Source organism: Nelumbo lutea, chromosome 8, assembly GCF_056320005.1.
Source record: "Nelumbo lutea isolate HS-2025 chromosome 8, American lotus-T2T, whole genome shotgun sequence".
In the NCBI taxonomy this organism is placed as follows: Eukaryota; Viridiplantae; Streptophyta; class Magnoliopsida; order Proteales; family Nelumbonaceae; genus Nelumbo; species Nelumbo lutea.
This window is the reverse complement of record NC_142691.1, coordinates 5,025,516-5,273,562: the sequence shown is the minus strand read 5'-3', so window position 1 is coordinate 5,273,562 and position 248,047 is coordinate 5,025,516. Positions and strand designations below refer to the sequence as shown.

The window sequence follows — 248,047 nt, the reverse complement described above, 5'->3', positions numbered from 1 at the left end:
TCATTGCACCGGGAATGGAAATGAAATTATAAGTCAATTCAATTGAACAGTTGAAATTGAAATAACCCATTTTGATTTCAGTTCAAGATCCCTATTCCTATAATCCAAAAGGGCCTTAATTAGGGGGTTTCTGAATAATGATGTCCACCACCAACTTGGACAGCACATCTGCCTTAATTAGGGGGTTTCTTCTCCACCTTCATCTTATTATAATTTAGGCTATATTTGGTTTGAATGAAAAAGTGAAGAAAAGATAGGAAAACTTTTACAAACCTTGTATAGGATTCCTTACCTTTCGCTTCATTTTCCTACTTTTTCATTCAAACTAATCACAGTCTTAGGTTCTCACTCCTGATTCCTGAAATGCTTAAGGAATAAGGGTTAGAAAAATTGCATATTAACGTTGTAATTAATTTAATAATTTATTAATCCCCGTGCATGGGATGCTAGAATGCATGAAATATATATATATAAAATAAAGAATTGCACAAACAGTTTAATTTTCAAATGAGATGCTTGGCTTAACCCGGAAGAATTTTTATTCTTTAAGCCCCTCCCGCAGGTTTCAACGAAGATTTAATATCAAGTAACAATTATTATATCGGTTCAATAATAGAAAATCTTTGACCCTTGCGGTATCGTAGTTAGGGCCCAAAACAAAGCATGTGCATCATGCTTCATGATATTCCATGGATTTATATGCACCAAATCATATAATATTCCATATGTATCATTTGAGCAACCGGGTTTAATTAGGCCAAATTCTTCCCTCACATTAGATCCTCGATGTGGCCTGCAGATTCCATGGTGGGCCTCTGACAGCCATTAGATTGGAATGAGTGGCTAACTCACGAAATATTTTATTTAACAAATTAACTTTCACTCAATATATTAATCTAAATGTTATGGCCGTTTGGTTTGCAAGAATATGAATTCGATTTTTTTTTCTTTGGTTGGGCATTTCATTTTTAGTGGAATGACATTTTCTTATTGGAGGGAATGACCATCCTCTCTTGCTTTATTGATAATAAAATTTCATTCCAATTAATTCCAGTTCTCCTTTTTGAAGCAGCAGACTATGAAAATAAATCACTTCAATACCGATTTCATCGACAAACCAAACGGATCTTTAAAAGTTAAAAGCCTAGGATAAAAGCATATCTTCTTTTTATAAAGTAGACAACGGCATACCTAGTCACGTGTATAAACAGCGATAGTTAGGCACTGAGAGCCTGTTTATATGGAGTCAGGTTTCATGCGCTTTACGCCTTTATGTGTATATTATGTGTACGAGAGAGAGAGAGAGACTGTGGTTGTGGGTCAGTGGCTGTGTCATTATCTTTGTTAAGTTTCATAAGGTGTTAGGTCCCCAAACGCGCCGTGCAATCACATATTGGGTGTGTGTGGGGGGGACTAATCGAAGATACAGGAGATCTTAGTGGGAATTCGAGCCATTACTCCACCAGATCACGTGGCTGAAGCAACAACACATGTCAAGTTATCAACTAGTTGGTGGGTCTCATCTCACAATCACAGCCGTCCACTCACTCACTATATGCGGCTCTGATGAAAAGAAAGTATGAAACTAAAGCAGTTTTTCATATTAATAAGTCTGGAGTGAGAAAGTAGTATTGATATTGGAAGACCAACCAAGCCATTAGCATAAATGGAATTTAGTCGAGACCAATTGCAACTGTTATTTGTTAGTGAATCGTAAGAGAACCGTTTAGCACGTGCGCTTATCCTGTCGGTACAATAGGAGGGTTCTCCATGTACAATGGATGATGGGATGGATGATTCTTCATTCTCACAAGATCAATCAATCACTGTGTTGAACGGTAGGTAGGTACTGTGTCAGTGTCTCAGGTCCCACCCCACGAAGAGGATTGCTTTCTGAACAACGCTATAGCTAGCTGAGCCCGTCGGAACTCGGAAGGTCGGAAGCTCTCCACTGTCCACTCTCCACTCTGGTACTGGTAGTGCTTGCTGAATGCTGCTGTGACAGCTAGGCTTAGGAGGCGCTCCACACGCGGCGAGTTAGGCCAAAGCCAATAAGATCTTAAGTTTGTATTTAAAATGTCATTATTAGTTTGGATTTATCGGCATTTGGATGTAGTATATAACATTATTGGTGTAAAATGTTATTATCCGTTCGGTTTTATCAGCATTTAGATGGAAATAAAATTTATATTGTAAATCGATGTAAAACATCACTTATAATCAGTCACAAAATTGATTATAGTGAGGTTTAAAATCGATAATTAGTGTCAAAACTGCATTAATAAAATCGATATAGTATTACATCGATAATCATCTTTTTCGATGCTTACTTTAAAAATTTTCAAGCAGTTCAACGTAAAACCCTATTATCAATCACATTTACACTGCAAACAAATATAACCTAAATGTAAATGAACCAGCAATACACCACCAACCTAGGTTGGCCTTTTCTGTTGTTCTATTTCCATGCGTATCAATTATCAAAACTTGTAAGATTTTCTTCCTTGTTAATAACAGAAAGTACTTAGTTGCTCTGGACCCTGTCCTTATTGATTAGGTCATGCCATGCCATCCAAAGATTTATAGTTCTTATCTATCCTCAACCATATATACCCTCATTTCTTGCTGTCAACTATCAACAGTCAATACCATTTTCTTTCATGATCAAGGGCTATCCGAATTCATGATATAATACTGCATTAGTTAATTACATCGTTGACAGATTATTGCAAGGACAATGGAAATGTCCTGACTCCGCCACATAATGGAAATGTTAGTACAGCCAATCAATCAATTTTTGAAGCCCTATTGTAGGTGTATCAAAATATTGTCCTCTTTACCATCTGGGAAAAATGGTTTCTTTCTCATCTCTAATAATGATTGGAATTAAAAAAAAAAAAATAGAAACCTTCTTGCAAACTAGGGTTATAGGTTAAATGTGATCTGCCAATAAAATGGTTTGGCTTTAATTTGATTCTGAGCTTTCTTTTTCAAAATAAAAATCTTGGCATAGTATCTGGATATTCTCGATTATCATGATCATTTCATTTATTAATATGCAAGATTCAAAGCTAGCTCCACATATATAAAACACCATTTCTGTTTCAGGAAGTCTGGTTTTGTTGTTTTCAGAAAGAAAGAATGGATTTTAACATTTGAAAACAAATGCTCAATCCAAACCCGCCCAAATTTGGTGGTATACCTAGTGGCTTTCTCCTCAACCTTGGGGCGCAATGAGAATTGAGAAATCAATCTTTCAACGGACATCTGTGCTTACTAATTTAGTGTACAAACTTTGAAGGGAAATTAGGTTGGTAGCCTTTTGGCCTAGGCGGTGTTTGGAACCTGTGCCATTGCTCTAGTAACAGTGACATATCAGTGTTAAGTTAGAAAAATTGGTGTTTTAGAAAATGTTAATATGTTATCATTTTTCATAAAAGCGTGTTTTAAGTCATGTCTTAGAAATCAAAAAGGCATGACATGGAGTAATGCCAAATTCAATATTTCTTATAACTCGTTACTACTAATAATATGACAGTGAAGTGGACTAAAAACACATATCAAGCACCGGTATCAAAGAGGTATTGCTATTGCTTTAGGAAATGTCTTACCTAATAATAATGTTTTTAAACAAAAAATATATATATTTTTCTCAACCCACACATCTGGAGCATCTATGCCTAACATACCTAATCAACCACCAAAATTGACAGTATAGAACAGAACAGGTGGATTCAAACCAGTCGCCGACATGTTAAAATGATTTACGTACGCACGTTCCAGTTCAGCTTCATGTGAGTCATCACCCGTCTTTTCAACTGGTTCTTTTGTGCGCGCATGCATGCCGTCTTTATATTGAAGACTTTGGATGCCAATGCCCCAAATTAGGAGACAAAAAAGTGCAATTAATAACCCCTCCTCATGCGCTTCAATCGTTCATTTGAACCACAATTGTCAATTGATTGATGCATAATCACCTGGAATTTGGAGGCTGCAGTTATAAATTCTAATCGAATAATTTGGGTTTGAATTCGGCTTTATTCGAATTTGATTTTAATTGAATTCAAACTTTGGGGTGATTTCGATTAATTATCTAAATTAAGTTTGATTAATAAAATTTTTATCTTCACATCTTGACTTAATTAATACAGCATATTATAGAATGTAAAAATATATTTTATAATATAAAAATATCTTATATATATATATATATATATATTCATTTTTGAACATTCGAGTTAAGCTCGAGATCATCAAATATTTAATGAAACTGAACTCAAAGTAGAAATTATAGTTTGAATTGAATTCGAATTTAGCAATATTTTAATCACGCTGAACTAAGACATGTCAAAGTTCGGTTTGGCTCGACTGATTGCACCCCTACATTCAACTAGCCTGACATGGATATCAATGAATGCAACTCAATTATATACATAGAGCTCTTATGTATGTTAGTTAGGTCATTTGGCTAAGTGTAGACAATCCAGAAAACTTCCATGTTTCAAGTTAGTTTGAATCTCAAGAGGAGTCCGTGTATTGTATCTCCATCCTATGTTTATGGAATTAAATGAAAGCTCATGCTCATTTTAGAATGACATTGTGTATTTGATTTAGGAATTGAAAATTAAGTTAGGTTTAAATTGGTATCGAAATTATTATTTTTTTGTAACAATTGGAATCTTCATAATTGCACAATTGCAAATCAGAATGTATTTGGTTCACAATTGGAATGGTCTATTCTCATTGTCTGCTTGGTTCAAATAGGAATGTGAATGAGAATTAGAATCAACAAGAATGGGATTTCATTCTCAAGGGAGATGCAGGGAATGGTCATTCTCTCAAATGGGAGAATGCCATTTCGTCTAACGAAACAGTTGGAATTAGAATAACCCATTCCGATTCCGATTCCAAACCCCGGTTCCTATTAAACAAATGGGAACTCAATTTTTATCGGGGCCTATTATTTATGTGGTATGGTATGTCTTAAAAGCCATTGAGCTTGGATTTTTATTATATTTACGAAACCAAATTAGATATTGATGAAGGATGATTTGACCCAGCCTATGAAACGGTGACACGTAGACGCCGACTTAGCACGAGCGATAACCTAGCGATTGAAGCCCGGAGCGACCAGGTGACGGGCCCATGAAGCAGTCCACTACGTTACAACTCACGAGGGGAGGAGTCCGCCGAAAGGCGAACTTCGGGTTCCCCATACTATCTTTGAAGAGATACTTTGAGGCAACTATAACTTGCGAGCTAAAGTTATTAGTTCGCCCGAGCTCCCTAGCAGACAAGTCATTCCAATGACCAATTCCACTAAGCGTAATCCTGAAGTGTTTCGAGCTCGTCACAAAATAGCTCACGGACGAGCCGCATTAGCGCTCTCCAGGAAGTTTCCGACTGACAGACCATACCTGTCAGACTGCGCCATATCCTCTACTGACGGCACAGACCCAGTCCTTTCGACAGTTTGCTTCCACGTCTCTCAGCAGGCAAAGGCGTATCTGCCACTTTGGAAACGTGTCACTCATCCGGGCAAGGCGTACGCCACAATGGCCACCTGCGCAGCCCTGGCAGGTAACGGCTGTAGTAGGAGCCCAGTGGCGGTTATCCCCGACCTATTGTGAGTGTCCCTATAAAAGCCCTCAGGGCAGAAGAAAAATTTCCTATTGAATCTCTGACCCCGTGAATATAGTGTTAACACGCTATCCTCACTCTTAGCCTTTCGTCTTTCTCTCGCTTCTACCGAGTATTAACTTAAACATCAGAGTATCCCCGCCGGATAGCCCCCCAAGGGACTCTTCTTATTCTTCCTTGTCTCAGGTACCTTCGAGGAGCCACACGAGTACCAGCTAGGATTGACCGGATTGCACCGCATCAGATATAGTTTGTTATTAAAAAGTATCAACCATCTTTCTAATTTGATGAATTAAGAAAAAAAGTGTTTAGATCTAAATGGAACCCAAAGCAGAAAGTCTAGCCAATAAACCATGTATTTGAAGGAGTCTTCCTGCTTGTGTATGAGAGAGATCAAATTATTTTAATTATTATTGAAATGTTGAAAAATGATATAGAAAACAAATGATAAAAGTGATGTTATGTTATTAATTTTCAAATAGGATATCTTTCTTAGGAAAGGACCATGTGACGGTAGGTCCAATCCCACTACAAGTTAGATAACAAGGAGCTCTAGTACTTTGAAGAATGTAACACTTGGTCTCCCTTTTCTGTCACTTACTCCATGTACTTTCACATAGTGTTGCTCCTTGATGATGTTAATGTAATTGGGCAACTACCACAAATTCTTTTTTATTTATTTTTTTTCTGTTTAAGGACAAATCAAGAGAAGAGGTGGAAATCAACATATACTGGTCGTGAATTGTGATGGAGAGCATGCTGATACGAATGGTAAAGAAAGCTGGGCACTTGAGCTAAAGGGAAGATCAAGCATATGGTATATTGGCAGTGGAGATGGAAGAGTTGATCATGGTTGCAACTTTGGGGCTGAAGTTTTATTAGGCTTAGTTTGGTAAGAGTACTATGTACTGTAAAAATGTGTAAAAAGTTTACACATTTTTTAGTCCGAAGGGTATGACTTTGTAGCAATACAGGCCAAACTCGGTTATGGAGCTGGTTTTTTCCTCATCGGATGGGTCCATCCTAACTTGGTTGTAGCCCGAGTAGGCGTCCAGGAAGCTTAGCAACTCGTTTCCCGAGGTCGCGTCCACTAGGCGGTCAATTCTGGGGAGGGGGAAGCAATCTTTCGGGCAAGCTCGGTTCAGGTCGGTATAGTCGACGCACATGCGCCACTTGCCGCTTGCCTTTTTTACCAACACTGGGTTGGCCACCCAGCTCGGGTAGTGGACTTCCCTTATGAAGTTTGCTGCGAGGAGCTTCTCGACCTCCTCGTCGACCGCTCTCCAGCGTTCTGGGGCTAAGTTGCGTTTCTTCTGTCTAACGGGTCTGACTACAGGGTCAGTATTAAGTTTGTGAGTTATCAGTCCGGGGCTAATGCCGGGCATGTCGACCGCGGACCAGGCAAAAATATCTAAATTTTGAAGTAAAAAACTCACAAGTTCGGCTCGTAGGGGGTCTTCGATGGAAGCTCCGATGCTTAGTGTGCGAGCTGGGTCCGTAGCTGAAGTCGGGATTGCGACTGTTTCCTCCGTGAGCGAAGCTCGCTCCTCACCTTGCTCCGCCGGCCGCTCCAGTTTGAGGTCGTCGGCCGCCTTGGTTTTTCCCTTCTGGGCGGCAACGTAGCACTTGTGGGACTCGAGCTGGTCGCCCCGCGCTACCCCTATACCGAAGTCCGTAGGGAACTTTATGGCCAAATAGTAGGTGGAGACTGCCGCCCATAGGATATGCGTGATCGGCCGCCCTATTATGGCATTGTATGGGGAGGGGGTTGCGACTACCAGGAAATCATGGTTGAGTCTGACCGCACAAGGCCATGTGCCGACTTCCACAGGGACAGTTACTTTTCCGAGGGGCCTGACTTCCTCTTCGCTGAAACCTACCAAGGGAGTGTTCGCGGGCTTCAGCTCGCTCCTCTTTAACTGCAGCTGGTCAAATGCTGATTTGAAGAGGATGTCCGCTGAGCTGCCCGAATCTACGAGTACGCGCCTGACCTCGAAGTCGCTGATCCTTAGCTTAATGACAAGCGCGTCATCATGGGGGTAGTGGACTCCTCGCGCGTCGTCCTCCGTGAAAAAGATTGGTTCTTCAGTCTTTGGTCTCTTTGGGGGGTTCCGTTCTTCGAGGGCCGCTTTGCGAACTAAAGTCCGGGCTGCTACCGAGGTACACCCCGCTACCACCGAACCTCCCACTATTACATGGATGGTTCCCCGAACTGGCCTCTCTTCTGGAGGTTGCTTCTGCAACGGTTCGGCAGGTCTGTTGCTAGACTCAGGGGCATCCTTTTCGTGCTCCCTTTGCCAACATGCTTTATTGTTATTGTTGTGCTGTACAAAGTTTCTCAAGTATCCGCGATGGATGAGTCCCTCTATCTCGTCCCGGATGTTATTACACTGTTCGGTGCTATGACCATGGTCTCTATGGAAACTACAATACAAATTCTTGTTTCTCTCGTTCGGATTTCCTTTTAGGCGAGATGGCCACTTAACGTACGGAGCGTCTTTGATCGTCATTAAGATCTCTGTCCACCTCGTGTTTAACGGCGTGTAGTCCATCCAAACTGCTAGGGGGGCCCGAAAGGACTGATTCAGCTTCGGCTCCCGGGTCGGATTTTTTCTATTCAAACAGGTATGGACATAAAGCGTCTGCAGGGTGCAAATACATATACCGAGAGCGTACATGGAACATTCTCTGCCACAGCTGCTGGCGAAGTGTTACTCCTAGCTGAAAAAATAATCCAAACTGAGAACCAAATCGTGGCCAATTTGTTCGCCTGAGGATCAGGATTGATCTTCGAAAATCTCTTTTCACGGGGTTGTTTCTCAATGATAACGGCAAGCGTGTCTGGCTTCATTTCTGCTATATGAGAATCTCACCCTCTTCTGTGCATATTGCGGATTACTGGGCCATGCATGGCACAAATGCAAACGCATAAGTAAAAGCCATCATGGAAAACAGGGGCAAAGACGGTTTCACTTGCTTTTTTTTACCAGAAGTACTGGGAATTTGGGAGTACGGGTGGCAAATGGGTGGATTGGGTGTGGGTAATATTGACTCACTAACCCATCTACCATTCATGTTAGTGGATCAAAGTGGGTCACCCACCCTAACCCATTCATTTGATCCATTAATTCAAAGTAGAACCTTATCTTTTTAATATTTTTCTGCTTTAATTGCATAAAAATATACAACTACATATTTCAATTAAAAAATAAAAAAAGCTCCAATTTTTTCAAATAAATAAAAAATTTATAAAAATACAAAAAAAATGTATATATTCAATGTAAAAAATCGGGACGTGGTTGGCCCAGAAATCCTACAAATAGTCCGAGATATGTTTTTCCAAAAAATCTCTCTGACCCCACTTAATGAGACCACCCTAGTTTTCATTCTAAAGACCCGTAATTAAGGGTGTCAATGGATCGGTTTTGGGTTGGATTCCGTCTAAATCAAAATTCATTTGGATGGACCAATAAGACATATTGAATTTGGACGGACTGGATGGACCAATATGACATATTGGATTGAACCTGGTTTGTCCATAATGCATTTATATTAGATTGAGCCAATATATGGTCCATTGAGAGAAGATAAGAATATAGGTGTTAATGGACCAGGTTTGAATTGAAACCAATCTAAATTAATAGGAATTTGAACAGATTGGATAGTCTTTAAACCGGTCCAAAATATTCATTGGACTGAATTGGACCAAATTCATTTGTAATGGATTCACATTGAACTGGATTAGATTCGACCAAATCCAGTCCAATTGACACCCCTACCCGTAATCCTATCACAACCGCTCACTTTCAGCCAATTAGCCTTTGTAATGTTTCCTGCAAGATACCATCCAAAGTATTGGCAAATAAGATGCAATTGCTGATGCCCAAGCTCATACCTCCCAATCAAGCCAGTTTTGTGAGGGAAAGGAAGGCAAATAGCTGACAATGTTATCCTAGCTCCAGGAATCCTAAATCACATAAGAAGAACAAAGAAAGGGTGCGATAAAAGTGTACAAGCTTTTGACCATATGGGCTGAAACTTTTTGAAAGTGGTCATGAAAAACATGAATTATTCATCCTAAATGGGGGCTATTTTGGTAGTTTCACGACGACAAAGCAGGGACTTAGGCAGGGTGACCCACTATCGCCCTTCTCTCCCAATTCTTAGAAGCAGAACAGTCACAAGGTTCCCTCCAAAGAGTCAGAATTGCTCAAAGAGCCCCATCAGTATCTCACCTTCTATTTGTTGATGATTTTTTTTTTTTTTTTTTTTTTTTTTATCTTCTAGAAGTGAAGCCAATCAAATCAAAAAATTGTAAAAGGTCCTAAAAGCATTGTCCACCTGGCCAGGTCAAAAAGTCAACTTCAAAAAATCTAGCATCACCTTTAGCCAGAATACGCTGAGGAGGCATCAAAGATACCTAAGACACCTACTAGGTATCCCTCAAATGAATGCAAATGACAAATACCTGGGAGATAGACTTTGGGTAGGCAAGAACAAGCTCATTGCCACGAAAGAGGTTGTCGACAAAATGACGGCCAAGCTAGAACAACGGCAAGTTCAGTTTCTTTCGCAGGCAGGCCGAGTTACAATGGTCCAAGCAATACTCCAAGCCTTACCCACTAACCAGATGAGTATCCTTCTCCTACCCCAAAAACAAGTCACATAGATGGAAAAGATATTAAGATTCATTTGGAGTCACAATCACAGTAAGCGAGGTGATGACATTAGTATTGTATGGTCAATCACTTAAATTGACTAGTTGTACAACTAAGGCTGTCATTTTTCTCTAATCCATCCATTTATAATTCATGTAGGGATGACTAGGGTTTTATAAATTCTAAATTCTATTTATTTCCCTAAATCTTATAATCTGTACCCTCCACAAAATTCATAGTTGATTGGATTTTTATATTCTAAATCTTTTCTATACATGAAAGATGCAAAATCCTCCCCACATTTAAGGATGGAGTCAATTGGATTTAAAATTTATATCTAGTTTTTTATTATACTAAACCATAAATAAATAAAATAATATAAATAAACATCAAAACTTTCAATTAATTGATTAAATATATAAAAAACATCACCAATTATCTTTCATATAAAATTTGAAATATTATTAAACACATTTTTTTAGTAAACCTTCAATTCATAAATGCGTCAAATAATAAAATCCCAAAATCCGTTTTTCAAGGAAAAAAAAAAGGTCGGATAAAGAGTTAGACGAGTACCTGCCGGGTAAGGTATAAACTGTCATCACTCACTCATCCGAATCCAAAGTTATTGTCGAATTGTTTAACAGGCGGGTCGAATGTGGGTAAAAAATCCATTTGGGTGGGTTTTCACCAAAATTCACGCCTCACGATCACGGGGTTGTGATTGGTCAAAGCCTCTCCGGTATGATGTCTTCCCGGCGTCATAGATTTTCCCTTTTTTTGGGTAAGAACTCTGCGCTAAGGTTAGGGTTCGAAGATCGAACATTACCTTCTCTTCAGCTCTCTCCACCGCCATCTCCACCGTTTGCGGAGAAGACAAAAGGTTGTTAAGTGACGGAGAGTAGCGTTTTTGCTGTAGGTATCTAAAACACTAGCCAGATCTGCGACGCTGAAGCAGAAAATCTCCTCATGCGGACCTTACAGTAAGTCCCTAATTAAAATGTTCAGCTAGTTTGTTTGCCGAAACTGAAATGAATATAAAACTGAAAAAGGAAACTTTTAATTTGGTCTGAGTGAATCCTATAGATGTAAAGCGAACCAGCCATCTTACTACCCCAATATTTCAGGCTTTAGTTACAACTGGTAGCAATTGTTTCAACTTTGAATTCGGTTTTGATTTGTAAGATGCACCCTTCTAATTTAGTTGAGAAATTATAAATGGAATACTGGTTTAGCAAGATTTCACATCAAGGTCAAGTTGAGAAACACAGAGCACAACGCAAAAGTAGTAAGCTTTTGGGGAGGGCTGCGGCCGGAGTGTTTCTTAGTAAAACTTTTCAGATTGAAAATAGCTATAAGAATTTTGTTTTTCACCCTCTATAATTTGTTTTCATGAAAATGGCGAAGAAACAAAAATGCAGTCTGAAAATTTTCTGCCCAATTTACTGTTGAAACTAACGCAGTCTAAATATTCGTCTAATTGTCTCGGTCTTTGATTCAGTGACAGGTTACATTTTTTTTTTTTTTTTTTTGTTTAGCTCTTGCAAAGGTGCTCCTCGTGAGAGGAGAACTTCGATAAACTGTAAGCTCACGACTTACCTTTGGTTTGGCGGTCTCTTCCATAAGGTCTGAATTTCTGATACCAGATCTGGGTGGAGTTACAGATGAACGTTCTTGTAATTAACTAACCAAATGTATAATAAGAAAAGTTAGAATACAGAGAGACATGCAACAGTAAAATATCATTATCAAAGAAGATATGCAGCAGTTTTGTTATGCTGGAATCCTCAACTTGCATAATATCACTCCTTATTGGTGCAGTTGCTGGCCTACTTTCGTTGTTCTGTCATTTTATTTGGTTACTTCTACTGTACTATGAATTCTATCTTTACAGCTTTGTTACACATCCATCTCAACATTCTCATTTTTTATTCCTATTGCACTTATTCCATGGGTCTTTTACCATAGCCTCTTTTTGATGTGGTTAAATTATAAATTTCTTCAGTCACCCATTAAGAAACCATAGAATGGTGCTTTTCAAGTACATATTAATTAGAATCTTCCATTAACATAAACAATGGGAGGTCAGTAATTTAGTTTAATGATTCAGAAGTGAGATGCACGGTTTGCACAAACCTATTTCTCTGAGAGGATCACCAATGGCAATTCAGCATCTGCTAACTCTACTTGCTTAAACATTGGTTGATGACATCGGTCTATATGGTCTTAACTAAGTAATACCTTTTAAGATGAGATTTAGTTTGAATTTGAAAGTAGACCAATGTGACAGTCATTGTGGACCTCATTTATAGATTTTCGTCCTGTCTCCTATTTTCTTACTGAAGCTTGGATATCTACAAAAAAGATTAAGATTCTATAGTTGCTAGATATCTTGGGAGCTGCCTGGGCATGATAAGTCAGGTGAGTTAGATGGATCAGGAAGCCAACTTTTCTGGCTATTTTTGTTTTAGCTTAGTTATTATGAAGTTGGGAGTGATGGTTTATTTTGGAGAATTCATTAGTGTTGGTTGAGGTCTGGACTCTGGAGTGGAGTTTACAAGGTCATTATCTGCTGTTTTTTTTTTTTTTTTTTTTTTCTGGTTGTGGTTTTAAATTTATAATAAGTTGGTTTGTTTGGTTGAAGTTTTAGGAGTAGTTATGTGAATAATTGTAGGTGTTTGATGGTGTTGGGTATTTTTTCCTTGTTTGGGTGTCAAATTGTGGTTCTGTTTAGTGTGTACTGTGTAGAGTTGTTCATTTGGTGGTGGGGCTGCGATGCTCATATTACTACCTTTATATTCCTTTCACCTTTTACTGAAATATTGTTTTATTACCGAAAAAAAAATATTGGGGACTATATCTTTGTCCTATCCTAGCATTTGAAAAATTAAGATATACTAGCGGGGATTTACTATATCTTTGTCCTATCCTAGCATTTGAAAAATTAAGATATAATAGAAAGAGTCATTTACTAAAATACCCTATAGTTTCATGGATTTACTAAATTCTACCCAATAGTTAGCATTTTACTAAAACATGCATATAAACTTATTTTATACATTATATAATATAAAATATTACATATAATATAAATTATACATGTCATGTTATAATATTTATATATAAAATAATATATAATATAATGTAAAATAACATGTATACATATGTATATATTATACACAAAATGTGTAAGTTTAAATATATGTGGGCCGGGCCGGGCTTGAACTATTAAGCCCAAGCCTGGCCCTAAAATTTGCAAGCCTGAACACAAAACCCAGGCCCAAGCCCTGAATTTCCAGGCCGGATTGAAATGATCACCCCTACGCAAGGCGCACAATTTAAAACAAAAGCTAAAAATTCAAAAAAATAAAAAAAAATCAAAAAATAATAAAACATAATATTAATAAAAATATAAACTTAAGTTTTAAAATAAATGTTTTAAAAAACCTATTATCTAAAATTAAAATACATAAACATAATATGTAAAGCATATTCAAATGAGAATTTAAAAATGAATTCAAACATATAAAACATTTTCAAGCATATAAAACCCAAAATCTCTTTTTTTCTCAATTGCATCAAGTAGCTAACGTGACATATTACATTCCTAATACTACGAGCTGCCTTTGTGCCATGCCCCTCGAGGCAAGCCCAAACAAGTCCATGTTAGGGTCTTAAATTCTTAGTTTTCACACAAAAACTAATGATTTTATAGTTTTAATTGCTTTTAAGAAGATATTTTATTAGGATGGATGAATGGACAACATTACCAAATAAGGGGTTCTTGAAGCTTTGGTGACTCAAAAAAAGGAAAAAGCGGCGAATTTTCAAAAGGCACATGCCTAGACTAAGGCGCAAGGCGCACACCTAGTAAATAAGTTGTAAAATATATGAGATGTTTAGTAAAATGAAAATTATATGGTAGGTTTAAATAAATATGTAAAACTATAAGTTGTGTTCTAGTAAATGGCCCTAATAGAAACACATAAGAGTATACAATTGTTTTATATTTTCAACTTTTTAAATAAATATTTAAATAATCTATAAAATATTTAAAATTTTTTGTTATTTGAATTTTATTTATTTAAAGCTATTACATATCATTAAATATTTGAAAAACATTTAAATTGATAATCCGGAAAAACATAATTTAAATTGTTGGTACATAATTTCGTGATATATTTTGTAAAAATATAAAATTATTGTTTGTTTTTTTTACTAAATATTTTAAAGTTATTATATAATTTTGTTAGAATATTTAAATAATTCTTAAAATTTTTAATCCAAATTTTCTTTAGATAGATATAGATAAAAAGTAGGGGAGAGGATAAATAGGAATTAGAGATAATTTAGGAGAGAAACTCTCTACTAAATTAGAGATAATTTTTGGAGAAAGTGGGGGAGGTAGTTTAGGAGAAATTTTAGGAGAAGAGATTATTTAGGTTCTAGGAAAGTGCATATCATAATGACATGGAATAAAAAAATAAAAAAGGAGAAAAAAGGAGAAAATTTTTTCACTGCCTTGTTTATATATATATATATATATACTTGATATTGTATAGATAAGAGAGCTTCATCTGTTATTCATTTTATTCAGTGTTAGGGGCAGCTCAGTCTTTTTGAGGTTTAACTTTTAACTTAAAGTATATTATACTCCAATACTTTCTTTGGGCAACCTGCAATAATCTCTCTCTCTTCTTTCTGATTTCTTGTTTCAATATTCTTTGTTGTGCTCTTTGCTACAAAAATTCATTCGTTCCAATGGTGCATAATAATGTTTCTTTTCCTTGTGCAGTTATTAAAAATAAAAAATAAAAGGCTTTATAAAGCAATGTTTATATCTATAAATCCATTAGACTTGTTTAACTTGGTATGGTATATTGGAACCCTCATTTTAACTTGTCTTGTTAAAGTGTACTGGGCAGCAATCAACAACATTCCTCTTTTTATGGCTAAAAAGAAAAAAAAAAGAATATTGAGCCACAGAATTTTACAACCTTTCATTTGTAATCTTTCACTTTTTACAAAATTACAGAAAAACAGGGGGAAGATGGAAGGAGTGTAATGGAACTTCCTTGTTCTCCATTATAGAAAGAAGCAATTGTTTCCAGTTTTTATTAGCTCTTCTTTTATGCTGTTCATTTGGTCAACTTTTAGATGATTTAAGTCACAATGAAACAATGATATATTAGTGAAAATTAAAAATATGACCTTTATTTTCATTTTCTGTTTCCATTTTCACTCTTGCAGCACCCAAAATTTCAACATGAGATTTGACGTGCTGATCCATGCCACTACAGTCCTCTTTTATTTACATCTTTGCACCCACTGTGTAGGTTAGCAGAAACGACTATTGATCCATTTCTAAAATAGTTCGAAGGCTCCTGAAAAAGAAAATAATGGACCCCTACTCAGGAGGGAGCTGGATGATGATTCCAAGTGCAGCAAATCACAATACTTCATCAATAACATCAAATCAAGAGCATTCTCACCTTCATCAACATTATCATCATCAGCTGCAGCCGCAGCAGCAACAGCCACAGCGCCATCAACAACATCATCAGCACCAGTCACTGGCTTCTCATTTTCATCTCTTGCATGTATGTATGTGTGCTTGTGTTAAATTTTCTCTCAAGCCAGATTCATTTTGTTTCTTCTTGGGAGTGCTATCATCAGAATAATCATTGATAATCCTCAGCAGATGCTAACTGCCAATATGGTATATCTTGATTTTTGTTCTTATAAAGTGCTCAATGATATTTAATATGGCTCGGTTGGCATGAGACTGGGTAAGCCCCAGACGCAATGCGGTTTTGAGCCCTGCAACTAATGGCTCTAAATCCACCTTTGAGAAGAGTGTAATGTTGCTAGCTAAAGTTTGCGGTACTATGCCATGAAAGGCGAGTAATCAATACTAAAAACAAATATATCTTTGTTTCCAGTGTACTTTCTCATCTATTTTATATTGTCTATAACATAATTGTCAAGTTAGCACGTAAGTGACCAGGCACCCATGGAGGGTTGCGTCGCTTAATCATCTAGAAATTTTATGTGTATTAATAAAATATGCATAAATTATTTATTTGATTTTTTATATTATTTATTTTTTGATGTCATATTAATAAAATACATATTATTAAACTAAACTACTCATTTGTGGGTTTATGTACTAGTTTTGTTTTTATAATTTTCTTATTTGTCAGAGTAAAATCAATGTACATGTTAGTGTATGCTGTCTTGAACCCTTAGAGACTTCAAAACCTGAACCAACAAGGCAACAACAAGCAAGGAAGAACTGATTATCACACACACAATGGTAAGGGAGAACTTAAAATTTTGTTTAATCAACACATTCTTAGTATATATTGATAAAAAAAAAATACTTTCTTAGTATAAAAACAGGGGCTCAGCCCCTATATTTTCTGCATTTGCTTTTCTTTTCTTTTTTCTATTTTTCTTTTTGTTCTGATGAATATATTGTATATTGATTTTTCTCTATTTTAATATGAATTTTATACTTTCTTTTATAAAGATTATAGATAATTACTGGGGAAAGCTGGCTGCTGGTTGCTATGGAACCAAGGGAATTACCCAAGGATTCATGTTTTTACTTGAAAAAACCCATCACCTAGGTGCCCACCTAGACAACTAGGCAACAAGGTGCCCCCCTGTCACCTAGCCTCGCCTTGGTGCCTTGAAAACTATCGTCTATAACATAACAAGACTGGTTCTTTATTTTCTTGAGCCAGTTTGGTGAGAAATAAACTTTGGTTTTTCTTAATGTTTTCTTGGTAATTTCAGTTGGTAGAGAATTTAGCTGAAGCGATTGAAAGTGGCACATGTGATCAGCATTCAGATGCTCTGGTAAGCATTTTTATTCCAACATTGTAAAATATTTCTTTATAAGATTTAGGACTCTTAATTCACTTATTCTTCAATTTTTTTTTTCATAATAGGTAAATGAATTAACTAGCCACTTCGAGAAATGTCAACAATTATTGAACTCAATATCAGTATCGATCAACACAAAGGCCATGGTATGTAATGACCCATCTAACTATTATTTTCTAGTTTTAGTATTGTATTATTATGTGATAAAAAATAACAGTTAAATTAACTAACAATAATGGATTGTATTTGATTTTCTTCAATCGTATCAATCTTTAAGCACCTAGGGTAGATGTGCAAAATGAAACTAGCACCTTAATGTGTTTTTGAGTCTTGATCTCTTTGTAACCTGTGCCACAATTGAAAAACCCCTTGGTGAGGGGGTGATCATGGGCAATATATTTGGTCTTGGTCATAGACAGTTGATGGACAGAAGTGTAAGCTGGAGGAAAGCGAGCAACTCCTAAACCAGAGAAGGTTGGCGCTACCTTTATTGGAATCTTTTATTTGCAACAGATGATCTAAATGTTGGATAAGAAGTCATTGCTAATATTAAATAGTTTAATTCTTTGACAGGGATCTGAATTCCAAGTACAGAAGCTCTATTGAAGATCTGGTTAAGTCAGACAGATAATGTATGTTAACAATACTGCAAGTAGTTTTTACCACACGTGTTTTAGTAAATATGCTTAGTCCATTCTAGAAAGGCACATCTTAGCTCATTTCAATGTTGTCATTTTTTTTTATGATATATATACTGGAAAAAGAGCATCCTGTAGGCTTTTTTTCCCTATGTTGGGAACATATGGAGATACCCCTATTTCTTTACTTATCTATTGTGCATAAAGATACATTTTTATATAGTCTGTACTGTGTCTTGATGGCAGAGGTGGGTGCAATGTCAAATGAAATGAATACAGTTGACCAGTTGACAGGTTTAAGGGGATTTCAAATGGTCGCAAATTGAGAAGCTGGAGATATATTTTTGTAGGTTCCACTGTCATGTTTAAGCACCTGGGATAGACGTGCAAAATGAACTTAGAATCCGCCCCCCCCCCCCTCCCCCCTTTTTGTATTTATTTGTGAGGTTTGTTCTCATTGTAACCTCTGCTTCAATTCACTCACCCCTCCCCCTGGAGATAGGTGGATGCAATGTCAATAAATGAATGAATACAGCATACAGGTTTGAGAGAGGGGGGGGGGGGGATCTCAATGATGACCTAAGGTCACAAATCGAGAAACTGGAAATCTGTTTTTGTAGGTTCCACTTTATTGGCAAATATGATACATGTATTTTAGTCATCCATAGCCACTATAATTGTCTAACTATTGGCATCTGGTGAAGGTTCCTTTCATCTATTTGATAATCGAGTTTGCTCAAATCCAAGTAGTGAACTGGCATCCTTTGAGTAGTTGATTGTTTCATTCCGAAGCACCGTCTGTATTTGTCTATATCCTTATTCAACCCATGCGAACATGTATATGATAATAAAAGTGGTGCAGTGTATTGGACCATCCTTTCATATCAGAAAAGGGAAAAGGGTCCATATATACACATTTTAAAGGGTGAAGAGGCTGACTTACCTGATACGGGCATAGGCAGCATTTTCCCTCATTTTCTGGTCATAAATGTGGAAGTTTTCTTTTGTAAAAAAGTAGAATTCAATTTTATTGCCTACTCATGTTTGCATAAAAATTTGTAGGGTCTCTTGGGTAAGATATCTTATATATCTTGCCACCCTAATCAAGGTTCAAAATATCCATACGCCCAATATGCCGGTATGGGTGTATAGGGTGAATTGATACCTTTTTTTTGTGTTATATTTGTTTTTTTTTTTTTTTTTTTGAAACAGGTTTAGGGGGCTGGTTTAGGTCTCCTCTACACTCTGAACCAATCAGACCCCTGATACACTTATTATAGGGGCAAATCGGTGAGGTCCCGGAACGATATGGTATCGGCCGATACGGGCTAATACATGTCGATACTTTGAACCTTGACCCTAATGTAACATGAAGATTTAAGATTTTTTATGTGGTGGCCCCCCAGGTACGCATTAAGTGGAGCATGTCAATTCTTTAGTTGAAAAGGAAGCTCGCTTTTTGTTGGTATGACTATCTTTGTGTTTTCCAATTAACATATTGCTCGTTTGAAGGCGACCTTTTCGATAAAAAAAAAAGAAAAAAACAAACTCGAGAGAATGGGTATATAGCCTTATAATTGGTTACTTTCAATTAAAAAAAAAAAAGAACTCGTTGCATCAAATACATGTTTTTTTATTCGACTTGCTAAACAGTCTCTTAGTAAATGAGATTCTGTTTATTTTAAGTGTTTTATATATTAAAATCCTATTTTATTTTAAAAGTGCAAGGTTCAAAGTATCGATACGTATTGGCCCGTATTGTGCTGATGACTTATAGATATGCCCTTCTAGAGGCTGTATCGGGTCAGACACTGGACCAAAGGGTAATCGGGTCATAAATCGACCCCTGTGAACCGGTTTCAAAAAAATAAATAAAAGTTAAAAGTTAAAAAAAAAAGTATGATACAGGCGGATACGCCCTGTGTCAATACTTTGAACCTTGAGTGCAAGGCACAAAAAAATCACAAGGGGCATTTTGTGTCCAAGGCACCAGACGTGCCTTTTTGAAGCAAGGCACAAAATGCTAAAAAATTCAAAAAATATTGATATTAAAAATAAAAAATGCCAAAGATACAAAATTTAAAATGCTAAACACAATAAAAAAATTTGTATATACCCTGGGTTTTCATTAATTGACTTAAACGTATCCTAAGATTTTCAAAAGGACTTAAATATACCAAAGATTTTAAAACTTCTATTTTGTCCAGAGAAGAAGAAAAAAGGGTGTGGGAGGAGAGATGGCCAATGAACTGGTTTACCTAACAAAACAAGAGGACAAAGAAGAGAGAGAGAGAGAGAGAGAGAGCTATTCAATCATGGTTTTTAAAACCGATCCGGAAACAGAACCGGTTAGGGGTCCGGTTACCGGGCCGAACGGTCTGAACAGTTGGCCTGTTCTAACAAAAAAATAAAAAAATAAAAAACGGTTCAAACAGTTAACCAGCCGGTTCAGCGATTTGCTGACCAAAATCAACAGTTCTGGAGAAAAATAGAACCAGTCAGGTGACCGGTTCCCGGTTTTTTCCAGTCTGACCGTCCGGTCCCGGTCTGATTTTGAAAACCAAGGTTTCAATGATTCGCTTAAAGCATTTTTGGGTTTCATGTGAATTGGAATTATTGCAATTTAGTAGTTTATATGGCATTAAAGTCATTAACTAAGGTGATGCCATTTTTTGATAAATTGGAATTCACTCGTTAAAACTTAATTTAAGTTCGGCAAAATATGTTTTAAGTTGCAGAATTTTTTTTTTTTTTGAAAATGCACATTCAATCCTATTTTGCATTGTTTATGTGACTGTCATTGGTTGGATCTAAAACAAAACTTCTATACTACCAAATCTGCCTCTGCCCATGTTGTAAGATTTGAAGGGATAAAAGAGATTGAAAAATCCAGGGTATATTTTGAAAACTTAACTGGAAGTAAAGGATAAAAGAGTCATAAGGTATATTTTAAGTCTTTGTTTAAATTAATTTATGAAAATTTATTTTTAAATCTTTTACCCCTAATTAAAAATATAAACTTAAATTTTAAAATAAATATTTTAAAAATCTATTATCTTAAATTAAAATACACAAAAGCTATATAAAAATGCATTTGGACAGGGAATGAATTACAACAGGCCTGGGATATTTGGCGGGCCACAAATAATAGCTTAAAAGGACGGGGAGCAGTCAGGAGAAATGTCCATTCCTTGCCTTCACCAAAGCAAAGCTATACGGTAACCCACAGCCTGCGTTTGGACTTCGGGGAATAATTGATCAAGTTCTTTGTTATTTGGTAACTGATTAGGTTAAATTGACACAAATTAATATTTCACAGAATAATCAAATAATTCTAGCAACGAATACAAGCACTACGTCCATCGAGTTCCAAGCATACTTTTCTTAACTGAAAATCATATCAAATTAATACCTATCAATATATAAAGAAAATATATGACATTTATATCAGATTTCATCTCTAAGAATCCAACAGTGGTCGTTTTTTTACTTAAAACAGAGAAATTTGGGTGCAAAACACCGGCCTGGAGTGAAGACAGGATGCCCCATTTCCTTGGCACAACAAAAGTTTAATTATGTTAATTCAGTCATAAGTCAGCACTGAGCACTTTCTTGCCTTGACACCAACTCAAGCAGCAGCGACCTTCCTACCATCTTCAATGAAGAAAATAGCAGTTTCTGGCACCTGAAAAAAGGTAAAAAAAAGAGACATCTGTTTAACTTACACCACAAGGTCCATGGTTTGGCAATCATTTCAAGAGTTAGAACCTCTTTAGGCATACCTTTCAATTTGTCTCTAATAAAAGTACTTGGTAATTTGTAAAGTTGAAAGACCATCCATTTTGAATAGACTAAAAAGGTAAATAATTAAAAAATACTTGGCTCCTAGAGGGCATGCATCCTACCATAGCCATTTTAAACACTAATTTTAGGTTTTTGTGTTAGGGTTTAGGGGTTTATAGTTTAGGATTTATGGGTTGAGTTTAGATTTTAGGGTTTAAGATTTAAAGTTAGGGTTTAGGATTAAGAGTTTAGATTTTAGGTTTTAGGGTTTAGGATTTAAGCTAGGGCTTAGCATTTAAGGGTTTAGAGTTTAGATTTCAGGGTTTAAGGTTTTGAAATTTAGGGTATAGATCTAAAAATAGGAGGTGGTAGGACGCATGTCATCCAACGTGATAGGAGCCAAGTATTGCCCCAAATAATTATTATGATGTCTGGACCTACTAACAACCTGCAGTTTCTAGGATGCAACTAATAACAAACAAGCATGTTGTCTCCTCCCTCACAGAGCCAAATCTAAGGTGTTGTTGGTGCCTCACCATATTATTTTTTCCAGTTCTTCCCTCAATTGGACTACTCAAGGACTAGATGTCAGCACTAAACACCGTAACCTTGACTTACCATGCCACTTTTCAACCTGACTCAAAATAGCCAAAATCACAGTCAACTTTTTATGCTTTACACCTCCAAGGATGGATTTGACCCCTTTATTCAATAATATAGCGTAGATATTAGGTAATGCAAAAAACCATTTCATACTCTAATGAATCTAACAAAAGCCAACACGTAAAGGACTATATTTTCTGCCCAATTAATGACAAATAGCAAGACTAACAATTTATGCTGGGGTTTCTTATGAGAAATGACAATGGCTCTGAGCCTCTGACCAAACCATGGTTCTACTTAATGTAGCTCCAATTCTCACATCCAGACATGAGTAACCCTACCGGTTTGGTGATATTGCCCCTTTAGTACATATTACATGGACCCTTCACGGCCCTGAACAAATGGCATCTTAGCACGTGAACACCCATCCTGACAAGACACTTGAAAGGACATTTTCTTCTTGCTGATTCCCTAAATCAACAATAAAAATCTCAGGGTCTTAGACAAAAGACTGGGAATTAATTGTAAATTGGTCATGGTAAACAATCATAACCATATCCATGTAATACATTCATTAATGGGAAATCTATATAAACATTCTGCAACTAAACATTAAATCCTTGGATATTAATCACAAATCTGGCATTGTAATTAACCAAAGCATTCTCCAAGTAAAACATGCATACCATGGATTAATTGTACACCTTAAAAAAGGTCATTACCCAATTTTGGTTCCAGCCATCTGGGGTCTTGGGATGGGTGGATTGGATACGGTCCTAACCTGTGGCATCTTTCCACGCAACTTGGCCACTCTCGGACTCAAACCTGTGTTTCTCATGCTTGATAGCTTGATGCTTTACCATTACACCAAGTAATGGCCCCTACCCCTTAAAGCCATCGATAGAAAGTATAAAAGAAAAAAAAAAGTATTATAGCATTACTGATCAAAAGAAGTATGATAGTGCAGTAAGGCCTTCGAAAAGATATAAGAATGCTAAAGCTCGGAAGTAAAGGATTGAAATGAGTTCTAGCTAACAGTTTTTCTGATGCAAAAATGATAATCACCTTTCACTATGTCATGCTTTAATGTAGTAGTGGTCCTAAAAAAATATCTACCACACCAAGTAATCAGCATAGAAAGGAAAACAAATAAATAAAATGATTTCGCATTAGCATGTCATTAAATCACCTGAAAATGCTTTCACAATGTAAATCTAACCAAAATAGTTTGATGGTTAAAGATAAGCCCTCATCTATAACTGCCAAGATCTTTCTATACTTCCAATCCAAAATAAATAAATAAAAAATAAAAAATGAAAGCAAATGCAGAAAAGACACACAAATGGCCTTCTTTCATCATTAAAAACCCCTTTATTACACCCCCTTTCACACACACCGACAAATGGCAGAAGGAACTTTGTTCCACAAGATAAAACCTCCACTACATTGTGATAATAAAGGTCATGAAAGAAGAAAGAATCTAACATAAGATGGGCAAACCCATCCAACACTAAAAAGAGTGCAAAGGATTCCCATGATGCAGAGAAGCAAGCAGAAGAGGAATAAACTATTAACAGATTTTTCTACAGCATCATGTAAAATGCACATGTTTGGAATTGGAATGCCCCTATGGGTCATATGTCCATTGTTAACACTTCATCGAAGGAAGCAAACTACATGAAAGTTTCCACTGGATTGCTAACCCCAAATTCCAGCTAACTCAACATGGTCAGCCACTCCTCTAGCCAAGGAACCATAAAGAAGACCTCATTGTGAAATTGACCTTAGGGCCCTTTCAAGCAATAACATCCCTTTGATCTAGCCAAATGTGAGTAACTTCTAGCTTTTGAAGTAGAAATATGATTCATCAACCTCACCATGTGTCCAGGTAATAGATACCCAAATGTCGAGAAAAAAAAACTAAAAAGGCAAGCTACTTCATCTTGTAGATAGAACATGGTAATTGTAATTCAACCAAGGCTTCGTTAGAAACTAGTATAATGTATTTACAATCAAGAGATCTTGTGCAACCAAAGTCAGAATTCATTGCAATATGAATGAAAGTATCAAACATAGCTAGATCAAAGCTCGTTGGTAAAACAAGATGTCATGGTTTGCAAGGAAATGTGGAATAGCCAGGCTCATCTAGTAAATTGGTAAAAAAGATGAGCTGGTGGAAAGGAAAACAATCAAAATAATGTGAATGAAATTATCGAGAGAACACATTGCAAGCGGTGGGGTGTGAGACTAAGAATCAATCCTAGCTTTATACTTGGGCTCCACTGTCAGAGTCAAGTCGAAAAGACAGAGATAGAAGAGAGGAAAAAACAAACAATTTGGTGGGTGTGTCACCTTGTGTTTGTCGCCACCCTAAAAGAGATATTTATATTAAAGAAAGTAAAAGGACAAATCTGCCCTTAGTGTACAAAAGAAAGAGTACAGAAAATAGATGTACAACAAAAAAGAAGTAAAACTACAAAAACAGCCCTGCGGCTAGATTTTCTCACTGTCTCTACATCCATAAGCCATAGAAATTCTAAAAGGGCAGAAATAGTGGCCATACTTCAAAGAATGATGCTATCAAAGTCTGTTTTCCTTGGGAATGTGATTGTAGAGAGATTCGAAAGTGATGATGGGTCAACTAATGAATGGCAGCATTGTCATCTGGCAGTTTTGATCCATCTTGAGGGAGACAAGAAACTTGGGTAAGTATATTACTCTAAGTATGGGTGCAACTTAGGCAGGCTTGGGTTGGGGAATTGCTAAAATTTCAATGAGCTCAATCCGAAAGCCGGGATCCGCTGCAGTGTAAACTCTTCATATCAGGTACCTGACATCACCTCTAACTCTAGGCTTTCAGTGGTTCAAATAACTGCAAATTCAATGGCAGACAACACTGCAAAGCAAGGAGTGATTAGACGACAGCTTTTTTGGGGACAAATGAGGGATTAATGTAAATCTAAAAATAATAAGGAAGAAAATAGAGTTTTTGGGATTGGCAGTTGTTGACTAATTTATTGGGGTGCTCGGCATTTATTGAATTGAAAATATTGATTCTTTTACCATGGTCAATATATTTCTTCTGCTATCTATAAAAGAAGGCATCACACTCCCATCTTCAAAACATATCCATTGCCTCAGATTCGGCACCATTAGAAAACTTGTACAAGCCCATGATCATGCGATTTAGACATGCCAATTTATATATACAGGTCCATGATGGAAATCTTTATTTAAGGGGTATTTTCTTTCATAGATTTTTTAGTTAACACTGATATCAATTTTTTGGTTTTTAAGTTAAAGGGTTCACGTTTTGTTTTCTTACAAATAGGTTTTAACAAAACACCGCAAGCAGTTTCTTCTACTATTGAATGCTAAAAGTTTAGCCTTTTGACTTTGCTAGTCCCTAGGAGAACTTCTGAGACCACTTGGTACCACCCTGTGGGAAGTTTTCCTTAACTTTCTTAAAAAACCAAGGCTTAGGGCATCATCAAAGTATTTTTGCATTGTTTTTCAAGTTTCAGCTTAATAGAGAATTTTCTATTGCATCACAATATCATACGTACCATAATGTGTACAATGAGGTGCCATCCACATAGACAGATACTAACACATAAGTAGGTACAACATAGAGAACATAAATGCTTTTGAAATCCAAATCTGTAGATTGATCATAATGGTTTTATACTGAGGTTATTATCTTTGGCTAAATGACATTAACAATCAAGTAACTCTATATCACCATATGGTCCATATCCTAATAATTTAAGAAAAAAGCATTGAATGAAGGGATAATATGATTTAAAAACTTTGATAAGGGTAATACTAACCAAAATAATATTCTGAAAATAGTACATGAAACATATTAGAAGAGATAATGGTCAGAAAAAATTACATCAGGCCAGGTCTCTGTAATGAACTCCACAAAATCATAAGCTATGTCTCCTTGTACATCAATTTGCTCCTTTTCAGTTGGCCCCTAAAAATGATTTATTCAGATTTCAATCAGATAAATAAGAAATTGAACAAATTTATGGCCAAGAGTATCTTTTAATGTAACTTAATTCTTTTGCACCTTAACAACAGATGCTCCTGTCGCAAATTTCTTCCCAAGCTTCTTTGAAGCATCACTTAGTTTAACACCTGAAAAATAATTCATTAGAAGTTGAATTCAATAGGAATCAAATCTTCTAATAATCATTACATTTTCCCAATATGCAATTTGATCATAAAGTTAAAGGAATGGCAACAACAATATGTTGCTCACCAAAGAGGTCCAGTCCTTTCACAACAGTGACACATTTCCGCTTGTTGCGCACAATCTTTTCAATAACAACTTCTTGCTTCTCCTGCAAAAGAATCACACCCACAGTGTCACTTTCCTATTACTAGAACTAAGATAAAGCATAAATTAATGGCAACATCCGCTCAAGGTTAATTACATCAATGCAAATAGGCAAAATTCAAGAAACAACTCTGAATGCAACTACATAAACTTTTTTGGGGATGTAAGGTCATTATCTCAAATCATAAGCCCTACAAAATCTTCCACCAGAAGTAGTAACGACCAAGTGACTCTAAGTGCTTGTATCAAGTACTCATCCATCAAATGTTAACATTTAGCACTAGAACAGAAAACATTAGCAATAAAATAATTAATTAAAGACAATTATTTCAACATTAACAATCACAATGCAGGCTTGTAGCAAATAATTAAAAATTAACATAAACAATTAATAATAAAATTACAGCTTAACAGCAAATACCAGAATAATATTAAAAAACAATTAAGACGATAATAGCAATACAAATATTAAACAACTAAAAGTAAAGTATAATATAATAAAATGCAAAAAAACAATGAAATAAGAATATGATAAAATAAATCAGGCCCCACAGATCATCAACACCCACCCAAAAATTCTTTTTTTTTCCCTGTAGAGAAGGTGAGGTAAGTGCAGTCCACAAATAACGGTCATATTTATAAGCAAAAACATGATTTTGTACATATATGCTGAAAAAGGACTGTACCCTTAAAGTAAATAACATATATGTTACAATATAGTACACTCTCTCTAGCAAAATCCCACCTCAGCAGGCCAAGAAAGCAAGCTTGCATATTATTGCTATCACATAATTATCACAATCATCATGATGATGGTAACAATTATGCTTATAATTAATGATTACTTGTATCAGAGGATCAGTTATTTTGATAGTAAAATGAAATTTATTGGAAAGGAAAGAAAGTGAATTAAGAAACATCATATGGGCCCAAAAAAAAAGAAACAAAAGGGCAGGGGGCAACAACAAAAAGGACCATTCCTGTATCTCAGTACCAGTCACTGTACACTAAAACCCCATAATAAAGAAAAAAAACAATACATCAAAGAAATCAATCCAATGCAGACATAGCCAAGGAATTACCAATCCAACCCATCTAACAGAATTGGATATCAATCAACTCTCCAATAAATCACCCCTTATGGCCCAAGGCACGAGGAGAGGCAGATCCAGATGAAGCAAGAAGAAAGTCATTGAAAAGAAAATAATAGTACATAAATAAATATGGAAAACCATAGTTCTAAAATAAATTAAATGTTCTAAGAATCATATTGGCTCAAACCAAAACACTTGAGCATAATATGGAAAACCATAGTTCTAAAATAAATTAAATGTTCTAAGAATCATATTGGCTCAAACCAAAACACATGAGCATAACATATAGGACAAATTCAAAGTAAAAATGAAAGCAAACAAATATGGATCATGCCATGGTGCTTCAGGCATTCAACAATTCAAACAAGTGAAACTCTCATCATGTTTGAGTGGCTAGTGTGATGTTAAATGTCTCACATTCCGAACCTTGAGAAGTTGGGCCTTTATGGAGGTGGAGGGCCAATGTTACCAAAAAAATCTTGCCTGTTTTCAGGACTAGTTATTAGGTTGAAATATAAATCCTTCTACCATGAAGACAGAATTAACAGAAATAGTGCATTTAACCAAATTGACCTTGACAATAAAATTGTAAGTTTTGCTGCCACTAAAATATATATGCTTTAAAATTAACAAATCACCTTCATTTGTAAACACCAAATACTGTCATACCATATAAATTTTATTTTATTTTATTTTTTCTTAAACCTGTTTTCAACTTCTCATTCGCACCTTACTGTTATGGATCAACAAGTATCTTTTTATTGATAACTTTTAATTTTATTAATGCAAATTGTGTGGTGTGTACAAAGGTAAAATTACAAAGACCAATCTTTAGGAAGCCTTGGCTGCTGAGGCCCCTTTACACTCATCTTTATGATTATTTTATAAAATAAAATATCTGATGATCCCCATTAATCATCCCCCGAAACAACTGGTCTATACACCCAATACGCATGAACTTTCATATTGGGTGTTAGCTTATAACTCTTTTTAGTTTTCTTTTTGTCTTTCAAAAATGATTGAGGGGGTCTGTTTTAGGCCTGTCTACCCCCTGAAACAGTTAAAAATCCTCAGAGGCCCTTATTTTGTGTATTGGAGGCCTGCCAATACGATATGATATGCCTGATATGGGGCGTATTGTATCGAAATTTTGAACCTTGGTAACAAAAGGGTGAATTAGACTCTTGAAAGTTTTAAATATCACTTCAGTCATTAAAATTGATGAAAAGGTGTTAATGGTGGAATAAGTAGCTTAACACCAAATTACAAGGGGCGAGTAAGTTAATATTGTAGACCAAGGAGAGGTCTTAGTACAAGTAATTTACCCTAAAAGAAAAAAAGGAATTGGTGGTTATTTTTGTAAGTTTGTTTAAGTTCAGTGGATTGGTTCTAGTAACAAGCTTACAAAAATGAGTTAATGACAAACACTTTTAATCAGTGTATCAGATGATATCAGAAGCACTTCATTTACAAGGCTATACTTTCTGAACATATCAAACCCGGTGCAAGAAAGAACCATAAACCATCAAGAAGACAAGTAATTTGACAGGGAACATCTGCATCAGGATATGATTGCAGAACCATCAAAAAATCATTGTCATACCAAGTAAATGACAAGGTCCAGTAATTAAGATAGTCTGGCTCTATTGGAAAGCAGTGTATTGTTTTTAATTTAATCTTATGAATAATAGACGTTACAGTTACTGATAAAAAATACTGAAGATTGGTTACCACATAGACTATATTACAATCTCAACAAATCATTAAAAATGATGATTGTTTTCAACAAACAGACATCAGGGATACATTTGAGTTCTTTAAAGTTTAGATATCAACTACCACTCCAAATGGCACTCTGCAACTGGCATGGCAATTGAGAACAAGAAGGTATTGGCTCCGGCTGTACCAAGCAACTGTAACCATTATGTAGAATGGAACTCCTGCTCCTGGTATAGTTTATAGACTAAACCCTTTTCATTTTCCACCAAAAATAAAAAGAAAAGATGGAATAACCAGATGCAATTTTCAGAATCACAGAAGCCTCAAGCATAAGAAATGGCATGCAAAACAAATAACAGCATAGGATGTACAAATAGAGTGTAAATCAACTTTGAAATCGGCTGAGTCAAATTAATGCTCCTAAAGGCTATGAGATACATATTAAGCTAAAAATGGATCTGTTGATTAATTATTTGACCATTAACTAATTGCCATGAATTGCAAGACTCTTACTTTCTTCTTTATCTTCCCACCAGGAAGTCGTTTTACTTCTTGCTTAGATGTTGAGGTACCCCCTGCAACAATAAAAACAGAAACTCAGGTGTTAGCTTGACTTCATACTTACAGAAATTTATGGTAAAGAAACCTAAATGGCTAAACCTTCTTCAAATTTTGATTTCTCCAACTGCCCTATCTTACATGCACTCCCTGAATGGCCAAATTACTGCCAGTCCATATGTTTGGACTAAGGAGGCATTGCTTGGTGTAATTGTAAACTCTTAGATTGACAAGTATGAGAACACAAGTTCAACTCTGAGAGCAGATACTTAGTGCAGGAAAAAAATGTCAACGGTTAGAAACATATCCAGCCCTCCCCTTCCAAAACCCCAGATACCTGGGATCATAATTGGGTAATGGCCTTTTATATTTTTGGACAGGATAACCTGACATGGAAGCAGGACTGGATCAAGGGGATTATTCTCTTTTCCAGGTCTATAATACGCAATTATTAAATCTGGGGTTGTTAGGACCGAATATGGAAATGGATTGTAAACTTGTAATAAAACAACCAGTTATAAACAGTCCTAATGGTATTGTGTTGTTTGCATTGATTTATTTTTCTACATTTAATTTGTTCTCTTTTTCATCAATTATTTGAATTATTTATATAAACTAAAAACAAAATACAAATTAAAAAAATAAGTAAATCCACCAAGTTCCTCAAACCAAATTTATTGGGTGTATCAGCTAGAGTCCAATATTTCATGCCTGTGTCAGGTTGCAACAACTCCTACATCCATGCATAACAGTTCATACAGGATCATTGAATTATGAAACAAATCAGGGTAGTGACACACAAAGACACATTGAAATACAAATACAAATCCATAAAATCCATCTATATTTATTGTAACAAGAATCTCGTAAAAGAAGCAGAAAATACACACAACTCACATTTCAATACCAAGGGCATTAGCACAACAAAAAATCATACACTACAGGACTTGGGGAAGAATTTGAATAAGCTTGTCCAAAATCAGCTCATAGTTTTTTTCCTAGCAACAATAGATGTCAGTAATGACCAGTAATTATCCTTTAAAACATAATCGACCCAATGGTTGATGGCTAAGATGTGTTTAAACATATAACTAACGAATACTAAATTGATGGTGTAAGTGCATGCCTAAGGCTTTCGCTAGTGGAGATTGGGGAAAAGAGAAAATGAAGATGAATCGTGCCAGGGATTGAATTAGAGTAAGAAGAAGATGAAGGAGAAAAAGGGCATCACGTCAGAGAGTGAGAGAAAGACAAAGGCATTTGGGCTTTTCTCCTGGTTGTCCCATGCTTGCAAGTAATTGCTTATCCTCAACGCTCGAATGCAAGTTTATACACTCACGCACACGCAGGTGCGTCCAAGTTTCTACATCCAATCAAACGCATGGAAAACACCCGCATAACATCAGCTGAAACCTTGATGTTCAAAGAAAACTAGCACTTTTAAAATGATTTAATCTTATTACACAAATTGTTTAGTTTGATTTACAAACATTTAGTCTTCAAGTATTCAGTACATCTCTTAGTTTTTCCATGTCTAGGCTATTAATTTAGTTGTAAAATTAAGAAAAAAAAAAATGAAAGGGGGGATCAGGTATCGGTACACACGAGATCATTAGACGAGATTTCCAAAAGGCAAGAGGGCAAAGATAAACAAACAAGAAATTTTATTAGAAAAGAAGAACAATAGAAGTACCCGAAGGAGCTGCCGTAGTAGTTCCATCACCGCCACCGGAAGAAATTCCAACCGATTTGAGCTGCTCAGAAACTTTATCAGCTTCCTTGTCATTGCTGTCTGGACATTAACGATAATAGGATAGCGGTGATTGAGGTTTCACCTTTCCAGGAAAAGAAACCAAATAGAAAAAGTTAAGAATAATAACCTTTGAGAAGATCGGGGTATAGTTCAGGAGCATTCTCAATCAACCACGGCTTGCATTTCTCAAAATCAGGTCCAAATTCGCAATACTCTGCAGGGAGACTGCAAACCGGACAGTATAAGACGCGAACTGATTGGGGTTTCTCCGCCATTGAAACTCACTCTTCTGCTTAATTGAACACTCGTTGCGATGGTGATTGTAACACACTCACTCTTCGCTGTAAGAATATGCTTTGTCTCTCGTACGCCACTATTTATTATGCCGCGATCCTGTTTTCCTCCTACGAAACGCAGCGAATGCGAATCTACTATTCTACTTCACTTTTGCTACGACGCGTCAGTTCATCTGCCCTTAGATGCTTTCATTTCGTTGTTTTAGCACGACGCTGTGACACTGTTTAGCGCGGCACAGACTGTTCGACGCTAGAGATGAATTTCTAGACCGATTCCCTGCAGCGTAAAATTTAGACCAGACAAAAATTTGACCCGACCCGATAATCCGATCCAACCCAACTAGATAAACAGGGTTAGTTGGCTGAATATGAGAATGACCCGACCCGGAAATTGGGTTGGGTTGTATCATGAGTCAACTCACTGACCCAATTGTTAGGTCTAATTGGGATGATCTAGAAATTTCCACTTTGAAAATTTCCAATAGGTACCCTGTACTTTAAACTGAGTGATAGTTTAATACTCGAACTTCAAATTGTGACAATCTAGTGCCCAAACTTTCAGGTGCCACAATTTAATACCTATTGTTAATCATCAAGTATCATAGGGAAAGACACAAATTCCCTTCAAGTGTCTTCTGATTTTCTTTATCAATCATCAGCAACAACTGTGTAAAAAATGTCCTTCCCAAATTTTCCTTAGAAGACTGATGAGTGCTGAGATGCGTTTAACTCAAAGACTAATGACTCAATGTTTCTGGTTGCCCTAAACTACTGTTCACCGCCACTGTTCATCCTCTTCAAGCTCTCGAACAGCGGCCGTGCATAATGCTCCCTACGGCCTTTATTCTTCCTTCCTTTTTTTTTCTCCTCTCTCTATGGGAATAGTTGCCGTTTTACAATTTTATATCCTCGTGGTTCTGGCACGTAAAGCTAAGCTGGTAAGCTTTCTGTGATTGTTTAGGTAGCTTAGGTTAACCACATTAAATTAAAAGTCAAATGATATGTATCTTTTTGGCCCCTTTAAATGCAGACTAAGAGGTCCATTGAGAGCATTATGCCATATGTTGTCCTTGGACTTCTTTATGCATACCTTCTATACCTCTCCTGGACACCTGATACCATACGGTTGATGTTTGCAAGTAAATATTGGCTGCCAGAGGTACATACTTAACTAGCATATCCCTATGATTTTCAAGAAGTGTATGTTATCAGAAAGGAAAAAAATAAAAAATAAAAGGAAAACTAATCTTGGTTGTCATCTCCAGTTTCTTTCTTGGTGATAAATCTTTGCTCATTGCAGCTGTCTGGTATAGCAAAGATGTTCTCAAGTGAGATGACTTTAGCTTCTGCATGGATACACTTGTTGGCTGTAGACCTCTTCGCTGCAAGCTCTCTCTCTCTCTCTCTGACATGGTGACAGAATGACATGATAATGAAAATGTATTTTGATTATACCCATAAAAAATTATTTCTATTGAAATTCTAACTTCCCTCATTCCTGCAACTATCCAGGCAAGTGTATCTAGATGGACTGGAGAATGGGATTAAGACCCGGCATTTAGTTTCTCTGTGTCTACTGTTTTGTCCAATTGGAATTGTTACTCGTGATCACAAAGACATTGACAAAAGGAGCTCAGGATAGTGAGCAAACAATGTAAAAACAACACTATTAGGCAAAATGCTTGGAACTTATCATCTGAGAATTCAAATTTGAATTTTTATTCATTGTCAGCAATAACCTTTCTTCTCTCTCTGTTTTTTCAACAAATCTCTAATTTATCCTTGAATATTTACAGAATGGACCAACATATTGTATTTCTTCTTGGAGTTGTATTCCAAATTCCTTTTTAACTTTTGCCTTAACCAAGCCAATGAGTTCAAGCATCTCTCGGGAATTTGAGCTGCCGGTATTGATGAAGAAGTTAGCATGAACTTTGGAAACCTCTGCACTGCCAACTCCGAAGCCTTTCAGTCCAGCCTTCTCAATAAGCTCCCCTGCTGAAACTCCCATGCCAGGAGGATTTCTGAACACCGATCCAGTAGTTCGTTCCCACACAAGATGAGACCATAACCTCCTGTAAATAAAATCATATCCCATTGGCATCTCTGAGGAGAACAATGAAGAATTCAGGAAACAAAATTTGAAATCCTTGTTACTTTCTGAGGTATGCTTGTTGACACTCCTTTGCTGATGCTGAAGGCAACAGACGAAATGTTACAGCCACAATTGCTGCCAAATCTTGCATCGCTTGAAAGGGTGACATGCGGTACCCAAAGGCGAGATCACTTCTGTACAAAATTTGATGCCTCCCATCCACTGTAACGATCTCAGCTGTATCAATGGCATTGGCAGTCTCCTATATAATAAACATATAAAAGATCATAAACCCGCACTGGTGTGATCTCTTGAAAAACAATTCCAAGCAGGTCAGAGCAGGATTACCTGTCCATTGGCTCCAACGTTCATGTAAGCAGCTCCACCTACGTCCCAGGAATCCCAGAAGCAAATTCCAGACCAGAAAACCCTTCATTAGTGCACTACACGCCTAACCGATTGAACTGGTAGCCACTTCCTACTCTGTAGACGCCGGGTTAACTGTATCAATGGCATTGGCAGTCTCCTATATAATAAACATATAAAAGATCATAGACCCGCACTGTGTAATCTCTTGACAAACAATTCCAAGCAGGTTGGAGCAGGATTACCTGTCCATTGGCTCTAGCATATTCATGTAAGCAGCTCCACCTACGGTCCCATGAATCCCAGAAGCAAATTCAAGACCAGAAAATCCTTCATTAGTGCACTGCACGCCTAACCGATTGAACTGGTAACCACTTCCCACTCTGTAGATGCCGGGTTCAATCCTCTCTAGGAAGTCAATCCGGTTCAGAATAACACAACCTTCAAACCTAGAATCATCGAAAAGATAATTGGAGCCATTACCGACGATAATAAAAGGGATGCAGCGGTCACAACATTATCTGTCGTTTAGCGTATGGTCTGGACTGTTGAGAGCTTGGGCTCTGTTTCAAGAAGATGATGAACAATGTGTTTTATTTTTAAGGATACTTTTGACATTTTCAAAAGTCTTAAATTGCACATGAGGTCACATGATATATATAACTGATGGTCCCATAACGGTAGGCACTAAATTGTCGCATTTTGAAAGTTCAGGTACTAGATTGTTGCATTTTAAAGTTTGAATATTAAATTGGCACTCAGCCTAAAGTACAGGGTACCTATCGGGAATTTTCCCTTAATTTTTTCTATTTAGTCTTTACTCTTTATTGTTTACTCTTTAAATTGTTACTTGTTCAAGTTTTTCTATTTTATATTTGGAATTGTAAAATTAATTCTTTTAATTTTGGCATTTTTCATGGAGTTTTTCTTTATTTTTTTTTAAATTTCAGTTATTTTTTTAGATAACCCGAATTGATCCATGGGTCAACCCTAACCTGAACATTTAGGGTTAGGGTCTAGCATTTGATAACCCAACCTGAAATCAACCCAAAGTGTCTTGACCCAACCTGAACCCAACCCACCCAACCCAATTGCTAAGTCTAGTAAAAATCCATACAAAGCAGGAGTATAAACAAAAGGGAGAATTTCTTAAACTACCCCTAAGGTATACCCCTACCTTTTCAATATTTTTTAAATTTACTGTTTTTGACAATTGACTAGCTCTACCCTTACCGTTGCCATCCATTAATATTGTGTTAAATTCCGAATACATGTCACACTATGTGATGTATAATGTTTATTAAAATCCAATTTTACCCTTCACTCTCTTTCTCTCTCTCTCCTCCTTCCCCTTCGTTCTCTCCTATTTCATCACTGCAGCTAGGGGTGGCAATTTTTCATCCAACCCACTGAACCCACCCAACCCGCCCATTTACTTGGCAGGCTGGAAATGGGTCTGATCACCTATTGGGTTAATTTAAATGGATTGGGTTGGGTTGTGGATAACCATTGGATTAACCACTAAAGATATAAGTAAACTTGCTCATCAGCACCTACACCAGTAGTAGCAACATCAACTGGAGCAACAACTCCTGGCTTTTTGGTCAAACCAATACAAAGAAATTGAGCATATATACCACTGACTTAACGAACCACAGCCTTCCATTGGCAAGGATCAAGAAAATCATGAAGGCTGATGAGGATGGAAGACTGATATCAACAGAGGCTCCTGTTGTATTTTCCAGGGATTGTGAGATGTAGGTTCATCTTGGATTTGGCACTACATTCATGGAACCGCACAGAGGAGAACAAGCATAGAGCATTCCAGAAGAATGACTTTGCTGCAACAATCACAAGAATTGATATCTTCGACTTCCTGGTGGACATTGTCCCCAACGAGGATTTGAAAGATGAGGTACTTGCCTCAATGCCCAAGGAGGAATGCTGCCTTTTGGAGGTGTCCTGCTGGCCCTCTTCATATTTATTACATGCCTCAACGTTCACCGCAGGTTGGAATTCCTAGAATGATCACATGTAAACCTGTGGTGGATCAAGCTTTGTATGGACAAGCATTCCCATACATGGCTTAGCAAATATGGCCAGAACCGCCACAGCAGCAGCAGCAACACCACTCTCATATTCTTAAGTTGGAGAACAAAGTGAAAAACTCGTCATGTTAGCTACAAATTCGGTAAAGTTTGAAAGTGCTACTATCAACATGTTCATTTTATGTTTTGAGAAAACTAGTCCGAATCATGTTCCAAGTAGTAGAGCATATTAAGATACATTATTGGCTGTTCGACTGTATTTGGATTCTCTGCAACATATTCTGCATGAAGCAAATATGAAAAAGGTTTATTGACATCAATGGTAGAAAGAAAACAGCAATTAATGGTTCTTGCAGCTATAGTAGTTAACACAGTGAGGGAATTCATGCAAGTCTTTTGCATTACTAATTATCCTGAAATCCGGAAAACATCATTCCTTCAGGAGCTATGGGGCAAGCATCTTCCTCTTCACTCGAGTTCTCGAGTTTGAAGGTTCAACATCAGATTCCTTCGGTGAAGAAAGCACAGACTTGGTTTCAACTTCCACCTGTAGAAATCGAATCCATCAGTATCATGCTTAAGACAGACCTTTGTACTGACAATTTAGTAGCCAATTATATCTTCCTTGGTTTGGTGAGCTCTTATTCTACTAACATTTGAAGAGACATCAGAATCTTGAATGAAGAAACTTATCTGCTTTTGCACACGATGGTACCTGGTTACGAATATCCTTGTCTGGCTGCAGACCTGCCCTTGTGAAGTCCAACACCACTGAAATTAATTCAACTTGATGTGAGGTATATCCATGATCAGCCCCTTCTATTATGTGGATCTTGTGGTTGTGTATGATCTTGGAAAATTCCAATGCATCTTCAGCTGGCACAATTTCATCTTGAGAACCATGAACTGTCACGACCCTGTAAATAGTTTCAGAGATGATTCAATACACATGGGTAATGAAATATAGATGATCGACATAACCTCTTTTGTTGGTAGCTAGAAGTTCGCAGTCAAAGGTTAAGCCAGATGAAGTTTTTAATAAGAAAGCCTCTGCCCATGTTGAGTAAATAAGGTTCCCTTTGCTATTATAAAATAGTTGGAGAAGTTTTGAATCTGTAGAAATTATTTTATTGCTCTGGCTCTTTCATGGTCAGAACTTTGTTTTCTGCCCTGCTACATACAGGCAAAGGCATCCTAAGGAAAGAAGCCTAGTAGTATATATGCTTTTACTCTGATACTGGATACCTGTTCAAAGGTGCTTTAGTTTGTTTCGTGGAGAGTATCTTGTGAACATATTATTCAGGAAGTACAACGGGAGAGTACTCTGGAGTTCCTTGGACAAAGTGGATAAATTAGGCAGAAAAGAAAGCATTTATCGTTCAAAGCTCTTCTGATAATGTTTATATCATCTTCAAACTAAGAAATTAGGATCAAATCATGATTCCTCATAATTTTCTGAACTTAATATTGTCAAAGCCTAAGAAAATATGATAAATATTACAATGGCAAAACACATGTTCCAAAAGACACAAAAGCAATTAGAAGCACTAAAGGAATCAAAGGAATGCATATGCTTCTTTTCTTATGGTTGTATTTGGTTGCAATGCAAATAAATTTGCACTGATGCAAAACCATGGCAGTGCAAATGATTTGAGGGTAAATTCTGACCTACTTTTGTTTCAAAATTTAGCTTACTTTGTTTGATGGCAGTACAAATGAAGTAAATTAAGCCATGAAACAGAATAGAGTAAAATCCAATACAAAATTAAACAAGAATTTGCATATTTTAAATTTGCACTCCCATGCATTAAAACTAGTGCAAATAAATTTGCACTGCAACCAAACATGACCAGGAAATTCTTAGATTGAAAATATTAAATAATTGCTTACCTGTTTTATCCTAAACATCAATAAATCCATCTTTCTTGATTCTTTGCAAAAAATCTTTACCCAAGAGACCTTCAATGCCTCTCTCCAGATTAAAGCGGCCAGAAACATTGATAACAGTATGTACATCAGGGTACCTAGAAGCATACAAGAGCACCAAGTTTCCGCCTGCAAGATCCTTGTTCAGTAACAGCAAAACAAGCTTGATGGAAGACAACACTGAGCTGTTCAGATGGATTTCTGAACTACATACTCTTTCCTTCATCTTCTTTTTTTTTTTTTTTTTTTTTTGGGGGGGGGGGGCTGCATCATTTTGAAATACAAGGAAATAAATGCCCGCTCTTCCTCTGAAGATCAATTGCATTATATTTAATACTTGTCATACTTATTTTCTGATACAGGCACTCATATCATTTCCAAGACCTAACACACTTGTGTTAATGACTTGGGGTTGGCCACATGAAATCTGTTCTTCTACAGTTCTACTCCACTCCATCAAGGGGCCACTCTGTTTACATCATAGGTTCACAAGCTTTAACTATTTTTTAATTATCTTTTGATAGGTCAAGCTTTGTCAGCCAGAAATTGTCAACCTTCGTGTGAAAAATGGTATCATGCTAAAAAATACATTCTATTTAGATAATATGGTATTATGATTTAGCTCATTCAGTCTTAAATCTTATGTTACCATGAAAACACTCATGGTTTGGGGGCATATATTTTTCTCCCTACTGCATCTTTAGTCTTCTCTGCACAGCATATGAAGAGGTGTAGGATTGATATGATCCAAGGATGCACTGGTAACAAATTTGATGAAAACTGGAAATGAATTGATATTTTCCAGAGATAAAATCCACTTTTTGGGTTTGTTAGGCAATGGTGGCTCAAGGGAAGGTGGATGGCGATTTATCTAGAATTATAAGACTATGATTTGATTAGGAAGCTAATGTAGGGCTGAAATTCCTAAAATGTTTGTGCCAAAAAAGAAATTGCTACAATATGTAGAAAATTATAGGGAGAGAAAAAAAAAAGTCCAATATCTGAAGATTGGAAAGGAATTTATTCAAACCATATTAAAGGAATGTTTAAGGTGGATAATTAATGAAGGGGAATAAATTTGGAGAGGTTCTTAGGTGATTAGGCACAGAAGGACGAGAGATCTCAAATTTATAGACCATGATTATGTACATGCATGGTGAAATGTATCTCATTTTCCATTATCAGAAGTTCGTATTGAACCATTCCAATACCACAAAAGAATATGAACAGTTTAATGACTTGCAAGTTCAAACCTAGAAAAAGAAGATGCTGACTAGCTCAGTTGGTAAGTTCTTTTGCTGGTTGTGGCAGAGACTTGGGATGTAATCCTGCCTTCACCAGGATATATGAGTTTGGGGGATGGCTACCCCCCATTGTGTAGCCCCATGGAACCCCAAAAAAACCAAACTGAGAAAAAAAAAAACCATTTTTCATCTGCATTTTCAACATTTTAGTGGAGGTAAAAAAAGTCATTTTCAACATTTTGCAAAGTGCTGGCTTCCAGAATGGCTAAAGTGATTTCACCTCTAATAGCTGAAACCCAAGGTGCTTTCATTGGGGGAAGATTGATTGTGGATAGAGTTCTCATTGCCAACAAAATAATTGACTCAAGGAAAAGAAGTGGGCATGCTGGGCTGTTATGTAAGGTGGACATGGAGAAAGCCTACGACGATGTAAATTGGAATTTTTTAGATTGCATGTTAGGAAGGATGAACTTTGGAGTGAAATGGAGAAATTGGATCAAAGTGTGCCTATCCTCTTCATCTTTTTCAGTACTGGTAAATGGGATCTCATTTGGGTGGTTTAGGAGCTCGAGGGATTTAAGACAAGGGGATCCTCTCTCCCCACTATTATTCATTTGTGTGACAGAAGCCCTATTCAGATGGGTAGAGAGAGCTTGATTTGGAGGACTGGTGGAAGGTTTCAAGGTGGGAAACAGGGAGTTAGAGATAGCCCTACTTCAATTTGCAAACGGCACTCTTTTTTTTTATCTGTGATGCCTCTTGGGAGCAAATCTGGAACGTGGTTTGAGGTGGTAACTGATTTACACATCAATATCTCAAAGAGTGAAATAATGGCTGTTGGGGAGGTGTCAAACCTAGAGTTATGGGCAGAGGATTGGGGCTGCAAAGTTGGAAAACTCCCTTCCAAATATCTGGGTATGCCGTTGGGTGAAAACTGTAAGTCCAAGGCTATTTGGGAACCCATTATAGAGAAAGTGGACAACAAATTGGCATCGTGGAAAACCAAATATTTGTCCAAAGGGGGCAAAGTTACTCTAATCAGAAGTGTGTTGTCGTCCCTTCCTGTTTTTTTACTTCTCTCTATTCCCGATTCCAGCAAGGTGGGCAGCTGTGTTAAAAAAGAAGATGAGGGACTTTCTTTGAAGGGGTTGGAAGGAAAAGTCAAAATGCCACCTACTCAACTGGGGAAGGATCTGCAACTCCAAGAAAAATGGGGGTCTAGGGATCAGGCCAATGAAAAATATCAGCACAGCCATGCAAGGAAAGTGGTTATGGAGATCCAGTGAACAACCGAATAGTCTGTGGAGAAGATTAATAGTGGCCAAATATGGGTCAAGTAGAAGAGAGTGGGATACTGAAGAAGTTAGAACATCTTATGGCTGCTCCCTTTGGAAGGCAATTCAAAAAGTTCAACATCAGTTTCTGAAAGGAATAAAATATGAAGTTGAGAATGGCCTCAGGGAGTCAGGGTGATATTTTGGAAGGATTTCTGGTGTGGAGATTGCCCTTTAATGACTCTGTTTCCTGATCTATTAGAGATCTCAGTAAACAAGGATGCATCTGTGGCTGATTGCTTGGAAAGACAGAATGTCAATGTATCTGGAACCCCCAATTCAAGAGATATTTAAATGATTGGAAGGCGGCTTCTTTGGTCAGGTTATTTCAAGTATTGGATGAAGCAAAGATAAACGGGAGTTGGAGAGGACAAAAGGAAATGGCTCTTCGAAAAATCAGGCACCTTCTCTGTGAAGTCCTCCCATATCTTGTCTAGGGAGGAGCCCTCTGCTTGGAAATCTGTGGATAACTGTTTTCCTGCTGTACAGCTTCTCATTGTATAGAGGCTTCCTTGTAATTTGGCTTTTGATTTTAATATTTACTTTACCTTGCACTCAAAAAATACCAGTGCAATCGAACTTTTGTCAAGAAGAAGGCTTTACTAATTAGATTGTAAATTCTCCAAAAGCCCCCATAACGGTTCCCTCAGATGTAAATAAAACCATGATTCTTTTATATGCTGCATGGACATTAACAAGTGTCAGAATGTGACACAGATCATAGGTATCAGACTTGGAAAACCAAAAATAAGTATTTGGGGGACTGACAAGTATACTTTGAAAAATTTTTAACATGTTTTATTTTATATAAAAGATAGATGATTGTTAGTAAAGAGGACAAATTAAATAGTAGTAAATTATCAAATAATACAAGATCTTTTTTTTTTTTTTGGTAAACAGTGCAATTCGTGTCCAGGTTTGGCCTAAAAATTGGTATTTTTAGTTGCATATTACAAATTCAACAAAGAGAATAGAATCCCATGAAGTGTTGTTTCACATTCACTGTTGGTCCACACATGTGGACATATGAATCATCCTTGGTTAAAGATATCCATGTAAAATAGATGCTTTTCTCTTTACAGCTAAAGCTTGCAATATTAACATATAATATATACATTAGCGCACCTTTACTATGACTAAGAATTGCGGTTATTACACGTTTAGCCCTAGAAAAGTGCTTGATTACAGAACGAAAATCATCAGCCTCCCTCCAATAATTGCCATACTGAAAAGAACCTTCACTTTCCCTGGAAAGAACATCATTAACTCAGATATTTTACTAGGGAACTATGGTATTTTCTGTTTTGTTAGTGTTGGGAAGAAATTAAGTTTAACGTGAAAAACTTATAGATAAATTCCAAATAAGATATCAACAAAAATAATCATAAGCCAAGTAAAGAGAGACACACACGATATTTAACGTGGAAAACTCCTTCAATGTGAAGGGTAAAAACCATGGGGCCAAGGAAACCCAACAAAAAATCTCCACTAATAACTTGAGGTAACAATTACAGCAACTCAAACACCACAATATACTCACAAACTTAGAGCAAATACAGATTCTCAAACATACAAACGAGAATACCAAAAGCGGTGAAAATAACAGTCAGAAAAACTTACAAACGCAGCTACTGTTCAGGCCACAACATGGAGACCTTCACTACTCCAAATCAGATCTCCACCGTTCCGATCGTAGGTCTGTGAGTTTCGAACAATCCCACCAAATTTCAGCCAAATCGAACCACAAATGACCCTTGATCAGAATAATTGATGAAGACTGCCGCGAAATGTTTTCTTTTCCCGAACAACTACGAGTTGCTTCTGTTCGACCTCAAATAACTGGCAATTCAGAGCTCCGATCAAAGATCCGACTGTTCAGAATGAAGAAAAATGAGTTATCCACTTACTATCCAAATTTCTGCTCGATCGGACGGTGGATCGGAAAGTTCCGGCCGTTTGATGAACTCTGCGCACTGAGAAATCTGCACAGTATTTCGATTTCTCTTTTCCTCTCTCTCTTCAACACGCCGCGCGCAAAAGAAAATCTAACCCTAGTTTTTGTTTTTCTTTTTTTTTTTTTGAAAAAAAACAGTTGGCTGAAGGAGAGTGGGCTATAATATGGGTCAATATCCCATAATGGGCTAGGCCCAACAATTCTCCCCCTCCAGCCCATGAGAGAAGGGAGACACATCAAAAAAGACAACTATGCAAATTTAAGGCCGACTGCTCCGGCACACAATTCAAGCTTCTCTCGAGGCACCACTTTTGTCATCATGTCAGCAGCATTTTTGTCAGTGTGAATCTTTTCAAGTTCAATCAACTTGGAATTCAAAACATCTCGAATCCAATGATATCTTACATCAATATGCTTCGATCTATTATGAAATATTGGATTCTTACCAAGATGAATAGCACTCTGACTATCACAATATAAGACATACCTCTTTTGAGTGAAACCAAGTTCATGCACAAACTTTTTCATCCACAGCAACTCCTTACATGCTTCAGTAATAGCGATGAACTCAGCCTCAGTCGTAGATAATGCAACACACTTCTGCAACCTAGACTGCCAGGCCACAACTCCCCCTACAAAGGTAATCAAATAAACAGAAGTAGACTTTCTAGAATCAACATCCCCAGCCATGTCTGAATCTGTAAAACTACAAAGAATAGGTTTCCCAATTCCAAAACAAAGTTTTAAACTAGAAGTACCCCGGAGATATCTCAATATCCACTTCACAGCAGTCCAATGTTCTCTACCTGGATTGGATAGAAAATGACTAACAACACTAACTGCATGAGCTATATCAGGCCTTGTGCAAACCATTGCATACATTAAACTTCCTACTGCAGATGCATAAGGAATACGTTGCATTTCTCCTTTTTCTTTATCACTAGAAGGAGTTTGTCTAGTACTAAGTTTAAAGTGTAAAACAAGAGGTGTACTTACCACTTTAGCCTTATCCATATGAAACCGTTGAAGTATTTTCTCAATATACTTCCCTTGAGATAACCACAACTTCTTGGCCTCTCTGTCACGAGTAATCTGCATGCCAAGTATATGTCTTGCTGGTCCCAAGTCTTTCATTGCAAAAGACGTACTAAGCTCATTTTTCAACATGTCAATTCTAGAATAGTTATGACCAACAATCAACATGTCATCGACATAGAGCAATAAAATGATGAAGTCATTATCAAAAAACTTCTGCACAAAAACACAATGGTCTGAGGTTGTCTTCTTTGAATCCCTGCTGGATCATAACAAACTCAAACTTCTTGTACCATTGTCTCGGGGCTTGTTTCAACCCATATAGGCTTTTCTTCAATCTACAGACATAGTCTTCTTTACCCTTCACCATGAAACCTTCTGGTTGCTCCATGTAAATTTCCTCCTCCAAATCACCGTGAAGGAAAGCAGTTTTTACATCCATCTGCTCAACCTCTAAATCAAGACTGGCTGCCAAACCAAGAACACTCAGATAGAAGACATTTTGACAATAGGCAAGAAAATCTCCTCAAAGCCAATTCCCTTTTTCTGACGACAGCCTTTGACAACTAATCTAGCTTTGTATCGTGGATTAGAAGTATTCTCCTCAGTCTTTAACCTGTAAACCCACCGATTTTGCAAAGCTTTCCTGTCCTTAGGCAACTTGACCAGCTCAAAAGTATGGTTGTCAACCAAAGATTTCATCTCATCATTCATAGCGGCAACCCGTTCTTTCTTGTGCTTAGACTCCATTGCCTCTTTGTAGTAATCAGGTTCTCCCCCATCAGTGAGAAGCACATATTCATTAGACGAATAGCGAGTAGAGGGAATATGCTGTCTAGAAGACCTTCTAAGTGGGGCAACAGTTTCACCAATAGCACCACTGGTAGAAGCATCAATATCATCAGCAACATCATCATCATTATCTTCAACCAAATCATCATGAATATGATTTTGGCCATCATCATGATTACCAAACTTAGCTACACTAGGCGTATGTGTCTCAGGAACTGGATTAAGATCAACCAATCCATCAGTACTTAAAGACTCTGATTTCTCCGCCTTATCAATATCCTCAATGGTCTGATCCTCCATAAAAATAACATCACGATTTCTTACAAGCTTCTTTTCAACTGAATCGTACAATCTATAGCCAAATTCATCGTGACCATAGCCAATGAAGATACATTGTCTTGTCTTGACATCTAACTTGGACCTTTCATCTTTTGGCACATGCACAAATGCTTTACAGCCAAAGACACGTAAGTGGTCATAGGATACATATTTTCTGTACCACACCCTGCCAGGAACATCAGTTTGCAAAGCAACAATAGGAGATAAATTAATAGCATGTGCAGCAGTATATAAAGCCTCACTCCAAAAAGATCCAGGCAACTTTGCTTCTGAAAGCAAACATCTAACTCTCTCCATCAACATCCTGTTCATCCTCTCTGCCAGGCCATTAAGCTGAGGAGTCTTAGGGGGCGTCTTCTGGTGTCTAATGCCCTGCTGCCTGCAGTACTCATCAAATGGTCCACAATATTCACCACCATTATCAGTGCGAATACATTTCAGTTTCTTCCCTGTTTCCCTCTCAACAGAAGCCTGAAACTGCTTAAAGACACCAAGTACCTGGTCTTTACTCTTCAAGACATAAATCCAAAGTTTCCTTGAATGATCATCAATAAAAGTAACAAAATAAAATGCACCACCAAATGTTTTTGTCTTCATCGGACCACAGAGATCTGAATGCACCAACTCAAGCAACTCTGATTTCCTAGAGGGAGGATGACTCTTGAAAGAGACTCTATTTTGTTTCCAAGCCAAGCAATGAGCACACTTTTCTAACCTTGCACCCTTCAAACCTGAAAGTAGATTCTTCCTCGCCAAACAATCAAGTCCCTTCTCACTGATGTGGCTTAGTCTTTTGTGCCATAACACTGATGAGTTATCACACTCAACTGCATTCACACCATCAATGAAAACTGAAGTCTTGGTCCAGTACAGACCAGAACACTTCTTTCCACATGCCACAACCAAAGAACCTTTCGAGAGTTTCCATTGTCCATTACCAAAGGTACTAACATAACCATCATCATCAAGAACATTGGTAGAAATCAGATGCAAATGAATGTCTAGTGCATGTCTGATATTTTTCAAAATCAATTCAGTCCCATTACTTGTTTTTAGACAAATAGTGCCAATGCCAATCACCTTTGACAAACCATTATTACCCATCTTTAAAACCCCATAATCACCTGGAGTATAAGATGTGAAAAAAATTCTTTCTCGATGTAACATGAAAACAGACACCACTGTCAACAACCCAACTTGTCTCATCACAAGCAATATTAATCAAATTCTCATCACAAACAATCACAAGATCACCTATAGTGGTGGTGGCAACACGATCATCATTGTCATTATCTTTATTTTGTTGCTTACCTTTGTTACCTTTATTGTCTTTCTTCAGTTGAAAACAAAATCTTTTGATATGTCCCTTTTTACCACAATAGTTGCATTCAAGGTTTTTGTACTTAGACCTTGATTTGCTTCTAGCCTTACTTTTACCTCTGTTACCTTGTCCTCGGTCTCTATCGTTGCTTCTCCCCCTGTTTTCAATAATCAAAACCTCTGATTGAGAAGAGGATGCTTGCTGAGTTCGTCGTCTGACTTCTTCATTCAAAACATCAACTTTTACATATTCCAAGGTCATTACACCACCAGGAGCAGAACTGGACAAAGTCACGCGCAAATTTTCCCAAGAGTCAGGTAGAGTATTAAGCAACCAAAGTCCCAAAATTTCACCTTCAAATTTTATACCCATGTCGGACAATTGATCAAAGCACCCCTGAAATTCACTTTTGTGATCATAAATAGGAGTACCTTCCTTGTACCTCAAATTCATAGCCTGTTTCAACAGAAATAATTTATTGTTCCCAGATTTAGAGGCATACAAAGTCTCAAGCTTATCCCACAAGGTTCTGGCATGCGAATCATTAGCAATATGATTCAAAACATTATCATCTACCCATTGTCGAATAAAGCCACAAACCATCTCATGCTCAAAAGCCCATTCTTCATCAGATTTATTTTCAGGTTTTTGAGTAGAAAAAACTGGTAAATGTAACTTTTTTACAAATAGTAGATCCTTCATTTTTCCTCTCCACTTATGGTAATTGGTGCTATTCAAACTAATCATTCTACCATAATTAGGCTCCATCATGCAATCAAACAAATCCACAAACAAATAACTTGGCTCTCATACCACTTTGTTGGGAAGAAACTAAGTTTATCCACAAACTATTTCTCTTCCAAAAATAAAAACTTGTAGATATTCAGCTATCACAATTCCAAACAAGATATCAACAAAAACAATCATAAGCCAAGCAAAGAGAGACACACACGATATTTAACGTGGAAAACCCCTCCAATGTGAAGGGTAAAAACCACGGGCCCAAGGAGACCCAACCAAAAATCTCTACTAATAACTTGAGGTAACAATTACAGCAACTCAAACACCACAATATACTCACAAACTTAGAGCAAATACAGATTCTCAAACATACAAACGAGAATACCAAAAGCGGTGAAAATAACAGTCAGAAAAACTCACAAACGCGGCTACTGTTCAGGCCACAACATGGAGACCTTCACTACTCCAAATCAGATCACCATTCCGATCGTAGGTTTGTGAGTTTCGAACAATCCCACCAAATTTCAGCCAAATCAAACCACAAATGACCCTTGATCAGAATAATTGATGAAGACTGCCGCGAAATGTTTTCTTTTCCCGAACAACTACGAGTTGCTTCTATTCGACCTCAAATAACCGGGATTTCAGAGCTCCGATCAAAGATCCGACCGTTCAGAATGAAGAAAAATTAGTTATCCACTTACTTTCCAAATTTCTGCTCGATCGGACGGTGGATCGGAAAGTTCCGGCCGTTTGATGAACTCTGCGCACTGAGAAATCTGCATAATATTTCGATCTCTTTTCCTCTCTCTCTTCAACACGCCGCGCGCAAAAGAAAATCTAACCCTAGTTTTTGTTTTTCTTTCTTTTTTTTTTGAAAAAAAAACAGTTGGCTGAAGGAGAGTGGGCTATAATATGGGTCAATATCCCATAATGGGCTGGGCCCAACAGTTAGTAGGGGTACTCTTTTAATTGTCCTTTTACTCGTAGCTATTTATCTTTTATGGTCACCATCTTACCCATTCCCTGCAAAGTCAAAGCGAAAAGCACTGATTCTTTCTTTCTCTAAAGCTGCAACAATGTTCAGCATAGTGTTGTTTTCCTGGACATAGAAGCTCATCAAAATCACAACAAAATGACATTATCATCGTTGTCATTTCTATTTCGCCGCCCCCGCCGCCTCTGCCTCTACCCACCTCCGACAATGTTGCGGAGGCGAAAGTGGATGGAGGTGTTGCCAGAGGCGGCGGCAAGTGACGACGGACGACGACATTGGTGAACAAATTGCAAGAAGAAAAAGATGAACAGTGATTTTGCCCTTAATAAATGTTATTTTTAAAAAGTTAACTTATTTTTGAAATTTCTTTAATAATATTACGTTTTTTTTTTATATTAAAGCCCAAAAGTTACCTTTATATGCTATTATCCCTTATAAATAACAAGGGATGCCTTCCAATTATGTCCTACTCTTTATTACTAACTCCTTATTGGGTTGTGATTATCACATCATGAAAACTTTGGCTACTGTTCAACCTTAGCTAGACCTTGAAAGAATATAAAACTAAGCCCTGAACAAGGGTTGTAAACTGCATAAAGATTATACAGTCAATATCCATAGTTAGGAGGCATTTGGCAAGTTTTTTAGGAATATCTTCCAAAAGCTTAAGATCTTGAAAGATTGATGAACTTTCACAGGTAGATCTCTAAAGATTAAAGACCGTTTGGTTGCAATTTTTTAATAAATCTTCTCAAAAAGCTGAAAAGACTGGAAGACTATATGGTAAGCATATATAGCACAACAAACAAGTGTTGAACATCTAAATAAAAATGCACCTATGAAATGTCATGTGTCGGACCCATTGACACATCCAGATGTACATTTAGCCCTTGTGGGCCCCACATACACTTCTATATGTGCAAAACAACACTTTGTGGGTCCCACTTACGCATTCACCTCTGCAAAATAATTGGTTTCTACCTCAAGTCTATCTTTTAATTTCCAAGAATAAAAAAGCGCTTTATTGATAATCATGGAAAATATTAAGACCCTTTTCCATGTATGCTTCATTGTCATCATTGTTCTTATAGAATCTTTGTTACATGTGAGGGTCTTTGATAGCATTGTTGCCACCATTGCTACCGCTACTTTTCCTCCAAGGCTTTGCCTCCCCATCAATGTTATGGCATCTCTTTTAGAACGTATATCCTTCGGGAACATAGCAGTACAAAGGAGTGCAATTTGGAGAATTACCCATGCTTGCAGTAACTAACCTGGTGTGAGCGTCAAGAAAACAGGCTCACTTGCCACATGGGCTGGAAATGGAGTTGCTACCCATCATTTATGAAATTGGAGGTGATGGGACCTCCAAAAGTGACTTTAAAAATACTTTATTTTAATAGCGAATCCAAAACCTAAGGCATCAATCCAACCAATCCGGATAAGACTCGGATGAGAGAGGGAATGAATTAGACACCCCTAAATCCAATAGGTAAAACCCACATGGAGCTAACTATGAACATATTACGAGGGGGGCTAGCAAAGCAAGCTAAAAGCAAATCAGCATAATATAATCCGTCCTACCTATATTTTATTTGTCATATTTAATACTATTTCCTTACCATCCATTTTAAACCTTTATATATATATATATATATATATAGGATGGTGCCTCAGCATTGCTGACATTGCTGACACCGGGAGTCTGACATCAATACTCTTCTCCGACCCCGGCATTGCTGACACCGCATAATAAAATAAGGATGGTGCCTCTTTAGAAATGGAACCACATAACACTCAATTCCACCAAATATATTTATGCAACTAATATAATGATGAAATACTCCTAAACAAGTTGCTCACGACACAGAGCAACATCATCAACACATTGATTCTTAAACACGGTAAACACAGCAAATACAGAGGTAGAGGCAGCAGAAGGAAAAATGATGAATAGAAAGAGAGGGATCGAAATCGAGAGAGGGAGAGACGGCGGCCTACCGTTGTCGGGCACTTACGCGTACCTGACCACGAGCTATAGTGCAGATGCACCGCTCGCAGAGGATCAAGGTCTGACGGAGAAGAACGAGAAAGAAGAAAGAAGACTAGAGAAATAACAAGCTATTCATATTCAATTCGCATGGGGCTGATACATTTGTAGAAATATGATCAAGCCGTGTAACGGCCATATGTCAAAAGCTGACAAAAAAAGCCCAAAAATAAAGGGTTCCTAGCCGATAAGGGTAACTTTTCACCCTTAATATCATATAACGGAATGCTGCTATAGAATGTCAGCTTTAACGCGACTCTTTTAAAGAAATATCACTTAGGGGCACTAACATACGAGGTGTATCCAGTATCCACCCTATGACACACACTTCGTATTTGTATCATATAGGACAAAATTGCCCTCTCGACTATTCTCATAAGAAATTAGAAAATTTGTTCTATTCCGTTCAATAATAAAAAAAGGTGTTTCTCTCTCTCGATCATGGCTGAGAATTGGATCGTCATGACCCAGAACTGTCAATGGGTCAACGGCTCCAACCTGTCCGGAAGAACATAATAGGTTCATGTTAACTTCTGTAGAAGATTTACTGATTCTTAGCATCTCCATATTTGGAACTGTAGTGGCAACATATTGTAGGAAACTCTAATCCAAATGAAGATACTGAGAGAAAATTCAAAGAAGTTGTAGCTCTAATTAAATGACGAAGCCAGAAAAATATATGTTATTGATGACAAATTCAATGTAGCCCCCAAGGGAGACGAGTTCGCGGATATAATGGTGAAGCAAGGCTGCTTCATATTGCAAGTGGCCTTGTGCTCCTTCGGTGGTTTAGCATCGTTTGTTTACCCTTAGGATATAAATTTGGGCGAAGATTGGGACAAGAAAAGGATCAATAACTGGGTCTGTCCATGTTTTCCATCAGTATCAATTTCCCCTCTTGATCCTCTACAAGTTGATGGAGCAAAGCTTCTTCCAAGCGGTGTTGAGTAGGGGAAAATGGAAGGGACCCCATGACTTGGCGAGGATGGTGTTGTATGACAGTCTGGTGAAGCCCACGCTTGATCTCCATGGAAGAAGAGCAACTACATTTCTTGGCTTCTTCCATTGCAAGAAGAGTGGTTTGGCAGAAGAAGTGCCAACTGCCAACCCTTCTCCATGCTCTTTGGCTTACTCCGACTGGGCCTGACTTGAGTGGTAGTGTTGTCAAAGAAGACGACAGTAGTACACCTTCCGCAGCACGACGGAGTTGGGAGAAGATGGAATTAGCTTCGGAAACAAGAGGATGGGGATTAGAGGGATACAAATTCAAGACAAAATGGTTGAAATTTGATGCTTATCTCTGCCTCCGTTCATCTCCATTGGACCCAATTCAAAGACGCTGCTTGAGAGCTTGATTGATTTCAAAGGGGAGTTGTATCAAGATAGAAGCGGTGGTGAGGTTTGTGCATATCTGAAGTTCATGAGTGAGCTGGTTCGTAGTCATGAAGATGCCAAGGTACTTGCTATACATGGGATCATTGATGTCGATACTGCATGTGTGGAAAGTTTGCACAATACCTCGGTGCATTTACTCTTGCCGGAGGTAGTAAACGAACGACCAGAGTCTCAGTGTTGCAAGTGATGAGATTCGTAGTTATGTGAAGCCCAGCAAATGGGACAAGATTGTGAATCTCATTGTTATCACTCTACTTCTCACATTGGTGCAAACCATCTATACCTATCATCACCCAAAGAAATAATCGAAATTGGTTGCAGAGCATTCAGCCTTTACTTGCTTCAATTCTTTTTTTTTTTTTTTTTTTTCCCTTGTTGTTTGACATCTTGGTGTGGTTTGTAGGGATTCTAGTATAAAGAGCTAACTTCTGATCTCTATTAGCAACAAAAAGATGAACAGGGTTCGAGATGAAGAACAAGGCTACAATAGGGTTTACTCCGATTTTGGAGAGAGAGTGTTACAATTTTAGTTGAGTTCTTTAGGAAGAAGATGAATGGATTTTCAAAAGTTTCAGTCGATTACCAAGAAGAGACTGACAAAGAGATTTCTTTGGGTTTTCCGTACATTTTGCAGAAAAGAGGAAATGATTATAATAAATAAGGGCAATTTTGTCATAAAAATGCAGTTCGTTTTTTACTGCCCTTTTGTGATATTAGCTTGCAAAAGATGTCTTGTCTCTGATATTTTACAAAACAGCTACTTTTTGTTGCTAATAGAGGTCAAAAGTTACCCCTTTTTGCTAGAAACCCAAAAATAAATAACGACCTCAACGTTTTAAGTAATAATCAGCATGATAGTGGGGAATACAGGGGAAATCTTTCCCTGTCACCGAAGGCTTGCAGCTGCTATCGGTTTATGCATGGTGACGTAGTAAGCAAATATTTCTTAAGTTGCCACGTGGACCTCCTGTAGTCGTTTGCCTTGTCCTCAAGGCAAGCTCCTGCATAATTCTTCAGCAAGTCTTCCCATCTCTCCCAAGTGACATCTGTCTCTGGAGTTCCTGTCCACTAAACAAGAAGTTCTATATCTGCTTTATTACCTCTTTTCTCCGCCGTTTGAGAACCGCTTTTGGGAATGGTTGAAGAGTTCCTTCAGGGCTTAAAGGTTGTAGAGTCTGGGCGACCTGGTGATGTTCCCCAAGTGTTTTTTGTCAACCAAGATATGTGGAACTTACACCCAATAGGCAATTTCAAACGATATGCAACTGATCCTACTCTTTCCAAAACTTTGCATGGACCAAAAAATCTTGTTGCTAACTTTTGTGATCTCCCGGCTGCAATGGTAGTTTGTCTGTAGGGTTGTAATCGAAGGTAAACCCAATCTCCTACCTCAAACTCCCTCTCTGTTCTGTGACGATCTGCAGTTTTTTTCATCCCGTCTTTGGCCAACTTCAGATGATGTTTGAGGTCAGCTAGTATGGTTTCTCTTTCTCTAAGTTCATCCTCCACAACTTGTACCTTAGTCGTTCCAGGGACAGAGATTAACAGGGAGGGTGGTGTAACACCATACACAGCTTCGAAAGGGGTCATTTTTGTGGAGGACTGATAGGCGGTGTTATACCACCATTCGGCCAGAGGAATCCATTCGGCCCGTGTCTGAGGTTGGGAGCTGGCAAAGCATCTTAGGTAATCAGTCTTGTTGAGTGTTTCTGTTTGTCCATCTGACTGTGGATGGTAGGAAGAACTTAGGTTGAGTTTGGTTCCTTGCAGTCTGAAAAATTCCTTCCAAAATGAACTCGTGAAAACAGGATCACGATCGCTTATAATGGAGGTTGGCATGCCATGGTATTTGAATACTCCATCAAAGAAGATTTTGGCAACATCAGCAGTTGAATAAGGATGGGTCATGGGTAAGAAATGCCCGTATTTGGATAGTCGATCCACGACCACCAAAATTATAGGCTTGCGTTGAGAGAGAGGTAAGCCTTTGATGAAATCCATCGAAATATCTGACCAAATTCTTTCTGGGGTTGATAACGGTTGCAATAACCCAGGTGTGGGCACATTTTCATTTTGTTCTGCTGGCATACTTGATCCACTTGCAAATCTCTTTTCTGTATCCAAGCCAGTAACACACTCCCTTAATCCTTGCTGTTTGTGAACAACATGTCAGACTCAATTTCAAGGCGTTCTTTGATGGCATTCAGCTGCTCACACAGGTCGTCGAGCTTCTGCTGCATGCTGGATAGTACTTGATCCTAAATGGCCAAAACAAAGGAGAGCATATGAGCTTTTTCATTTCTGGAACATAAGGAAAACTGTGATACAACTTTTGCAAAAGGGAAAGAATATACAGAGACGATATCTATAGTTAGTATATACTCTATTTTTCTAATAGTAAGGTAGGAAAAACATACGGTAGAAATAAATGGAGAAAATATAGATGGAAAGACAAAAAAAAGCAATGAACTTGTACCTCCAAACATTGGGGATGTTTGGGTCAAAGAAATCTTTAATAGATTAATAAAAAAATTTGGCTAAGCTTGGTTGCAAAATTCTAAATGAAAAGGATAATCTTTGGGTCCAAGTGAATCATTAATATTTAAGAAATAAAAATTTTTCGGAATTGAAGGGTATCCTCTAATTAAAAGAGGAATATGAGTTGTTTTTGGAAATGATAACTCAACTAGGTTCTGGTTGGATAATTGGGTTGATGGAGAACCCTTGATCAATGTCGTAGATAAAGACACAATTTCTAATGTAGACCTCAAAGTCATTGAGGTGATTGATATGGAGAGACTCACTTGGGGTGTAACAAGAATTAGTAGTCTTGTTATTGAGGACAAAATAAAATATGGAGACCCAATATGAGAGATCAATTTTCCATTAAAAATGCCTAAAATGAGGCTTCCCTAATGCATGGAAATACTTTGAGGCCTTTGAATGGTACCAACAAAATATGGGGTATGAATACCACTCCAAAACATGAATATTTTCTATATCTGCTTCTCAACAAAAAACTCTCCCTCTAACAAAATACTGATTTCGAGAGGTCTGGATATTGATGGGTCTTGTTTTATGTGGGGAACAAGAAGACACAAATCACATATTTATAAATGGTTCAATAGCTAAGAAGGTTTGATTAATTACGAGAGAATCTGTTTAGATTCTTAATAACTTTATTGGCACTATAAAAGTGTGTTTAATAACAACAATATGCTTCCCTCCGTTATTATTGAAAGAGCTCGAAATCCATTTTGAGAAATTCAACTTATCATGGATTTTGACTGGAATGAGCAGAGAAAAAGAGAAGTTATTCCTATTAGATGGTCTAGTACTAAGTATGAGGCAATTAAAATCAATTTTGATGCTTCTTGTATCAATTACAACTATACAAATTGCTTGTGTTGCATGGGATCGTGTGGGCCTTCTCTTGGACTTCAAAGCATACAATTTAGGCAAATCTACCATCAATGTTGCCAAGGCCTGAGCCGCTTGAGAGGCCCACAATGTTACCCTTAATTTTCTTAATAGGTCCATCATCATTTAGGGAGATTCCAAGCTCATGATTGATTGTTTGAAGAGAGCTATCAACCCCCATGGAGAGTGCTACTAATTATTGAAGACTCCAAAGATTTGTTCAAGAGACTTGAAGGAAAGGTGGAATATTGTCATATCTTTAGGAAAGAAAATATAATTGTAGATTGGTTAGCTAATCATACTCACACTAAAGAAGTTTCTAGTAGTTCCATTCTTAAGCCTCATAAGGCAATGTGCCAAGCTGGCACTTTCCTGCTTCTTGGGTTCTTTCTAAAGGCATTTATATTTTTTTCTGCTTTTTCTCAAAAATACTTTATCTTTTCTTTTTTTTTTTTTTTCTATTCTCTAATTGTAGAATTAAATAGATTAATTGTAACCATTCACGTTTAAAGCTTTTAACACTTAACATTAACTCAATATTAACCCTCTCTCTTTTTTATGTCATATTCTAAATTGAGTCAATAAAATGATGGAGACGTTTGGTTTTCCAAAATGTCTCTTACTAAAGGTGGTGGAGCTAGCCAATTAAATGTAGGAGGAAAAATTAGTTTTCCAATGAGAGAAAGAGAGAGAGTCATGCCTACACCTACATACCCAAAGGCAATGATCTCACCATAGAACTAGGCAACAAATACAACAACTCCTAGAGCCTTGGTTATTTTTATAAAACAATGGTTATTTTATAATTAACAATAATCTTACATATATATGGTTCCATCAATCGGTTTGAATGGCCACTGATTTTGGGTCGACGGTTTGTCCATCCAATTTAAACGGACGACCCGTTCTGACAACAAAAATTACAGGCAAAAAATTGAGTGTGTGAGGTCCATTAAGCAGTATCATACGTGCTATGCCATTCGAGCGTGTGACTCATACGACCTAAAAACAGAACCGTTCTGGCCACCGATTTTCAGGTCAATGGTTCGATTGTTCGGTTCGAACAGATGACCTGTTCTAACAACAAAAATTAAAAAAAATAAAAAATGGCCAAAAACCATTAAGTGGGTCAATAGTTCAACCACTCGGGTCAATAGGTTGTTGACCGATTCAACAGTTTTTTGCTAGGGACCAGGATTGGGGTAAATCGGAACTGGTTGCCTAGACGAGTCGGTTCCCAATTAAAAAAATGGCGGTTTGACCGTTTAGTTCAAACGAACGACCCATTCTGATAACAAAAATTACAAGCAAAAAATTGAATGTGTGAGGTCCACTAAGCAATATCATACGTGTTATGTCATTTGAACTTACGACTCATACGACCCAAAAGCGGAACCGTTCTGGCCACCGCTTTTTGGTTCGACCATCCGGTTCAAACGGACAGCCCATTCTGACAACAAAAATTAAAAAATGGCTAAAAACCATTGAACAGGTCAACGAGTTGACGGCTCGACTGCCTAGGTCAATGGGTCGCTGACCGATTCAATGGTTTTTCACTAGGGACCGGGATTGGGATACTACAAAACCAATTTCTTGGATGGTTCCCAATTAAAAAAAATAAAAAAATGGCAAAAAAGCATTGAATGGGTCAATGGGCCGACGGTTCGACCGTTCGAGTCAATGGGTCATTAACCGATTCAACGGTTTTTTACTAGGGACCGAGATTGGGGTAAAACGAAACTGGTTGCCTAGACGGTTCCTCGGCCGAAATGTCCATTCGTCTGGGTCAACGGCGGTTTGAAAACTATGGTCTTTTATGCTTTTGGATTTTCACCATTCAAATGTTTCTTCTACTATGGGTATTATTCAAGTGTGTGCAGTATGTTCATTTTTTTCATTTTCTACTTTTGTTTTGTTTTTTTTTGTTATCTTTAAGATCCTCCAAAACAGTCTAGGGTTAAACATCATTTTATTTCTTCCCTTTTGTTTTTTCTTTGAGTTTTCTTGTGCAATGTTTTTTTTTTTAATTTTCTTACAAGACGATCTGCTTTATCTCTTTCTTTGATTGCATGCATGTTTAGCTCCGTCTCAAAGCAGAACTTTGGACTCGATATTCTGATTTTTTTTCCTTGGCTTTTTTAGTTTGGTGGATTTACCACCATTTTTTTCCGTGTTTAAAGTCACTTTGGATTTATTTTTCAAGGTTTTGGAATCACTTGCAATGTCCACCCTTCCCATGACTATGACTATAAAGTTATTTCGTATAGTTATTGACATCTAGAAAAAAACAACCCGAAAACAAAACCGTTTTGGCCACTGATTTCCATGTCGATGGTTCGACCGCTTGGGTCGAACAGATGGCCCGCTCTAACAACAAAAATTAAAAAATAAAAATTGGCAAAAAATCGTTGAATGGGTCAATGAGTCAACGGTTCAACCATTCAAGTCAATGGATCATTGACTGATTCAACGATTTTTGGCCGGGGACCAGGTTTGGAGTAAAACAAAACCAGTTGCTTGGACGGTTCCTGGGCCAAATGGTCTTACCGTTCGGGTCAACTAGGAGTTCTCGATGTGAAACGAAGGACAACTATGAAGTAGAATTCAGAACTATCACTGTATGATTGTGTTCTTTTATATGAGATGCTTTGTCGAAACAATATTTATAAAATGAGCACATGGTGATCTCTTTTAAGTCTCTATATGAGTTTTAAGACTTGAATACTTATAATTGCAAGTTTCTTATTAAGAAACCATTGTCTTTTTTAATGTAGAAAATAGCAATATTACAATTTCAATCCAGCCCTTGCAGAGTAAGGCCCCTCTGCTAGTATTTTATAAATACAAATATGAAGGCGTGTTAGAGTCAATTGTCACTAAGGCTTAGTTTGGAAGTACAAATGCAAATATGAAGAGTGCAAAACCTTATTTTTGTGTTGTTTTGTATGTATTTGCATTTGTACTCTTTCAAAACTGAGCCTATTTGAAATGCCTATTAATTATCTCTTAATTTAGTTTAGTATAAATTCAATGATTTATTTACTATATTAGATATTTTATTTAATATGAAAAAACTAACTACAAAAATTAAAATAGCATTATATTTCTAATAATATTAAAAAATTAATTAATTAATAGGTTGGCTCATTCCTAACCAAAATTTCTATATTATTAATCCCTTCTAAATTTAATTTTATATTAAACCAATATCCTATGCATTTGATTAGAAAATTAGTTTAACAAAATAAATATAATGAAGAAAAAGAATAAAAAATATTCCTGGATATGTTTTTTAAAAGTATAAATTATTGAAGTAATCCATATTTTTAGAAATCTAATATTAAATACACTAAAAAATATATGGACTACTATTACATATTTTAAGTGGTTGTGGGAAAGTTTAAGTGGCTTTATATTTCATAGAGCCACTTAAACTTTCCCACAATCATTTCAGTGTCGTTTTGTATTAGAAAACTGAATCAAATAATGAGGCATTTTGATACCGACCCGTGCATTTGCAAGGGTCACTTCTGTGTAATTTCATACAACAAAAAGTACTAAACAGTAGCATTCAATGAAAAAGAGCGATTCTAATAAAGTACAAACACGAGGAATTAGGAATTAGCCACTTGGGACAAAGAGGAAGTAAAACAATTGATACTGGACTGAGTCCCCCAGCTTCTCCCCTTACCAATGGGTAACACGCTGACTAGTGGAATGGATATAATTAGTGTCATAGCTGATGTAAGCTTCAGCTGCATGTAAAATCTGGCTTATCAACAGAATTAACCACAAGGTCAGGATTTGGAGCCTCTATTTCCAGTATGACCTGTGCAATGACAACCAGATTAGGTCACAATATTCAACTGGAAAATATTGCTTTGAATGTGTGTGTATGTGTAAGAATGTTTTCTAATTGGGTCAATTAATGAAGCTTCCTAGATGGCTAGATGATCCCACTTGTTTCTGCCACATAGGAGGAAAGATAGGGGAGAACCTCTTGGATGGCCATCTTTAATTTCTGCTGTAAGAGTACACCTACCATGTATTGGAGTTCTATCTGAATATTAAACTCTTCAAAACAACCCAAAATGGAGCCTGCTGTTTATAATTAAAAATTCTGGTCAACATTTTTTATGTGGAGATAGCATATTTAACCATTGATTGATAAGATTGGCTTCACAAAGGCTTTAAACACAAATTTTGATGGAATTGGACAAATGAATTTGTGATGCATTAAATGTAACTCAATAAAACATGTCTGACAGATTAGTTTGTTCGTCATTCCAATAACTATGTATTTTCTTAAGCCTCGACGAAAGTGGTATGAATCTTAGACCTTGTTTGAAATTATTCCAGGTAGCTGTATTCTGCTTGTGCTTTTGAGGCTCAACAATATAAAGTGGGATAATCTAAACTGAATTTACAGTTACATATTTTAGTTATTCATTCTAATTTTCAGGTTAAATGATGTCCAACAGTTTGACCAGGATTGATACTGTCTAACTAGATTGAATCCACTAACCATTCATTTATGGTTTCAGAACATAGGTTTATATTTGTAAACCATGATCAAGGGCATGGTGATAACTGGAAAGTGCATTAGAGTATGTCAGTAAATGTCTTATCGATGTCAGACTACTAGGACGTATAATGATCCAAAAGAGAGATCCATCATATAAGAGGAAAATAGTTTGTCATACCAGAACATTTTCTCCTTGTTGAAGAACTGGAGCAGGGACGTAAAGGTTGCACTGTGGTCCAGCCAACTGCAAAATAATCCATACAAAAAAAAAGCAGAGATAACTTGGTGTCTATGCACAATCAAATAACTAAATACATATACTAAATATAAATATATTGCAAATCTTTACCGGCCAGAATCTTCCTATATTAATATTGTTAACGAATGCAAACCCTTTACCCCAGCCTCTGAATGATATGAAAGTGTCTTTAACATCACTTGAAGTGTCAATAAAGAACTCTCCTACATAGAATCCTGGTCCCTTAGAGATGGCCTCTGCAATAGTAAAGTAAAAGACGGTATCAGTATTGTGTATCGCCATCAAGATTAGCATTTGTTCTGTCAATTTCGAATATGCTTACAACATGAAATAAATCAGAGTAACCAAATGACTAAAGATGCAGTTACAGTAAAAACTGTAACTGAGAATATGTAAACTTGTCTAATAGTAATGCCAACACAAAGACTGATAACCACAGCCATGATTTGTATAGTGTCCGATGATCAATTCAGAGTTCATGTTTTATTGAACAGAGGAGCTTATTTAGGTGCTATGATTTTCTTATAATTTTCATGATGGCAATACTCTTCTTATTCAAATGTGAGGATTTACTTGCGAAGAAGGAATTCATTGATCATTATTGAAAATAATGACTTACTTGAGACCCATGATTGTTGTTGAGTAGCTTTGAACTCTTGAATTATTATTTATTGTATTTCCTGTCTTTAACTTTCCTTTGTTCACTTGTTCTACAACGAAAAACAACTATATTTTATTTGGGTACATTAGATATCAAAAGACTTATTGGTTGCATGTTTGGATGTAAAAAATACTAATCATGTGAAAACATGGATGTGCACAAGCAAGGGATTGGGCATAACATTGATATAGGCACACCTTGAACATAAGCATTTTCATGGGGCCACCACAAATCCCTTTCCCTTAACTTGTCTGGAGAAGCCGACATGCAGGTACTGTGGTCATATAGGTTACTTGGAGAGGTAAACTGGTCACCCAGGTGGATTGGAAGTAGGGAACTCTAGATTAGCCATGTATTCACTTTCCCAGTCTGTCACTCCCAATGCCACAATTTTCTGGAGATTTTTACAGTGATATTACCCATTAAAAATTCAAATTTTTATTTTGATTTTTTAGAGTACAATAATAGAAATTGCTGAAAGTTGATTTTGATGTGATCCTTGTGAAGAAAAGAAATAGGAGCTGAAAGGTTTCAGCAAGAGAGAAAGAAAGAGAAGAAGAAGTAGAAGAGAATGGGAGGTTGCCAAAAAGAATTAGTTCTGGCCGCCCCCTTCCTTTTGATTTATATATTTCATAAAAAGAATGAACAAGCACAATAATACCCTCAGTAAGTCGGCTATTAGTAAGTAGCTGAAAAGACAACTTAAACTAGCATAAGCTGATGAGCTTAAGGCCCAATAACTTCCTAACTATAAATAAAATAAAACAAAGCTGGGCCAACTAACTTGACATTGGCCCCAAACTCAACAACAATAAAGGACTAGAGCAAAAACCCAAAATGAAAAAAGAAAAGAAAAGAAACAGAAACAGCCCCCTCTAGGAATAGGAGGGGGCAACACAAAGCAATACAAGACCAGTCCTATGCCTAGAGAGATATCATTATCAACATCATCTAAGCCTTGTCCAACTATATGGGGTCATCTACATGGATCTTGTCTTGCCAACCCATCGTGCCATATTGATTGTTAAATTATGGGCACTTAAATTATTTCTTACTAGTTACTACTTCAACCCATGTCCTTTTAGATATGCCCCTAGCCCTTCTAGTCCCTTCAACTTGCAACAGATAGCCTCTTGCATATGTTTAGGCAATTCATCTATGCATGGAGAAGAGTGCCCCAATATAAAAATAGTCTCTAACGCCTTCCCTGACTAATCTGTCCACCATGGAATTGGCTAATTTTAACACCAATGGAATAAGGAGTTCAGGAAAGAAGACAAAAATCTAGCCTCTCTAATGAAATGTCTCAAGGAACCAGGATCCAGATGATCAAGATCTGAGTCACCCTTAGCATTAACACCTTGGACTTGCATGTAATGAATAACCATGATACTCTCAAGAAGGAATAGGATCTTTGTTCTGGCCAGGTCTCCCTCACCAATGGGCCCAGGATGAACAAGAATGACCTCCTTTACAGAGCAAGAACAAGTAATAATCTGCCATTCTCTGACCCAAGGTTTAAAATGTCAGTTTTGGTGGAAATGTAGGACATCCTAATATAGGAAACATACTGGAAATGCCAGAATAACGTGTGGAAATATTGTAAAAATTATATACATGGTGAAAACATTGTGAAATATGCAAAAATATAGAATGATATTTATGAAATGATAAAAGAAACAGACCCTTTTTAAATTTTTATATTTGTTCAAATCATTGAACAAAGCTAAGAAACTAAGGTTGTAGACAAAATAATACATTGTGAAGTTGTCTTGTAAACCTCAAGCGTCAAAACTCCATGATAGAATGAGTTCAATCAAAATTTGAACTGATAGAAAATGCAAATGATTTGTTAAGGAGCCTTTGGGGAGACAAATAATACGTTCATTTGCCACTAGGAGCCTTTGTAGAACCTTATTGGGGGCCCTACACCCTTTGGATTTGAGAATGTGGCTGGAAGTTCCCAATTTTTTGCAAAAATTAAAAGATTGGTGGTTGGAAGGTGGAATTAGGACTAGAAACAAATAGGTGAGATTCACAAAGAAGTTGAAGAGACTAAAGGAAAGAATCAAGGAATGGATCAGAGAAGAGTTTGGGAAATTGGAGGAAATGAAGGAGGAAATTGCCAGAAAGATTGATGAGCTGGATCAAAAGGAAGCCTGAAGAGAATGTGGCCTAGAGGAAAGATCAGAAAGGTGGATCTTAAAAGTGAAACTAGAGGAGATTTTGAGAAAGGAAGAAATCTTTTGGAGACAAAAATCAAGGTGTAAATGGATTTTGGATGGGGACGGAAATACGAAGCTCTTTCATCGCTTGCAGTAGGAGGAGAAGAAAAAGCTTAGTCTCTAGCATTGAGATCGAGGGAAGAATAATAACTTCAAAGGAGGAAATTGAAAATGCTTTGTGGACCATTTCAAGTCAATATTTGCCTCCTCAGATGAAAGGACACTGGACTTGGGAGAATTAAATTGGGATAGGGTGTTGGATCCCACAACTGACCTCTTAGAAAGAAATTTTGGTTTAGAAGAGGTTCATGATGCAATTTTCTCGATGGACAGATCTAAGGCTTTGGGACATGATGGTTTCTCAATGGCCTTCTACCGAGACTGCTAGGAAATATTAAAAGATGAATTGATGAATGTCTTTGTTGAATTCCATCAAAAAGGGGACATCTCACCAGAAGCAAATGCAACCTTCCTTGGTCTTGTGCATAAGAAGAAAGAGGCCAAAACCCCAAAGAATTACAAACCAATAAGTCTAGTGGGTTGTTTGTATAAGATCATTGTATAAGTCGGTTGAAGGCATTTTTTTAATCCAAATAATATTTAAATAAATTATAACTCAGATAAGTGGGTTGGCTAGTCTGCTAGCCAACTCATCAAAACTATAGAAAAGTATCCCATATGGGAGTTCCCTCTCTTTAAGTGGGAGGGACAGGTGTCCTTCACCTAGGAGGAGGAGGCAGTTACATAACTACCCCACTCCCTATTTAAGCTCCTTAAGGGGAAGCTAGGAACATCTTCAAGGAAAATTATCTCGAGATTTTTAAGAAAAGCAAAGATAAAGAGAGAAGAAAAGAGAAGTGCTCGAGGGAAGGCAGGGAAGGAAAACAAGTTTCACTACTACAAGTAGGAAAAGGAAAGTTCTCTTCGTGAATACTTCCTATATATGTCTTTTGCTATGTATCCTTCTTTCTCTCTCTTTTATTTTCACTTTTGAGAAAGGAAATAGAGGGAAATAAACCATCTATAACCAGGTGCCTCTACTTGATTGATTATGGTCCATCTTTCAAGACAAAGTCAGGGATTAAACCATATACAGTCTAATTCTCAAGGGATGATTATGGTTCCCTTCAAATGAAAATGAAGAACAGAGGGATAAAAACCATCTACAATCAAATATTCAGTTTGATTGACTACGGTTCCCTTTTTGTATGCAAAAATCCAAGGATTAAGGCTGTCTATAGTCAGAATTTTATATGATTGACTACAGGTTATTGTGAAGAAAGGAGTGAGAAGGAAATTTTCTTTGTATAAAAAAGAAAAGAGAGGAATGTATTGCCGTATACTTTCTCAACTGTATTTTCTTTTTCTTTCTTCTCATTCTTGTACACTTGATGTAAAAGAAACAAAAATGAAAAGTTCTTTTTAAGTACTTATTGTTCTTTTCTTTTGTTCTATGCATTCATTTCTCCAAGTCAGAATCAAAAGTTGTTCTCTACTTTCTTGTGGAGATGTAATTGAGGGGAATAATCCGTATGATTCCCTAAATGGGTCTTACCCAAAATAATCAAAACTCAATCACTTGATTGAGTGAATTATGTTGCATGAGAATTTATTAAAATTTTCAAACCAACGAAGTCATAGCTAGTTAGCTAAAGACTATTTTGCCCTTGGTTATTTCTCAAAAACAAGGAGCCTTTGTAGAAGAGAGACAAATAGTGGATCAAATCCTAGTGGCAAATGAACATATGGTAGTAAAAAAAACAGGGAGGAAAAGGTCTGATTTGTAAACTGATCTAGAAAAAGCTTATGACATGGTGGATTGGTCCTTCCTTTTGAGTCTCATGGAAAAGTCTGGGTTAGGTGAAAGATGGAGAATGTAGAACAAAGGTTTTATTAGCTTGGCACACTTCTCAATCCTTTCAAATGGAGTAGAAAAGGATTTTGTTTCCTAACAAAATGGGGACTAAGACAAGGTAATCCCCCAACCCCTTTCTTGTTCATCTTTGTTGTTGAGGTATTGAATAGGCAAATCATCAAGGCCGATCAGGAAAATCAGTTTAGGGCATAGAGGATGGGTAGATCGGAGGTGGTTGTGACTCAATTGTAGTTTGCATACAACGTTATCATTTTCTATGAAAATTGTGATGAACTTAGTTTGAGGAATCTAAAAGCTTTAGTGGTTTCCAGCTGATTTCAAAGCTAAAAGTCAACTGGGGAAAAAGCTGTGTAGCTGGAATAAACTAGGTCGAGGGTGACATTCAGCCCTTGGTAGGATTACTAGGCTGTGAGGTAAAAACTTGGCCTCTAGAGTATCTAGGTTATGCCCTTGGAGGGAAACCCAAAATCAGAAAGCTTTTGGAAACCAGTTATAGAGAGATTTACTAAAAAGCTAGCAATGTGGAAGAGAAACGATATCTCTTGGGGGGCAAGAATAACCATGATAAGGTCCACCCTAGCTAACTTGCTCACTTACTTCCTCTCCACTTTTGAAGAAAAATACGACTCTTCTAGGAAAATGGCTGTGGAGATTCCCTCACAAAGAAGATAGGTTGTGGTACAAGGTCATTAAAAGCATTCTGGTGAAGCAGACAATGATTGGGATGCAAAACTAGCCTCCCTTGCAGCTCCTAGATCCCCCTAGAAAGCAATCATTGAGAGGTATTGCCAACCTTCCTAACTTTATCCGTCTTGATGCTGGGTGTGGAAACTGAGAAAAATACATTTGGAGGCCTTACGATCAAATTTGGAACTATGAGATCCAAGAATCTGAACAAAGCAAGTACAACCAAAGGTTTTAAGGGGAACAGTAAACAAGTCTTTATCATGGTATAGGAGGGTAAATGGAGTCTTTTGTTTCTCAGTCTGTTAGTCAGGTTATGCTTTGGCATAATCGGTTGGGTCATTTATCCTTTTGGTCTTTGAAGAGTTTGTTTCCAAATTTATTTGAGTTTGTTCAGATGTCCAATTTGAGATGTGAGAGTTGTGAGCTTGCAAATTGATGCAGCACGATCTAGGCACTCCTAGCTGGCTGAGACTTGGCTCCTAGCTGTGACGGATGGCACCTGAGAGGAAGAGGAAGGTGAAGGGTTCCCGGGAAGCTCTCCCAGCAAGAACACTCCGATGGCTAAGTTAGAACTCTGAGGAAACTCAAGGAAAACACAGAGAGTTAAGAGTGCTGAAAGTGCTAGCTTCAATACCTTTTCTTCGTGAGGGTCGGGGCCTTCTTATACCAGAGCTCAGTCACATCAGGCGTAACCGCCACTGCCCTAGCCGTTACTGCCAGGATTGAGATGGCAAGTGCAGGCTGCTGCTGTAGGGTATAGACTCGTCAGGCATGCCATGCTTTTCAGAGACGGCAGGCACGACACTGCCTAGCAAGAGATGTGGGCACTGCCACTAGATCCGACAGGTACGGATATCAGGCGGATCTTCCCTGCAGGCTGCCGAACTACTTTGCACTGAACCACCTGAGGCTGGGTTGCCTTGCACCGAGGTACTGAGGTGTGCCGAGGTGCTCGCACTGGAAGCGAGCCTTGAGCAAGTACGAACAGGAGTTTCGATGGTGCTGCCCCAAGGTGTTTCTCCCTCGGGACACTTAGCCAAAAGCTGGGGTGCCCCCTTCTTAGGAAGGGAGAGCTCGGAGCCCCTTAGGAGGAGCTCAGGTCTCAAGGGGAGCTTGGGTCCTTCAGAGGGAGCTCAGGTCCCTTTGCACAGGGGGAGCTCAGGGTGCTCCATCCTCAGGTTTGGGGCGGGCTGGGCCTCGCTACTCGGCAAGCTGCTACACCCGCTGAGCCGTCTGGTCGGGCCTCGGCGAGCTTGTTGCGCCGAGTTGTGGCCAGGTTATCGCGCTGAGTTGTCACTTATGCTAGGTCATGTCCACGTGTCACCGTGCTACGAGGTGGGGCCAAATCACCCTACATCACAAATCATTGTAGAACATCTTATTCATTGAGTAATAAAAGTAGTAATTCTTTCGATATTGTGCAAACCGATGTTTGGGGCCCATATCACATCACTGCTATGGGGGAATACAGATATTTCTTGTTGTTTGTTGATGACTATACCCGTTTTTCTTGGGTTTACCTTATGCGTTCTCGAGATGAGGTTCCTGCTTTGACCCAGATCTTTCATCAGGTGATTTTAACCCAATTTGCGGTCAAAATCAAAATCTTCAAATCCAATAATGCGAAAGAATACTTTGCCAACCAATTAGCCTCCTATTTGCTTGACCATGGGATTATCCACCAAAATACTTGTCCTCATACACCACAGTAGAATGGGGTTGCTAAGAGGAAGAATAGGCACATATCGGAGGTGGCCAGAAGCATCATGTTTAACTCCAATGTGCCTATTCGTTTCTGGGGAGATGCTATTCTTACAGCAGTGTATCTCATTAACCGATTATGCCAAAGCATAACTTGACTAATAGACTGAGAAACAAAAGACTTCCTATCTTCACTATCTTCCCAATGAGAACTCTCTCCAAGCAGGTACATCCCATTCGTCTCATAGCCAGTCCCAATCACCTTCCTTGTCTCCAAGTCCTGAAAAACACATCGGTCGGGGAAAAAAGTTACTGAACAATTCTGATGTTTTGTAATGCTACTGACTGAAAGCAAGTTAGTATTAAGCTTAGGAACATGCAGAACTGAAGATAAGGAAATGGTATTAGACAACTTGATGTCTCCTTGCCAGAAATGGGAACAAGGGAACCATCAACAATGGACACTTTATCTTTGCTAGAAGATAAGTGATAGGTAGTGAACAGTGATGGCAAGTCAGCCATATGGTCAGATGCACCTAAGTCTATTACCCAACAATGTTCAGTGTTACCTGGAGACTTAAGCATGATAAGCTGAGGCCCAAGTACCTGAATGAGAAAAGGCTGATGTAGGAGGAGTTAATGGTGGTTGAGATGATTGAGCTGAATTCCCAACTTCCTTTTTCAACTGACTCAGGGCAGCCCGGACAGCAGCTAGGGTGTCTAGAGGTGTGCCTTTTGTGTCCGATGAGGATGCACAATTAGTATTAACAGCCATATTAGCATTACCCCTTTTGTTCCTGAGTTTTGCTAGAACTAGATGAGGGTGTAGCTTCCAACATGTGTCTTTAGTATGCTTAGGCTTTTGCAATGTCCACACACTAGACCCTGCTTATTTTCCTTTATATCCCTCTCCGTATCACCCCCAGACTTAGATTTAACTACTGCCAAGGCTGGTGGGAAGGGCTGATGCTACATCATAACCTTTCTCCCAGTCTCTTCACTATGCACTAAGGAGTAGACTTGAGATAAGGTCACACTGTCCCTTGTTAGTAGTTGCCGTCTCACAATATCATAGTCAGGATTCAGACCAACTAGGAATTCAAAAACCCTATTAGTTTCAACTTTCTTTCTATAAGTCTGTGCATCCTTCTGACTTTCCTACTCAGGTGTTTCTAGGTGGTCAATTTCATGCCACAAAGATTTCAATATAGAAAAGTAAACTGAGACTGGTTTCTCTCATTGCTTAAGGTTGTTAACCTCACACTTCAATTCAGAAGCCCTAGCAACATTAAGGGGTTGGGAGTAAGTCTCTTTCATGACATCCAAGATTTTCTTGGATGTTTTTGCCCACAAATTGTTCCGACTGATATGTGGTTGCATAGAATTGCACAGCCATGTCATAACCAAATAGTTCTCCTGAACCCATTTGGTATAAGTTTGGTCCTCCTTAGTTGGTTCTTTCACATCTCCCAACAAGTAGTTGAGTTTTCCTCTACCCCCAATGGCCATCATGGCCGATTGAGTCCATTCTAAGTAGTTTGATCCACCAAACTTCACAATTGTAATCTAAAAGGCATTCTCAGACATGTTACCAGAATTGCTAGTCCCAAAAACACCTTCCCCCTGATTCTTGAACTCCATTCTTGGTCAAGAATTAATAAAAAAAGAACTTTTTAAACTACTGTAATAGAAAAATAGCACCCAAACAACTAATAACAGCCATCATAGGTCTTCCAAAGAACAAAGAAAACAGAATTATGTATGAAACCAGTTCAAAATCTGATTTTATGAAAGAAAATCTCTGGCCGCCACCTTCTGTCTGATGCAAAACCCTAATCTTGAGGATCCGAAGCCTTTTCTGATTCTTCCTAACTACTGGAACTCTCCCAGCCTTCTACAATCATCTTAGTAGCAGCCACACACTACCAGTAACCTCCAAGAATCAACCGATCTTCCTTCTTTGTTGAAAAACTTCTAAACCTAGGAGATTCTCATGTAGTCAATCTAATTAGACTAACATAAGAGCTCCTAGGTCAGCTTTGGTACCAAGTAGTCGATCAAGACTACAATCAGTCTTGAATTCAAAAGAAAAAGAATGAAGAAATTTCAGAAGAGAAGAAGAGAAGAGAATAAGCACACGAAGAGATTTTGGAAAAGAGAGAGAGGGTTGGTCTTGACATCAGCCAACCCACTCTTAATATTTATATATGTTGACTAATTGTAAAAGGGCTGAATTGCCCTTATTGATTACATGGAAAATAAACTAATAATAAAGCTGAAATAACTACCAGCTAACACTGACATAACTAACAGAAATATGCTGCCATACGAACACAATGGGGACCACATCAGTTTTCTCTACAAAGTTTATATCAAAACAGCTATTAGAACTTTTCTACTTGGTATTAGAGACAGTTTAAAGAATTCTTGAGCTGCTCCATCATGCAGCCCTAGATCGGCCGACTACATGGTGAGGTGAAGGGCTGATCGAAGACCTCGGATAAGCCCAGTTTTTGGATCTTTTGGTGGAATTGCAATCCCTTGTAGCTGGTCTAGGGTTTTACACCAGAATCAGGAAGAACTAGAGAAAGAGGAGAGAGTCCTGTTTTAGGACACTTCAATTTTGACCTAGGAAGTGGTGCCCTTTTTTTCTAGGGTTCTTTGAAGTTTTCTATAGGGGGTGGTTCAAGTCCCACCTTTTTTGGAGGCCTCTGGAGGGAGCGGCAGCCTCTTCTCTCTCTTCTCCTGCTCCCACAAAAAAAGGAATCTTTGGAGGAATGAGCTTCTTGGGTACTAGAAGGGTGTTTGAGGTGTCTGAAGGAGATGGGACAAGGGGAGGTGGTGCTGGAGACCTCTTTGGGGCAAGGACCATCACTACATTTAAGTTAGAGTGGTCACAACCTACAAAGATGGCCATTAGTGCTCGTGGGAAATTGGGGTATGCCACCGGTGAGGAAAAGAAACCCGAAACTAACTACTCCCGATGGGTACAAGAGAACTATATGGTAATGGCTTGGCTATGCAATTCCATGTTGCCCCATATAAACAAAAATTTTTTATAGGCTAACATAGCTAAGGAGATTTGGGATGGAGTTGTAGAAACCTATTCACAGAATGAGAATGTTTCTAGAGCCTACCAATTGAGAAACCAGGTAACTGCTACCAGACAGGGAGATAAATCTGTTGCTATTTATTTTTCAGCCCTTGAAACCTTATGGTAGGAGATAAATCATTTGGAGACTGTGGTTTGGGAAAGTAGCAAGGATGCAACAACTTATTAGAAACTGGTAGAGAAGAATAGGGTTTTTGAGTTTCTAGCTGGACTTAACCCCGAGTTTCTAGCAAGAATGCAGCAACTTGAGGGGGAGTGTTGAGTTATTGGGCCAACTTCATTTATTTTTTATTTACATAACTTAGTTAGGAAGTTATTGGGCCTTAGGCCCATTAGTTTATGTTAAGTTAAATGTGTTCTTTAGCTTCTTACAAGTAGCCGAGTTACTAAGGGCATACTTGTACTTGTACACTCTTTTTTATGAGTATATAAATTAAAAGGAAAGGGGTGGCCATAACTGATTCTTTTGGCTTCCTCTCATTCTCTTCTATTTCTTCTTCTTTTCTTTTCTAGTAGAAACTTTTCTCTTTTTCTTCTTCTTTCTTTTCATAAAGTTTATATCAAAACAGCTATCAGAACTTTTCTACTCTAATCTCTTGTTCTTTTGTTTCTTGTATTTGGAAATACATCTGCTCTCTTTGGTTGCAAGTTGACACCCTCATAGGATGTAGTAAGTCTTTTCAACTCCAATTTCCTGAGGCAACGAAAAAAAGGGGAAAATGTCTATGGAAGGCAGTAAGAGCGGATGTGGTGTGGACCATTTGGGAGGAAAGAAATCAAAGAATCCTCAATGAAAAAAGAAAATCAAAGTAGGAAGCTATGAAAGTCAGATCTGCACATTGGGTTAAAACCAAGGTTCAAAATATCGATACAGTCCAATACACTGACTGGGGCATATTGGACTGTATCAAAGCTCAGTTTTAATTTTTGTTTTTTAGTTTTTTTCTTTGAAATTAGTTCAGTGTGGTTGGTGTAAGGCCTGTCTACCTCCTGAAATACGTGGGACCCCGAAACACCATGTATAGGGGCATATCGGAGGGCCCCTAATATATGATACATATTGGCCAATACGCCCCTATATGTTGCAAAATTTAAATCCTTGTTTAAAACTTTGGAACTCTTCAGGAATGTCTCTATAAATGACATTCTAAGGAAATGGACTGAAGTGATACAAACTGATGTACATAAGTATGAGAATGGATTGGAAACCACCTGCACCAAATAAACTAAAACTGAACTTTGATGGTAGTTCTTTTGGTAACCCGGAAAGAGCAGGTATAGGGGGAGTCTTTAGAGATCATCAAGGAACAGTTGTGGCACTTTTCTCAGATCTGGTATAAGGGGAGTGTTTACAGATCTGGAGATTGAAGGAGATTCACTCCTGGTCATATCTTGGGAAAAGTAAATCAGTCCAATGCCTTGGAAGCTCAGATTTGTCTTCAGAGAAATAGACCAACTTGTAAGGAGGTTTAATCCTAGGTTTGGTTGGGCAAAGAGGGAAGCAAATGGACTTGCGGATGTCCTAGCCAAACAAGGAGCAGACAGACCTACTTTATTCTGGGCAAGGTTCAAAGTATCGATACGATACGAGTTTCGATCGTATCGTATCGGTACTTAGAAACGGCTGATACATACTTTTTTTTTAGTTTTTTTTTTCAAAGTTTAGTTTTTTGGGAAGCTTATAAGATATTTTTTATTATTAAAAAAAATTGGGAGTCCGAAACACCTGGAAACAGGCATTTCGGACCATATCTTTTTCAAAAGATACGATACCTCGTATCGGGCGTATCGTATCAATACTTTGAACGACAATTCTGGGCTAGACTGTAGTCTGGTGTAATCTGGGTCACTACATTGCTGTAACTTCAAAACTGGTGTACTCTCATTAGTTATTAATGATTTAATAAAAGTTTATTTTCTGATCAATAAAAAAAACTTACAGTAAAGGAACAGGTGATCTACCATCTTCTTAGATTCAAGGAAGAGGATACAGGCCTGAGGAAAAATCAATTTAGAGCCAAACTATTTTCTTCAAAGAATGTACTGGTATTCAATTTTCTGAGAGCTATCTCAACACAAACCATTAATCTTCAAAAGGGAAGGAGATTTCTGCACATACATGCTGAGAAGATAGAACATTAAAGGGATTATCAAAATCAGAAAAAAAAGGAATTTGAAGAGGCTAGGGAGAAGAGACTGTTAGAATCATGACACCAAACCTCCCAAGTCAAAACTAACAAAAGAGATAATACCCACCCACCCCCCCAAAAAAAATAAAACAAGAAAGAAAGAATGGCCTCATACTTTTATCATTTGTAAGATCCCAAAGAAATCCAAATCAGATAAGACCATCCCTGCCTGGCCTATTAAGGAAATTAATTGTCAAACCTCTGAACATAAAAATGGAGTAGATTATAGGAAATCTGTATCACAGGGTGGTATCCTCCACCATAGATCCTCCCAAAATCTAACCCTACCTCCAACCACCAGATAAGACCCAATACAATGGAGAAAAGTAGGTTTCATAAAGCTGATGGCATTCTATGAGCAGTGTCTTATCCATTGAGATCCATAAAAGATTAGTAATGGTAGACTTTATGAATGCCAATCTGCTACCATTCTCAAGTAAGTCCCTAGTGAAAGACCTAGGTACTCCAAGGGTCATTGAATTTCACAGACCAACGATGTTGGCAATTACTTCTAATCCCCTCCAAATATGAAGATCTACCATACAATGCATGATGATATCTTTAGGGTTACAACTTACAAAACCTCACTAAAGATGGTATCATTCTATCCACCATAAAATCTCTAATGAGGCCCAACTTGAACAGACTTGACTGGAAGTCTACCAAAAGATGTCACTGATAACTGTAATAAGGAATGATGAGAGCCTTGCCTAAGGCGTCTTCTATAGGGAAAGAAATCAACAGATGACTGATTAATCAAAATGAATAAATAGAAGATGGAACACAACAATCATATCCATTTTCTCCATTGCCAATTGAACATACTTGAAAGGAAAGATGCCCCAAATGTAATGTAATCAAGCTACCTTGTTGTAGATGTTGTTTGGTTCATATATTTACCTTCTAAATTGACATATATTTTAAGGAAAAGAGTGCATACTAGTTTGATCTTTTACATTCATGTGGACAGATGCCTTGGCAATCCTAGAATCTCCAACTTGCATAATTGGATTTACTTCTAGAATCTTATTCAGGTTATCAAAAGGAAGTGGAAACATTTTCCATCCATGGAGAACATTGCCATCTAGATAAACAGCAGATAAAATTCCCTGTAAAAGAAAACCAAATGGAACTGAGATGAAAGCTTGAAGCAGTAACCAAGTATATGTCATAATGTTAGTTAGGATATCTACAATTATATAAAATCATTATTCTAATAATTTTTATTAGAAATCCCATGTCTCAGCATCTAGGCTGGAGATGCATCAAACTGCACATCAAGGTGTCTAGCTCCCCTCCCTCCCCCCCCCCCCCCACTGGCTGCTCATTTGTGGTCAGAAACTCTGGAGTCTTGGTGCTTCATAGAAGGGATAACCCTTTTTTCTTTTCCCCTTCTCCTTAAATTTATTTTTTTTTTATGGATCAAAAAGAAAAAACTACAGCCTGAAAGTAATTATGGACTTGCACTCCATATTAGCATTAAGATAGATAGTTATGTTCCTATACTCTAGATGCCCTTGTCTAGAGCAGAACTAAACAACATTCTTTCCTCAAAGAATTTGAACAGTGGCAAAGGAGATGGTGAGCCCAATCTTTGTAAAATGCACACTCAGCTTATGTATGCATGGTCTAACATATAAACATGGTTCTTCAGGACATGTCAAGTTACTTAATGTAACTTATTTCATCAATGGTGAGATGTTTCAAAGGAAACAGAAAAACTGGTATCTATCCACTCATGTGTGCATGCACGTTTGTGCAGGTTGGACACCCCCTCCCAATGTTTTGGAGCTTCTTTCTTCTCAGCCATTCCCCATTAATACACACATGCATGCACAAAAAAAAGAAGGGAAAAAAAGTAAAAGCTATATTTCATTATTTCTGGGGTGAAAGAAGTATGGGAAGTTGGGAATATTTGAAAACAAAGAAAATGCAGTCACATACATTACTCACTAGGTGATGGCTGGCGATTAATTCAAAGAGGTATCTGCAAATGATATTGTTAAGGGGATGGAAGATTGTAGGCAGTCGTTCTCTAAGAAGACAACAAACCTATGCCAATATCAAGGCCACCTAACCAAGGTAGGCTCAAATTAAGCTTTGATGGTTTCTATTTCGACAACCCTAGAAAATCAAGTATAAGAGTAGTTGGAGATAAGAGAAGGAACAGTACCCTAAGCTTTTTCTGACCATCTGGTTTTGGGAATTAACTCAAAGCTGAACTGCTAGAAGCTCTACAAGGGTTAAAGCTTGCCTTCATCTGGATAGACAGATCTGAAAGTTGAGGGGGACTGTCAAGATATCACTAACTGGCTAAAATCAGGGATGGAGGTGCCTTGAAATATGAGATCCTTGACTAGAGAAGCTGTTGGACAGAGCTAGAACACTGGTAACAGACCAAAATTCCTCGTTCAGATGGATTCACAGAGAAGCAACAGCTTCACTTAATCTCTTGCAAGGTTGGGAGTCTAAAAGGTTTAGTGTGGGGTGAAGCAGGGCTAGGTGCTAATTTATAAAGGGATGAAAGTAAAAGAGAAGATTTGACAGCAGCAGGCTGTATTTCATTTCTTTAATTACTATTGTAAAGTTTTTGTTGATATTAATAAAATTTGATAATGCTGTTTCTTATCAAAAAAATGTAACTTATTATCCTTAAAGAATACTATACAATCACGGAATGACAAAAATAAAAATCAACCTTTATTTGGTTCTCAAATGAAATACCATAATCCTAAAGCTGTTAGTCAATATCATTCTTTGAACTCACTATAGTAGAGGTTGGACTTTTTTTTATGGATGAGAGGTTGGAACTTTTCTTTATGGTAAATTCATTTGAAATGCTAAAAGCATTATTGCTCACAAAATTATTGCATTGTACTGTTTTAAGTAAACTCGACTCAATTCATTTCATGTTAAAGAGCATTAAAAAAATTAAATTGTCTATATGAACATTCATAAAGCATTGTTAAGGGAGGTATTACCTTCCTATCATACATGTATGGCCCATAATTCACACGACCCATGTTTTCAACCTACAATTAGGAGATTGAATACATTAATACCTGCTGATACATTTTAAGCTAAAAGTCCCAATTGTTCATTCTTTCTTTCCCTTGAAACAATTTTGCAGAATATGTCTTCCAATCTTCCAAACTAAATAAATAATACCTGAAATATTATAGTTATTGGCTCACATCAGCATCAGTTAACAAGAATTTTTTTAGTTTGTGGCTTTCTTCTTGATGGTAAAAATGCCAAGATCTTCAAATCCAGACAGATGCAATATAACCTAAAATATTTTGAGAGTATTTCAAAGCCAAATGTTTATCCAATCGGTTAGTAATTTAAAAGAAAAAAAAATAAGAAAATAAGAAACTAAAGCTGAACAAACGTTTTCTAAATTTTTCTCCAGTCAACAAAAAATTAGGGAAAGAAAATAGCATGGCCTCCAAGACATGGGGATAAACGCCAGGAGACAAAAAACCAAAAAGATAAGAAAGAGAAAATATAAGGATTATACAGTAAAATATTATCTTGATCAAACAAAATAATTGAAATACATATTACATAAAGTGCAGCAACTTTTTTCCTCAACAAATTCATCAGGTATTTATAGAAGGTAGAAGGTAAATAAATCAGTTTTGTGCAAGTCACCATAAGATGAACCGTTAAACCCTACACTTTAACTACTTAATGTCTGCATAAAATGTCTCTCCATAGTCACAGAATCAAGAAACACCGTTAGAAAACCTATTCAATGATAAGTTCTTTAAAAACGAACTAAAGACCATGTGCACATAGTATTCAAATGAATAGAGCAAACAATTATGTTATGGCCGACTCTAAATTGGTTGATCATGCAAAATTTTCGAGTTCTTTTCTGATCCTCACTGTCCTTTTTGGGCATATATCCTTGCATACTTTATAGAGTATTCATTCTGATAAGGAATGGAACAAAACCCTATGCCAAGTTAGATAAATGGGAAAGCAGAAAGCACTTTACCAATATGAATAAGCTGATATTAGAGACACATTCAACATAAGGAATATCAAGTGCCCTATTTGACCATCTTTCAATTGTACCGACATATGTTGGAATCCCATCGTCTGTAGATTGACATGAAACGAACACTTGTGCTCTGTCATGTACCTGCAGGTAGTAATTTCTAAGAAGTTATACAAAGATACATTCAAGTTAATACGTTGTGCTTTTAATTGAACAAGCCGTGGAGTCATGAAAAAAAACACGTAGATTGATGAAATCACCTAGACAGTAAATGGATGAAGAGGAAGGAAGAAAAATGATGGCAACAGGGAAATGGAGGCTGTTTATTGAGGGTTTCAAATGGCTATAATAATACAATTGAAAAACATTCTCTCACTTGTGTAGACTATAAAGTATATGTATGTCTTACAAGCTCTGACAAAGATTTAAGGTATCAGACACAGTGCACTGAAAGCCCACCACAACTACATGCCACTGTATTGAATTAACTTGAATCAAGAAAAACGTATTACAACTTGCTGAATATGGGGACTTTCAGCCAAAATATAATTCTTGGTTTTCCATCCACAACGGTTTAGGGATGTACCACCAATCATGTTTCATCATGTACTTTATTCACACAAGATAGTTTCTGATCTATTCTATTTTTTATCGGCTTAAACCTTGCATAAATCCTTATATACTTTCTATATATCTGTATATACTGATTTTGCAAAGATAAATCAAATCTTACCTTACTATTTCAAAATAAAAAATAATGAAAAACATTGTCTGAGAAAAAAAAGTAAAGGAAAATGTGATTGCTTGTTGCAATCAATTGAATGAGGCTGATCATGATGATGGTAAGGTATAAACATATTAAAACATATAAACATATGATAATAATTTCGAAGTTCACATTCTCAGCCTATCACTAAAATATTAATTCATAAAAACTAGCATAGGCTTTTAAGATTAGAGAATGAATAATCTTGTTGGTAAAAAATAGCATTTTCCTTACTGCAAGTTTGCAATATCAGATTTTTTTTTCTTAATCCATGAAATTAGAAAATAAAAAATGTTCCTTTTGTGTGAGCCTGGTAGGGTCATTACCTAATTTTGGCTCTGGCATTTCCTCAGCTACATGTTCTCATAAAACTTTCTTTTAACAAAAAATCTGCTCATTTCATCTTGAGTTACGCCAAGGCTGAAATAAGGACCATTATTTATGGCTGATCCATAGCATGTTTTCCCAAGCCATAAAATACAGGTTCTTAGGCACATATAAATGGCTAAAATGGTATTGATTAGTCAAGGATGATGGTCCTCAGGCATTACTCTTCCATTTTCCTTCTCTTTTTTTATCTGTTATCTATGAAAGTTGTGCAAGTCTTCCTCATATGAATGCAAGGAATGGTAGTACTATGTTTTTTATCCCAACAGATATAACACCTGCATCAAGCACCATAATTGAGGAACATTGTACCATTAAAATAAAATTAACAACAACCTGGACCAGACCAGTGATTTAAAAGGTCAGCCTGAGGTGCATAGGTGAGGTACATTTTAGTGTATGCGCCTCGCCTAGGTCCCAGGCACAACACTTTCAAAAGGCATGTGCCTAGTGCACCTAAGCATGCGCCTGGTGAGCCTTGTGCTTCAGCCCAGGCGTCTGCCTTTTGAAAATCTGTGCACTTTTTTCTGTTTTTTCATGCTTAGCAGTTGGGCCAGGGCTTTTCCCCCGGCCCACCGATCAAGCCCCTCAAGACAACCATATTTGCTAATGTTGCTCATTCATTGATCCTAATAAAAGATATTTGTAAAAGACACTTAAAGTTATAAAACCTCTTTTTATAGGGACTAAGAATTTAAGACCCTGATATGGACTAGTTCCGGCTTGCCTCTAGGGGCTTCGTGCAAAGGCGGCTCATAGAATTAGGAGCATAAAGTTTAACATCACATTAGCTACTTGAAGCAATGAAATTGGGAAAAAAAGTAAAGAGATTAAGTATTTACATGCTTCAGTATGCTTTATATGTTATGCTTGATTTGATTTTTAAATTTTCATTTTAAATATTTTTACATGTTACATTTATGTATTTTAAATTAAGATAATAGGCTTTTTAAAACATTTATTTTAAAATTTAAGTTTATGTTTGTAATTAATAATGTTTTTTAAATTTATAATATTTTACATTTTTTTACTTTTTGGCATTTTTTAGCATTTTTGCATTTTCTATTCCTTGCTTCAAAAAGGCGCACACCTCGCCATATGCCTTATGCCTTAGGCTTAGGCGCAAAATGGTCCTTGCGCTTTTAAAACACTAGACTAGACACAATATTCATCATGCATGGTTCTCCATGCATTTGAAGTAACTAAAGGAACGAAAAAGTAATTTAGCATTCATATGCATGTAAGCATGGGTTATACAAAGGACACTTGCAAAGATAACCAGAGAAGTTCAACACAAAAATTAAGGGGGGAGGGGGAGAATTGACTACTCAAAAACAATTTTGAATTTCTTTGAACTTTCATATCTCTGGCATAAAATGATATATATTTTTAATTTGAATATATTTAAAACCAAAATTAACATATTTAAAAGGTTTGATCAATTTAAGAACAAAAAATAAGTAAAGAAGTCAGGCCATTATAGATGTGTGCAACTTAGCTTAAAACTCAACTTAGCTTTGAAGCCAACTATTTGGGGTCAACTAGATGGGATATATTACTGAAAATATATAATTTATAAAACTACAAAAAACTATAAGTTAGCTAAGAAAGTTACATCCACATTGACAACCATAGGTCATGTTTCAAATGGTAAGGTTCCTGCCTATCATCCACTGATAGGAAATTAGGAATTCAGCTCAACATTAAAGAGGATGAGTATCAAATCTAATTGATGATTGTATGCCCTAATCTCATAGCATCGTAATCATACTAAAGTTTTATTCTTTTATTAAGAAATTGTAACCGGGTATATTTATGTTAATGTATCAAAAGAGGAGTCCAGCAAGATGATGTACATAGCATACAAATGCAAAGGCAGCCCCCTCCAAAACAGAAGGGCAAAAAAAAAAGTTGGCTAACTAGTTGCTACTATACAGAAAAACCCTATTGACTCCAGCTCTAGCTAATATACCTACTATGTGGAGCAAAACTATGAAAACCTACACAGGATAGAGATGGCAGATATGGAAAGATCGGCAAATGGGTTGACAGATTTTCTAGCCAAACAAGTGGTGAATAGGAGCTTTTTTGGGCTCATTTGTAAGTGTTTGTGCGGTTCAGCCAAACTGAGAAAAGAGGAAGAAAGAAGAGAAGAAGAAGAGAAGAGGGAGAAGAAGGTGAACAGTGTCAAACTGAGAAGACAAATCGTCTAACCCAGTCGACCAAGCTTAAACATTACAAAAAATAAAATTACAAGGACTGAAATGCCCCTACATATGAGGAGACATACAGCTAACACTTTACTTGGGGGAAAGATCAAAATACCCCTCTTTAGTCGACTCTTAACACTCCCCCTCAAGCTGGAAGGTATATATCATATAATCCCATCTTGTTACATATATAGCTCACTCTTCCCGAACTCAACCCTTTTGTGAACAGATCTACCAATTGGTCACCTGTTCTCACATGCTTAGTACTTATCTCACCATTGATGACCTTTTCCCTTACAAAGTGGCAATCTACCTCTATGTGTTTAGTTCTCTCATGAAAAACTGGGTTGGATGAGATGTGAATTGCAGCCTGGTTATCACAGTATAGCTTCATGGGTTTGCATATTGAAAACCCGATTTCCTGCAATAGATTCTTCAACCATACTAACTCACATGTAGTATGTGCCATGGCCCTGTATTCTGCTTCTGCACTGCTCCTTGCTACAACAACATGCTTCTTGCTCTTCCAAGTCACTAGATTTCCTCCCAAAAAGGTGCAATAACCTGTAGTGGATCTCCTGCCTGATACAGAGCCAGCCCAGTCTGTGTCGGTGTATCCAACTACTTCAAGGTCACCTCCTAGCTTGTATAGTAACCCATGACCTGCCCCCCCCCCCTTCAAATACCGCACAATTCTAAGAACTGCATCCCAGTAAGGCACCCAAGGATTCTGCATGAACTGGATTACCACACTGACGGCAAAAGAGATGTCAGGCCTAGTGATAGTTAGATAGTTCAGTTTTCCCACTAGCCTTCTATACCTTCCATGATTATCAAACAATTCACCTGTGTCACTCCCCAACTTCACATTCAGTTCCATGACGGTTTCAGCTAGTTTAGCACCTAGCAACCTTGTATCTTCCAACAGGTCAGGAATATATTTCCGCTGACAGAGGTTGATGCCTTCCTTTGATCTAGCAACTTCTATACCTAGAAAATACTTCAACTTCCCAACATCTTTTGTCTGAAAGTGATTTTGTAGGAATGTCTTCAATCTATCAATCTCAACTCTATCACTGCCAATTATGACTATGTCATCCACATATACTACCAACAAGATCTTCCCGGCCACAGAGTCATAGCTAAATACTAAATGGTCAACTTGACATTGTCTCATTCCAAACTCCTTCACCACTTCACTGAATTTGCCAAACCAAGCACGGGGAGACTGTTTGAGCTCATAGATCGCCTTCTTGAACTTACACACCTTACCATCCTCCCCTTGAGCAACAAACCCTGGTGGTTGCTCCATGTACACTTCCTCTAGAAGATCACCATGGAGAAAAGCATTTTTAATATCAAGCTGAAAGAGAGGCCAATCATGTAGTGCAGCTAAGGAAATCAACATGCGTACTGAGCCAATCTTTGCAACTGGAGAAAAGGTTTCGACATAGTCTACACCATAAAGTTGAGAGTAACTTTTTGCAACTAAACGGGCTTTCAGCCGTTCCACTCTCCCATCTGGTAAATACTTAACAGTATACACCCACTTACAACCAACAACATGTTTACCTGGAGGAAGATTGGTGAGTTCCCATGTATGATTGTGATAAAGAGCAGAAAGTTCTTCTTCCATAGCATTTCGCTAGCCTGGTGAGGTAAGGGCCTCCTTAACATCCTTAGGTATGGATACAGAGGATAACAAGGTAATAAACTCACAATGGGAAGTAGAAATGTGAGATACAGAAACATAATTGGATATAGGATGTAGTGTGCAACTACGTTTACCTTTCCACACAGCAATAGGAAAGTCAAGGTCGGAAGGCAACTCAGTTGTGGAAAGAGCTGGATCAGCCGTTGGAGTAGAAGGTGGTGGAGGTGCTGGCCTCTGCCGATGAATATACACTTGACGAATTGGTGGTCTTTCAGTACGCTCCCGCATTGGGGAAGGTGTAGACTCAGGCATAATGGGAACCACCGGGATGGAATTATCAACTGGAAGAGGAAGAGGAACCTCTATGAGGAGAAGGGATATCAGAAGGAGAGAAGTAGTAACAAGGTTGTAGCATTTATACCCTTTTTGGGTCCTAGAGTAGCCAAGGAAGATACATTTAATGGAACAAACATCCAACTTGTCTAGTCCAGGACCAAGATTCTGAACAAAGTACACACACCTGAAGATCCTGGGAGTCAGAGGATATTGACACAGAGTGGGAAATAAGATAGAGAACAGAGAACGGCCATTCAGAATAAATGAGAGCATGCGATTAATGGGAAAACAAACAGTCATGACTGCATAACTCTAGAAACGATTAGGAGCATTCATATGATGGAGAGACCGAGCTGTTTCAAGTAGATGCCGATTCTTCCTCTCAGCCACCCCATTTTGTTGAGGGGTGTGAGCACAAGATGTCTGATGAATAATACCATGTTGTTCCAAGTATTACTAGAATGAAGAAAGAAAATACTCTCTGCCAATGTCAGAACGAAGAATTTTAAGTGAAACACCAAATTATGTATGCACTTCAGCGTGAAACTTTTAGGAAATGGAAAATAATTCACTTCTTTCTTTCATTAAATAAAGCCATGTCATTCTTGAACAGTCATCAACAAAGATATCAAAATATTTGTAACCATTATAAGACTCAATTCTAATTGGACCCCACACATCTAAATGAACTAAATCAAAAGGACTCAACATATGACTATCAACTCTAGGACCAAAGGAAACCCGATGGTGTTTCCCATACTAACATGACTCACACTGTAAAGACAACAGACGACTCAATGATGGAACAAGAAGCTTGAGAGCTTTAAGAGATGGCCGAGTCTATAATGCCACTGAAAAGGAGTCAAAGAGGTTTGAAGTGCAACCATAGATCCACCACTGTCAAGATATCCTCCAACTTCATGCCCTCCACCAATCTTCTTCCCCATCGTTAGATCTTGAAAAACACAAGAGGAAGGGTAAAATGTGATAGAACAATTAAGGGATTTGGTTAGTTTACTAACAGACATAAGATTGAAAGGAAACTTGGGAACGTATAAAACAAAAGTCAAAGAAAGAGATCCATTGGCAAGGATCACATTATTCGATGTAGAAGTTGGAGAAAGGGAGGAAAACACACCTGGAGTCCCGGTCATGTGATCAGAGGCTCTAGAGTCAATTATCTAGGGTGAAGGTTTGGATGCTAGGCAAGCTATACCTGAATGAGCAAGAATGTCAGTATTCTGATGTGAGGTGGCCTAAAGAAATCTCTCATACTCCTCTCTTGCAAATTGTTGAGCAGGAGAAGAAGGAAAGAAGAAAGAAGAAGAAGAAGAAAGAAGAGGCTACCAAGTTAAGGCCTCAAAAGAACTACTTCAATCGAGTGAAGCATTTGTATTTATACTATACTGGCCATACAACACAAGAGGTCTACAAAATTACAAAAATACCCCTATGGGCACTAAACCTGCGTACAGTACATATAATATACCTGTCAACACTCCCCCTCAAGTCGGGGCATAGATATCAATCATGCCCAACTTGTCACAGAGACCTTGGTGTCTGGAATGGTTTAGCCCTTTTGTAAAGATGTCTGCTAGTTGGTCTTCAGAGCTGATGTATGGAGTGCATACTTTGCCTGTGATGATTTTCTCTCTGATAAAGTGCTTGTCAACTTCAATGTGCTTTGTTCTATCATGTAGTACCGGGTTGGCAGCGATACTTATAGCTGCCTTGTTGTCACAGAGCAGAATCATGGGTTTATCAACTGGAAAACCCAACTCTCCCAATAGATTCTTTATCCACATACCTTCGGCAACTCCGTGTGCCATTGCACGGTACTCAGCTTCAGCACTGGATCTAGCTACCGCAGTTTGCTTCTTACTCCTCCAAGTAACAAGGTTCCCTCCTACAAAGGTGCAGTAGCCACTAGTAGACCTATCACTTTGAGATCCAGCCCAATCCGCATCTGTGTAAATTTCAACTCTCAAATGTCCATGTTTTTGGAATAATAAGCCAGCACCCGGGAACTTCTTAAGATACCGCAGTATTCTCTCTGCTACTTCAAGATGAGTGGACCTAGGTGCATGCATGAACTGGCTGAGGACACCAACAACATATGCTATGAATGGACGAGTCATAGAGAGGTACAACAATCTCCCTACAAGCCTCTAAAATTGCTTCACATCCTTAAGAGGTTCACCTTGGCTGTCACTTAACTTATGGTTGGGGTCAATGGGAGAGTTAGCTGGTTTAACCCCAATCTTTCCAGTGTCATTGAGCAAATCTAGGACATATTTCCTTTGAGAGATGAAGATACCCTTTTTTGATCAGGCAACCTCAATTCCAAGGAAGTATTTGGCGGGTCCTAGATCTTTCACTTCGAACTGAGTGGCAAGGAAGCCCTTCAAACTTTGAATTTCATCCTTCCAGTCACTAGTAACAATTATGTCATCTACATATACTATTAGGGCAGCCATTTTACCTTATACTCTTTTTACAAACAGTGTGTGATCTGACTAGCATTGCTTGTATCCCCTCTACTGAACTGCAGTATGAAATCTACTGAACCAAGCTCTTGGTGATTGCTTCATCCCGTATAAAGACTTCTTTAACTTGCACACTTTTTGTTCACTTCCTTGAGCCAAAAAACCGAGGGGTTGAACCATATAAACTTCCTCTTCAAGGTCACCATTCAAGAAGGCATTCTTGATGTCGAGCTAATATAGATCCCAATTCAGATTGGCAGCAAGAGAGAAAAGGACTCTAATAGAGTTCATTTTGGCAACAGGGGCAAAGGTTTCTGCATAATCAACTCCATATACTTGAGTAAAATCATTTTCCACTAAACGAGCTTCATACCTCTCTACGGTTCCATCAGCCCCATGCTTAACAGTGAACACCCATTTACATCCAACTGGATCCTTTCCCTAAGGGAGATCAACAAGTTCCCACGTGCCATTCTTATGAAGGGGCACGAGCTTTATACCTCTCCACGGTCACCTAGACATTTAAAAATCAGAGGAAACCATGACACTTGATTTCTGGTCACCACTCGCATCTCCCATCGAAGCCATTTCAGTCTACAAAGTCGGTTCTGCCCGTCATACACAAAAAAACAGTTCCAACCACTGCACTACAGTTCGTTAGCTACCACACAAGCACACTTGCAATCACCAAGTACTGGCCTTAGAATACATTCGACCACTTCAACCACCACTGTACTGCTAACATGCAGATTTAAAACCACAAAGAATCCCTCTTGAAATTGCTCATTAGAGGGTTCAGACCACCATGACTGCACCTACTCGACCACCACGGCTGTCACACCCATGGTGACGGCAGTCTACACGAAAAAAACCCTTTTTTTTCTGGTCACTCGACTGTTGTTCTCTTTCCCCGTCACCAGAAGTCAAACCTCTGAAGCCCTAGAGGTTGCTGCAGGAATCTGGGTTGTGCCAGTCTTCTACCCCAGATTTCTCACACCAGAAAAAAAAAAAAAAAAAAAAAAACGAAAAAAAGAACAATAACTGAGAAATATTAGTTGAGGAAGCTGTAATCGACTGCTGTCAATGGCGCTCTGATACCATGTTTGTGCAGTTCAGCCAAACTGAGAAAAGAGGAAGAAAGAAGAGAAGAAGAAGAAGAAGAAGAAGAAGAAGAAGAAGAGGGAGAAGGTGAACAGTGTCGAACTGGGAAGACAAATTGTCTAACCCAGTCGACCAAACTTAAACATTACAAAAAATAAAATTACAAGGACTGAAATGCCCCTGCATATGAGGAGACATACAGCTAACACTTAGGGGAAAAGACCAAAATACCCCTCTTTAGTCGACTCTAACAGTAAGCTTTGTGATATAGTTTAGAGGCTGCACCTCGTACCTCATTGCGGGGAGTTTGTTATATGTATCATTTGATTTTAATTAATAAAATTGCTATTACTTATAAAAAACTATGGAAACCCACTCATGATAGAGATTAAGATTTTGAGCCTTGAAACTTCATCTGCCTGATGCAAAAAGGATAAATCCCGAGCTAGTACTGATGCTTGTGATCATTTTTATTCCAACACATCTCTAACATAAATCTATATTCTTTTCCCAATCTTTCTCTAGTTTCTCTAGATTTTTAAACATTCATTTGTAATGGAAACACATCTCTGGGCACTATTTCCTCCAAATCGATAATTCTAAATTTATAATGGTAACTAAACTTCAGAAATTGGTGGAAAGCACATTTTCAAATAGATATTTTCAATCTCTGGCCCATAGTCATGAAGAAATTCAATTTTAGGAAAAAACCAGGTCAGGACTTAGTTTGTGAGGTTTGACCGGTTGTTATGGTATAGGCACATAAGGGATGCCCAATCTATTACTCGTGTAGAGACTGACCACCTCGAGACACTTACAAAGTATAATAGCCCATCTGTATATTTTCAAAATCCAATAAGATCATCTAAACAAACTAACCACTTAGAGAATGAAAAGTAAGAATTGTACCTTATGTATTCTAAGAATGTTTCCATTTTCTTTTGCTGCATATTCAGACAGATATAACAAAAATCCAAACATCTGAATAAAAATAAGATATTAGTTATCAGTAAAAGATCATTTGAAATTCTTGAATTCTAATTACCGAAGGTTCCTATAAAGAAAACGTAATTATACCTGTCCCATTAACTCCATTGGAATTGGGGTTTCAGATTCAACCATGTCAACATTGGCAATTTTATCGAATAAAGATGCATGTTTTTCAACTTTTATTGTCCCATATCCACTCTTTTCATTATTAGAAGGGATTGGGGGAAGTGCTACTGTAGTATATTGTCTTATGACACTCCTCAGTGCTGAAAAAGAATATCATTCATTAATAGATGTTTTACTTTTTTTTTTGAAACATAAATAGTTGCTTTACTGAAACTCCACAAACAAACTTGAAGATAGCTCCAAAACAACACTTAGTAATGATAAATAAATGAAAGTATGAAACATCCCAGTAAGTGCCATTATAATGATGTGCATTTCCAATCCAACCTCGCTTCCGCTAATTCCAATTATAAGTCAGGTCAGCTGACCAGGACACTAGCAAAGCTTCTATAGCCTCTATGTAAATGAATAAATTGTTTGAAAAGCATTAAAGTATTTTATTTTTGAATTTTTTCCTTTTTTGGTCTTTAGACATCTACAGAACAAAGTAGTAATATGTGCTTAGTCACAGAAATAATTGTAACTGACAAATAGTGGATTCTCACTGCAAAATCAAGTTAAGAAGAACATGCCTTTGAACTTCAAATTATCCACATCACCAGTTTCCTTGATAGGAGCATCCTGAAAAAAAGGAATTAATTTAATATTATAATGAATATTTCAGAATAAAAGTTAAGAATCATGTCGATATTTTTTGTTGTTTTTCTTACATAATCATACGAAGTAAGGTCAGGCATGTAATTGGAACTACTCCCACCAGTGTTTGCACCACTGAAAAATCCAAAGTTTGTTCCTCCATGTGCCATCTGACATTTAGGAAAGCTTATATATATAATTGTTATACCAATCAAGCAATCAATTCCAAGTAGAAAGCTGAGAGTGGTAGCATACATAAAGCACAGCAGAACCATTTTTTGACAAAATGGCTTCCAATGCATTCGCTGTAAAATTAGCATCAGTTTCAGCAAGTTTCTCTCCCCAGTGAGTAAGCCAACCTGTATAAAATTCCCTGAAACACCAAGCACATGAGCAGCAAATTCCTCCAGTTTATGCACATTGCAGTAGGAAAAGATAATACTAACGAAGAAAGAGGGGGTGATCTTCCAGGGGCATTGAATTCCTTCTGCAACTGGAATATAGACCATGGATCACTACCAGTGGAGAAGTCAACAGCTGCAAACAAGTAATCAAGAAAATCTTAGAGCCTTTATGAAATACCTCACATGTTATCTCTATTAGAATAAAAATTTGTATATGATCTACGCCATTTTCCTCCTTTGCTAGGATTAAGAAAAAGTTAGGTACTTGAATTTATTATACAAATTAAATGCTAATATGTATTGTCGTTTTATTGGTAATAATAATGGTGTAGAAGCAAAAGGAACTATTGATAGAGAAGAACAACAGTACAAGATTGATATTTGAAGTCTTTGAGGGTTCAAGAGAGCATTTAGCAATGTGTGTGTTGATTATGTTAGACAATGTATGCCCTTAACTCTAATCAGACTAATGTACATAAACATTTATCTGTAAATGAATAAAGTACATTGTTATTTCATGTTTATATTGGTATCCTTTTCTGTGTATTACTCCTTAAACTGAACGCTAATGAGACTCGTGTTAGTTTAGAAAGTTCTCAGCCATTGGATAGACTTGGGGAGTTTATTCTGACAAGGCTGATACTGGTGTGCTGCCAAATAGTTGGAGCAACTTGTCTCAACTGCTAGGGTTAGACCCAAAGCACAAGCAGTGGGTGTTTGGAAAAAACACTGAACCCAGACCAATTTCCATTTATGCCTTGGACCTTGGAGATAGATGGGCAAAACTAGAAGGTTACACTTTATCCTGGACTTGATTATGATACTACACTAGGTGTTGGACTGGGTTGTCTTTGATAATGCCAACTAGTGAGATCCATCAAGGGTCAAATACCTAGGCATGTTGGGGTAGTTTGGGAAATCACCTGAGTGGGTGACCATAGTGATAGGATTGGCCCCTTTGTTGAACAAAGAGAATATCAGGGTTCACACTCTCTTTGATGGAAACCTAAACTGTTGATAGTGGAAATTAACTGTATTTGAAATCTGATTTTGCAAAATGTATTTATATGTTATACTACTATTTTATGAAAATGTTTGCAAAAGGATTTTAATCACGGGATTCATCTGAGCAAAAAGTGTGGCACTAAACCTTGCAGCTAGGAGAGAGGTCCTTCCTTGCCGAGCAGTGTTGTGATCATTATGGGCTGAGAGGTTAAGTGTAAAAGACCATTACAGGGCTGATTACCTTATGGGCTTTATCTCACATAAGTCCATTATCCTTGGGTCTTCATAGAGTGGCTGAATCCAATGATCATTTAGGTGTAAATGTTGGGCCTAGATTGAGCCCAGGCTGATTGGCTTAGTGAACACCTTGAGCAATGAATTCGCCCTAACCTCTTTCAGAGGTGGGGCCAAACCCTCATGGACTTGTGTGAAACTTTTGTGGGGTCCCACGCCATACAATATCTGGCCCAAAGTGGCCATGCAACACCTAGGGATGTGATCCTTTGAAGAAAATGGACCAAAAGCCCATTGCTAATATGATTTGGGTTGAAACCGGGCATGGAGCACCTATCCTCTTAAGAGGATAATACTTATCCCTTAAAAGAGTCCAGATCCAAATTAGATTTGGATATCTCCTAATTAGATTAGGAGAGTGTTCCATATACTTATCTTCATTTCTTGCTCTCTCCTCTTTTCTCTTCTCTCCCAGAAACCCTATCACGACATAGCCATTGCAAGAACTGATTTTTATCAGTTTTTCCTCTAATATTTTGCAAAAAAAAAAAAAATCATTAGGGAAATCAGGCTCACACATCCCTATTCGATCCAAGCAAGTTGGATAGCAGTTTTGCTGAAAACAATGTTGCTGAACCAGCTTCTCCCGTACACTGCGCCATCTTCAGTTGGAGGCTGGTTTTGGGACAGATATTGGGAATGAACATTCACTCTGGGAGTTGTGATTTGTGGTCTCTGTATTAGGTACAATCTGCTTTAATTTTGGTTTCAAATCTGGTCAGGTTCAGTGCAATATCGATTCGAAAAATTCAGTTTTCAAAATCACAGGGAAATCGGTTCCGGAACAAGTTAGGAAAAATTTTTTAAATTCACCTAGCCATCTAGCATGGTTCGGCCATCCATATGATGGATTCTAATCCTTCCAACAGATTAAACCCTAACAAATAAGAAAATAATAAAAAAAGAAACCAGTATATAAACACAAAATGAATATTTTAGTTTAATAATGTCTATTTTATAATTATAATTTAAAAAAATTAACAATATTAAAGTATTTCATAACAGCATGTACAAATCTACTTGGCAAGTAGGCAAGGTGACCCTCCAAGGGCACCTTGTCACTTTGACAACTATGATGATAATGATGAAAATAATCAATAGGTATGACATTTATTTTGGAAACTCTGTTCAGTTCTGGGAGGATGTCTGGATTGGGGATAGCCCCTTAAAGGGCCTCTTCCCTTCCTTATTCTCTATGTCCTAATACAAAAAATATGTGATCTCAAAATTCCTCTCCCCTTGTATAAATCGTTTAGCTCCAAATTGGGATTTTGGGTTCCATAGAGGGTTAAGGAATGAAAAAATTGATTGCTTATCTAAAATCACAATAAGATTTGTTTGGATCCCTCTGAATCAAATAAACAAGTCTGGTCTCCTCGGCCCAAAGGGGCCTTCTCGTGTGCCTCTTTTTTTCAAGTCCCTTTGTCTTAGCAGGTTTTCCCTATTAAGGAAGTTTGGTGCAGATCTGTTGCCCCAAAAGTTATGGCTTTCTGTTGGGAAGTGTATTATGGGAAAATAAACTCCTTGGAAACCTACAGAAGAGAAAGACCTTTCCTTTGTATTTCATCTAATTGGTGTTTCTTTGCAGGTCTCATGGTGATGATTGCTACCACTTGCTAATCTCTTGCTCTGTTATTGCAGGGTTGTGGGATTGGCTTTTTTAGTTGTTTGGGTGCAGGTGGAACATGCCAACAAAAGTAAGCACGCTCTTTAATCCTTCTACCTTTGTCTGGCATAACAAAAGAGGAAGGGTTATGTGGAGATGTGCTAGAACAGCTCTGATTTGGACGATTTGGGAAGAAAGGAATATGAGAATCTTCCAATAGAATGACAGCAGTTGCCAAGAATTAAAGGAGTGTGTGTTGAATAGGGTAATACACTAGTTAAAGACCTTGGATTTATTTCACCAATTATCCTTTAATGATATTTGGAGGAATTGATCAGAAGTATCAAGGTGTTCTCCCATAAAGATTAGGGTGGCAGCAAGTTGAGCACCCCCCCCCTAAAGGTTTTTTGAAGCTGAATTACAACAGTAGTCAAGGCAACCCAAGTCCCTCTAGTTTGGGAGGAGTTGTGAGGAATGAGCTTGGAGAGATTGTGGTTTTCTACTTGGGTCCTTTGGGATTTGGAGACTCTACTAGCTGCCATTCAAAGAGTGCGGTCCACAACTTATCTAGGCATGGAATGGCTTTTGATTGAAGGGGGGATTCCAAGGTGATAGTGGGCTGGTTAAAGGACCCAAAGATTGCTGTGTGGACCTACAAAAATGAAGTCAAGAAGTTTAAGTGGCTAGCACGTAACATATCTGTAAGAATACAATAGTTGATTGTCTAGCCAAGCAAGGGGAAAATAGGGAACTGTTGTTCTGGGCTCGGATGTAATATGTTTATTTTTTACATTTTACTTTGCACTTTGTCAGGAGAGGTCACAGCTCACGCCTCTTCAAGGGATGCTTGTATGAGCTTGATTCTATGAATTAATAAATCTATCTTTATTCATCAAAAGTAATTAACTTAACCTGAAAATACATCAGCTCCACGAATAGTTCCTTTTTCAAGGGTTTCCCTTGAACCACCATCTGTAGTATACCTGCAAAAGCAATAAGTTGAACATCTAAAAATAATTTTGATTAAAATAAAAAATATATGAATCACAACACAACTCAGCCTGAATCCCAACTATTTGGTTTTGGCTACATGGATCCTGTCTTGCAGTTGTGCTCTAGCAAGACCCACGCCCTTGCTCTTATAGAGCCTTTTATTTGCACCAATTCACTTTTCCTCCTCTTGCCACTAATTGGAGCCACTCCTAAGTCCTCTCTAATGTACTTATTTATGATTTTATCATTTCTAGTCTTGCCACTCATCCATCTCAGCATCCTGTCAGATACACTCATTTTTTAACATGTTTCTTGACTTCCCAATTGTCTATACCATATAGCAATGCTAGTCATATAACTGTCTTATATAATTTTCCATTAGTCTTGTTGATATATGCTGATCACGCGGCATATTTGATGCACCTCTTCACTTCAACCACCCTGCTCTAATTCTATGGGCAACATCCTCATTAGTTCTTTCTCATTATGGATAATTGATCCCAGGTACCAAAAGTGGTTAGCTTGGGGTCTCTCATGATAATCAACTTAATTTGTACCAAGATTCATACTAATATTTTTACTAAAATTGCAATACATGAATGACTTATTGCTTTGTCTTTAGTGGATAAAATAATTAAATAATAAAATATTCAAGGGTATAATAATCAATCCAACTTCAGATTCATCCATTAAGCCATTAAGGAGCTTACATCCTTCTTAATAACTTACTAAAAGACAAAGCAGTAAGTCATTCAGTTCAGCCATTTCAGTTGTCATTAAACAGCCCCTTTCTTGAGGTGCATAAAATCTTTGTAGGTGGAAGAATGCACCCACATCTGCTCCACTTAACAAACAAACAAGATGTAGGTTGGTGATGGTTTACATTATTTCGTTAAAAGCAAAGAAAATCCTAATACAAAAATACAAAAATTGAGGTACCGTACAGGCATACGACAAGTAAAATAAGGTAGCTCCCCTTAAACTCCCCTCGACTTTTAACCAAGAAAAAAAATTAAAGTAATGGAACCTTAAGGTAGGTAGGAGACAGTTAATGCATTTTCAGTGAATTTGCATTTACTTGAAATATAGAAAATACAAAATTAAAAAATGAAAAATAAACACCATTATATGAAATAAATCATGCATGTACTTGGCCAATTAAGATAATACTTAGAATATTCCTCCACAGAATATGAACAGGAAAGTGTAATGATCTGGAAGTATTACAAAATTGTATTGTTTCCAAGGTGCCTTCTAGCCAAAGTAACAAGGTGACGAAGGTATCTTTGATCATCTCCATACGAGCCATACTCATTTTCTATCTGCCACAAGTAATTTCTGGTTAGTGAAAATACCAAACTATAAAAAAATAGACAGGGCTTAAACAACACAAAGGGGTTCAATTGAGTTAGAGTTCAATTTCCAAGTTAGAAGGTCCATGTTCAACAATAGTTGAATGCTAAGCAAGACCCTCAAAAATGATAAGATGTTGTCCTTTGTTTTTCTTAATCACCATGAGAACATGTTCCAAAAAAAGAAGTTTGTTTTTGGTGTGCACGAGTGTGCACGCGGGGGGTGGGGGGACCTAATGTTAAGAATAATAAGGGAATTGAGTTAATGCATAAAATCATCTGGATCAAGACTTTTTTTCCTCTCTGATTTCAAGGATCTGGTCTCTTTTGAAAATTTCATTAGATTTTATAAAAAAATGGAGAATAAAGAATAAAAGAAGCAAAGAAATAGATGCCTCCACAAAACAGGAAGAATGAGCTATCCGTCTTGCTATTCTTCCCCTGTTGAGTGTCAATTTACATACTCCTGATCCAAACAAAGATCAAGAATTAACACAGGGAAATGGATTCCATATATGTTTCCCCTCCTGTGTACTCCTTCCCACCTAATGCATCCACTAGATAATTAGCAGTCTAGATATTCATTAAAATGGAGTTTGCAGGATTTCAGCAAAGGATTTTGTTTCTCTTAGGTGATGGTGAAGCCTCCAAAGCCTCAAGACTCATTCCTCGTACAAACTATTATGACCTGGGAGTGTCCTTCCACTTTAAGACTTGAATATCCAATGAGCAGTTCAGTCTAAGTCCTTGTGGCAAGGATAGTAGCTTGGGCTCTTATCAGATTAAAAGAAAAAAAAAAAAGAAAACCCTAGCATTCCTCTCTTCCCTCACAAACCGAAGGACGGATGCTCATGTTTCTCCTCTGTCAACAAGTGAAGAAAGACGACTGAAACAGGCTATTAATGTCCTCTGGATAAAATTCTCAGAACTTATTGTGACCAATGGAAGCCTCTTCTTTATCATCTAACCACATAAAATGCCCGTTTCCCTTGTAACAAGAGTTATCAGTGCAGGAGAAAATTATCAATCTCCTTATTTCTTTATTTTCAGAAAGAGTTTCTGAATTATATTGGGTAAAGGAAAGAGGTATACATAAGAAGATGTAAAAAATTGAACAAAATATGGGCATATGGCAACCCCATCCAGTTCAAAACCATTCAAGCATGGTGCTTTCGCTATACAAAAAGACCTCATGAACCCCTGATTTAGCAAGCATATCAGCCATCGCACTAAGCTCTTTTAGGATCCATCTAGCCTGGACAATAAGCATAGCAATGAATCCTCTTATTTCATTAAGGCAATGCAGCAGTTTCATTGACTGGTGCCCAGATTTTGGCATCACTTCTTGTAATCTTCCTTAATTACTAAGAAGAGATTTTGGAGTCACCTAGCTATATGACTCCCATAAGAATTTGGAGGATCTAAGATCCATCAATTGGTGCATATTGCTAAATTGCTTTATCATCTAAAAAGTGGTCTTTGTGGAGCTCGTTCGAGTGGGGAAGTTTAAGAATGTATATAAGAGAAGGGGGCAGCGAGGATAATTTATGTTCTTCTAGTTTAGATTCTGGGAAGTTGTTTAGAGTTCAAGGAGAGTATGTGAAGAATTTGAATGTTTTAGAAGCAATAGGATATGGAAGTTTGGCAACAGAGATAAGTTTATGACTCTACTGTAGAAGGAATTGTCAATGATGAATTCATAGATAAAAAATTAGAACCATATTTTGCTGAAGAGTGTAGTGCTGGGAGGTAGGGGATGATGGTGACTGTGCTTGAGGCAAGAATTATTCAGATTTCATATGGATTGAGAGAATTGTTTCATCTTTAGAGGAGATTATGCAGTTTAATGTGGACAATCCTATTCAGAACAAGAGTTACAGAACTAGAGCAGTCACCATCATCTTGCCTCAAGCACAGTCACCAAGGCCATGACTAGGGAGAGATGGACCAAGTAGTGCTTGATGAAGTCTATGTGTTAGACCAAGGTACTCAAGTTGACAAGAAAATAGAAATCAATATGGTGGATGAAAGAGAAATTTAAGTTGGAAAGAAATTGGGTATGCTCTTGTCTGCGCAATGAAGATTGTGCTAGAAGAGAGTTTTGGAAAGTGGGATGGCTGGTTAGGGTGAGTTAGGAGCAGCTATCTCTGTTGGAGCTTGTCAAGTGTAGGTATTTATTGTTTTGCCATGGCCATTGCTGCAGATGGATGTTGATGTGGTTGTTGGATCAAAATTGTGTTGTCTTTTCTTATGGACTGTTGTAAGGTTGGGGAAGTTTTTCCTTTTTTGTTGAAGGGTGGGGTGCTTCCCCTTTACGTGGCTTACATAGTTATCTCTACAAGGTTGGTTTTGTAAAGAGTTGATGTTCTTTTGTCTGGTGTGGTGGGTGTTGCAGGTCCAGTTTTCTTTGGTGGTTTCTTGTCACCCTTTCTTGAATCTTTTTCTTCTTTCCTTTAAAGCAAAAAGGTAATGTAAGGTTCCATATCATTTCAGATACTTCAACTGTTTAGTACAAATTTCAAATCAGATACCATATCTTGCTCTGTCCTTTCCGTATCTGGGTAACATAGCTCCACAAATCCCAGCTGGACCAGGGTTCCCTCTGGAGCTACCATCAGAAACTCTTTATTTGTCATAATTTTGTTATAGAGAAATGGAATTTTTCCTTTCCCATTGCAGATTAAAATGGCATTCCTAATAAGCATCTGTTTTTCTTTTCTTTTCCTCCCAAAGGATGGTTTACTTAGACCTTGTATAATGTAACTCTATGGAATGGAAGCCAAATGTTCTTTGCATCATTCTAGCTTATGATATTATAGGCTACAGAAGGTAATTACTGTTATCTAGGCTGCACATTTTTGCAATGCAAATCTGAACCGGAATCAAATTTTGCACCTGGTTCTGTTTTGCATCCATTTGTTTGTGATTATGATTTGCACTGTTACCTGATGCAAAGTTTGCACTTTTGTCTCATTTGCATCCATTAGCAGTGCAAATTTTACATCTGAAAAACTGATGTAGAATTTGCACACACTTCCCCCACCTTAATTCTCTCATATAAAGTGGGGACCACATCCCCCCAAAAAATAAATTTCCTCCTGCCTCATTTCTCTTTCATACAAATTGGGGACCAGGATTTACAAAATAAGGTCAAATCTGAAGCAAAAGTAAACCAGGATTTACACTCAGTCCATTTGTACTCCCATGCATTTATACCAATGCAAATGAAATTTGCACCAAACGGAGCCTATGGGAATTGTTTTCATGTGAGCAGAACTTAGAACAAGAGAGAGCAGATTCAGGGGTGTCAAGAATGGTCGACCCCCACTCCAAAGAGCCTCTTTTATATTAAAAAATATGTACAGTTACAAGAATGCCCTTATAGGGCTGAAAGATAAAAAGAACAAATAAAATAATGAGTACTATACAACAAGGGCTATACTAATAATGTACATCAAGATATATCTTCACACTCCCCCTCAAACTGATGCGTAGACATCAACATCAGTTTGCCCATAAGAATGAGGTGTCAACTCTTAGACATGGCCTTGGCGAAGATGTCGGCAATCTGCATGTGAGAGGCTACATGAGGAAGAGATATAGAGCCAACAATGAAAAGGTCTCTAATAAAGTGACGGTGCACCTCGATATGTTTAGTCTTCTCATGGAAGATAGGATTAGATGCAATCTTGATAGCACTTGTGTTGTCGTCATATAGAAGGATAAGAGTAGGAAGTTAAGTACCAAGATCCATGAAGAGAGGCTTCAACCAAACAATATCACTACAGGCAAAAGACATGGCTCTATACTCAGCTTCAGTAGAAAACTTAGTGATGGTGTTGTTTCTTACAGTTCCAGGAGATGAGGGAGTCACCCATGAAGACACACCACCTAGTAGTGGATCGGCAAGTGTTAGGACAACCAGCCCAATCTACATCAGCATAAACTCTCAATTGTATGGGTGATGAGAAAAACAGTCCCAGAAAAGTTGTGTCTCTAACATAACGGATGATGCAGCGAACAACAGTCATATGAGCTTGACAAGGGGCAGAAACAAACTGACTAACGACCTAAACAACATGTGAAATATCAGGCCGAGTCATAGCTGACGGTACAAAGTAGCATTAGGAAGAACTAGACCTTCAAATTTAGACAACTTGACACTCAGCTCCAAAGGGGTATCAACGTGTTTCTCATCAGTAATTCTAGCTAGTTTGACGAGATCAAAGGCATATTTTTGCTGACAAATGAAATACCCTCGACTGCTACGATGGACTTCCAAACCCAAGAAATAAGTAAGAGGGCCCAAGTCCTTCATGTGAAAGGAGTTGTGATGTAAGGACTTCAACTCACAAATGCCATCATAATCATCCACAGTTAAAAGCATGTCATCAACATATAACAGTAGAATAGTAATACCCTGGGTCCTTCTCCTAACAAAGAGAGAGTAACCATACCCAGCTACAACATCTCAACAGCGCTCAAACCAAGCCTTGGGTGCTTGCTTCAAACCATATAGGGATTTCTTTAGGCGACAGACACGTGAAGAACCACTGCAATATCCAGGTGGAGGCTTCATGTAGACTGTCTCCTTTAGTTAACCATGAAGAAAAGCATTCTTCACATCTAATTGGTAGATAGACCAGGAATGAATAGCAGATAAGGCTAGAAGAACCTAGACTATGGTGATCTTAGCAACTGGGGCAAAAGCTTCTTCATAATCAATCCCATATCCCTGATTGTATCCTTGGGCAACTAACCGAGCCTTATATCGATCAAGGAAACCATATGATTTTAGTTTGATTGTGTAGACCCAACAACTTCCAGCAATAAAAGCATCTGAAGAAGCAAGCACAAGATCCCAAGTATCATTCTCATGGAGGACATGAATTTCGGCATCCATGGCTTCTTTCCAATGAGAACTTCTAATGGTTTGCTGATAAAAACTAGGAATATCTGTGGAATAAAGTACAACAGAAAATTAGCTATGGCTTGAAGGAAAACCATAGCGATCAAGAGGTCGAGAGATACGAGTAGAACAACGAAGTGGAATAGGAGAACTACCATCTAAATAGGAGGATCTTGGGGTGAAATGTCACTTACAAGAGGTGCAAAAGGAGGATGCTCTGGACCAGGTGGAAGAAGGGTTGTAGGCACAGGATTTGGGACACGTGGCCACTTACGATTGAAGACAAAAAAGATCTTTCCTAGTAGAAAAAGTAGGAGTGTTATCTGAATCAAAGTCTAGAAAAACAGAGATAGAAGAAGCAAGCAATCTAGCAATTCCAACAAAGAGGATATATGTTCAAGAAACAAAACATTCCGTGAAATCCAAATACGACGAATAGTAGGGTCATAACACAAGAGTCCTTTGTGGTCAGGACTATATCCCACAAATGGCACACATAGCAGACTGAGCAGTTAATTTAGAACGTTCACGAACAAAAAGATGTATAAAACAAAGACACCCAAAAACATGAAGACTGAAGAAGTTTGGGGGATGACCAAAAAGTTTTTGGAAGGGAGAAGTGTTGTCAAGAACAGAAGAAGGAAGATAGTTGATCAAATACAGAACTGTACTAGCTGCTTCTACCCAAAATGAAGTTGGAGCGTGGGATTCTTATAGTAATGTCCAAACAACACTGAGGATATGTCCATTCTTCCGTTCGGCTACACCATTCTGTTGAGGAGTGAGCTGCGTGGAGATTGAATTCCACAACTCCTCAAGTAGGCCTGAAAGTCTCTGTCTCTATATTCTCCCCCTGAATCTGAATGGAGGATACTCACATTACATTTGAAGCGAGTTTGCACCATAGCATGAAATAATTTAAATGTCGTAAAGACCTCTGATTTGTGCCGTAAAAAATAAATCTAAGTGTATCTGGCACAATCATCTATAAACAATACAAAGTATTTGTATCCCAATCATGAAGTAATAGAAGCAAACCAAACATCATTGCGTATTATCTCAAAAGGTTTAGTGGCATGCTTAGAACTGTGAAATAGGTAAAGCATGACTTTTACTCAAACAACAAGTAGTGCAAGAAACATCAAAAGTATGAACATGAGAAATTTTGAAGAAAACTGAAGAGAGTAGAGCTTGAGAGTTCGGTAGTGAGGGTTTGAGAGTGAGAGTTTCGAACCTTACACTCTCTCAGCACCCTAACACTGTTTTATTAAGATAGATGAATAATTACAAGGAGGCCCTTAGTTGGGCAAGAAATTACAAAGAACATAATATAGACAGGATGGGCCCAGAATAAGGCCCATTACAGAAAAACATATATAATAAGAAAAGAATAAATAGCCTATGGGCCATTCGGCCCATCTTCTCTACACTCCCCCTGAAACTTAGCATAGATGTCAATCATGCCAAACTTGCTAGTATCATGCTGAAGTTTTGCCTTGGGAATGCCTTTGGTGAGAAAATCTACCAACTGTCCTTCAGATGTGATGAAAGGAAGACATACTTCACCCGAAGAAACCCTTTCCCTAATGAAATGTCGATCAACTCCAATATGCTTAGTTCTTTCATGTTGCACTGGGTTGTGAGCAATGTTAATGGCAGCCTGATTATCACAGTACAACATCATTGGCTTGTCATGTTCAACCCCAAATTCCTCCACCAAGGATTTTAGCCATAATAATTCAGAAACTCCATGTGCCATGGCCCTGTATTCTGCTTCAGCGGAAGACCGAGCAACAACCGATTGTTTCTTGCTTCTCCAAGAAACAACATTACCAGCCACCAAGCTGCAATACCCAGAAATAGATCTTTTGTCATCAATGTTTCTGGCCCAGTCAGCATCGATGTAGGCTTCAAGTTTCATATGACCATGCTTGGCAAACGGAATTCCCTTTCTTGGGGAGCCCTTCAAATAACATAGGATTCTCTCTGCTGCTGCCAAATGAGTGTCTCGGGGAGCATGCATGAATTGACTAATGCAATTGACTGCATATGCAATATCTGGCCGAGTCATGCATAGATACAAAAGTTTCCCAAGAAGTCTCTGAAAAATTCCTTTGTCTTCTAACAATGTCCCATATGAGGCAGAGAATTTATGACTCATATCAATATAAGTAGTAACTAGTCTAGCATCCATCTTTCCAGTTTCAGAGAGCAACTCAAGAACATATTTCCTTTGGGAGATATGAATCCCATCCTTGGATCTAGCCACTTCTATGCCAAAGAAGTATCTCAATTCCCCCAAATCATTAATCTCAAACTCTGTATGGAGAAAAGATTTTAGATCATGAATTCCTGAAACATCATTACTAGTCACTACAATATCATCTACATACACAATGAGCTACACTGCCAGAGGTCCACTCCTCTTCACAAAAAGAGTATGAACGGACTGTGTCTGCATATAACCAAAGTTAACAAGTGTTGTTCTAAATCTCTCAAACCATGCCCTACGGGACTATTTTAGTCCATAAAGGGATTTCTTCAGCCTGCATACCCTTCCTTTCATATCAGTTCCATACATCCCTGGAGGAAGAGACATATAAACCTCCTCATGTAATTCACCATTCAGAAATGCATTCTTCACATCCAATTAATAAAGAGGCCAGCCAAAGTGAGCAGCTAAAGATAGAAGAACCCCCACAGATGTCATCTTGGCAACAGGTGCAAAGGTCTCCAGATAATCAATCCCATATGTCTGTGTATAGCCTTTTGCAACCAGCCTGGCCTTGTACCATTCAATGGTGCCATCAGCTCGGTATTTGATAGTAAAGACCCACTTGCAACCGACTAGATCCTTCCCTTCAGGCAAATCCACCACTTCCCATGTGTCATTCTTGTGTAGGGCATCGACTTCAGATCTCATAGCATCCCTCCATTCTGGAATCTTAAGAGCTTCTGACACAGACCTGGGAATAGGGTTAGAAGCAACAGAAGAGAGATATGCAAAGTATGAAGGTGAAAGCAATCTGTAAGAAAGGTGCTTGGAAATGCAGTGTGCAATGCACTTCCATTTTCCTTTCCTAACAGCAATGGGAATATCAAGGTCAGGGAATGATGATTCCAAAGGTGCTGAAACTGTACCTGTTGTCTCATCTGTGATTGGAAGAGTACGAGGCTCATGTATTGTGGGAGAAACAACCTGCACATTTCTGGATCTTTGCCTTTGATACACCTCGGAATTGAGGATAGAACGAGGAGGTAGAGGTTGAAGAGTACTGGGACAGGGAGAATGAAACGACTGATCCACCCTTGATACATTTGAAGGAGAAGCAGGCACATCAAAAGACTCAACTAGGACAGGAAGAGGAAGAGCAAACACCTGTGACAAATCCTCCCCCTGTGGACAATGTCCTTCTGGAGAGGAACCATAAAAGGGGTAAAGCTCATCAAAGGTGACATCCATTGAGACATACCGAGTGCCAGTCTTTGGATCAAAACAACAGTAACCCTTCTGTGTGGGGGAATAACCAAGGAAGATACACTTTTGAGCTTTGGGTTCAAATTTATGCCTTTGGACACTTGGGACATGTACATAACAGGTGCAGCCAAAGACACGAAGAGGAACAGGAAAAAGGTCCTTGTCCGGATGAAAGAGATTGAAAGGAGACTTAAACCCTGTGAATAAACCCTAGTTGTTTCTAGGTTAAAGTAGAGAAGAAGAAAGAAGAAGAAAGAAAAGAAAAAGAAGAAGGAGAGGAGTGTTCGGCTAGATTTGAACCCACTTGACTAGAAGAGAGGATGTTCAAAAGTCACTCTCCTAGCCGACCCACTTGACTTTTATTCATAAAACTTAAGTTACAAGAAAGACAACTTTGTCCCTCATAGAAGATGGGACACATAACTTAAACTCAGATACAATAGACATTTCACTTTCAATAAGATACACTAGAATGACCAAAATACCCCTGACCGAGCATTCTAACACTCCCTCTCAAGCTGGAAAGTATATATCATATAGTCCCAACTTGTTACAAGTGTAATCTATTCTTCCCCGAGACAATCCTTTTGTGAAGAGATCTGCCCACTGATTTCCTGAGCTCACATGAGATGTAGTTATTACTCCACTTATCACTTTCTCTCTCACAAAGTGACAATCCACCTCAATATGTTTAGTTCTTTCATGGAAGACAGGATTGGATGAGATGTGAACAGCAGCTTGGTTATCACAGTATAGTTTCATGGGTTTGTCAATTGAGAAACTCATCTCCTGTAGTAGGTTCTTCAACCATACAAGTTCACATGTAATATGAGCCATAGCCCTATACTCTGCTTCCGCACTACTTCCTGCCACCACTGTTTGCTTCTTGCTCTTCCAAGTTACAAGATTGCCACCCAGGAAGGTACAATACCCTGTGGTTGACCTCCTATCTAATACAGAGCCAGCCCAATCAGCATCCATGTACCCTACTATCTCAAGAGTTCCTCCCTTTTGGTATAACAAACCACGACCTGGAGCACCCTTTAGGTACCTAACAATTCTCAGAACAACTTCCCAGTGAGGAACCCTGGGATGTTGCATAAACTGACTCACCACACTCACAGCAAATGATATATTTGGTCGAGTAATGGTCAGGTAGTTCAACTTTCCCACCAACCTTCTGTATCTTCCAGGATCATCAAACTCTTCACCTACATCCACACTTAACTTGGCATTGAGTTCCATAGGAGTCTCTGCTGGTTTAGCACCTAACAACCCTGTTTCTTCAAGTAGATCCCCTGTTTTGACCTCGCAACTTCTATTCCTAAGAAATACTTTAGCTTCCCCAGATCTTTCGTATTGAAGTGGTCCTGTAAGAACTTTTTCAGCCTATCAATTTCATTGTTGTCACTTTCAGTTATGACAATATCATCCACATACACGACTAGCAAGATTTTTCCATCTTTTGAGTTATAGCTAAACACAGAATGATCAACCTGGCACTGTTTCATCCCAAAGGCCTTCACCACTTCACTAAACCTGCCGAACCATGCACGAGGAGATTGCCTTTTTGAGCCTGCACGCCTTACCAACCTCCCCCTGAGCAACAAACCCTGGTGGTTGCTCCATATACACCTCCTCAACAAGATCCCCATGTAGGAAGGCATTTTTTATGTCAAGTTGTAGGAGAGGCCAATCATACATAGTAGCCAATGAGATCAACACCCGAACTGAACCAATTTTAGCCACAGGAGAGAATGTCTCCATATAGTCCACACCATATAGCTGAGAACAGCCCTTGGCCACTAACCGTGCCTTCAATCGTTCCACACTGCCATCAGGACGATGCTTCACTGTATAGACCCATTTACACCCAACAATGTGCTTACCAGGAGGAAGGGTGGTGAGTTCCCACGTGTGATTATGTTGTAGGGCAGAGAGTTCTTCTTCCATGGCGTGCCGCCACCCTGGAGAGGTAAGGGCTTCCTATACTGTCTTGGGAATGGGAACCGATGAGAGTAATGATATAAACTTGCAATAAGAAGCAGAAAGGTGAGCAATGGAAACATGGTTTAAAATGGGATGAGAAGTACAAGTACGTTTACCTTTTCGCAAAGCAATAGGGAGATGAAGATCTGAGGGAGGAGCAGTAGCAGGATCTGTCGACGGGTGCTGAAGTGGAGGAGGAGCCGAAGCACTTCTGCGGGTATACACTTGAGTAATTGGTGGCCTCTCTATAGTAATAGGCATATGATGTGCATCTGCAGTAAGAGTGGGAGCTACGGGAAGGGGGTCCACAACTAGAACAGGAAGAGGAACCACAGAGGGAGAAGAGACCCCGGCATCGAAGAAAAAAGGAACTGATTCAAAGAAGGTGACATCAAGGCACACAAACGATTTATGAAACTTAGGGCTATAACACCTGTACCCTTTCTAAGTCCTTGAGTAGCCAAGAAAAATACACTTCGTAGCTCGAGCATCTAGCATGTCTACTCTAGGCCCCAAGTGTTGAATAAAACAAACACAGCCAACGACTCTGGGGGTGAGAGGAAAGGGAGACAAGGTGGGGAACAACACGGAGAAAGGGGATTGAGTTCCAAGGATTGACATGGGCATCCGATTTATCAAAAAACAGGATGTAAGAACAACATCACTCCAAAAATGCTTTGGGACATGCATATTGATCATCAAGGACCGAGCAATTTCAAGAAGATGTCAATTTTTCCGTTCAACTACATTGTTTTGTTGTGGGGTGTAGGCACAAGAAGTTTGATGAATTATTCAATGATGGTCTAGGTATTGCTGAAATGATGAGGAGATGTATTCTTTGGCATTATCGGAGCGAAGTATTTTCATATGAACATCAAATTGAGTGCGTATTTCAGCATGAAATTTCTGAAAAATAGAGAACAATTCACTACGGTCTTTCATGAGATAGATCCATGTCATCCTTGAAAAGTCATCAACAAAGATTACAAAATACTTAAACCCATTGTATGACACCACTTTAACTGGACCCCATACATCAAAATGAACTAAAGCAAAAGGACTTGAGACACGACTATCAATTCTTGGACTAAATGAGAATCGATGATGTTTTCCCAACTAACATGACTCACAATCTAATGATGAAAGATGACTCAAGGAAGGAACTAGCAGCTTCAAAGCCTTGAGAGAGGGATGACCCAGTCTGCAGTGCCATTGGAGAGGAGTAAGAGATGACTGAAAAGCCACTAGAGGGCCACCACCATCAAGGTAATACAAACCACCGGCTTCATGCCCTCCACCAATCTTCGTCCCCGTCTTGAGATCCTAAAACACACAAGAAGAATGATAGAAGGTTACAGAATAATTAAGGGACTTGGTTAATCTGCTAACAGACATAAGGTTAAAAGGGAACTTAGGAACATATAAAACAGATGCTAAAGACAATGAGGAGGGATCAACATCACCAACACCACAAATACGAAATGTAAAACCATTAGCAAGTGTAACTGTCTGAGATGTGGAGGTGCGAGAAAGGGAAGAAAATACATCAGATGTCCCAGACATATGGTCTGAGGCTCCAGAATCAATGATCCAGGGTGAGGCTTTGGAAGCTAAACAAGTCATACCTGAATGGGCAAGTGTAGCTGTGTTCTACTGAGATGTTTGAAGGAACTGCTCATATATTGCCCATGGTACACTCACCATTTCCTACCCAGAAGCACAAGTGGGTGTAGAGGGGGTTGGGGCAGTTTGCTGGCTTTCAATAATTGTGCTACTACTCTTAGATGTAACATGGTTAGCCCAAGTGTTGGGTGGACCACGCAAATCATAGTAGAAATTAACTGTGTGCCCCTCTAAGCCACAATGTGTACATTTTCTCTGAGCATTACCCCTTCCTTTTCCACGGCCTCCCCCTAACTCACGGCCTCCAGTCCGGCCACTGGCCCGGTTAAACATGTGTCCACCACGGTTTCTTGGAGGACCACTGCTGCCACCACCACTTCTACTTCCACGACCACTCCCTTTAGTCACTACCAAACCAAATCTATCAGAGAAGGAAGAATGTTCCACCGGCTCAATGGATGTCCTCTTAAGACAGGCAAAAACTTCTTCAAGTGAGGGGAGAGTTGATCCCCCCAATATCTGTGCTCTGACAGGCTCATGCTCAGCCTTCAAGCCCACAAGAAACCTAGTCACATCAAGTTGTTCACGTTGCTGTTGTTGGATCTGGACATCTGATGTTAGAGGGTGATACACATTTAGCTCATTGCGGATGTTCCTCAAACTTGCATAATACTCTTCTAAGCTTTGACTTCCTTGCTTCAAATTGAAGTACTCTTGGTATAACTGATATACCCTAGTTGTGTTGTCTTGTCCAGAGTACAACTTTTTTGCATGATCCCAGATCTCTTTGGTTGTATCTAGGAACAAGAAGTTCACACTAATCTTTGGTTCCATGTTGTTCCAAAGGCATGTCATTATCTGTGCATCATCTTGTTCCCAATCACTGAACCTAGGAGAATCAGAGGAAGGTTTCTCCTCCCTCACATGTTTTACTTTCCTCTTGGCCTTCAAGAACACCTCCACAGATTTTGCCCATGGTACATAGTTCTCACCATTCAACTTGATAGATGTCATTTGAACACTTAGATAATCTGAAGAAAGCATGAAGCCTGTTTTGTTGTCATTCCCAACTACAGTTGAAGCCATCTCAATTATTTCTCCTTTGAATATACACCACAATCTCACACTTGTCACAAGACTTATCTCACTTATGATACCACCAACCCACTTTCTTCAACTGCACATTACACACTACACTTTAAAGCTAAAATCATTTAGTCAACACATCAAACACTTGGACTGCACACTACAGGACCATTTACCACCAACACACCACTACTGAAATTACTCAGTCATTTCATCGAACACTTGTTATTCATACTGCAAAACTGATTACACACAAGGTCTAGGGGTTCACTTTTAAGCATTTAGAATCATAGATATGTCAGCCACCACAACACAATCAACGCCACACCACTGTTGTCGTGGACATCAGCAGTCTACTACTCTTCTTTCAGCACACATGCAAGCAATAAAACACAAAAAAAAAACATGACTGATATGTGTACCAATTTCACCCAGCACCACAACAACTAACTTTTGAAGCACACAAAATAAAATCAGCATTCACAATCCATTTCTGAACACACGACAGCAGTGTCCATACCTGCATACGTCCAGCCCTCTTCGTATACTGAATAAAGGGTCTAGTATACCACTTCAACGACCACCACAGCACCGGCCAGAGGCATTCTCACCTCCAGGCCCTCAAAACGACAACTCCTTTTCAGCCCTTTATCGAGTCTTCAATCAGATTGTAGAGAAGATGGGCCAAATGGCCCATAGGTTGTTTATTCTTTCTTGTTATTTATCTTTCTTTTCTGTAATGGGCCTTATTCTGGGCCCATCCTATCCATACTAAATTCTTTGTAAATTCTTGCCCACCTAAGGGCCTCCTTGTAATTATTCAAATATATCTTAATAAAAGAATGTTAGGGTGTTGAGAGAGAGTTGGTTCGAAACTCTCATTCTCAGACCCTCATTGCTGAACTCTCAAGCTCTCCTCTCTTCAGTTTTCTTCATGGTATCAGAGCATATCTGAACCTGAATATCATAGGGCTGGAAGTTTAGTCACATACTGCCTGATTCTTGGAGGTCAGTGGACAAGCCCAAGACTAGAATCTTTTGGGGAAGGGGTTCGGTGACCAGGAAGAATCAGAGATAAAAAATGGAGAAGGGGAACAACTCGGTTCTGTTTTTGAAGCTCGACTGTGTTTTGGACTGTTGAAGCTCGAACTGTAAGTTGTGCTCAGTTTTCTACTTAGAAGTTCGACTGTGTTTGGACTATTGAAGCTCGACTATGTTTGGACAGCTCAGTTCTGTTTTTGAAGCTCGACTGTGTTTGGACTGTTGAAGCTCGAACAGTAAGTTGTGCTTAGTTTTTCTGGTTGTTCTGTATTATCTTCGACTGTGTTTGGACTGTTGAAGTGTCCGAAAAACCCTAGCTGTTCTGTACTACCTTCGACTGCATTAAATCTGGTTTAACCCAGAAATTTCTGGGCTGTTTCTTCTCTTCTTCTTGGATTGTTAAAACCTGCCGAAACATCCTTGTAACAAGGTTGTGTATTGTTACTCATTTTTTGCCGTTTTAAGGGGTTGTACGAACTGTTTTGGGGGGTCTTTTCTCTTCCTTGACAGTGGGGCTGTCTCTATTGCCCACACTATGTTTGTGAAAAAGCCTATTCAACAATACCGATTGGTATTTACTCTTCTTGGCTAAGTGCACAGCTTTGAAAAGGTACTTCGGCTGAGTGCACAGTGCCTAGAAGTTTCTGATTACATGATGTAGTCGGCTGAACTCTGTTTAGAGTGTTTACATGATGTACTCCTCAGAGTTTGAAAACAAAAGTGGTGCTGAATATAGACTGGTTCAGGGGACTCCAAATGATTCCTTATTGACTGTGACCACAATTAAACTAGATGGAACTAATTATTTGGCATGGTCACAATCAATAAAGATTCATGTTTGTAGTAGAGGAAAGTGGGAATTCATTTCCGAGAGTAAAAAGGCTCCCCCAAAAGATGATCCATCTTACGATAAGTGGATGCAAGAAAATTACACTGTCATTGAGCGGCTTGTGAACTCAATGCAGCCACAAATCAGCCAACACTACCTATGGATGAGATCAGCAAAAGAAATTTGGGACAGTGTTGCGGAAACCTATTCACAAAAACTCAATGTGGCCCGGGCAAATAAATTGAGAAGTGATGTAAAGAATTTAAAACAAGGGGAGAAACCGCTTGTTGTATATTTTTCAACCCTGAAGTCCCTATGGCAAGAGATTGTTCTAATAGAAGTTGTACCTTGGGACACCACCAATGATGCAGAGACCTATAGAAAATTGGTTGCAAGGAATAGGATATTTGAGTTCTTAACTGGACTAAACCCAGAATATGATATCACAAAGCAGAATATTCTTTCCAAAGAGTGTGTCTCTTTGTCACAAGCTTATGCATTGGTGAGTAGTGAAGAGAGCAGAAGGGCTGTTTAGGTTCAAGGGGGTGATATGAATGATCATTTTGCCAATATGGGGATTAAACCCAAAGGGAATGTTGGAACTTCTGGTGGCATAAGAAAGAAAGAAGTTATATGTGAGTACTGCAAAAAGTCAAAGCACACCAAAGATAAGTGTTGGAAACTACATCCTAATCTTGTTCCCAGTCGGTTTCAGAAAAAGTATGATAGTAAAAGATCAGGAAGTGTAAATGTAGCTGTCGGGCCAGATAGTAAAGAAATGTCTACTTGTGCACAGTTGGCAACCATGAGAGCAGAATATGAAAAGTTTGGGAAGATGATCAGTCAGCTGAGTGATGTGACCTCTTCTTCCAACCCTTCAGGCAATTCTTCTGTTGCTTCAGCATTTGCTCATTCAGGTATAAGGGCTTCTACCAATTATGCTACCACTTCAGGTAATCTCAAGATCCCTTGGATTATTGACTCAGGTGCTTCTGACCATATGACCAATCTTTCTACCCTATTTGTTTCATATGACTTGCTTCCTGAACGTGATAAAATCACTTTAGTTGATGGTTCACTTGCCCCTATCTCTGGTAAGGGAACCATCAAGGCTACGGATTCCTTGTTCCTACCTTCTGCCCTTCATGTACCTAAACTAAATACAAATTTGTTGTCTGTAAGCAGTTTAACCAACTCACTAAACTGTTGTGTAACCTTCTTTCCTTCCTACTGTGTTTTTCAGGATCTGAAGTCTCAGAAGGTGATTGGGAGTGGCCATGAGGCGAATGGAATATACCTGCTTGATACCCCGGAACAATGCAGTGATCATCTTGGGAATGCAGCACTTGGATCTGTTTCTTCAGAGTCTGTTAGTCGGATCATGTTGTGTCATCGGCATTTTGGTCATCTGTCTTTTTCTGCCTTGAGTGATCTTTTCCTTGAACTGTTTAAGGGAATTAGTTTGTCTAGTCTTCATTGTGAGTCTTGTGAATTGTCAAAGCATTGTAGAAACAATTATCCTTTGAGCAATAAAAGATCTTCTTTTCCTTTTAATATTGTGCACTCTGATGTGTGGGGGCCTTACCACTTACCTTCCATGTGTGGCTATAAATATTTTATCCTGTTTATTGATGATTTTTCTCAGTTCACTTGGATATTCCTGATGAAATCCCGTGATGAAGTTCCAAGACTTGTAAGACAATTCCATGAATTTGTTTTAACCCAATTTGATAACAGGATTAAAATCTTCAGATCTGACAATGCAAAAGAATACTTTGAGAAGAACCTATCCTGCTATCTCTCTGACATGGGGGTTATTCATCAAAGCTCATGTGCTAGGACCCCAAAACAGAATAGGGTTGCTGAGAGGAATAATAGGCATATTGTTGAAGTTGCAAGAAGTATCTTATTTGCCTCACATGTTCCTACTAGGTTTTGGGGTGACGTTCTTCTTACTGCTACATATCTTATAAACGGTATGTCATCTAGGGTTTTGGGGTTTAAGTCTCCCTTCAATCTTCCTCATCCAGACAATGACCTTTTTCCTGTTCCTATTCGTGTCTTTGGCTGCACCTGTTATGTACATGTTCCAAATGTCCAAAGGCATAAATTTGAACCCAAAGCTCAAAAGTGTATCTTCCTTGGTTCTTCCCCCACACAGAAGGGTTATTGTTGTTTTGATCCAAAGTCTGGCAATCGGTATGTCTCAATGGATGTCACCTTTGATGAGCTTTCCCCCTTTTATGGTTCCTCTCCAGAAGGACATTGTCCACAGGGGGAGGATTTGTCACAGGTGTTTGCTCTTCCTTTTCCTATCCCTGTTGAGTCTCTTGATGTGTCTGCTTCTCCTTCAAATGCATGAAGGGTGGATCAGTCTTTCCTTTCTCCTTGTCCCAATACTCTACCTCCTCGTCCTATCCTCAATCCCAAGGTGTATCAAAGGCAAAGATCCAAAAATGTGCAGGTTGTTTCTCCTACAACACATGAGCCTCGTACACTTCCAGTCACAGATGAGACAACAGGTACTGTTTCAGCATCTTTAGATTCATCATTCCCTGACCTTGATATTCGCATTGCTGTTAGGAAAGGAAAATGGAAGTGCACTGCACACTGCATTTCCAAGCACCTTTCTTATAGATTGTTTTCACCTTCATACTTTGCATATCTCTCTTCTGTTGCTTCTAACCCTATTCCCAGGTCTGTGTCAGAAGCTCTTAAGATTCCAAAATGGAGGGATGCTATGAGATCTGAAATCGATGCCCTACACAAGAATGACACATGGGAAGTGGTGGATTTGCCTGAAGGGAAGGATCTAGTCCGTTGCAAGTGGGTCTTTACTATCAAATACCAGGCTGATGGCACCATTGAACGGTACAAGGCCAGGCTGGTTGCAAAAGGCTATACACAGACATATGGGATTGATTATCTGGAGACCTTTGCACCTGTTGCCAAGATGACATCTGTGAGGGTTCTTCTATCTTTAGCTGCTCACTTTGACTGGCCTCTTTATCAATTGAATGTGAAGAATGCATTTCTAAATGGTGAATTACATGAGGAGGTTTATATGTCTCTTCCTCCAGGGATGTATGGAACTGATATGAAAGGAAAGGTATGTAGGCTGAAGAAATCCCTTTATGAACTAAAACAGTCCCTTAGAGCATGGTTTGAGAGATTTAGAACAGCACTTGTTAACTTTGGTTATGTGCAGACACAGTCCGATCATACTCTTTTTGTGAAGAGGAGTGGACCTCTGGCAATATACCTCATTGTGTGTGTAGATGATATTGTAGTGACTGGTAATGATGTTTCAAGAATTCATGATCTAAAATCTTTTCTCCATACAGAGTTTGAGATTAAAGATTTGGGGGACTTGAGATACTTTCTTGGTATAGAAGTGGCTCGATCCAAGGAAGGGATTCATATCTCCCAAAGGAACTATGTTCTTGACTTGCTCTCCAAGACTGGAAAGATGGGTGCTAGACCAGTTGCTACTCCTATTGATATGAATCATAAACTCTCAGCCTCAGAAGGGACATTGTTAGAAGACAAAGGAACCTTTCAGAGACTTCTTGGGAAACTTTTGTATCTATGCATGACTCGGCCAAATATTGCATATGCTGTCAATTGCATTAGCCAATTCATGCATGCTCTCTGAGAAACTCATGGCAGCAGCAGAGAGAATCCTATGTTATTTGAAGGGCTCCCCAAGAAAAGGTATTCTGTTTGCCAAGCATGGTCATATGAAACTTGAAGCCTACACCGATGCTGACTGGGCCGGAAACATTGATGACAAAAGATCTACTTCTGGGTATTGCAGCTTGGTGGCTGGTAATGTTTCTTGGAGAAGCAAGAAACAATCGATTGTTGCTCGATCCTCTGCTGAAGCAAAATATAGGGCCATGGCACATGGAATTTCTGAATTATTATAGCTAAAATCATTGATGGAAGAACTTCGAGTTGAATATGACAAGCCAATGATGTTGTATTGTGATAATCAAGCTGCCATCAACATTGCTCACAACCCAGTGCAACATGATAGAACCAAGCATATTGAAGTTGATCGACACTTCATTAGGGAAAGGATCTCTTCGGGTGAAGTGTGTCTTCCTTTCATCACATCTGAAGGACAGTTGGTAGATTTTCTCACTTTCCAAGGCAAAACTTCAGCATGATATCAGCAAGCTTGGCATGATTGACATCTATGCTAAGCTTGAGGGGGAGTGTAGAGAAGATGGGCCGAATGGCCCATAGGTTGTTTATTCTTTCTTGTTATTTATGTTTCTTTTCTATAATGGGCCTTATTCTGGGCCCATCCTGTCTATATTAAGTTCTTTGTAAATTCTTGCCCTCCTAAGGGCCTCTTTGTAATTATTCAAATATATCTTAATAAAAGAATGTTAGGGTGTTGAGAGAGAGTTGGTTCGAAACTCTCATTCTCAGACCCTCATTGTTGAACTCTCAAGCTCTCCTCTCTTCAGTTTTCTACACAGATCAGCTGTAGGATGATGAAACCTACTGTGAAGCTGGCGGCGAACCTAGGAAGAAGACAACAGCAAGAAAAAGAACACGAGACCTTAATGCTCTGATACCATGTGAATAAACCCTAGTTGTTTATAGGTTAAAGTAGAGAAGAAGAAAGAAAAGAGAAAGAAGAAGGAAAGGAGAAGAGTGTTCGGCCAGACTAGAAGAGAGGATGTTCAAAAGTTACTCTCCTAGCCGACCCACTTGACTTTTATTCATAAAACTCAAGTTACAAGAAAGATAATTTTGTCCCTCATAGAAGATGGGACACATAACTTAAACTCAGATACAATAGACATTTCCCTTTCAATAAGATACACCAGAATGACCACAATAACCCTGACCGAGCATTCTAACAAACCCCAAAACCCTGGATGGCATACGGTTTATAAGATAGGTAGCAGTAAGAACAACATCACCCCAAAACCTTGTAGGAACATGTGAGGCAAATATGATACTTCTTGCAACTTCAACAATATGCCTATTTTTCCTTTCAGCAACTCCATTCTGTTATGGGGTCCTAACACAGGAGCTTTGATGAATAACCCCCATGTCAGAGAGATAGCAGGATAGGTTCTTCTCAAAATATTCTTTTGCATTGTCAGATCTGAAAATTTTAATCCTGGTATTAAATTGAGTTAGAACAAACTCATGGAATTGTCTTACAAGCCTTGGAACTTCATCACGGGATTTCATCAGGAATATCCAAGTGAACCGAGAAAAATCATCAATAAACAGGATAAAATATTTGTAGCCACCCATGGAGGGTAAGTGGTAAGGCCCCCACACATCAGAGTGCACAATATTAAAAGGAAAAGAGGATCTTTTATTACTCAAAGGATAATTGTTTCTACAATGCTTTGATAACTCACAAGACTCACAATGAAGACTGGACAAAATAATTCCCTCAAATAGTTCAGGGAATAGATGACTCAAGGAAAAAAAAGACAGATGACCAAAACGATGATGACACAACATAATCCAACTAATAAACTCTGAAGAAACAGATCCGAGAGCAACATTCCCATGATGATCAGTACATAGTCCCGGAGTATCAAACAGGTATATTCCGTTCGCCTCATGGCCACTCCCAATCACCTTCTGAGACTCCAGATCCTAAAAAACACAGTAGGAAGGAAAAAATGTTACACAACAGTTTAGAGACTTGGTTAAACTACTTACAGACAACAAATTCGTATGTAGTTTAGGTACATGAAGGGCAGAAGGTAGGAACAAGGAATCCGTAGCCTTGATGGTTCCCTTACTAGAGATAGGGGCAAGTGAACCATCAGCTAAAGTGATTTTATCACGTCCAGGAAGCAAGTCATATGAAACAAACAAGGTAGAAAGGTTGGTCATATGGTCAGAAGCACCTGAGTCAATAATCCAAAGGATGTTGAGATTACCTGAAATGGTTGCATGATTGGCAGAAGCCCTTATACCTGAGTGAGCAAATGCAAAAGAAGTTGAATTCCCTGAAGGGTTGGAAGTAGAAGTCACATCACCCAGCTGACTGATCATCTTCCCAAACTTTTCATATTTTGCTCTCATGGCTGCCAACTGTGCACAAGCAGACATTTCTTCAGTATCTGGCCCGATAGCTACATTTGCACTTCCTAATCTTTTACTATCATGTTTTTATTGAAACCGAATGGGAACAAGATTAGGATGTAATTTCCAGCACTTGTCTTTTGTGTGCTTCGACTTTTGCAGTACTCACATATAACTTCTTTCTTTCCTGTGCCACCAGAAGTTCCAGCACTCCCTTTAGGTTTAACCCTCATATTTGCAAAGTGATCACTAATATCAGCCCCTTGAACCTGAACAGCCCTTCTGCTCTCTTCACTACTCACCAATGCATAAGCTTGTGACAATGAGACACACTCTTTGGAAATAATATTCTGTTTTGTGATATCATATTCTGGGTTTAGTCCGATTAAGAACTCAAACACCATGTTCCTTTCAACCAATTTTATGTAGGTCTCTGCATCATTGGCGGTGTCCTAAGTTACAACTTCTATTAGGTCAATCTCTTGCCATAGAGACTTCAGGGTTGAGAAATATACAACTAGAGGTTTCTCCCCTTGCCTTAAATTCTTTACATCACTTCTCAATTTATATGATCTGGCCACATTGAGTTTTTGGGAATAGGTTTCTGCAACACTGTCCCATATTTCCTTTGCTGAATTCATCTATAGGTAGTGTTGACTAATTTGTGACTGCATTGAGTTCACAAGCCACCCAATGACAGTGTAATTTTCTTGCATCCACTTCTCGTAGAATGGATAATCTTCTGGGGGAGCCTTCTTGCTCTCGGAAATGAACCCCCACTTTCCTCTACTACATACATATATCTTTATTGATTGTGACCATGCCAGATAATTAGTTCCATCTAGTTTGACTGTGGTCACAGTCAATAAAGAATCACTTGGAGTCCCCTGAACCAGTCCATATTCAGCACCATTCTTGTTTTCAAACTCTGAGGAGTACCTCGTGTAAACACTTCAAATATGATTTCAGATAACTTCTACAAGTATACTGAATGAGGACAAGTAAGGGCTGAGTTCAACCGTCCTCAAGAAGGCAATACACAAGGCCAAATTACACCCAAAAGTTGTGAGAACCAAGACTGGAGCAGAAACTTCTACACGAGTCACCCAAAAAACAGTTTGGTTCGGCCTTCAAGAAGTAATCAGAAACTTCTAGGCACTGTGCACTCAACTGAAGTTCTTTTCAAATCAGGGACTTCAAGGTAATCACCAAAGAAATAGCCAAGAAGAGTGAATACCAATCAGTATTGCTAAAAAGACCTTTTTACAAACACAGTGAGGGCAATAGAGACGACCCCACTGTCAGAAAGAAAAAAAGGCCTCAAGAACAGTTCATACAGTCCCCAAAAACAGCCAAATAGAAGCAACAATCCACAGCTCTTGATACAAGGATATTTCGGTAGTTTTGACAGTCCAAGAAGGAGTTAAAACAACCCAGAAATTTCTGGGATAAACCAGATTAAAGGGCAACTGAAAGTTGTACAGAAACAACCCAGAAGTTTCGGACACTACAACAGTCCAAACACACCCAAAAAATAACCAAAAAACTGAGCACAACTTACAATTTTGAGCTTAAAATCAGAAACGAGTTGTTCCCCTTCCCCTTTTTCTTTTCTCTGATTTTTCCTGGCCACTGAACCACTTCTCCAAGAGACTCGAGTCTTGGGCACTTCCAATGACCTCCAAGAATCAGGCAACACGAGTTAAGCTTCCAGCCCTAGGATATTGAAGTTCAGGTATGCTCTGATACCGTGAAGAAAACTGAAGTTCAGGTATGCTCTGATAGCAAAAAAAGCAAAGGATACCACTTTCCAAATCTTTTCTTCATCCATAGATCTAGTGGAATCACTTTTCACTAAAGAATCACCCTTAGTGGACATAGTGTCAGTTGCATGTCCATCTATTACCTGATAGGCCCGAGGTTCAGTCTTTTTTTTAGAACCCTTAGCTGGTCAGATTGGACAATCTGGAATGATGTGACCATGTTGCTTGCAATAGGTGCACAAACTCTTCTTCTTACAGAGAAGCAATATGTCCAAAACCCTTACACTCGTAACATTGGGTTGTTTTGGAGAAGTCTTTGGAGGTTGACTTCTTACCTCCATGAACAACAAAAGTTATTTCAGCCCCAATTTCAGTCATCTTTCCATCAAATCCAGCTATAGTGAGAAGCCTAGTCTCTTATTAGTAACTCCCTAAAACAGAACCCAGATCTGGAAGTGTTTCCCTACTTAGAATATTGGACCTGATTATCTCATATTCAGGTCTAAGCCTTATAAAAAAACTGAGTTACCTTCCTCTTCTCAAAATGTTTCTAGAGATATTTCACACATTCTGCTGAGTCTGAGGGATCAATATGGATGAGTTTGTATTCGACTCACAAATCAAGAAAACCCGAATAGTATTCTTGTATCCTTCTATCTCCTTGACTGTAGGCAAATATCTCTGATTCTATTTGATACTGTCTAGATATATTGGACTGTTGATAAACTTTCTCCATATATGAATACATTTCATAGGTTGTTTTCATTTTTCTCATTGGTACAGAAATATGATAATCAATAGAACTAAGAATCCAATGGGTTAGCAGATCAGCAAATGTAATGGCCGATTCTTTGGCCAAGCAAGGGGTGATCTGTTTTGGGCTACTTTGTAATTTGTCTCTAAGGTTTGGGCATGTTTAGTGTTTATGATTCAGTCCTTGGGGGAGGTAACATCTTGTGCCTCTTATTAGGCTGCTTGTATTTCTGATATTTATTTCAATAAAATTCTCTCATTTATCAAAAAAAATAGAACTAAGAATCCACGAAACAATCTTGCCATTATCTAGTTTCCATTGTTGTAAGGCTTTGAGCTCGGTCTCAATTGGTTTAGTGACAGTCCCATTAAGGTGTCCTTCCAAACCTTTCCCTTCAACATAAAAATCAAAGTGGAATTTCCACATCCCATAATTTTGTCCATTCAGCTTCACAGAAATAATATCCCCTCTGTTTGAAGCCATTACAAAAAGAAGGGTTCGGCAATATCTGCCCAAGAGGAGGAAAGGGCGAACCAGTACTACAGTAATCCAGAAAATTCTAGAGAAGGGTTCGAACAACTTCAGCAAACAAAAAAATGTTGACAGTCCAAAAAAGGTAAGTTTCAGGACTATCGAACCAAAGGAAGGACCAAAAACCCTTCAAAAAGGAGATGGAAAAGAGATCCAAGTGACTGGAGGGCAAGAGGGGCCTAGGGCGACACCATATCTAGAGTTATAGGCTGATTGGATCAGCCGAAAGAGAGAAAAGTGTGAATAACCAACCTGTCAGGCATCTATTTCAGAAAAAATAGGGTTTTTGTGCTGATCGAAACAGCCCTCAAGTAGATCCAGATCAGAATCCGAACAGTACTAGTGGAAGCCTTGAAGAACACTCTTAATCTTGTGTAAAAACCAAAACTCTCAGGCTAATACAGATGACCTGCTCTGATACCATGTGAGCAGAACTGAGAACAAGAGAGAGCAGATTCAGGGGTGTCAAGAATGGTCAACCCCCACCCTAAAGAGCCCCTTTTATATTAAAAGATATATACAGTTACAAGAATGCCCTTATAGGGCTGAAAGATAAAAAGAACAAATAAAATAATAAGAGTAATGTACAACAAGGGCTATACTAATAATGTACATCAAGGTATATCTTCACATTTCGATTATTAAGCTGTTGGCGAAGGTTTCTAATCATGGACAATGTCAAAAACTAAAAAATATTTCAATGAGAAGCTTTGAGGATTTACTAGGGTTTGGTGAGGCATCACAATCATGAAATATATTCAATTGTTGACCACTATACCATTTTCTGAGCATTGAACCTAGAGAAGTTTCAGCTGATTGGATCATTGGAAGACTTAAAGAAATTTCAAAGGAAACAATGATTAGAAGTGATAGGTTGAAGTTTAAAGGAACATTTATTCTGCCATCAACAATGGACCATAGTTAGTTTGTGGTATGTTTCAATCATGAACCATAGAGATGGCAAAAAAAAAGTTTCAAGGTCTTATGCTGTTATAATTGGTTAATTCATATTGGAGGAATATTATAAGCATTTTCAAAGGTCTCAGCTCTCAATATTCTACAATCTCATTTTAAACTCCTGGTATTTGAAGCTCAATGTTCTAATAATATGATTTAGTAGGCATGGGGAAGGTTAAAGATCCAGTACTTTCACATAAACGTAGAAAGTATATTAAACTATTGTGATATTTTAAGTTGGAATATTCCCATGTTTTCATAGTTGGTTTGTTGAAACTGAAAATAAAACAGAATTATATGCTACCTGGAAGGACTCATGATTTTCACTTATTTCTTTCGTGGTCATGGGAGTTCAAGATGAGTTCTCTAACTTAACGTCATTACTATATCTGAGTGGTACGTTTCTTACCAATGGGATTTGCGTAACAATAAATGAGAGAAAATTCTAAGCAATAATTAATAAATTGACCTACCTGGACCATAATAATAGGGCCCCCATTGCAATAAAGAAGAGGAGATATCTTAGGAAGTAGAATATCCCACCATGCTTCAACCTGTGACAAATACAAAAGTCCAGCCTATCACAAGCTTTCTAACATGGAAAAGAAAAGAACCTATATCAGCATCACAGGAGTAGGTATCAGGCATGATACACTTCAGAAACCAAGAGTATTTATATTATTCAAACATAAATGTATTGTTTATAATTGTAATTGTTTTAAAAGGCCTCAAGGCGTGATGCTTACGTCTTGAGGCAAGGCTCTCAGATTTTTGCCTCAAGGCTTAAGCCTCATAACTTTTGCTTGAAGCTTAAGCCTTTGTCAGAAAGAGGCGCAAGCCTCAAGCCTCAAGGTGTGAGGCATAAACCTCAAAAACCTACAATAATTGAGTGATTCAATACAAAAAAAATATGTTTTTTTTTGTAAGTTTAAAACATATTGGAAGGTCACTCTGGTAATTATGGACAAATAAAAAGATTAGAATGAAAAGTTAATAGAGAACATAGAGTTCCTAGTGTCCCTTAGGGTTTTAGAAGAGTTCAATGCAATAAGGGCCAAAAGGAACCTTTGTCACTCTTGGTCAAATCAAATGGGATTTTTTTTCTTATAATTCTACACTTTGGTGACTAGAAATCTAAAATCCTAAGTTTGTCATTTTTTCTATTTTCTCTATAAGAAAAATATTATCTACCCAATTTTTGCATCTCAATTCTCTTCCTAATGGATTTGTTTTCTTTTTATTGTTTTCTCCATAGACTAAACCAACTAAATTATTTACTTTCTTCTAAAATGTTAGGTAGCCAGAATTCTAGATCTATTGGGTATTGGAGAAATTTTCAGGAAAGGAAGTGAAGTTGTTCATGTGTACTTAATCCCAATTGGGTAGGGAGAGTCCATCAGAGCTTAACTATTTGCTTTATTGCAAAGAATTAGATTAGCAAAGTTTCATGGATTTGAGAGGTTGGGAATTGAAGGAAACTTGCAAGTTGCAGTGGAATGGATAACTGGACAAAATTAAGGCTCTTGAAGATATTGGAAAAAACTAAAGGGAGGCCAGAACATTAGAAACCATGGAAGACTCATTCTAATGGTTTGGAAGATTAGATAATGTCCTCGTGCATCTGTCAGCTATAAATGGAGTCAAAAGGGATATGATGTATCTGGATTCTACTTTCTCAAATACATCCTTTGGTAAACTTCTCACTTCCTCAGTCCAAGGTTTTTTCTGTTTTATTTCCCGCTATACATCCTCAGTATAATTTTACATTACTACAAGAATAAAAGTTATTATGTTATTAATCAAAAATAAAATAAAATAAAACAGAACTCTGAACCAAGTGAATCCCAATACTCTCAATCATTTATTTTCTGACATACCATCTGATTTATGTCTTCCTATTGTTGTTTGTAAGGAAAACCATAGTTATACTAAGCATCCTATTTCATCATTTATAATTCTTTGTCTTCATCATTTTGTACATCTGCTTCTCTATCTGGTGTCTCTATTATTTCTAGTGTTGCAAAAGCTGAGAGTCATCCAAAATGGAAAGAAGCAATGATCTAAGATATGAGAACCCATGTAAATAATGGTAATCAAAAAGTGATTGATCACCTTGTAGGAAAGGAACCAACACAATGCATGTAGGCCTTTACAATTATGCAGGAGGATAATGGCATAGTTAACAAGTACAAAGCCAAGTCAGTGGCAAAATAATTTACTCAAACCTATAGGATTGAACTATGAAGAAACTTTTGCCCCTGCTGCTAAGATGAACACCATTGAAGTTGTGTTGTCTCTCATTATTAATGACTCTTGGTCTCTCCATCAACTAGATGTAAGATAACATTTTATTACATGATGACTTGAAGGAAAAGGTATAAACGGTGGCACCTCCAGGTTTTGGGTTCCTAGGTTAGGAGGGGAAGTTTACAAACTTAGAAATGTAATCTAAGGGCTCAAACAATCACCTAGGGCCCAGTCCAAATGATTTGTTCAGTCAACTCAGATGTTAGGGTTCAAGGGTTCATTTATCCTTATTTCATATTTCGATAATGGTAGTTGCTAACTTGCTATAGATAAACGTTTAAACTTTAGATAAGATACAAGATCTAAAAAATTTCTAGACATAAATGTTGAGAAAAAGGACCTAAACTCCCTAAAATACTTCTTTAGCATAAAATTGCCAAGCATAAGAAAGAAATTTCCATATCCTAATGGAAGTATACTCCAGATCTTCTCAAGGAGACAAGAAAATTTGGTCCTAAACCAATTTAGACAACTATATAATCAAACATGAAGCTGGATTGTTAGCGTAGTGAATTAGATCAGGATGTCACCTTGTTCTAATGACTTTCTGGTAAGATGATCTACTTGTCACTTGCCTAACTAAATATTTTTCATGCAATAGGTATTGTGAATCAGTATGTATTCTCCTCAATCTACTACTCTAATCATGGAAATCTAATCCTATTTTACCTTATGGGTACTTCAAGAAAAGGTTTATTCCATAAGAATGGCCATATGAGAGTAGAAGCTTATACAGATATTGACTAGGAGGTTCAGTTGCAAATTAGTGATCCTCATCTGGATATTGTACATCTATTGATGGCAATATTGTCATTTGGAAAAGTTAAAAATGCAGTAGTTTCTAGATCAAGGAGCTCGGTTGCTCAGTAGAGGGTCCAGTGAATCTAAAAAGACCATCACCTAATGTTGGTCCCAGCTACCTAGGCTCTTGGGAGGGGCGGACCGGATACAAACCTAACCTTTGGCTTATTTATTTATTTATTTATTCATTCATTTATTTACTTTGTACAATGTGGCTGCTCTCATAAGAGGGTCCAATGAGTATATTGAGATAACAAAGTTTCTATCAACATTACTCACGACCTAGTACAACATGATTGAACCAATACTGAAGTACATAGATGTTCTATTAGAGGATAAGTTGCTTCCAATGATATTTGCCTTGTTTTTGTGTATAAGAGGATCTGTTGCAGAAGTGTTAACCAAATCTGTTGGGAAGTCTCAGTTATCTAATGTTCTTGGCAAGCTAGCCATGTTTGATATCTTTGAAGAAGATCTTGATCAAGCTGTGTAAAAGTGTAAAACAATCAAGGACAAGACATACCAATTAAGGTATTGTCTTCAAGATAGTAAATTCCCCCACAATTAGAAAGATCCTTTTCTTTTATCAGTAAAGCTCTTCTAAAAATTGCAGGTATCTCAAGAAATTTCTACCCCTAGGATACAATGCCCACACACTAGTTTCATGCAACCAAAGGATGCAATTCTTCCAATCACAGTGAAACAAATATCCAGAAAAAACAAGAAAAAATAACGAGGAAACAAGAGAATAAGAGAACTCAAGAGGAGAGAACTTTGAGATCGCAATTGTGTCATTCAGGATTATCCCATTTGATCCATTCATTGGCCTTTTAGTGACTCCCATAGCTTCACAATTGACCATTTGAAACTGTGTGCCTTTTTATGTCGAAAAGACACCAGCTCTCTCATTGATCACAACAGCTGTGTCTCTACAATTTATTTCAATTTTGAGACTTTCCTAAATTGTAACTAGTCTGAATGGCTATCTCATGCATCCCTTCATTCCAATGAGTAACATAGAATCTTAACCTTTAGATCTACTTAACTGTGATGACCAAGATCATGACCATTTTGGAATTAAATAGGTGTTGGAGTACAGACAAAATGGAGCATTGGCAGCTTCCAAATTATAGTGATTCTCTCTCGTCCATGTCTGCACCCACATATGCACTTGAGAGAATTTAAAAAAAAAATTCCAAATATTGGCCTTCACAAGACTTGAACCCTTATAACTATAGTTTGAAAACAAAGCCCATAATTCCCATAATATTTTCACCTAAGAGGAACCTATTGAAAATTTTGTAAATAAATATATATAACTTTTGAAAATACCCCAAAATAATATCTGAAACCAGCTTGAGGGTGTGTGTTGTTTGGTAATTGGTACACTAGGACCACATCATATGGTGTGCATGAGTTTAAACATATATAGGAGTAATAAGCCATTTGATATTCTATTTAATGGTAAATAAAATAGGAATAGGGAAACAACTCAGCCTTTTCTATTCAATCTCTTCTTCTTTCTCCCTGCTTTTGTTCATTATATTTGACTATTAATGTCACACCATTTGACACATAATGCAATTGTTGACAACTTGACATGGCTATATCTCTATCGATGAGGTAATTGGCAGCTAAAATCACAAGAGGATAACCATAGAAACGTCATTGCCCTATGATATGCCAAAAAACTCCGTAAACAAGAATTTTAATGGCCTCGTTAACATTACTTAAAACGAATCTATAGAAGTGGTGAGCTCATTTGAACCATGTGACAAGTCTAGTTGTCACGTGAGATGAATAAATAACCTTGGGCCGGGGCAAGGATAAGGCTCATTTGACGCCCAGTGGTTGTTTGCATAATAAAATGGTGAGCTTGCTGGGAAATCCCTACAAGGTGGAACTTATTGGACCATGTGACAGGTCTAGTTGTCACATGAGATCAACTAATGGGCCAACGATGGGAGACCAGAAGATTGGTCCATCTTCTTCCCAAATTGAAGGCCATTGAAGCTCCACTTATGCTAACCCAAACTCGATGACGAAGGCAAAGCTGCAATTGGTCTCAAGGTCGGAGGCAGAGAATAGGCACTCAAATGGAAATATTTCAGATCACCCCAACCCTAGATACACAAGATCAAGATCGGAGGACATTGAAGATGATGATAAGAGGTGGGAAATATGTATACACTCAAATGAAGAAGATTCAGTTGCAGAGGACGAATCAGCTGATGAATACGAAGGGGAGGATTACAAACTGCATGAGAAAAATGAGAACGACCTAAATACATACATTTTATTTGGAGAAGACGACTTGGAATCAAAAGAAGCTTCCTCTTTGAGTCTAGTAATACTCGGTAGAGGTGTCAACACAACAGAGAACAAGGAGGCTTCCGGAGTAGCTATTCAAAGCTCAGACACTGAGAAACCAAAACCAAGTATTGCTTCTAGGCAGGGGGATCGTAATGAAATAGTGGAGGTTCACTCGAAGCTGAGCAAAGAGAGCCCAGTTATTGTGGAACAACAAGCCAGAGTAAGCAGTCAGCAGGCTGATACTTTAACAGAAGCTTCCCAAGTTAAAACCCCAAGCAGGTCAAACAATGCTAATCATACCCCTAAGCAAGAAAAACTACCTAAACCTTCTCCCCACTTGGAACCAGGTAAAATTGTGAATTCAATTTTGTCTACTAACTGTTGTTCAGTGTCCATAGCTCATATTTCAGCTTCTAAGGAAATCAAGTTGCCGCAAATTGATGATAGGGTACAGGCAGTTACAGAAGCTGCGGGTGAGAGCCAAAAAAAAAAAGAAGAGGGTTTAAAAATTTGGGATATGATTGAAAGTATGCTTGAATACCTCAAAATAAATGAACCAGAGGAGAAAGGTAATGAGCAGGTGAGGGAAAAAAGGACCAACCCTAATATCGGTATTGCAAATTACAGGGAAAACTTGGGGGGAGTAGGGGTGAGAGAAAAAGTACATGAGACTAGTGACTCAGTGGCTGAATTTGTGAAAAAACTGGGGTGCAAGCTGCAAAATCCAAATGATCTCAAAATTTACCCAAGGAAGAATAAGGAGGAAGGAACGATCAAGAAGAGGAAGTTGAGTGCAGTGAAAAGGCTGAGAAAGGATGTAAAGGAAGATAAGGAATTCAGTGAGAGAAGGGGGAGGGTTAGAGGGAACAAATAGAAGGAATAGAAAGAAGGGAAAAGTGTGACCGGAAAAATGAAGATAATTAACTGGAATGCTAGTAAAGATGGCAACTTGACCCATCCCCATGGGCCCCGCCCTGCCCTGCCCCGGTCAAGGCAGGTTTTTTTACCATTGGTTGGGGAAAATCCGAAACTTTGGGGGTTGAGGATGGGGCGGGGATGGTATTTGTGCACCCCACCCGACTATATTATATAACATAATACATATAAAATTGTTAATACATGCTAATGTATATTATATTATACTATTTTATATTACATAATATAAAATAATTCTAGGTAGGTTTCAAAAAAATAAAAATAAATAAATTTATAAGTATACAAGTAAGAATGGTCGGGGCGGGACGAGGCAAAGTCGAGGATCCCCATGCCACATGGGGACGGGGATGGGGTTAAGATTTTTAGCCCCACTAGGGTTCGGGGTGGGGATAGGGTAGGGAATTTCAATTCGGGGTCGGGTACGGGGCAGGCAAAACCCGGCTCCGCCCCGCCCCATTGCCATTCCTAAATGTTGGAGGTTTGGGAAGGGTAAGGAAAAAACCATGATCAAGGAAGTGTCTAGAAGATAGAAAAGCCAGATATTGTGTTAATCCAAGAATCTAAGGCTGTTGAAGTTGATAAAAGATGGATCAGAAGCATTTGGAGAGCGAGGGGATTAAACTGGGTAGTTTTACCTTCGTGGGGGGCCTCTGGTGGTGTAGTGACAATTTGGAATAGTGAGACCCTAATTGGAGTGGAGGAATTAGTGGGTAATTTACTATCTCAATCAAATTCAGGCAGGCGACAGATGGTTTCAAATGGGTGATGGCTAATGTTTACAGTCCTAATGGATATAGAGAAAGAAATGATCTTTGGGAGGAACTAGAATATAAGGGGTTTATGGGATGGACCTTGGTGTCTAGGAGGTGATTCCAATGTCATTAGATTCACGAATGAGACAAACAACCCTAGGCAAAGGTTTAATCAAAGTATGAGGAAGTTCAATCAGTTTATTAATACTTTTGAGCTTAAGGAACTAACCCTTTCTCATAGTAATTTCACTTGGTCCAATATGCTAGCCAACCCAATTTGTTCCAAATTGGAGATTTTGATTCATAATGGATTGGGAGGAACATTGGGGAAGCTTAATGTCTAGAGCTCTTCCAAGAGTAACATTGGACCGCTAGCCATTTTCTATATGTAAAGCTAATGTGGGGGTATAGGTCCAACTCCTTTCAGGTTTGAGAATGTGGTTAACTTCTACTGGATTTATTTTGAAGGTCAATGAATGGTGGGAGGGAAGTAATCCAAGGGTAAATTGGGAAGGCAAGAAATTCCACTAGAAGTTGAAGATACTAAAAACCAAGATTAAAGAGTGGAATATCCAACACTTTGGAAGAGTGGAAAAAAAAGCAAGAATTAATCAACAAAATTGAGGACTTGGACGAAAAAGAAGGTAGGGGCTCTTTTGGGAAAGGAGACAAGGTTGAGACGTGGGCATTGAGGAAGAACTAGAGGATATATTGTTCAAGGGAGAGATTGGTTGGAGGCAGAAATTTAGGAACAAATGGCCACAAAAGGGGGATATGAACACTAAATTCTTTCATGCATTGACAAATGGAAGAAGGAAAAACTTTATATCAAAATTGAAGGTCAATGAATGGTGGGAGGGAAGTAATCCAAGGGTAAATTGGGAAGGCAAGAAATTCCACTAGAAGTTGAAGATACTAAAAACCAAGATTAAAGAGTGGAATATCCAACACTTTGGAAGAGTGGAAAAAAAAAGCAAGAATTAATCAACAAAATTGAGGACTTGGACGAAAAAGAAGGTAGGGGCTCTTTTGGGAAAGGAGACAAGGTTGAGACGTGGGCATTGAGGAAGAACTAGAGGATATGTTGTTCAAGGGAGAGATTGGTTGGAGGCAGAAATTTAGGAACAAATGGCCACAAAAGGGGGATATGAACACTAAATTCTTTCATGCATTGACAAATGGAAGAAGGAAAAACTTTATATCAAAATTGGAGGTGAATGGTAACATAACCACTCAACAATCTGATATTGACAAAGCTTTTGTGGACCATTTCAAATCAAAATTTAGAAAGCCATTAGAAGGGAGGATCTGGCTTGATGGTCTATAGTGGTCTACCCTCTTTGAGGAGCATAAAAACTGGCTGGAAAGAAGTTTTGATCTGGAGGAAAATAAAGGAAACAATATTCTCTAAGGATGGATCTAAAGCTCCTAATCCTGATGGTTTAAGATAGCTTTTTACCAGGATTGTTGGGAGATTTTTAAAGTTGATATTCAGAAGGTGTTCCTTGAATTTTTTGAGAGGAGAGTGATCAATCCGGGGCTTAATTCTACATTCATTGTGTTGATACCAAAAAAGAATGATGTTGTGCACCCGAAAGAGTTTAGACCAATCAACTTGATTAATAGTTTGTACAAGATCATTGCTAAGGTGTTTTCTTTGAGAGTGAGGGAGGTCCTTGCAACTATTTAAAGGAACAGTTTCCTTCCCTTTTTGCCCTTTCTTCCTGGAGGGGGGGGGAGCCCATTTCATTTCTTTTGGTTCCCTCTAACTCTACTGTTGGATTTGGTTGGGATTTGGGTTTTACAAGAGGCCTCCGGGAGAATGAAATTTGCAGTGTCTCAATCTTGCTTCAAATTCTTGAAAAAAAGTAGTGTTGGATCATTCAAAAAGTGACTGCAGAACTTGGGCCCCTTCTCCCAATGGTTCCTTCACCTATGCTTCCTTCTTGAATTTGATACAACCGAGGGATAGTTTGGGAGAGCCCTTTCTTGTTAAAGAGTTATGGATCACAGCCATTCCACCAAGGGTTGGTGGTTTTTACTGGGAAGTGTATCTGGAAAGAATTAACACAAGTGACTTGCTACAAAGAAAAAGATCTAGCTGGTGTCTTTCACCCTCCTAGTGCCCTCTCTATGTAAGGCTAACGGTGAGTCCTACTACCATTTATTAATCTCCTGCCCTTTTTCTTCTTCAATTTGGGAATGGTTTCTCTCTTTGTTTGGGTCCAGATGGAACTCCCCTCCTACTATTCAAAATCTATTCTCCTCTACCTTTGTTAGATGGCCGAAGAGAGAGGTAGAATTTTATGGCGATGCACAAGAGCAACAGTTTGTTGGACACTTTGGGAAGAAAGGAATCGAAGAATATTCATGGAAAAAGAAAGGAGTAGGGAGGTGATGACAGAAGTCATATCCATCAGAGTGGTTCATTGGGTGAAGACCTTGAAGCTGTTTGAGGACATTCCAGCAGGTGAGTTGATGAGAAAGTGGATGGAAATTGTCGATTCTGCTCCTCTTAAGGTGACTTATAGACTTCAATGGTCCCCATCTTTAAGAGGTTTCATTAAGTTGAATTTTGATAGTAGCAGTAAAGGCAACCAAGGACCATCTGGTATTGGAGGTGTGTTCAAAACTGACGGAAAATTTGTTGCACTTTTCTCCGATCCAATAGGGGTGGGTGATGCTCTAAGAGATGAAATACTTGCTGTCATGGAAGGAATACAGAAAGCAAAGGACTTGTATATTCACAAACTTTCAATTGAGGGTGATTCAAAGTTCGTGATTAGATGGCTGCAAAAGGAAGAGGATGAGGGATGGTGGGAATATATTCATGAGAGGAAAAGGATTAGAAGGCTGCTCCAAGGGATGGAGATCACTTTACATTGGGTGAAAAGAGATGCTAATTCTTCTGCTGATTCTTTGGAAAAACAAGGGGTGGGAAGAAATCAATTATTTTGGGCTTGTTTGTAACTTGTTCATCATTTGGGAGAGATAAGAGAGTTTTCCTCTCCCTTCTCTGCTATGTACCATTCCATCTTATTTAATGCCTTTATTGAATACAATTTCTGTTATTGATAAAAAAAAAATCTATAGAAGAAACAAATCAAAAAAACTCCCTACAGAGACAAGCTTCTAAACCTACCTGTCCACTCTACATAGAAGGATAATGAAACTTTCTAGGATTCTGAATAGATGGAGACATTTGTTTACTCCGTGTAAAAGAAGCCTTCAAAAAACTCAAGAAACAGGACACCTTATCTAGATGAGAGTTCAAAATGCATATCAAAAACAAGAAAGGCATTCTTGAAGTTCTAGAAAGAGAAAGCTGATAATAAAACACGGGGAAAGTAACTATTATGAAGCAAGGGAGAGAAAGCGGGATAGAGATTTTCTATAAACAGGGAAAAATGATTATCCTAAATAAAACCCCAAAACAGGGGCGTATTCGAACCGAGCCAAGCCAAACTTTGGCATGTCTTGGCTTGGCTCAACTTTGTTCAATTTTAAGTTCAAGTTTGATTCAAACTCTATTTTCCAGTTCTAGCTCAACTAAACTAAATATTGAATGAATTCAATTCAAAAGCTCAAAGAATTAATATATTTTTATATGTTATAAATATATAATATACTTTTATTATATATAATATAAAAATATATTCTATAATTATAATATATTATAAAATTTATTTTTATATTCTGTATATATATATATATATATATATATATATATATATATATATATATTTGATAGGTAAAAATAAAATATTATATTATATATAATCTAGCTAGGCTCACGAGCCTTTGAGCCAAACTTTTTATTGGTTGAACTCAATTTGAACTTGTTTATTATCGAACTTGAATCAAGCCTAATCAAACTCAAGCCCAACTGTTCAATTAAAACTCAATTCCATTGCACCCTAACCCAAATGAGCAAGACAATTCTCAATCTGCCTTTTTCTCATTGTCTAAACAAAATAAATTACAAAGAGGAAGATGAAGCTTCTTTTAGGTTCTTATCTTCAGGAGAATTGCTCTTCTGCTTCTTTCCCACTCTAACATATAAATCACCAATGCAGTTAATATAAGATATACCAATTTTTCTGGTAGGTGATCTTTCAAAAGACTAGGTTCCCATGCTTTCTTTAATTAGCCAAGCAAAACGGACCCTTTTTCTTTGTTTATGTTTAGGGTAGTGGCACTTAGGTTTAGTGGTTAAAAGGGTGAGAACAGACATCCAACTGCCTTGAAAATCCAAAAAGAGCATCCTCAAGGTACATCTTTATTTTCTACATTACATTTAATCCAGAATATTAACAACTTCTTTTGGGTAAGAATATTGACAACTTCTTAAGAATCAGAAATAAAAACAACATGGGAAACAAACCAAAACAAAAACATACCAATTTAAGGAAGGTTGGATCTGATGATCTTAGTTTGACAGCTGGTTCAATAGAAAGTAACCAAGCAGGAAAACCTCCCAAGTCCCACTCTGCAATCAAGAGTCCAAAAGATGTACAATGAATTTAGTGGAAATCAGCATAAAAAAGGATATGTGCATGTAGCAGAAATCATATACTTGATCATGTGACAGAGCCTTTGTTATTAAATTTCCATTTAGTTTCTATGAATGCAACAGAATGGGGAAAACAATCATCCAACTGTAGACTATAGCTAAGAAAAAATTGTATTTGATTTGATCAATGTCACAACTCGTAGACAAAATTCTTATAATGTGCCTGCAGACGCTGTAACAAAACCAGGGTTTCAAAAGGTGTATGTTGGTTAACCCTTAAAGCTCCATCTTGAAGCAAAAAGTTTAAAGGAAAAGCTCTGAGGCTCCATCTCAAGCCTTGTTCATGGAAACATAAGACACATGTCTTAGAGCTTGAGTTGTATGTGTATTCATTAGCTGTATGCAATAGACTATGTAAAAAAAAACTATGAGGAGCTAAAGAGGCCCAAAAAAGTATGCAAGGTGTTAGCTGTTATACTGTATACATAATGTACTAAAGCTAAAAAATTTAGAGTAAGTTCACGGAATTCTTTGCAAATTTCAGCCACAATTGATTTGTCCCAGTCCCAACCCCCAATAACTTTCCTAAGAGTTGTTTGAGGGGAAACAATTCATCAAATATGCACAATGTACTGAGATTTTGAAACCCTTCTGAGGCTTTAGGTTACATTAAGAGATTTCCAACAGGCATTCAATGGTTAATTAAAAATGAAATATATATTGCACCTACATGCATCTGAAGGTCCTGCACTTTGCCACATGCCACTGCCGTTTATAGTGTTGATAAGAAGAACATTCTTTTGGCATACCAATGAATATAAGATCAAACCTTAAAAGGACCATTAAATCCCCTCTGTATGATAATATATAAAAACATAAATTGTGGTCAAGCTTTTCATATTGCACTCGGCCGATCTTATATCAGAAGAATGCACTTTCGATAGACAAAAGATGATAAGAATGAAGAAGTCACTAAATCCCATAAATGATGCCCGTATTCCACCACAAAGTGACATCCTACAGTTTTCTTTAAAAATGATTAGATAGAATTAGAAAGAAACAACTATCCTAATTATGCAGAAGATGAAGCACTAAAAGTTAAATTTCCTAAACACAATATGTGTGAATAACAATTGGCTTGCAGATGACAACACATCCATATACTATTACTTATTGGATAATAATAGTTAAGGGTGAAAAATTGATCATGCAAATTTGGTTGATCTCTTAATAAAGCATTTAAGCAAAGAAATAGTTTCTTCTATGAGGTGGTTGGTGCGCACCTGCACAAATGTAAGGCCCAGAGCGAAGCATAACAAGGAAACCTAACTCCTGACACAGCTTCAGAAATGATTCTATATCTGCAATGCCCTCAAATACATATTCTCCAGGACTTGGTTCATGTAAATTCCATGGTACATAAGTTTGAATGGTATTCAAGCCCAATGCCTTGGCTCTCAAAAGCCTGTCCTTCCAGTACTGCACACATTAAAGAATCAAAATGCAAATAAACTTACCGAGGAGAAAAGAAGGCAATTTGGTAAAATAAGTTGCTATAACATCAACAAATTGAATGGTTCAAAATGCAAAGAATTAGGGAGTGGGATATCTCCTATCTTCAGTTTGTGAATGAAACAATTGTTTATTTACAAAAGCTTGGATTTGAAGCATCTTTTGATATGATGTTCAGTTAAAAGATAGGGCCAATGGGTTGAAGGTCTATGCTAGACTGATGGGTTGTCCTGCATCAACCACCCTATACAATTCATGCCCTAAAACAATAGCAAACTATGGGCACATCCTGGCAGTCAACTCAATCCACATCAAAGGGCAGCAAGCAGAAGTTCATCCAATAATGACTAATATTCATAAAAAAAAAAACTAATATTTAAGGCTCAAATAATGACTCAAAAACAACTCCAGAAAAATGTCCTGTCCAAGAGAAAGAACCTTCTTTTATCTTCTCTAGCTTGGAACATTTGGTAAGTCACAGTTTTTGTGGATAGTCACATCAATAAATAGATACTTACCTATTAAAAGAAAAGAAGCAAGGACAAAGGAGCACAATACTTTATTTATTCGATGTGCAGTATTGGTCCGTAACTGGTTATTCATCTTTTTATCCACAAAGAAGTTGGTAGTGGGGTTTTGAGTCACTTAAGAAATTTAATTGGGCCAAACCAGTGAATTTAATCACTGAATAATTTTTTTGGTGCATCAGAAAATCATGGTGAAAATCCTCTATCACATTTTTTTCCTTTCTGGCCAGCTCAGGGTGTGGATTATGAAAGAAAGGAACAAAAGGCTATTTCATGACAAAGTTACTGGTATTCTTAGCATCACTATAAGGATTATTGTGGAAAATGTTCTCTAGATTTCTGAGGTCCTTACTATTTTTGCATCATTAGAAAGTCGTAGTGGAGGTGATTTCTTTTATCTATTTTGTGTGTGGGACATCTAACAGAGAAACAAGAGAACAAACTTTCTATAATTATTCATCACTTAAGGATCAAATTGGTGGTTTCCGGGCTGGACTTTCAACTTCATTACCAAAAAAAGAGGCTGGACTTCAACTTTCCAATATGACATTTGAAGGACCGAAATCATCATCCTAGTGCAGTAATGCCCATGCCCTTTCCCTCTCCACCAGATAAGAATGTCCATTAGTTCCCTTTAAGGAAAATATAACCAGGCTTCACTTTTTTTAATAGGTAATTGATCAGTATTGTGGGTTGGTCAGATCTGGAGGCATCTTTCAGGCAGAGAGGAAATTTAATCATGACCTAAACAATTTAACTAACCAGAATTATGGTTAAGAGAAAAGGGACAGGCCTTCTCACTTCATCGAAAAATTAGGAAGCCATCTTCAAACATGAACTTTCTTCCTTGTTCTGGGCTTAGAATTCCTGGCCAAGTATTATGGAACTTCCAGCATGAAATCTGTTAAAAACAAGACTTGAACAAAGGTGTGTTCACTCTATTGGGTTACATAGCATTGTACACACCTTGTTTATAGAGGGTCCAGAGCCACTTCCTGCATGACCTTAAGTGCATGTTTTCTACTTATATTCCTATTTAAGTTTAATAAAAATTATAACTGATCAGGAAATACCTCAGGAAGAACTCGGAAATAATGCAAGTCACCCCCAATAATCTGAAATGGTTGACCATCTTTCCAGAACATGTCATCACAGATGTCAAACTTTCGAGCTTTAACCTGTTGACATTCATACAAATTGATTGATCTAATGAATTCTTATAAACAGAAAAGCGTCATTTCAAATGTCAATATATAATGAAAGCTGTCTAACCTCTATAGAATAAGATAAAAACATATCCGGATAGATATTATGTGGCATAAGCATCGTGCCTGCTGATCTCCTAAACAATTTTCAGTCATGGGCTAGAAATCAGATTCATCGGTTGTTACATAACCGTTGGGTTTGAGCAGTGTTGTCATCGATAATTATGGCAATCATGAGCAAGCTTGTTCCAGTAGGAAAGGGGCATTAATAAGTAATAACATATTAATATTGTTATCCCTATAATCATCGAAACAACAATTCATTGAAAAAGCCACAGCCGTTATGACAGCCTTTAGGGTCAACAATCCACATTGTTATGGAGAGAAAATAACATTTCTGCGTTGACTAGAATAAGGCCTCTAATCTAAAAATTTTGAGCACAAGCCAGTGAAGGAAAGATTCAACCTAATTACATTGTATGTTCTAAGTTCAGCTTACACAATCATAGACTTGTACCAGTAGTAGTAGTAGTACCAGCACCAGAAGCAGCAATATAGCAAGATCAGAATTAAAGTGGTAATGAAAAAATAAAAGCAAAAAATAAGTGGGAAATGTCAATTTTATTTGAATGGAATTGGATATTAAACAAGCAGTGTCAATAAGTCCTATAGATCATTAAATGAATAAATGAGAGAGAGAGAGAGAGAGAGAGAGAGAGAGGTGAGAATACCGAGTGAGAGTCCTGGAGGAGAGACGGTGAAGATGAAAATGAGGAAGATAGAGCGGGGAGAGGAGCAAAGGCAGGGAAAAGAGCCCCAAAAACTAGGAGGGTGAAGAAAGCAAAAAAGAAGCTCATCGTCCTGCTCCGCTTCCCCGTCATCTTCAATGACAAATTGTTACCGGGAATTGCAGAGACGCCACTACGTATCTTTCTCATGTCAAATGGGAAGCTCAGAATGTCTTGCGAACGTAAGAGATACAAATTACGAGGCAGAACAGAAGGATCCCCAGGTTAGGTACGACTGATCTCATGATCTTATTACCATGCTTCTCACTGAGCTCGAAAATTCAGACAACTGCGGACGGCGGACCCGCAGTTCCTAGTCAAAGCAGCCTCTTGGAACCGTGCATTGAAAATATCAATCTGCCCATGAAATAAATCACATATTATCAATGCAACGCTGTAAAGGCTGTTCGAACGGCTCTCATTACTCATTTCAGCGTGAGCATAGCAGTATATAACGTATGGAGATATTTCCATATTTTGAGAAATCGGATTTGGTACCCACAATCCTCACACTGTTCGCACAGTCTCCTGCAATCTATCATTGTTAATATGTTCCCATGAAAACGAGTCGGATCTCCTGCCTACGACAATCCTGCCCACGCCTACCCACAATACATCGCCCCTCCCTGAATTGGGAACATCTCTCCCCTCATAATATTATGCAGAGGGTGAGATGTTCTTGATGTGTGACTGCGATAAATATGGACAGGGTTATCGCGGGCAGGAGATCCGGAGTCCATGAAAACAAGGTATAAAAATATTTCCAATATACAGCTATAAAACGCAATGTGAATGGTCATAGTATTGTCTTGTGAGCATCGAAGCCGATCTCATTTTTAAGTGGTTAGTGTGTGCCTAAAGTTTGGGAGACTCGGATCTAGTACCCACTACTTGTTACCACATCTCTACCTACACGATATAACATTTGTGTACAATGTTTTAAAAACTTATTCAGAGGTTGAACTATTTTACCTCTAGGTCATGGATCATCGGTTCGATTAGCTAGGTCGAATGGTTCAAATCATGCCACATCATTGCATACACGCACATAAATATACACTTTAGCAATAAATAATGTATAAATATGTTTTAGATACATAATATGTATTATTTTAAATTTAATTTATATTTTTTAATTTAGTTTTTTATTTTTTATTTATAAAAATATTAAAAATTGCAATTTGAGGCCAAAAAAGGGGTTTTTTCGTGAAAATAACAGGGTATGGTGCCTTGGGATGCATAGACTGTGAAAAGCTACCCAAAAAAAAACACCCTATTCGGACATTGGAGTGCAAAGTTATGGCCTCCAAAAGTTTGTATGCATTGAATATGCAACCCGCAACCCAATCACTAGGTCAAATGGGTCAACAATCGAAGTGGCCGAGTCAAACGATTCTTAACCAAGCCAATGGTTTTTGACCATCTAGTGGGTCTTGATTGAACCGGACCCAAAATCTTGACTAGGTAACAATTCAAATAATTTGATCGGTCGAATCAAAAGCGAGTTAAAAACATTGGTTGCGTGTTGGGAATATCTCACTTTTCATTCATAGGGAGATGTTCCCAATACACATGAGCAGCAGTGTTCGATAGGCATAGATGTGGGAACAAGTAATGGGTAGCAAATCCGAAGGCAAGTTTGGGACCCCAAATTTTTACTTCTAAGGGTGTGTTTGGTTTGCAAACAAGACTGAAATCGGAATCAAAATCAAAATCCCCAAAATTGGAATCGGAATCACCTATTCTTAGCACCTATTTGGTTCAATCAGGAATCAGAATTGGATTCCAACTATTGTTGTTGTTTGGTTCAGCTAGAAGTTGGAAACAGAATGAGCCAACATTTCCAAATCTGCCCCTATTAAAAGAACCTCAAAAATAGCTCACTTATTATATATTTTTAATATATAAACACAATGGAAACCTACTAACAAGTGGGGGTGTCCATAAAAAACTAAAAAACCGAGAAAACTGAACCACAAAATGTGGTTAACTGAACCAATCAATTTGGTTTCGGTTCGGGATTTGTGAAAAACCGAAGGATCGGTTCGATTTTCAGTTAACCTACAAAAAAACCAACGGTAAACCAAACAAACCGATATATATTTTTTTATATATATATTTTTTAATATATGTCACATATTTTCTATGTATTATATATAAATATATATTCATTATATATAAATATATACCTATATTATATTTATAATGATCTATTTATAAATATATTATATATTATATATTTTTCAAATATTTCTAATATTTTATATATCATTTATTATTTATTATATAATATTATACATATATTTGTATAATATATATTTAAATATAAAAATGAAAAAACCAAACCGGTCAAAAACTGAAATCGATGGACCGGTTAACCGGTGGTACCGATTCGATTTTGGTTTGGATATTTGGAAAAACTAGTACCACTGGTTCGGTTTATAAAAAAGTGCCATGGTTCGGTTAACCGAACTGTGGACACCCCTACTAACAAGTGCACATATGGAGGAAATATGAAAAATGAAAAGAAAGACACATAAACAAACAAAAATTAAAAGAACCTCAAAAACAGCTCACTTATTATATATTTTCAATCTATAAACACAATGGCAACCTACTAACAAGTGCATATATGGAGAAAATATGAAAAATGAAAAGAAAGACACATAAACAAACAAAAATCACAAAAAAAAAAGCATTATCCACTATAAAAAATGAAAAGAAAATTATATAAATAAATAAAAATCTCTCATACCGGGGGAAATCATCATATATATCCATGTACATAAACACATTGGCAACCTTTGATGGTATTACCTCTTACAGACCATTGAGATTTGATGCACTCAATTCAAAGAACATATTAGTGTTTTTTGTTACTAGAAAAGCAACCAACTTTATTCAAAACACATTGTATGACTATAAAGTATAATGCTTCTCTACCTGAGAAGAGAGCTCATTTTCCATTTAGTGAGTCTTCTCTAGTTTTCACTCTTACGTCTTAACCATCGGAGTTATTGTATTATGTATGGTTCAAAGTGTTATATATTCACTTTACAGGTGAGGGGCTGAAATCATAAAACATTGTCTTCCTTGGTTCATATATCCTAAACTAGATTCTTCAGCTTGAATATTGTTGACTGGCACTTTCGGCTCTTTGCCTCTGTTCGGTTGGACTTGAATTTGAGTAATTTCAGATTTCTCAAAATTCATTAGGCTCATCTGGAATCTAGCATAATAAACTGAACCTTTACATTGTCTTTGGTTTGATAGGAAATAGAAGAAAAGGGAATCATAAAATACTTTTCCCCAACAACTTTCTATTTCTCTCTTATGTTCTATATCAAACCAAACATAGCCTTAGGTTGAACACCAAAGCTGGTCATCTTGGATCTTTGGGTTAGCTAGGAATAACACCTAAATCAAGCTATGAAAACATTGTGAAGAATTTACCTTGACCTATTGGTGTTTTCCCCACCTTTACTGAGCTTATTATCAAAGGCTAATCTAACTATCCCCAAAGAAGCCCAACCAAATATTGCAGTAGTTATCAAAGCTGATTTATTTCTTCATTGCTTTGAGCTGGTTAGTCCTTGTCTGGATCCGTATAATTTTTCTCATATTCAACTAGCTCCTTTGGCAAGTTCTTTAGAAATCAATGATGCTTTTTTATCTCCAGAATGGTGATCCTCTTCAAAGTGGATAAGACTGATGATGAGCCATAACATGTCAAAATTATGATGATGTTGAAAAAGAAACAAATAGTCATGGATAGAAAGATGCCTTTGCTGGGTTAGCAACAAAAATTCGAGTAAGGAGATATCTGCAATCTGCTGAGACACATATGTGGTTGGGTATGAAGTATTGAACCTCCATTATTCTATGTTAAGCATATTGTAGAAGATCATTTTGCTAGTAGAATCAACTATGGATTCAAATATACATATCTGAAGGGTAATAACTACAAAGTCTACAATGGTTCTATAAAATAATTCACACTAATGGTATTCTAGATATTTCTAGGATCATCATGATCCTCAAATGGATATTCTCCAACCAACATGACATAAAGTGTCACACCATAGAACCAAACATCTGCAATCTGCAATTGAAGAAATGCCAAAAAAAAAGTATGAATGTTATAGATAAAAAACCTAGATCAATGATATAAAATCCATAACATGCATCACTTTGATTACTAAAATCATCTTTTATCTTTGAGTTTTGTCATGAAAAACTCATTCCTGGGGTTGTAATAAAAGACATAGTTGTAAAAGAATGGATTGGGTTCTGTTTGTAGGGTAAGTGAACAACATAGGCACCTGGTCTCTACAATCCATAATATCCAAGTGTCAAGCTTCCATGCCATTTTATCACCATCTTCATATAAGCCCTATCCTAACCATATGGGTTTGGCTACAAAAATCCTGTTTCACAGTCTTCCAAACCATTTAAAATATTAAAATCCAGACTACAATCTGAAATGCTTTTTTATATCATGTCTTTATTGAAAAAATAAAGTTACAATTTTTTTTGTTATGTGAATATTGAACACATGATCATACAATCTGAAATGCTCCCCCACCCCAATAAAAAAAGAAAAGAAAAGGTCTCTCTAAACTGGTTTGCAAAAATATCACTGAAATGCTAATGGATAAGATGGTTTTGATGAAACATAATTGCACTTTTGGACCATCACCCATGTATTGTTCATATTTAAATGGTTAGAATTAGTATCCTCTGTACCATGCACCAACATAAAGAAATATCAAAATATTGGCAAACTTCCTTTGTTTCTTTCTCATTTTGTTTCTTTTCCCTTGATCATTAATCCCAAAAGAAATTGTTTATAGTATTTCACTTGTTAAAGGAAAAGTTAAATGCCTTGCCATCATATTCCTTCCTTGATAAAACTTCTGGAGCAATGTATGCCGGTGCCCCTACTGTTGCTTTTGGTTGTGAGTGGGAAAAAGAGAAGAAAAAGTTGAATAGTCAGAGTTCTTGTTCATGATACCAAACACAAATCCAGAACTAGAAAATTACAAACCTTAGAATAACCGAAGTCACATATTTTAAGATGTGGTGTAAAACGAACCAAAATAGGGTAAATTTGTAAAAATGAATCAGAGCAAGGGAAAATTCGAACCAATGCAGGGGGAAATCCGTAAAATAAACCACTGTATTGCAGCCAGTAAATAAAAAAGATGAAGAAAAATCAGAAAAGGGGCAGTTGATTTGGAAGAAAGAAGAGGAGGGGAAGAAGGATGGTCGACGATGATCTTACCTCGCTGGAAATGTGATTGGTGGCAAGGGCGGCAATGGCTAGTGGAGGCTGAAGGACAATATGATTTCCTCATACAACAACTTTCATCAAATTGGGGTTGGAACGAAGGGTGTTTTTTGTCAAAAAAAAAAAAACCCTCAAAGACCGGAATGGGGGAGTCAGGAATCACCATTCTCCTATTCCTTGGAACCAAACACACACTAAATTTAAATAGAAGGGGGGAAATTATTGACATGGGACAATCATTATAAAATTTCCTTTGTAATGAAAATTTGCAGCCAGCAGGTCCTCTTTGCATCCAGCCTCCATCTAATTTAAGACATCAAATGGCTTTTTCTATGCCAACTGAGTGGTGGCTGTTTGGGCTTAGTTTGGGTGGTCCTAGAAGCAATGCTGTTTCAAGCCCCGCTATCGGCTCCCACCACAATCCTTTGAGAAGAGTTGTCAAATTGTTGTTGAAAAAAGTGTACTATGGCTAGTAAAAATGAAATATGTTCCCTATGGGGGCAAAAGGTGATGATTCAATATCCAAAAAAAATTGGCCTTTTTCGGTTTACAGTTATTGTTCTCGTAAAGGCGTGAACTATTTGGTCACATGTCAAATACATTTTAATTTTTATTTTGAAATATTGTATAGATAAAATTCAACTAATGAAAAGGAATTAGATTTTCTTTTAACATGATTAGTTTATTTTTTATTTAATGTATTTAGGTGAACTCTAAAATATTTTATTTTTTCATATTTTTATTTCATTTTGTTAATTAATTATCTATTTCAATTCATAAAACATATTTTAAAAAAATCCATGTTTTGTTTCTATTTCCTGACGACATTAAAAAGGGTCACCGATGAGAGAATGATGAGTTGGTACACACCCCAGATGTGTATTCACTTCTTAAGCATAGTCAAATCGTTAAAGGCCCTGAGGTGATATCACTGGGGCGAGGACTCTAATCAAGCCAGACAAATTTGGAGATGATATGGGGGGAGTACGCCAAGTGAAGGTGTGATTTAAGGCCTTGGACAAAAAGTAAATAATTACTTCTTTATAGCGAGAATACTTGACTCTCTAGATTCATTGGCTTGCAATACATGTTTAAATCTTGGGACCAAACATGTGTACCAATTCCTGATATGTGCACACTCAGCACCTCAGCTTGGGAACCACCTCATGCACCTTGGCCCTAGCGATCTCCTCATACCTTGCATCAACAAGATTATCCTCCGAATCTCTTGATACAAGCCAAAACCGACCACTAATAAAATATCTCCATTAATTGACCTCACATCACATTAGGCCAAGTTAACCTAAGTGTAGCTATCTTGAACGGATTAGCTAATATGGTTGAACCAACTTGACCAAAATCACCTTAGAAGGCCAAGTCGACCTAACTGAGCCAACCTAACCATGCTGATTTTACACTAACTCACGACATGTACATCTGATTAATCAATGAAGCAACACATGAACATCCATATAGATGTTATACATGTTTGAGCTAATTAGAACATCAATGTCAATGCATTCAATGCAAGTATATGGCCTATTACATGCACACAACTTGTAAACTAAGGGCGTGACAAGTGGATTGAGCTCAACCACATGTAAGTAACATGCTTATTATTGGATGAAGCTCCTCTGCTATGAATAGCCAAACCCCTCATTTGTTTATAGACACTAGAATAGATACTACACACAAGATACACACTAGACACCTTAGCTAGCATATCTTACTTCATCTCACCTTATCTCATATCATGTTTTACTGAGTTCCTCAACTCATCTTATCTACTTTTGACATTATTGGCTTAATTGTCAAAATCCACGCCATCCAGATATCACCTTAGTGCCATTGATGTTCTTTTTTTAATTGTAAGTGCCCCATAACAACTGAGGAACTGAGCTGAGGTGACACTAGGGATGCCAATGGGTCGGATTAGGTGCTAAACCCACACTGACCCAACCCTATTGGGGTTCAGGTTGGATTGGTCTAAATCAGGTTTCGAGCTGGGTTTGGCTTGGGAAGAATTCACACTTACTCGACCTTTTGACATTGCAGTGTTGAAGACTTGAATATATTAGTATATATAAAATATCAATTGGATATAGGTATGCTATATATGAGGTGGGCGGGGCAGGTTTGGTACCTCTTCATTTAATCGGGCCAGGTTGGGTTTTGGGTTAAACAAACCCGTGCCAACCCCAACCTATTGACATCCATATTGACACCCTCTCAATTGAGATTGGCAATTTTTCAATTATATCCTTGTAAATTTTGGTAGCACCATTTTCTATTTTCTCATCATACATTACCCCAACTATATGGGGTTGGCTACATATGAATCTTGTTTTCCTAATATGTTCTATTTAAAGTCATATCCAATTTTCTATTCTCTAATACCATAAAATTATTTTCATTTCTATTTTCTAATAAAAATGATAAAGAGTATAAGGTAGCTACCATGCTTTGTTATTTTAGTTCATAACTAATTCATAAAATTTTGAATGGGGGTCATGTTAAATTTAGACTTTAGACCTAGTTTGGGAAGAGTGCAGATACAAATATTTCCAGGGCAAAATATTATATATGGTATTTTCAAACCTTGTAAGAAGAAAGTTGGTTGTAAAGAGTTTTCTACACTATGGCTCAATTTGGGAAGAGTATAAATACAAATATGTACAACATAAACACAAGGTTTAAAAGTACCGGATACAAGATTTTGCACTGTACATATATGTATTTGCACTCTTATATATATTAGTATTTGTGTACATGCAATAAATTTTGTGATGATGATAGTATTTAATATATTTTCATTTTTTGTAATTTTTTATATTTCTATATCTATAAAAATTGTTCTTATTTATCAGATTTATTATGCTCCATTAATATAAAGATGTGTTCAAATAAAATTCTTGCAAAGGTAATGAGAATTAATAAAATTATTATTATTCCTATTTATTATGGTTCATTAATAAAATTAATAATTTTTATCAGTTACTTTTTTTCGGAACTGTACTTGAATTCTCGTTACCTTTGCAAGATTTAACTTCTATATGTTAAATCTAAATCCATCTCCTTCAACTGTTGAAAACCTTACAATGAAGTGCTATAAAAAAATATCACTTACTCTTGCAGATATCTTCTCATCCAATGATGCGGGCTTTAAGGTAATTGGAAATGAAAAATTAACCCACCATATGGTGGGAATAAGGAAGAGAAAATTATTTGCTACCTTAATAATCAATAACTGAACTAGTGAGAAGTTAACCCCCCCCCTAAAGTTTGGTATATGTAATCACCTTCCATGAACAGTTTGATACAGTTGCAAGTAGACCCTTTGTTAGAATATTCTAACTAAAAGCACAAAATATCCAAAATACCCATTTAGCTACTTTTGACCAAAATGTTTATTTTCCAATTTTTTTTTCTTCATACCAATCACTACCTCAATCCCTTCTAGTCTCTTTTTTTGGAATTAATGTATTTTCCAAATTCCACCTTCATATCAATTGCTCAAAGGTAAAATTACAACTTTAAACTCTCATTTTTTGTTGTTCGTAACATTTATATTGTTTTTTATGTATAAACTATCCTCAATAACAATTACATGGGTATTTTGGACATTTCATGCCTCTTGCTAGAGGATTTTACAAAGGTGGTTTAATTGCAACTGTGTCAAGAAGTTTAGGAGAGGTGATTGCAATTACCAAATTTCATGAGAGGTTTGGGCAACGGTCAAAAACTTTAACGGAGGTTTCAGCAATTACTATGGCTTGTTTTTCAATTAGTGAACAAAAATATGGATTTTTGTATATTTTCACTAACAAGCATTAAATGAGAATGTTAAATAACATTGTTGCCATTGACTTGTTTTACAATTATAAACAAAAAGAATGTAATTTTATGAAGAGCCATTTCCGGATAAGCATTAAATAAGAAAACAAAATTACATATTTAATATTGCTCTTTGTCTTATTAAAATCTTACTCTATGTTTGGTTTGAAGGAAAAAATAAGGAAAGGAAGGGATAGGTAAGGAACCCTTTACAAATCTTGTATAGGTTTTCTTATCTTTCCCTTCCTTTTCATACATTTTCCTTCAAACCAAACATAGCCTTAGAGATGGAGTATTTTGTAAGTACACACACTTAGTTTAGAGAATTAAGACTATACTTTTTTTAATAATTGTCCTATCAATTTCATGGAACTCTTGGCTTCGTTTGTTCTACAAGAACACTTTTTCTTTTTTTCTTTTTAATATCTTCTCTTTTTATTTTTTTCACCGAAAAAACATCACCATTGTATTAAATATATTAGACCTTTTATCGGATCATTTACATACATGTCACTTCTCTTTTGGTAATCAAGGAAATATCATTAAACAGAATTAATCATAACAGAAAATAGCATCTGGACACAACAAACCAGACGAAACTACAAAGTCTAATAAAAGCAACGAGAAGAGACTAAGCAAAAGGAAACCTATCCACTGCTACCACATCTTCCAACCACGATGGGTATGCAGGTCCCTATCCATTCATGGGACAAAAAATGGCCTTTTAGAAGCCGTCAAAGTGAGCTGCTGCATTACGAGACCTGGTCACAAAAGAAAAAGAGAACCAGATCACTCTTTGCCTCGGTTCTCCAGTTCTTGACAATCCGATCCAAAAACAACAGAACCGGCACCCAGCTTTAGAGCCAACTCGATTCCATCTTAATTTCAGAGCTAAAGCCTTGCTTTTACAACTGACCCAGCATTTGAAAGACACGATTTTGCAGCAACTAAAAGAGCTTGATGATCCCTCACCACATCACAAATGATCACATTCCCAAACGTTGCACAATAAGGATTAATCTTAAAACCGAACAACGTTAATCTTTAGAGAGCCTTTAACTTGTTTGACGCGGTCTGTATCTAAACGCAATAGCTGTTCAGTACGCTGTGAAATCAATAAGCCTACAACCATGTTATCATTGGTTCCACATATATATATATATATAGCTCATTACACAGCTAATGCGTTCAGCTAATCCGACTTCTCAAAGATGACTTACCGAGGTAGCATTTTTAACAGCCTAAAAACAGGTTTCTCTTCCCATTCTATAGGCAGTATATGATTATTTACATATGCTTAATTTACATAATATAACAAACTTAGAAGTTAGAACTTAGAGCATCATAAAAAACTGCTAGCGCTTTGATTTCTCTTTGGCAAGTACAAATGGTTTGTCCACAACTCTCCGGATTTATTCCTATTTGGGCTCCGAGCCATAGAGCTCTCACATTGGAACATTGGAGAAAAATAAATGATGAGCTGTTTGTTGTTGAGTGTGACAAAAATTACATTCTTTCTCTTCTCCCCTTGCATGTTTTTTCTTATCTTTGGTCAAAACTAGAGGTGTAAACCCGTGGGCGGCGGTGTTGGCTTGTGAGTCACCACGCGCCGTGCTGTCTTTCTCGGTGGAAATTTTGAGGGCCGGCCCGGTATGGCCCACGGTTCAAGTCTAAGCGGGCCCATGCCATGCCATGTCGGCACGCAGGCCAGGGTCGGGACAGGCTGCAGTCCGTGCTGTGGGCTTGGACTGTGTCGGGCTGGACCACAAGGCGGGCCTTGGGCCTAGGCCGAGCCGGGCTACACTGTTTTATTTTTTATTTTTTTTTGAAAGATTTGATTTCTTTTCTAAGTAAAATTGTAAAACTAAAATATTTAACTTTTCTATGAACTTTGCGAATTAGGAACTATTTAAAAATTTAAGAAATGAGAAATCGAAGTTATTTAATACATAAATTAAAAAAAAAGTACTTAACCAAATTGAAATAAGAATGATGGAATAACAGAAGAAAAATAGGAATTTTATTTCATTTAAATTTGAATGATACAAATTAGTGAATTACAAATACAATGATTGGATCATTGCATACTTGGATGAATGAAATATAAAAATGGAATAAATTAATAAAATATAAAAAATACAATATGGTTACAAATTGAAAATACAAAATTACATTGTTAGAAAATTAAAAAAAATATATATGTCAAATAAATTAAATAAAATTTAAAAATTTTACAATAATTTGAAAAAATGAAAAATTCTACAAGTAGTCAAATTCATGAATTCATTCATGACTTTCATCATCTGCTTTGGGTGAAATGTCCGATGTTGCATCATGGCCTCCCTTGTCTTGTAATCTATCTTCTGCATCTAGCCAATCCTTGAAGCAGATGCATATCTCTATGCTCTCATTGTTCATGCAGCTTCTTTTGTCATCCAACACCCTAATACCTACACTAAAACAAGACTCCGATGGAATTGTAGACACCGGAAGGGCTAATAGATCACGTGCCATGGCAGCAAGAATCGGATAATTTTTCGAGTGTTCACTTCACCAGGCTAAAATATCAAAATTATTTGATACTTCACCTAAATTATAAAAATTTGTTTGCAAATAAAAATTAAGTTCAGTAAATGAACTTGTTGTAGAACCAGCAGATTTATGCCTTCTACTTATCAAATAAAACAACTTTTCTCTTCTACTACTGGGCTCAAAGTCAAAAGAAGAAGAAAAATAAGATGAACAAGTTGTAGGAATATTTCCTACAACTTTAAAATCATAAAAACTGTACATTTCAAATAACAAATTATTAATTTTTTTTTATTTCCTATATTAATATTCATATTTTTATAATATGTTTCAAGTAAGATATCTAAACCATCTTTCCTAATCCTAGGGTCTAATATTGTAGCTAAACAATAAAGGGGAGAAATGTTCACCCAATATTTTTTAAATTTATTTTCTATAATTTCAACAATACATTGAAATTGTGGATTATTTCAATATTTGGCAAAACAATCACTAATCACCATTAATTGATACGGTAAATTACAACTAATTGGATAATAAATTCCAAATAATTCATTTGTTGCATCATAAAAATGTTTTAAAAAATATCTTATACAAATTATCATTTCCCAGTCTTCCTCAAATATCATATCATTAGGCATTTTTGAATTACAAAAATCAAAAAGAAATTGTTTATGAGATATACAACCTTATAACATAGCATAAGTAGAATTCCACCTATGCTTTACATCTAATATAAAATGTTTATATTTTAAACCATAATTTTGGCATAAATATTTAAATTCTTGTTTTATTGCCCTTTAACTTTTTATATATATAATACAATTTCTAATTTTTTAAATATGATTTGAAATAATATTCAAGGCATCTTCAATACATAAATTTAAGATGTAACATGCACATCTAATATGAAATAATTTACCATTTAAGCATGGTTTTAATTGAGATTTTAAAATATTTATTGCTAGAATTATCAAAACTAATAGAAAACAATTTGTTTTGTTTTCTATTCCATAAGCATGCAAAGTATTTAAAATACTTGCAGCAATAGCTGGGCCACTATGTGGCCATTCAAGCCTAGTAAAACTTAAAATTCTTTTATTCAAAAACAAATTTTCATCAATGAAATGGCCAGTAACACAAATATAACTAACATTAAATTTGAATGTCCAAACATCCGAAGTAATTGCAACTTTAGAATTACGATTTGCTAACAAATAAATTAAATTTTGTTTATATGAATAAAAAAAATTTAAAGCATCAGTTCTTATAGTATTCCTAGAAACTTTTTATATTGTGAGTTTATAGAACTACGCAACCATTTTTCTAGCTTTGGATCTTCAGCTAACATAAATGGTTGTTCTACATGTACAATATACTTAACAAGTTCTTGTCTCATTTTTTTCTTGTGAATATCTAAAAGTACCAAAACTAGTCCCCCTCCCGGTATGTGTTTGGGTTATCTCTCCCTCCATCTTCCTCTCGATCATGTGTGAGCAGACGTCTACTCAAATGACCCATACCACCCTTTCTACAATAACTAAAGTCTTTCCTACATTTTTGGTAAACGACCATTTTCCCCTTCCCCTCAATATCCTCTACTTTGAAAACTTTCCAAACCGGGGTACTCAGCTTAGAAGCCCTCCTTTTTCCCCTAGTATCACTACTATCGGGGGTGAAAGTTCCACTTCCATCGACATCAAATGCATCAGCATCAATGTTAGCACTAATACTATCGTGATGCGATTGAATGTCATCCATGGGGAATATGTTGGGGAATCGGATTTGAGAAGGGCCAACCTTTTTTTTAATTCTAAAAACATAAAAATTAGTCTAATTCAACTTACCAGAATTGTCTGTTCAAAACCCCAACTTGATTTCAACGGTTGAAGCCTTTCAACATCCAAGCCTCCCGAATTGAGATACTTGAGCTGGTTGAGCAAGCCTTCTTCTTGTTAAAAGTCGAAACTTCGATAAAATTGAGACTTGAGAATTGGAGAATGCAGAATCAGACAATCAACTAATCAGAATTTCTCAAATTGCAGATAATTGAGAATGTATGAGTATGAGAGAGAGAAAATTAAGAGAATTATTGAATTGGTGTAATGAGAATGGTGGAGGGTAGGGCTATTTATAGGAATTGAACATAATTCAATTACCCAAAATACCAAAAAAATTATATGTTATTTAGTTGTTGGAAGGGGTATTTTGGTCATTGTAAAGTTACTTATAACTTTACTCAAAATGCCCCCCTAAACTAGTTGTTATATAGCTGTTTGGGGGCATTTATGTAATTTTTTCAAACCCCATAAGCAAAATATAGAAATACCCCCTAATATGGTTGTTTATGGTTGTTGGGGAACCCCCCCCCCCAAAAAAAGTTGAAACTAGCCATTAGGCCCCTTTGGAAGGGGGCCCAATGACTATATTCCCGGGTGAGCCAAGCGTAGCCACTCTGACAATCCGATTGTCTAGTCCGAATGGACAAACAACCCACTCTGACAAAAAAATTATAAAAAAGGCCAAAAATTATTGACTAGGTTCAATGGTTCGATCGCACGGGTCAATGATTTGCTGACCAAATCAATAATTTTTGAAAAAAAAATGGTTTTGGAGTAAAATGGAATCATTCAGTTGACTGGTTCCCAATTTTTTTGGTCCAACCATCCTGTCTGACCCGGTTTTGAAAACACTAATTTATATGAATAGGATATTCTAGATCTAACATATTTTATACATCTTTATTTTTCTGATAAGTTCTTTTTTACTTCATTTCAGTTACTATTTGTTACCTGTTGGTTTAAGAGGATTCCTACATCCCAAGGAAACCTACAAAATTACAAGAGTAATGAATAATGATGTTGGATTCAATGCCAGACTCAAACTGGATGGTTGGACATATAAGCATAGGGGTGACCACTTTTAGCGCGGCCTGGAAACCTGGCCATCCCGGACTACGTTAAGTTTAGTTTACAGTCGGAATCAGAATCAAAATCTATCATAGTCAAATTGGAATAATCTATCCCTAGTTTCCTACTATCTGTTTGGTTCAGATAAGAATCAGAATCAACTGAAATGGATTCTTATTCCCAAAGGAAAGAAAAGAAAGCGCCATTCCATCAAATGGGGAATACCATTCTACCAGGAATGAAAATGAGATTCTAGTTCCACCCAATTAAATGATTCTAAACCCTTATTCCCGTGAATCAAATCAATTCATATTTTATTTAATATAATATATTTAAATTTACAAGTCCGAAAGTTTGACTTGGGCCCGGCCCATTAACATCCTTAGTTGGAATGCTATAAGAGGGAAGTAGGGAACGAGCGAACGACAGCTAAAATAGTTTGATAACAATTGAAGTACCTGAATTGAATTTAAATAATAAAATATTTTAATCTATAATAATCAATTAAACTTCAGTTTCAGCCGTTAAAAGGAGCTGAGAATGCATTAAAAGACAAAAGCAATAAGCCATTCAGTTCAACCGCTTTAACTGCTATTAAAAGGCCCCTTAGTCCTTTTCTTAGGTCATTTTCCTCATTTTTGAACTTTTATTCTTAGGGCTATTCAGTTTTTTTTTTTTGGTTCACTTCTAGTAGTGAATCAACGATCTCTTTTATTTATTTATTTTATGGATATTACCAAAATGTTTGATTTTCGGACCAGATTCTTAGGCCTCATTTGGTTTGCGGGAATAGGGGTATGGAATCAGAATCAGAATGGGCTATTTCGATTCCAACTGTTTGGTTGAGTGGAGTCGAAATCCTATTCCAATTTCTGATGAAATGACATTTCCCCATTTAAGGGAATAACCATTCCCTGCCCCTCCCTTACGAATGAAATCCAATTCCTGCTGATTCCAATTTCTATTTCCATTCCTGTCTGAATCAAACATATATTATGGGAATGGACTATTCCAGAGGATTCTAATTCTGATTCTGGCTGCAAACCAAACGGGCCCATGGCATTTCCTTACTAGTTGTCCACCTATTGAACCATTTATATTTTCTTGTCACACCTTTCCTGCACTTGCTCTAATGTTTCATTTTTTAGCTATGTTGCCTCAAATGTAAATGGTCTTAAAAAACTCTAGTGGGTTTATATCAATATTAAAAAATATTAAAATTATTAGTATATGATTAGATCCTAGAAAAGTTTAGATTTTCTTCTAGGAAAGAAGGCCTCCATTCCAAACTAATTACTCATCTTGTCTTTGATACTTAGTCGTTTATTGCTCTCTGGTGTTTGAAATTGAAAAGGAAAAAGAAATGAATAGTAAGAAAGAGAGAAGAAAAGGGGAGGTGAAGACAAAATGTTCTTTTATAAGTGTACACAATTATTGTTATTTCTTTTTAAGGGACTAACCATGGGGCCCAATGTTTCGATTCCTTGGCTGAGGGGCCACACTAGATAATAAGGGCTAGGGTGGAATGGGCTATTTTCTTAGAAATATACATGGTCCCATTAGGTCGGATCGATCTCACCCCACCATTGACCAGTCACCTCACCTGAGATTCGGACCATTTAATAAACAGGCTTATATAAATGAGGCCAATATCATAGCCCAGGATTGGCCTGGCCCAGTCCGCCCATTTGAAAAGCATAATACTTGCGGCTAGACCTGTTCATGGGTCGTGCCGTGCCAGGCTCGGGCTTTAATAAACAGGCTTGTATAAATGAGGCCAATATGATAGCCCAGGATTGGCCTGACCCAGTCCGCCCATTTGAAAAGCATAATACTTGCGGTTAGACCTGTTCATGGGCCGCGCCGGGCGCCCGACCCGACCAACGGACTTAAAACTTGGGCCTGAGCCTAGCCCTGATAAAAAGTCTGACTCGAATTTATTACGAGTCAGACATTTTGACCCGAATTTAAGCTCACAAGCCTATAACCACGTTCAAGCCCATCCGGGGGCCAGGCCGGCCCGTCGGGCCACCCGGCCCATGAACAGGTCTACTTGCGTCTAATGTGAACAAAAGCATGTACATATTGTTCATCCAAAGATTTTGAAAAGAAATCAGAAGGACAAGCTGGAAGGCAATGGACATTCCTATAAAGAATGGTGATGGAAAGCCATGCATATTCATTCAATTTGGTCAGGACCAAACAATTAAGTCAGGCCATCTGCTTAACTGCTATTACGATTTATGTCTACGTGACCGTAGTACCTAGAAGTATCAAATTAAATAATCAGAAAAATGAGGGATATGTTTGGACGTTCACACAACGATGACAATGTCCTCAGTCTTTCAGTCTTCACACCTCACTGTAATTTTCTCTCTTCTGGGTCCCTGGCTTTCGCTATCGCTGCCCAGTGCCCTCGCATTCGATAGGAACCTTGGTGGATTCCTGGATGGTCCGTGTCCGTTGCTTGGTCCCCCTCTCCGCCTTGCACTTGCATCGCCAGCGGTGGGAGCCATGGGAGAAGGAAAGGCGGAAGAAAGGCAAAGGAATAAATATTAAATGAAATAAGAGAGGAGAAAATGACACATTGCCCTCCTCCTTTGACGCTTTTCAAGATTTCCTTCTTCCTTCAATTCCTCCTCCTCCCAACGTAGACTTTGACCACTACTTTTCTAAGTTCTAATCCCTCTCGGTCTCTACTTCTCCCTCCAAAGCTTTGGTTAGTTGGCTCTTCGCTACGTTCAATGTTTTCATTTCTTTGGTCCCGCCAAGCTTATAATTTTCTTGATCCTCCCTAAACAGTCTCAGTTTTTGGATCCGACCCGCTAACTGTCTCTCTTCTTCATTTTCTTCTTTTGCTTGTTTTTTTTTTCATTGAGTTATTGGATTGACTAATTCCCAACCACTTCAACCCATCAATTTGCTTAATACAACCTGCTTTGGGAAAGAAACCCCTTTTTATTGACTATTCATACGACTATCAAACCCAAATTCGGGTTAAGAACTTGAGATAGTGATCACCTTCATAAACTTGACCCGGAATGACCAGTCATAGTTCGACCGGCAGTTGACAGGCTTGATCAATTCATCTATTACTTTTCAAGAGTACTCCAACTATTCCTCCCTCTGCCCATAAAAAAATTAAATAAATTATTCTTTCCTAGCTTTCATCTATCAAATAATAATAATAGTTCCTTCCTTTCTAAATGTCTCTGGATTCTCCTACCAACCCATAATTTCCAACTATCTTTTCCCCAAGAAAGAAGAAAGTAAAAATCTAAATCAGGGACATAAAAGAATAGAATAAGGACCCAAATAAGAGATCAAGGATTTCTAGTAGGAGAGCTAACGCCTCCTCCACTGAATGGACTCAGTCTTCTTCCTCAACGAAGAAGACCGTGCCCGCCTTATTCGGAACATAGCTCAATCTGTTGGCTGTTCCTACTGTTGCTTGTGGGCTTATTATCCCCATCCATCCAAGTATGAATCTCTCTCTCTCTCTCTCTCTCTCTCTCTCCAACTAATATTGTGTTTTTCATCGATCGGCAGCTGTTTAATGTCCATGGGTGGCTGGTACAATGAAGAAACCAGCCAGCCCAGCTCCTCTTCTGGAAGTCTATCCCAGAGGTTCTTTGAAGATTATCGATTAGCACTCTACAACGTGGACAATGGGTAAGGTGGAGCTTTCTTGTGTTTGATTACCAGCTCAAGTTCCGCTTTTGGCTTTGTCTGTAATGCATTCTTTATACTGTACTCTCAGCCATGTCCCAGGACTTGCTTTCAAGGAAGGTCTCTCCTACATACAGCTAAATGAATCGGAGCTTCTAAGCCGAGCTTCATCTGCTACCCAGCGGCGATTCTATCAGGTAATTAATTACGGATGGTTATACACTCAGGAGAAAACAAAGACCGCCTTTTATTAAGTTGGGTCAGGCCTTATGGACAAAGAGATGCTTATGTTGTGTATTGTTTCCTTGTGATTGTTACAGGAAGCCAGGATTAAGGTTCGTCCAAACGCACAACTCTGCTTTTCGTTTCTCGAGTTCCCAGACATGTAACAGTTAAGTAAATTGATGATGGTGATTTTTTTTTTCGACAGACTGCAGCATTCATGGGCTGCAAAAGTGGAGAGATTGAGATAGGAACTTCAACTGATCCAACTGAGGTAAATAGAAAATTAATAATTCCTTGTTAATTAGTCTTCTTTTATTATTAAAACAACTCCTTGTTGTTGAAGATCGATGTAGATCCTAATTACTCTTTTCTAATGGGGTTTCTTAATTATTGAGCAGATTAACATGGAAATGGAGATGAGAAAAATTTTCCCTGCAGAGCTCCATCAACTGCCTCACTTCAGAGAGCTCCCTCACCAACATGATCAGAGCCACCCTTCATCATCTTCATCGTCATTGAGATCACTATCTGGGAATAGCCCTGAGTACTCATCCATTTTATTCAATATGCCAAGTACTAGCAGCATGCCTGGAGAAACCCTCAAGGAAGTACCAATTGATCAGAAAGTAATCAAGTCAATATCCACCGGAATTCTGCCACACCAGCAAACCGGCCAAGCCTTCCCATGGCTTCGCAGCATTCAACACCCAACTCCAGAGAGCGACGATGCGGCAATGACTAGAGCCATGCTCGCCGTTATTTCTTCTCCATCATCATCCTCATCTTATCAATCCCAACAACAACAACAACCACCACCTTATAATTACAAAGTGATGAACCAAAGATGGAGTGCGTTCAAGAGGTACCGGCAGTCGGCTCTCCAGCCCAATGTCCTAAGAAGAGACAACTTTGGCAGGCAAAATATGCGGAAGCGTGCAATTGCGTTTCTTAAAAGCTTAGAGCTAAAGAGGGTCCAAGAACAAATGCAAGGAACCCGCACGACTAGCAATCAGCTACATCATATGATATCAGAGCGCAAGCGGCGAGAGAAGCTTAACGAAAGCTTTCATGCATTGAGATCTCTGCTTCCTCCAGGGTCCAAGGTATGATATATTGATGAGTAGTTGAGTGCGACCTAGCTTCCTAACTTGAACATGCGACTACTAAAATAAAATATATATATATATATATATATATATATATATATATATATATATATATATATATATATATAACTCTACTTGATTTTTGTTCGACAGAAAGACAAGGCATCGGTGCTTTCTAGCACCAGGGAATACTTGAATGCTCTGAAAGCTCAAGTTCTGGAACTCCAGCAAAAGAACCGGCTGCTGGAGGCGCGGCTTTCGCCTGAAAAAGAAGCTAGTGAAGAAGGTAATACAGTAACTGGTTCTCCAGACAGAAGAGTAGACATACGAGTTACACATGCAGCTGAATCAGCATCGGAAGAGCGAGAGATTGATCTGCAAGTGACTGTTTTACAAGACTGTGATTTGTTGGAGCTGTCCATCCGCCTACTAGAATCTCTTAAACAAATCACGGACGTTAGCCTGGTGTCCATGGAAGCCCACACGCAGATGCAGCAAACGGGTTCATACAACCGAGTAACCTTGAGGCTGAACATCAAGGTAATGAAGGAAATGAATTAAGATACAATAACAGAAATGCACATTCGATCATATTGATGACAGTGAAACCATCTCTATTCACTTCATTACTTCTTCTTCATCGCATCACAATCATAAAATGCGTGCATGTGTGTAAGAGCTAGAAAGAGAGAGTTATCATCATCATCTTCATCTGAACCTTATTCCAATTATACGCGGTAGCGCATTGACATAAATCCTGTTTCGCCATTTTTGTGATCGATCACTACATTCAGGCTGAAGCATCAGAAAAGTTTTTTATGAGCCATGCATGTATTATGCATATGATAGTGTGATGATGATACATGATGCCATTAATTATTGGAAATTAATTATAATTAAGGAAGGAGATGATGACAATTTGACACTCTTGTCATTTTGTTGTTTGTAATCGTAGGGGAGCGAATGGGACGAGTCAGCTTTCCGGGAAGCCATAGACAAGGTTGTTGCTGACGTGGCACCATAACAAGTGGACGGATTTTCTTTTTCGCTAAAGCAACAGCCAGCCAACAGTTGTCAACAGTCTGGATGCAGATATAGTGATGTCGCCGGCCCATATTGACTGGGCTTTGTTTCTTTTGTTTTGGGGGGAAATCATGCGTGCATCATATTCAAAGATGGGGAACGTTAGAAATGCCCAGATATGTTCAATTCTGGCTACCTACCCAGATGATGACCCCCTCAAAAAATTAACATGGGTCAGGGCTTCAACGTTTACTAAACCCACGGACAGTCTGCTTATCATTGTATTCCTTTTATTGTGTTCTTTTGAGTTTTGAGGAGCCCCGATCCACTGTACATAGCTTGCTTGGCTTGCTTGCTTGCCGTACAACACACGGTACAGTATGCACATTCAACAGACATCTGTCCAACACATTGTATTTGTGTGCCGTAAACGAAATTGGATGGTATCAACTATCAAGTCCTTAGCACACGTGTCTTAATTCAAGATGTGAATTGAACCGGCATATCCAAATCCCTATCTTTTCTCTTTTTTAAGTCATTTACTAAACTAACCCATATAGTTTCAAATTGATTTACTTAATCTATCTTTCGATAATTGAAAATGACAGTTTTGACCTTAATGTTGAATAAATTTAATTAAAAATAAAAATAAAAAATATCAAATTTTCTTTAGTAAGACATGAACAACCATTCTATTTGATTTTATTTGGTCAAATTTGTTTTTTCTGCAAAGAAATATTAAGGGTATTTATGGAATAAACAATCATGGCCCATGTCCCTGAACATTTTTCACTCATTTTAGGTGACTATATTATCATTTTTAGGAGGCAAAACAAGCATTACTTAGTGAAAGATCAATTAAGTAAATAGGTTGCAAACTATAAGGGTGTTTTAGAAAAACGAAAACTATAGAGTTGGTTTAAATAAATTTGTGAACTATAGAGGGTGTTTTGTAAATAACCCTTTTTTCTCAAGATTATTATCAGGAATCAGGATTTTTTCCTCACATAACGCTCCTCACACCGACCTCAGCACATTCCACCGTGTACTAAGAACTTATTTCTTAAATAACAATACACAAATATGAGAGATGTTCCAGATGTGTGGCTGAGATGTATTGTGAGGAGTAGATCCAGACTCTATAATCAGAACCACCCATCTTACCAACTTTATTATGTCTCCAAACCATTCACAGTGTTTACAATATTATAACGATGCCCTTTTATTCAAATTAAAAGTCCAAAAATAAATTCTTCCATCCACATCAATGGATCAAATTCTACTGCCACCAGGATTTGGGGGATGGACTACCCCGCCCATAGCCCCAAGAATAAAAAGGGAACTCTTGATGGGCAATGGAACTATTAATGGCTTGTGAGATGAGCGAACATGAAATAGTCAAATAGTCAATGAAACAAGGGAGAGAAATAAAACAAGGATGTTCTTATTATATACAAATTAATTAATTAGTAGGATAGACTAGTTGGTCAAGGTTAGGATTGTTATTAATTAAAAATAAAAATGGCAGATATGGACCTATTCTGTTATGATCATTAACATTGACTTGATAGAAATTATATTTATAAATAAATGTGCATAGGTGACAAAAAGTTAGCAGGCTTTTTGCTACCCTTTTTTTTTCACTTTTTTAAAGTAAATATTGGTTGCTGATCTGTGATTGGATGCCCTGCTCTGATATCAAAATGTTAGCAGGCTTTTTGCTTTTTTCGCACTCCTTAACCAACTTGGAAACCTTACCATGACAAAATCAATTAAGCTTTCAAAGAGGCCCCACAAGTTCCTCTCATCAACATGACATGGAGTATCATGATCTGCCCATTACTCTGTTCGAATTTCCCACCCACAAACTGTTCCCATATCCATACCTGCAATGCGCTATGGGGCGTGCTCTATAAGGAGCAAATCGATTTCCTCCCTTGTCGTTCATGAGGAAATGTTTCTAATATACAATAATAGGGTATTATGGGTATGGATATAAGAACAATTTGTGGGTAGGAGGTTTTGAATGATTTTCTATATAAGATTTGGATATTTATTAAGATGAGTAAATTTTAACTCAATAAAAACCCTAATCATATGTCAACAATATATATGAGTCTTACAAAATTATCTATAATACTTGTCTTAGTCCAAATATCATGTATCCTATATGATTAATATTTATTTATATACGTGCTGCTCTTTCACTAGTAATAATAAATTAAAACTTTAAATGCCTAAAATTATCACAAAAAAAAGCACTACAAAACAGCAGTCTTTCAGATGAAGAAAAGAATTCAAAACATCTACAGTAGTTAGTAGTGGACTGGTCATGTTACACCACATGAGGAACAGGAGGAAGTTGAGCCAATAATAACATGCCATGTCAGCTTCATAAATTGGCCAAAGACCGGCAATTTTGACTTATTATTCTTGCTCCAATTTGTGGAGTTAACACAAAAAAAAACTAATATATATGCATTGTAAGGTTGTTCCAACTTTCTACCAAAGACAATGATCCCTTGTATTGTGTAGCGTGAGAATTTGTAGGTCCCACTCAGAAAAGATGCCATCACAGCCTCACAAATACTGATACCCTTTCTGTGTTGGAGAATCTTCTAGAAGGGATCCATCCACCTGCCCCTGCAAACAAAAGAAGTAACATGAAATCAACTATCAAACCTAAGTATATGTTTGGCTTGATGAAAAATTAAAAAGAAATAGAATGTTCAAGGAAAGTAAGGAAACTTTGCCCCACAACTTTTTATTTCTCTCATTATTTTCTTCCACAAGACACAGCCTAAAGGTAAAGGGCAGGAACCTCCGAACCTGGAACCCAAAATAGTATGGTTTTTAAAATTGGATCAGACCGGATGGTTGTATTGGAAAAATTGGGAATTAATTTGTTTTTCTCTAAAACTAGATTTTTTTTAAAAATTCGTTGATTTTGGTCAGTAAATCGCTGATTTAGGCTATTAATTGTTTGAACCATTCGATCGGTTTTGACTGTTTTTTATTTTTTTATTTTATTGTCAGAACGAACCAACCATTCAATTTGAACAGTCAGACCATTCAACCCGAGAACCGGACCCCTCACCGGTTCATTCTCCCAATCGATTTTAAAATCCTTGCAAAATAGCATCTAAAGGTCAACCGTTTAGCAGCACCACTAGTAATCAGTTCAAAGTTGTAACCATTAGTTGCCTCAGAGAGAGAGAGAGAGAGGAATTAGTATCCATCTTCATTGACCATTGACCAGAATAACTACACCTTTCTCGGTCCATTACAGGCCGCTTCTTTTCTTCTTTTTTTTTATTTTATTTTTTAACTTTTCAATTTCTATCTCTTCTACTAAATCCAGGCCACAAATGTCAGGGATTCTCATTAGTATTAATTGCACATAGAATTGCTGTGTGTGAGAGAGAGAACCATAACTACTGCAATTCAACATAAAAGCCGTCAGGCGTCAGCACATACTGATGTTATGAGTCAAAACCCACTTCTTTCAAAAATACTTTCTACAAGGAACCAACTAACCACTAAATAAGCAAACGAAAAATGTTTTATAATCAGGTTATAAGGGTTTTCCAATGCCACCTACCCAAATCCAAGCCATCCACCAGGTAGAGGACCTTATGGATTTATTACTTTTCTGAATCCTTAGTCCACTTCATTCTTCTTTTCTTTCCAGATTTCAACTAATATTAACAGATCGAAGTTCTAATTTTTTTTAAAGACAAACATACACAAAAAAGAAGCCCTTATTGTGGGCATGTGACCAAGTTTTTCAGTATGCAACTACACCATGAATAGATAGGTACAGAGAGGGGCAAGTGAGCTTCTTAATTTGGAGCTTCTAACCATCTTGCCACTAGAAAAATTATTTAGGGAGTCATGCTAAATGACTCAAGTAGCAAACCAGCTCCCATAAATAAACCATCCTTTAATTTCAGTAGTAGCTTGATTCAAAAAGAAGTCCTGACATCAGATTCTGAACCTATTCAATGCAGTTGGAATAACGAAAATGAAATATTACCAGGAGGTTTTTGGTTCCAAATTTTGTTCCTAAACCCTGCCCCACTTATTTATTTATTTGTTTTTGCCAAAAGAACTCAGAAAGCTGGCATTGATCAAGAAACTTCTTTACAAGAGGGTCTTGGGCTGCTCTCATTTTCTAGTTCATGAGCAGCTTATTCATGTTTCTATTTACATGGTTTACACAAACTATGTCAAAAAAAGGCAGCAGATATAGAGCTTTCTGCTTTATAGGCTGGATGAGTCAGTCATCTTCATCGTCCCTGTAGAAGTTGTTGACTAAGCTTTCTGAGTCAGAAAAGATGGATAGAGATTTTAAACTCAGATGGTGGGCATATTGTATGCCATGTAGGAGGGCCCACCATTCAGCTTGGAGTGAATTGGATGCTGCAACTCTTCTGCTTCCTGAGAATATTGTAACATCATCTGCTGATTGAATTTCTGCTCCTATTCTTGTCATTACAGATGTTGATAGGAACGAACCATCAATGAATAGTCTGTATTTTGTTGATGTGTTTATATGAGAATGCATGAAACATGGGTGAGAGTTCTGAAAAACCGGGCTCGCTGGCAAGAAACGATGCATGGTTTCTATCGGCTGAACTGGATTCAAAACAGGTTTGTTATGCAAAGTTGCATTCCCCACATCCCAAATAAGTCTGAAGAGGACAAAGAACTTGGCAATGAAAACCTGCTTTTCCTCTTTGTTTAATTCTTTTAACTTGGATTCTATCCATTCAGAAATGAAGGCATGTAGAGCTTTGTTTTAAATTTGATCTGGATTTATGCCCACAGAAGCTGATATCCAAACAAACCTGGTTTTGTTCTAACTTTTTTAGAGTGGAGCATGGAAGGATGGACGAGCCCATGATGTAATTTGGCACCGCCTGAAGATGGACTCCACTTCAACATTCAACATCCCGGACAAAGCTCCATTCTAGCAATCCAGATTTATGAAAATTAGGTAAATTATGAATGACAACAACCCAGTCTCTTCTTCAAGATTCCTCCTCTCAATTGTTTTTTCATCTTGCTCTTACTTTTTAGGTATTACTTACAGCGACAATCAGTCACAGATGAGATTGTTATGGAGCTTAATGCTCCTCTGAAATGAAGAAAGGATCTGTTGCTGATTTGGTTACTTGGAATATCTTGCAACAATTGCAGGTTTTCTTCAAAACAATCACCATGTAAAGGCTGTGGATGAATCCAAAACTCAGTTTAACAATAATTGCCGATAAGGTTCATAGCATTAATATTCTTGATACACAAAATTCGCGTATTAAGAATTTAGTTCTATTGAAACTCCTTTTTTTTTTTCGGTTTGGCAATTTGACTGTAGACATGTCACGTCAGTTATTATCATTTAAAACAATTGAAACCAACTCTTATTATTTAGGGAAATTTATAATTGGTTTTCTGAATATATTGTCCCAAACCCCCACGTATGCTAAACCCACTTATGACATTTGATTGCTGAGATGCTCTTCCCTTATTGTGGATTGACAAGTTCTTTGTACAAAATGGTTGATAATTACATAGGTAGAGAATACAAATTGTATAGTTTACTGTAGGTTGAACTCAGATCTAGGAGAACGTTAGGTAAGGAGCCATGGAGGTTCGTATTTATTGTCAACCATTATACGTTGTTTATCTATGATGATGATGATGAGTAGGAGGAGGAGAAAACAAGAATTTCATTAACTTTGCAACGCAAATAGATTTAGCATATCCTTCTTCTGGAGAGGATGAAAACATAGTAACTCATCTGAGCACGAGACTACCCTTCATAGAACTTGAGTTGATGGGTAGAGAGTTAATCAGCACATTTGGTGTTCCGTTGGCTTAATTTGACATTTTGACTAGATAAAAGAGGTCTAGATTACAACTACAACCCTCCAGTGAATCTCAATCAGCAATATTTCTCTGTTTCATGACCCCCCATTCATTGATTCATGAGCTTAGTAGCAATGCTTTGGTTCTTTGCACTAGTCAAGGTTTTCTTGGGACCTCCAATGTTCTCACCCTTAAAAATGTGTATGTACCTATGCTTTCATTGATGGATAGAATTCCACTGCTTTTTTTTCCTCCGAAGTCGTAATCTTAAAATCTCTGAACATGAGGTCATGCTCTGGGGATCTTACATGTAGCTATTTCTTCAGTGGAAAAGAAAGAAAGGCTATGTGTATCTACATAAAGCAGTATGCAACACACAAAAATGCATATCCCGAGAGAAAGATCTATGACCAACTGAGGGCTGGTTCATTAATATGTTAACTGGTTTTTTCCAACATTGATATGGAACCGAATCCCATAACCAGCACTTTGAAGAAAAAGGGGTGAGGGGAAAGTTATTAATGGTGCATGGCACAGAATACCAAAAAAAATAAAAGAGAGAAAAGATAAGTGAAGTTGAGGCATCGGCCTCTAAATTGGTTAAAATGAAAAGCCGATTCACTGTCTTAAGTCATAAAGGGTGATGGATTAAATCGTTAAGGCAATGTTGGACAACATGGTTGGATTTATTTTCGAAAACAAAAACAAGAGCAGCCATGTTGTCGAACACCCCCCAAGTATATTGATTTCAGCTTTTCATTCCTTGGGGCATTTACGTTGGTGCCTCTGTTATGTTCACTTACTAGGAGCAACCGTCAAGAGATTAGGGCCGTAGGGAGAAACGCCCAATTAGGCCAAAGTTGGAAACAATACAAATGACTATTTATGCGTGTTTGTTTAGAGAGAGAGAGAGAGAGAGAGGCTTATGCCAAAAATAGCTTGTCAAATAACACGGAGTGCTTTGGTTGATCGCATCAATCTTGTCCGACGGTTCTGTATTACAATACATTGGAATAGCAAAAGCACCTACCGTGGAAGATGTCTAAAGTCTAAGAATCTTCCTTTGGGTAATAAGACGTTTTAGTTGAAGGGTAATTTTGTCAATAAAAACTGCTTTCATTGGATATTTTCGGAAAACAAAATCAAGTAGATAAGAACATCTTCGCCCTTTTAAAAAAATGGCATCTTTGTCTTTCTTGAGCAACAACAACAAGCTATTTTCAACGGTTAAGGCAGATCAAGGTAATTTTTTGGGTGATTGTTCCTTCTTTGCTTCCTCTTCCTTAAAAATCCCATCTTTCAAAAAATAATGACCAAGGTAATTTTCCCTAATCGAAATGCCCCCATAACATGAGGCAATCACAACCGTTAAATCAGCATACCAGCTATATAGCTATGCAGAAAGTTCAACCCCAACCATTCATTTCAATTGGAAAATATTATGGGAACTCAAGGTTCCCTATCGCTTCCAATTATTTCTTTGGAAATTATTATGGGACAGACTACTCACGATGGATAAATGTTCAAAGTGGTTAAGAGGCCCAGATCAACTCTATAGTTTCTGCAAGGAAAGATAAGAGACAATCTTTCACTTATTCTTTCAATGTCACCATGCAAGAGCGGTCTGGTGGAGCTCTCAAATTGGATTCGACCCCAGTTCACTTACAACTCAACCAGCTCACATCATCATATCAGATTGGTACATTGCAATGAAAAAACAGTTTGATAAAGAACAAGCCTCATCATGTCTAAGCAAGTTTAGCTTGATCATCTACTACATTTGGAAAGCACGCAACAAGTTATTCTTTGAGAGCACCACCACCGAACCACTAATGGTAGTGCAAAAGGCTCTACAGCACTGTTTTCAAGATAATTCACCTTGCATCAGATCGCCATCACACCTCTCCCCTCATCATGCATTACCACTCAACTCATCCATCCCCTCCATGTTATGATGTCGAAATACGAGCCCTTTTAATGGGCTTCAAAGCCGCAAGCTCGAACAACATCAGGCATCTTCTAGTCTTTTCTGATAACGCAGACCTAATAGACCTTGTAAATACAGATCGACCAGCGAAGCATTGGGTGGATCAACTTCATCGCTGCAGTATAAGGCATGCTAAATCTGACTTTTTGTCTATAAATTTTGTACATATTAATAGACAGCACAACCAAGCTGCCCATTTTTTGCTTACATGTCATGCATGGGGCAGTTACGTATCCAATATGAACTAGACGATCTAATCATGCAACTCTTTCTACGAACAGTTAATGAAGATTTCTTTCTTTTGCATAAAAAAAAAAAAAAAAACCGTTAACAAACAGACCAATACTGATGAAAATAACCAGTTCTAGACCATACGTCTAAGCAGGTAGGACAAGTTCCAGGGTCTAAAGGAAAATACAAACTTGAAAAGGCAAGCATCAATTTAAGGGGACGGAAGGTTGCAGGTATTCTGGTTTTGGCTGTCAGCAATAGCATATACTATAGTTGACAATGGATTCTGCCTAAAACTTTCTAGTTTCATGGTGGTTGACTCAGAAATACTACATGCAACATGATAATGTTACTGCCATTAATCTCTACACATTGCGTTCTTCTTAACAGCTAACACTCATGGAATAAAAATTACATTAATGGAACTGCATTGGCAGCACATACAGTTTTAAAGCTTTCCATTTTTCTTTCTCGAAAGGAACCTGTAGGTTAAATTGCTATATGCACAGTAAATCCAATATATAGAAAAGGGTCAACCAAGATCTTACCAGCCCACTTCTACTTAAGATCCAACAGGAGCAATGCCTTTGGCCTTCGCAGCAGCCGTCGCAGCAGCAGCTGCTGCTGCTGCTGCAGCTGATGCTGCTGCATTTGGTCCAGCAGGTGGGACAGGTGCAGACCGTGAACTGTCCTGAGAAACAGGTTGCTGTTGCAGCTGCTGCTGCTGATGTTGCTGCTGGGAGTTTACTTGGGCAAGCAGAGCCTTAATCTGACTCCCCGTCAATGTTTCATGCTCAAGGAGGGCATTGGCTAGTGCATGAAGCTCCTTGCTGTGGGTTGTCAAAATAGATTTTGCATTGTTGTAGGCCCTCTCCACGAATTCTCTCACCTCCTTCTCAATAAGAAGTCTCGTCTCTGTACTCATGCTCTTTCCATTGTCATCATAATCATGAGAAACCAACCCAACCTCCTTGCTCATCCCATACTTCGTAACCATAGCTCTAGCTAGAGATGTTGCCTGTTGGATATCCGAAGATGCACCAGATGTAACTTCATTTTCTCCAAAGATGAGCTCCTCCGCTACCCTGCCACCCATGCACACATCCAACCGAGCTAGCATCTGCTTGCGAGATATGCTTGTTTCATCCTTGTCTGGCAATTGGGCAACCATTCCAAGAGACATCCCTCGTGGAACAATTGTTGCCTTGTGAACAGAAAGAGCCCCATCAGTATGAATGGCAACAAGGGCATGGCCACCCTCATGGAATGCAGTGAGCCTTCGTGACTCCTCAGATATTACAGCCGATTTCCGCTCACTTCCCATCATGATTTTGTCCTTTGCATACTCCAGATCAGCCATGCTCACTGCTTTTGCCCCATCCATTGCTGCTTTGAGAGCAGCAATATTGACCAAATTTGCAAGGTCAGCACCTGAAAATCCAGGTGTTCCCCTGGCAATGATCATCAAATCAACATCGTCTGCCTTAAGAACCTGCAAAATTTCCAATGATACTTAAGACAATATTGTATCTAATTTCCTCTGTAATTCAGGTGAGAAAGAAGCTAAAAGGTGGAGTTTATTTCCTTGGATCTTAAAAGATATGGCGAGTTCATGAATGTGGGGAACAGCTCGTTTCAGCTGGTAAAGCATGTTATTGCTGTTCTCACATGCCTAGAACATGATAATGCCTTTACAACTCTGTCCAGATAGAAAGACAAAATCAACCTGATAAGATGACCATTAAAATAGTAAAATTATTCACTTGGCACACGGTTGACTCAATTGTTCTAATTTGCAACATGGACATTACAACTGTCCGTACAGCTCATTACAAGAACTGTTTCAGTTATTCAACAGGCCCATGCTGTGAATGGAAAGCTCAAGTTTGAATGGCTAAAAATCACAAAACATGCTGATCTTTCTATGTGAATCTAAGACCCAAAGAGTTGCTATAGTGGCAGAACAAGACACCAAACTGTGCCACACAGGGAAATGTTGTCACACACTCGCACACAAAGCATGCATCAACAAAATGCTTGTCATCATCCAAACATGGGTTTTCCTTTGCTCCAGTATATCACCTAATCTGGAGATTCTGGACCCTCTCAGATGTTGGGTTTCGACACCTGTTAGAAGAATGTACCAGTTTACTAATTGATGCAGTCCTCAAGGTCTTTTGTGCTACATAAAATTGTATATCTTAGTACCTTGGACATGTGGGATTCCATGATCTGTCTCCGTCCTTCCACATCTGGATTTGGAACAACAATGTGGCGGTCAAACCGTCCAGGTCTCACTAGTGCTTTGTCCAATGATTCTGGGAAGTTTGTTGCAGCAATCACAATAATCCCTTCATTTTGTTTAAAGCCATCTAATTCAACAAGCAACTGGTTCAAAGTCATCTTCATGTACTGTTGGTCCTTAGGGTTACGACTCCCTCCTATTGCATCTATCTCATCAATGAATATTATACAGGGAGATCGCTTCTTAGCTGCAGCAAAAAGATCTCTCACTCTCCTGGCTCCAACACCCACAAACATCTCCTCAAATTCACTCCCACTGCATGAGAAGAAAGGCACTCCAGCTTCTCCTGCAATGGCTCTTGCCAACATAGTCTTACCTGTACCAGGTGGACCAACAAGCAAAACACCTTTTGGGAGCTTGCCTCCTAAACGAGTGAAGCGCTGCAATAACAGAATTGTACAATAAGAACAGCTGAACCCTCTGGGATGGCCAAGAGGCTCTAAAGCATAGAGAAATGAACTCAATAATTAATTTCAATTAAGCACCTTAATGGTAGATAAAATAATTCAGAGTGCTAGACAAACAATATTTCTCACATTTCGTCATTGAAAAATTAAATACAAGTATAAAACATAAAATACCAAAGACTCAGAGTGCTTATAGGAACCAGTAGTTTCAATTTGACAATGACACACCCTTTATGGAAGAGTATTAGAAGGGAAAACAATCTTTGAAGTCTCTTCTTATTTATGCCAATTCACAAGGTATTGTCCCTCAAGGTTACACAGAAAGTTCCAGAAAATAAAATATCTTGGGATAAAACATCAATAATAGCTTTTTTATATAGAACTGTCCTCTGGATGTGGCTTTCTCTGAGAATGAATCAAGGGAGAGGGAGAGAGAGAGAGAGAGAGATGGAAAACTATATATGCTAAGTAGAGATCAATTCAGAAACAAGTACGAGATTATTAATTGGAAGTACATTCAATTCAGCTGTTATAGACTCTTCTACAGCTTCAGTGGCTTACCATGTGAAGACACATGCAGTCCAAGACCTTCTAAATATTTAGGCATAATTAGCAGGCAATGTAGTAGTCAAGGCAGCTAGGTGATGCCCAAGACATATCTCGACCTCCTAGATCAAGAACTTAAGCATGGCCTGGACAATGCCTAAATAATACAGAAAAATATGCCAAATATATCCACATACTAACAATTAACATAACCATGCAGGAGCACAAAGGCTAAAATATAATAAATAAAGTAATGAGGATACCTTGGTTCTGGTTTTTGGAGCATTCTGGAGCTGGCTTAAAAGTCTCCCTTTTGTTTGGATTATGTATCTATTTTTTCTATTTCTATTGTCTCCTTTTTGTTTGTTTCCTATCTTGTATCTTTGTTTTTCTGGTGATATCTCATCACTATTAGATGTACTGCTTTCTTTTATCAGTATATTTTCTTTTTCATTTATTACCAAAAAATGTAAAAAGAGACATAAATCACTTTTAAGGGAAAAAATGCATATGCCTCGATGTGTCCATATACATGCATGTAAAGTGTTTGGTATGCCAAGAACTATTTCCAAAGTTGTAAAAGCAATGCCTAGGCAGGCAATAAGGCACTCATGGAGGGTCGCCTTGCTTAATCGCTAAGATACTTTTTACACAGTGCTCTTAGATACACATTTATATTCTTAACTTTTTAAGATTTATAAACTAAATTATTCAGTTTAGGTTAAAAATACTAGGGCTGTTAAAAAAACCACCAAACCGGCCCGACTTGATCCAATATGGCTGGTTTTCAAAGTTTTTGGGTCGGTTTCAGTTCATCGATATGTATAACCCAAATGATCAGTTTCAGTTTTTTTTTTAAGAGTAAAAAGAGAAATTTCATTAAACAAAGAAAGAAATCAGTTCAGTTAAGTTTGTAAACCAAAAATGACCGACCCGAACCTACTGTGTTGGCATATATAGTTGTCTAGTATTAGAAGACAAAAAAGTATATAAATAGAATTTTATTCTAATAAGTAAAATTTAGCCTCGCTCACCCAAAGTTCAAACATCTCTCTCTCTCTCTCTCTCTCTCTCTCTCTCTCTCTCTCTCTCTCCATTAAAAGTTGTTTTTCACTTCATTTGAGGCTGGAGCTCTTCTAGTTTAACGTGTGAAGGACTCAAATGGTATTTTAGTAACCTGAATTGTCCTGACTCTTTTCCCTTCTACAGTCATACTTTTTTTGGTAAAATCTGCAGATACGGTCATATCACTTGTATTGGAGCTATTGTTCCGAAAAGCAACAGAAGACAATTATTGTTCCTAAAAGGAGTCTCCTTCCACTTGGAGTAAATCGTCAGCCATCCAATTGCTGACCTTCTTACCCATTTAAATTGCACCCCAAGCACCCTTGCTAAGTTTACAAACTCTCTTAGAGGCTAAGTGGCCACACTCCGGTTTCTAGATTGCATCCACCCTATTACCAGCTTGGAGTCCCCTTCCACTTCTAAGTGTTGCATTCTCCATTGTTTTGCTAATCTCAGGCCTTGGAGTAAGGTCAAGGCTTCTACCCTTAAGGAATCTCCCTCCCCAATCGGGCCAGAGTAACAGGGCCAAAACTCCTCCTTCCTCATTTCTAAAACACCCCCAACTCCCGAAGGACCTGGATTACCTAAGGAGCTTCCCTCAAAATTTAATTTCACCCTGGATTAAGGCTGTGGTGACCAACTCTCTTGAACTACAGGGGAAGAGAAAGGAAACAGCTATAGAACTCCAACTTCTAATTAAATCAGCTGAGAAGTCCTTGAAAAGTTACTGCACTTTTAGCCAATGTAGAATCTTAATGGTAATGCCCTCAACAAGTGCTTCCTTGGATTTTTTCTTGCCCTTGGAAAATCCTATTATTTCTCTCTTCCCAAATCGCCCAAAAGACAATTGCCCTTGTTATTCTCCACATTACTCTGCCTCTTTTCTATGGTTGTTGGAAGAAGCTAGAGTAAAAAAAGTTCAGCACACACGAGAGAGGATCCCACCTACAACCAAAAAGAGAAGAACCAATCCCACAAGTAAGAACTAAAAAGCAAAAGGACAAGAAATCAAAAGATGAGTCACTATCTCACCATTTCTTAAGCAAGGGCAACAAACATGTGGGGAAAGGCACCAATCTGGCCTTTTTCTTTTTAAGTACATCCATAGTATTGATCTTTTGGAGAGCCACTTCCCAGCAAAAAGCCCTAACCTTTGGTGAAACAAGGGTACACCACACTTCTTTAGCAAGAAAAGAAACAAGTCCAACAAAAGGATGAATTAGGGCATTGAAAAAAAAGAGGAGCAAGAGGATGAAAGGCCAAAACAAAAGTTTGTTACCTGAGCACACATCAAATCTGATGAAAGGCCAAAAGAAAGGCAAGACCAAGCAATGGCTTTCCAAGGGGAGAAATGAGAAGCCATAGGGTCGAGACCAGCATCCCATCCATTTGCTGCAATGCTGTAATACTTTCCACCACCAAGTGCCACAAACTGTCTTGCTCTAGGGGAAACCTCCACAATCACTTCCCTAATAGTGCTACATTTCTTAATTTAATATTGCAAATGCCTAGACTCCTGATTCCTTTTTCCTAAAAACTACTTCCCACTTCACTAGATGGTCCTTTTTTAAGTCTCCGGGTTCCCACAAAAAATCATTCATAAGCTTTTCTATCTTATTGGCAACCTTTATAGGTAATTTAAAGGTAGACAAAAGATACACTGGGAGGTTGGCCAAAGTGGACTTGATTAATGTGATTCTTCCCCCTAGCGAGATATAATTTCTCTTCCACCCTGCTAGCTTCTTAGTGAAGTTTTCCAAAATTGGGTACCAAAAGCTTTCTGATCTAGGATTTCCCCCCAAGGGCAAACCTAAATACACCAAAGGCCAACCACTTACCTCGTAGCCTAAAGACCTAGCCACCAATTGCAACTCGTCTTCCCATTTGTTTACTCCCGCTACACAACTCTTATTCCAATTGACTTTGAAATTGGAGACTCTCCCAAAGTGTGTCATCACCAATCTAAAATTATCCATCTCCTTTGGTTCCCCTTCACAAAAAGTATGATATCATCCAAAAATTCTAAGTGAGTGACAACCACTTGTTGCCACCGAACTCTTTATCCTTCGATTAGATTCCTTGAATCAGCCCTAGAAATCAAGACGCTTAAAACATCCACTATTAAGGTGAAGAGGAAAGGTGATAGCAGGTCTCCTTGTCCAAGCCCCTCTTAGCAAGAAAGAAGTCCTTAGATAATCAATTTACTAAGATTGGAAAGGTGACAGCGGGTCTCCTTTGTTCCTCAACGCTTCTAGCAAGAAATCCCAATCCACAAAGTTGTATGTCTTTTCTAGGTCAAGCTTACAAATCAGGCCCTTCTCCCCTTTTATTTTTATTTTTTTTTTGTAATCCACACATTCTTTGGCTATTAAGATATGATCGACTTAGTTCAGAGAGATTAAAGAGGGGAGAACTTTATTGATTTTTAGGGCGAGATATTTAAAGATGATCTCATACAAACTCCTAATCAAGCTAACAGGTCTAAAGTCCTTAGGATGACTTGCGGGCACCTTCATGGGGATCAGGGCTATAAAAGTAGCATTTGCACCCAAATTTATTTTTCCTCTTTCAAAGAACTCCAAGAAAACCTCCACCAAGTCATTACCTAAAATATCGCAGCAATCTTGATAAAATACCATAGTGAAATCCCCTCCCAAGCATTAATAACTCCCTCAATTCAAAAGATTCCACAAAAAGAGTTGAAAACTTCCTCATACTTTAGGCGACCCTATGGTTAGGTTTATTTGTTTCATTGACAAACCTAATGACATTGAAATCCCCTCCCAAGCACCATAGACCCTCCCACAATCCCCTTATATCTGCTAACTCCTCCCAAAGCTCCTTCCTTTCACTATACGAGTTTGGCCTATAAACATTTGTTAAAGCCCATACCAGCCCATCATCTCTTCTTCTTAACTTTATTATAACCATAAAGTTACCAATTAATTCTTCTATAAGATCCAATTCCTCAATTTTCCAGCTTGTAAGAATTCCCCCTAAGGCACCCCAAGACTGTGCAAAAGCCCAACTCAGTCCTCTAGCTGATCAAATACTTTTCACCCATCTTCTGTCCATTTCTAATAATTTTGATTCTTGAATTAATACAACATCCGGCTTGTCTTTTCTAAGGACTTCCCTTATTACTCTTCTTTTCCTGGAGCTCCCCAAGCCCCTTACATTCCAACTAATAATCTTCATTGAGAAACAACCTTATGGTCAAACCCTAACGACCCCTTTTGCTAACCTAACTACCTTCTCTTTCTCCCAGTACCATCCCTTGTCATAGTCCAATTCACATCTCAATTTCTCCACTTCACTAAATTTCTTCTTTCTCCTTTTAGGTGTCCCTCCTTCAAGCTTATTCTTAGGTTTCTCTCGGTCTACAACTCTTTTCTTTTTCTGACTCCACCTATTCTTCCTCTTTGATGTTTTTTCACCTGTAGTTGTCCCTTCACCCTCCCTTTCCCTTCCCCGAGTACTAGGAATTGAATACCACTCTCCTATTCCTTTTCAAGGCTAGCCCCTAGTTCCTCCTCTACTAGAAATCTAAAGGTCTGCAAAATTAATCCCCAAATCCTTTCCCCTTTCTCCACAAATTCATGCAAAGCCTCCAAATCCTCTAACATCCCTGTTAGGCTGGTACTTCTAGTGAATCACTAGAACAGGCAATTTCTGGGTGAGAACCGACTTCATCTGTAGGCTAAGATGAAAAAACAACTGGGGAAAGGGAGATATTAGCACCAAAAACGCAAGGAAAACTAGAAAAATGACAACCCATACCAGAATCACCAATACCTGAAGTGCCTCCAATCCTGCCTAAATTCAGAGAGAGTTTGTTGGGGGAAGTCTCCCGATAGGCTGTATTTGGTTGCAATGCAAATAAATTTGCACCGAGGCAAAATCATGGTAGTTCAAATGATTTAAGTGTAAATACTGACCCGTTTTTGTTTCAACTTTTAACTTATTTTGTTTGATTACAATACAAATGAAGTAAATTAAGACATGAAGCAAAACAAAAGTAAAATCCAAAACAATTCTAAATGAGAATTTGCATTTTTTTTACATTTGCACTCCCATGCATTTGTACTAGTGCAAATAAAATTGCACTACAAACAAACACAGCCTTAGGATCAAACTACGTTGCACTAACTGGGTAGAAGGGGATGTCTGTTTCTTTGCCATTCAAATTGGATGACGACGTACTCAATCTACAAGACACCTTGACCTTGTTCTGGACCTGTGACAAGTTCTTCTCTGTTTTGGCCAAGATGTTCACCTTACCTGAAGTACTGCCTCCCATTCCCAAACTCTTCCAAAGTTTATGTCCGCCAAAGAAGAGCTTTTCTAGCATCTACTTCTCACACTTCCTATGTTGGAGTCCTCAAGGAAAGCATCATCTTCTTCCTTTTCTTCTTCACAGTTTACCCACTCTAAGTCAAAACCATCTTCATCAACCTTCTGCCAATCAAACTTTGGATTTGTATGCTCCAGAGTTGTGGAATAGAAGCCTAGCCTCGGTCTCCAGTTGAAAATCCCCGTCGCTGTTGCGTTTGACTGACCTTTCTTCGAACCAGGTCTCGAACTGGAAGATGATAGACCTAAACAATGGTCTATCACCTTCGGCCCTGCCTTGGTCACGTGACCACTTAAGTAGTCACCTGATTTCCTGTGTTCCTTTGGCCCAGCCCCGATCTTACTTCTTGTAACATTTGGTAATGGCCCATTTCCAGCTGCCTTTAGTTTGTCTAAAGGGCCACTCCCAGCTGCCACATGATTTATCAAAAATCCCTCGTCCCCACTACGCGAACCAGGCGCAACCCTCATCGATTTAACCAGCTCAAAACTTGGCCTGATGTTATTCAAACTCTACACCACTCTACCAGATCTTTTAACGTTTGGCTCATTAAATGCTCCATCTGTCACTATGCGAACCAGGCGCAACCCTCGTCGATTTAAACAGCTCAACACTTGGCCTGATGTTATTCAAACTCTACACCACTCTACCAGATCTTTTAACGTTTGGCTCATTAAATGCTCCATCTGTCAAAGCTTGGGCATAGGTCCTGCTCCTGCCCCTGGTTACTTTTCTACTACTGCTATTAGTTTCTTTCCCCAATCTGCCTTTTTTTTATCAGTACCAAGATGCTTTACTAATGATATGAAACTATGTGAAACTTTATGTACAAGGGGGAGGTAAAGTGTCTCAACTCCGCACCAACAAATACATTGGAAGAAAGTCAAAAGTTAGCCCAAAATATAGATTCCTTATTCACCCCTTGCTTGGCTAACCCATCAGCAAATGAGTTAGCAGTCCTCTTCACCAGCTGTAATGCACCACAACATCCCTACTCACCATTTGAATTTTTTATTCTCATTATTATAACTCCACAACCCACTGTTTTCTTCTTTTAACCACCTAATCACCACCTCTGAATCACCTTCAAGGACCAAACATCTGATGTTCAAATCTCTTGCTCTTTGGATACCTTCTAGGGCTGCAGAAATCCCAGCCCTAAGAGAGTCTCCCTCCAATTGGGCCTGAGAACATGACAGTGATAACCCCATCCTCATTCCTGAACACTCCCCCAATCTTCTTTCCCCAATCTGCCTTATCCTCTCTATAAGACAATTTCCCAACACCGAAACCGAAAGCATTAACCAGCATACCTGTTGCTTCCTGTTCTTTCTCAGAAGCAATAATCACCTTTTCTACTATGGCTTGTTCCAAGACTCTCTCTTCCTTCTTCAAGCTCAAGAACTCCTGCAACAAATTGTTAATCTCCGCCCAGATTAATCCCTTTTGCTACAAATACAAATATGTACAGTACAAATACATTGAAAATAATAGAAAATACAAGGTTTTACACTCTACATATTTTGTATTTGTACTCCTTCCAAACTGTCTTTTCTTTTCTCCAAAGCACTCAACCAGAACCAAGAATTTTCCCTTGTTATTCTTTTTGAAAATCAGATACATGCAAAATAATAGAAAATACAAGGTTTTACACTCACTTTGGTCTTTTTGAAAATCAGATTTTTCGCTTCAGCCTTGAAAAACCTTCTCCATGTCAACTGCTGCCCGAACTCCATGTTACCCCTTTCCACCCCTTGTTTAGCAAGTACATCAGCAAATGTATTAGCACTTCTCTTCACTCACCAAAGCCTCACTTCCGTATTCTGGGTCAACCACTTAAAGAACCCCCTATTTTATATGAAAAAGAGACTACCTCTAATCATAGTTGCCAAGGCAATACCTAGGCAATAAGGTGCTCATGAAGGGATGCCTTGCTTAATCACTACGATATTTTTTTATAAAATGCTCTTGGATACTTTTATTTTCTTAAGCTTTTGAGATTATAATATTAAAACAAACATTATTAAACTAAATCATTCTATTTGACTCTTGTTGATACTACAAATAACACTTGCTGAGATCTTTACAATTTCATTAAGAAAACGTCTAATCTCGAAAGACCTTTCTAAGAGCTTAATAGTGTGTGGACAGCCTTGCTAAAGCTTTTGTACATCCTTCCCATTTCTTTTGCAATAAAAGTTATTCTTTCCTCAAAAAATTATTAAGTTACAATACTAGTTTCTTTTTATTATTTTTCTTATTTATTAGGGTTCAGTCAACATGTATAGCATCTTGAACCCTCGAAGACTTCAAAACCTGAACTGATATGAATGGAAGAAGTCAAAATTTTGTCCAATCAAGACATATTGATATTTTTTTTTGATGAATGACACATATTGATTATTCCTTTCTTTTCTTTTCTTTTTTCTTTTTTTGCTTTCCTATGACAAAAATTAGAAGTTCAGCCCCTAAACTTTCTGGAAAAAAAAGCATCTAAGTTGTGTGTTTGTGTATGCAGATGATGCATATCACTAGGTGATAGCCAGTCATCCACTACTAGTGTCAGAATCAACAATGTTGACTGCTTGTTTTGTGCCTAGGCAATGAATTTGAAAAGGGTGATAGCCTAGGCATCGTCTTGACTACATGATCACAGGATTCTAATTGATGCATCCATTCAACAAAGCTGTTACCTTAGGATCCCGGAGATAATGAACAATCTCTTCTAGCTCAGATTTGGCCTCATCAACACCCTTTACATCACTGAATTTTGTGTTCGATTCCATGCTAGGTTGCACCTCTTCATTTAGTCCAAGCCCTGGAAAGAGTAAAATACCAAAAGGGAAAAAAATCATAGAATTTCAAAGTATCTGAATTACTTCAAATAAGAATAAAAGAAGCAGCAAGCAATTATAATACCTTTACTGATTCCTCTATCCTCTATCAGCGCTCCAACACCAGATATTAGAAGGAAGGCTAGTGCAATAGTACGGAATGTACGCCACAATTGCTCTTTGAAATGCCCACCTTCTGCTGTCACCATATGAATGGGTGCACTAGCAGTTCCAAGGACTCCCTCTTTTGTAGACCTTCCAACATTCCTCAAAGCCGAAAGGCTGCCGATACCTTCTTCTTCCCTTGCTGAATTAACAGTTCCAGTAATACCTGCATGCAATGCTATTCTTGTTTAGTCATCCTAAAAGGTTTCAATTAAAAACCATGACAAAAGGGGCAAAGAAGAAGAGGGAAAAAAAGAACAAAGACAGAGTCACAGAAAAACCCAGAGAGGAAAAAAGGGAGAAAGAGAAGTTCAAAAATAAACTAAATTTCTCTTTGCATGTGAAACCAATAACAGAACCTGTAAGAAGCAAGCTATAAAAAGCAATTAACAAGATGAAAACAAAAACCTCCAGGACCAACTTCCTGCTACAGTAAGAGAAAACAATCCAAACTTACATTAAAAAAATTAAGCATTTTGTAAAAGATACCTATAACCAATAATAAAGTTCTAGGGGTTCCAACCTAGTAGAGATGGCCTGTAGAAATCAATCCTAAAAGATCCCCTATAAAATAAACATTTTTATTGAAACAAAAAAAATACAGGTTAACTGTTTTTGCAAATGGATTCTAGATTTTCCATGAGCAATTCCGACAGGATTATGTAAATTCCAATTTTATCTTCACTGAAGATTGAATAACATTGACAAAAAGGATACCAAACTGGTACTCCCTGAACAGAAAAATAGAATAACATAGATCAATATTTCATTGTTTCCTAATTATCAAAAAAAATATTTCATTGTTTCCTCAACTTGTCTCTCCCATTCAAGTTAGCAGACCAAGCCAATCTCATTGAATGATCCATAGAATGATTAAAAAGTAGAAACCTATGAAGCATGGACACTTCAAAACGGGATCCCTGAGGCTGTGTTCAGTTTTTAATATATTTTGTCTCCAACACCATGTCCATGTTGTATATTTGCCACATGGCCTGCATCTAAAATGGGTGGAAACTTTGCCCAAGACTTCAAGCACACCAATAAAAATACTGGACAGCACTCAAGTAAACATGGCTGTGTGTATGAGAGAGAGAAGGGGGTGAAATTCTCCAATGAATAGTCACATAACCTTATTCTTTCCTTTTTATCATAATAGTGGGATTAGAATTCTTTACTTGGAGAGAATAAGCCGAAAAGGTCTCAGGACTAAAACAAAGGACATATCATGAAATCCCAAGGCCCACCCAAAACACATCCACCCTTATACAACCCAAGTCACTAGTCAAGAAAAGGAACACCGATAAAGCCCTCTTTCTATGCCATGAAACGTTATCTCTAACAAAACACATAGAACCCTGATACTGATATCACTTAAAAGGAAAGTATGTGTTACATAACCTTTGATGGATCAATTTTTGGTGATGTATCAATTTTTTGTGCAAAGTACCTCGTCATTTGGTCTGCTTCCAAGTGGTCGATGACTCAGAAGCCGAAGTGAACTTTTGCTAGATGAGGACCTGGATGTCGAGCTGACCAGGCCGAGCTAAGGGGCAGATTAGGTGCCGAGTTAACTGGGCCGAGCTAGGCAGGTTAGGTGTCGAACTGACTGGGCCGATCTAGGCAGGTTAGGTGACGAGCTGACTGGGCCGAGCTAGGCCGCCAGGTTGCACTAGGGCCAAGCCGCCAGGTTGCACCAGGGCCAAGCCGCCAGGTCGCGCCTGGGCTAGTACGCCAATTCGCGTCTGGATCAGGCCGCCAGGTGAGACACCATCAACTTGGCTAAGGCAAGTTGTTGCCTAAGTGGTTCCAGGTGTCACCTAGTTGTTCTGAGGTGCCATGTGTCACAATATCAGTGGAGGGCCAAATTCCCCTCATCAACCTTCATTCACCGAAAGCTCTAATCTCTAATCTCATGAATAAGGATAAAAATGCACCAATCAAAGCTATGAAACACAAATATGATAAGTTAATTAATAACTAATAAGTAATTCAGCATCCATTTGAACAAATCTTATATAAGGTATACAGGAAAGCCAATGGAACAGGATTTTGTACACATTCCTCCCTGCTCCTAATGATGGGTTAAGGATTAGGTTTATTGGTACATCATTTCCCATGTAGCTGACATATTTTTCCTAAAACCCCAATAAAAAAGTATTAAAACAAGGATCTTCAGGCCCTGCCCCTTTCTATGTAGACCAGGCAAGGGATGGAGTAAGTTCAGTAGGATATTGGGTGGTAACCCATCCCATATCTTTTCCTTTTTTTGGGTTAAAGACCAATCCCATATGAAACTATTGCCATTCTTTACCTAAAATCTTACTTCAAACCACTTCCCAAGCAAGGCATCTTAAGAATCCAATGATCACAGTACAACCTTTAGGTCTCTTTTAAAAGCATCTATTTGAAACCAATTTACCTATGACATCTAGAGAGAAAGATCACAAGCAACCAAGTAGCCATACCAGTTCATAGAGTACGCACACCATTTGTTGAACATATATTCATATAAAAGGTAACAACCCAGACCATCTTCTAAAATCAATCACACATGTAACTATGTCAAGGATTCAGATTCATGTTACCAAAAACGTGGTAATGTTTTCCACTCACCTCTCTGCAATGTCCTAAGCAGTTCACTTTCACCAAGCCTATCAACTTTCACCAATGCCTTTACATATTCAGCAAGTGCTGATGGATGAGAATGTAGCGAAGGCTGACTTTCAAAAAGTCTTATAACTCCTTCTGGGTCATTTCGCCGATAAAGCTCCTTCAGTAGTGTGGCATCATTACTTCCATCTGAATCACGTACTCTGCGAGCTAAATTACCAACATAGCTTGACTGAAATCTTTCTTGGAGAGATGATGTAAGCCTGTTCCCTGCAAACACAATGAAAATGGCATCAGAGAAGGGTAACTAGCATAACACAGTGACAGTATTATGTGTTGTGAATATCTTGTTAAAATGACTCATAAAGAAACACCAAAAAACTGGTTTAAGAAAAAATAACCAACTCAAAGACCTCAAGCAAAAGAAGCAGCCTTGGTAAACAAAAAGAACCAAGAAGCCAGTCAGCTATTAACAAGGCAAAGTATTTGCCCTATACAAAAAATCCATTCCTGATCCTGAATTAGCTTAAGGCATCTGTGCAGTGGGATTCAAACATCTTGGGAACCATCTACAGTTACAAATCAAAGCATGATTGCCTTCCTTGAAGAAAAATCACCTTTTGGAAGCAAATTAAATCCCATTTACTTCATAATATGTGGGAGGACAGGATTCAATTGAAAATAAGTTCCAATTTCCATAAAGTAGTAATGATCATAGTTGTCAAGGCGACAAGGCACCCTTGGAGGCTTGCCTCACCTAATCGCCAAGCAGTTTTGTGCATTGTTTTATAAAATACCTTTATATTCTTAATTTTTTGAGATTATAAATATAAAATAGACATTTTTAAACTAAAATATTCATTTTGTGTGTTTATATACTAATTTTTTTATTATTTTCTTATTTGTTAGGGTTTATTCAACACAAAATTGCAAAATTCTTCCTATAACAAAATAAGGGTTCAGCCCCCATATTTTTTGAATTTTCTTTTCTTTCTTCTTTCACTTATGAATATGTTGATTTTCTATACTTTAACATGAAGTCTATACTTTCATACGAAAATTATGGATAATTATTAAGGAAATATGGTTATGGAACCTAAGGAACTACCCTAGGATATATGTTTTTACTTAAAAAAATCCATCGCCTACACGACACCTAGGCAACTAGGCAGCAAGGCACTCCCCTGTCGCCTAGCCTCACCTTGGCGCCTTGAAAACTATGGTAATGATCTACACCATTGAGAAACTTTTAAAAGAAGGACAACAATAAGAAACACTAAGGTAATTAAATAATATCTATATAAAAAGGCAGCCCAATGCACTAGGCTCCTGCCAATGCAGGATTTGGGGAGGGACAGATACACAATATCTATATGCTCAGCCTAATTTCTATATACAGAGAGACAAATAAAATATCTCTGATATTAATGACCAAAGTAATCATTTAAATCAGAGTGTTTTCATGGCAATACTAGTTAAGCCTTCTACATGCAAACATGTAAAGGGGCACATTGTATTTTTATTTGAACACATATCATCATCATCATCATCATCCATGCCAATGATGATATATGTTTTCAAATTAAAATGCAATGAGCCTTACCTTATTTTTATTTGAAAAAAGTTTTCTATCAGTAACCATCATCCAATGATTTTATTGTGATCATAATAGAATAAGGAAGATCCCTATATTATATTTCTTAAGGAAGGGAAACACAATAAACCAATCCCTCCTAGGATAGGAGCTTTCTGTTGGAAAGCTATACTAAAAAGGTGCAACATTTGTGATCTTCTTCAAAGAAAAAGAACTAATTGGTGTTTATCTCCTAATTGGTGCATTCTTTGTAAAGCTAATGGTAAGAACTGCTATCACTTTTTTTATCAAAGAAGATAAGCTGTTACATGCATCCCTTGGAGAGGTGCGAGGTGCAGCCTCTCCTAAACATTATAGTGAAACAAGAGAAACAAGAAAAAAGTTACAAAGTTGCCCAAAATAGCTCTTCCCTAGATACCCCTTGTTTGGCAAGAAAGTCAGCGAAAGCATTTGCCAACCTACTCACCCATTGGACTCTAATTGCCATGTGTCTTGAACCATTTAATTTTTTTCGTAAGATCCCTGTGACTCCAAGTAACTGAATTTGGGTTCAGCAACCAACCCACAATCACCTTAGAGTCCCCTTCAATCAGTAATTTTTCTACCCAAAGTTGGTTGGCAATCTGAATTCCTTGTACAGCAGCCAACAGCTCAGCCCTTGTAGAATCCCCTACTCCCACTGGGCCTGAAAACAATAAATATATTGCTCTCCTCAATTCTCAAGACTCCTCCAATCCTTGACAATCCTGGATTGCCTTAGCTGCTCCCATCAAAATTCAGTTTCATAAAACCTTCCGGAGGAGGTCCCTAAACTACTGCAGATTTATTTTTCTTAGAGGGCATATTAGCTATTACAGTCCAGCTTCTCCAAAAGTCAGCAAAGGAAAAGGAAGTAAAGGAGTCTAGGGTTCTTAACCAATATATAGCTCTAGTTAATATACACTCATTCACTGCTGAAAGGGTTCTCTCCTAGTCAAGAAAGATTCTAGAATTCCTTTCTTCCCAAGTAGTCCACAGCATGGCTGCTTTGAGGCATCTCCACATGCAACTCCCTTTTCTTTTTGGCCAACAAAGGTAGACAAGCTAAACAACAATTTTACTTCTAATGGCAGAATCCACCTATAACCAAACAAATCAGACATCCAATCCCACAAAGCTGCAGCAAAGGGGCAGGAAATCAGTAAGTGGTAGCAGTCCTCACTATGGGTTTTGCACAATATGCACCAGTTTGAGGATAGACACAAAAAAAGGCCTTTTCTTTTGTAAGTTTTCCAAAGTATCAATCTTTCCATGATACACCTCCTAGCAAAAGAAAGCTATTTTGGGAGGAATAGGCTTGGTACAAAACTTCTCACACAGGGAAAGGCCCAGGAACATTACTAGAACACAGGGATTTGAAAAAAGAAGCATAAGTAAAAGATCCTTGGGAATCAGGGGCCCACACTCTTTTATCAAAAGAAGAAGGGTCTAAACAAATATTGCCAAGAGAAGAAAACAACTCAGTGACACAAGAAAGCTCAGCCTCCTGCAAAACTCTGGGAAATCCGAAATCCCAATTCAAATAAAGAGGAAGGTGGAGGGGAGAGGAAAGAGAAAATAGGCTCTTTTTTATAAAGAGAAAGAGAGTAAAGAGAGGGGAAAAGATCTTTGAGAAGCAAATTACCCACCCAGGTATCTTCCCAAAAAAGAACTAGATTGCCCAAACAAACATCATACCTTACAATATTGGAGAAATTTGGGAAGAATGCCATGTATTGCCTTCCAAAGAGTTGATAAGGTAGCCCGACAAGATACTCCAGCATCCCAACCTGGGTCAGAACAATCATGAATGCTAACCACCACCCTGAGCCACAAACTCTCTCTCTCCACCGGCCATCTCCACAACCATTTCCCCAACAAGGCTTCATTTTTAAGAACCAAATTCCCTAAACCTAGCTCCCCTCCCTTTTTGTTATGACTAACTATCTCCCAACTAATTAAATGGTCCTTTTTTCACCACCTACTTCCCACAAAAAATCCCTCATCAACTTTTCCGATTTTCTAGCCTCCCTAGAGGGGATCCTAAAAACAAAAAGGAAGTACATCGGAAGATTGGTAAGTGTGGCCCTGATCAAAGTCACCCTTGCCCCCAAGTAAATGTAATTCCTTTTCCATGTTGCTAGTCTTTTTACAATTTTCTCCACAACTTGATTCCAAAAACTACTTTCCTTGGGACTCCCACCCAAAGGTAAACCCAAATAAGTCATAGGCCAAGAGGCAACAGAGCACTCCAAGCAAGCAACAATGGAGTCAACCTCACTATCCTCCAAATTGACACCTACAACACAACTCTTTTTGACTTTAGGCAATGTTTGGTTTGAAGGAAAAGGTAGGGAAAGGAAGGGAAAGACAAGGAAATCTATACAAGGTTTGTAAAGTTTTTCTACCTTTCCCTACCTTTTCCTTCAAACTAAACACTGCCTTAAGGTTGGAGACACTCTCAAAACTAGTTATTAGATCCTTAAGGTTGCTCATTAACCTCACCCCCCCACCCACCAGATGTACAAAGTTTGTTTACTTATGTTTCCGTCAAGGGGTCAAAGAAGAGGGATAGAGTATTGTGGAGGTGCACAAGGGCTGATATTTGTTGGACACTATGGGAGGAAAGGAACCAAAGAATTTTCTCTATAAAGTAAACATAGTTGTCAAGGCGACCCCTATAACAGAAATAGGGGTTCAGCCCCTATATTTTTTTAATTTTCTTTTCTTTCTTCTTTTTCTTCTCATGAATATGTTGATTTTCTATACTTTAACATGAAGTTTATACTTTTCTTATGAAAATTATGGATATTTATTAAAGAAATATGATTATGGAACCCAGGGAACTACCATAGGATACATGTTTTTACTTAAAGAAATCCATCGCCTAGGCCTGCCTAGGCGAGTAGGCGACAAGGCGCCCCCCTGTCGCCTAGCCTCGCCTTAGCACCTTGAAAACTATGAAAGGAAAGTAGAGCTTTAACCATTGAAACCATCAATGTTATGTTCATTAGTGATGTCTTTAGAATTATTCAAGTGTACATCTCCAAATGATTTGTTCAAGAATTGGAAGGAAGTGGCTAATTCAGCACCCTTTAAGTCTGTGGCATGTCCAATTCGGTCCCTAATGTATGTTGGTTGCAATAAATTGAATTTTGAATATCAAAAAGTTGATTGTTGAAGGCAACTCTAAACTGGGGTGGTTTTGGACTCTTCAAAAAGGGATAGTAGAATTTGGACTTTGTCCCCCTCTAGGCTTTTTCTTGTGCTTCTTTCTTTAAGTCCTTGGCACAACAGACCAACAATTCTATCCAATCTTTCCCGGTTAAGGAAATATGGGGTAAGCCAATCCCTCCAACGGTTGGAGCTTTTTGTTGGGAGGCATTCCTGAAAGATGTAACACATGTGATTTACTCCAGAAGAAAAGGCCAAATTGGTGCTTGTCCCCAAATCAGTGCACCCTCTGCAAGGCTAATGGTGAAAGCTCCTACCACTTGCAGGTGGACCCCTCCACCATACGAAGCTTGTTTGCCACCCCTTTCCTTAAATGGCCTAAGAAAAGGGGTAAAGTAATGTGGAGGTGTGTGAGGGCTGCCATTTGCTGGACTATATGGGAAGAGAGGAACTCTAGGACCTTTTCTGACAAGGCAAGGAACAAAGAAGGTATCATTGAGGTAATATTGGTTAGGGTGATGCATTGGCTGAAGTCTCTACAGTTATGCTACTGAATAGTTGGCTAGAAGTGGCAAATTCTGCTCCTCTTTCATCAATTGCCTCTCCCTTATGGCCTCCACCAGGCCCATGGTGTGTAAAATTAAATTTTGATGGCAGTAGTGAAGGTAATCCTGGGCCCTCAAGTGTTGGTGGGGTGTTCAAAGATGAGAATGGAAAGGTGATTGCTTTGTTTTCAGGCCCCATTGGAAAAGGTGACTCTCTCAAAGCTGAGATATGTGCTTTAATGGAAGGTTTACAAAAAACAAAGGGGATAAATATTAATAGGCTAATTGCTGAAGGAGACTCAAAGTTGGTTCTAAGCTGGTTAACTAGGGGGATGGAAGTTCTTTCAATGGGTGAAGAGGACTGCAAATACTTTTGCGGATACATTGGCGAAACAAGGGGTGGGAAGGGAACAGATGTTTTGGGCTGTATTGTAATCCTCCTTTCTTTTTTCTTTTTCGGAGAGTTAAGCCTCTTTACCTCTACCCGGATTTGTAACTTTATTATCCATTAATAAATTGATTTCTGTTATTGATAAAAAAAAAAAGGCAACTCCAAACTGGTTATAAGCTGGCTGCAATGGGAGGAGAATGAAATATGGAAATTTGCCAATGAAAAAAGAAGTTTAGGTGGTTGACTAGGGACATGCAAATAAAACTATTGTGGGTAAAGAGGACTGCTAATTCCTTTGCAGATACACTTGCAAAACAAGGGGTGGGAAGGCTTTGTTGCAATTAAGCATTTGCTGGGGAGGGTTAAGAGTATTTACCTCTCCCCATGTCTTCCTTTGTATCTGTTTATAATCTTTAATAAAGTTCAGTCTTGGCCATTTTCTCTCGCCCAATAGGGATGGGTTACTCACTAAGAGAACTAATGGCACTCCTTCAAGGACTCAAAGTGGCTAAACAATTAGAATTTTAACAGTTAGAAGTGGGGGGGGAAAGTCAATTTTGGTGGTAGGCTTGATGCAAACAAATAATTTGGGTACTTGGTCCCTTAGACAGCGTGTAAGGGAAATAATGAACTTGACAAGGGAACTTGGAGCACAGTTTAATTGGGTTAGGAGGTCGGCAAATGATTTGGCTGATGCTTTAGCAAAGCAAGGGGTTAATAGGGAGACTTTATTTTGGGCATGTTTGTAATTTTATTATGTTACGAGGGGCCACCTTATTAAGGAAGGTAACAGCTGTAATTCTAATATTCTATAATTTTTTTATAAATAAAATTCATTAAATTTCATTAGAAGCAAAGGATAGCAGTCCGTTAAAAGCATCCCAATGGGAGGTGCGAGGTGCAACCCCCCTCTTTAACAAAGAAATACAACAGATTTACAAATGGGCCCAGTACATCTGATCCCTAGTTACCCCTTGATTAGCTAGAGAATCAGCAAGTGCATTAGCCTCCCTTCCCACCCATTGTGTAGTTAAATACTTAAATTCATATGTTGTGTTACCCATTTGAATTTCTTCATTTCATTTCTGTAACACCAAATCACTGAATCTGGGTCTTTTAGCCAACCCACCACCACCTTGGAGTCTCCTTCTATCACCAATTTCTCCACAGCTAACTCTTTTGCAATCTAGGTGCCTTGTAGGGCTGCATATAGTTCTGCCTTTAAAGAGTCTCCATTTTCCATTGGTCATGAAAAGATGGCCCTTAAATTTCCTTCCTTGTCTCTTATAACCCCTCCTATTCCAGATGGACCTAGGTTGCCTTGACTGCTCCCATCCAAGTTTAATTTCAAACAATCTTCAATTGGAGGTGTCCAAACCATTATTGCTTTAACTTTATGCACTGAGCTAAAAGCTACTAAACTCCAATTCCTCTAAATATCATCTAAGGATAAAGTTTTGATTAGGTCCAAAGTTGTAGCCAACGTATAACCTTGGTCATTATACACTCCATAGTCCAATGGTTCTGGCATTTCTTTCTTCCCATAATGTCCAGGCTATTGCTGCCTAGTGCACCTCCACATTATTTTTCCCCTTCTCTTCGGAAAAACAAAGGTAGATTGATCAAACAGCATTTTAATCTCCATTGGCATATTCCATCTGCACCCAAACAAAGAGAAAAACCAATCCCAGATTTCTTTAGCAAATGAGCAGGAGATTAGTAAGTAGTAACAAGATTCACCATCAGATTTATATAGAGTGCACCAATTCAGGGAAATACACAGAGGTCTTTTCTTTTGCAATGAATACAGAGTGTTAATTTTCCCAAGAGCCACTTCCCAAAAAAAAACCTTAATTTTAAGGGGAATTGGCTAAAACCAAACTTCTTTCCAAGGAAAGGATAAAAAGGAAGAGGGCCCAGAAAGAGCTTTAAAAAAGGATGCACAAGAGAATAAACCTTTAGGACTTGGGCACCAAATTCTTCTATCTGGTTTAGAAAGCTCCAAGCAAACATTATCAAGAAGAAGTAGAAGCTCTGACAAACAAGTGGCCTCCTCATCCCTCAACCCCCGTCAAAACCCAAGATCCAAATTAAGACTCCAAGGCAAAGAAGTAAGGACAAGAAAATTGGAGATCACCTCATTTTTATACAAAGAGATAGAAAACAAAGAGGGAAGAACACCTTTAAATGCAGTTACCAAACCAAATGTCTTCCCAAAAACAAATTAAATTCCCTAAGCAAAAATAATACCTGATATACCTGAGGAATTAAGGGAGGAGGCTATGGATTGCCTTCCAAGATGCTGCCAAGGTAGCCCTTCTTGATACACCAACATCCCAACCATTCTCCGATCTCTCATGTATGCTAGCCACTATCTCAACCCACAAATTTTCCCTTTCTAAAAGCCCTCTCCATAACCATTTCCCTAAGAGAATTGTATTCTTCTTTCTTACATTCCCAAGACCTAAAGCACCCTCTTCCTTGCTTCTACACACAACCTCCCAAATTATTAAGTGACCTTTCATGGTCTCTTCCAGCTTTCAAAGGAAATCTCTCATAATTTTTTCCAGTTTATTTTCTTCCCTTGGTGGAATCCTAAAAACGGAAAGGGAGTAGATGGGTAGTTATCCAATGTTGATCTTATCAGAGCAATCCTACCTCCCAAAGAGATATAGTTTCTCTTCCAAGCAGCCAATCTCTTTTTACATCTTTCTACAACTGGGTTCCAAAAGTTGCTTTCCTTCAGGTTTGCACCTAGCCACCTAGAGGTAGCCCTAGATAGGTCAAAGGCCAAGGGGTGATATGACACTCTAAGCAATTTGCTACCAAGTTCAGGTCATTCTCCTCCATATTAACCCCTACTGTGCAACTTTTATCAAGGTTGATTTTCAGAATTGATACTTTTTCAAACTTCTTAATCAAATCTTTCAATCTCCTCACTCTCTTATGTCTCCCCCTTTACAGAGTAGTATGATATCATCTACGAACTGGGGATGAGTAATTGGAACATTATCTCTTCCCACTCTCCAACCACTAAACTCATCTTCCCTATCTGCCTTAGAGAGAAGTCTACCAAAGATATTCGACACTAAAGTAAAAAGGAAAGGTGAGAAGGGATCACCTTGCCTTAACCCTCTGCAAGCGGGGAAAAAGTCTTTCACCACTCAATTAACAAGGATAGAGAAATGACAAGATCGTACACAACCAAACATCCAGTTGCACCATATTTCTCTAAACCCTCGTTGTTGCAATACTTCTATAAGAAATTTCAAGTCCACCATGGCGTAGGGTAAGGTTACACACAAATCTTTCCTTTCTAGACCTCTTCATCCCCTCTACACATTCATTAGCTATTAGGATTTGATCAATTATTTGTTTTCCTTGCACAAATGCTCCCTGTGTAAGTGTGGTGGTAAGGTTACGTACGGAGGTCGACGAAGGAAGGTTGAGGGCAAAGGGTAGGCTAAGGGCTCTAATTGGTAGAATGTTTAAGTTTGTTATGATTTACGTCTCCCTTTATAGGTAGAGATCTCGAGGTCCCAAAAGGAAGGAGCCAAAAGAGTTTGACTCCCACTTGTAAAGGGAATCTTTGATTCAATGTTAGTTGTCAGGGGGACACTACTAAGGTTTCGCCATGTGATTTATGAGATCTCTCCAGCATGAGGTTTCCTTTCATCTGAGGATTCTCATAATACACGTATGCTACTTCCTTTTGCAAGTCTCCTAAGCTGATGTGGCATGGTTGATGTCAATACTAGTTGTACGTGTCTCTTTTAATCTTATTGGGCATCTTGTCACGAGTGACATCGGCCAATCATCGTGTTTCTTCGTTTGTTACTAACATGTGATGGTCATGAGCTCATCACAGGTTCGCGATGGCTCTGAGCTCATTGCAGGCTCGTGATGGTTTTGTGCTCATCGCAGATCCCTGGCGACTTCGGATTCATCTTCGGCACCTTAGTTTTGAGTCTTTTGCAGGTCTGTGGTGACCCTGAGCTCATCGCAAGCTCGTTTTAGGCTTTGAGCTCATCACAACTCTGTGCAGGCTTTGATCTTGTCGAAGCTTTGTGTCAAGTTGTGAACTCATCACAGGTGTCTCAATAGCATTGGTTTAGCACCTTCTACACTATTGCGGTTGTGGTGATCAACATGTACCTACACCTTGAAACCGGCTGATGAGGGAGGGAAGAAATGCCTTTTTTTATCAGCAACTCAGAAAATGAATTCATTAAGAAAATATAATGAAGTACAACAAGAAGTTGTCAAGGATACAAATAGACACCCTATGTCTAAACCCCAAGCATTACAACTAAGCCCAAAACATAGACTGTCTTTGCACTTCTTGCTTAGCAAGACCATACACCAAACAATTGGCAGATCTTCTAACCCATTGGACTTGAATAGACATGTCCCTAGAAAGCCATTTGTACCTCCTAAGGTCATTCCTTAGATGGCAAGAGACTCCATCCCCTTTCTTTACCAATCCACCACTACTTTGGAACACCCTTCAAGGATTAACCTTTCAAAACCCAATTCCTTGGCTTTCTCAACACCATAGACAGCAGCTAAAAATTCTGCTGTAGCCAATAATTTTGTTCAACTGGACCTGAAAATACAAATCCCGCTAACACCACTTACCTCTATGAATTGTTAATGTGTTATATTAAATACCAAAAAAAAAAAAAAAACTGGACCTGAAAAGAAGGCACAAATATTACTTTCCTCATTCCTAAACACCCCTCCAATTCCAAAGGGACCTGGGTTGCCCAACCAACTCCATCAAAATTTAGTTTCAACCAGCCACAAGCTGGAGGTGACCAATCCACTACTGCAATCTGTCTTCTAGTAGAAGAGGCAACTATCGCCCCAATGAGCAACTCTTAGGGTTATGACCTCAATCAATGACTCCTTTGTTCTTTCCTTCTCCCCAAAAAGTCTAGAGTTTCTTTCCTCCCAAACTGTCCAAACCACTGCTACCCTTGTGCATTTCCACATCAATCTGCCCCTCCTAGTAAGACAGCCACAAGCAGAAGGGCTAAACAACTCTCCCCAAGTTAACAGGAGGAATCCAACTGCAACCAACAAATGGGCAGGAAAGAAGGAGATGAACTCCAGTCTCACTGTTAAGCTTGAATAAGCAGCACTAGTCAGGGGGACAAACACCAGTTTGACCTCTTCTTTTGAAGTTTGTCACAGGTATTAATGCAGCCATGATACACTTCCCGGCAAAAAGCACCAACTCTAGGAGGGTTGGATGAGCACCAAATTTCCTTAATAGGAAAGATATGAGAAGGGGAGGGTAAGGAAGATACAAGGGAGTTAAAAAAGGAGTTACAAGTGAAGGACCCAACTGAATTGAGGGTCCAAACCCTACTATCCACACCCCCATCCCCAAGAACCACATGATTTAGCAAAGAAAGCAAAGCAGACACTAAGGGGATTTCAGACTCTCTGAGATTCCTAGTGAAGCACAAATTCCAGTTTAAATTAGAATGAGGAGGGCAAGAACTCAGACACAGCTTTACCCTTAAGATTGGAAAGAGCATAAAGAGAGGGGAAGTTCTCCATCAAAGGGAACTCCCCAATCCAAATGTCTTCCCAGAACCTAATATTCTGACCTGAAACCAAGTTATACCTGATGCAACTGAGGAAGGTAGAAAGACAATCATGGATAGCTTTCCAGGGGACAGCCAAAGTAGATCTATGAAGACATCCAGCATCACGTCCATTACTTGACAGCCCATGAATACTTGCTACTACTTTGAACCAAAGCCTTTCACTTTCTAACGGGGATCTCCATAGCCATTTGCTCAACAAAGCCATAATTTTCATTCTGATATTCCCAATTCCCAATCTCCTTCTGCCTTTAGCTTCGTCTGTAGAGATAAAGAGAGTTAGATGAGGGCTATTTTTGTACTTTTACTTTCTTTCTTGTACAGTAGTTTGTGTTGTACACTATCTTTTGTATACTAATGGCAGATTTGTCCATCTTATTAATATAAATATCACTCTTTGGGTGTCAACTATCACTTTTGACACACCCACCAAAGTGTTACTCTCTCTCTCTCTCTCTCTCTCTCTCTCTCTCTGACATTGTCACCTTCCAACTCAGCAAATGATCTTTCTTCCCTTCCCCAGGTTCCCACAAAAAAATCTCTCATAATCTTTTCCAATTTTTTCACAACAGCTTACTCTAAAAACCGACATATAGTAGACAGGAATACTAGCTAAGGTAGATTTGATCAAAGCAATTCTCCCACCCAGATAAATGTAGTTTCTCTTCCACCCAGCTAATCTCTTTTCAAACCTTTCCACCACTAGAGTCCAAAACCTCAAAGAATTGGGGTTGTCACCAAGGGGTAACCCTAGATACTTGATAGGTCAGTTTCCTTTCTCACATCCCAAATGGTCTACCAAGTCCTCTAAAACATCTTTTTGCATATTAATGCCAACCAATAAACTTTTACCCCAATTGATCATCAAATTAGAAACCCTCTCAAAGAGATTCACTACCAACATCAAATTTTCCACCCCCTCACTACAGTCCCCATCACAAAAAAAAAAACTAAGATATCGTCTACAAATTGTAGATGAGTTACCTGAATTCCATCCCTCCAACTGACCAGCCCTTAATCAACCATAAACCATTGGCTCTAGAGATCAATTTACTAAGAACCTTAGCAACCAAAGTATGCAAGAAGGGTGAAAGTAGATCACCTTGTCTAAGACCTTGAAACCCTTCGAAAAAATCAACCACTGAACCATTGACAAGAATTGAGTAGTTACTAGATTGCAAGCAACCTCTAATCCATTTACATCACAACTATCAAAAGCCACACTTGAAATCCACTGTCGGCAGTTTAGGTTTCCATCAGAGAGAGTGCATTCCCCGATCATTCACTTTGTCCAACAAAGGGGTTGATCCTGTCACTATGATCACCCACTCAGGTGAATTCTCGGACAATACCAACATACCCAGGTTTTGACCCCCTCTAAGGATCTCACTGATTGGCATATCAAAGACAGCCCAATCCGACACCTAATGCAATATCATAATCGAGTTTAGGGGTCAGGTGTAACATTCCAATTTTGCCCATCTATCTCCAAGGTCCAGGGCAATACTGGAATTTGGTCCAGTTCTGTGTTTCAAGAAAACCCACACTACATGTACCTCAAGTCTCACCCTAGCAGCTTAGACAAGCCAACCCAACCAACTTGGCGACACATCAGTGTCAGCCTTGGCAAGATAAATCTCCCCAGATCTATCCAACGGCTGTGAATATTCTAAACTAACACGAGTCTCATAAGTGTCCAGTTTAAGGGTATTATACAGAAACACACCAATATAACATGAATCAATTATATACTTCATTCATTTACAATAAATGACAATAAGTACATCAATCTGATTGGAGCTAAGGGCATACACTATCTAACAAGCCTCCCAATCAAGGCCATCAATTGACCATCTTTCATTCAAAGGTCATTGAAAAATTGATCTAAAATGTTCTGCAAAAGTCATGGGTATCTTATTTTGGTATATGATCACAATCTCCCCCAAACTTAAAAAGGTGATTAGGCTCTTCCTTCTCCAACCATTTTCAATGGCATGAAAGAATCTCGTATTACCATCGCCTTCCTTGATCCATTTCTCTTTGGATTTTTGCTTCTAGAAAACTTCCTCCCATAGGTAGGGGTGCAACTTGGGCGGGCCCAAACCGAGCCCAAAGAGGCCCAGCCCTGAATTTTACACAGGCTAAGCTTGGATTTTCGGTCCTCAGGCTAGGCTTGGGCCCAAGAAGTTGGGTTTTATTTTATTTTTCAAGCTGGGCTCGAGCCTAGCCCTTAGGTAGCCCGAACCCGACCTAACTATATACATTTATACATAATGTGTATATATGTAAATGTTGCATACATACTTACATACATATTACATACATATTTGTAGATATAACAATTGTATACTTTACATATATACACAAATATATGTATATATATTTGCATAAATACATTTGTATATGTATAATTTTAGATTGGGTTCATTGACCAACCCGAGCCCAGCCTAGGCCCGAGTCCAATCCAAGTGCATCAAATTACAATGCGGCCTCGGCTCGGGTTGGGAAAATCCGAGTCCAATCTGAGTGCATCAAGTTTTAGGGTAGCGCCTAGGTTGACCATAAATCCGGCCCAACCCGCCCGACTTGTACTCCTACCTATAGGAGAGTTGCCTCTAACTCCTTCAAAGACCATCTCATGTCTCTATCACTATTAGACTTGTTCATGGGTCAAGCTTGGGCTTGGCTTTTGCCAAAATCCTAATGGGCCTAACCCGAAGCTCAAGCCCAAGACAATGTAAAGTTGGGCCCAAAGCCCAACCCGTGAACAGGTCTAATCACAATCAAAGAGGGATCCTTCCAATTCCTTCCTATCAATCTCCTCGACCTAAGAAATCAATCTTGCTTTCTTTTCTTCCAATCTCCCAAGTTTCAATTTGTTCCACTCTTATTTTTTCTTTGGCCATTTGCAATTTCTTTAGAAACTTTTGGCCTTCCCAAATTGGAGGTTGGGCTTGAAAATCCCACCACTCCCGAACCTCAGCTTTAAATTTTGGGTGGGTAAGCCACATGTTTTCAAATCTAAAAAGGGATGGACCCCCATCAATTCTCATCTGAAACAAGCATATTAGCCAATGATCTAAGGTAATTCTAGGCAAGGTTCTTTCCATCAAGTCTATCCAATGCTCTTCCCAATATTGAGACACTAAAAATCCATCAAGCTTAGAGCAAATTGGATTAGCCTGAAGGTTAGACAAAGTAAAACTAGAGTGCCCAAGAGGAAAATCTTTTAGTTCAAAAGCCTCTATGAACTCATTGAATTTTCTCATGCTTATAGTGACCCTTCCCCTACTCCCATTCATTTTGTCTAGAAATCAGATAATATTGAAATCTCCCCTTATATTACTTTTCTCCTCAACAATAGGACTTTTGCAATTATCTTGTAGAATGTAGACACTAGTAACCAAACTAATGGGACGAAAGTCCTTTGGATGGCTAGCATCAAGTTTTTATGGGATCAAGGCCAAGAAAGTTGCATTAACTCTAGGTCCAACAATATGTGTGTTTGAGAATTCCTTAAAGACTTCAAATAAATCATGAAAGTTAGTGTTTCCTATCAAAAACGGGAAACAAGATAAATAGCAACAAGGCTACAAGACTGACTCATCTCAAAGGGGCCATTACCCAACATGATCCCAGTTATATGGAGTCTTTTTTATCAATAAACCTTAAATTTTATTAATGAGAGAGAACCAATTATATGTATTCTTAGGAAAATTGGCATTTACTTTGCAATTTACTTTGAGAGAAACAATAGTACAAATTTATAAGGTGAATCAATTATTAAACTAATAAACAATATGTTGTTTAATGTATAATTTACTTCAGGGGAAAACATCTAGGAGAATCGAAATAATATTATTGTTTTGGATGGGGAAAATTGCCTTAAAAAATCAGGACATAACTAATTGACCAGTGCCATTTTCTGTATAAGGTAATAAGAAATTAGGCACAGTTCAGTCCTCCCACTATTATCAATCCATTTATCAAAGTTAATGGGCAGATAGATCTCTCTTTGTAAGTTAAGTATGAAAAAGCAGCCAGGTTTTTCCCGGTGTTTTATACACAGACACGTATTTATGTAGTATGTACATGTTATGTAATTATGACTGTGTTCGGGATGGCTTCCAATAAGTGCCTCCGCGGCTTATTGATTATTAGAAGCCAAAAGCACATGGAAATGGTGTTTGATTAAAAAAAACATAAAAGCACTCTTTAACCCCTAAATAGCTAAAAAGGCACATTTAAAAGAAGCCAAAAATTTGAGCTTCTGGCTTCTTATGTTCTGGAGAAGCCCTTTTATAAAGAAAAAATCCATTTAGGATGTCATGACAAACACCACCTACATGATACATGCTAATTATAAACCATAAACTACAAATTATGTCACTTAATTATCCAACAAAAAAAAGACATTTTTGTTGAAGAAGTTACAGTTTTTTGGCTTTTTTATTTATTATTTGTTCAATTACTAAGTTGGAACAACAGCCCATTATTTAGTAGTTGTTAGAACAGTGATTTTTTATGTTTCTTTTAAGTTGTTTGCATCAGCCACCCTATTAAGGGCATGTCTGTCATTGTACATATTTTTTACTTAAAAGTATAAATACTAATGGAAGAGGGCGGCCGTATTAGATTGCCTTCTCTTCCTTTCTCCATCCTTTCCCTTCTTCTTCTCTTCTCTCACAAAACTTTTCATCTCTTTCTCTTCTTTCTATAGATTTCTACATGGTATCAGAGCCTAATCAGGCTTCCTTATGGCTGATCCATGCAGTCCTAGATCAGTCGACTGCATGAAGGAATAGAACGCTGATTAATCTGCTTTAGATTGCCCAGTTCTTGGATTTTTCTTGTGGATTTCAGTCATCAAGAAGGTGATTTGTGGTTTGACATCAAAATCAGGAAGAAATGGAATGCATGAAAGAGTCCTAGTCAAGTTGAACTCTTTGTTTTTGGCCTGGTGTTGGGCGCTCAAACCTTTCTAGACATCTTGGAGTTTTTATAGGGGTCGATTCAGTTTCTGAGCTTTTCTGAGCCTCCTGGAGAGATCAAAACCCTGTTCCCCTTCTTCTCTCAATATTTGGGAAGGGAGATTACTCTCCAGGTAGGGTTTTCTTCTTCCTGAAAAGCACTCTCTTTTTGTGAGATCGATCTGATTTTGGAGTGTTTCCACCTGATCCTTTTGTTATTTTAAGCTGATTGAGTTGATATGTTGAAGTGCTAAGCAGAAGTCAGCAGGTGACTTAGGCCTAGGTGTAGGAAGTGCTAGTGATCCTTTGGGATCTGGGATTATTACCACAGTTAAATTGAATGGTACAAACTATTTAGAATGGGCACAATCAGCCAAAATGGCTACTGATGCTCATGGAAAACTGGGGTACATTACTGGGGAGGAAAAGAAGCCTGATACAAATTCTTCCTAGTGGGTGCAAGAGAATTACATGGTGATGTCTTGGTTGTGAACTTCTATGTTACCTCACATCGGTAAAAGCTTTTTGTAGGCTAATACTGCAAAGGAGATTTGTGATGGTATAACTGAGACCTATTCCCAAAAACAAAATGTAGCCAAAGCCTATCAGTTGAGGAACCAGGTGATTAATACAAAACAAAAAGATAGACCTCTTGCTATGTATTTCTCTATGTTGAAGACACTTTGGCAAGAGATAGACCACTTAGAGACTATTGTTTGAGAGAGCACTAAGGATGCAACAACCTATCAAAAATTGGTAGAGAAGAATAAAGTTTTCGAGTTCTTGGTTGGGCTAAACCCTGAATTTGATATTGTCAGACAGCACATCCTTTCTAGAGAAAGTATGACTCTTTCTCAAGCATATGCCTTTGTGTTCAGAGAGAAGAATAAGAGATTAACTTTCAACTAAAACTTGGGGCATAATGTTTTGTACTATTGAATGATTTCAGACTTATTGATAAGACATAAGAGTTTTTTTTTTCAACTCTAGCAGTGACTTCTATGTTTTTCAATGAGTTCAATATTTTCAGGCATATTGATAAAAAAATTCTAGGCATATGAACAACATTAAAATTCTGATTATACCATTGAGGATAAAATACCAAAAATAATTAATAGGTCAACTAACCAATGAGTTGGGGATTCATAGAATCATAATCAATCAACTAAATTGGTAAGGGTCATAAAGCATGCATTGTAAAATCTAGTTGTATATGTATTATGGATTCAAGAATCCATCCCTATTCTATAATCTGGTTGAGGCTAAAAGGTTTTGGTGATAGATGGATTAGATGGATATAAGGTTGCATCAAGTCAGCTTGGTTCACTATTCTTTTTAATGGATCTTCTCAATGATACTTGGAGGAGGTTATGGGTCTTAAATGTAACATGGCCAAAAGCAGCATCGTGGGGCTTCATCTTTCTCAAGAAAAGTTGGAAGAGTTCAGAAGCATTCTAGATTGCAAAGTGGAGAGCTAGCCGATTAAGTATTTGGGCTGCCTTTGGGTGGAAATCCAAGATCCAGTAGTTTTTGGTATCCTGACCTTGAGAAATGTGAAAGAAGACCGGATGCGTGGAAGATAAATTATCCTTCCAAAGAAGGTAGGCTTACACTCATTAAGGCAACCTTGTCAAATTTGCCTTCCCACCAGTGTTTTAAAAGCGCAAGGGCCAATTTGCACCGAAGGCGAGGTGCGCACCTTTTTGAAGCAAGGCGCAAAAATAAAAATAAAAAAGCTAAAAATTTGGAAAAAAAATCCAAAAATGCAAAAAAAAATATTAAACATAATATTAATAAGAAATACAAACTTAAATTTTAAAATTAATGGTTAAAAATACCTATTATCTAAAATTAAACTACATAAACATAACATGTAAAGCATATTCAAATGAAAATTTAAAAATAAAATCAAACATATAAAACATTTTCAAGCATGTAAATACCCACAATCTCTTTTTCTCCTCAATTGCATTACTTTAAGTAGCTAATGTGATGTAAAACATATTACATTCCTGATTCTAAGAGTCGCCTTTGTGCCACGCCCCTTGAGGCGAGCCCAAACAAGTCCATGTCAGGGTCTTAAATTCTTAATTCTCACACAAAAAATAATGATTTTATAATTTTAATTGCCTTTTAAGAAGATATTTTATTAAGATGAATGAATGAACAACATTAGCAATTTGAAAATTGTACATTTTTTGCTTTTTTTGAACCTAGTGGCCGGGCCCCGAATGCAGACCTGGGCGAGGCGCCTGTGTGCCTAGGCACACCTTTTAAATCATTGGTACCCACTTTTTGTTTGTCTTTAAGATTTCGATTAAAGTCAAGAATTAAATTGAAAAAACGCAACAAGACTTCCTCTGGGATGGTGGAGGTGACAAGAGAGACCATTTAATTAATTAGCAAGAGGTGTGCAAGCTAAAGCCAAAGGGAGGATTGGGTTTGGGGCACTTTTTGGAGAGAAATATTGTTTTTTGGGTAATTGGTTGTGGAGATTCCCTCTGAAGCATGATAGTCTTTGGGCTTATGTCATTTGGAGTAAATATTGAAGGAATAGAAATGGCTAGGATAGCAACTTATCTCTTAATAGAGCCTCCACCTTCAGCCCTTGGAAAGGTATTGTCTCACACTTTGATCTTTTTGTGCCCTTCTTGAGATATATTGTAGGAAACGGTAATTGCATAAAATTCTAGAGACCTTTGGCTAGGACAACAACCCCTTTGTCTCTCTTTCCCCGACCTCTTTAGACTCTCCCAAGATAAGGATGCCCTCGTCTCATCAATCATCTCTAGAGGAGAACAAGGCCTCTCCTTCAATTTCAACATTTGTAGATCTCTAATTAACACTGAATCTCAACCCATCTCCTCCCTCCTTTCCTCTCTCTTCGGTGTCTTTATTGTCCCAGAGCTTCTTAACAACCTTTTATATAAGGTCGGTGGTAGGGTCCATTAACTCCTCTTTTCCTTTTAAGAGAATTTGGCCCTCCATGGCTCCCCCTAGAGCTTGCTTCTTTATATGGGAGGCAGTTAGAGGCAACATAAATACTTTTGACAAAATCTTAAGGAAGAGAATAGGTCATCTATATTTGGCTCCTCACATGTGTTTATTATGCCTAAAGGAAGGAGAATCTCGTGGTCATCTTCTTATCAATTGTGAAGTAGATGTAGATCATAGCCTTTGGCAATTTTTCCTCAACCTCTTCTGTAATAGCTCTTTCTCCTGGGCTCCACCTCTTGAAGTTGGAGATTTTCTCAAACAAGGCCGGGTTGTAGGTTGGGAAATAGAGATAGATTGTTTGGGAAGGTGGTGGCTCATGCTGTAATCTAGAGCATCTAGGAGGAGAGAAGTAAAAGAGCTTTTGAAGGGAAATGCTCTCCCTTGGAAGACTTGAAAGCGAGAATCATTTTCCTAATCAATGGCTGGTTGAAAGATCACAAGTTGTTTAGAACAGTGTTAGAAAAAGGTAAAAAATCAAAAGATTATTGAACATAATATCAATAAAAAAATAAACTTAAATTTTAAAATAAATGCTTTAAAAAACCTACTATCTAAAATTAAAATACATAAATATAACATGTAAAGCATATTCAAATGAAAATTTAAAAATAAAGTCAGGCATACAAAACCCACAATCTCTTTTTTTCTCAATTGCATTACTTCAAGTAGCCAATGTGATGTAAAACATATTACGTTCCTGATTCTACGAGCCGCCTTTGCGCCACGCCCCTCGAGGCAAGCCCAAACAAGTCCACCTTAGGTCTTAAATTCTTAGTTCCCACACAAAAAAATAACGATTTTATAGTTTAAATTGCTTTTTAAGAAGATATTTATTAGGATTAATGAATGAAAAACATTAACAAATAGGGGGTTCTCAAAGCTTCGAAAGGCGCATACCTGGGCTAAGGCACAAGGTGCACCAGGTGTGCGCCTTTTGAAAGGGTTGCGCCTAGGACCTGGGTGAGGCGCCTACCCTAAAATGTGCATCACCTATGCGCCTAGGCACGCCTTTTAAATCACTGGTTTAGAGACATTTCTTTTGGAGACTTGGACAGAAATCAATGGCAGGTTCTAAACTCCTCTTGCTCCGTGCCCTCTAGTCCCCCCAGCCTTTCTCCCAGACCTCTAGTGGACATCATTCTTCAATTTGATGGCAGCTGCAGAATAGTATTGAGCCACAAGGGCCAGGCTGGGATTGGGTGTAAAATTATTAAAACTAATGGTGAACTGCTTTGGGCGTTTAGTGGGCCAATTCGTATAATAGACTCAGCAAAAGCAGAAATTTGTGCCTTGCTTGTGGGTTTGAGAGCTGCAGTTAATTTGAATCTCACTGATTTGGTGGTGGAAGGAGATTCTAAAATGGTCATCAGATTGGATGAAGGATTTAAAAGATGGACCTTGGAGATTCAGCTTCTTCTTTATGAAATCCCTCTGTTTTTGTCATTTTAGATGGATTACTAGGAAGCTGAATAGAATGGCCAACTATTTAGCTAATCCTGGAGTGGAGAGGAATTTTTTGCATAGTGAATCCTCAATGCCTTTGTACATCCTTGGTAATTTCATTTTTTGGGTTTTGGTTTGTTCCGGCTGGTGTTTTGTACATCCTCTGTTTTTTAATGAAAGCTATCATTTTCTCAAAAAAAAAAAAAAAAATCGCTTATGTTTTGGTCTAGATGATGGGATTGATTATAGACTCTGCACTTAGAAAATGAACCCAAGACTCTCAACTCTTACCAGGAAGGTAAACTCTATTGTGGACAGACTTCCTAGATCAGGCATCAATGGGTCTTTTTTTCTCAAAAGGTATCTTTATTCAGTTTTCTTTTTACTTTTTGGAGGGGTCATATCCATACACTTTGTAACATCAATTTACATAATCATCTTCTAGATTCTAACACTATAATCCTGTCATCTTTCTTTATAAAAAGAAGTCACAACTAGAGGTATTACCTACGTTGTAGCAAAAAAATGCATAAAATGAGTGAAGAATAACTTCAGTCCATCTGAAACTTATGAGTAAAAGATGTGCCAGTTGAAAGCATTTAACATGATACAAGAAATTAAAATTGAACACATTCTGAACAAAGGTAGTTCAGTGAAGTGAATATGGATGCTTCCAATTTGTGAAAGAAGAATAACAGATAGAAGCAGTGGTATATACAAAATCATTACCTTCAAAGAGATTAAAAATTAAAACAAAAAATGCATGGCAACGCAAATAATTTCCCACCACATAAACATACCTCCAGCACCAGTAAGCTTCTGTACAAGGGGATTATGTCTAGCATAGAGATAACTGAATTGCTGCAACTCTGGTTGCTGCCTGGAAACCTGTTTCAGTAACCGGTTCAGGATTACAATAGATGAATAGAATAAATACAGAAACATAAACTGGTTCATGAAAGTGTCTGGAATCTAGATACTGACGTGGTTTTCAAAATCAATTTTCCTCACAAGTTTATTCGTAATTGTAAAAGTGGAATTGAACTCACACTGCCCCCGGATCTCCCTCACATTTTTAATGCTCCCTAACATTGGATTTGGGTGAAACTCTCGGCAATAAGCATACTTTCTATCCAGGGATGTTTTATCTATAGCTCATTTACCATGCTCATGTGAAAGAGAACAAACAGATGGGCCTATTGAAAAGGAACCAGCAACACACATTTCTTGATCGAGAACAGCCAATAAACATCACCACGGCATCAAACTAAGCACTAAGTACACAGCCAGGGAATCAAATAGAAAAATCACTAACACCCCATTCAAACTGATAATGTTACATATTACGTCCCAACACAAACGCTGCGACTTTCCCTTGACTGAAAACCCATAAGGTATCGATTTGAATAAGAAAGAAAGGAAAGCAAAATAGGTTTATAGGAAAAAAAAAAAAAACAAAAAACACTTACAGATGTCAAAACTAGGGTTCTTGAAACATTGATGAGAAGATGAAATAAAAAAATAAGAGAAGAGGATTCTGAGATTCACTGTCAAAGAACCCATCAAACAAATGAGAAGTGGAAACAAAAAGAAAACAACTCATAAATCTTTTAATTCGGACTTAACAAGAAAATTGAACTGACCTGCGTGAGAAGGTGCCTCCAAGCCATCTCCTCTTAAGAGACCAACGAAAATCTCTTCGCCTCTCTGCGTATGGCGTAGACAGGCAATTGAAGACAGGAGAAATGAAGAAAGAGGGAAAAAGAAAAGAAACAACGGATTTCGTGAAAATCTTAACCTCGACTTGATGAAATTGAAAGATATTTTATTTCGTCTATGATACCGAAAATGTACAATAACTTAAAATTGTTGGCCAATCAACCGGTATTATTCAACTGCTATTAATCAAAATTCAGGTAGGGTTGTGAATTGTGATGGCCGAGCGATTGGCCAAAGTTCTTTTGGCTATTTGGTGCCTCGCCATGCCGGCATCATAGAAAATGCCTTCTGTTTAATAATTTTTATTTATTTGTTATTCAACAACACAAACAGCGACTCTGTTCCAATTTTTTTTTTTGGGTACAAACTCTGTTCCAAAATTTAAACGACGCGTAGTGTTGCTGGGCACCTCACATTTTTTGAGTGAAATAATGAAATACCTGTTCCTTGCTTATAAATTTGTTAATTACCGTCTGATTATTTACTTAGTGATTAGGGCACATCCCACTTTTTTTAGCGCCATACACCGTAATCATATTTTTTTCCGACTCGCTGTTGAACCGATTGGTCAGACCGATGTTTTAATAATCTGGTCAGAGTACCGGTTCGGATCAACCTTCAACACGCTATTTTACAAAAATCCCTTGACTCGGTCAATGATCCATCTTGTTGAACCGTTGACCCAATATGGCATGTTCAGTATGTCACAAGTAAAGATAGAAATATAAAAATATGACGAATACATTTAGATTTATATACTTCCATCTTAATCTAGTATTTGGTTGCAGTGCAATTTTATTTGTAGTAATACAAAATGTATGGGAGTGCAAATGAAAAAAAAATGCAAATTTTATTTTAATTTTGTTTTAGATTTTATTTTATTCTGATTTATATATTTTTTACTTCAGTTTTAATGTAATCAAACAAAATAAGATAAAATTTAAAACAAATAAAATAAACCAAAACTTGCTACCAAATCATTTGCACTACAATAATTTTGCATCGGTGCAAGTGAATTTGCACTTGCAACCAAACACAGCCTATGGAGTAAAGATGTATAAAATTAAATGGTCTTGGTTCACAAGTGATGTTACCATTTTCCGGTCATGTATCAATTTTTTGGCTAAGTACCTCGTCATTTCATCTACTCCCATGTGGTTGGTGACTCTGAGGCTGAACTGAAGTTCCCTGGTGGCGAGCTACTTAGTGGCGAACTGCCTGGTGCTGAGTTGCCTTGATGAGCTGCTTTGAGGTGAGCTACCTTGACGAGCTTTGTTGCTCTTTCAGAGGCCATCCCTTTTTACATCTTAGCCTCTTAGCATCTTAGCATTTCCCTCCTTTTGCCCCTGGGGGGTGAGGTCATTATATACTGGAGTCCTCGTGGGTTAGGTGGAGTAATTACTGGATTCCAGCTATGATGGGACTTGTTGCGTGTTAGGTCGATGAAATGTTGTCAAATGGTAATATTGTCCCTTCCCGTCAGAACGGGGAGTTGGTGAGCTAATATAGCCGTTACAAGTCACAATCTCGTAAAATGCGGGGTACGATGGTGAGCTCCTCAAGGTTGTCAAGTTAGCGCCTGTGTCAGGCCGCCAGCTTGTGCTAGGGTCAAGCTGCCAGCTCGTGCTAGGGGCCAGGTCGCGTTAGGGCTAGGCTGCCAGGTCGCGCCTGTGGGACACCATCAACTTAACAAAGGCAAGTTGTTGTCTAAGTGTCACCTAGTTGTTTCTAAGGTGCCAAGCTACATGAAGGTGAGCTGCCTGTGGCAGGCTGCCCGGTTGTTAAGAGGTTGCACTTAGTTGTCAAGAGGTTGCATTTAGTTGTCAAGAGGCTGCTAGGTGTCATAATGTCATTGGAGGACCAAATCCGCCCTCATCAGTTGCCTCCCACTCCCGAGTTGAAAGTAACTTGGCGAAGGAAGTAGATTTCTCCTTTTGGCCCATAATTCAATGAGCTCGTGGGCGTTGATTCAGTTTCTTTAGGCTTTGGGAGCTGCTTGGAAGAGAGCTGCCCGTAAGGTGCTGAGGTCTTTGCCAGTTCAGTACTTTAGCCCTTAGGCTCTGGGAGCGACTTATAGTCCACTCTTGTTGACTTCATCCATGCCAATGAGGCGGTTGACTCTTGTGCAGTAGTGTTGCCCATGCCGTAGAGGCGACTAGGTCTTAAGCAGTAGTGTTGCCCATGCTGTAGAGGCGACTGGGTCTTAAACAACAGTATTGTGGCCCTTAGGCTTTGGGGAGCAACTCGTAGTTCACTCCTGAATTTTTGCCCATGCCGAAGAGAAGACTGTGTCTTTCAGCAGTATTGGACCTTAGGCTTTGGGAGGGACCCGTAGTCCACTCTTGAACTTTTGCCCAGGCTGAAGAGGCGATTGGGTCTTTCAGCAATATTGGCCCTTAGGCTTTGGGAGGGACCCGTAGTCCACTCTTGAACTTTTTCTCATGCCAAAGAGGCAACTGGTTCTTTCAGTAGTATTGGCCTTTAGGCTTTGGGAGGGACCCATAGTCCACTCTTGAACTTTTGCCCATGCCAAAGAGGCGACTAGGTCTTTCAGCAGCATTGGCCCTTAGGCTATGGGAGGGACCCATAGTCCACTCCTAAACTTTGCCCATGCCGAAGAGGTGACTGGGTCTTTCAGCAGTATTGGCCCTTAGGCTTTGAGAGGGACCCGTAGTCCACTCCTGAACTTTGTCCATGCCTAGACCTGTTCATGGGTCGGGCCGGACTGGGCTTTTAGTGTTCATTAACAGAAAAATAATAGGCCCGAGCCCAAGCCCGGCCTGACCAACGGACCTAGAACTTGGGCCCGAGCCCGACCCTAATAAAAAGCCCGAAGTCCGACCTAATAAAAGAAAATCAAAATTTTCCCTATTCAAATAGACATTATCTATTTTAATTCATGTGTTTTTTCCCCTATTTAAATGAACAATGGGCCTATAAGTGAATCAACAACCTTCTCAAATCAATTTTTTTTTTTCAAATGGACATCACATAGGGTTTTTACTTAGGTTTAACTATAGGTCGGGCCGGGACGAGCTTGGGCCGAGCTATTTTGGCAAAGTCCGAGCCCGGCTTGAATTTTATGCTTGCCAGGCTTTTTGGCCCAAGGTTAAGACCGCGGGCCAAAAATCCTGTTCAAGCCCGTCCGGGGGTCGGGTCGGGCCGGCCCATCGAGCCACCTGGCCCATGAACAAGTCTATCCATGCCGAAGAGGCGACTAGGTCTTGTTGTAGCGTCAAGGTCTCTGCCTGTAAGGTGTCGAGATGGATTGTTGAGCTTCGTTGCTCTTTAGAGACCTGCAAGGAACTAAATGTCAAAGAACCCGAGGTGGCTAACCTGGTGAGGTCACTCCGATGGCTAAGTTAGTACTCATAGTAGACTGCGAGCTAAAAATCACAATCTGAGAGCTAGAGCTTGCTTACTTGTTTCTGAGGCTGGTGCCTTTTCAATTCCGACTGGGTTTATTCAAATTTTGACAAAAAGTCAAGCCTGAACACGGCCATGAAAAGGTCTAGTGGCCAAGGTCTTTCTCTTATAGTGAAAAAAACATTTTATTTTTCAACACTATAGCAGTGAGGTCCCAACTTTGGCATGTTATTTGAAACAAATAGGGTGTAAGCAGGTGAATATGGTTTTTTGGACCAAAAAGCTGAAGCAATGGCAGTAAAAATGTGACTTAAGAAAAGGATGGTATCGATTGGTTTTAGAGAGTGATTGTCAATGGATTGGAATGGGATCTTTACTTCACACTTGGGCACCTTACATGCACATCTATCGTGCATTGGGAACATCTCCTGAATAATAATTTAAAAATATGGGAAATGTTCTCAATACATGGTTGGATGTGTGTGTGAAGCGCCCTATGTGAGGAAAAGATCCGATCTCTAATGGGTTAGAGATTGCATAAATGGTCAAACTTATCACTTAGCCCTGGTTTTGATGTACTTATTGGATAAGTACGTGCTTATTGGACAAGTATTTATTTATCTTAATAAGTATTTATGATTGTTTGGTCGAAAAAGCATTTCTTTGGGGATGGTATATCTGTATATGCATTTTGAAAACTACGTGGCAGGTCAAGATGGACAAAAACACGATAATCATTTTTTCGAAAAGCGCTTAAATAAGCCTAAAAGTCTGAGTTCTTCAAAATGGCTAATTGGAATAAGCACTTATTCGACTTATTTTTCCTAAACACACAAAAAATGCTCATTGATGTGGTTCCAACCTAATAAAATAAGTGCTTAAAAACGATGACTTGTTTTATAATTTTTTTAAAATTGAATCGGTTAGGGTTCGGTTCCTTGGTTGAATGGTCCAATCGTTCGAACTGAATGGACAGCCTACTCTAACAAAAAATAAAAAATAAAACATACAAAATGGTCAAAATCATTGAATGGTTCGAACGGTTTGACCACCTGGGTCAGCAGTTTGCTAATCAAATCAACGATTTTTAGCGAAATAACAGTTTTAGTGTAAAATAGAACTGGTCCCGGTTTTCCCGTCCGACCGTCCGATCCATTCCGGTTTTGAAAACAATGTGTTTTACAATTAAATGTATCATTAAATTAGGTATGGTGCTGGAAGCAACACTTATCCATATAAACAAGGAAAGAGACTATGTTGTTCACCCTTTACTTCTAAAGGATTTGTTGAAAGTCAGATGCTCAAAAATCAGATTCCGACCTGATTATCTATCATTCCTGGGGGAAAATTGTTGAAACTCAACAATGTGTTTGGTTCCGTTTACATTTATTGAATAAACATTTGTACTTTATTTGCTGGTAAAATCGAGAGATGTAATAATTACAACCATTTATGACAAATAGGCGCCACTAGATTCCATATTAGTGTAATAGTAAAAATACATCATACCATTTGTGGAAGCTTTAAAAAATAACTTCCACAAATGGTTAGCATGCACAAAAACCAAAGTTCACTTTTATAATTTCGATGCATACAGAGAGAGAAAATGCTGAAGTGGTGCCTATATGGCAATGTTTATTGAATAAATGTCCACGGCACAGAACCAAACACTCTCATATTAAGGCCTTGTTCGCTTTTCGATAACTTACTTATCCGGGTAAATGCAGTTACCTGGGTAAGTTTTTCCTGGGAAACACTTACCTGGGTAAGTGCATTTACCCATGTTCTTTTATTTCTCATGTAAATAAGACAATGACCATTTTATCCATAAAATTCCATTATTAAAAGGGGCGTTTTTGTCCCATTCAAGGATTGACAATTTTCCCCCTAGGTGAGAAAATTATTTACCCACCTAGGAGATAGGTATCACTTACTCGGGTAAGTGGTACCCAAGAAAATAAACTTTCCCTAGTCCCCACATAAAGATGAAAAGAGAACATGGGATTCTTGGTCAATGGGAACCAAAATCCCATTGACCAACTTTCCCCCCCTCTCAAATTCCGAAAAAAGAATGACCCCTAAGTGGGAATTGGACAACATGGTTGGCTTTGTTTTTTAAAATAAAAACAATTGCCATGTCAGCAAAAACAATACAAAATTTGACCTTTTTTTAAAAAACAAAACACTGCCTAAAAATTTTAGAAAAGAAAGATTATGTAGTCTTGCTCAGTCAAAAAGTTTGTAAAGTTTATCATTTTTCCGACTTCTGCTTTTGTCACTTGTTTTTTGTATTTAGTCATTTTAGTGCTCTGGTTTCTCTTTTGCAAGGTTTGTAAAACTGAATTGGACAACGAACTGGTCAAGGGTCTAAATTTTGGGTCAAACCGTTTGATCGTTCGAACCGAATAGATAGCCTGTTCTAACAAAATAAAAATAAAAACCAGCCAAACCCATTGGATGATTTGAATGGTTCGACCGCCGGGTCAGCGATTTGCTAACCAAATCAATGGTTTTTGGCGAAATAACAACTCTAGGGTAAAATAGACCAATTCTTGATTTTTCCGATATGGTTTTGAAAACCATATTTTATTGGAAATTCCCACAATAAAACTCTGGTTCATGCACTTCCAATGAATCAATCATTATTTTGGTGGGGCATGCACATAAATATATAAATTTTGTAAATACACATTATGGTGTATATAATAATATGAATATATAATATGCATGTATAAATGTCTTTGGATGTTAAATGAGTTTGAATTAGATTGGACTGGGCTATACTTAAGCTCAAGCTACTTGATGCCTTAATTTAATTAAAGATAACAAACAACAGAGTAATCAGATTGCTAAGTTTGAATCTTCTTCCTTAAGTGTTGTAACAACATCTAGTGAATCAGAAGACAAACGAGAAATTTTCAATTAAACAGCCATAAGCTCTGCTTCAAGCATCCCAACTTGTACATAAAAAATACCACTTAGGGCGGTCAGAAACTTTTGATTACAACTGAGACCAGGGATGGAGTTAGGATTTTCTTTTGAGGGAGGCCAAAAACTAATAAATATAGATAGGGGGTCAAAAGTTAATAAATATAGATAAGGGAACCAACATATAGATAAGGTTAAAATGGGTGTCGTAAGATTTGCCACCCCCTGGCTCCACCCTTGATTGAGACATACAAAATCATATGTCTCTATCTTTTATTAATCCCCCCGTCACAAAATATAATTGCATTGTTATCCATCAGGCCATTTGTAGAATCTCTATTTGATGAACATATATGCTTTAAGAAAACATGATAACAAGCTACCAGATAAAATTGATTAAAAAAGAGAAACTATAAGAAGAAATCGTGTTTTTAAAACAAAAAATTAAATAATTCATTCCTCGATTTGCCTTGTGAAGAAAAAAAGTTAAAGCACTACACAACCAATAACATATTATATATATTTTCTTATCTTAGGAACATATTAATTTTCCAACCAAATTATGGGACCCAATTTTATTGCAATCATAACAAAGAATACAATTTTTATGCCGAACAATGTTCCCTTAATTTTAAAAAGAGAAAAAATATTATTTTCTTTAGAATTGTGCTAATAGAAAATACAATTTTTTATCGTTTAATTTCTTAACATTACAGGAATATTATAAATTATTTAAAAAAAAGAATTTGCTCCATTATGAAATTATAATCCTTAGATTCTCATAGAATGACCAGTGACTAGGATTATTTATTTGTTATAGATTTATAGTAGATATCTGAGATCAAATCCCATTGCCACTAGGGTTGGAGGGTAAAGGGGATGGGGGCATCAGATGGGTTATTTGGTTGTGTAGAGTTTAGATCCACTGAGAACAAAGCATTAGTGGCCACATTAACCTAGTTGCAGATACACCACTGTTTTCTCACAAAATGGTGTTGTATATGTGTGGGTTAGAAGCACCATTTTATGAGAAAATTGTCTTTTTTTTTTGGTTTGGAAGCGTTGCTGCCAGGTGGGACATTTCCTAGAATAATAACATCTTCTGTTTGGTACTAGTGCTCCATATCTGTTTTTAGCACTGGTACCTATTACAGAAAATCCACATCATGTCCTCATTGGTAGTTATTAGAGTTCGGCCTGCCTGTTAGACTGATAACAGTCAAGGAAAAGAGAGAAGAGAGAAAGAGAGAAAGAGAGAAAGGAGGAGAGTAGAAGAGAGGACAAGGAGGAAAAGGTCTGGTTCGAATGAAAGAAAAGTCAACCCTCCCATTTGGCCAAATTTGTTTTATATCACTAAAATATTATGGAAAAGTCACATGTGCCCCTACTTAAGTTAGGAACATTAGATCTAACATAAACGTACACATCAACACCTAACCATAAGCACAAAGATAGAAATACCCCTACATACTCGACACTAATACTCCCCCTCAAGCTGGAGAGTATATATCATATAATCCCAGCTTGTTACATATGTAGTCCATTCTACCCCGACTCAATCATTTAGTAAACAAATCAGCACACTGGTTCCGTGTGTTGACATATGCAGTGTCTATCACTCCACTCAACACCTTCTCCCTAACAAAGTGACAGTCAACCTCTATGTGCTTGGTTCTCTCATGAAATACTGGATTAAAGGAAATATGAACTATAACTTGATTGTCGCAGTAGAGCTTCATCAGAGTATCAATAGTGTATCCCATCTCCTATAGAAGGTTCCTTAGCCAAACTAATTCATAAGTAGTATGTGTCATAGCTCTATATTCTGCCTTTGCACTATTTCTTGCCACCACTGTCTGCTTCTTGCTTTTCCATGTCACCAGATTACCCCCAAGTAAAGTGCAATAGCCTGTGGTTGATCTCCTATTAGATACAAAACCGACCCAATCAACATCAGTATATCCTTCTATTTCAAAGTTTCCACCTCTTATGTATATCAAACCACAACTAGGAGCCCCCTTTAAATACCTCACAATCCTTAGAACCACATTCCAATGTGGAACTAGAGGTTTCTGCATAAACTGACTTACCACACTAACTACGAATGAAATGTCTGGATGACTGTTGGTTAGGTAGTTTAGTTTACCTACCAGTCACCGATATCTACTAGGGTCTTCAAACATTTCACCCATATCATTGCTCAACTTAGTGTTTGTTTCCATAGTTTCAGCTGGTTTAGCACCTAACAAACCTGTTTCTTCAAGCAAATCAAGAACATATTTCCTCTGACACAAGTTAATACCATGCTTAGACCTTTCTACTTCTATCCCCAATAAATACTTCAATTTACCAAGGTCCTTTGTCTAAAAATTTTTATGTAGAAAAGTCTTCAACCTGTCAATGCCCATTTTATAATTTCCGATAATGACAATATCATTTCTCGAGGAAATTGTTTAAGCCCATAAATGGCCTTAATTAGTTGGCACACCTTATCATCCTCCCCCTGAGCAACAAACCCCAATGGTTGTTCGATATAGACCTCCTCAAGCAGATCGCCATGCAAGAAGGCATTCTTGATATCAAGCTGATAGAGGGGCCAATTATACATCACAGCAAGAGAAACCACAACATGGGCTGAACCAATCTTAGCAACCGGGGGGAAATTTATGTATAATCAATACTGATGAAGGATGATTTGACCCGATCTATGAAACGGCGACACGTGGACACTGACCTGACGTAAGCGACAGCTCAGCATTGCGGCCCAATACAGCTAAGTAACGGGCCCATAAAGCAGCTCGCCACATCATATCGCGCAAAAGGAGGAGCTCGCCACGACGCAAGCTCCGGGTTCCCGAGCTACCCTCAAAGGGATATTCCAAGGCAACTTCAGCTCGCAAGCTAAGAAAACCGGCTCGCCCGAGCTCCCAAGCAGACAAGTCATCCCGAGGACTAATTCTACTAAGGATACTCCCAAAGTATTATGAGCTCGTTGCAAAGTAGCTCGCAAGTGAGTCGCACGAACATTCCGTAGGAAGCTTCTATCTGACAGGCCGTACCAATTAGGCTGTGCCATATCCCTTACTAACGGCGCAGTCCCTATCCTTTCGTTAGTCTGCACCCACGTCTCTCAGTAGGCGGAGGTGTGCCTGTCACTTTGGGGACGTGTCACTCGCCCGGGTAAGGAGTACGTCACAACGGCCACCTGCGTAGCCCCGGCAGGTAACGGCTGTGGTAGGGGCCCCAGTGGCGGTTATGCCCGATCTCACAAAGAGCGCCCCTATAAAAGCCCTCGGGGCAGAGGAGAAACTTCTTCTTGAAACCTCCAATCTTTCGAGTACAGGAAAAAAGCGCGACCTCCACTCTTAGCCTTCGTTTTTCCCTTTACTTCCTATACATAGTACTAACTTAAGCATCGGAGTATTCCCACTGGGTAAATCCCCAGGAATCTTTCCTTTCATCTTCTCAGGTGCCGTTCGTTGCCAGTAAGGAGCTAGTCAGCAGTCAGCTAGGAGTGCCCGGATCGCGCTACATCATTTGGCGCCGTCTGTGGGAAATGCTTCAAAAGGCCTTTCTCTCTAATTCCTTCTTCTTCCTTGAAACAATCCAACTTTCATGGCTTCCCCTAGCAATGTCGAACAAAGCACAGAAATGGATAACTCCAGGGAACAACCCCAACTTCCTACTGTTTGTATTGGACAGTTCACCATCCCCCTCTCAGCGGACAGAATCCCCAGCTTGAATGTGCCTCTCACAATGGCACCTGTCATGGCCCCACTCCCTACTACAGTTGGAACGACGTTCAACGAACCTTCGGTCATGCCCCCAGTGGCTAGCCCAAACCAGTTGGAGGACCGGATGCAGTGCATGAGAGCCATGCAGGCCCAAATGCAACAGTTCCAACAACTTCAGCTCTATCAACAACACGTGTTGCACCAGGTCTCCCAATACCAGTATCAGCAATAGTTCACCCAGCTGCCCCAACCTCAGCTTCAACAGCCTCAGCTCCAGCCTTAGCACCTAGCCTCGCAGCAAGACAAGTCTTGCCGCCAGAGCGAACACTCTGGCCGAGGAGAGGCCCCCCAAAGTCTACGAAAAACCAAGCCTCCCCGCACGGCAGACGGGAGAGACCGGCTACCCCGATCTCGCCGTGGGCGGACAGGACGGGTGGACCCCGACTCGGCAAGTCAATGTCGCCTTGACAGTCGAAGTTTGGGACCTCGATTCTTGAGAACCAGTTTGAGATCCTGGCAATAGACTCCAAGCAGACCCCTTCTGTCCGTAGACATCACCAGCAAACGGGGCTACCTCCGGTGCAAATCGTTCTGGATAGCGTGGAGGTGAGCAACACGAACGCTGAGCCCGTTAGGAAACAGAGATGTCAAAGCCAAGCTCGCCAATCTGTCACCCACGATTTGCCCGAGCTCATGACAGAGAAGAGGTAGGCTCGGCCGAAGCCAAAGCCCCCTCCTCTCAGTTCCGTCCCCCTTGTCTTCCGAACTCCTGGCAGATCCGATGCCCAAGGATTTCAAGCTCCCTCCTCTTGACAAGTATGACGGGTCGTTCGACCCGAGTGATCATGTAGATGCCTTTCAGTCACAAATGCACCTGGCGTGAGCCAGTGAGTCGTGCATGTGTGTGGCCTTCTCCACTACGTTCAGGGGAGCAGCCCGCACATGGTACCGGAACTTGGCACTCGGGTCGGTAAGAAGTTGGACGCAGTTCGCACAAGCCTTCACGTCCCACTTTGTCACCAGCAAGTGGTGCCTCTGAACTGAAGAAAGCATCTTCAACATAGCACAAAGGGAGGGAGAGTCCATCAGGAGCTATATCAAGCGGTTCAACAACGCTTGTATGCAAATACCGCGCCAGGATCCCGTCGTACGCCTTGCAACAGCTAAGAAGGGCGTGAAACACAAAGAGTTCAAGTGGCACATGGTCGTCATTCAACCCGCGACCATAATCGAATTTCTGAAACTTGCAGATAAGTTCATAGCCACCGAAGAGGAGATCAACTAGAAGGGTGAGGAAACACCCGAAAAAAGAAAGAGAGAAGAAGAACCTTCCAGCCAAGAGGACGCCCGAAGAAAAAAGGAAACAGCTCGGGGTGCAAAGCCGGGTCAGCTGTTCCGAGCTCTTGCTCCGGACCGAGCTAACTGCACTCCACTGAACGCGAAGCGGGCCAAAATTCTGATGGCGATCAAGGACGCCCCGTACGTGAAGTGGCCACCTCGTCTGAGGGGGAATCCCAATGATAGAAATAAGAATCTGTATTGCTTTCACAAAGACCACTGTCATAGTACCGAAAGTTGTAAAAACCTCTACGATAAGATAGAGGAGCTCATCCATCGCAGATATTTGAGAAACTTAGTACAAAATAATAATAATAATAGTAGTAGTAGAACAGGTCGGCAAGGGGAGCACGGAAAAGACGCTCCCGAGTCCAGCAGCGGGCCAACCGAACAATCGCAGAGGCAGCCTCCAGAGGAGAGGCCAGTTCAAGAGGCCATCCACATGATAGTGGGAGGTTCAATCATTGCGGGTTGCAGTTCAACAGCAGCTCGGACGCCGGTTCGTGAGGTCACCCAGGAGGAGCAGAACCCCCTAAAGTGGCCAAGAACAAAAGAGTTGATTTTCTACATAAAAGACGATGCACGAGGGATCCATTACCCCCACGACGATGTGCTTGTGATAAAGCTGAGAATCAATGACTTCGAGGTCAGGTGTGTACTCGTCGACTCAGGCAGCTCGGCCGACATACTTTTCAAAGCTGCGTTTGACCAGCTCTAGTTGCAGAGAAGCGACCTGAAGCCCGCAAACACTCCTTTGGTAGGCTTCAGTGGAGAAGAAGTTCGGCCCATTGGGAAAATAACAGTACCTGTAGAGGTCGGCACGTGGCCTTATGTGGTCAGGTTTGAACACAACTTCCTGGTGGTAGCGACCCCCTCGCCCTACAATGCTATAGTAGGTCGACCGATCACCCATGTCCTATGGGCGGTGGTCTCCACTTACCATTTGGCTATGAATTCGTGGTGGGAATAGCACAGGGCGACCAGCTTGAGTCCCACAAGTCCTACGTTGCCGCCCTAAAGGGAAAACCAAGGTAGCCGATGACCTTGAACTGGAGTGACCCACGGAGCAAGGCGAAGAGTGAGCCACGTCCACGGAAGAAACAATCACGGTCCCGACCTTGACAACAGGCCTAGCTCGAACACTCCAGATCGACGCTTCCTTCCAGGAGCCCCTACGATCCGAACTAGTAAGTTTTTTACTTCAAAATTTAGATAATTTTGCATGGTCCAGGCAGAAATGCCCGGTATAGACCCCGGACTCATAACTCACAAGCTGAACACTGATCCTGTAGTTAGGCCCGTTAGATAAAAGAAACGCAACCTAGCCTTGGAACGGTGGAAAGCGGTCGACGAGAAAGTCAAGAAGCTCTTCATAGTGGACTTCATAAGAGAAGTCCAATACCCGAGCTGGGTAGCCAACCCCGTCCTGGTAAAGAAGGCAAACGGCAAGTGGCGCATGTGCGTCGACTACACCGACCTGAACTGGGCTTGCCCGAAAGACTGCTTCCCGCTCCCCCGAATCGACCGTCTGGTGGACGCGACCTCAGGGCATGAGTTGCTAAGTTTCTTGGATGCCTATTCGGGCTATAACCAGATCAAGATGGACCCAGCAAACGAAGAAAAGACTGCCTTCATCACGGAGTTCGGCCTATACTGTTACAAGGTTATGCCCTTCAGGTTGAAAAACGCAGGGGCAACCTTTCAGAGGCTTGTAAATAAATTATTTGCACCGTTAATCAGCATAAAAGTAGAATGCTATGTGGACGACATGGTCGTCAAAACTCAATTCTCACATGAATTAATACAAGACTTGCGTTCTGTTTTTAAAATTTTGCGTAAGTTTAATATGAGATTGAATCCAAACAAGTGTGTGTTTGGTGTAACCTCGGTAAGTTCCTAGGATACATCGTTAACCGGCGTGGCATTGAAGCCAACTCGAATAAGGTCGCCATATTGGACATGAAACCACCCCGAAAGGTGAAGGAAGTTCAGAGGTTGAATGGCCGCATAGCCACACTAAGCCGTTTCATGTCTAAATCAGTGGACCGCTGTCTGCCGTTCTTTAAGGCAATAAAGAGCAAAGGGTTTGAATGGACCCAAGATTGCCAGCTCGCGTTCGACGAGCTCAAAGAATACCTTACTAGCGTGCCGACCTTAACCCGACCCAATGAGGGCGATGTTTTAGAACTCTACCTCTTGGCGAGCGATGAGGTGGTCAGTTTGGTACTAATAAAGGAAGTAGGTCAAGTCCAATGACCCATCTATTATGTTAGTAAGTATTGCAGGAAGCAGAAACAGGATACCCGGAGATGGAAAAGCTAGCATACACATTGATAATTGCAGCTTGAAAGCTCTGGCCGTACTTCCAAGCTCATACTGTTATTGTCCTTATCAACAAACCTCTGAGGCAAGTATTGCTTAAGCCCAAGATCTTCGATCGATTGATGAAATGAGCCATTGAGCTCAGCAAGTACGACCTCCAGTACAAGCCGCGAACTGCCATTAAGGCTCAAGCCTTAGCAGATTTCATAGCTGAATGCACATTCAATTCCGAAGTTTCTAGTTCGGTTGAGCGCGAGGCTCCCACCTTGGGGGAGCCCAAAGCTTCCAGATCGGTCGAGTCTGAACCCCATGAAGTAGTAGCCAGTGTGGCACCTCTCCTAGCTCGGCCAACCGCGAGCTGGGATGAGAAGCCCTGGATCATTCACATAGATGGCTCCTCGAACCAATAGGGCAGCGGTGCTGGAATAGTTATGCACAGCCCAAGCGACATGAAACTGGAGTACGCGCTATGCTTCGAGTTTGAGGCATCTAACAATGAAGCAGAATACGAGGCGTTGATAGCCGGACTAGCCTTAGCTAGAGAAGTAAAAGCCAAGCACATCGTTATCTGCAGTGACTCCCAGCTCGTGGTCAACCAGGTCACGGGAGAATATGAAGCCCGTGAGCCGACCATGGTCGCCTACTTAGCCAAAGTTAGAGAGGCCCTGCTCAACTTCCAGTCACACTTCATCAGACGGATCCCTAGGTCAGAGAACGCTGAGGCCGATGCCCTGTCCAAGTTAGCCATCACTAGCAACATCACCATGAGAACCGTGTACATAGAGGACCTGTCTCGGCCTAGCATTCTCGGGGGGGCAGAGGAGGTCGCTCCCATCATTCGAGCAGATCCAAGCTGGATTGACCCACTCATGAGCTTCTTGTTACACGGGACCCTCCTTGCAGATCGCAATGCAGCCAGAAGGGTGCAACATCAGGCAACTAAATACGTTATGATAGACAAGCAGCTATACAGAAGATCTTACACACTCCCCTACCTGCTTGTGACCTACCAAAGCCGAGCTCGTACTCCGCGACACTCATGAGGGTCTGTGCGGCGGACACTTGGGGGGCAGGGCCCTTGCCCAGAAAGTGCTTCGGCAAGGGTATTATTGGCCAATAATGAAGGCAGACGCCATTGAACTCGTTAGAAAATGTGACAAATGTCAGAGACATGCACCACCAACCCGCTGCCGATCTCAAGTATCTCACTAGCCCGTGGCCCTTTGCGCAGTGGGGCATCGATCTTCTCGGGCCATTCCCGCCATCAACGGGTGGAAGAAAGTTCTTAGTAGTGGTGGTGGACTATTTTACCAAGTGGGTAGAAGTCGACCTCCTCGTGACGATCACAACCCGAAATGTCCAAAACTTCTTTTGGAAGAACATCGTATGCCGCTTCGGACTACCTCAGGTACTAATTTTTGACAATGGCAAACAGTTCGAGGACATCAAACTTCAAGATTGGTGCCGAAACATGGGGATCCAATAGAACTTTACTTCAGTCGCGTACCCTCAAACAAACGGTCCGACGGAAGTCACGAAAAGAGCCATCCTCCGTGGACTAAAGGCACGGCTAGGCCAAGCTAAAGGATTGTGGGCAAATGAACTACCCAGTGTCCTATGGGCCAATTGAACCATGGAGAAGACCGCCACGGGAGAAACACCCTTTAATCTCACCTACAACACCGAAGTTGTGATTCCCGCAAAGATCGAAGTACCTACGTTGCGCCTAGAAGCATACAACGATCAAACAAATGAAGATGAGCTCGCACCAACCTTGACCTACTTGACGAAGTAAGGGACCTCGCGTACATTCGGACCATAGCCTACCAGCAGAGAGTTGCTCGGTACTATAATGCCAGTGTTAAGAGGTGAAACCTCCGTATTGGTGACCTGGCCCTTCGTAAAGTTACGGTGCCTGAGCTCGGTGCTGGCAAGCTCGGGTCCAATTGGGAAGGTCCTTACCGAGTGAAACGAGTGCTCAAGGAAGGAACATATGAGCTCGAGACCCTCGAAGGGAAACAAGTACCTCGAACACGGAATATTGTCAACCTGAGGCAATATTATCTGTAAAAATCAAGTGGACTACGGGTCCCTCCCATAGCCTAAGGGCCAGAAGACCGAGCTAACATGACCTCGACACAAGATGACCCCAGCTGCCACTTCGGCCTGGGAGAAATCCAGGAGAGGACTATGGGTCCCTCCCAAAGCCTAAGGGCCAGAAGACCGAGCTAACATGACCTCGGCACAAGAAGACTCCAGCTGCCACTTCGGCCTGGAAGAAATCCAGGAGCGGACTACGGGTCCCTCCCAAAGCCTAAGGGCCAAAAGACCGAGCTAACATGACCTCGACACAAGAAGACCCCAGCTGCCACTTCGGCTTGGGAGAAATCCAGGAGCGGACTACGAGTCCCTCCCAAAGTGTAAGGGCCAGAATACTGGGCTAATATGACCTTGGCACAACAGGACCCAGCCGCCTCTATGGCATAGGCAAACTCCGCGAGTGGGCCATGAGCCACTCCTTCAGCCCAAGGGCCAAAACACCAAGCTAACAAAGACCTCGGCGTGAAGAAGACACTTCAGTGGCGAAGGCAAGGTATGAAATATCAAAAGCGTAAGCAGCTCGGGTTTAAACCCTGCGAAGCATAGCTCATCCCGATATGTTGGTTGAAGTGAGGAATAGCCAACCGATGCTTAGCTTGGACATACGTTGTAAGCATTCCGTGCTATACCACAGGGGTCTTAAACATGACAAATCGGGATAACGCCTACCGAAGATCCCTACTTCAAGGATGTATCTTTGACAGATCAAATGATGAGATTGCTTTAGTAAAAATAAAGGGAGTTCAACATACTCAGAAGAAGGAAGAAACTTTCATTGTAAAAAAAAAAGCAACAATAAAGAAAATAACAAGTGCAATAACCGAGCTAAACAACTTGGGAAAGGTTTGATCATCATAGGGCACAACCGCCCAATCGAAAACTTGTGAAAGACCTGGTTTACGACACCCGGAAGCCATAGAAGCCCAAAGAAATGCCACCTCAAGGATCCACCTCCTCATCCTCCAGAGAATCCAGCTCCTCTTCATCTGCTTGGTACGCTGTCTCAGGAGACAGACCCTTCATAGTAATGCCGTCGAGGTTGAGCCCGGAGAACTTCTTCCGAACCAGCCACCAGCAGAGCTTAAACCCTGAGCGGTATGAACCCGAACCATACTCCGCCTAGAGGTCATGAAATTCCTGGGAGTCTTTAAAATCCCAGACCGCTTTCTCTCGCTCAGCCTCTACCATCTGATCAAAGTTTCAGGTCCGATTCAAAAGAGTGGACTCCAAGTCCCGCACCTGCTACCTGAGAAGCCCCCTCTCCCCCGCCATCTTCAACGATTCCTCCCTATAGCATGCGCTCTCTTCAGTAAGCCGAGCGATTTGAGCCTCCTAGTCGTAGACGAGCAACTCCTGAGACTCGCTCCCCTTGCGGGTGTGATGGAGCTCACCCCGGATCTAGTCGAGCTCGACCTGGAGCTTCTGGTTGGCAGCACGCTGGTTGGAGCTTCTGGTTGGTAGCACGTTGGAGAGCCATGACATGGATGGCAGAATTTACCTATCGGCGAAAAAGAAAGATCAGAAGACAGCGGAAAAGGGCAAAACAAGAGAGGAAGAGGGAAAAAGGTCACTTACCACCATGCAATGAAAAGAGGCAAACGCGGAGAGATCCCCGGGCTCCATGTTTCCCCACTGAGCGATTTCATCATTGTTGATTGCCTTCCGACTCCTCCAGCGAGCTACCAGATAATCATTTACCCCTTCCCAGTTTCCCATTGGGAATTGGGGGTAAGGACGGGGCTGGACGGGGTTAAAGGGTACCTCCCCAGGTTGAGGGAGCTCGCTTCCCCCAGGGTTAGTCCCACTAGTCCCCTCAGGAGGGGGCATCGGAACCTCGGGTGAAGGAGAGGGCAGGACCGACTGGGCAAACCTGAACTCAGTGCTTCCCGAAGGCAGGGTTTGGTCAGGGCGCGTCCTCTTCACCTAGCGTCTCTGGCTGCCCGAGAGAAGGCGACGCGAATCGGCACTAGACATGATGGCTGCCACAAGACCACAAGGTATTAGTCCAACAATAAACAAAATGCATGTGTACGCAAGTTACAGGGCACTATGCGACCTAAAAGACTGACCTACCTGGGCTCAAGCCTGCCTGCATGAGCTTCTCCTCGGCTAAGTAGTCCGAGCAATGGAAGCTTATTGACGCCCAGGACAACATCATTTTCCGAGTCTCAGGATCCAGCTCGGCCTCGGGGTCTTGGATAGCGCCCCTCCAAGCAGTGGGAAAGGGCCACCCCTCGGGGTTACGGACCACAAAGTAGTACCGCTTCCAGGCGGGAATCTTGTTCGGCAGCTCGTATAAGAGCTTATAGCCGCGACGGAGGGAGAGGTAATAAAAGCGCCTCTCTGAAGGAACCCTAGGAGCAGCATTCTTTATACAAAGGATGGAAGCAAAAATATCAAGGTCCAAAGGAAGACAGTACTCGTGACACAGGGATATAGTCCCAACCATGTTCCGAACAGCGTTGGGATGAAGCTGGTCAATAGTGACGTTGAAATGATTCAGCACCTCCACTATCAAGGGGTACAGGGGGAGATGCAAGCCAGCCTCGAGCTGTTCTTGAAAGATCACTATATCATTGGGACCATGCTCCCAGGGGAAGTTGCCAGTAGGGAGGCTGTAAACCAGGTCCCTAGGGAGGTGAAAGTAGTGGATCAGAGACCTAAATCTCTCCGCTGTCATTAAGGAAGGGCCAAAGGTATCAGGCTCCCTCCCCTTAGAAGTAGACGCCATGTCACTAGAGGCTTCCCGAGCCTCCGGGATATCCTCCCAGGCTCCTCCCGAGCTCGAGGGAGCATCATCATCTTGGCTATCGCCCCTGTGATAGGTATGGCGTGGGTACCCAAACATGGATGACGGCGATTGGGACTCACCAGAGTAGACAGAACGGAGCAGACCGAGGAACTCGAGTAGGCTAGGCGAAGTACGCGACCTCAGAATCCAAAAGATGGCATGGAAGAAGATAGGGCCCGAGGGGGGCCCCTATTTATAGCCCCCATCCTTTCAAACTGAAGGCTCGTATCAAAGCAGATCCAACGGTCGGTAGACATCCTGACCGCACGCCTTTTGAAAACCGAAGGCGATTGGTGGCACATCTTCCACAATTAAGGTAGTCGCAGCCGCACGATGTTCGGAATTAAAGGCCACCTCAGCACATTTTCGAAATCTGAAAAAGTTAGGGAAGTCAGAAGATCTCTTGATTCCCACAAATGCATTTACTGGGGGTAGTCAATCAAGTTTGAATTTTGGTCAAATCAGTCCGAGGAGTGGGGGCAATTGATGAAGGATGATTTGACCCGATCTATGAAACAGTGACACGTGGACACTGACCCGACGTAAGCGACAGCTCAACATTGCGGCCCAGTACAACTAAGTAACATGCCCATAAAGCAGTTCACCACATCATATCGTGCAAAAGAAGGAGCTCGCAACGACGCAAGCTCCGGGTTCCCCAAGCTACCCCCAAAGGGATATTCCGAGGCAATTTCAGCTCGCAAGCTAAGAAAATCGGCTCGCCCGAGCTCCCAAGCAGACAAGTCATCCCGAGGACTAATTCTATTAAGGGTACTCCCGAAGTATTCCGAGCTCGCTGCAAAGTAGCTCGCGAGTGAGCTGCATGAACATTCCGCAGGAAGCTTCTATCTGACAGGTCGTACCAATCAGGTTGCGCCATATCCCTTACTGACGGCACAGTCCCCGTCCTTTCATCAGTCTGCGCCCACGTCTCTCAGTAGGCGGAGGCGTGCCTGTCACTTTGGAGACGTGTCACTCACCCAGGTAAGGAGTACGTCACAACGGCCACCTGCGTAGCCTTGGCAGGTAACGGCTGTGGCAGGGGCCCAGTGGCGGTTATGCTCGATCTCACAAAGAGCGTCCCTATAAAAGCCCTCAGGGCAGAGGAGAAACTTCTTCTTGAAACCTCCAATCTCTCGAGTATAGGAAAAAAGCGCGACCTCCACTCTTAGCCTTCGTTTTTCCCTTTACTTCCCATACACAATACTAACTTAAGCATCGGAGTATTCCCACCGGGTAAATCCTCAAAAATATTTCCTTTCATCTTCTCAGGTGTCGTTCGTTACAAGCAAGGAGCCAGTCTGCAAGGAGTGCCCAGATCGCGCTACATCAAATACCATAGGTTTGGGAATACCCTTTGGCAACCATTATAGCTTTCAACCACTCTACACTACCATCAGGTAAGTACTTAACCGTATAAACCCACTTACAACCAACAACCTGCTTAGTAGGAGGAAGAGTGGTGAGTTTCCATGTATGATTATGGGCCAGGGCTAAGAGTTATTCTTCCATCGCACGACACCATCCTGAAGAGGCAGGGGCTTCCTGGACATCCTTAGGGATAACAACAGAAGATAACAAAGAGATAAACTGGCTATGGGAAGCGAAAAAGCAAGTCAGTGAAGCATAATTAGAAATAGGATGAATGGTACAACTGCATTTACCTTTTCGCAAGGCAATGGGAAGATCAAGATCAAATACTGAGGTTGGGGCTGGTGTGGGAACAACTGTCGGATCTGTCAGCGATGATGGAGCTGGAGGAGGAGCTGGTACATGTGGGCGATGTGTATACACGTGATGGATAGGTGGTGGCACCAGAGGCAAGGACTTGGTCACAACTGGAACTAGAGGAACATAATGCACAACTGGATGAGGAAGGGGAGGAGGGAATGAGGAGGAAAAAACATCATCGGACCCCAAGAAGAATGGAGTAGACTCAAAGAAAGTAACATCAGCACATACAAAGGAATGTCAAGAGCTACGGTGATAACACTTGTACCATTTCTGAGTCCAAGAATAGCTAAGGAAGATGCACTTAATAGACCGTGCATCTAACTTGTCCATTCCTGGCCCTAGATTATGAACAAAACAAACACATCCAAAAACTCGATGAGAGAGAGGAAACCGAGACAAGGTAGAAAACAATGTGGTGAATGGGGAATAACCATCAAGGATAGACGTGGGCATCCAGTTAACCAAGAAATAGGAAGTAAACACTGCATCACTCCAAAAGGATTTGGGAACATTCATGTGATGCATGAGGGACCGAGTTGTTTCCAAGATGTGACGATTCTTTCTCTTAGCCACCCCGTTTTGTTGTGAGGTGTAGGTACACGAAGTCTGATGGATAATGTCATGCTGGTCTAGGTATTTTTGAAATGATGAAGAGAAATATTCACACCCATTATTGGAATGAAAAATTTTAATGCGAACATCTCATTGGTTGTGAATCTCAACATAAAATTTTTGGAAAATGGTAAACAATTCACTCATTTCTTTCATTAAATAGAGCTACGTCACCTTGAATAATCATCAACAAAAATGACAAAATATTTATATCCATTGTATGATATTACTTTATAAGGACCCTAAACATCTGAATGAACCAAAGAAAAATGACTCAACATACGGTTATCAACTCTAGGACTAAAGAGAACACGATGATGTTTCCCTAACTAACATGACTCATAGTCGAAAACAGAAAGATAACTCAGTGAAGAAACCAAAGATTTCAAAACTTTCAGTGAATGATGACAAAATCTACAGTGCCACTAGAGAGGAGAAAGAGACGATTGGAGAGGTGTTGATGTACTTCCACCACCACCAAGATAATACAATCCACTAGCTTCATGCCCTCCACCAATCTTTATCCTCGTCTTGAGATCCTGAAAGACACATGAATAGGGTAAAAGGTAATGGAGAAATTAAGAGACTTGATCAACTTACTAACTGACATAAGATTAAAAGGAAATTTAGGGACATACAAAACTGAGGATAATGATATAAGGTCCATGTTAACATTGCCAACACCACAAATGGAATACGTAAAACCATTAACAAGGTAACAAATTGTGATGTTGGGCAATGAGAGAGGGAATAAAACACACATGGTGTTTCAACCATGTGATCGGAGGCTCCATAATCAATAATCCAGGGATTGGGTGTGGATGCCAGACAAGCCATACCTGAGTGTGCAAGAGTGACCGTGTTCTGCTGAGATGTGGACTGAACAAACCTCTCATACTAATCATGGGGAATACTCATCATCTCCTTCCCAGTAACATCTGTGGATGTAGAAGGTATCTGATCAACTGAATGACTCTCTTGTCTGAAGCTACTGTCACTAGTCATGGCATGATTGGCCCAAGTTGAGGGTGGGCCATGCAAGTCATAGCAATAATTAATGGTATGTCCATCCATATCACAATGTGTACACCTCCTTGGACCCAAACTACGTCATCTACCACGGGCTCCCCCTGAATCTCGACCTCTAATACGACCACCACCACGATTATATGTAGGTCCACTACCACCACTCTGGCCATATGCCGGTCCACTACTGCCACTACGGCCAGGTTGATCTATCAGAAACATTAGGGTTCTTGGTAGATCCAATGGAAATCCTCCTAAGTCGAGCAAACACCTCTTCTAAGGAAGGGGAAGCTGACCCTCCTAGTATCTGAGCCCGCACTAGTTCATACTCAGATTTCAGCCCTACAAAAAATCGAGTCACATCAAGTTGTTCCCTCTATTGTTGCTGAATTTTGATATCAGAAGTGAAGGGGTGATAAACAATCAATTCATTACATATGTTTCTCATACTAGTATAATACTCTTCAAGACTTTGATTACCCTGTTGTAGATTAAAGTATTCTTGATACAACTGATATACTCTGGTTGTATTGTCTTGGCCCGAATATAGCTTCTTAGCATGGTCCCACACCTCTTTGGCAGTATCAAGAAACATAAAATTTACACTAATCTTGGGTTCCATACTATTCCATAATCATATGATAATCTATGCATCTTCTTGCTCCCAATCATTACACTCATGAGAATCAGTTGAGGGTTTTTCGTCCCTTATGTGTTTCACCTTCTTCTTTGCCTTAAGAAAGACTTCTACAGACTTAGCCCAATGTATATAATTTTCTCTATTCAGCTTAATGGAGGTCATTTGAACATTTAGGTAGTCAGTAGAAACCATCACACTAGTCTTGCTATCACTACTATCTCCCATTGTTGAATTATGGTATTGCTGAATTCGGCACACTAGACCACACTACACATTGATTTCAACACTTACTATTGCTTTAAATTGCACTCTTTACACCACAAACCCTACCTCACGATTACCTGAAACTTCACCACACTGTTTGAGGAACACTCCCCTTTGAATCACATTGAAAACTGCACAAACCCTAGCACACTACAATCTGAAATCCCACCATACCATCTGAAATAGACTTATCATTTAATTCACACCAAGAAAATACATAGAACCTCTTACTTGATCACCCGAAAATCAGACCACACAAGGCATCCACTGCACCACACGAATCAACCCTCTTCTCTTCATCGATTAGGGGAGGGCTTCTTAGAAACTGCAGCAACCAACCACGAACACCACAACTGGAGGCATAGAAACCTCCAAGGGAAGAGGGCGGTCACTCATTTTCAACCCTTTCTCTTATCTCCAATTGGTGGCGAATAACGCAAGAGAAAACGCTAGAGTAGGTGCGCAAAGAACAGAATTCTGGGCAGATCCGATTTGTTCAGTTTAGCTTTGATACCATATTAGAGTTTGACTTGCCTGTTAGACTGATAACAGTTAAGGAGAGAGAGAGAGAGAGAGAGAGAGAGAGAGAGAGAGAGAGAGAGAGAGAGAGAGAGAGAGAGGAGAAGAGTAGATGAGAGGATAAGGAGGAAAAAGATCTAGTTCGAATGAGAGAAAAGCCAACCCTCCCATTCGGCCATATTTGTTTTATATTACTAAAATATCGTGGAAAAGTCACCTGTGCCCCTACTTAAGTTAGGGACATTAAATCTAACATAAACTTACACATCAACACTTAACCATAATCACAAAAACAGAAATACCCCTACATACTCGACACTAACAGTAGTGATGAGCTCCAATATGAGAAAACGTCAAATTCGGCGTTTGCTCCAAACCATGCCTTCTCAAATTCTAAGACGTGATTTGGAATACCATTTTATGGAAAAACGCCAAACATATTGACATTTTCTAGAGGACTGATTTTTCCAATGTGACGCTGATATGCCATTGTTTTCTAGAGCAATGGCACCAGTTCCAAACACTGCACTAATCACACACACTTCCAAATTTAAAAGTTTTAAACATATTATAACTCACATGCTTTTTTTTTTTTAATATTGAATCGCCTTATGCCCCCATAGAGCCCTATTTCATTGTTTCCCTTGACATAATACAATATTTTTTTTTGCAACAAATAGTAATTCTTCTCAAAGTGTGGTAGAAGAGGCGATGGCCAGTTCGAAACCGCATATGTTTTGAGGCTACCCTGTTTACTTACCAAACCACCATTCTGTTGGTTTACTTGCATTCATGATTAATAAATAGCAAATAACATTACTTTACATTTTATTTTTTCTTTCTAAAGTTTTGTTTCTTTCCCGATTTCGATTTTTGACCTTTCTAGCTAGTTATGACCCTGACCGGGTTGGCGGTTATTTTTAACTCGGTTCAAAGAGTCACCAGACCCGTGACCTGATTTTCCATTTTCCAACTATGGTTTAAAATACCGGCAATAATAAGGTTGCAACTTGGACTGGGTTGTTTAGATGCATGATAGTTGTATAGCCCTCATTACATCTATCATTTTTTTTTAAGACAATCAATTCACTTAATCCCAAATCAAAATAATGAAACCCTAATGACATATTTTATTCTTCATCTCCTCTTTCATGTTTGAAGTCCATAAAAAATCTATCATAATAAGCTACAGTCATTTCAAACACTTAGTCTATGTTTGGTTTGAAGGAAAATGTAGGGAAAGGAAGGGAAACCTATGCGAAGCTTATAAATGTTTCTCTACCTTTTCTTTCAAACCAAATATAACCTTATTTTTTCAAATTTTGTACTAAAAGAATTAATAAAAACATCAATAATAAATACTAATAAAACATAAGATTAATATATATATATATATATATAAATTGAGTTGAGATTCGAGATTAAATAATTTTATGAGATTTTAAAGAATAGGAAGAAGGTTGGATTGAACCCGAAGTTAAGTTAGGGTTGAAGTAATTTAATTAAGGTTAGGATTAGTATTGGGTATTATCAGATTGAAAGTCGAATTGGATTAGGATTAGGATTGGGGCTTTGGAACTTGGGGCTGGGCTATGATTGGCCTCAATCCGACCTAACCCGGCCCAACTTGCACCGCAATATGCAGAAGCAACTTTCTCGACTTCGGGCTTCGGCTGGTATGACTATCCGGTGGCTGCAGGGAAACACTCCGATTGACAACATGGGAATAGAAAACATCAGAATAATTCCATTGTTCGACCTCTCTTCAAAAACCCATCCACGTAAGGATTCAAGGAATACGTATGCAGTTAGGCACAAGTGTTGAACAATGATACTTATCACCATTCACCATTTACGGAGGTCATGTTAATATCCTCTGTCGATGGTTCCAAAGGCTCTTAGATGATGAATGTATGTAGTAGTGGCTTGGGAGAGTGGATTTTGACTTCATGATTCATGGCTCCCGGCGTCTCATCTCGGTTCCAGTTTCAGTTACACTCAGACCTAATCTACCTCTTCGGTTTCTTTTTCGCTCTTCACAATTTTGTTCTACGGTTTCTCATTATGATCACCAAAGCCCGATTGAATTTGGCCAAATCCTGTTCAGAATCAGCAGCAGTCGGGATAACAATAACTACTACTACAATTGCACAGTCGATAAATTCGATAATCTCCTCCAGCAGTGTACAACAGTTCAACAATCCAAACAGATTCATGCTCAGATCATTCTTTTTGGAACATATGGATCCGCATTCCTTGCTGCAAGACTCGTATCGGTCTACAGCAGATTTGGGCTTCTTTCTGATGCCCTAGAGGTCTTCCGCAGCGTACTCATTGAATGTAATTCTGGCGTACTTTTATGGAACTCCATTTTGAGAGCAAATATTTATCATGGGCACTGGGAAGAAGCTCTTAGCCTCTACATGCAAATGCGTAAGTTTGGTTTTGCTCCGGACGGGTTCACTCTCCCCTTAGTTCTTAGAGCTTGTGCTTCCACGGGAAACTTGGTATTGTGCAAGAATATTCACTCCCATGCTGTACTGTTGGGTTTGCAGTTCCATCTTCATGTTGCGAATCAATTGGTCAATATGTATGGGAAAATTGGGCGAATGGATTATGCCCGCCAATTGTTTGATAGGATGCCTTGCAGGACTGTTCTCTCTTGGAATACTATGATTTCTGGTTTTTCTTTGAATTATGACTGTGATGGTGCTCTTGAGATGTTTGGGCGAATGGAATCTGAAGGTTTTGAGCCAAATCTTGTGACATGGACGTCCTTATTGTCAGCTCATTCTCGATGTGGGCAGCATGAGGAAGTTATGAGGTTATTTGACAGTATGAGAATGAGAAGCAATGGTTCTACTGCTGAAGCAGTGGCTGTGGTTTTATCCGTTTGTGCAAATTCATATTCATTGGACAAGGGTAAGGAGATCCATGGTTATGTTATTACGAGTGGATTCCAAGATTATGCATTTGTGCAAAACTCGCTTATATCCATGTATGGGAAACATGGAGATATTGAGGATGCTAAGAAGCTATTTTCTGAAATCAAAGTGAAGAGCTTAGTGAGTTGGAATGCAATGCTATCCTCTTATGTAGAAACTGGCTTTTGTGATGAGGCATTGGAGCTTTTCTCTTACTTGGAGAACACAGAGGACAACCAACTGTCCAGACCCAATTTGATAAGTTGGAGTACGCTCATTGATGGTTTATCTTCCAAGGGGCAGCGAGATGAGTCCCTGGAACTCTTTCGTCGAATGCTGCATTTTGGTGTCATGCCGAATTCAATCACAGTTGCCAGCATTTTATCAGTTTGTGCAGATTTAGCAGTGCTGGGTCTTGGAAAGGAGATTCACGGTCATGTGGTCAGAAGTTTGATGGATAAGAACATTTTGGTGGGTAATGGACTGGTAAATATGTATACAAAGTGTGGCAGTCTCAAACAGGGGCGTTTAGTATTTGATAAAATTGAAGGTAGAGATGTAATCTCTTGGAACACAATTATTGCAGGATATGGACTGCATGGATTCGGCAAGGATTCTATAAACACTTTTGATGAGATGATTAGAGCTGGATTCAAGCCTGATGGCATCACATTTGTTGCTGTTCTTTCAGCATGTAGCCATTCTGGGCTACTCAATGAGGGCCGTGGGCTATTTGGTCGGATGATGGATGAATTTATGATCCTTCCTCAAATGGAACACTATGCTTGTATGGTTGATCTTCTTGGGCGAGGTGGGCTATTGCATGAGGCAAGTGAGCTTGTGAAGACAATGCCCATGGTGCCCAATTCCTGTGTCTGGGGAGCACTGTTGAACTCGTGCAGGATATATGGAAATACAGAGGTTGCAAAAGAGACTGCCTCTCAGATTTTCAGCCTTGAATCAGAGACTAGTGGGAGTTACATGTTGCTTTCAAATATCTATGCTGCATGCGGGAGGTGGGATGATTCTGCAGAAGTGAGGTTGCTAGCAAAAATGAAGGGTTTAAAGAAAAGCCCAGGGCACAGTTGGATTGAGGTGAAGAAGAAGGTTTATATGTTCTCATCGGGTAGCTATTTGCCACCTGGTTTTCAGGAAGTTTATGGAGTTCTCAAGGATTTGTGTCAATATATGGAGAGTAAGGGTTACATACCTGACAAGAGTTTTGTGTTGCAAGATGTAGATGAAGAAGAGAAAAGGCAGATATTGTATGGGCACAGTGAGAAGCTAGCAATTGCATTTGGACATGCTAACATTCCTCCCACTATGCCCATTAGGGTCATGAAGAACCTTCGTGTTTGTGGTGATTGCCATAACTGGACCAAGTTCTTCTCCAAGGTGACAACACGAGAAGTTATTGTTAGAGATGGACGCCGTTTCCATCATTTCATGGATGGGTTGTGTTCCTGCAATGACTTTTGGTGACTGTTCATCTTTGTCTGAGGAAAGTCATTGATACTTGCAAAGAGAAAAAAAAGTTAAAACTTGCCATTATGTCGAATCACAACAGGCCTTAGGATGCTGATTGCTAATAAACTGTAATTTGATTGTCTTGAGCTTATTGAATCTGGATAAATTCAAATAGGAGGGAATCACTTCTAGACATCATTGTTTTCATGCAAACTGGTAAATTGGATTTAGGTCTTTTTTTCATGTACTGCGTCATTATGAAGTAATACACTCTTTTTCCTAGCATTTAGCAGTAAAAATTTACAAGAATTCAGCAATTCATATACTTGATGTTTATGACCTATGATCTAACTTGTTTACAGAGGTTTACCTTTCAGGAGTGATAGGTAGACTTTTTGGTTCCTTGAAAGTTCTGATTGGTTCTTTGAATGTTCCAGTTGGGGGTTGGAAGGTAATTGTGTGTTTGGAGATTGGTTCTTTGCATGTTTTGATGTTTATGACCTATGATCTAACTTGTTTACAGAGGTTTTACCTTTCAGGGGTGATAGTTAGACTTTTTGGTTCCTTGAAAGTTCTGATTGGTTCTTTGAATGTTCCAGTTGGGGGTTGGAAGGTGATTGTGTGTTTGGAGAGTGGTTCTTTGCATGTTCTGATTATGGCGGGGTGTTAGTTGCCCTTTAGTTATTTCTTATAACAACCATAGTTTTCAAGGCGCCAAGGCAAGGCTAGGCGACAGGGGGGTGCCTTGTCGCCTAGTCGCCTAGGCGATGGATTTTTTTAAGTGAAAAATACATCTCCTAGGTAGTTCCCTAGGTTCCATAACCATCTTTCCTTAATAGTTATCCATAATTTTCATAAGAAAATTATAAACTTCATGTTTATGTATTGAAAATCAACATATTTATGAGAAGAAAAAGAAGAAAGAAAAGAAAATTCAAAAAATATGGGGACTGAACCCCTATTTTTGTTATAGGAAAAGAAGAAAAGAAAAGGTGGAAGAAGAAGAAGAAGAAGAAGGAAAAGAAGAAGACGTGGAGGAAGAAATGTGCTGATTAGACAAAACTTTAAGTTTTTCCCTTACTTACTGGTTCAAATTCTGAAGTCTTTGAGGGTTCAATACAGCAGTTAGCAATGTTTGTGTTGATTAAACCCTAACAAATAAGAAAATAATAAAAAGAAATTAGTTTATAAACACAAGAAATGAATATTTTTGTTTAATAATGTCTATTTTATAATTATAATCTAAAAGAAGTAACAATTTAAAAGTATTTTATAAGACACAATACAAAACCGCTAGGCGACTGGGCGAGGTGAGCCTCCAAGGGCGCCTCAAAAAAGTATTCCTCTCTTTTTTTTTTTTCCTTTTTTCATCAGTCATAACATGTATTTTTCCTTTCATGTGAACCACTTATATGTAGTAATTGGTTTTCTTTTAATAAGGAGGCATTTAGGAAACGCATGGAACAAAACTATAACATTTAATTCCTTAGAGCATTTAAGCCCCCAATACAAAAAAAAAAAAGAGTAAAATGGTGTGGTTACTAGCATGTTAAGAAAAACCAAAATGAATACATTTCTTAGAATCCTAGGTTTTAGGTTCATTAACGGATTAATAGTGAATTTATTAAAACAGAACAAAAAAAAAAAGAAGAAAACCAGGGTTGGCGTCTTATCTTTCATTAATGTTTACAAGAACATGAAATGCCTAGGTCATTATCATTTTCTGTGGGCTATTATTTTGTACTGATTTTCTCGTTCAATACAACGGTCCTTATGAAATCAGGCAGAATACCAGGTCATGGAAATATTATGCTTGAGGGCATAATGGTCTAGCCCGTGGGCTGCTTTGTTACATGAACGAGGTGCATGAGGAAGCTTATCTCTGAGAAAGAACGAGAGAGAGACTTGCAATCTGAAAGAACAAAATGGGCCTTCCAAGGGGAGGGGGAATTTGAAGATGGTGACAGAATAATATTCATAGCATCACTTTCTAAAATAAGACAGACTGCAAGTTTAAGAGCCTCAAGGATAGCCATGGCCTCAATTTCCTCAGGAGAAGAGCTACAAACTGTCGTAGCATGCCCAACAATGAAGTCTCCACAATGATCTCTTATGATACAGTCGATCGAAGCCAAACCAGGGGACCAGGCACCATCAGTATGAGAGGGCTTAGTCCAATGCAGAGATTGAGGGACAGAGATGTGGATAACCTGGGAAGAACCAGACTGAAGGAGAAACCTATCCAAATCAGCCAAGAAATTCCGGGACAGACCCAAACTGCATTAGAGGATTCCTCATCGTAGTGAGAAATAAGCTTATAGCCTGAATTATGAGTAAACTGGCCGCTGGGAGTAAGAGACCAAATGATCTTGTCGCTGATAAGAGAGGGAAACTCCGGGATTTTTGTTTCCAAAATTTCACGGACAGTATCAGTATCAAAAGTCGAAGTAATGAGATTAAAATTCCAGGAGCCATAGTTATCGAAGAGAACCACCATTTTGTTACATGGGATATTCCAAGAGTTTGGCTTATTGATCATTTTACTATTGATTCTAGGTTCATCGAAGATATGAGTGCTCCAACTTCCAACCATTGGATATAATCCATTTACAACCAGCAAGGAGGAACGGCCTACAGTCCAGCAAGCTAGACCAAAGAGGAGAGTCACCGGATTTTTTCTTTTGGCACCAAAAAGATCGATTATTCACATATTTGGCTTTCAGTAGTATTAGAATGAGAGAAGGAGAAAGTAAATTGCATTACTTGAATATAGTAATTACATCATATTTATAGACTAAAATAGATCAAGTTTATTCAAACTCAAACTCTTAGACTCTATTTAGGACTCTATGTAGTTTATTTCAATCAATCTCAAACTCTATCATAATATAGTAAACTCTATCTTACTGAGAACTCCTAATGTAACTCTATACAACATCATCCTTATCATAACAGCCCATACGCTAATCATTATCTTAATTCCCTAACACGCCCCCTCAAACACATAGGGATCAGAAATCTTCATGTGTTTGATCACAAATGGCCGTAATATGACGATAGCTATGTAGATGATGATGATCTTGATGGTGTCATGATGTAAAGATGATAACAAGCCTATTGGAATGATGATGATGGGAAATGATGACCAGTTATATGATAGCATGATGAAAACCTGTGATGATGTGTCCAACTTTAAAGATGATGGTGTGGCAAGTAATGGATGACTGGCCATGACAATCCCATGTCAAAATGGTGAGAACCTGTTGCTTCTTCAAGAAGAAAAGAGCCTCTATAGGCTTGTACTAGAATGAAAATGGGCGAACACGGGCCATATTGAAGTTAGGCCAAAACAGGCCACCAATAGACCTCATTGGGTCAACTAAGATGCCACAATGGGTTGGCTTTTGGAGCCTATTTGAAATGCATGGGCCAACAATGGCCATAAAGACCTTCATAGGTCAGTGAAATTTCTTCAAAGGCTAAATCAAAGAAGGGCCACTATGGGTCAAACTAAACTTAATACTTGATGGATTATAAAAATAAATGAAATGAATATAATAGGCTAAATCAAAGAAGGGCCAGTATACCTCCTAGTTGCAATTATGTGGCGTAGGTGGTGACATTGGTATTGTAGTGTTCGGTTGGGATTAGGTGGACTAGTGTAGCCAGCTTGCGTGGGCTCTGGGATTGAAGAGCGTGGTGGAATGTTACAATCAATTTGTCCCATGATGGTAGTATGGAATGCTAATGTAGGTATCCCGCATCGGTAGCATAGGATGCTGTTGTGAGATATATATATGTGATTGGGTTCCCTCCTTCTCACAACTAGCTTTTAGGGGTGAGTTCTCCCAAGGCACATGATAAAGTGTGATCAAGCAATTAATATGGCAAGGTGAGCTTCTGCTTGTGTTTTTCTTGATCTGGTGATGGGAACTCTGATGGTTGCCTTGATGGCTTCACATTCACAGAGCTTACAATGAACATGGAGGAGAAAATGATCTAGATTGAACTGATAGAATCTGCCGTTGCAGGCGGCAATGATGGAACAAGGGAGGGAAAACGGGAAGAAGAAAGAGGAAGAGAGGAAGAAGAGGGAAAAAGAAAGAAAGAGAGAGGGAGGTAAAAAGAACATGAGAGAGATGTGACCGGGAATAAGGAGATCGGAAAAGGTAGAAGGGTCGCCGCTGGTTTGCTGTGTTTCAATGTCAAGAAGAGGGGGATAATGAATAAAGCAAAATTTCAGATTAAAAAAAGGGAAGGAGAGAAGTTGGGGGTCGAAAGGTTTGTTGCTGAGTCGCCGCTTCCGTCGCATTTGTTTGAACGAAAGAGGACATGAATAGTAGATTCGATTTAGTCAAAAACTTAGGTGTGTTTTATAGGTAGGGTTAATGGTAATTTTGTAATTTCGAGAAGTTTAGGGGCATTTTCATAATTTCAAAAATTTAGGTCAAACCGGTTCCAAGGGGTCAAATCGGGGGTTCTGGTTCAATAGTGTGTGGCTTCGGGTAAAAAAATGGAGGGTTGAGATGAGTTTGACCACAGAGAGTGGGTTTGTGTGTGTGGATCCACGAGATTGGTCGAAATGGAATTTTTTTGGGTAAAGGGGTAAATTGGGGTATTTTTGGCTGAAATTTGGTAGGGTGGGGTTTTGGACGTTCTAGGTTGATTGGTGGGGTTGTATTGGGCCAACTAGGCCCGGATCGGGCAAATTTAGAAAAGCACGGGTTTGGTTAATCTGGGGATTCGAAATGGAATCTTGGTGTGATGAAGGGGCAAATAAAGGATGTTTTGGGTGAAATTTCATAGGGTAGGGTTTTTGAACTGTCTAAGGTGATTAGTAAGGTCAGATTGGGCCATCTGGGCACAGGTTGGAAGGATTTGGAATCCAGTCAATTTGGAGTCTCAAAACAGAATCTTGGTGCAATGGAGGGGTAAGTAGAGGTGTTTTGGGCTGTTACAGGTGGGTATTTGGAGGTGTCTGGGATCTGATGGTGATGTCTGATTAGTCTTGGAGGGTTAAGATCGTTGGAATTTGTGTCAATGGAATGTTCTAGGACGAGATCTTGGTTTGATGGAAGGGCAAATGGGGGAATCTGGGGTTGAAACTTTATGGGTAGGTATTTTGATGTATTTGGAGTTTAATGGTGTGGTCTGATTGGTTCAGATGCATTAAGATCAACAGAATCTGGGTTCCGAGTGTTTAGGCTAACGAGAGGTATCAAAATGGAATATTCGCTTGATAAAGGGGTAAACAAAGGAATTTTGAGCTAAAATTTTACCGGTAGGTATTTTGAGAGGTCTTGAATCTAGTGGTGGTGTCTGATTTGAGGGTAAAAGTGTAGATAGGGGTTGATCGGAGCCATCAGATTGGTATCAAGCAAATTTAACTGTGGATTTGAGGGCTTTGGGGCTGATAGTTGGGCTTTTTGGGTGTTTCGGAGAGGTTGGATGGGTCCGATCGTGTGTTTTGGGTAAATTGGAGGTTCAGGTGATGGACTGAGCAAAAATTGGGTGCTGACAAACATCATAGATAGAAGAAACAAGCAAATGCTTGTCCATATTTTGAAAGGAGACCCTATTAGAGTAAAAGAGATTATGGTAATAGGAAACAATAGTGTGTTCAAATTCATCAAAAAACAATAGTGTGTTCAATTACCTTCAAATCAGAAGTCCAGTCCAGTCTTCGTTGAAATACTTAAGCCAATGGATACCATTCCTTGTACGCCTATTAGTGGCAGAAATATGGAAGAAACGTGTGTTCTTGTCCATATAATGCAGCCAATAACACTTGAATTGCTGCTTTCAATACATTTCTTCACGATCATACAATTGCTCTAGATCTGACCGGAGACAGCTATCTTCTTCAAGATCCGAGACTGTCATAATATTGTTCAATTTCTACAATTATGGTCTGAATCTCCTTAATTTTCTTTTTAAAATTAGTTTTGGACTAATACCATCTATGGAGGTGAAGCTTCCCTCGTTTGCATTTGTCCAGAAAGGTGCCATGATCTGAATTCCAGAAGTGTTGAAGAGAAGAAGAATAGTCACTGAAGGAGGTCCAAATCGCTTCAAATCTATGGATGGGTCTGTATTTTTTGGTGAAGCCTGTCAGACTGCAAAGAATGGGGTTGTGATCAGTGATCACTATCAAGACCCCCTGAGAGACCCACGACTTCAATGCAGAAGTAATTATTCCACTCCAGAAAGGATAATCAAGGCTGCTGTAGTTATCCAGGTGGCATAGCTCTGAATTACTTGAACATAATTTGACAAAAAACTTGCTATTATATGCTTTAAAGCAAACATTAACACTTCAGTTGTTGCAAAAGTGGGTATTATGGCTTTTAAATTTGAGTTGTGGATGAATTGTTGTTAGTGGTGATTATCATGAACTGTTGGTTGCTTGTAGGCTTACTGGTGTTGCCACAGAAATCATTCATACTACACGAGTCTTCAGAAGGCAGCACTCATTTCTCAATGTGGTTGCTAGGAGAAAGCTCAGGAAGCTCAGAATGGTTTAATCTGATCCTTTAGTAGTGTGGTTTTCCATGGCCCAAAGTTGTAACGAGTTATGCATTTCCATACATACAAATAATTGGTAATCATCTGTCCAAAATTTCTCAGGCTGCAAGAGAAACAGGGGCCCTAAAAGAAGCGAAAGACAAACTAGAAAAGCAAGTGGAGGAACTTACATGGCGCTTGCAGTTTGAGAAACGATTAAGGGTAGAGATGTCTTATCTTTTAGTGATGAAATTAAGCCTTTTGTGGCTATGGAGGCTATCCATAGAAATGCTATTACAGTAGATTTACAACATAGCTTCCCTTCATTCACTTACAGGCTGATCTGGAGGAGGCAAAAGCCCTTGAAATTTCCAAGCTATAGGATGCTTTTAATGCCATGCAAATATGAGAAGAGGCAAATGCCAAGGTTAACAAAGAACAATAGGCAGCTTGGAAAGCTATTGAAGAAGCACCTCCAGTCATTAAGGAGACACCAGTAATAATTCAAGATACAGAGAAGGTTAATGCATTAACTGCTGAAGTTGAAAAGCTGAAGGTAGAGCTCTAATCTTGAATTAGTTATACTATCTTATGGTCTTATTGTTACACAATCTATGTACCATTTTTTTTGCCATCTTGGTACTACAGGATATTGTAAAAAACTAGATAATAAAAGGAAGATGGAGAATAAAAGAGGTGGCCAATGACCCGGTCGGTACTTGAGATGGTCAGTGGGTGTTATTCACTTATTCCTTAGCATGTTGTGTTAGTACAATACATACTCTCTCACTCTCTCTTTCTCTCTCTTTCTTACAAACACACAAGAACACATGCACATAAATACCTCGCAGTAAGGTATTGAAGTGCCTCGCAATAAGGTATTGGGTCAGGACTATTCAAAATTTGGCAAAATCCAAGCCCAAACCTGGTCCATGAACACGTCTAAATAGATGTAACATCAAACAGAAAAAAAATGGTAAAACAGGATTCACAATTTCACATAGCTATGTAGTGTAAACATTCATAAAGATTTTGTTTCCAAGATCTACATTGTAAGAAAGTGTACATTTTAGAAGTTGAATGGTTCCTTGAGATGGTATTAGAGCCTGCTTAACCAAGTGATCTAGTGTTTAATTTTTGGGTGATTTGGTCTGAAAGGAATTATTAACACATCATGTATTTACAAATAAAATAGATAAAAGCAGGGTTTTCATGATATTGTCAATTTGGCCTTTTCTATTGGTATTGTCCCAAATTTTGATCCATTTGCATATGTTCTCAATCTTTTGATCCGTCTTGCAGACTAACAATTATGACAAGCTGGAGAGTTTTTCAGCAGCTTGGAACATTTGCAAAAATTGGGACAAAGTTCTCTTAGGCTATGTTTGGTTTGAAGGAAAAAGTAGGTAAAGGAAGGGAAAGGTAGGGAAACCTTTACAAACTTTGTATAAATTTCCCTACCTTTCCCTTTTTTTCCCTACTTTTTCCTTCAAAACAAACACAACCTTATTGATGCATTTTTTGTTAATAAGGATGAACAAGACTTGGATTGGTTTGGACCCAATCCGGTCCATATGCATGTTAATTGGATTGCAGTAGATGTTTCTGTATTTTTTAATATTTTCTGGTTTGTTCATATAATTTTAGTGTTTCATTCACTTTGAATTGGATTGGACACAACCGGGTCCATTTGCATGTTAATTAGTTTGGATTGGATTGGATTGCAGCAGATGTTGTAGTTTTTATCTATATATTTTCTGGGGTTCTTATGTTATTTTGGCGTTTCACTCTGGATTGGGTTGGACCCAATCCAAGTTGGTTTGTATAGGTTTGGACTGGGTTGGGGCTAATCCATTTATAAATGGACCAATGTTGGATTGTATTGGATTGGACCAAGTCCAGTCCAATTGACAGCCCTTCCGCACATTCCCCCATGCATTGCCATGTGTTATATTTTATGACACCAGTCCCCTGGGTAGAGACTTAGGTTTCTCGCTTTTTGTATGAAAAGCTGTTCATTTCACAGGTTAGTAATTTTCCTATTTTCTGACGTGGATTCCATCCACGGGTGCTTTGTTGTCCAAGAAAACGTGCCAGGGCCATGAACCAATATATATATATATTTTTATGCCATCAGAAAAACAAAGATATCCAGAGAAATCAGTTAAAATGGGAGTCATGGTTGAAAATGTCACAATTAGGGTGTGTTCTTTTTTTGGATTTTGAGAGGGGGGAAAGTTGGTCAATGGGATTTTGATTCTCATTGACTAAGAAACCTATGTTCTTTTTTTAGATTTATGTAGAGATTAGAGAGTTTATTTTCCTGGGTAAATAATTGATACCCATCTCCTAGGTAGGTAAATAATTTTCCCACGCAGGGGAAAGTTGCGAACACTTGAATGGGACAAAAATTCCCCTTTTAATAATTACATTTTATGGCTAAAATGGTCATTGCCTTATTTACTTAGGAAGTAAAAGAACATGGGTAAATGCACTTAAGAAACACTTACTTGGGTAAGTGTATTTACCTGGATAAATAACTTACCGAAAAGTGAATGGGGCCTTAATCACACATCAAATTTCTACTCAGATTACAAAACGTGAGTAGCAAGGTGCCAATTTGCTGGTTAATAAGATCTCTTGCTGGTTGTAGAGAAGGCTGTCTTGCACCAGGTTGCTGGGGGAATTATGGGTTTGGGGATGGGCTACCCCCATTTTATGGTTCCATGGAGCCAAAATAAATAAATAAATAAAAATATATCCAATAAGCACTCCCAACAGGGTATAGGGCTACAAGTTGGGCCGACTGATTTGAAGAATTTCAACTGGGCTCTGGCATTGAAAATTTAATAATTTCTCAACTTATCTCGATCCAAGTTGTGTCCCTAACCATATACCTCTTCATTTAATTTAAAATTGCTGCTCAGAGTTCCTAAAATTTCAATTTAGGATATGACTAAGGCAGAAGTAAAGGTGTCAATGGACCGGTATTGGGTTGGACGGACCAACAAGATATCTTGAATTGAACCAATTCAGTCCATAATATTTATTAGATTGGATTGGACCTGGTCCATCCGTAACAAATTTATATTGGATTGGATTGGATTAAGCTAATATCTGGTCCATTGATATAAGATAAGAATATGTGTCTGGACCGGATTTGGGTTGAAACCAATCTAAATCAAAAATGCATTTGAACAGATTGCACTGTCCAGACATTAAATTAGACCGGTTCAAATTGGTCCAAAACATTTATTGGATTAAATTGGACCTGATCCATTTATAATTGACTCACATTGGATTGGATCAGATTGGACCAAATCCAGTCCAATTGACACCCATAGGCAGAAGGGCATAATTTGACATGTGATGACAGATGAGGGCTGTTGGAAGGAGCTAGCTAGCTGTCCATGCAGGTGGAATCGAGTTCTATAGACTGATGATATGCTGCTATTTGAATCCTGTTTGATTTTCTTGTAGAGGCTGCATACATGCTTGAGATGGACTATTGAACTATGGACAATAGGAGATTAACAATGGGATATGTAGTATTCAAAGGGAAATTGGTCTAGCTGTAAAGCTTCATTTGATGTGTACCTCACCAGAGACATCTCCTCTGTTGCAATCACATTTATCAATCAAATTTCCTGTAGAACTGCATAAAAATAGATCCCATTATCGAATTCACATGGGGGATATATAATAACTGTATAACCTCAATCTTAAGGGTTTCTGGGTTTGAGAATGGGCTACCCCCTACTGTCACTGTGTAGTCCATTTGCCTAGGAAAAGAGAAAAGAACCAGCCAATTAATTAATTAGATATAAAAAAAACCCATTTCTCCCATGACCCATCCTGGTTGTGAGAAGCTAACAGTAATATATTCAAAAAGCTCAAGTACATAAAATTTTCTTGGCCCCGTTGACACAATGTTCCACGTTTGTGGTGCCTAGAATTGGAAATTCTATATCGAGGGGTAAAAGTGAAAAAGGAAAACATCAGGATGTTGACCAAAGTAGAGACAACACTCTCTTTTATTATATGGTAATAATAGATTCTCTTCTTCTTTTTACTTTTCTCCCTTAACTTTTCTTTTCTTATGTGATCATACTTGCAATTTACTTGGATCATTAACAGAGAAAAATACAAAACATTATCATTGCCAAGTGAATCTGTTCAATGACAATGGTGGGTTCTGCAAATCGAAGGCTTCTCTAGAATTAATATATTATGAATGGGTGCTTGCCATGTTTCCGTATTAATTAAACCCAGAATGGATGAATGTCCGCTCAGTTAGTTGTGTGGTTCAGGCTAAGAGACTAAAGACTTTAACAGTGAGAGGCTGGCTAGGATATAGGGAAAGCAACTGCGTGGGCAACCATTAAAAGATGGGCGGAGAATATTGGGGGATATTGAACCTAAGCTACTGCCAGTGCTGAGATCAGTCCATCTTCCTTGGTGGGATCCAGGGGAAACAGCTGCATGTGCACTAGGATGTGGCATTGGCAAAGCCTTTTTTGTACACTAGTCTGGAATTTGCCTCATCTTGATTTCCGTGACAGTTTCTGCATTCTGTGTGTGTCTCGAGAGAGAGAGAGAGAGAGAGAGAGAGGCAGGCGTCAAGTCAAAGATGGGATAAAGGTAGAATTATTGTATCAATATATATGCAAGAAACTCGATTCTAAACATTCTTTAAGAAGACTACATGGGTCAACTGGTATTTGGCCTTTAAATTTACTCACACACATAACAACGAGAGAGAGAGAGAGAGAGAGGTCAGCATGCATCGTTTGTTTGTAATTCATCCACGAGACAAAAAGCAGAAAGAAAGCATAAAAGCTTAAAAGGACTGGTTGGGACGTTAGGTTTTGGGTTTGGGATGTGTGTATTTGCTGTCCAATCTCTCACCTTTGGGATTATCTGCCTCGACCAGTCGGCCTTGATCCTCAACCCTGTGTATGCTTTTGTATATATAACTGGAGCGTACAAGATAAGAAAAGAAGGGACACCAAAGTAAGGAAAGCAGGAAAAGTGAGAGAGACGAGCACTTTAGTATTTTTACAAAAAGGATTTACGTTTCTACTCTTGGTCTCTCTCTCATCACTCGCTAGCACAGACCTGGATGTTGACAACAGTAAGATTTTATATTGCTAGATAAAGTGAACACAAACAAAAGATCAAAGTAACGAGTTGAGGATTCAGAGTTCAGATACAGAGGAATCCCTTGTTTTGTTTCCAAGCAACAAAACAGAAAATTAACGAATAATATTGTCACTAGATGGCAGCAGCCTCCATTCAGGGCTCAACATCATTTGATCAAGACTGAGTTTAGAGATATATAGATGCAGCAGGTGTATGAGTGTATCAACCCGTTTGTCACCAAACTCGCAAGTCGCAAATAAAGGACAAAGATCGATAAAAGGAGATTAGATTAAAATTTGTGCAGCACCCAAACGATAAATAGGACAAACGTAACACTTGGTCCCTCCTCACTTTCTCAGGGAAGGGAAGTTGCACCTCAAACTCAAAATCAACTGACCACCTGAGAGTTGGGCAGCAAACATACATGCAGCATGCGCTTGTCTTGTTCAAGTATAGAGGGAGGGTTTCTACTTTCTAGTAAAAAACGAGTTACCCCATACTAGATAGAGTTGAGTTTTTCTCTGTCCCAGCGACTCAGTGAGTTATCAGTTAATCAGGGGGATATGGAGAAATACAAAAATAAGGCCAATGTGCTTGGCATGATCAAATTGTCTCCTAGCTAGCTAGACCTATCAATGGTCGGGTCTAACCAACGGAACCGAACCAACCAGAGCAGTCGAACCGATTGTATCAGTTCTGGTCTTTGGTTTGTGACTTGTTTTTGTGTCAATTAGGTCAATTGGGATCAGCTCTTAATTTTTATTCCAAACTGATTATATATATAGTTAGGTAGGATAAATTTTATAGGCATAAACAGTGTATAAGATAATTTTGGTTAAAAACACTTGTTTTATCAACATATGAAAAATTATATTATAAAAATGATCCAACCCTGTCCAGACCCAGACCCGCATGATCGAAACGCCAGTCAAATCAAATGAACAGTGTTTGTGATAGTACTCAGCTGAAATAATTAATGCCGGCCGGTCCCCTGAATTGTTAGAGTATTGCTTATTAATGCATCCAACGACTATATATATATATATATATATATAGATTTAATTCGATTATCAGATTACCTTCATTACTTTAGGTTAAAATTAAAACTAATTATTTTATATGACCAAACCAATCTTTTAATGTAATATAGATGCCTAATAAATTTTCTCTTCCTTTCTTTCATACGTCTCTCTCCGACATCAAATTCATTGGAATTTGGAAGGGAGAATATTTGATTTCATATTCTCTAGATACAAAAAAAAAAAAAAAAAAAAGCTTATATACAAAGTTCCATGCCAAAAAAGCCCATCTGCCCAAAACTTATTAATTCTTGGTCATTGGAATGTTCTCCTACCTAATTAATCTATTCACTTTTTATTTGCTAGACGAAGCAGATTAATATTAACCATAATAATAGAAACACCTTTGTCAATGGTGCTCTTGCACCGAACTTTGACTCAACAACCTAGCCTCCAAAGATTTAATAGCTGATGATCTTTCTAATGAGTCCAAACTCCAAACATTTGAAATTTATATTACCAAAACACAAAGACACACACACATTGGAAACTAGTTTGCTATATGAACTTAAAAGGGTATTAGGCTGAGTTTGGGAGTGCTTATTTGAAAAATAAATGCTTAAAAACAACTGTTTATTTTAACAAGTGCTCATGAGTGTTTAGTGAAAAATCATTTTTTTCAGACATGGGTAGTATAAATACTTTCAAAATGATGTTGTAGGCCAAGACAGGCCATAAAGGAAATAAACACTTAAAAAAATAGACCCAAATTCTCAGGGCTAAGTACTTAATTATTGGTGTGGTCCTGGCCCAAAATAAGTGCTTATTAGAATAATCGCTTATTTTTAAGCACTCCCAAATTTAGCCTTACTCTTATTTCTCATTTGCAAATCATCTTCGTGAGAGAGATTTTCTTAAACACTGCTTTTTGATAACAGCTGAAGATGCTGAACTGAAAAGCTTATTGCTTTGTCTTTTAGTAAATAAGTTTTTCTCCTTCTGGCTAAAACTGAAATTGGATATATCATTATACCCATGAAAATTTTATTATTTAATTATTTTAATAACTAAAAGACAAAGCAAAAAGTCTTTCAGTTCCACAACTTCAATTGTTCTCAAATGCCCCCTAAAGATTTAGTTTCTATGAAATTCATTAATCTTCTAAAGTAAAAAGGATAAATAAATTTTCTAGCAAATTTAAGTATCCTACTGGATCCTGTGATATTCTTAAGACTAATGCTATTTATTGAATCCAATGGTATGAAATATTAAAAACGGATATAGTTAATTTATTAAATCCTCTAATTCTTTTTTTTTCTTGTTATATGCTATAATAATATATAACAATAATGTGAATATGGAGAAGAACAAGGGTTTTAGTTATGGATGAACTAATACAAAGAAACAAGTAGGGATTATTCGACAATTACTTCCCAAATCCTTAAAATTAGCTTAACCCCCCACTTGAACTCTCTCGCGCTATTAAAAAAAAAAAACTTTAAGAGTTCAACTAGGGTACATTCATTAAAGTGGGCTTACTTTTCATTGGTTTATACCTTACAAAGTGTACTTTCATGTTTAACAAGATATACTTACCATTACATTCAACCAATCACTTTATTTAATGTACAGTGCAGGGGATGCACCATAAGTTTTGCCAAACTTAAAACTTTAAATTTCAAATATATTAGAGAAAAAACTGACAAATAAAAAAAAAAAGAAAGAAAAGAAACTAAAAGAAAGAATAGAACAAGAAGACAATAGAGGATTCATAGAGATGCATGTATGCAAAGCATGTTTGGGTCTGGGTTAGTTGTACTGATTTTGAGCCTGACTACCGCTACCTTACAAACATCTCAGTTATTGTCACATGTACAATGGATCAGGTCTCATGACTTTCATCTTCTCTGTCTTGCACTATTGCACATGCAGACACCATCCCATAGATTATGCTTATAGAGTTATATTATAGTCCCTTTAGAAAGAAAAAATGGACGGGTTTAACTGATAAGTAATTAAGCAGGCAGAAACCGACCCGAATTTACCATCTGGGATTACTCAATCCTGATATATCAAGTCAGAAAAGGGGAGGGTTCAATATGGGCGGGTTAGTCCGCTAAGAATCAAATGAATGAGGTGAGGAGAACAGTGATAATGGGGTAAATCCAATAGTCTGATGCGTAGCGCTTTAATTTTACCCGTCATATTTCCCTTTTTAAGTAAGCACTCGTAATGAAGTAAACAATCGGTAACATCTGATTGAAATGGATTTTGGACCACCTAGCTATCCAGATCCAAATTAGGTGGTCCACTAATTGTGTGAACCTGATTGCATGTCTGAACCAAGCTCAGAACAATCCACGATGATGTTTTCATTATTGGTGCTAATGTATATACAAGTGCAAAAGAAAAAAGAGTTATTAAGCATGACTAAGCTAAGTGACTGACGCTAGAAAGAAGGAAAATGCTAGCTAGAGACTCTTTGCAGGTTTCTTTCTTCTTCTTCTTCTTCGTTTTTTTCTTCTTATTACTAATATATAGAAGCCCAGATGAATTACAAAAGAAATATTAATCTCCTCGTACCGAGAAAATAGATAAAAAAAGATACAACTCAATGGCGATAGAAATACTAGGTCTATGAAAAGTAATTAACTAGCTAGCTCCCTTTGGGAGGACAGAAAAAGAGAGAAGAAGAAAATGACGGAAGAGCTAGGTAACTAACCTGTGGTATAATCGATCAACTAAAAAGATAAAAAATGGAGAGAAAAATATATATAAAAGAACAAAAACCTTGAAAGCTAACCTTGCCACGGTTTTTGATTCTGCTGAGACTGATCATATGGAGAAGAAGAACTCATGCAGTGATCAAGACCCGCCATGTTGAGAATATCTCTGTGAGAGAAAGCTCTAAGTCCCAAGAAATCTCTTGTCAAACCATCATTCCCACCCGCTCCACCTCCCCCACCACTGCCACCACCTTCATTTCTACTGAGGTGGTGGGTTGTTGACGTAGTCTTGGAGAGAGATTCATTGGGATTTCCATCTCTTTTCGAACTCAACATCCCAAAGGGGTCTTCATCAAAGGGAGGCCCATCAAACCCAGTTGCAGAAGAAAGAGAAGTCATCATGTCTTGAAGAAGAGAAGGACCTCCAGCTCCTGCAGTTGCAGATACGTGGTCAATAAGGCCAGAAACTACACCAGCTTTACTCCTAAAAGTAGCCAAGCCATGAACAAATCCACTTTCCATCTCTTCACGTGAAGACAAACAAAGACCATAACCAGTTGTAGTTGTAGGAACAGATGTAGCAGTGTTACCAGTAGTAGCAGGCATGTGAGTTTGGTGGGGTCTGAGCATTGTTGACGAGGAGGGTTTGCTCATTGTTGCACCCATCTGAGCTGCTTTTTGCAGTAATGCAGTTGCGGACATATGTGGGGATGCTGATGGATTGTAAGGCGGAAGGGAAGGAGTAGGATTAGGATTAAGGTTTTCATGATGTATTGAGGGTTGCGTCCGTGAGAATTCCTGGTCTATCCTCGTAGAGAAGAGTGATGAGGAGAAATCAATAGGCGGTGGACCTGGCCCAGCTCCTACTACGGATGAGCAAGCTAACCATGGCGGTGTATCCGACCTCAGATTGAAATGCTGCTGCTGCTGTTGCTGCTGTTCTCTTTTCAGGGATAGTGCTCGAAGATCATGGTTATTAATTAATTGGGGTTGTAGGTTTATGTGTGATGTTGAAGAGCCAGGTTGAGGGGCAAGAAGTGGGTTCGTTGTGATTGCTCTTGCACTCTCTTCTGCTAAAGCATCACAGAAGGCTCTGTGAGTGATGAAACTATCCCTCCTGCAACCAAAAAACAAACACAAAATACCAAAAGAGAAAGAACCGTCACAAATTGCTAATACAGTGCAAAGACAATCTATATATGTGTTTTGTTTTTCTTTTTCTGTTTCCATTTTCTTTTTTTTTCCCTCTCTCTCTCTCTCTCTCTCTCTCTCTCTCTCTCTCTCTCTCTCAGTGTACAGAAGACATAGCAGGTTTCATCGTTAAAGTATCTCTCTATTGCCATGCTTTTTCTTTCTATAGACTATAGCTACTACTCTCTTTCTCTCTCACACTCACAAAGGCACAAACGCACGCTCGCGTACACGCACAGAACTGAATAACTTTTTCTATTTTTTTGGTAGAACAGAATTATGGGTTGATATAGGTAACTTACTAAGCTTGAATCATCGATTTCATTCTTGAATTTGAATAATCGATTCCGTTCTCTATTATTCCTCTCTCTCTTCCTCTCTCTCTCTCTTTCTCTCTCTCTCTCTCTCTCTCTCTCTCTCTCTCGTATTGGATCGATCCTAACGAACAAAATTCAGGCATATATAGTTCTTATTGGAGTTATCGTTTTGATAATGATATATATGATCGGGGTTTGGTTTCATTTTATTCTTCTTACCTTGAGAAAAGGGTTCCACAGTCACATCTGTACTCTCTTGTGCCACAAGTCTTGGAGTGAGCTTTCCAATCTGATTGAACCGCGTAACGCTTTGAACACTTATCACATTTCCACTTCTTCTCTCCATGCTTTCTGCAAAAGTGCTTCTTGATCCCTGTGAGGTCTCCTAGAGCCCTTGATGGGTCGTGGTGCACACATGTAGGTTCTGGGCACACATATACTCTCTTCTTTACCTCTTTGCTTGTTCTTTGCTTAAGCTTCCATGGCAGATTATGCCCTCTCCTATGAAGCTGAAGGTTCTGGTCTCTCTGAAACCCTTTGCTACAAATCTCACAAACGAATCGATTTGTTGCCAAGAGAGCCTTAGGAGACAGAGCTATCACTTCTGCATCCGGGTCTGATCCCAAACCAAAGAAAAACAGCAGAAAGTACAACAAGAATATGATCAATAAGGAATTAATTGAAGATAATAAAACATGGAGTTTAGTTATTAAATTGGGACCTGGGTTGCCTGGAAGGTTTCTCTTTTTCTTCACGACTGGCGTTTGATTTGGTGAGGCAAACGACTGTTGAGGGTACATGGCGCCTGTTTCAGCTTTGTTGCCTGAGGAAACACTTGCTTCACCAGATGCAGATGTCAAATTAGACATGTTCTCCTGATCAGCAGCTGGGTGTTGCTGGATTATGAAGCCCTTCATCATCTTCTCCCTCGTATGTAATTCAAGGGTTTGGTGGGTAATGACTGCAACTCTATGGTTCCTTCATAAGCCACAGATCTTTCAACAGCTACTTAAAAGGTTTTCTTAGATCTAATGATAAAACCTAATTTTAGAAAAAAAAGGTAACCAGTAAAATGAGATAAAACCAGGAAGAGAGTTCACTTCAATCTTTCAAGTAGTCCACCCTGTGATACCTATACTTGTTCAGTTGCTTGGTAGTGGTTCCTAGTTTCTTTTGCTTCAAATGAAATGTAAGAGATAATTACTTCCTGCAAGGGGAAGAAGAAGAGGAGGAGGAGTTGGAGGACGAGAAAAGTTGGGGTGAAGGCAACTAAGTGGAACTGCACCAGACCATCAAGCATCTATCTTTTCTTCCATGTTTCAACAGCGACCTTGCTTTCTGATACCAGCAAAACATTCAACAAAAGCCAGAGAGACGGAAAAAAAAAAGGAAAAATGAAAAATGAAAAACGAGAGAGAGAGAGAGAGAGAGAGAGAGAGAGAGAGAGAGAGAGAGAGAGAGAGAGAGAGATGTGGATGAGAAGAGATATCCCTCTGTAATCCTCCAACCTTTCTAAAAACCATACCCCCCAAACCACAGCCCAAGCCAATAGGCATACACTGACGTCCCACTTTCTGTCTTTTCTTTTGTTCTCTTCCCAAACTTCAGAAAAATCTCTCTTTATTTTTATATCTTGCTTTTTGCAATATATTTTTTAATTCTTTTTTCTTTAATCACATCGCCTTTCCCTTCTCTTAAAAAGTAGAAAAAAAGCAATCAACTAAAAAAAGAGAGTATGATTTGCACAGAGAGACAAACTGGGGTGGTTTATCATGTCAATATATATATATATATATATATTTTTTATACTGTATGGGTGGTAGAGTTAAAAGCAATCCTTCTCAGCTTTCTGCATTTACACCAACATGATTGGTTCATTGATTGAACCCAGCAGACATGCTCATGAAAAACAGTTCTCTTTCAATCTCGTTCTTACAAGTCTTTTCTTTATTATCACAACATAACAACAATCAATCATCATAATCGTTGAAACTTGAAACCCACCACCTCACCCTGTTCAAACTTACCTTTACTTTTTTTTTTTTTTATGTACATATATATTTTTTTGCAGTATTTGTATATTTCTCTTCAGATTTTCAAGCGAGTCAAACCCGGGTTTAATTTGGACGATCTACTCTTAATGAGAGCATGGGTCAAATACATAATCTGCTGTTGTGGAGTATTCTCCAGCTTATGATTACAGCAAATAGAACAGGCAACGATTTGCCCCGAGTTGAACTCGTTTCCTAATTAATTGTAAGACCCAAATATTCATGGCTAACCCATATAATGATATAATAGATATATATAGAGAGAGAGAGACTGATCACCCCATGTCACTAATTAATTGTAAGACCCAAATATGATTAATTAGTGGTTTATCAAAAAAAAAAAAAGATTAATTAGTGAATAGGCAGGCAACTAGGTGTACAAGGTGCAGATTTAAAGCCCTAAATGTCGTCAAATTGTCAACGCTCTGCGCTTTTAATATTAGAACTACCGTTTTAATAGTTTCCGCGTGGTTCAATTGAATCTGCATTGCTTGCTCAACAATGGGCTCGTAATATAACAAACAGTACTCTTGCTTAAATTAATTAATAGAAGAATTACTGTAACATATATAATATAATAAACCTTATAAAACACACAGAATTACGAAAATATGAAATAAAAAAATAATAAATATAAAAGTGAGTTGGTATGGAGTTACACTGTCTTCCGGGTTCCATGTTTTCTAAGGCTTTGTGTTCCCCTCACGAAACAAAAAAGGAATAAAAAAGTAAAATAAATTATCAATTGTTTTTTGTCATTTTCTTGTTTTATTATTCTGTAATTTAATTTTCAAATGGGTTATAGGTTTACCAATATGCGCTCCCAGCTCATCACACCATATTTTGTGATTAATTCATTCTCTTTTCTTAAAATATATTATATATTATAAATTTATTCTAACAAAAGGTACCCCACGTGATATTCCTCTTTGTTCTCTTATATGGATTTTGATATATCCAATATTCCCACACCCTAATTTTACTAATTTCACTCTTATATATCTTTTCCTTTTTTTTTTTTTTTGTTTGGTTTGGTGTTGGGGGTCTTGCACTCTTGGGGGAGGGGGCAGTGTCAATTGTCATTTGATTGTGTTGAGATTCAGAAGTGAAAAATCCAGGGATGCCGGAGAGGAGATGAGAGCAAAATAGCAACTGGGGAATTGAAGGGACGAATCATTCTCGATATTGTGATAATTGTCCTCGATCTCTTCCTGTCAAATTTCAATTCTGGGCCAACGACGATATACCAGGATGCCTCCTTTAGTACAGAATGATTCAATTCGGACCATTGATTTTGGGTACACCAATCCTTACGTATTTTTTTTTGTATTGTAGGTCAGATTGCCACCTTGTCTCTATGGAGTTGAATTCAGGGAGTAGCATTCAGACGTTGTTCACTAGTAATACTTATTAAAACGTTTTGGATTCAAATTGAGGAAAAATAAGAGAAATAAGTGGTGAGATTTGAATGGGTGAATGGAGACATATGCTCTGTTATGGTATGGAAATGTTTTATATCGTGATGATTCTGGGTCTGGGCTATGGGGAAGCTTTACTCAATGAGACTGGCTTCATGCAGGAGTACTGTCCCCGATAGACAAGCCATCAGAATGGAATAATGAGATATGGGTCCCACAGCATATTTATTCTGATCTAACGTTTGGATACGGCACACCCCATCAATTTCCCACCAATCATGTGGGGTTTTTGGGTGGACATGTCAGCAGCAACGCGTGGCAAAGTAAGAGAAGAGAGAAAAAAAAGCTGTGAGTACACGGCAGTAGGAGCAAGTAAGGTCAAAGCAAAGCAGTTTATTACTAGACGCTGAGAGAGAGAGAGAGAAAGAGGTGAGATGGTGTGGTGGGGCCGGCGGAGGGAATACAATGCAATTGCCGCGAAAGAGGAAGAGAATAATCTGTTTGTCGTGTATGGGGCACTGGGAGTTCACGAGCAGGTATAGTGAAGACCACGTAGGTCCCACTCTAAATGATTGTGTGATCAGACACCCACACACACTAATTCAAATTCTCTAAAGAACCTTCCTGATCAACTTTTGCTTGGCCACGTGTATGGTAGAGATGGAATGGTTTAGGGGTCCATCAATGTATGTATGAAGCGTATGAAGCGTATGAAGCGTTACATCTGAGTGGGTACAGTAGATGGTTTGTTTGGCTACAGCCGAGAGAGAGAGAGAGAGAGAGAGAGAGAGCGGAGAAAGAGTTCGCCTTCCCGGCCTTTTCTTCTGTCGCCTTCCGATCTGCGAGTGCGACCCCACGAAAAGGACGACTGCAAGACGACTCTGTTTTCTTTTTTTTTTTTTTTTTTTCTTATAAAGAAAAGACGATTGTTTTTTTCCGACACGTACACGTGTTCTCTCATCATTGGTCAGAGTCAGAAATTCAGAACAGCCAGACATGCAGAATGCGTGAACCGTCACAGCTCTCTCTCTCTCTATCTGACGGAGTTCCTTGTCAGAAAGAGGCGCCAAAATTCCTTTTGACACCTGTTTTCAGCTCTTATGTGGACCCCAAACAACATTGACACGCATCGGAGAGAGAGAGTCAAAGCAAGCGTCGAGGGAGGAAATGTTGTGTGCCG

The 248,047-nt window shown here is 38.6% G+C and overlaps 9 protein-coding genes, 1 long non-coding RNA gene and 2 pseudogenes across 24 annotated transcripts; 7 read left to right on the top strand and 5 right to left on the bottom strand.

Annotated features, from left to right (window-relative positions):
* The first annotated feature begins 10,875 nt into the window (after positions 1-10,875).
* Positions 10,876-18,488, top strand: LOC148842327 (mediator of RNA polymerase II transcription subunit 9-like). Of its 6 annotated transcripts, none has more exons than XR_016103476.1 (7): positions 10,876-11,281; positions 15,635-15,898; positions 17,100-17,162; positions 17,255-17,335; positions 17,567-17,663; positions 17,763-17,821; positions 18,074-18,127. XR_016103476.1 is itself a non-coding variant. In XM_088958733.1 (7 exons), the coding sequence occupies exons 2-6, from the start codon at positions 15,698-15,700 to the stop codon at positions 17,818-17,820; spliced, it is 462 nt and encodes a 153-aa protein (XP_088814859.1). In that variant the 5' UTR covers positions 10,876-11,281; positions 15,635-15,697; the 3' UTR covers position 17,821; positions 18,074-18,488. The 6 variants fall into 6 exon arrangements, 5 of the variants coding, with proteins under 5 accessions (XP_088814859.1, XP_088814858.1, XP_088814862.1 ...); XM_088958733.1 differs by having other exon boundaries at positions 17,605-17,663; positions 18,074-18,488; XM_088958735.1 differs by having other exon boundaries at positions 10,920-11,281; positions 15,549-15,898; positions 17,605-17,663; positions 18,074-18,488.
* A 2,650-nt stretch (positions 18,489-21,138) lies between these two features.
* On the bottom strand, positions 21,139-32,249 carry LOC148842326 (translation machinery-associated protein 22-like). Of its 2 annotated transcripts, XM_088958730.1 has the most exons (8): positions 31,810-32,244; positions 31,623-31,721; positions 29,885-29,946; positions 26,481-26,562; positions 26,289-26,356; positions 26,109-26,192; positions 22,555-22,684; positions 21,139-21,512 (listed from the first exon to the last, which is right to left on the bottom strand). In XM_088958730.1, exons 1-7 carry the CDS (start codon positions 31,955-31,957, stop codon positions 22,586-22,588), a joined length of 642 nt encoding a protein of 213 aa, XP_088814856.1. In that variant the 5' UTR covers positions 31,958-32,244; the 3' UTR covers positions 21,139-21,512; positions 22,555-22,585. The 2 variants fall into 2 exon arrangements, with proteins under 2 accessions (XP_088814856.1, XP_088814857.1); XM_088958731.1 differs by lacking the exon at positions 22,555-22,684 and having other exon boundaries at positions 31,810-32,249.
* Positions 32,250-32,611: 362 nt separating this feature from the next.
* On the top strand, positions 32,612-33,687 carry LOC148842325 (protein MAO HUZI 4, chloroplastic-like; annotated as a pseudogene). Its single transcript, XR_016103034.1, has 4 exons — positions 32,612-32,916; positions 33,009-33,137; positions 33,279-33,363; positions 33,487-33,687. The product of XR_016103034.1 is annotated as a protein MAO HUZI 4, chloroplastic-like (transcript).
* On the bottom strand, positions 33,419-35,491 carry LOC148842324 (uncharacterized). Of its 2 annotated transcripts, none has more exons than XM_088957017.1 (4): positions 34,685-35,491; positions 34,422-34,599; positions 34,136-34,335; positions 33,419-34,053 (listed from the first exon to the last, which is right to left on the bottom strand). In XM_088957017.1, the coding sequence occupies exons 2-4, from the start codon at positions 34,443-34,445 to the stop codon at positions 33,750-33,752; spliced, it is 528 nt and encodes a 175-aa protein (XP_088813143.1). In that variant the 5' UTR covers positions 34,446-34,599; positions 34,685-35,491; the 3' UTR covers positions 33,419-33,749. The 2 variants fall into 2 exon arrangements, with proteins under 2 accessions (XP_088813143.1, XP_088813144.1); XM_088957018.1 differs by having other exon boundaries at positions 34,422-34,556.
* Positions 35,492-35,920: 429 nt separating this feature from the next.
* On the top strand, positions 35,921-36,619 carry LOC148842323 (nuclear transcription factor Y subunit C-3 pseudogene; annotated as a pseudogene).
* Positions 36,620-58,510: 21,891 nt separating this feature from the next.
* Positions 58,511-138,775, bottom strand: BGAL17 (beta-galactosidase 17). Of its 3 annotated transcripts, XM_088959326.1 has the most exons (20): positions 138,593-138,775; positions 133,252-133,665; positions 132,389-132,493; positions 130,560-130,755; positions 129,164-129,252; positions 118,128-118,208; positions 92,498-92,592; positions 91,190-91,260; positions 87,415-87,505; positions 87,224-87,341; positions 87,043-87,138; positions 86,905-86,953; positions 86,294-86,472; positions 86,126-86,197; positions 76,274-76,420; positions 75,252-75,302; positions 73,211-73,379; positions 59,910-60,055; positions 59,739-59,804; positions 58,511-58,864 (listed from the first exon to the last, which is right to left on the bottom strand). In XM_088959326.1, exons 2-20 carry the CDS (start codon positions 133,456-133,458, stop codon positions 58,787-58,789), a joined length of 2,106 nt encoding a protein of 701 aa, XP_088815452.1. In that variant the 5' UTR covers positions 133,459-133,665; positions 138,593-138,775; the 3' UTR covers positions 58,511-58,786. The 3 variants fall into 3 exon arrangements, 2 of the variants coding, with proteins under 2 accessions (XP_088815452.1, XP_088815451.1); XM_088959325.1 differs by lacking the exon at positions 138,593-138,775 and having other exon boundaries at positions 133,252-133,761; XR_016103688.1 differs by lacking the exons at positions 73,211-73,379; positions 138,593-138,775 and having other exon boundaries at positions 133,252-133,761.
* A 12,396-nt stretch (positions 138,776-151,171) lies between these two features.
* LOC148842321 (putative transcription factor bHLH041) lies at positions 151,172-154,309 on the top strand. The gene is made up of 8 exons (XM_088959826.1): positions 151,172-151,350; positions 151,420-151,542; positions 151,631-151,736; positions 151,860-151,874; positions 151,970-152,035; positions 152,163-152,867; positions 153,024-153,410; positions 153,826-154,309. The coding sequence occupies exons 1-8, from the start codon at positions 151,235-151,237 to the stop codon at positions 153,892-153,894; spliced, it is 1,587 nt and encodes a 528-aa protein (XP_088815952.1). The 5' UTR covers positions 151,172-151,234; the 3' UTR covers positions 153,895-154,309.
* A 4,102-nt stretch (positions 154,310-158,411) lies between these two features.
* On the top strand, positions 158,412-159,183 carry LOC148842320 (uncharacterized). Its single transcript, XR_016103266.1, has 3 exons — positions 158,412-158,546; positions 158,768-158,892; positions 158,976-159,183. It is a non-coding gene; the product is annotated as an uncharacterized LOC148842320 (long non-coding RNA).
* A 2,139-nt stretch (positions 159,184-161,322) lies between these two features.
* On the bottom strand, positions 161,323-199,159 carry FTSH4 (FTSH protease 4). 4 transcript variants are annotated; one of them, XM_088958110.1, is made up of 8 exons: positions 198,659-199,024; positions 197,816-197,903; positions 176,272-176,538; positions 173,579-173,824; positions 173,353-173,477; positions 164,191-164,667; positions 162,531-163,474; positions 161,323-161,866 (listed from the first exon to the last, which is right to left on the bottom strand). In XM_088958110.1, the coding sequence occupies exons 1-7, from the start codon at positions 198,683-198,685 to the stop codon at positions 162,545-162,547; spliced, it is 2,160 nt and encodes a 719-aa protein (XP_088814236.1). In that variant the 5' UTR covers positions 198,686-199,024; the 3' UTR covers positions 161,323-161,866; positions 162,531-162,544. The 4 variants fall into 4 exon arrangements, with proteins under 4 accessions (XP_088814236.1, XP_088814237.1, XP_088814238.1 ...); XM_088958111.1 differs by having other exon boundaries at positions 161,323-161,816; XM_088958112.1 differs by lacking the exon at positions 161,323-161,866 and having other exon boundaries at positions 162,355-163,474; positions 198,659-198,722; positions 198,814-199,056.
* Positions 199,160-223,679: 24,520 nt separating this feature from the next.
* Positions 223,680-226,842, top strand: LOC148842318 (Pentatricopeptide repeat (PPR-like) superfamily protein). Its single transcript, XM_088958565.1, has one exon. It carries the CDS (start codon positions 224,058-224,060, stop codon positions 226,512-226,514), a length of 2,457 nt encoding a protein of 818 aa, XP_088814691.1. The 5' UTR covers positions 223,680-224,057; the 3' UTR covers positions 226,515-226,842.
* A 141-nt stretch (positions 226,843-226,983) lies between these two features.
* Positions 226,984-233,735, top strand: LOC148842317 (myosin-12-like). Its single transcript, XM_088958566.1, has 4 exons — positions 226,984-232,687; positions 232,912-233,017; positions 233,127-233,225; positions 233,341-233,735. Exons 1-4 carry the CDS (start codon positions 232,680-232,682, stop codon positions 233,383-233,385), a joined length of 258 nt encoding a protein of 85 aa, XP_088814692.1. The 5' UTR covers positions 226,984-232,679; the 3' UTR covers positions 233,386-233,735.
* Positions 233,736-241,512: 7,777 nt separating this feature from the next.
* On the bottom strand, positions 241,513-245,157 carry LOC148842316 (protein indeterminate-domain 11-like). 2 transcript variants are annotated; one of them, XM_088958564.1, is made up of 4 exons: positions 244,120-245,157; positions 243,618-244,014; positions 242,481-243,007; positions 241,513-242,321 (listed from the first exon to the last, which is right to left on the bottom strand). In XM_088958564.1, exons 1-4 carry the CDS (start codon positions 244,316-244,318, stop codon positions 241,963-241,965), a joined length of 1,482 nt encoding a protein of 493 aa, XP_088814690.1. In that variant the 5' UTR covers positions 244,319-245,157; the 3' UTR covers positions 241,513-241,962. The 2 variants fall into 2 exon arrangements, with proteins under 2 accessions (XP_088814690.1, XP_088814689.1); XM_088958563.1 differs by having other exon boundaries at positions 241,513-243,007; positions 244,120-244,985.
* Positions 245,158-248,047: the final 2,890 nt, after the last annotated feature.

Coding starts and splice junctions, on each gene's coding strand:
- LOC148842316 (XM_088958563.1), bottom strand. CDS start 244,318: ATGATGAAGGGCTTCATAATCCAGCAACACCCAGCTGCTGATCAGGAG. Junction 244,015..244,119: donor AAACCTTCCAGGCAACCCAG/GTCCCAATTTAA, acceptor GTTTGGGATCAG/ACCCGGATGCAGAAGTGATA. Junction 243,008..243,617: donor TGTGGAACCCTTTTCTCAAG/GTAAGAAGAATA, acceptor TTTTGGTTGCAG/GAGGGATAGTTTCATCACTC.
- LOC148842321 (XM_088959826.1), top strand. CDS start 151,235: ATGGACTCAGTCTTCTTCCTCAACGAAGAAGACCGTGCCCGCCTTATT. Junction 151,543..151,630: donor CTCTACAACGTGGACAATGG/GTAAGGTGGAGC, acceptor CTGTACTCTCAG/CCATGTCCCAGGACTTGCTT. Junction 153,411..153,825: donor CCTTGAGGCTGAACATCAAG/GTAATGAAGGAA, acceptor TTGTAATCGTAG/GGGAGCGAATGGGACGAGTC.
- BGAL17 (XM_088959326.1), bottom strand. CDS start 133,458: ATGAGAAAGATACGTAGTGGCGTCTCTGCAATTCCCGGTAACAATTTG. Junction 132,494..133,251: donor TCCTCCAGGACTCTCACTCG/GTATTCTCACCT, acceptor GAATGTCAACAG/GTTAAAGCTCGAAAGTTTGA. Junction 130,756..132,388: donor ATTTCCGAGTTCTTCCTGAG/GTATTTCCTGAT, acceptor TAATGTGTGCAG/TACTGGAAGGACAGGCTTTT.
- LOC148842327 (XM_088958733.1), top strand. CDS start 15,698: ATGGACCCCTACTCAGGAGGGAGCTGGATGATGATTCCAAGTGCAGCA. Junction 17,336..17,604: donor CGATCAACACAAAGGCCATG/GTATGTAATGAC, acceptor TCTTGGTCATAG/ACAGTTGATGGACAGAAGTG. Junction 17,664..17,762: donor CAACTCCTAAACCAGAGAAG/GTTGGCGCTACC, acceptor ATTCTTTGACAG/GGATCTGAATTCCAAGTACA.
- LOC148842318 (XM_088958565.1), top strand. CDS start 224,058: ATGATTCATGGCTCCCGGCGTCTCATCTCGGTTCCAGTTTCAGTTACA.
- LOC148842317 (XM_088958566.1), top strand. Junction 233,018..233,126: donor AGCTCAGGAAGCTCAGAATG/GTTTAATCTGAT, acceptor AAAATTTCTCAG/GCTGCAAGAGAAACAGGGGC. Junction 233,226..233,340: donor AGTTTGAGAAACGATTAAGG/GTAGAGATGTCT, acceptor ATTCACTTACAG/GCTGATCTGGAGGAGGCAAA.
- LOC148842326 (XM_088958730.1), bottom strand. CDS start 31,957: ATGGCGGAGAAACCCCAATCAGTTCGCGTCTTATACTGTCCGGTTTGC. Junction 29,947..31,622: donor TACTACGGCAGCTCCTTCGG/GTACTTCTATTG, acceptor TTATTGTTGCAG/GGGGTACCTCAACATCTAAG. Junction 26,193..26,288: donor CAGGAGCATCTGTTGTTAAG/GTGCAAAAGAAT, acceptor AATCATTTTTAG/GGGCCAACTGAAAAGGAGCA.
- FTSH4 (XM_088958109.1), bottom strand. CDS start 198,685: ATGGCTTGGAGGCACCTTCTCACGCAG. Junction 197,904..198,658: donor GGAGGCACCTTCTCACGCAG/GTCAGTTCAATT, acceptor TTACTGAAACAG/GTTTCCAGGCAGCAACCAGA. Junction 164,668..173,352: donor ATTATCTCCGGGATCCTAAG/GTAACAGCTTTG, acceptor CTGTTATTGCAG/CGCTTCACTCGTTTAGGAGG.
- LOC148842324 (XM_088957017.1), bottom strand. CDS start 34,445: ATGAACGTTGGAGCCAATGGACAG. Junction 34,336..34,421: donor ACGTTGGAGCCAATGGACAG/GTAATCCTGCTC, acceptor TTTATTATATAG/GAGACTGCCAATGCCATTGA. Junction 34,054..34,135: donor CAACAAGCATACCTCAGAAA/GTAACAAGGATT, acceptor TTTTATTTACAG/GAGGTTATGGTCTCATCTTG.